This window comes from Mirounga leonina, unplaced genomic scaffold, assembly GCF_011800145.1.
Source record: "Mirounga leonina isolate KUSES-001 unplaced genomic scaffold, KU_Mleo_1.0 Mir_151, whole genome shotgun sequence".
NCBI lineage: Eukaryota > Metazoa > Chordata > Mammalia > Carnivora > Phocidae > Mirounga > Mirounga leonina.
Genome location: NW_023270377.1, coordinates 32,952,156 through 33,201,554, shown reverse-complemented (window position 1 = coordinate 33,201,554; position 249,399 = coordinate 32,952,156). Strand labels below are relative to the sequence as shown.

Here is a 249,399-nt window from a genome sequence, read left to right as displayed (position 1 = left end):
GAGATCACCTGTAGTAGTGGGGACTGTAGTTCATTCCACTAACCTCCTCCTATTTCCTCTAGGTAAGAGAGGCTAACAGGAACCATAGAGCCTGGGTGAGAGTTGATGTTAGTGCAAAAGGTGGACTCTGGAAGCCACGAAGCAGTGCTTCTCAGATCTCCTGTGTATTAGAGGAGTATTAGAGTTCTCCAGAGAAACAGAACCAATAGGATATTTATTATAAGGAATAAATATGGCTTATACTATTATGGAGACTAACAAGTCCCAAGATTTGCAAGGTGAGTGAGCAACCTGCAGACCCGGGAGATTTAATGATGTAGTTCCAGTGCAAAGGCAGGAAAAAGCTGATGCTCCTCTTTGAAGGCGGTTAGGCAGAAGGAATTATCTCTTACTCAAGGGAGAGTCAGCCTAGTCAATGTCTTTGTTCTATTCAGGTCTTCCACTGATGAGGCCGACCCACATCAAGGAAGGCAGTCTGCTTTATTCAGTCTATAGATTTAGTCAATTTCCTCAAAAAACTTCCTTACAGAAATAGCCAGAATAATGTTTGACCAAATAAATGGACTCCCTGTGGCTCAGTTAAATCGACACATAAAACTAACCATCATGATAGATATTGATAGCTTCATCCTGAGATCACTTGCCTTAAATTTTGCACCATAGGCTCCTTGCTTGCTGTATTAATTTTCTATCGCTGATGTAACAAATTACCACAAATTTAGTGGCATAAAACAATACAGATTTATTTTCTTACAGTTCTAAAGGTCAGAAATTTCAAATGGGTTGAGAGGGCTATATTCCTTCTAGGGGCCCTAGGGAGAAATCTGCCTTTGCCAATTTCTAGAAACTACCTGCCTGCCTTTGTGGACCAATATTATTCCAGCTTCTGTTTCAAGTGATCACACCTCTGATTGACCCTTCTGCCTCTCTCTTGTAAGGACTCTTGGGCCTACCCCGAAAATGCAAGATAATCTCCCCAACTCAAGATCCTTAATTCAATCACAGCTTCAAAGTCTCTCTTGCCATGTAAGGCAACATAATCACAGGTTCCAGGAATTAGGATGTGGATATATTTGGGGTGAAGGGGGAGGAGAGTCATTATTCTGCCTTACCACACATGTCTGATTTCATCTTGGTGTCTGCTTTCTAAAGAACCAAACTGATATAGTCACCTTAGCAAAATGCCCTCCTATGAGCTGCTGTAGTACTTTCCCCAAACAGCACTTACACAACTCTATACTTGTGTATTTATGTCCCCAGTAGACTGTGGACTCCTTGGAATTATTGTCTTATTCACTACTATATTCCTAGTGTTTGGCAAAGTGTTTGGCATATTGTAGACATTTAATAAATATTTAAGGAATTCTTCCTTGAATAAAGGTTATGAGGGTTTTTTGTTTTTTTAAAAAAAGGACTTGAAAAAATTTGAGAGATGTCTATGGTAATTTTGATTTCTATGGAAATTTTTGATGATATGTTACAATATTGATATTATGTTACAAGATTGCCTCTAGAAGTTTAGTGAGGTAAAGGGATTTCAGTTTTCATTTAGTAAATATCTCCTCTACTATAAGCTAGGTCAGTGGTTTTCCTCTTAAGTACTACTGGTCAATTGCCTGTTCTCAAATCCACTTATTCACTCTTCCCCTGCTCTGCTTCATTGGGAACTACATTTCCCATGCACCCTCACTCTCTGGTTTCCAGGGAGGCACCAGTGGAAGATCAGAGTATAAGAGGAGACAGAAGAAATGTATTTCTTGCTCACCTTTTGTCCCACTTCCCTGTTTTTTGTGGTGTCTCTGGCAGCAGCTGTACCTTCTTCGTCTTCTTGCTTTAGGACTCAGGTAACACCACTTCTTGCTGTCCCTTCCATCCTAGGGCGGGTATCACTTCCTGCTCTTGCTAATCTTTGGATTGCCTCACTATCCGTTTTGATTTCTTAGCCTTAGTTCCATCACCAATGAAACCAGTTCCCTGTGTTCCTTCTAACTTGACAGATCCAGAGTTACTTTCCCAATTCCCTGACTGATACACATACTGACAACCTTGAAGATTACTAGAAATTCTTGGTCTCCAAAAAAAAAAAATTATTACCTATTGATTATACCATTAAGTGAATGATCAAGAATCCATTTTCCAATTCTATTTAAGCCCCCCCATAGTCTTTATGATTTATGGTAGAAAAATTGACCAATATTCTGTAAATTGAAGTTTTTCTCAAGAGCAAACCAAAGTCTGACAAGATCCAAATATTGTACTTGATAGGAATAGAACATATAGGAGCCTGGGAAGATGGTGGAGTAGGAGGATCCTAAGCTCAGCTTGTCCCATGGATACATCTAGATAACAGCCACATCAGTGCACCTAACCCCCAAAACAACCCAGACTGGCAGAACAGGCCCTCCATAGTTAATTGTTGAGAGGAGGCCACAAGGAAAATGGTAGGAGGGGCAGAGATGCAGTCAGCACCCAAACTCTCAGCAAGACTAACCAGAAAAGGGATGGACACCACAAGAATAGAGAAAGGAGAGGAACAGACCACACTTCAGGCACTGCAGACACGGGGTGCCTGCACTGGGAAGATGAGTTACCACAACATCTGGATTTGAAAAGCAATGGGGATTAACTTGATGAGTTTACAATCAGCAGGGCTTAACTCCTGGTACTTTAAAGATCAGTGGGCTTAGACCTAGGAGAGTGAGAGGGTGAGTTGGAGCCAGACATCTAATCTGAATGCCATCACCACCCACCAATAAGGGACAACTCAGGGAAAATGCCCCACAGTTTCATGCAACCCTTAACCCCAGCAAATGGGCTGAAGGCAGGCATCTGGTCCAACCCAACTATTATGCCCAACACAGCCCCAGATGGGCCCCTTAACAGAACAGGGACCAAACCCTGCCCACAACAGGCAAAGAGAGCCATGGCAGAAGGCAAATGTGACTCAATCACAACAGTGCATGCAACCACACAGAGGAGACACCCTTGAAGCTCCTCGTTCTGGTGAACAGGGGACATTGCACGACAGGACCTCTTCAAAAGGCCACTACTTTTAAGATCAGGAGATGTAGCTGACTTTCCCAATACATAGACAAAATGGGGCCGGGGGTGGGGGGGGAGAGGACTATGCCCCAGATGAAGGAACAGGACAAAATCACAACCAAAGAGCTAAATGAGATGGATATAAGCAATATGCCAGATAAAGAATCCAAAGTAATGGTCATTAAGATAATTGACATGAGAAAAGAGAGGAGGATCTCAGTGAGACCCTCAACAAAGAGGTAGAAAATATAAAAAACCAGACATGAACTCAAAAACTAAAAAATACACTAGAGGAAATAAATAGTAGACTAGAGGATGCAAAACAGATCAGCAAGTTGGGAGACAAAGTAATGGAAAGTGATCAAGCTGAATAACAAAAAGAAAATAGAATCAGAAAAATGAAAATAGGTTAAGGAACTCAGCAACACCATCTAGTATAATAATAACATTTGTATTGTAGGGTTCCCAGAGGAGAAGAAAAAGAGGGAAGAAAATTTGAAAAATTGCTGAAAACTTCCCTAATCTAGGGAAGGAAACACATCCAGAAACAGGAGGCACAGTGAGGCACAATGAGCCCCCTATAAAATCAACCCGAGGAGGTCCACACCAAGACCCAATAAAATGGCAAAGTAGTTACAGAGAATTTTAAAACCAGCAAGAGAAAAGAAAAGTTATATACAAGGGAAACTCCATAAGGCTATCTTCTGATTTTTTAGCAGGAACTTCACAGGCCACAAGGGAGTGGAATGATATATTCAAAGTGCTGAAAGAAAAAACCTGCAACCAAAAATACTCTATCCAGTAATTTTATCATTCAGAATAGACAGAGAGATAAAGGAATTCTCACCACTAAACCAGCCTTATAAGAAATGTTAAAAGGAATTAATTCTTTCAGTGAAAAGAAAAAACCATAGACAGGAGTAAGAAAATTAGAAAAGGAAAAAACTTCACAGGTACATACAAACATAATAAAGGTAGTAGATAAATCACTTATAAGTCCAGTACAGGGGACTTCCAGCAAAGATGGTGGAGTACGAAGGCCCTAAACTCACCTCTTCCCCTGGATTCAACTAGATGACACTCACATCAGTATAACCCAGAAAATGACCCAAAGACTGGGAGAATAACTCCACAACTAAATGTAGAGAAGAGGCCATGTTCCTATCAGAGACATGGTGGGGAGCTTAACCCTACAGGTCTGCCTGCCAGAGGTGGGTTGCTATAGGTGCAGACATGGGCAAGAAATAGACTACACACAGGGGAGGCTGCACAGAGAAGAAAAATCACCATAGCAATTGGCTTTGAAAATCAGAAGGGCCAAATTTTGTGAGTTTTTAAGACCAGTGAGACTTAAAACCTGCAATTTTAAAAATCAGTGGCCTTAGCTCTGGGACAGCACTGAAGGTGATAGGAAGCTGAGTCCCCACACTTAAAGTGACAGCATGACACACAGCCTGTGGAGACACAGTTTAGAAGCAGTAATTTGAAAAAATTCCTGGAACATATAGGAGGGAAAATTATTGACTAATGTCAGTCTATGGGGGACTTTTTCAGGAACAAAGGAGCAGGCAGGCACCCTTTCCCTCCCCTGTTCCCCAGCATAAACACACAGCCACCTGTGGGAACCGTCATTCACTACCTAAATTGCTTAAACTACATCACCCTCCCTAGTGCTTCTGTGGATCTGCCCCTTCCACACAGGCCTGCCTCAGCCCTGGTGTTGCTGGTGCCCTCCCCAGCAAGACCAGCATGCAAACTTTGCCAACACTGTATCTCCCAACTGTGCACTTTGCAGGGCCTTTATCCTGGTGGCAGCTTGTCACCTCCTGGGGAAGATGCATGTACCTTGTTAAAACTGCACTCCCCCATGCATGCTTTATGGAGCAGCCTGTGTGCCCCCATCTCTGCAGCAGCTGCATGTCCCCTGTGGAAGAGGATGAGTGCCATCTTGTTAAAAGTGCACACACCACCCACTCCTTTGAAGAGCAGGAGATATAGCTCAGTTTCCTACTACACAAAAACAGACACAGAGAGGCAAAATGAGGAGACAGGGGAATATGTCCCAAGTGAATAGGAAAAATCCAGCAAGAGGCCTAAGCAAAACAGATATAAGTAATATGCCTCATAGAGAATTTAAAGTAATGTTCGTAAAAATACTCATGGGACTTGAGAAGAGTAGAGGACATCAAGAGACCCTTAACACATATTTAAAAAAAGATGAAGGACACAATAATTGAAATTAAAAATATACTAGATGGAATAAATAGCAAGCTAGAAGACACAGAACAAATGAGTGACCTGGAGGACAGAGTAATGAAAAGAAATCAAGCTAAGTGGTAAGAAAAAAAATTATGCAAAATGAGAACAGACTTAGGGAACTCAATGACTCTCTCAAGCATACTAACATTATAGAGATTATAGTGATCCCAGAAGGAGAAGAAAGAGAAAAGGGAGCAGAAAATTTATTTGAAGAAATAATATCTGAAAACTTCCCAAATTGGGGGAAGGAAATAAATTCAGATCCAGGAGACACAGAGATGCCCGACTCAACAAAATCAACCCAAAGAGGTCCACACCAAAACACATAGTAATTAAAATGGCAAAAAGCAGTGATAAAGAATTTGAAAAGCAGCAAGAGAAAAGAAAACAGTTACATACAAGGGAAACCCCATAAGGCTATCAGTGAGTTTTTCAATAGAAACTTTGCAGGCCAGAAGGGAGTGGCATGATAGATTCAAAGTGCTGAAAGGAAAAAATCTGCAGCCAAGAATACTCAATCCAGCAAGACTATCATTCAGAATACAGAGTGTCCCAGACAAACAAGTGTTAAAGGAGTTTGTGACCACTAAACCAGCCATTCAAGAAATGTTAAAGGGGACCCTTTTGGATGGAAAGGAAAGACCATAAGTAAAAGAAAAAAAGGAAGCACAAAAGCAGGAAAAAGAATTATATCTGTAAAAATCAGTCAAGGGACTCACAAAATGAAGTATGATACCATATACCTAAAATATGGGGAGAAGAGGAGTAAAGAATAGATTCAAAGTTAAGCAACCATCTGCTTAATATAGACTGCTATATGTAGATGTGATTTACAAACCTAATGGTAACCACAAATAAAAAACCAGTGACAGATATGCAAAAGAGAAATGAATCCAAGTTAATCATTAAAGAAAGCCAACTTATGGTTAAAAAAAGAGAGCAAAGGAAGAAAGGAACAAAGAAGATCCATAAAAACAAACAGAAAACAAATAACAAAATGGTAATTAATACATATCTATCAATAATTACTTTGAATTTAAATGGACTAAGCACTCCAATCAAAAGGCATAGGGTGATAAAATAGATAAAAACATAGGACCATTTATGCTGCCTACAAGACAATCACTTCATACCTAAAGACACATGCAGATTGAAAGGGGATGGAGAAACATTTATCATGCAAATGAATATGAAAAGAAAGCTGGGGTATCAATACTTATATCAGACAAAATTGACTTCAAAACAAAGACTGTAACAAGAGACAAAGGACACTATATAATCATTAAGGGGACAATCCAGCAAGAAGACATATAATTGTAAATACTTATGCAAACAACGTGGGAACACCAAAACACATAAAACAGTTAATAACAAATATAAAGTAATACAATAATAGTAGGGGACTTTAACACCCCACTTACATCAATGGACAGATCATCTCAACAGAAAATCAGCAAGGAAATAGTGGCTTTGAATGACACATTGGACAAGATAAACTTAACAGATACATTCAGAACATTTCATCCTAAAACAGCATAATACACATTCTTTCCAAGTGCACATGGAATATTCTCCAGAATAGATCACATATAAGGTCACAAAACAAGTCTCAACAATTTCAAAAAGTTCAGAGTTATACCATGCATCTTTTCTGACCATAATGCAATGAAATTAGAAATAAACCACAAGATAAAAATCTGGAAAGAGCACAAATATATGGAGGTTAACATGCTACTAAATTGATGAATAGGTCAACAAAGAAATCAGAAGGAATAAAAAAATACATAGAGGAGGAAGTCTAGGATGACAGATGAGTAGACCTTAATTTTGTGTGGTCCCAGGAATTCAGCTAGCTAGCTACCAAACCATAGGGAACACCTGCAAACTCAACCAGACACAGAATGACGATTATAAAGATACTGGCTGGGCTTGAAAAAAAGCATGGAAGATGCTAGAGAAACACTTTCTGGAGAAATACAAGAACTACAATCTAACCAAGTCAAAACCAAAAAGGCTATTAATGAGGTGCAATCAAAATGGAGGCTCTAACTGCTAGGATAAATAAGGCAGAAGAGAGAATTAGTGATATAGAAGACCAAATGATGGTGAATAAAGAAGCTGAGAAAAAGAGAGATAAACAACTACTGGATCATGAGGGGAGAATTTGAGACATAAGTGATACCATAAAATGAAAAATTATTAGAATAATTGGGATCCCAGAAGAAGAAAGAGAGAGAGGGGCAGAAGGTATAATTATAGCAAATTATAGCAGAGAACTTCCCAAATCTGAGGAAGGAAACAGGCATCAAAATCCAGGAGGCACAGAGAACCCCCCTCAAAATCAATAAAAATAGGTCAACACCCCAACATATAATAGTGAAACTTAAAAATCTCAGAGATAAAGAATAAATCCTGAAGGCAGCTTGAGACAAGAGGTCTGTAACCTATAAGGATAGGAATATTAGATTGACAGCAGACCTATCCACAGAGACCTGGCAGGCCAAAAAGGACTGGCATGATATATTCAGGGTGCTAAAGGAGAAAAATACACATCCAAGAATACTTTATCCAGACAGGATGTCATTCAAAATAGAAGGGGTGATAAAAAGCTTCCAGGACAAACAGAAACTAAAAGAATTTGTGATCACCAAACCAGCCTTACAAGAAATACTGGAAGGGGTCCTCTAAGCAAAGAGAGAACCCAAGAGTAATATAGACCAGAATGGAACAGAGGCAATATATAGTAACAGTCACTTTACAGGTAATACAATGGCACTAAATTCATATCTTTCAATAGATACCCTGAATGTAAATGGGCTAAATGCCCCAATCAAAAGACAAAGGGTATCAGATTGGATAAAAAAGCAAGATCCATCAATATGCTGTCTGCAAGACACTCACTTTAGATCCAAAGACACCTCCAGATTGAAAGTGAGGGGGTGGAAAACCATTTATCATGCTAGTGAACAACAAAAGAAAGCTGCAGTGGCAATCCTTATATCAGACAAATTAGATTTTAAACCAAAAACTGTAATAAGAGATGAGGAAGGACACTATACCATAATTAAAGGGTCTATCCAACAAGAAGATCTAACAATTGTTAAATATTTATGCCCCTAACATGGGAGCAGCCAATTATATAAGGAAATTAATAACAAAATCAAAGAAACATACTGATAATAATACAATAAGAGTAGGGGACTTTAACACCCCCCTCACTGCAATGGACAGATCATCTAAGCAGAAGATCGACAAGGAAATAAGGGCTTTGACTAACACACTGGATCAGATGGACTTCACAGATATATTCAGAACATTCCATCCCAATGCAATAGAATACACATCCTTCTCTAGGGCACATGGAACATTCTCCCGAATAGATCACATCCTAGATCACAAATCAGGTCTCAACTGGTACCAAAAGATTGGGATCATTCTCTGCATATTTTCTGACCACAATACTTTGAAACTCGAACTCAATCATGAGAGGAAAATTGGAAAGAACTCAAATACATGGAGGCTAAAGAGCATCCTACTAAAGAATGAATGGGTCAACCAGGAAATTAAAGAAGAATTAAAAAAAATCATGGAAACAAATGAAAATGAAAACACAACAGTTCAAAATCTTTGGGATGCAGCAAGGCAGTCCTAAGAGGGAAGTATATAGCAATACAAGCCTTTCTCAAGAAACAAGACAGGTCTCAAATACACAACCTAACCCTACACCTAAAGGAGCTGGAAAAAGAACAGCAAATAAAGCCTAACCCCAACAGGAGAAGAGAAATAATAAAGATTAGAGCAGAAATCAATGAAATAGAAACCAAAAGAACAGCAGAACAGATCGACGAAACTAGGAGCTGCTGCTTTGAAAGAATTAATAAGATCAATAAACCCCAGGCCAGACTTCTCAAAAAGAAAAGAGAAAGGACCCAAATTAATAACATCATGATTGATAGAGATCACAACCAACACTGAAGAAATAACAAACAATTACAAGAACATATTATGAGCAACTATATGCCAACAAATAAAGGAATCTGGAAGAAATGGATGCATTCCTAGAGACATAAAAACTACCAAAACTGAACCAGGAAGAAATAGAAAACCTGAACAGACCCATAACCAGCAAGAAAATTGAAGCAGTAATCAAAAATCTCTCAACAAACAAGAGCCCAGGACTGAAGGGCTTCCCAGGGGAAGTCTACCAAACATTAAAAGAAGAATTAATACCTATTCCTCTGAAGCTGTTTCAAAAAATTGAAATGGAAGGAAAACTTCCAAACTCTATGAGGCCAGCATTACCTTGATCCAAAATCCAAAGACCCCAACAAAAAGGAGAATTACAGACAAATATCCCTGATGAACATGGATGCAAAAATTCTCACCAAAATACTAGTCAATAGGATCCAACAGTACATTAAAAGGATTATTCACCACGACCAAGTGGGATTTATTCCTGGGCTGCAAGGTTGGTTCAACATCCACAAATCAATCAATGTGATACACTACATAAATAAAAGAAAATATTAAGATCCTCTCAATAGATGCAGAAAAAGCATTTGACAAAGTACAGCATCCTTTCTTGATTAAAACTCTTCACAGTATAGGGATAGAGGGTACAAACCTCAATATCATAAAAGGCATCTATGAAAAACCCAGTGAATATCATCTTCAGTGGGGAAAACTGAGCTTTTCCCCTAAGGTTAGGAACATGGCAGAGATGTCCACTATCACCACTGCTGTTCAACATAGTACTAGAAGTCCTAGCCTCAGCAATCAGACAACAAAAAGAAGTAAAAGGCATCCAAATTGGCAAAGAAGTCAAACTCTCACTCTTGGGGTGCCTGGGTGGCTCAGTCATTAAGCATCTGCCTTCAGCTCAGGTCATGATCTCAGGGTCCTGGGATCGAGCCCACATCAGGTTCCCTGCTCCGTGGGAAACCTGTTTCTCCCTCTACCAGTCCCCCTGCTTGTGTTCCCTCTCTCACTATGTCTCTCTCTGTCAAATAAATAAATAAAATCTTTGAAAAAAAAAAACTCTCACTCTTTGCTGATGACATGATACTCTATGTAGAAAACCCAAAAGACTCCACCCCAAAATTGCTAGAACTTATATAGGAATTCAGTAAAGTGGCAGGATATAAAATCAATGCACAGAAATCAGTTGCATTTCTATACACCAACAACAAGACAGAAGAAAGAGAAATTAAGGAGTCAATTCCATTTACAACTGCACCCAAAACCATAAGATACCTACAAATAAACCTAACCAAAGAGGCAAAGGATCTGTACTCAGATCTATAGAATACTCATGAAAGAGACTGAGGAAGACACAAAGAAATGGAAAAACGTTCCATGCTCATGGATTGGAAGAACAAATGTTGTGAAGATGTCAATGCTACCTAGAGCAATCCACACATTCAATGCAATCCCCATCAAAATATCATCTACTTTTTTCACAGAACTGGAACAAATAATCCTAAAATTTGTATGGAACCAGAAAAGACCTTGAATAGCCAAAGAAGGAATGTTGAAAAAGAAAACCAAAGCTGGTGGCATTACAATTCTGGACTTCAAGCTCTATTACAAAGCTGTCATCATCAAGACAGTATGGTACTGGCACAAAAACAGACACATAGATCAATGGAACAGAACAGAGAACTCAGAAATGGACCCTCAACTCTATGGTCAACTAATCTTCAACAAAGCAGGAAAGAATATCCAATGGAAAAAAAAGACAGTCTCTTCAACAAATGGTACTGGGAAAATTGGACAGCCACATGCAGAAGAATGAAACTGGACCATTTCCTTACATCATACACAAAAATAGACTCAAAATGGATGAAAGACCTAAATGTAACACAGGAATCCATCAAAAATACGTGAGAATACAGGCAGGAACCTCTTCAAACTTGGCCGCAGCAACTTCTTGCTAGACACACCGCCAAAGGCAAGGGAAACCAAGGCAAAAATGAACTAGTGGGGGGGCACCTGGGTGGCTCAGTTGTTAAGTGTCTGCCTTTGGCTCAGGTCATGATCCCAGGGTTCTGGGATCGAGCCCCGCACTGGGCTCCCTGCTCTGCGGGAAGTCTGCTTCTCCCTCTCCCACTCCCCCTGCTTGTGTTCCCTCTCTCACTGGGTCTCTCTCTATCAAATAAATAAATAAAATCTTTTAAAAAAAATGAACTAGTGGGACTTCATCAAGATAAAAAGCTTTTGGGGAGCCTGGGTGGCTCAGTTGGTTAAGCGACTGCCTTCGGCTCAGGTCATGATCCTGGAGTCCCGGGATCGAGTCCCGCATTGGGCTCCCTGCTCAGCAGGGAGTCTGCTTCTCCCTCTCCCGCTCCCCCCTCTTGTGCTCTTTCTCTCTCTCACTCTCTCTCTCAAATAAATAAATAAAATCTTAAAAAAAAAAAAAGATAAAAAGCTTTTGCACAGCAAAGGAAACAGTCAACAAAACCAAAAGACAACCAACAGAATGGGAGAAGATATTTGCAAATGTCTTATCAGATAAAGGGCTAATATCCAAAATCTATAAAGAACTTCTCAAACTAAACACCCAAAGAACAAATAATCCAATAAAGAAATACGAAGAAGACACAAATAGACATTTCTGTGAAGAAGACATCCAAATGGCCAACAGACACATGAGAAAATGCTGAACATCACTTGGCATCAGGGAAATACAAATCAAAACCACAATGAGATACCACCTCACACCAGTCAGAATGGCTAAAATTAACAAGTCAGGAAACGACAGATGTTGGCGAGGATGCGGAGAAAGGGGAACCCTCCTACACTGTTGGTGGGAATGCAAGCTGGTGCAGCCACTCTGGAACACAGTATGGAGGTTCCTCAAAAAGTTGAAAATAGAGCTACCCTACGACCCAGCAATTGCACTACTAGGTATTTACCCCAAAGATACAAATGTAGTAATCTGAAGGGGCACCTGCACCCCAATGTTTATAGCAATGTCCACAGCAGCCAAACAATGGAAAGAGCCCAGATGTACGACAGATGAATGGATAATGTGTGTGTATACACATACACACACACACACACACACACACACACACTAGAATATTATGTAGCCTTCAAAAAATGAAATCTTGGGGTGCCTGGGTGGCTCAGTTGGTTAAGCGACTGCCTTTGGCTCAGGTCATGATCAGGGTCCTGGGATTGAGCCCCGCATTGGCAGGGAGCCTGCTTCTCCCTCTCCCTCTGCCTGCTGCTCCCCATTTGTGCTCTTTGTCAAATAAATACAATCTTTAAAAAAAATGAAATCTTGCCATATGCGACGACATGGATAGAAGTGGAGGGTATTAAGCTAAATGAAATAAGTCAATCAGAGAAAGACAATTATGATATGATCTCACTGATATGCAGAATTTAAGAAACAAGGCAGATGATCATAGGGGAAGAGAGAAGAAAATGAAACAAGATGAAACCAGAGAGGGAGACAAACCATAAGAGACTCTTAGGAAACAAACTGAGGGTTGCTGGAGGGGAGGGGGGGTGGGGGTATGGGGTAACTGGGTGCTGGTCATTAGGGAGGGTATGTGTTGTAATGAGCACTGGGTATTGTATAAGACTGATGAATGACAAACCTGTATCCTGAAACAAATAATACATTATATAAAAAAAATACATGGAGACAAATGAAAATGAAAACTCAATGTTCCAAATTCTTTGGGATGCAGCAAGAGCAGTCTAAGAGGGAAGTTTATAGTAATACAGACCTACCTCAAGAAGCAAGAAAAATCTCCAGAAAAATCTCCAATAACCTAACCTTACACCTAGAGGAACTAGAAAAAGAAGGACAAACAAAATCCAAATCCAGCAGAAGGAGGGAAATAATAAAGATTAGCACAGAAATAAATGATATAGAAACAAAGACAACAGAATAAATCAACAAAACCAGGAGCTGGTTCTTTGAAGAGTCAACAAAATTGATAAGCTTCTAACAGAATCATAAAAAGAGAGATAATACAAACAAAATCAGAAACAAAAAAGAAGAAATACCACCACCACCACAGAAAACAAAGGATCATATAAGAATATTATGAAAAAGTACATGCAAACAAACTGGGCAACCTAGAAGAAATGGATACATTTCTAGAAACATGTAACCTACCAAAACGGAATCAGAAAGAAATAAAAAATTTGAACAGTGGGATTACCAGCAATGATATTAAATCAGTAATCAAAAAATTCCCAAAAAACAAAAGTCCAGGACCAGATGGCTTCACAGGGGAATTCTACCAAACATTAAAGAGTTAATATCTATTCTTCTCAAACTACTCCACTGTTGGTGGAAATGCAAACCAGTCACTGTGGAAGACAGTATGGAGGTTTCTCAAAAAATTAAAAATAGAACTACCCTATGATCAAGCAATCTCAATACTAGGTATTTATTTATTTATTTATTTATTTATTTATTTATTTATTTTAAAGATTTTATTTATTTATTCATGAGAGACAGAGAGAGAGAGAAGCAGAGGGAGAAGCAGACTTCGAACTCCAGACTTCGAGTTATACTACAAAACTGCAGAAATCAAAACATTATGGTACTGGCACAAGAATAGACACATAGATCAATGGATCAGATAGAGAGTCCAGAAATAAACTCATGATTATATGGTCAATTAATCTTTGACAATGGAGGTAGGATATGCAGTGGGAAAATGACAGTCTCTATAAGAAATGTTGTTGGGAAAACTGGACAGCTACATGCAAAAGTATGAAACTGGACCACTTTCTTACACCATACACAAAAATAAACTCAAAATGGATTAAACACCTAAATGTGAGACCTGAAACCATAAAAATTTTAGAAGGGAGCATAGGCAGTAATTTCTCTGACACTGTAATAACAACATCTTTCTAGATATGTCTCCCAAGGCAAGGAAAATAAAAGTAAAAAATAAACTATTTGGACTACACCAAAATAAAAAGCTTCTGCATAGCAAAGGAAACAATCAACAAAACTAAAAGACAACATAGTGAATGGGAGGACATAGCCAATAAAGGGTTAGTATCTAAAATATATAAAAAACTGATGCAACACAACATCCCCAAACCAAATAATCCAATTAAAAATGGACAAGATATGAATAGACATTTCTCCAAGGAAGACATACAGATGGCCAATAGATACATGAAAAGATGCTCAACATCACTCATCATCAGGGAAATGCAAATCAAAACCACAATGAGATATCACCTCAAACCTGTCAGAATGGCTAAAATAAAAAACACAAGAAATAATAAGTATTGGCAAGGACATGGAGAAATAGGAACAAGGAGCCCGATGTGGGACTCGATCCCAGGACTCCGGGATCATGACCTGAGCCGAAGGCAGACGCCCAACCGTCTGAGCCACCCAGGCGCCCCTCAATACTAGGTATTTAATCAAAGAATACAAAAACACTAATTTAAAGGGATACATACACTCCTATGTTTATTGCAGTATTATTTACAAAACCCAAATTATAGAAACAGCCCAAGTATCCATTCATAGGTGAATGGATAAAGAAGATATAGTACATATATACAATTAAATAGTATTCAGCCATAAAAAAGAATGAATTCATGCCTTTTGCAATAACATGGATGGAGCCAGAGAATATAATGCTAAGCAAAACAAGCCAGTTAGAGAAAGACAAATGCCATAAAATTTCACTTATATGTGGCATTTAAGAAACAACAAACAAAGGGAAAAAAAGAACAAGACAAACTAAAAGTGAGATTCTCAATTATAGAGAATAAACAGATGGATACCAGAAGGGAGGCAGGTGGGAGGAGGTAGGTGGGAGGAAGAGTGAAATAGGTGAAAGGGAGTAAGAGTACACTGATCTTGATGAGCACTGAATAATATATGGAATTGCTGAATCACTATATTGTACACCTGAAATGAATATAACACTGTATATTAACTGCACTGGAATAGAAATTAAAAAAAAAACAATACAGAGGTTAAGCACAAAAGCAGTCATATCAATTACATAAATAAAAAGCAGTCAAGGGATTCACAAAATAAAAGGATGTAATACATGCCACCATGTACAGAAAACATGCATGAAGGGGAATAAACATTTAGTGCTTTTAGTTTGGGTTCAAACTTAAGCGACCATCAGCTTAATACAGACTGCTATATGCACAGGATATTATATATAAACCTAATGGTAACCACAAACCAAAACCCTATAATAGGTAAGCAAAAAATAAACAGAAAGGAATCCAAGCATATCACAAATAAAGCCATCAAACCACAAAAAAGAGCAAGAGAAGAACAGAGAACTACAAAAAACAACCCTAAAACACGTAACAAAATGGCAATAAGTACATATCTATCAATAATTACTTTGAATGTAGGGTGCCTGGGTGGCTCAGTCGTTAAGCGTCTGCCTTCAGCTCAGGTCATGATCCCAGGGTCCTGGGATCGAGCCCCGCATCGGGCTCCCTGCTCGGCAGGAAGCCTGCTTCTCCCTCTACCGCTCCCCCTGCTTGTGTTCCCTCTCTTGCTGTCTCTCTCTCTGTCAAATAAATAAATAAAAAATCTTAAAAAAAAATAAAATAATTACTTTGAATGTAAATGGACCAAATGCTGCAATCAAAAGACGGTGTGACTGAATGGATAAAAAATGCAAGATCCCTCTATATGCTGCCTACAAGAGACTCATTTCAGAGCTCGAGACATATGCAGATTGAAAGTGAAGAGATAGAAGAACATTTATCATGCAAATGGAAGTGAAAAGAAATCTGGGGTAACAATATTATATCAGACAACATAGACTTAAAAAAAAAAAAAAGACTAAAAAGAAAGAAGGACACTACATAATCATAAAGGGAACAACCCAACAAGAAGATATAGTGATTGTAAACATTTATGCACTGAACATGGGAGCACCCATATATATAAAGCAACTATTAACAGACATAAAGGAAGAAATAGATAGTAATACAATAATAGTAGGGGGCCTAAACATCCCATTTAAGTAAATGGAGAGATCATCCAAACAGAAAATCAACAAGAAACAGTTGATTTGAATGACACATTGGACCAGATGGATCTAAAAGATCTATTCAGAACATTTCAACCTACAAATTCTTTGCAAGTACACATGGAACATTCTGCAGAATAGAGATACCTAAGGACCTAGAAAAACAAGAACAAACAAAACCCAAAGCTACTGGAAGGAAGGAAATAATGAAGATTAGAAGAAAAACAAATGAAATCAAAATTTTAAAAAAATACAACAGATCAATGAAACCAGGTGCTGGTTCTTTGTAAAATCAACAAAATTGATAACCGTTAGCCAGACTCATCAAAAGAAAAAAAGAGAGACAAAGAACTCAAAATCGGAAATGATGGAGGAGAAATAACAACCAACAACACAGAAATACAAAGGATTATGAGAGAATATTATGAAAAATTATATGCCAACAAATTAGACAACCTAGAAGAAATAAATAAAGCCCCAGAACCATAAAAGCTTCCTAAACTGTATTGGGAAGAAATGGAAAATTTGAACACTGCAATTACTAGCAATGAAATTGAATCACTAATCAAAAAAACTCAAGAAACAGAAGACCAGACTAGATGGCTTCACAGGGGAATTATACCAAACATCTAAAGAAGAGTTAATACCTATTCTTCTCAAACTATTAAAGAAAGAAGAAGAAGAAAAAGAAGAGCAAGGAAAAATTCCAAATTCATTCTATGAGGTCAGCATTACCCTGGTACCAAAACCAGATAAAGACAGTCTGAAAAAAAACCCCAAACCCAATTTCTCCAAAGAACATAGATGTAAAAATTCTCAACAAAATGTTAACAAATGGAATCCAACAATACATTTAAAAAATCATTCACCACAATCAAGTGGGATTTATTCCTGGGATGCAATGGTGGTTCAATATTTGCAAATCAATCAACACATCACATTAACAAGAAAAAGGATAAAAACCACATCATCTCTTCAATACATGCTGAAAAAGCATTTGACAAAGTACAACATCCATTCACGATAAAAACTGTCAACAAATTAAGCTCAGAGAAACATATTTCAACATAATAGAGGCCATATATGAAAAACCCACAGCTAGCATCACACTCAATGCTGAGAGTTTTCCCTCTAAGGTCAGAAACTAGACAAGGATGTCCATTCTCACCACTTTTATTCAACACAGTACTGGAAATCTTAGCCACAGCAATCAGACAACAAAAAGAAATAAAAGGCCTCCAAATTGGTAAAGAAGTCAAACTTTCACTATTTTCAGACAACATGATACTATAAAAAAAAACCCTAAAGAGTCCACCAAAAAACTACTAGAACTGACAAGTGAATTCAGTAAGGTTGCGGGATACAAAATTAATATCAGAAATCAGTTGCATTTCTACGCACTAATAATGAAGTAGCAGAAAGAGAAACTAAGAAAACAACTGCATTTACAATTGTACCAAAAAGAACCAAGTACCTAAAAATATACTTAACCAAGGAGATGAAAGATCTCTACTCTGAAAAGTATAAAACGTCAATGAAAGAAACTGAAGATGACACAATCAAATGGAAAGATTCCTTGCTCATGGACTGGGAGAACCAATATTGTTAAAATGTTCACACCACCCAAAGCAATCTACAGACTTAATGCAATCCCTATCAAAATACCAACAGCATTTTTCACAAAACTAGAACAAATAATCCTAAAATTTATATGGAACCACAGAAGACCTTGAATAGCCAAAGCAATCTTGAAAAATAAAAACAAATCTGGAGGTATCACAATCCCAGATTTCAAGGTATACTACAAAACTGTAGTAATCAAAACAGGATGGTGCTGGCACAAAAAACAGACACATAAATCAGTGGAACAGCCAGAACATGGAAAGAATCCAAATGTCTATCAACTGATGAATGGATAAAGAAGAAGTGGTGTGTATATATATACACACAATGGAATATTACTCAGCCATCAGAAAGAATGAAATCTTGCCATTTGCCACTAGGGTGTATTATGCTAAGTGAAATGAGTCAGAGAATAAATACCATATGATTTCACTCATATGTGGAATTTAAGAAACAAAACAGATGAACATAGGGAAAGGTAAAGAAAAATAAGATAAGGACAGAGAGGGAGGCAAACCATAAGAGACTCTTAAATTTAGGGGTGGGGGAAAGGGGAAATTGGTTGATGGGCATTAAGGAGGGTACTTCTAATCCTGAAACAAATACTACACTATATGTGAACCAACTTGAATTTAAATAAAATTTTGAAAGGAAAAATTTGAAAGGGAAAAAAAAGGATCAATGGAACAGAATAGAGGGCCCAGAAATAAGCCCATACTTTTAAGGTCAATTAATCTACAACAAAGGGGGCAAGAATATCCAATGAGAGAAAAACAGTTTCTTCAACAAATGGGGTTGGGAAAACTAGAAAGCTACATGCAAAAGAATGAAACTAGACCACTTACTTACACAGTACAAAAAAACTCAAAATGGATGTAATACTCTAAGACCGGAACTAAATTCTTGGAAGAAAACATAGGCAGTAATTTCTATGACACCAGCTGTATAAACATTTTTCTAGTATGTCTTTTATGGCTAGGGAAACAAACAAAATTAAGATATTGGGACTATACCAAAATAAAAAGCTTTTGCATAGCAAAGGAAGCCATCAGCAAAACAAAAACAACTTATTGAATGTGAGAAGATATTTACAAATGATATATGTAATAAAGCGTTAATATCCAAAATATATAAAGAATTTATACAACTCAGACCCAAAAGAAACAAATAATCCAATTTAAAAATGGGCAGAGGAGATGAATAGACATTTTTCCAAAGAAGACAGACACATGAAAAGATGCTTAATATCACCCATCATCAGGGAAGTGCAAATCAAAATCATGAGAAATCACCTTACACCTGTCAGAATGGCTAAAATCAAAAACACAAGAAATAACAAGTGTTAGTGAGGATGTGGAGAAGAAGGAACCCTCGTGCACTGTTGGTGGGAATGCAAACCACTGTGGAAAACAATTTGGAGGTTTTTCAAAAAATCAAAAGTATTATCATATGATCCAGTAATTCTACTACTGGGTATTTACCCAAAGAACACAAAAACACTAATTTGAAAAGATATATGCACCCTTATGTTTATTGCAGCATTATTTACAATAGTCGAGAAAAGGCAGCAACTCAAGTGTTCATCGGCAGATGAATGGATAGAGATGATACACACACACACACACACACACACACAGACAGAGGAATATTACTCAGCCATAAAAAAGAATTAAATCTTGCTATTTGCAACAACATGAATGGATATAGAGAGTATAACGCCAAGGGAAAGAAGTCAGTCAGAGAAAGACAAATACCATATGATTTTACTCATGTAGAATTTAAAAAACAAAACAAATAAACAACAAAAAGAGACAAACAAAAAACCAGACTCATAAATATAAAGAACAAATGTTACCAGAGGGGAGGTGGGTGGGGGGGATGGATGAAATAGGTGAAGGAGATTAAGAGTACGCTTACCTTGATGGGCACTGAGTAATGCATACAATTTTGGATCACCATATTGTACACCTGAAACTAATATAACACTATGTTAATTATACTTGAATTAAAAAAAAAAAGTAGAACCAATTCTCAAAAGACTCTGGGTTTTTTTGTTTGTTTGTTTTTTGCTTTTTTAGAGAGGGAGAAAGGGGGGCGGGAGGGGCCCAGTGCAGATCCCAACATAGGACTCAATCTCACAATCCTGAGATCATGACCAGAACTGAAATCAAGGTTGGACACTTAACCAAATGAGCCACCTGGGTGCCCCAGGAAGTCTCTGATTTAAATCCTATGTTGATTTTGCTAATTTTTATGCAATTTCTACAGTTTTATGTGGTTTCCTACATTTTGTGCCATTAAAGAGGCCCTTTGAGTAAGTTAGAAGAGTCAATCCAGTATAGGAGGTACCTCAGGAATTACTATTAAATCTATTATCTTTATTTATAGGGTAAAAGTTGTAATATCAGATGATATTAAAATTAACAGATGTTCTCTAAGCCCAGAAAATCACATACTTTTGAATCTGGAAATATAATTAGAGCTGAAGAATAAGAATATATTCATAACAAATGGCTAAACATAAATAACTGCAAATAAAGACCTTGAAAACTGGGTAGACAGGAATAATTTAGAGAATAACAAAGATTTGGGAAATCAGAGAACTATCAACTGGTGTGGTATTGTTATACAGTGAAAAGGGGGAAAAACTAGGAAATAAAACTTAACAAATATGAATTGAATATGTATATCTTGGTCTGTTCCCTAAGGTTCATAAACAAAAACACATTTACATCAAAAGTGCTTCTTTATCATTTTAATTAAAACAAAATGGTTCTAACAAAATGAAATTTGGTTGCTGACTTCTATCCCACAAAAGGACAGATCTCCAAACCATTTTGTTAATTGGAGAAATCGACTGTTGGCCTTACATATCATTCTGAACTTTTAACATTTGGATGGTATCACAAATGAGCGAACACTTTTCAATATTCTCTTTTAATTTTCTTTTTTGCCTCATTTTATGGATTTCATAATCTGGGTTTGCATCATTTATGTGAACTAAGCCTGCTGAAACCATTCGAGGACTTGTAAATTTTCCGCTGTAGTTCTCTCGCCGTTTGTGAACCTCTGGAGCAGTATTCGGTCTTGCAAAGTGTTTTAACTGATTATGGCTATCATCCGGGCTTTTTCCTAAAAGCCTTGTTCTTGATTTTGCTTGTTCAGCATGCTTAAATGAGGTCACAGGTATATCCTCAAATCTATCCGAACAATCCTAAATATTAAAAGATCAGGTTGGTGCATTAGTTTTCTTAAAAGTACATTTTAAATTTACAAGAATTGAAGTGTGTAATATCAACAGTTAAAGAATGAGAGCATTAAATATTTTATAGGCAGTCCCCAAATTCAGATCCTACACCCAATGCCTCCTATTAGACACTATCATAGAAAGCATGCTTAAAAAAAAAAAAAATCTTACTGTTTCAAAGGATCTGTTATTTTAGAAGGGATAGAAAATATGAAGCTGGAAACCAGAAAAACTTAGGAGAGCTGTCCTTAGGGGTCAGACTCCTAAAGGCAGTCAGCCTATTCTATAATTCGCCATATTATATTTTCTCCAACCCTAAATATAAATCATGAACTCATACTTTATATCATCCAAAGTTTCATTCTTTAAGAGTTAATAAACATCTTATTTAACACGCTTTCACACACATAGAGAGAGCCTGGCATCTAGGATATAGTTATACTGTTTATATTAAAGTAATAAAAATTTTTATGTACATTCTGAGAGTAAAGAAGTAAGACATTTAGGAAAATAACTGGAAAGATATACACCAAGCAATTTTTAAAAAATGATGGTTGGGTTAGGGTGGTGGGATTATGGGTTTTGTTTTTCTTTTCTCTTTTTTTCAAATTTATATAATATGGCTCTATTTTATAATAAATATATAATAACCTACAATTATCTCAAAGAGGGTATGGAGCTATTAGTCATTCTTAAACTAGTATAAACTAGTTTCCTCTGCAGCTTGAGCATCTTGTCCCTTAACACTTTGCAGAGATGACCACACCAAAGGAATAAGCTACTCTGATTTAGAGAGAAGATGTGAATGAATTAATAGAATTGGAGGGTGGGGGAAAGTTGTGCAGGACTGAGAAGAATTAGGGCGGCAAGAAAGATTTACAAAAAAGGAGGTATAGAGTCTAAAGACTAGTTGTACCTACTTTACATCTTTGCCTGGGTTTGAAGAAGGCAAGGAAACATTCTTCCTCTCCCCTTTTATGGACGTGGAACATTATTAAGGGAATTTCTGCTGCTTTGGTGAGTAATACATAATTCTTGCTTCACAGATGAAATAACTGATTACTAGATGAAATAACTGAAACAACAGATGAAATAACAGCGAAAGGGCATGGAGACCCACACAACTGGTTACTTTTCTGGATTCTCCTACAACTCAATTTCTCTTGTCTTCTGTTTTGATTCTTTGGGGAGCTTCCTGGATTTTAGAAAAGAATCAGATGAGCACGTCTTTCTGATGATCTGAAAAATGCCCTGCTACCATTCAATTCTCTGTTGTCAACTTCACTGGAGAGAAAAGTTTAGGGACTGTTGGTTTAACAGAGGAAAATAAGGATAACTCTATCTCTCCTGCCCACTCTTAGGATAAAGGTTCTGAGATCCTAGATGATCTCATATTATATAATATAAACACAATTTATTGTTTTGTTTGGAAAAGTGACATTAAAGATTCAATTTGTCTAAAGGAACTTTGGAAAGTCCTTTCTCAAAACTGTGAACCCATCTTCTACTTCCTTTTCCTAGTGGATACACACATGTGTGTGTACATACACACTCAATACTAAAATTATCAAATTTAAATAGAAAAGAGAATTCCAACATTGAGAGTATAAGCTAAACTGATATTTTCCCTGCTACTATTTTTACTATTTACTAAAGCTAAATATTTGTTTTACTATGGAGAGCAAATTCAAAGCAACTGTTCTAAACAAGAAAAAAAGCAACTGTTCTAAATTAGATCTATTTTTCTCATTCAAAGGATTATGCACATCAAATTTTCAATGTAATATCATTTTGGGATTTATGAGATCTCAGAGTTATGGGTCATGCCTATTTATATATACAAACAGAAAAGAGCAGCAGTCCAGAAAACTAAAATAAGTCCCTTCCACTCCTAGTTTTTAACCTCAGAATGGTTTGTATAAAGTCTGTTAGCAGGTTTACCTTCCTAATTGTTTTATGTCAATATTATAAATAGATTTGAATTCCCAAGTTTCTCAGCACATGATATAGCAGAGGGGCAATGGTAATAGAAGAGAGGAGAAGCTAAATTAAAATTTTTCTGTTCATAATCCAATAGATTATAAATTTTGCATATCCCTAAGATTTATCAGAATAACTGGCACATAATACTATATATACTTATATCTGCATGAAAACAAAATTCCAGCCGTGTTTCCATAGGATACAGCCACTGCCAAGAATTGTATACGTTGTGACTGCACAGCAGCCCCGGACTGAGGAGTGAGTCATGGCTGAGATCCAGCCAGTTTTCCTTTGACAGGGGCTATATGCTCTGGCTCCAGGCTGTGTCAGTCAACAGAGTCTGCCCAGAGGAAAGGGTGATTTTTTCTAATTTATGCTCCAGATGGAGTGCCCTTTATCTATTTCATACAAAGGCACTGAGTGTGTTAACAGTCCCCTGATTTTGTGACTGCATTTTAAACTGGGTGAGGTGAATTTGAATGTCAGAAGAATTTTTTAAGTTTGACAGTCTGTATTTTGGGGCAACAAAGGTTACACACATACTTGCATACAGACATATACACCCTAAAGTAGATTATTGACAGACTTTGCCAAATACAAAAGTAGAAGACTTAGAAAGACAGTATTACGTGTATAGTTCTTCTTGCAGTCCAATGAAGCAATGTCCTTGGAACAGATTTCCTTAGAATTCTTGCAGTGGGCAGTGTGGCTGGTAGTATCTTAACTATCTTGCTAAATGACTTCTTCTGTTTGTGGACATGGTCTCTTTCTTTTCGGACCTTGGGCTTTAGATTTTCTCTCTTTAATACTTCTGGGAAGAGGGATGGTTTTGAGTTTTTCTCCGCTTCCACAACTTTGTATTTAAACGACTGTGATTCAGGGAACTTGGCATATTTTTCATTGCAAATTCCATTTGTCTTTACAGAAAGAGTATGTATTTTTTTGTATTGTGCAAATGTTACTAGATGTTTTTTATTATTGTTATTATTTCCTTTCAATCTCTGAATATACTGGTCTTCTAACTTCAATTTCTCCCCAGCCTCTAAATTGAAATGAGTTAAAGTGTTATTCTGCCTGGAAGGAAAAGTGTATTTGTATATATATTCTTCATTTTCACTTGGCATTTTGCAATTAGGAATTCTTGGATACGGTGAGAGTACTGCTTCCGGTTTTTCCTGTGCCATCAGTTTATAGATATTATGCTCCCTTTTTTCAAGGGGCTTCACTTTTAGTGTCCTTTCAAAGTAAATATTTGACTGAGTTGTTTTTGATTTACCACTCCAACCATGTGGGTCTTGCATTTCTGTTTTAAAATCATGATTTTCTACTCGAGGAAGCTGGATGAAACCATGTTCTTTCCTTTGTTTCTTAAGCACTATATCTGTAAGTCTTTCTGATGACTTATTTAATGGAATCACTTGGGTATTTTTGACGAAAGAAGGTTGTACTTCAATTAATCTCAGGGTTTTGGCTCCTTCTTTAGGATAGTATCTTTTCTGTTCCTCAATTACTGATGGATTTTCCTTAATATTCTGTAAGGGAAAATATTCCTTTTCTTCCTTTTTGGTTAGTTCTGTTTCTATAAGTCTATCCTCAGGAGCTTTTTGTAAAGTAGTTTTTTGAACAATTTTTGAATATTTATTTTGCTTTTCTGAATTCTCCTCCATAAACTGATTTTCATTTCTAAAAGATAAATCTGGCTTTATACATTTAAATGGTATGGAACTAGAATTGATCAAATTTATACGCTGGTTGATCCCCTCTAATTGCCTTTCTTTGATTAGTCCTGATTTTGAAAGTTTTTCTATAAAAAGGCTCTGCAGGTGTTTGCTTAAATCAGCTTTTAGATTTAGTAGTTCATTTTCTGATAAAGCTATAAGATAGTTTTGTAGAGATTTATTTAAAGGATATTTCATGTTTAAGTCAAGCCTTTTCCCAAAATTCCCCCTTGAAATGTCTCGTCCTAACTCATGGAAAGATATGGAGGCACTTTTAGTTCTTAGAGAAGACATGTTTGAGTCGATAGTCTCAGATTCTGTCTCTTTAAATAAACTGCTTTCTGAAAGGTTTTTTAGGAAATAGTTTTGGAGAATTTCATTTAAGAAAGATCTTAGCTTTATTTCCAAATGTTTATCTATGAAATGATGATTAAAATTATTTACAAAAGACATGACTTCTTTAACAGTTTCTGAATATTTTTCCAGAAAAATATTTTGCCCTTTTGGTTCTACTTTCTCATTCATCAAATACAGATTTCGATAGATTTTTGGTAAGTCTTCTTTGGTGATGTGTCCGGATTCTGAAAGTCTTTCTACAAGGTAATGTTGGATATGTTTACTTAGTTCAGATTTTAAATTTTTTATTTCTGACTCTGAGAGTTCTTCTAGAAATACACGCAGCTTTGAACTCAAAATAGGTTTTCTGTCTAATTTATCTGTTTTATCAAAATTCTCTTTGATTTCTTCAAGGTCTTCTGTATTATTTGGAAAAGGATGCTGAATCAGTCTTTCTAATTCTTTTTCTGGTTGTCTTCTTTCAGACTGATTATACTTGAAAAAAATATTAAACATATGTTTTAAAAAGGATCTTAACATTATTACATCTGAATCATTAAGTTTACCCATTAATGAGTTACTTAAATTTTCTGAAGTAGAATTTAGATCGTTTTCTTCTCTATCAAACCTCTGACTGTTACTTAGCATATCTGTTTTTTTATCTGGTGTTGACTGATATTTTGAATCTTGTAGGGATATATTTTGGCCTTCATCCATATATTCAACTCTATTAAAAGAAGAAGTGGTTTCTTTGGGAATGATGAGTGTATTCTGCTCTGAAAGAGATTCTGTTCTGCTTTGGGTTTCTGAATAATCCTCTGTGGAATACTTTGGCTCTTCTTCAGCAAAGACTGTCTCTGTATCCAGCATGGAACTCTTCTGATATTGTTTATCTAATTCTATCACTTTGATTATCCCAGATTCTAAAAGAGTATCTATAGGAAATGCTTGTATTATCTGGCTTCTAACAGATTTGGCCTGTGGCAATTCTATTTCATCATCGTTTTCTTCATAATGAAGTAGAATATTTGAAGATAAACTCTCCCAAGCTGTGGGTAATTGATTCTGCAAATTTACTGGTGTCTCACTCAATTCTTTCACCCCTATTTCCAACTCTGAGAAGATAGGTGCAGTGAATATTTGCTTTGTAACATAATCATTTGCAGTGTCACTTATACCTGGTTTGGAGCTAGACACTTCAATTTTTGAATGTTTCTGTTTGAAATTATTTTTTTTAATTGGAAAATTGATCTCACCAGCATCCAAGTGTTTTTCAGAGACAAGTGCTGTTTCTACTTCTGGAGAATTTCTTGGTCCACCTCTTGAGAGTGAATCTGCAGGAATATCTTTAATTATTTGTTTTAAAAGAGACTTTGAACTTACAATGTCTTTTTCTGGAAGCCAGTTATTTAAGTCTTGAACTTTTTCACATACTTTGTTTTCCAGACTACTTGGTGGTTCGTCGTGAACACTCAGAAGTGAAGAACTATGACTTTTCTTTCTTGCTTCAGTGTCCATAGGAACCTCTGGTTTAGAAAATAATTTCTCTGAAAGGTCTTGCAGATTTTTACTTAAAATTGATTTGAGCATCATTGATTGTTTTAAATTTTCTAGGTGGGAAGTAAGACTTAATGATTTTGAGAGGTGATATGTATTTATATTTCCAGTCACTGATGATTCTCCTTCAGAATTCGGTAGAGATACATTTGGTAGTCTCTCTTTTAAATTATTTTTAGTATCTAAAGTCTCTATTGTGGTCATATTAGGATCACGGGCTAAATTATTCTTAGTGTCTAAAGTCTTTACTGTGATGAAATCGGGATCACGGGCTGACTTTAACTTAGTCTTAGTGTCTAAAGTCCTTACTGTGGTGATACCAGGATCACGGGGCCAGGTTTTATTAGTAGGCCTTACAGTTTTTGAATATGTTGGGTAAGGAGGATCTTGGTCTTCATGCTCTATAACCTCTGCATTTAAAGTGTTTCTACATTTGGACATATCTTGGTCTTTCCTTTTTCTGACCGACATTTTTTTGTTTATATTCCTTAGAAAAGGATCAAAACCATCCTTAAAGTTGAATTTCTGGAACTGTAATATTAAAAACAAAAGGTAAGAAGTTCTGTAGTATTTATTTGAATTTATAATAAATTTTCTAGTTAATTTTCTTTGAGCAGTCTGTCAAATTATCTATCCACCCACCTTCTACAAAGAGAAAACTGACTTTAATTATTTTAAAATATCTGAAATTGGAATGATGAAAATTTTAATGTGAAATTTTAGAATTCCTAATTCTGATACTATTTTGTGTCCAAGAGATTTTTGCTACCTAGAATATTTAAAATACTTACACAGCATTCCTACATAATTTTTTTTTAAAGAAATTAATTTCCAGTGTGAGCTGCACTTACTTAGACAATGGCTAACATCAGGATCTAAGTTCTATCTTATAAATATTTACCATTTTAGTAGCAATATAAGAAAAATTTAAAATGCAAAGCAAGTAGTAGATATCCCATTAGAAGTATCACAAATAGTTTCTAAAGACTAACTTGGGAGCATATATCATCTGCTTTTAAGCCTGGGAATTTCAACAATGATGGTGAGTTCCATCCATTCCTCAGAATGTCACAGTAGAATCTTACTTTTTGATGAATACCATACATACCTCATAAATGGTTAAGAGAGAGCAGTACAAAAAAATTCCGGATTACAGTGAAATTTCAGTGTAATATCCATGGGCAGTTTTGTAGTTCTGGGATCAAGCTAGTATATCATTGAAATAGACTTTGAGATGAAGTCTCTTATTCAAATATTTCAAACATATTCTTATATTTGTTCATACAACTTCTACATTAACCAGTTGAAAATGGCAAAATGTGAAATAATCAGCCTAGTATCTGTTTTAGTTTATTTCAACTTAGTTGTTCAAACTTCATTGTAATGGATACAATTTATTGCAACTGTTCTTCAAATATTAGTTGATATCCAGATGAGAGTATAAGGATCCCCTGGGTTTTTCTGAGAAATACAGATTCTCAGGCTCCATTTCTAGACTGAGATTCATCAGGTCAGAGGTAGAACCTGAGGACATGTATTTTTTCAAAGACAGCCATGTGTTTCTAATGGGTAGTCTGGTTTAGGAACCACTGAATTATATAAAGTATTAGAGAAGCCTAGTACTTAAATATACTTGTTATTGGGATAGGATAATTCAGGACTCACCTGGTATTTTGGTTTGAATTCTATATATTCTGGTCTGAAAGCTGGTAAAATGTGTTCCTTTGGTGAAAAAATCACCTTATAAAAAGAGAAGTTTTAATTTTAGGCTGCTTGTAATGCAAGGATATTTCCCAAGATAATTTTATCCTTTCAATAGTTATTAAAAACATAAAAAACTTATAATCTAAATATTTTTCTCATAACTACTATAATTTACTTTGCCAATCATCAAAGAAATCTATACATATATAATGCATTTACACATATAACCTTAGCTTCCTTGATACTATAATATTCACCCTATTGAATTTGTGAAATCAAAACAATGTACAGCAACTTCAAGCAGAAACAAAAGTAGAAAAGAAACAGAAATGTCAGAATTAATATAATCTCATTTTAAAAGGTTGTAAAATGCTTTAGATAATAAATGGCATTTGAGGGGCCCCTACTGCTCAGTCAGTTAAGCGTCTGACTCTTGATTTTGGCTCAAGTCATGATCTCAGGGTTGTGAGATCAAGCCCCGCATTGGGTTAATGTGCTGAGTGTGGAGCCTGCTTAGGATTTTCTCTTCTTCTCCCTCTGCCCCTCCCCCACCCCTACAAAAAATAAAAAATAAATAAATGGCATTTGATATTGTGTTGGGCTAGAAAGCATTTTCAATGATTCCTTAACCTATAATTGCTAAATGGGTACTTAACCCTGCCTAAGGAAACACTTGGTGCTAGATTAAGGTGTATAGGAACAATTACAGAATCACAGAACCACTGAATTTTTGGAGATGAAAGGTGCTTTAGAGATAATCCAATCCTACCCCTTGTTTCATACAAGAATCTGAAGTTGAAGTTTGTTTTCCCATTACCCAGATGATTAGTAGCCTAAATCCTAAGTGTCCTAAATTTTTATCTGATACTCCCTTCATTACACAATCAAGACCACAGTGACTGAGAATGATGCTTTGGAAGCATCAAAATGTGCATCCACACTGCCAACTCATCTGGACAAAACTTGACGCCATCTCTTTGAGAGTACTTAGTCTACAAACTACTTTCCAATATACTATCTCCTTTAGACAGCAGAAGGTTCATTATATATCAAGTTAATTAAAATAACAGTTCAATGAATGATGTTTCTATAAGTAATACTTTTAAGTGTTCATTACTTTTAAGCAGTTAATAACATGACCTTATTCTTAAATTTTCAGCAGCTTCCTACTTTTGCTGCTATTCATTGCCCTAACACATTGACTAAATTATTTCTATGAGTTTCTCAATATTCCACATTATAGTTTCTCTCCTTCAGACAAATGTATCTAACTCTGAATTCTTGAAATACATCTCAGACTTTTCCACATCTGTTCTTTTGCTTGTTTTGTTTTTCTTTGCTTGAATTTCCCCAAATTTCCCTAAAAAACAGTTTGAACTCTAACATTTGAAATTTCATTATTTTAAATAAATTTAGTAGAAAATTTAAAAATAAATAAAATATATATGAGAAGAGGAAGAACAGTAAAAAAACAAAAAACAAAAAACCCCATGATCTCCTTTTTTTAAAAAACACAAAAGAAACAAAAACTCCTCCCTAAGATAAGCTTGAAAGAATGTGTGAAAGGACATAAAATGTTAATTAACATCTCTGGAGGAGAGGAAACAGGACACTATTAACTTTTATTGTTTAACTCTGTATTATTATTTAAATTAACATGGAACACTTTATAAACAAAAAACTCCAGTACATTTATACTGGGGAGAAATGCTTTAGGCATTCATCTCAGGAAGCTAGAAAAGAACAATAAAACAAACCAATATAGGAGCGTCAAGATGATGGACTAAACATGGAGATCTTTTCTACCTTCCAAGGTTCTGGTAAATTAACAGAAAACAATTATTTCAAAAAGAAAAATCCCATGGCAATACTGGAAATCAATAAGGTGAGACACCATGATTTAGAAAGTTGAGAAAATTCAGAAAATATGAAAGCAGATGAGACTGATTGAATGGAAACCCCCATCAAGAAAGTTAGAGCCTTGAACAGCAGAAATCAGGTGGGCCTGAGAAACAAAAAAATTCAAGGACAGCATATACAAAGAGAATCAGGTGATGGTGCATTTGTCATAGTTATTAATTAAAGAGCTACATTCAGAACAGCTGGATCTTCTCTTCCATAGCATACAGAGCACATGCCACTGGCAGCATTGTCTTTCCCAGTTGCACACCCAAAACATAAAAAAAAAAAGTTGAGGGGATTATGCTAAGTGAAGTAAGTCAGGTAGAGAAAGATAATTATCATATGGTTTCACTCATACGTGGGACATAAGCAACAGCACGGATGACCATAGGGGAAGGGAGGGAAAACTGAAGGGGGAGAAATCAGAGAGGGAGACAAACCATGAGAGACGATGGACCCTGGGAAACAAACTGAGGGTTTGGGGTGGGGGGCAGTAATAGTGTGATTGGGTATTAAGGAGGGCATGTGTTGTGATGAGCACTGGGTGTTATATGTAACTAGTGAATCAATGAACACTACATCAAAAACTAATGATGTACTATACAGTGGCTAACTGAACATGATAATTTAAAAAAATAGAAAAAATATTGCTTTCTAAAGAAAATGTGCCATCTGCCCAGGTGGAGATCCTATGAGTTTTGAGCAGAATAGAGCTTGCTGTCACTGACATTTCCACATTAGGTAACAGAGGAGGTATAAAAAGAAAAAAAAAGAAGTTCCATCTAGGAGAGAAACACATGGGTTCTTTGGAAATGTTGGGTTCCCAGCCATCCTGCCTATGCTCTTGCATCCCCATATACACCCCAGGGAAGCCTGCCTGTCACACAGAGCATACCTATACAATCAACATATTCTGTCATTCACAAATATAAAATGAGCCAACAAAGTTTACCAGGTATATGAGGAAAATCAATACATGCAAGTGAAGAATCAATAAGAGCAAACAGAACTAACTCCAGAGTAAATAGAGATATTTCTGAGGAATGTGAGGAGAGGGTGACCCTTGGAAAAGATTCTAAATACAACCCTGAGAAATTCAAAAAGGTATTGGTTTCCACTTAGCTGTATAAGAGGCATCCCAAATTTAACATATCACAAAAGAAAATTCTGGATTACTAATGCTGCTCCCCTCCCTCCCTCCAAAAACCCCACAAAACCTTGGCCTTTCTTGACTTTTCCTCATCTCAGTAATTGGTGCTACCATCTACTGGCTAGTAACCTAAGTTTCACTCTTTATTTCTCTCCTTCTCCTTACCATATCTAATCCAGCATTAAGTCTTCTGGCTTCTGCCTTCAAAATATATCAATTGTACAATTACGTCTTGCCATCAACCCCATTACCACTATAGCACAAGCCATTATCATCTCTTTCTTCTAGTCTCCTAATTAGTCTCTTGTTCTCTGTGACAGAGACTGATAATTGCCTTCCTACAATATATATTATCTCAAGAACATAAAATTTTTAGCATTTAGGTAGAAATGTCCTTTGCTAAAAAAAAAAAAAAGGGGGTACATTGTCCAGCCTCTGTTGAAGATAAGGGTAACTATGTGACAAGTTTCTGGCCAACTACACGTAATTGTAAGTTGTTGGAAGAATCTTCTGAGAGAGTATCTTAAAATAGAGGCAGACTCAGCTGACAGGAACCTAACAAACCTGCCTGCATGTGAGACAGAACTCAACTGGTCAGTCCTTCATGTATCCACCCAGCAAGATTAAAACATAAATACACAATGATATGCACATAAGGTCTTCCTATGCTCTATCTAGTTCAATGAAGGTAACTGGGAACTGGGCTGCCACTGCTCAAGACCAAGAGTACTGCCATCCTAGGAGGGAGTAGAGCAAGAGTAAAAATGCCATGAAATTTCCTACCATTTTGAAGATGACTTTTTCTTCATTGGGTATTTGCTTGGTTGCCATAAACTTTGATTGTTTTCCAGAGCTCCCATGAAGCTGGTTCAGACAGCTTCTGGATCCTTTTTCAGTTTTTTTCAGAGGAACAAGAACTTGGAGCTATTTATTTCACCATTTTGTTTGTATCACTTTCCTTTAACATTTCTTATGGTGGGGGTTTTCTTGCAATGAATTCTCTCAGCTTTTGTTTGCTGAAAGGATATTTTAATTTCTGTTTTGAAAAATGTTATAACTGGTTAAAGAATTCTAGGTTGGTGATTTTTTCCTTCTATTAAAGATGACATTCCTATAGTCTTCTGCCTTACATAGTCTCTAACAAAAAGTCTGTTATTTTTATATTTCTTTCTCTATTACAAATGTGCCTTCCTTTCCACTCCCCCTAAGGTTTTCTCTTGACCACTGAATGTCAGCAATGTGATTATGATATGTCTGAGTATTTTTTTTTTAGGTCTATGCTCTTTGAGTTCATTGAGTTTCTTGGATCTGTGGGTTTATAGTTTTCATCAAATATGAAAAACTTTTGACCATTATTTCTTCAAATACATTTTTTAGTTTCCTCTCCCTATAAGTCTCCAATTATGTTTTACTACTTGATATTTTCTTATGTTATTACTGATGCTCTACTTTTTAAAAAAATCTTTTTTCTCATTCTGCTTTATTTTGTCTAATTTCTAATTCTGTCTTCAGGGTCATTGATCCTTTGCAGCATCTAATGTGCTATTACTTCCTTTTTCATCTCTAAAAATTCCATTTTGTCTATCTACACCTTCCATTTCTTTCCTCATCATGTTCATGTTTATTCTACCATCTTGAATATATGGAATATATTTGTAATAGCTCTTTTAACCTCCTTTTCTGTTAGTTCTATCTTCTCTGTCATTTCTAGGTCTTTTCCTATTGATTGATTTTTCCCTGCACTATGGGTCATATTTTTTGCTTTTTTTTGTATGTCTGTAATTTCTAATTGGATGCTGAGAATGATAAATTTTACATTTTTGGTTACTAGATTTTGCTTTCTTTAATCTAGTATTTGGTTTATTTTGGTACATATTAAGATACTTGGAAACAGGCTCCTTTGAAGTTTGCTTTTAAGCTTTATTGGTGGTGAGGGGGCATTGTCCAAAAGCCTTTAATGTAGAGCTGACTTAGTCTCTCCACTAAGATTATGGCCTTCTATTTGCTGTCACATGTATTATGAATCTTTCCTCTCTAGCATAGAGGAAAATGGTTTATTTCTAGCTATGTGAGTTCCTAGAATGTTCTACCCAATCCTTTTCAGTGGTTCTTCTTGCCTCCAGTATTTCACTACTCCAGATTAATCTCAAAGACTGTAGGGGACCTCCTTCACAGTTATCTGGAGATTTCTTGCTCTACATTTCCTTCCATTCTGGTACTCTACTCCACAAATTCTGCCTCTGCCCACCAAACTCCAATCTCCATCTCCTCAATTCAGTGATACCTCCAAGCTCTGTTTTGGTTCTCCCTCCTGGTGTTGCCATGCAGAAAACTGGTACAATTGTAGGGCTCACTTTGTCCTTTTCTCTAAGAAATCACAGTCTCCTGAGAAACAAACTGAGGGGTTTAGAGGGGAGGGGAGGTGGGGGGATGGGTTAGCCCAGTGATGGGTATTAAGGAGGGCACGTATTGCATGGAGCACAGGGTGTTATACACAAACAATGAATCATGGAACACTACATCAAAAACTAATGATGTAGGGGTGCCTGGGTGGCTCAGTCGTTAAGCGTCTGCCTTCGGCTCAGGTCATGATCCCAGGGTCCTGGGATCGAGCCCCACATCAGGCTCCCTGCTTGGCAGGAAGCCTGCTTCTCCCTCTCCCACTCCCCCTGCTTCTGTTCCTGCTCTTGCTATCTCTCTCTCTGTCAAATAAATAAATAAAATCTTAAAAAAAACCCAAAAAACTAATGATGTAATGTATGGTGACTAACATAATAAAATAAAATTAAAAAAAAAAAAGAAATCACAGTCCCATGCTGCCATCTTCCCAATGTCTAAAAACTACTTCTCCATAATTTTGTTCTGGTTTTCTTATTGTTTAAGGAAGAAAGATAAATCATATCCCTGTAAACTCCATCTTTACTAGAAGCAGAAGTGTGACATTTACTTTTCATGGATCTATCATATACATTATTTGGCTCAGCAGAGATTTATATTTAAATTATAATAATATATATAATATATATTGTAACAATTATAAATTAACTTTTCTTAGATTTAAAATAGACTCAATCTATAAACAAAGCAAGGGAGATTTAACTAGAGCAATATAACAGAATGTATTAGAAACCTTAACAAAGAAATGATACTATGTGAATAACAACAACAACAAAAAGAAAATGGAAGGGGCAAGAAAATGAAACTTTTTAAAAAACCTTGTTCATCTTTCATAGTAGGAAGTTGGTAGACAATGCCTATTGGTTTACATGCCAAGAAATATTTCAAACATATTAGAGCATTACAAATAATGATTAGAAAAATTAAAAAAATAATGTTTAATAAAACTGAGAAGAAAAGTTGTAAAAGGAAGGTTTGAAATAGTGTAAATGCTCTAAATCATCTTTCAGAGTATGACATCAACACATTCTACCCAAAGCTGATTAGTTGATAAATCAAATAGAGTTTGAACTACATAATTTAAAGCTATAATAAAACTTACCAGAAGAACTTTAAAAGTAGTTGTCTTGGGTAAATGAAACTGATAGTAGCTATGGGTGGAGAAAGATGTCTTTTTCTTTTCATTTTATACCCTTCTGTACAGACTGATTTTTGGGGGACTGTGTAGGTGTAATTTTAATTAAAAAGAAAAAGCTGGGGGGTGGGAAAACATAAAAGCTTAAAACTTACAAAAAACTACAAAGGGCATTCTTTTTCCCCCTGCAAAAAGGCATTCTTAATAGGGCATTGATTAAATAATTATTGTACAGGCTCACAATAAGAGACAGTAGAATTTAGTTGTTTGCAGCACAGACTTCAGAGCTGGTCTGCCTCAGTTCAAAATTCAGGCTTACCACTTTATTGTCCTCAAATTAGTTGGCTGCTCCATGACTTAACTTTCCCACATATAAAATAAAGTAAAAATATCTACATCACAGGATTGTTATGGGGATGAAATGAGTTAAAGTATTAAGATATTAATATAGGAAATTGCAATAAAAGTATTGGGTATTATTATAAAAAAGAATGAAATGTGGAATCTAAAAAACAAAATAAACAAAAAAAAGAAATCCAGACTCTTAAATACAGAGAACAAACTGGTGGTTGCCAGAAGGGAGGCAGGTGGGGGGGTTGGGCAAAATAGATAACGGGACTAAGAGGTACAAATATCCAGTTGTAAAATAAGTGAGTCATGGAAATGGGGGTACAGCATGGGAAACAGAGTTAAAGGTATTGCAGTGGCATTATGTGGTGATAGATGGTGACTACATACATAATGAGCACTGAATAATGTATAGAAGAATTGTTGAATCAATATGTTGTACATCTGAAACTAATATAACATTGTATGTTAATTATACTTTGATTTTTAAAAAAACTATTGGCTATTGTTATTAAAATAACATTACAGCCACTTAAAGTAATGAAATTGATTTAATAGCACATTTATTAATGTGCTATTAAATGAAAAATTAAGGTACAGATGACTAGTTGATCATAATAAGCAGTCTGGGAAAGCGCCAGTGGCATATAGGGAAGGCTTTGCGAAACTGACTCAAGTGGAATGAGAAAACTTCAATAGACAATAATTTTTTAAAAAAAAATTTAAATAATTATAAAATACATGACTATACATTTGCCAAAATCTATTGATCTGTACTTCACAAAGAATGAACATTAATGTATGTAAACTAAAACTAAAACAATAAAAAAACAGAATGTTGGTAGGCAAGAAATAATGCAGAAATTGACAAATGAATCCAACTGTATTTATTACAAATGTAAGATATATGACTACACTGAAAGGGGTAGGAGAAAAAAGGAAGTGACCTTAGTAACTTTGAAAAATAATGTTTTGGCTGGAAAGTATATAAGGCTAAAGACAAAGTAAACTGTACATAAACAATGTGTGCTAGTAGGTAAGTTTGTTCTTCATGGGTGTAGTATAATTTAGTAATTCTGACACTGCTTTGCATTTATATTGGGGTGGAATAAATAAATGTATAGTGGATGATGACAGCCAGGTTTCTCACTGTGGGAGAGAGAAGTTACATTAGATACAAGCAAGAAAAGAGGGTTAGAATAAACTCAGTGATACTGGAATAGATTCAGAGACATCAGTATAAACTTATAATTAGCAAAATATAGAAAGAGATATATACAGAAACAAGTATAGATATATGTATATACATGGTTTGTACACACACATATATTATTTAACTGTCTGCTGAGAAGGCCTAGACACAATAGCAACAATACACCCAACTCCCAGAGCCTGGTTTCAAAATATCATTCTCCAGTAAAAATACCAGGGCTCCTTGTAGAAATTATTGATTCTAGGACTGGGGCAAGAAAGTTACAAGATAAGCCTGGAATATCTTATAGACAAAAAGGAACGTACTCAAAAGACAAAAGGATGGAGGCATGTCAAAGGGACACAGGACACACAAAGAATTGCTACTGGCCAAAGCTGGAAAAATTTACACAAAAAATCAATAACATCATCTTGGATTATAACCAAAAATATAAAATATATTTATTTAGAAATAAAATACATCATTAAAAAAATAAATTAATTGGCTAATATAACTAGGAGATCTGATTCCAGGGACTCAATGTGACCAAGTCACTATCTCCCTGTATCTTTCTTCCTCTGTGTTGGTTTCTTATTTTTTCTCTCTTAGACCACTGCTAGTTCTTGATATAAAAGAATAAAAACTTCTCTTAATGTTCTTATATCAAATTATGTGGTTATCCTTGTAGCCACAGAGACAGTGTCAAGTTTGCCAACTACACCAAGGATTAGAGCTGGGGCAAGGATGACATCCTCAGGAAGGAATACTGATAGACAAAAATATTATAAGTATATGGACAATTAAAATGTACAGGCAAGCCTCATTGTGTTTTGCTTTATTGTACTTCCCAGATACTTCATTTTTTAAATAAATTGAAGGTTTGTGGCAACCCTCTGTTAAGCAAGTATATCAGTGTCATTTTTCCAACAGAATTTGCTCATTTTGTGTCTCTGTGTTACATTTTAATAATTCTCACAATATTTCAGACTTCTTTGTTATAATTTTACTTGTGCTGATTTGTGATCATTTTATTACAATGCTGAAAGCTCATATATTTAGCATTTTTAGCATAAAGTATTTTTAAATTAAGGTATGTACATTTTTAAAGATATAATGCTATTGCTCACTTAATAGACTACAGTATAGTGTAAGCATAACTTTTATATGCACAGGGAAGCCAAAAAATGCATTTGACTTGATTTATTGTGATATTCACTTTATGTGGTGGTCTGGAACCAAACCTGCAATATCTCTGAGGGTCCTGTTGTATTGAAACAACTGCCTATCTATTTCAGCAAAAATATCAGTAAATTCTTACCTCATACCAGAAAAAAAGTATAAATGAACTAAACATATGTAAACATAAAGAGCATATACTAGGAAAACATCTAAGAGAATATTGACATAATCTTGGGGTGGAGAAATACCTTCTAAAAAAGATATAAACTAACAGCCACAGAGGAAAAGGTGTCAGATTTGACAACATAAATATTTAAAATTGCTATAAGGGACCCAAAGAAGTTAAAAAACATAGGTAATAAACAGCATAGATCACAAAGCATTGTTATTCAAAATATATAAAGCATTCTCACACATAAACACACAACCCAATTTGTGTATATGGGCAGAGATTATAAGCAGTCAAATAACAGAAATACAAATGGATAATATACATATGAAAATTGTTCACTCATTAATGATCAGAAAAATGCAAATTAAAATGACAATGGAATATCATTTTTGTGCGAACAATTAACAAAAACTAAAATGAATAGGGAGTGGAATACTAAATATTTTCTTACATTTTGGGTGCAAATGCAAATTAGCAAATCTGGTTTAAAGGATGATCTGGCAGTATATACATCAAAATTAAATATGCTCATACATTTTGATCCAACAAGTCTACTTCTCATATTTATCCTATAGTATATTGTACAGGTGAATAAATATAATACTTACCATTTAGCAAGTGACTATTATGTTCCAAGGCCTTTAAAATTCTTTGAAATAGATGATAGTATAATCATTTTGCAGATGACAAAACTGAAACTCAGATGTAAATTGCCCAAAGTTATATGACCATGAAAGTGGAAGAATCTGGATTTAAACCTAGATATTTCTGCCTGTAAAATCCAAGGTCTTTTTACTATATAATACTAATTCTCTTACCATCACCAAACAATGCCTTTAAATGGTAGGTAAAATCAAATTCCCCATTCCTCCCCACCTTTCTTTCATCCTGACTTTTGGGGAAATGATCTAGCATCCCATCATGGTCAGGGTTTAAATAGAAACTAATTAAGGTATATATTGAAAATCTTAATTTATGAAGGGGTTCTAAAAATGTGAAGGAACTATTGAAAGACTGTCACCTGAATCAGCTATGAGTTGAAAGAGATGTTTGTTAGTCCTTTCCAATTCAGATTAGCACTCCAGAAGTTTGTCTCAAAATACTGCATTTCTTTAACACACTGTCTACCTTGGTTCATAAAAAAACTCTTAACTTCAAACAACTTCAAAGTTTATTTCCGCACAGAATTCTGAAGATTTTGTGATTTTGTGAAGCAATTACTTTAGACTTTTAAGAACTTGTTCTAGAATTCTGATATGTCTTCAATTTACAAGCTCGTTGCCCTAGGTGATAGATTCTTTCAAACTTAATTGCATATAACCTATGTTTTATGGTTTACCAAGTGAATTTATCTTGTTCAATTTAATTAAGTTTTATCTATTGTATATACAGGTCTGACTACCACCCTTAAAGAAAATATTTAAGGTAAGTTTTCTTTTTCTTTACCTTATAAAAACTAAACTTTTTATTTTGAAATACTGCAGTTTCCCATGAGTTGTAAGAAATAACAGAGAGAACCCATGGACCCTTTATCCAGTTTCTCTTAATAGTCACATCTTATAAAACTGTAGTAAAATATAACAACCAGGATACTGACATTGTACAGTCAAGATGCAGAATATTTCCACAAGGATCCCTAATGTCCTTTTATGTCACATCCATTCCTCTCCTGCCACCACTTCCTATTTAATGCCTGGCAACTACTAGTCTGTTCTTCATTTTTATAATTTTGTAATTTCAAAAATGTTATATAAATGGAGTCATATAATGTATAACATTTTGGGATTGGTTGTTTTCACTCAGCATAATTCTCCAGAAATTCAGCCAGGTTGTATATATCAATACTTTGTTCCTTTTTATTACTATTATTCCATGGTATGGATGTACCACAGTTTAGTTAGCCATTCGCCAGTTGAAGGACAATCTGGATTGCTTCTACTTTTTGACTATTATGAGTAAGGCTGCTAGAGAGTATTATGCTAAACAAATAAGTCAGTCAGAGAAAGACAAATACCATATGATTTCAGTCATATGTGGAATTTAAGAAACAAAACAAATGAGCATAGGGAAAAAAAGAGAGAGACAAATCAATAAACAGACTCTTAACTATAGAGAACAAACTGATGGTTACCAGAGGGGAGGTGGGGGGTGGGAATGGGTGAAATATGTGATGGGGATTAACGTGTGCAGTTGTTGTGATGAGCACTGGGTGTTGTATGGAATTGCTGAATCACTATATTATACACCTGAAACTAATATTACACAATATTAACTAAGTGGAATTTAAATAAAAACTTAAAAGAAATAAATTATATTAAATCAACAGGTCAATCTGGGGAGAACTGACATCTTTACTATGTTGAGTCTTCCAATCCATGAACATGGTATGTCCCACCATTTATTTAGGCCTTTGATTCTTATCATACAGATCCTATACATATTTTCTTAGATATGCAAGTATTTAATTTTCTCTGGAGTTATTGTAAATGTTATTGTGTTTTAAACTTTTGTTTCCACATGTCCATTGTTAGTATAGAGAAATGCTATTTTTTCATTTTGAATTTGCATCCTCCAGCCTTGTGGAACTCACTTATTAGTTCTATTATGTGTTGATGTTGTTGTTTGCAGACTCTTTTTGGTATTTTCTACATAGACAATCATTCCATCTGAAAATATAGTTTTATTTCTTCTTTTCTAATCTGTGTGACTTTTATTTCCTTTTCTTGACCTATTACAATGGATAAAATTTCTAGTACTACATTGAAAAAGAGTAGCAAGAGCATACAACCTTGACTTGTTCCTGATCTTGGAGGAAGAGCATTCAGGCTTTCATCATTAAGGATAATGTAAACTATAGGTTTTTGCAGATATGCTTTATCAAATTGAGGAAGTTACCTTCTCATACTAGTTTGTTGAGAGTTTTTAAATCAAGATTGTGTGTATAATTTTGCAAAAAACTTTTTTGTTTCAGTTTATATGAGTTTTCTCCTTTAGTCTATTGCTATGGTGAATTACATGACTGATTTTCAAATGCTGAACTAGCCTTGCATATCTGTATATGATGAATTACATGGACTGATTTTTACATGTTGAACCAGTGTTACATGATATATAATTCTTTTTATACATTGTTGTATAAGTGTGCTAATATATTGTTGAGGATTTATGCATCTAAATTCGTGAGAGATATTGACCTGTATCTATCTTTCTTTCCTTTCTTTCTTTCTTTTGCTTTCTTTCTTTCTTTCCTCTCTCTCTCTCTCTTTCTTCTTTCTTTCCTTCTATACTGTATCTGGTTTTAGTATAAGACTAATAATAGCCTCATAAAATGAGTTGGGAAGTATTCCTTTCTCTTCTGTTTTTTGGAATAGATTGTGTAAAATTAGTGATAATTCTGTCTTGATTGCTTAGTAAAATTCTCTAGTGAAACCATCTGTGCCCAGACACTTCTTTTCCAGGAGATTTTAAATTACTAATTCAATTTTTTTAATGGCCATAGAATTATTTTATTCCATTCGAGACTTCCTCTTTAACCCAAGGATTATTTAGAAGTGTGTTGTTTAATTTATAAGCATTTGGAGGTTTTTCTGTTGTTATTGATTTCTGGTTTGATTCCATGTTATGTATATAGACAAAGATATATATTACCACTCACCAGGTTATTTACTTCATAATAGGCTGAGACCCATTGGCTCAAAAGCCTGAAAGCACCAAACTAAAACTTGTGCACATCCAATTGTTTTAAAAATAACCTTCCAAAAGCAGATTTTTAGCTATTTAGAGTCCACCTCCTTTGCATAGCTCATGAAACTGTGCCCAACATATGCTATCCATAGATAAGATAAACCCTGGGGACATAAAGTCCTCTAGTCCGGGCTGCCTTTGGACTTCTCTGACCTAAAGAGTCCCTGCTAAGCTATTGCATGAAATCACCTAGACATACAACACCCTCTCTAAAAACCTTGTCCCCCCAAAATTTCCTTGCTGTCCTCCTCTTCTGAGTGGTGCTTCTGTGCCTCCAGAGGGTGTCATGTTGTGAGGGACTTTCCTCACATGCAAACCTATTACAGTGTTACTCAAATAAGACGTGTGTGGTCAGAGAACACAATGTCTTCTGGTTTTAATTATTTTTAATTTGCTGAACTTGGTTTTATGATCCAAGATGTGGTCCATAAAATCTAAATATTCCATGGGCACTTGAAAACAAATTGGGTAGAGTGTCAGAGCCTGTTGGCTGATTGTGTTGTTCAGGTCTTCTACATTCTTGCTGATTTTCTCTCTTGCAGTTCTATAAATTACTGAGAGCAGGCTGTTGACATCCCCAATTAACTGTGGACTTTATTTTCTCTTTAAGCTCTATCAGATTTTGCCTCATATATTTCAGCTCTGTTACTTTAGGATTATTATGTCTTCCTGGTGGATTGATACTTTTATTATTATATAACATCTTTCTTTGTCTCTAGTAATTTTCTTTGTACTGAAATCTATCTAGTTTATCTGATATTAATATAGCCATTGTTGCTTTTCATGATTAATGTTTGCATGTCATATCTTTTCCCACTCTTTTGTTAACTTAAATATTTCTTATAGAAAGCACATTGTTGGATATTTTTTATTCACGCTGCCAACTCTATCTTTTAAATGATGTATTTAGACCCCTTACTTTTAAAGTAATTATTGACATATTGGGGCTTAAGTCTATCATTTTATGTTTTCTGTTTATTTCTTCTACTTCTCATCCCTCTGTTTCTTTTTTCTTATTTTTTTGTGGGTTAATATTTCTTAGAATCCGGGGCGCCTGGGTGGCTCAGTCGTTAAGCGTCTGCCTTCGGCTCAGGTCATGATCCCAGCGTCCTGGGATCGAGCCCCGCATCGGGCTCCTTGCTCGGCAGGAAGCCTGCTTCTCCCTCTCCCACTCCCCCTGCTTGTGTTCCTTCTCTCACTGTCTCTCTCTGTCAAATAAATAAAATCTTTAAAAAAAAAAATTTCTTAGAATCCCACACTGATTTACTGTTTTTTAGTGTGTTGCTTTTTATAGTTTTCTTAGTGGTTATGCTATGTATTATATTTACATAACATTACAATCTATGATAATTGATATCTCTTCAAGTGAAGTATAGAAATCTTACTTCTATTTAGTCCCCTTCCCTTTTTTTTTAAAAAAAGATTTATTTATTTATTTTAATGAAAGAGAGAGAGATTGGCAAGAGGAGCAGGAGGAGAAGAGATTCCCAAACAGACTAGGCGCTGAGTGCAGAGCCTGACATGGGGCTTGATCTCACAACTGTAAGATCATGACATGAGCTAAACCAAGAGTTGGTCAGTTAACCCACTGCACCACCCAGGCACCCCGAGGCCCCTTCACTTTTAAGATATAATTGTCTTAAGTATTTCCTCTACTTACAATGTGCATCACAGTAGATGGTGTTATAATCTTTGCTTTAACCATCACATATTATTTTAAAACTCATGAGAAGTAGGATAGTCTGTAATATTTGCCCATTCTCATGTTCTTTTCTTATGAAGTCCCAAGCCTTTTTTCTCTTTTCTTTTTTTTTTTTTTAGGAGACTTTCTTTTAGCTATTAATTAAGAATCTGTTTGCTACCAACAAATTCTCTTGGTTTTCCTTTATCTAGAATGTCTTTATTTTTCCTTCACTCCTGAAGGAAATTTTTGCTGGGTATAAAATTCACATTTACCTGTTCTTCTCTTTCAGTACTTGAAAAAACATTGTGCCGCATCCTTCTGGCCTCCATGATTTTAGATGAGAAAATCAGTCATTCAGATAAGTACTCCCCTATAGGTAATGCATTCTCTCTGGCTGCTTTCAAGATTTTTTTTTTTTTTTTCAGTTTTCAAATGTGTAATGATGATGTGACCTGGTGATTTCTTTGGATTTATACCCTTTGAGACTTGCTCAGGTTTTTGAATCTATAGGTTTATGTCTTCCAACAAATATAGTAAGTTTTCAGCAATTATTTGTTTAAATACTTTCTTTTGCTCTACCATTTCTTTTTCTTTTTCTTCTCCTCCGTCTCCCCCTCCTCCTCTCTCCTCCTCTTTCTCCTTCCTCTCCTTCTATCCTTCTCCTTCCTCTCCCTCTCTCCTTGTCTCTCTCCACTCCTTCTGGAACTCCAATAAATATGAATGTTAACTCTTTTGCTGAAGCTCTGTTAAGTTTTTTCAGTCTGTTTTCTTTCTGTTGTTCAGATTGTGTAAATTCTATTGATATTTCCTTAAGTTCACTGCTTCTATCCTCTGTCATTTCCATTCTACTATTAAGCCCACAAAGTGAGATTTTTATTTTGGTTATTGTCTATAATTTCCATTGGTCTTTTCTACAGCTTCTACAACAAATAATTTTTATTTGTTTCAAGAGAATTTCTGATTGCTTGATGAAGCATTTTTTGGTGGTTGCTTAAAATCCTTGTCTGGTTATTTCAACATCTGATTCATCTTGGTGTTGGCATCTTTTGATTATCTTTTCTCAATTATGTTATGATTTCCCTGGTTCTCGGTATGCCAAGTGATTTTCAAACATATCCTGGATACATAGGATCTTATACTATGAGACCTTGGATTTTTAAAAAAATTTTTTTAAAGATTTTTTTAAAAAACAACAACAATTTTTTTTTTTTTTTAAGAAGGCTATCCCTCTCCCCACATGGGCCTTGACTGCCTCCAATCTAGATCCTTAGGAAGTTATGGCATGTAGTTCCTCACATCCACAGGTGACCTTTGGCCTTGGCTGCAAGTGATTTATAAAGGGTGAGGAGTGTAGTATACTTGGGAGTAAAAAAAATATAGACTATACTTGTGATCATTTGCCTAACACACTACCAACACCTTTGGGGGAATGTCACAGAGCATTTAGTAGAAAGAAACTATTAGTGATAACAGCAAAAAGCCAAAACCTACATGGCAAATAGACAAAATATAACATCTACTGGGTGACTACTTTGTACTACTGTGCCAGGTGCCAGAAGATGGAAAGATAAGTAAGATAAATACCTTATCCCAATGTAGTAAAGGCTATGGCTAAATAATCAGCTATAAAAGATGGGATATTTCTTTGGTGGTAATATGTTAAAATGGCACCTAAAGTGCCACAGCTAATATGTAGTCAAGCTCAATCTGAAGCTACTTGTCAAATCATCTTTAACTGTCAGTGCTACTTTGACTATGCCTATTGTACTTTGTAAATTTATCTCATTTATTATGTAACAATTATGTTACTGTAATATAATGGTTTACCCCAAATAAGTCTTTCCCACTACCTCACTATAAGGTCTTTTAAGTCAAGAGTATATTCTGTTCATTTTTGTGTCCACAGTTCCTGGCACATAGTAGGTACTCATTCAGAGTATTTGTCCAGTGCCTAGGTTTCAGACACTGTTCCAGATGAAATACAAGACACAGAAACTCCAGCTCTAAATATGCTTATATTCAGGTAGAAAAAATGGGCAGCTACGATTAAAGATATTACTACACTGGCATTTAGAAGATGGTTTGCACTTTGCTTGAGTCTCTGAGTCCCTTGGAGACTCTGATGGCTGTAAATTTCTGATAAAATTTATGTTTCTGATAAAATTTATCTTCATCAAAATATTTTGTGTTAGGTATACATAAAAATCTCTATTTCTCTAGCTGATTGATCTTATCACAATATGAATTGTTTGAGTGGACTTGGTAATGCTACTGCTATGAAGGTTCCGTTCAATTCAACCAACACAATGTAAGTTGTATATGCAAAGCACTGGAAAATATTTTACATATATTATCTCACCGAATCACCACTTTGGTTAAAAAGGCCTTTCATTACCCATGTCTACCCTTCCTTTTCTGCCCCAGGTCCCTGTTAAGTACATTTTTCACAGAATAATCCCAAGGCACCCTGTGTGGTTATCTAGTATGCTATATATATAATTCCTTGTTTACTTTTCTGTCAGCTACATTAACTAATATATTTTTTGTTACTCAAAGTCAGGGGAAGAGGAGAAGGCAGTTGATCATATGTGCTCTAGGGTCAAATCCCAACTGCCTTACTAACTGTGTGACCTTATACAATTTATCTAACCTCACTAAGCTTCAGTTTCCTCATCTGCAAAATATAAACAATAACAATGCCTACTTTGTTATGAGTTTTAAATAAAATAATGCATATAAAAAACTTAATATGGGGGGAGAGGAAAAAGATGGCAGAGGAGTAGGGGACCCTATTCCAACTGGTCCCTGGAATTGAGCTGGATATCTACCAGACCACTCTGAACACCCACGAAATCAGCCTGAGATGTAAGAAGATAGATCTGGATCTCTACAAAGAGAATATCACAGGTGTTTGGTTTCGAGGTACGAAGTGGGGAGCCATGATTCCACCAGCAGATATCAGAGGATAAACAGAAGGGGGAGGGAGCCGAGCCCTTGGGATCCTACACTGCTGGTGAGTGATAGCCTCCCGTGCTGGGGACTGGGCACAGACTCACAGACCAGTAGCGATGGGAAAAGGACTTCAGGGCAGTCCCCCAGATTGAAACCCAGAGTGGCGGGGCCACACGTGCAAACGGGGGTGGCTGGTGGTTTTAGAAGCACAAAGGGCAGAGACGGGCCCCAACCTGGAGGCAAAGACTGGGAGCACTGCTGAGGGGCGCACAACTCAGGACCACTGCAGTTTATAGCAGCATAGACAGAAATGGAGATGGTGTGGCCTGGAGAACTCACTGAAGAACAGACTGCAATCTCTCTGCTCTGAGGCAGAGGGTTGGAAACGATCTCTTCTGCTCTGACTCTTGGAAGAGACATGGAAAGCTGACAGGGAAAGCCACCAGTGAGCAAAAGCCCCCCAAAACCAGTTTCCACTGAGCTCATCCCTTGCCACAGGGGGCAGGGTAACTCTGCTCAAACAGGGTTGCCGGAGTAACAGCATGGCAGGCCCCTCCCCCAGAAGAGAGGCTGGGAAAACAAGAGGAAGCAACCCTAAGGTCCCTATAAAACAGGTGCATCTTACTTGGGTTGTTGTCAATAATTTGGACTCTATACATTCCCTCAACCACCCCTCAACAGAATGACTAGGAGGAGGAACTCCCAAAATAGGAAAGACTCAGAGACTATGACTTATGCCACAGATTTACAAATGGATTCAGATATAACCAAGATGTCGGAGATGGAATTCAGGGTAGCAATTGTGAAGATGATAGCTAGAATGGAGAAACTGATTAATGGCAACATAGAGTCTCTAAGGGCAGAAATGAAAGCTGAATTGGCAGAACTTAAAAATGCTATCAATGAGATCCAATCTAATCTAGATAATCTAACAGCTAGGGTAAGTGAGGTAGAAGAACGAATTAGTGATTTAGAAGACCAATTAATAGACGAGAAAGGGAAAGAGGAGGCCAGGTAAAAATAACTCAGAATCCATGAAAATAGAATCAGAGAAATAACTGACACCATGAAACGTTCCAATGTCAGAATTATTGGGATCCCTCAGGGGTGGAGAGAGAGAGAGGACTAGAAGATATATTTGAGCAAATCGTAGCTGAGAACGTCCCTAATCTGGGGAATGAAACAAACATTCGTGTCCTAGAGGTAGAGAGGACCCCTCTCAAGATAAAGGAAAACAGGCCAACACCCCAGCATGTAATAGTAAAACTCGCAAATCTTAGAACCAAGGAAACCATCTTAAGGGCAGTTAGGGGGAAGAGATTCCTTATATACAGAGGGAGGAACATCAGAATAATGTCAGACCTATCCACAGAGACCTGGCAAGCCAGAAAGGGCTGGCAAGACATATTCAGGGTATTAAACGAGAACATGCAGCCAAGAATACTTTATCTGGCAAGGCTGTCATTTACAATGGATGGAGAGATGCAGAGCTTCCAAGACCAGCAGAAACTGAAAGAATATGTGACCATTAATCTGGCCCTGCAAGAAATATTAAGGGGGGTTCTATAAAAGGAGAAAGACCCCAAGAGTGATATAGAATAAAAATTTGCAGGGACAATCTATAAGAACAAGGTCTTCACAGGCAACATGATGACAATAAATTCATATCTTTCAGTAATCACTCTCAGTGTGAACAGCCTAAACGCTCCCATAAAATGGCACAGGGTTGCAGATTGGATAAAAAGACAGGACCCATCCATATGTTATCTATAAGAGACTCATTTTGAACCTAAAGATACATCCAGACTGAAAGTGAAGGGATGGAGATTCATCTTCCATGCCAGCAGACCTCAAAAGAAAGCTGGGATAGCAATTCCTATATCAAATTAGATTTTAAACTAAAGTCTGTAATTAGAGACACAGAAGGGCACTATATCATCTTAAAGAGTCTATCCAACAAGAAGATCTAACAATTGTAAATATCTATGCCCCCAACATGGGAGCAGCCATCTACATAAGCCAACTGTTAACCAAAATAAAGAGTCATATTGATAACAATACATTAATTGTAGGAGACCTCAATACTCCACTCTCAGCAATAGACAGATTATCTAAGCAGAAAATCAACAAAGAAACAAGAGCTTTGAATGACACACTGGACCAGATGGACCTTATATACAGAAAATTCCACCCTAAAACCACAGAATACTCATTCTTCTCAAGCGCTCATGGAACTTTCTCCAGAATAGACCACATACTGGGTCACAAATCAGGTCTCAACTGATACCAAAAGACTGAGATTATTCCCTGCATATTCTCAGGCCATAATGCTTTAAAACTGGAACTCAGTCACAAGAAAAAATTTGGAAGAAATTCAAACACTTGGAAGCTAAAGACCACTCTGCTCAAGAATGTTTGGGTCAACCAGGAAATCAAAGAAGAACTTAAACAATTCATGGAAATCAATGAGAACAAAAACACATCGGTCCAAAACCTATGGGATACTGCAAAGGTGGTCCTAAGGGGGAAATACATAGCCATCCAAGCCTCACTCAAAAAAATAGAAAAATCCCGAATTCACCAACTAACTTTACACCTCAAAGAACTAGAGAAAAAGCAACAAATGATGCCTAAGCCATGCATTAAAGAGAGATAATTAAGATTAGAGCAGAGATCAATGAATCAGAAACCAGAAACACAGTAGAGCAGATCAACGAAACTAGAAGCTGGTTCTTTGAAAGAATTAATAAGATTGATAAACCACTGGCCAGACTTATCCAAAAGAAAAGAGAAAGGACCCAAATTAATAAAATTATGAATGAAAGGGGAGAGATCACGACCAACACCAAGGAAATAGAAACAATTATTAAAAATTATTATCAACAACTATATGCCAATAAATTGAGCAACCTGGATGAAATGGATGCCTTCCTGGAAACCTATAAGCTCCCAAGACTGAAACAGGAAGAATTGACAACCTGAATAGGCCAATAACCAGTAACGAGATGGAAGTAGTGATCAAAAACCTCCCAAAAAACAAGAGTCCAGGGCCTGATGGATTCCCTGGAGAATTCTACCAAACATTCAAAGAAGAAATAATACCTATTCTCCTGAAGCTGTTTCAAAAAATAGAAACAGAAGGAAAGCTTCCAGACTCATTCTATGAGGTCAGCATTACCTTAATCACCAAACCAGGCAAAGACTCCATCAAAAAGGAGAATTTCAGATCGATATCTCTGATGAATATGGATTCCAAAATTCTCAACAAAATCCTAGCTAATAGGATCCAACAATACATTAAAAGGATCATCTGCCACGACCAAGTGGGATTTATCCCTGGGATGCAAGGGTGGTTCAACATTCACAAATCAATCAATGTGATAGAACACATTAATAAGAGAAGAGAGAAGAACCATATGGTCCTCTCAATTGATGCAGAAAAAGCATTCAACAAAATACAACATCCTTTCCTGATTAAAACTCTTCAGAGTATAGGGATAGAAGGAACAATTCTCAAGTTCATAAAATCCATCTATGAAAAACCCACAGCAAATATCATCCTCAGTGGGGAAAAGCTGAGAGCCTTTCCCTTAAGATCAGGAACATGACAAGGATGCCCACACTCTCCAAATAGGTTCAACATAGTACTAGAAGTCCTAACAACAGCAATCAAACAACAAAAAGAAGTAAGAGGTATTCAAATTGGCAAAGAAGTCAAACTCTCTCTCTCTGCAGATGACATGATACTTTATCGGAAAATCCAAAAGACTCCACCCCCAAACTACTAGAACTCATCCAGCAATTCAATAATGTGGCAGGTTACAAAATCAATGCACAGAAATCAGTTGCTTTCCTATACACTAACAATGCAACAGTAGAAAGAGAAATTAGAGAATCGATTCCATTTACAATAGCACCAAAAACCATAAGATATCTTGGAATAAACCTTACCAAAGAGGTAAAGGATCTATACCCTAGGAACTACAGAATACTCATGAAAGAAATTGAAGAAGATGGACAAACAAAAAGATGGAAAAACATTCCATGCTCATGGATCTGAAGAATAAACATTGTTAAAATGTCTCTGCTACCCAGAGCAATCAATACCTTCAATGCAATCCCGATCAAAATTCCAATGACATTTTTCAAAGTGCAGGAACAAACAATCCTAAAATTTGTATGGAATCAGAAAAGACCCCGAATCGCCAAGCAAATGTTGAAAAAGAAAAATAAAGCTGGGGGCATCATGTTGCCCAATTTCAAGCTATATCACAAAGCAGTGATCAACAAGACAGCATGGTATTGGCACAAAAACAGACATATAGACCGATGGAACAGAATAGAGAGCCCAGATATGGACCCTTAACTCTATGGTCAAATAATCTTTGAAAAGCAGGAAAAAGTATGCAATGGAAAAAAGACAGTCTCTTCAATAAATGGTGCTGGGAAAGTTGGACAGCCACATGCAGAAGAATGAAACTCGACCATTCTCTAACACCACTCACAAAGATAAACTCAAAATGGATGAAAGACCTCAATGTGAGACAGGAATCCATCAAAATCTTAGAGGAGAACACAGGCAATAACCTCTTTGACATCGGCCACAGCAACTTCTTTCAAGATTCATTTCCAAAGGCTAGTGAAACAAAAGCAAAAATGAACTTTTGGGGCTTCATTGAGATAAAAAGCTTCTGCACAGCAAAGGAAACAGTCAACAAAACAAAGAGGCAACCCACAGAATGGGAGAAGATATTTGCAAATGACACTACAGATAAAGGGCTGGTATCCAAGATCTATAAAGAACTTCTCAAACTCAACACCCAAAAAACAAATAATCAAGTCAAAAAATGGGCAGAAGACATGAACAGACACTTCTCCGAAGAAGACATACAAATGGCTAACAGACACATGAAAAAATGTTCATCATTAGCCATCAGGGAAATTAAAATCAAAACCCCATTGAGATACCACCTTACACCAGTTAGAATGGCAAAAATTGACAAGGCAAGAAACAACAAATGTTGGAGAGGTTGTGGAGAAAGGGGAACCCTCTTACACTGTTGGTGGGAATGTAAGTTGGTATAGCCACTTTGGAAAACAGTGTGGAGGTGCCTCAAAAAATTAAAAATAGAGCTACCCTATGACCCAGCAATTGCACTACTGGGTATTTACCCCAAAGACACAGATGTAGTGAAAAGAAGGGCCATATGCACCCCAATGTTCATAGCAGCGATGTCCGCAATAGCCAAACTGTGGAAAGAGCCGAGATGCCCTTCAACAGATAAATGGATAAAGAAGATGTGGTCCATATATACAATGGAATATCACTCAGCCATCAGAAAGGATGAATACCCAACTTTTACATCAACATGGATGGGACTGGAGGGGATTATGCTAAGTGAAATAAGTCAAGCAGAGGAAGTCAATTATCATATGGTTTCACTTATTTGTGGAACATAAGGAAGAGCATGGAGGACATTAGGAGAAGGAAGGGAAAAATGAAGGGGGGGAAGTAGGAGGGAGAGATGAACCACGAGAGACTATGGACTCTGAGAAACAAACTGAGGGTGTTAGAGGGAAGGGGGGTGGGTGGATGGGCTAGCCTGGTGATGGGTAATAAGGAGGGCATGTACTGCATGAAGCACTGGGTGTTATACGAAAACAATGGATCGTGGATCACTACATCAAAAACTAATGATGTATTGTATGGTGACTAACATAATAAAATAAAATTTAAAAAATAAAAAGCTTAATATGGTGCCCATCCATCTTATCATTAATTATTAATTAGCAATGGTGCCTGCTATCTAGTAGGTATTCAATAAATATTTTATAATTAATCCCTTTTTAACCTTCAGCTAATAGTGAAAAGACGGCTGCCAGAATTCAAGTCTTCTGACTCAAAATCTTGTTCTTCTGTAACATTAGGATGCTTTGTAGATATTATGCCATTGTTTTCCTAAATAAAAGTTTAGGCCAGTAATCAGATGGGATTTTTGTGCTATTTTTAGATGCATGAGTCAGTCTGGAAGAAGTAGTTTTAATTCCAAAACACTAAAATATCCAGGATATTTTGATGGTTTATTGGAACAACTAGACTGAATATTAGAATCGGTAATGCCCTGGCCAGTTGGGATTGTTGCCTTTAAAGTAACAAAACCTTTTTGCATGGAGTTCAAGATATTCATATATCAAATTCTACTATCTACAAAAAGTATTAGTATGGAGTTCTAATATCTTGGATTAAGGAGTCAGTCATTCATTAAATTACAAAGAAAAGCACTTATATTCTTCCCCCTGTTAGAGATGGTTCTTATGAAGTGCAAAATATGAAGTAGACCAAATCTTTCTTTCTCTTCTCACGTTCCAAGTCAGTATCTTTCTTGCCTGATCATTCCAAGACACACAACCCCTGACCCATTTCTGAAATACTTACTGCTGTTAGCCTGGCATGGCATTTAGACATAAAAAAAGGAATCCAGTATAATTAATTTCAAGTATTAATAGACAAATGAGATGAGGAGAATGGATTCTTTAAAATTGTTCACATCAAAATAGATGAGCAGAGGGGGCGCCTGGGTGGCTCAGTTGGTTAAGCGACTGCCTTCGGCTCAGGTCATGATCCTGGAGTCCCGGGATCGAGTCCCGCATCGGGCTCCCTGCTTGGCAGGGAGTCTGCTTCTCCCTCTGACCCTCCCCTCTCTCATGTGCTCTCTCTCATTCTCTCTCTCTCTCAAATAAATAAATAAAATCTTTAAAAAAAAAATAGATGAGCAGAGGTAGTTTATTCTTTCCTAGTGCTACTGTGAGTGGCCTACTAAGCAATAGCTCTATGTGGGGAGGCAGAAGTAAAGAATTCAAAAGTGCAGCCTGCCAAAGTTAATGTTACGTTTATATTGCTTTATAATAATTTATAAATTTAAAATAAACTAAGACAAAATATATAACAAATTTTATTTATAATAAATTCATAATAATAATGTATATGCTTTCTTGATGAAAGAATGATGTCAGTAAAAATTCAAAACAATATAAAATAATAATGATTTCAATATAAAATAATAATGATTTTTAAGGGATATATCAATCTACTTACTGATTTTCCTTTTTTATTTGTATTTTTTTGTCCATTGAGCTGGTCTTGCATTACCCTTTCTGAAAAAGAATGAAAAAATGATTATATAAATAAGTTGGCACTTGGGGCATTTGACAAACATGTTCTACAGACCTATCTCTAACTAATGATGGTGTAGCATACAATTAAGAGCACAGGCTCTGGAGCCAGACTGCTTGGACTCAAATAGTCTCTGCAGCTAACCATCTAACTTCGGACAAGTTATCTTGGCTCTCTCTCAGTTTCCTCCTCTGTCAAAGGATAAAGATCCTGTGTCATAGGACTGTGTGATTTAAAGGGCTAAGGCATGCAACACTGTGTCTGGGACATAATAAGCACAAAATGAATTTAAGTTTTGTTGATTTTTACTATCACTACTACTCCCTTTGCTCTGACTCCTGACACATTGTACCCTTGGGTTTGTCACCTAATAAGTCCAATTACTATTTTCAATAGTATTGCTAAAGTGCATACATTAAATGATTAAAATGAAATGTCATCATGATCTAGATTTTTATGTACATAAAAGATTGTCTTTTAATCATATGGTAGTAAATGTTTGTATGGAGTACTACCTTTCTGGTTCTTAATGCTAGTTCAAAAAATAAAGTAAAAACTAAAAAAACAATCAAAAAACAACTCATTGTTGCACTAGATGGTTCTGAATGTTTTTGTGGCTGCTAAATTTTATGCACATTATTCAAAGCTGTGCTTGACTGAATGTTTAAAAGATTGGTTTTACTCATCGTTCTTGGAGCCTCTTTTTAGCCTATCATCTAGCAGTCATTTGGGTAAACTTCCATCACACATTTGCTATACATACCCACCTCTATAAAGTTGTGTAGACAGTCTACATTCTAAAAAGCTTTCATGGATAATTCTGTATTTCCTCAAGAATTCATGACCCTTGAGAGGAATCTTATGAAATAAACTGGAAGAATTTATAAAGTATGGAATGGAACGACTATGGTCTTCAATGATTGATGGTGTTAGACTGAAATATATGTGCAAAACTATGTATATTTATGTACAGGAGTGAGAAGTATCTCTAAAAGCAGCTCCAAAGTAATGGGGCTAGGCACATTCCTCTAATTTGTTTATAGATAATAATAAATCAAGGAATTCAAAAAAAGCAAATAAACTTTAAATGTACTGCTTTTCATCTCATATATGTATATATGTATTTTTATAAAAGCAAAACTAACCTGTGATTTTATTTTTTTAAATTTTTTCAAGTTTTTATTTAAATTCTGGTTAGTTAAAATACAGTATAATATTAGTTTCAGGTGTAGAATTTAGTGATTCATCACTTACATATAACACCCGGTGCTCATCACTACTAGTGCCCTCCTTAACCCATCACCCATTTAACCCATCTCCCCCCACTTCCCCTCCAGTAACTGTTTCCTTTAGTTGAGTCTGTTTCCTAGTTTGCCTCTTTTTCCCCCCTATATGTGCATCTGTTTTGTTTCTTAAATTCTACATATGAGACACATATTTGACTTTCTCTGACTTATTTCGCTTAGCATAATACTCTCTAGCTCCATCCATGTCATTGCAAATGGCAAGATCCCATTCTTTTTTAAGACTAAGTAATAGTCCCTTGTATATATATACACTGCATCTTCTTTATCCATCTACCATCAATGGACATTTGGAGTCTTTCCATAATTTGGTATTGTTGATAATGTTGCTATAAATATCAGGGTGCATGTATCCCTTGAAATCAGTATTTTTGTATTCTTTGGGTAAATACCTAGTAGTGCAATTGCTGGATCATAGGGCAGTTCTACTTTTAACTTTCTGAGGAACCTCCATACCGTTTTCCAGACTGGCTGCACCAGTTTGCATTCCCACCAACAGTGCAAGAGGGTTCCCCTTTCTCCACATTCTCACCAACACCTGTTGTTTCTTGCGTTGTTCGTTTTAGCCATTCTGACTAGTGCGAGGTGATATCTCATTGTAGTTTTTTTATTATTATTATTTGTTAGTCAACATACCATACATCATTAGTTTTTGATGTAGTGATCCATGATTCATTGTTTTCATATAACACCCAGTCCTCCATACAGTACATGCCCTCCTTAATACCCATCACCGGGCTATCCCATCCCCCCACCCCCCTCCTCTCTAAAACTCTCAGTTTGTTTCTCGGAGTCCATAGTCTCTCATGGTTTGTCTTCCCCTCCAATTTCCTCTCATTGTAGTTTTGATTTGTATTTCCCTGATGATGAGTGATGTTGCACATCTTTTCATGTGTCTTAGCCATCCGCATGTCTTCCTTGGAAAAATGTCTATTCATGTCTTCTGCCCATTTCTTAACTAGATTATTTGGTTTTGGGGTGTTGAATTTTATAAGTTCTTTATATATTTTGGATATTAACCCTTTATCCGATATGTCATTTGCAAACATCTTCTCCCATTCTGTAGGTTGCCTATTAGTTTTATTGATTGTTTCCTTTGCTGCAGAGAACGTTTTTAATTTGATTAAGTCCCAATAGTTTTTGATTTTGTTTCCCGTGCCTCAGAAGACATACTTAGTATGAGGTTGCTATGGCTGATGTCAAAGAGATTACTGCCTGTGTTCTCCTCCAGGATTTTAATGGTTTCATGTCTCATGTTTAGGTCTTTCATCCATTTTGAATTTATTTTTGTGTATTGTGTAAGAAAGTGGTCCACTTTCAATCTTTTGCATGTTGCTGTCCAGTATTCACATTATTTGCTGAAGAGACGGTCTTTTTTCCATTGGATATTCTCTCCTGCTTTGTTGAAGGTTAGTTGACCATATAGTTGTGGGTTCATTTCTGGGTTTTCTATTCTGTTCCATTGATCTATGTGTCTGTTTTTGTGCCAGTACCATACTGTCTTGATCACTACAGCTTTGTAATATAACTTGAAGTCTGGAATTGTGATGCCTCCAGCTTTTCTTTTCTTTTTCAAATTGCTTTGGCTATTTGGGGTCTTTTGTGGTTCCATACAAATTTGAGGATTGTTTGTTTTAGCTCTGTGAAAAATGCTGGTCATATTTTGTTCCCTATCATTAAATGTGTAGATTTCTTTGGGTAGTATAGACATTTTTTAAAAATTTAAATTCAATTAGCCAACATATATTACATCATTAGTTTTTGATATAATGTTCAATGATTCATTAGTTCCATGTAACACCCAGTACTCATCACATCACATGATGTGCCCTTTTGCCCATCATCGAGTTACCCCATTCCCCCACCCACCTCCCTTTCTGCAACTCTCAGTTTGTTTCCCAGAGTCAAGAGTCTCATATGATTTGTCTCCCTCTCTTATTTCTTCCCCTTCAATTTTCCCTCCCTTTCCCTATTGTCCTCTGCACTATTCCTTATGTTCCACATATGAGTGAAACCATATAATAATTGTCTTTCTCTGATTGACTTATTTCACTTAGCATAATACCCTCCAGTTCCATCCATGTCAATGTAAATGGTAGATATTCATCTTTTCTGATGCCTGAGTAATATTCCATTGTATATATGAACCACATCTTCTTTATCCATTCATCTGTTGAAGGACATCTCGGCTCCTTCCACAGTTTGGTAGTATAGATATTTTAACAATATTTGTTCTTCCAATCCATGAGCATGGAATGTCTTTCCATTTCTTTGTGTCATTGTCAATTTCTTTCATCAGTGTTTTATTATTTTCAGAATACAGATATTTTACCTGTTTGGTTAGGTTTATTCCTAGGTATCTTATGGGTTTTGGCGCAATTATAAATAGGATTGAGTCCATGATTCTCTTTCTGCTGCTTCAGATGAAATGCAACAGATTTCTATACACTGAATTTGTATCCTATGACTACTGAATTTGTATATCAGTTCCAGCAATTTTTTGGTGGAATCTCTGGTTTTCTATATAGAGTATCATGTCATCTGCAAATAGTGATAGTTTTATTTTTTCCTTGCTGATTTGGATGCCTTTTCTTTTTGTTGTCTGATTGCTGTGGCTAGGACTTCCAGTACTGTGATGAATAAAAGTGGTAAGAGTGAACATCCCTCTCTTGTTCCTAATAACAGAGGAAAATCTCTGTTTTTCTCCACTGAGAATATTAGCTGTGGGGTTTTTGTATATGGCCTTCATTATGTCGAGGTATGTTCCCTCTACACCTACTTTGTTGAGGGTTTTTATCACGAACGGATTTTGTACTTTGTCAAATGCTTTTTCTGCATCTATTGAGAGGATCATATGGTTCTTATCCTTTCTTGTATTGATGTGGTGTTACCACATTGATTGTTTTGTGAATACTGGACCACCCTTGCAACACAGGAATAAATCCCACTTGATCATGGTGAACGATGCTTTTAATGTACTGTTGAATTTGATTTACTAGTACTTTGTTGAGAATATTTGCATCTATGTTCATCAGGGATATTGGCCTGTAGTTCTCTTTTTTAGTTGGAGTCTTTGTCTGGTTTTGGAATCAGGGTAATGCTGGACTCATAGAATGAGTTTGGAAGTTTTCCTTCCATTTCTATCTTTTGTAATAGTTTGAGAAGAATAGGTATTAACTCTTTTTAAACGTTTGGTAGAATTTGCCTGTGAAGCCATCTGGCCCTAGACTTCTGTTTGTTGGGAGATTTTTGATTACTGATTCAATTTCATCGCTAGTTATCAGTCTGTTCAAGTTTTCTATTTCTTCCTGTTTCAGTTTTGGTAGTTTATAGGTTTCTAGGAATTTATCCATTACTTCCAGATTGTCCAATTTGCTAGCATGTAATTTTTCATAATATATTTTTATAGTTGTTTATATTTCTGTGGTGTTGATGGTTATTTCTCCTCTGTCATTTATTTTTTGGGGGCTCTTTCTCTTTTCTTTTTGATAAGTCTGGCTAGGGGGTTATCTATTTTATTAATGTTTTCAAAGACCCAACTCCTGGTTTCATTGATCTGTTCTACTGTTTTTGTTTTTTAGATTCTATATCAATTATTTCTTCTCTAATCTTTATTATTTCCCTCCTTCTGCTATCTTTAGGCTTTATTGTTCTTTTTCTAGCTCCTTTAGATGGAAGGTCAGGTTGTTTCTTTGAGATTTTTCTTGCTTCTTGAGGTGGGCCTGTATTGCTATATACTTCCCTCTCTATGACCACTTTTGCTGTACCCTGAAGGTTTTGGACCATTATGTTTTCATTTCATTCATTTAAAATTTCATTTTAATTCAATTAAATTTCATTTAATTTCATGATTGTTTCCATGTATTTTTTTAATTTTTTCTTTGATTTCCTGGTTGATCCATTAATCCTTTAGCAGCATGTTGTTTAACCTCCATGTATTTGTGGTCATTCCAAATTTTTTCTTGTAGTTCACCTCAAGTTTCATAGCATTGTGGTTAGAAAATATGCATGGTATGATCTCAAACTTACTGTATTTCTTGAGGCCTGATTTGTGACCTAGTATGTGATCTATTCTGGAGAATGTCCCATGTGCACTTGAAAAGAATGTGTATTTTGTGGGATGCTGGGTGGCTCAGTGGGTTAAGCGTCTGCCTTCAGCTCAGGTCCTGGGATCGAGTCCCGCATTGAGCTCCCTGCTCAGTGCGGAGCCTGCTTCTCCCTCTGCCTGCCACTACCCTGCTTGTGTGTGCACTCTCTCTCTGACAAATAAATAAAATCTTAAAAAAAAAAAAAGTGTATTTTGCTGCTTTAGGATGAAATGCTCTGAATATATCATTTAAGTCCATCTGGTCCAGCATGTCATTCAAAGCCATTGTTTCCTTGCTTAGATGATCTGTCCATTGATGTAAGTGGGGTATTAAAGTCCCTTATGGTACTGTATTATTATCAGTGAGTTCCTTTATGTTTGTTATTGTTTTAAATACTTGGGTGCCTCCCTGTTGGGGGCATAAATATTTACCATTGTTCTTGTTGGACAGTCCCCTTTATTATGATATAGTGTGCTTCATCTCTTGGACAGTCTTTGGTTTAAAATCTAGTTTGCCTGATATAAGTATTGCTATTCCAGCTTTCTTTTGATGTCCATTTGCATGATAAATGTTTCTCCATCCCCTCACTTTCAATCTGCAGGTGTCTTTAGGCAGCATATAGATGGGCCCAGTTTTTTTTTTTTTTTAATCCATTCTGACACCCTATGTCTTTTCATTGGAGCATTTAGTCTGTTTACATTCAGAGTAATTATTGATAATAAATACATATAGGTATGTATTTAGTGCCATTTTATTGCTTGTTTTGTCATTGTTTCTGGAGATTTTCTCTGTTCCTTTCTAGTCTTTGTCACTTTTGTTCTTTCCTTCCCAAAGAGTCCCCTTTAATATTTCTTGCAGGTCTGGTTTAGTGTCATGAACTCCTTTAGTTTTTGTTTGTCTGGGAAACTCTTTATCTCTCCATCTATTCTGAGTGGTAGCTTTGCTGGATAGAGTATTCTTGGCTGCAGATTTTTCCCATTCAGAATTTTGAATATATCATGCCACTCCATTCAAGCTTGCCAAGTTTCTGTGGAAAGATCTGCAGCTAGCCTTATGGGTCTTCCCTTATAAGTCAGGGATTTTTTTCTTGCTGCTTTTAGGATTTTTTTATCACTATATTTTGCAAATTTATTTACAGTATGTCTTGGTGTTGGCCTGTTTTTGTTGATTTTGATGGGAGTTCTCTGTGCCTCCTGGATTTGGATGTCTGTTTCCTTCCCCAGCTTAGGGTCATTTTCAGCTATTATTTCCTCAAATAAACTTTTTGCCCCCCTTTTCTTTCCCTTCTTTTTCTGGGACTCCTAAAATATGAATGTTACTACATTTGATGGAGTCACTGAGTTCCCTAAGTCTACTGTCATGATCCATAATTCTTCTCTCTTTTGTTCAGCTTCATTATTTTCCATTATTCTATCTTCTATATCACTTATTCTTTCCTCTGATTTTTTCATCCTTGTGGTCATTACATCCAGTGTTTCAAATCTCAGTTATTGCATTTTTCATTTTTGCCTTATTGTTTTTTAACTTTTATCTCTGATGTAAGGGTCTCCCTGATGTCTTCCATGCTTTTCTCAGTCCAGTCCTTATGACTGTTGCTTTAAATTCTCCATCAGACATATGACTTACATCTGCTTCTATTAGATCTCTGGCCATGACCTTTTCTTGTTCTTTCTTTTAGGATGAATTCCTCCATTTGGCATTTTGTCTAGGTCTCTGTCTTCTCCTGTGTGTTAGAAAAGCCAGTTATGTTTCCTTCTCCTTAGAGTAATGGCTTTATGAAGAAGAGGTCATAATGTGTCCAGGGCCTGGCACTTCAGGGAGTGTTTTTGGTGTGTGCTGTGTGCACTCTGCTGCTGTGTTTTGGCTTCCCTATTCCACAGGTCAGTCATCTGCAGAGGTTCTCTTTGCCTGCAGTGGGGAGTGTTTGGATGTTGGGCAGAGTTTGGTGAGTTTCAATTAGGAGTGTTCTGATCTGCTTGTTAAATGAGACCTGATGCCTCTTCCACTAGAACTGAAGCCTTGCAGAACTCTATGGTTGATAGACATGGTGCATGCGGGAGTTTCTGCTGACCTTCTGGGGAAGGGGTCTGCTATGCTGGTCCTTAGGCACACTCATCCAAGAAAAGCAGCACCAGCAGAGTGCAGCGGGGTGGGACTTGGTGTAAGCAGGTTAGGCAGCCAGTGTTGGCATTGTGCTGTTTACTGAAGTTTGTTTATGCTGAGGGGAGGGGGAGGGAAATGGCACCAGCCAGTTCCTTTGTCCCCAGAGTTGGGATTCTGTGCTTGCTGCTCTCAGGGAAGAAGAGTGAATAATTTCCCCTTGTGTGTCCCAGGTGTTTTTCGGATCACTATTTTCATATTATCTGTCTCTGGGTTGCTTGCCTGCCTGGAGCCACTTTGGGTTCTATCCCAGCCAAACTTGTTGACTTTTAAAACTCCAAATTCTAGGGACCTGGTGTGGTGGGGATATGCACTGGCCTTCTGGGGGTGGATCTTACTGCACTGGAACTGATGTAAGTTTGACCAAGAAGGGCAGTCATGCCAGAGTTCAGGGGCATGGGATTTGGAGGAAGCAGGCTAAACAGCCAGTGTCTGAGTTCAATGCCCTCAGCAGGTGTCTCTGCACCTATGCTGGGGGGTGGGGGAGGGAAATGGTGCCCACCAGTTCTTTTATCCTCAGATAGGCAACTCTGTAAATGCCACCTCTCACAGATGTGCTTCAAGTAGAATGAACAGTCTCTCCCTGTGTGCCTTAGGTGATCCTCAGATGATACCATCTGCCCTGGGGTTGCTTGCATGCCTTCTCTCCAGGGGTAGGGTGGCACTTTCAGGACTCTATCTCAGCCATGCCCATGACATCTAAAACACTAATCTTTGAGCCCTGCTGTTTGCAAAAACACAAAAATCAGCCCCTTTCATTTTCCCAGCCAATGGCTTTGGGGAATTGTGCTCCTCTCTCTCTCTCTCTCTCTCTCACCTTTCTCCTTGACCAGGCTCCTTCCCCTCCACAGCATCTGTGATCCATTTCTCCCCCAAACCATGTCTCCACAATTCCTACCTTCCTCGATGTGGCCTCTTCTCTTCCTCTAGTTGTGCAGTTTGTTCTGTCAGTCCTCAGGTTGATTTCTTGGGTATTCAGAATGATTTGGTAGTTATCTAGCTATGTTCAAGGATTGAGGCAAGCCTAGGGTCCTCCTACTATGCCGCCATCTTAGCTCCCCCCTCATATAAAGTATTTATAAAAGTATTGGTTTAATTATATAAGACTGGTCTGCATGAGTAAACTGAAAAGCAGAGTTCAAAGTATAACAAACCATTTTTTCTTGATTTATGTATTTATTTTAAAATTGTAGTATAACTAATATACAGTATTTTTTTTAAAGATTTTATTTATTTATTTGAGAGAGAGAGAGACAGAGAGCATGAGAGGGAGGAGGATCAGAGGGAGAAGCAGACTCCCTGCCGAGCAGTGAGCCCGATGCGGGACTCGATCCCGGGACTCCAGGATCATGACCTGAGCCGAAGGCAGTCGCTTAACCAACTGAGCCACTCAGGCGCCCCTAATATACAGTATTATATTAGTTTCAGGTGTACAATATAGTGATTCAACAATTCTATATATTATACTATGCTCATCACAATAAGTGTACTCTCAATCCCCTACACCTATTTCCCCACCCACTTCCCCTCTGGTAACCACCAGTTTGTTCTCTATGTTTAAGAGTCAGGTTTTTTTTGTTTCTTTTTTCCTTATTTGTTTTGAAAGTGTAACAAAACCATTTAAAATGTATATTTAGGGGTGCCTGGGTGGCTCAGTCAGTTAAGCCTCTGCCTTCGGCTCAGGTCATGATCCCAGGGTCCTGGGATTGAGTCCCACATTGGGCTCTTTGCTCTGCAGGGAGTCTGCTTTACCTTCTGCTCCTCCCCCCACTTATTCTCTCTCTCAAATAAATATATAAAATGTATACTTAGGAATCCTAAATAGTTTTTTAAAAGACTCTATTCAGATATAAATTTAGGAATATAGACTTAGAGAGAAATAGGAGACCTAATCATCTTAAAACCCATTTTAAAAATGAGAAAAATCCAGAAAAGTTAGTGACCTGCCCAAGAGCAAGATAGAAATGAGCAATAAGGAAATAAGTCCTGTTTTCTAAGCATTTATTTATTAAAAAAAAAAAAAAAAAGATATACTATAGGGGTGCCTGGGTGGCTCATTCGGTTGAGTGGCTGACTTTTGGTTTTGGCTTAGGTCATGAGCTCAGGGTCCTGGGATACAGCCCTGCATTAGGTTTCATGCTTAGTGGGGAGTCTGCTTATAGATTCTCTCTCTCTCTCTCCTTCTGTCCCTTAACCAGCTTGCTGTCTCGCTCTCAAATAATCTAAAAAATAAAAGATATACTATAGATGTTCTTTCCAATCCTGTATTTGATTTCACACTGCTTATAAAGGTTCTTTACCCCTCAGAGGTAACTGGATCACTGGCTTGTTTCACATACTTCTTTTACATAATTTTCAAATTACTCAGCCTTTCCATGCCTCAGTTGCCTCATCTGTAAAGCTAGGATAGTAATGTGAACCTTACACAGTTGTATGAAGATTAAATAAATATATGGAAAGTTTTTACAAAGTTATGAAGATTAAATAAGGCAATATCAGGCAATGGCAAGGGAAGTGTTGAAACATTTATTCTTAGTATTTAGTTCTGCACTTTCGTTTTGAAAATGGGAAAACTAAGGTTTTTGTAAGACAAATGATTGCCTAAGGTCACAGAGTTAGTACCAAGGCAGGGGTGGGGTCCAGTTTATCCCCTCATTAATATTTTCTATTATTTGATAGAGTGGTTCCTCTTTTCAGGGAATAGTTGGAAATAATAGAATAAGGAGCCTGCTTGCAATTGTATCAGATTTACTATGGTTAGAAGAATCCAAAGGGTATTAGAATGAAAGTTTTGTAGGAATCCTGTTATGAATACCCAAGCATCCCACTCTCCCAAGATGTCTTATTACTCCTGAATGTTAGTCCAAATCATCATTTTTCTTTTAGAATAAATAATAATTTAGGTGTACTTTAAAACTTTCCTGACATTTAAAATATTAGCTCCTGAAACTGACATCCTATGTTCCAAAATAGCTTCCTGCACCCCAATATTTGTTCCTAGAATTGCTATTAATGTACAGAATAAATGTATAAATGCATATACATTAGTGTACAAATGTATAAATACAAAAACATATATGCCTAAAGCATTAATTTCTAATCATCTTTATTTCATTATATTCAACTATTCAAATTAGCAAAATTTCCCTTTTGGGGCAAAGCTCTGTTCTAAAAACATACTTGTCAATCACATTTTCATCAACCCGTAAGTTGGAGCATTGGAGAACTTTTGCTTGTTACAAAGAAATGTACTTGCTTGCTTATCTCTCCTGTCAAGTGTTCTGTTATCTTCTTCTTTTCTCTTCATTTTAATTAGGTTACTGTAATCTCCTCTGGATGGATATTCGATCACTACACAATTATAACCATTCCAACTGTTAAATATTAAAACATTTCTGTACTAATTTATAAAAAGTTGCTGCCTCAAGATGTTCAAATGCCCACCTTACTTTCATTGCTTTGGCTACCTGGTTCCCTTAGAAATCTACCATTTCCTTTCATCTCACTACAGCACAGTAGGGGTCCTTCCAGAACTCTGACCCAAATTTGGTTGTTCCATGCTTATGTATGTACTGGTTGTTAAATACTTTGATTGTATCCTTTGGGTTTACTGATATGTCAAATGTGTCTTCATAATGATATCACTGAACATCTTGAATCAGAAAAATCTCTTCACTAGGTAGATTTACAGAGTAGGCGAAATGTTTGTAAACACACATAAGCTTAGTGAATGGTTTATTAATATTATAAACATGTAAAATGAGTATTATCCAGGATTTTAAGGTGACCTATATTTTGCTTTGCTTGTTTTTTAATTAATATTCTAATTCCATAGGTTTTTCATGCCAATAACCACAAAACATCATAGTGTAATTTACATTTTGGAGGAAAGTCTTGATATTTATTACTTTATGTGAGTTCATATTCTCTATTTCACTGAATATTTGAAAATCTAAACAGTATATATACAAATAATAACTTACCTATAGTATTAGGAAGATCTATATTTTCATTCATTGTGCTAATGGAACAATAGGGACTCTGAAATAAAAACAGAATGAAAAGTAATTAAATATCAATATGATTTTTAAATAGCATTATTGATGGCTATAAGTAATAAAATGAGATCCAATGTTACCACTTGGCCTTATTGTATTAAGGAAAAGAATTCATTTACAATTTAACCAGTGCAACTGGAGGTGGTGAGATAACTTGCATAGCTAAAACACTGTATTAGTAGGTTGTTGAGGTAGGAAAAGGCAAGCATAAAAAAAGTGCCATTATTTTGTATATCATTGACCTTTTCTTGTTGTCTCCAAGCCACAGGAAACAAAAATAGTAACTTAAAAAGATAAAATAAAAATAAGATTAATACCAAAGACATATAGCAAAAGAGAAGGGAGAAGTGACATTAAGGAAAATAGTGGAGTAGGGTGCTCAGAAAATTGTTCTCTCCACTGAAACAAATATAAACTGTCAAAGACTGAGATCAACTATTTCATCTCCAGAATCTAATACAAAACTTAGAGCATCCAGGGGACTGGTCAATAAGAAAAGGGCAACTAAATTTTGGTGTTTAAGAAAATCTGTTGGGTCATTAGCTGGCCACTGAGATAATGGAACAGAAACTTCAGTGACTGACCACAAATGACAAGGAATGCAGTCTTGGGTGGAGGAAGCTTGGATAGGTCCCTAAAGAAACAGATGACTGCAGCCCTCAAAAAATCAACAGCAGTAACACTTGGAGAAGGAGGAGAATCTAATTTCCAGAGTTGCATTATAAATTAATATTTAAAATTCCCAATATCCAGCAAAAAATTATAAGGCATATGAAAAAAACAGGAAATATGGCCATAGGAAAAAAATAAATGGATAGAAATAACCCCAGAAAAAACTCAGAAGCTGGACTTACTAGACAAAGATTTTTATTTATTTATTTGTCAGAGACAGAGAGAGAGCACAAGCAGGGAGAGCAGGAGACAGAGGGAGAAGCAGGCTCCTCACTGAGCAAAGAGTCCGATGCAGGACTCGATCCCTGGATCCTGGGATCATGACCTGAGATGAAGGCAGACGCTTAACCTACTGAACTACCTAGGCATTCCAACAAAGATTTTTAAACTTTGTGCTCAAAGAGCTAAAGGGAACCATGGACAAAGAAATAAAGGAAACCAAGAAAATGATGTATGAACCAAATGAAAATATAAAGAGACTGGAAGTATAAAAAGGAACCAAGTAGAAATTCTGGATCAGAAAGAACTTTGGCACCTTCAAGTGTACCAACATACACTTTATGGGAATCACAGGAGAAGAGAAAGGGTTGGAAAGAATATTTGAAGATATAATGGCCAAACACTTCCCAAATATGATGAAAGGCATGAATCTACACATCTAAATGCTTAACAAGCTCCAAGGAGGATAAACTCAAAAGAGATACACACAGACATAACATAAATCAAACTGCCAAAAGTAAAAGACAAAGCGAGAACTTAAAAGGATCAAGAAAAACTAATCAGATACAAAAGTTCTTCAATAAGATTGTCAGTTTCTCATTAGAAACTATGTAGATAAGTAGACAGCAGAATGGCACATTTAAACAGCTGAAAGAAAAACTGTCAACTAGAATTCTCTAACAAGCAAAATTATCCTTTAAAAAAATGAACAAGAATTAAGGCATTCCTGGATTAACAAAAGCTGGAGGAATTTGTCACTAATATTTCTGCTTTACAAAAAATGCTAAGGGAGTCTTTCAGGCTGAAAGGGAAGGACACTAGACAGTAACTCAAACCCATATTAACAAAGAATTCTGGAAAAGGTAATTACGTAGATAAACACAAAAGCCAGTATTATTGTACTTTTGGTTTGTAACTATATTTCCTACATGCTTTTAAACAACATTTTATTGAAATATAATGACATATGACATTGTATTAATTTTAGATGTAATAAGTACATTACATTTAAATATATATATAATCAGAATGATTACAATAAGTTAACATCCATCCCCACACAGTTACTATTTTTTTGTGATGACAATTTTTATGATTTACTCTCTTAGCAACTTTCAAATATTCAATACAGTATTATTGGCTATAGTTACCATGCTATACATTACACCCCCAGGACTTATTTCTCTTATAACTGGAAGTTTGTTTGTCTTGACTACATTTACCAATTTTGCCACTCCCTACCTGACACCTCTGGCAAATACCAACTTGTTCTCCGTATCTGTGGTTTGGTTTCTTTGTAGATTCCATATATAAGTCACATCACATTTCTTTGTCTGACTTATTTCACTTAGCATAACACCCTCAAGGTCTTTCCATGTTGTTGCAAATGGCAAAATTTCCTTCTGTTCTATGGCCAAATGATATTCCATTGTATATATACACATTTTGTTTATCCATTCATCCATCAATGGACAACTCGGTTGTTTCATGTCTTGGCTGTGGTAAATAATGCTGCAATGAACATGGGGATGCCGATATCTTTTCCAGAAAGGGATTTTGTTTTCTTTGGATAAATACCAGAAGTGGAATTGCTGGACTATATGTTAGTTTTGTTTTAAAATTTTTGAAGACCCTCCATACTGTTTTCCATAGTGGCTGCACCAATTTATATTTCCAATTTTTTTTTTTAATGTAATCTCTATATCCAATGTGGGGCTCAAACTCACAACCCCAAGATTAAGAGTAACATGCACTTCTGACTGAGCCAGCCAGGTGCCCCCCATTTATTTATTATTATTTTCTGTGATAAGAACACTTAAGATATAACCTCCTAGCAAATTTTTAAGTATACAATAGAGCATTTTAAACTATTGGCGCTATGTTGTACAACAGATCTCCAGAAGTCTTGTATAACCTAAACTTTGTACTCTTTGACAAATACCTCTCTGTTTTCCTCCTCCAAACCCTGGCAGCCACTATTTCACTCTGTTTCTATGAGTTTGACTATTTTAGATTCAGCATATGTTATTATACAGTACTTGTTCTCTCTCACTTAGCATGATGTACTCCAGGTCCATCCATATTGTTGCAAAAAGAATTTTCTTCTTTCTCATGATTAATATTACATTGTATGTATATACCACATTTCCTTTATCTATTTGTCCTTCAATGGACACTTAGGTTGCCTCCATGTCTTGACTATTGTAAATAATGCTGTAATTAACATGGGAATGCATATAACTCTTCAAGACCTGGTTGCAGTTCCTATGGATATATGCCCAGAAGTGGGATTCTGGATCATATGTTAGTTCTATTTTTAGTTTTTTTGAGGAACCTCCATACTTCTTTTTTTTTTTTTTTTTAAGATTTTATTATTTATTTGAGAGAGAGAGACAGTGAGAGAGGGAACACAAGCAGAGGGAGTGGGAGAGGGAGAAGCAGGCTTCTCGCTGAGCAGGGAGCCCGATGCGGGGCTCTATCCCAGGACCCTGGGATCATGACCTGAGCTGAAGGCAGACACTTAATGACTGAGCCACCCAGGCGCCCCTCCATACTTTTTTCTAATGTGACTATACAAATTTACATTTTCATTAAAAATGTACAAGAGTTCCCTTTTCTCCATATCCTCACCAATATTTATCAGATTTTCTTTAGTTGGTTTTAGATAAATGCCATCATAACAGGTGTGAGGTAATATCTCATGGTAGTTTTGATTTGTAGTTCCCTGATGATTAATGATGGTAAGCACCTTTTCATATACTGGTCATTTGGTTTTTTTAAAAGATTTTATTTATTTATTTGACAGAGAGAGAGAGACAGCGAGAGAGGGAACACAAGCAGGGAGAGGGTCAGAGGGAGAAGCAGGCTTCCTGCCGAGCAGGGAGCCCGATGTGGGGCTCGATCCCAGGACCCTGAGATCATGACCTGAGCTGAAGGCAGTTGCTTAACCAACTGAGCCACCCAGGCGCCCCACTGGTTGGTCATTTGTATGTCTTCCTTCTAGAAATGTCTAATCAGTTCCTCTGCTCATTTTAAAAATCAGGCTTTTTGGGTTTTTCTGCTATTGAGTCATAGGAGTTTCTTATATATTTTAGATATTAATGCTTTATTAGATATGGTTTATAAATATATTCTCAAATTCCATAGTTTACTTTTCATTTTGCTGGTTGTTAGCTACAGTAATCAAAACAGCATGCTACTGGCATAAAACCAGACATACAGACCAAAGGAACAGAATAGAGAGCTCAGAAATAAACCCACACATATATGGTCAACTGATCTTTGAAAAGGGTGCCAAGAATACACAATAGGGACAGGATAATCTCTTCAATTAATTGTGTTGGGAAAACTAGATATCCACATGAAAAAGAATGAAATTTGTTTCACACCATACACAAAGAACAACTCAAAATGGATTAAACACTAAAACTTAAGACCTGAAATCACAAAACTCCTAGAAGAAAACATATTAACAAAAATTCTCAACATTGCTTTTTTATAGTGTTTTCTTGGATATGAAACCAAAAGCACAGGCAACAAAAGCAAAAACAGACCAGTGGGATTACATTAAAGTAAAATTCCTATATCCTTTAATTATATATTCTCTAATTTTTGGAAGCAGTATTCATTATATGTCCACATCAAGTTGTTAAGTATGTCCAAATTTTTACATCCCTACTAAAGTTTTTGCTTGCTAGTTCTATTAACACAAATATTAATCTCAAAAAGAACCAGATTATCTCATTACAATTGTGAATTTGTTAATTTTTATTTGAAATTGTTATTTTCAGCTGTGTATATTTTGAAATTATATCAATGGTTATGTCTACTTGGTGGATTTTTCAGTGCAAACTCAAAATATTTTAAAAGACGGCATTCATTTATAAATTTATTGTGATAACTCACGTTTGAATTTCTTTCTTCCATTTTATTTTGTTCTTCCTATTAAAATGCTTTTTTTCCCTGGGATCCTTTTGTATTCCTTTTCTGTATTCTATGAAATTGGTTTTTTACATTGTCTCCCTTTCTACCAGGTTTGGAGGAATATGTACATTTTTAAAATTAATTTTTTCCTTCAATTTTATCACATATTTTTGATTTTTTTGAATGATCATTTAGATGAGTGTAGAATTCTAGGTTTAGTGCTTTCTCAGTATTTACTATTCCTTTGTCCTCTATTGTTGCTTTTCACAGTTTGGGTTCTCTGGGAGGAAAACTCTGTGATGAAAATGTATGTTTAAAACATGCTTTAGAGGGTACTATTGAAATCAACATCTGAAGAATGGAGGGTAAAGAAACAGGATTGGAAAGAAGAGATATTGACCTGCAATGTAGTCTCAATTAGGCCTCAGTAGACCCTGCAGGGAGTCCTAGAGTTGAGATGGCTCTAAAGAGTTTTTCCAATTTGGGGCAAGGGGATTGAGCATTTTACTTCTGGATTGATCTATCGTTGGATGTTGGCTGTCTCTTTAAGAAGACATGACTTGAACAAGCTCAAAGTCAAGAGGGAAAGAAGTATACTCCACCTCTAATAGAAAAAACTGAAAAGTTAATTGGAAAAGGGCATGGGGTGCCTGGGTGGCTCAGTTGGTTAAGCGTCTGCCTTCAGCTCAGGTCATGATCACAGGGTTCTGGAATCGAGCCCCGTATTGGGCTCCCTGCTCAATGGGGAGACTGCTTCTCCCTCTCCCACTCCCCCTGCTTGTGCACACACTCTCTATTAAATAAATAAATAAAATTTTAAAAGAAAAGAAAAGAGCATGAGTACAGGGAAAGGTAATGTGTTTGGGTCAATCATTCATTCTACCACAGTCTACCTTCTTGGCCATAATTGTTCATATCTTCCTCAAATATAAAATATGCCTACTACCACTCAAGCTCTCTTAAAGCTTCATTCAGTCACAGCATCAGGCATAAAATACAAGTCTAGATGCAACTCCCTTGAATTAGTCTTATGGATCATAAGCAAATTACCAGCCTCTCTTAATCATACATTAGTGCAGACAGAATAATGAAAATAAATGCTCCCATTTGAAAAAAAGGTGTACAAAGATGAGCATGGGAAGATAGCAGAGGAGGAGGATCCTAAGCTCACCTCATCCCATGGATACATCTAGATAACATCCACACCAGTACAACTAATCCAGAAAACAACCCCAAAACTGGCAGAACATACTCTCTACAGTTAATCATAGAGAGGAGGCCACATCAAAAAGGGTAGAAGGGGCAGACATGGGGTGGGGTCCAAACACCCAGAGAGACTAACAACAAAAGGTTGGGGGGACACCACAAATACGGAGAAAGGAGAGGAACAGATCCTACACCAGACACCCCAGACAAGGGGGACTGGCATGTGAAAGAAGAATCCCCAGAACATTTGGCTTTGAAAACCAGACGGCCTTAACTTGACAAGTTTTTAAGGTCAGCAGGGCTTAACTTTGGATACTTTAAAAATCAACAGGCTTTGCTCTGGAAGAGCCAGAGGGTGACCGGAAACTGAGTCCCCACCTTAAAGAGCCAGTATAACAAACAATCCCACTGAGATAACAGCATTGGAGCAGCATTTTGAAAAGAGCATGGGGTATGTGGGAAGGAGATTTAATTTTTTTTTTAATTATTAATACACTGGATGGGGAGGGATCTTTAGGAGACCTCTCCAAGAACACAAGAGCTGGTGGGCACAATTTCTCTCCTCCTCCAATCCCCTGGCCAGCATAGATACCTGGACACCTCCAGGAACCAGCTCAAACACTCTCCACCTAGCTTGCTAATATCATGCACAACCACCCCCACATTCTCCTGTGGGCCCCCCATCCAACCTGTCCCACTCAGCAGAAGTCCCTCTAAAGTGGTACCTGACAGTGACCAGCACTACTCCAAAGTGACTCCTACCCTGGGAAGAGGGGAAGATAACCACACACACCTGTTTGACTGAAACCTAAACAGATGGACTGGAGCTGGAGATCTGGTCTAACTGCAGGACCCACCCAACAATGAAAGTCTCTCAGGGAACAATTCAGGAAGAGCACCCTGCCATTTGGTGTGACTGCAGTCCCAGCAAATGGACTGAGGGCACTCATCTGGCTTGACTTAACTACAAGCCCAAGGCAACCCCAGACTAGTCTCTTAACACACTAAGACCAAACCCTGCCTACAATAGGTAAAGTGGGCCATTGTAGCTGATTGGACTGAAGGCTCAATCACAAGAGTTGGGCACACGCAACACACAGAGGAGACACCCCTGAAGCACTTGGTGCTGGTGAACAGGGAACATCACTACAGGACACCACAGTACCTCTTCTTTTTTTTTTTTTTTTTTAGATTTTATTTATTTGATAGAAACAGTGAGAGAGGGAACACAAGCAGGGGGAGTGAGAGAGGGAGAAGCAGGCTTCCCGCCAAGCAGGGAGCCCCATGTGGGGCTCAGTCCCAGGACCCTGAGATCATGACCTGAGCCGAAGGCAGATGCTCAACGACTGAACCACCCAGGCGCCCCCACAGTACCTCTTCTTAAGATCACTACTTTCAAGATCAAGACTTACCTAATACATGGAAACATAGAGACAAAATGAGACAGGAATATGTCCCAAGTGAAAGAACAGAATAAAATCACATCAAAAGAGCTAAATGAAATGGCTATAGGGAATATGCCAGAGAGAGAATTCAGAATACTGGTCATAAAGATACTGGACTTAAGAGTAGAGGATCTCAGACTTTCAACAAAGAGATAGAAAATATATAAAAAGAACCATTCAGAGATTAAGAGCTCAATAACTGAAATTAAAAATACACCAGAGAGAATAAATCATAGATAGAGGAAGTAGAAAAATGGGTTAGTGAGCTGGAAGAAGGGTAATAGAAAATAGCCAAATGGAACAGAAAAAAAGAAAAAAGAATAATAAAAAATGAAAATAAGTTAAGGGAATCCAATGACATCTTCAAGCATAATAGCATTCACATTATAGGGGCCCCATAAAAGAGAAAAAGGAAAAAATTTATTTGAAGAAATCAAGGCTAAAAACTTGCAGAACCTGGGGAAGGAAACCAACACCCAGATCCAGGAGGTATGGCAAACCCCAACAAAATCAACCCAAAGAGGTCCACACCAACATACATAATAATTAAAATGTCAAAAAGTAGTTATAAAGAGAGAACTGTTGTTCACTAAGTTGATCTCAAGGGGCTCCCCAGGTAACCAAATGGTTTGGGAGAGGGGTGATCTCCTCCATTACTGTGGCACCTGGCAAGGGACTGAGTACAGAGGGGATATTCCAGAGGGCCCAGGTTTGGTTCCATCTTACAGCAAGCAGGCTTTGGTGGCTGTGTTGAGTAAGTTGTCAAGGTGCTAATTCCATGACCAAGGCATAATGGGCAGCTGAGTATGGAGGGTCACAGGCTCAGGACCTGTAAGAATCTCTATTTCCAGTATGTGGCCAGCAATTGCCACCTAGTGGTGTATAGTGAGGCAAAGGAAGATTATTTCTTGCATCAGAAGCCCATGGACAGCTTATGGCCATCATGGGAGGTCCAGAGTTTCCAAAGGAAACTTATCATGAGTGAAGATTGCAAAAGCCTCTCTAATAAAGTCTGTGGAGGCACTGACAGAAGTGACTTTATTTTTTATTTTTGTGATTTGGATTCTTGAACCTTTTGTTGGAGTGGGCACCATTTGAGGAGGGCTGATTTGCAAGTAACAGCATAAGTGGGCTTAATTAAAATTTGTAATTGCCTCCAGAACCCAAAAAGGCCCAAAATATACAGAGCTTGTTTCAATATTTCAAGTGCCAAGTGTCAAAATTGTTTCTTGGCTGTGTCAAAGATGGAACAGCTCTCAGTTTACTAAATCATCCTTAGGAATCTAGTCAAGGTGGCAGGCCTTGCACTATGTGTGGCAATGGCCCATCCCTTTTTCATAAACTGCTTTGTGAATATTTGAATGAGTGTGTCAAATGAATTTCCTTGGAGGTATATGTCATCCTGGAGAAAACGAAATGCAGTTAAGATCAAAGATTGTGTGCGATTGGGCAAGGCTGTTGAGGTACCCCACCAGTAACCCGGTAAAGTGTATTATGCCTCTTTGGAGATGAAAGTAAAGTGTAGCTGAGAGACTGTTGAAATAGGCACAGAACAGAACAGCCAAATGTACAGTAGCAAAATATTTATCAACTGCTGATTGGATATAAGAATGTATTGTGAGGCACCATACATTCTTTCCAAGTTTAAGAACAGACCAAACTGAACTGTTAAATGAAGAATAAGTAATAACAATCACTCTTACTTTATGTAGGTCTCATGCAACAAGTGTCAATACTAAAGGGCCCTGTTTTAATTTACATTGGGCCATATTAACCATTTTAACTGGGAGGGATGGTCCATGGAATCCTATTTTGCCAAACAAGTCAGAGCATCCATGCCTACTATAAGATATTTTAAGGCAATGGGTGCTATGACAATGGGGAATTTAGGGAAGACAATGGTTACAATGGTTAAGGTGAGGCATACCTATTTCTCCTTTATTTTATGTTCAGGAACTTTCTCCTAAGATTATCTGAGTAACATTTAAATTTAGTGAGATCCCCATGAATTATAGCTATAATTTGGGACCCAGTATTTTTTCCAGCTTTATTAGATATAATTAACATATAACATTAAGTTTAAGGTATAAAATGTTTTGATTTAATATACTTATATATTGGATTATGATTACCACCATAGCAATATGATTACCACTGTAGAATTAGCTAATACCTCCATCACGTCACCAGTTCTTTTAATTGTAGTGAGAACATTAAAGATCTACCTTTTTAGCAACTTCCAAGTATAAAGTGTATTGTTAACTAAAATCACAATGCTGTACATTAAATCACCAGATCTTATGCATCTTCTAACTGGAAAGAGTCCTTTCTCAAGTACTCTTTCACCAACATCTCCTTATTCCACCCCCCACCCCTGCCCCTGGTAACCACCATTTTACTCTCTCTTCTTTCTGTGTGATATATATATATCTCATGAGATATATATCTTCTATGAGATATATATATATCACATCTTCTTTATCCATCCATCCATTGACACTTAGATTGTTTCCATATTTTGGCTATTGTGAATAATGTTGCAATAAACATGGGAATGCAGATGTTTTTGAGATCCTGTTTTCATTGTCTTTGATATATACCCAGCAGCAGGACTGCTGGATCATATGGTAACTCTTTTTAATTTTTTGAGGAACCTCCACACTGTTTTCCATAGTGGCTATGCCAATTTACATTCCCACCAACAGTGCACAAAGGATTCCTCTTTCTCCACATACTAGCCAACACTTGGTATCTCTTGTCTATTTGATAACAACCATTCTAATAGGTGTAAGGTGGTATCTCATCATGGTTTTGATTTGCATTTCCCTGATGATTACTGATGCTGAGCATCTTTACATGTACCTGTTGGCCATTTGTATGTTTTCTTTGGAAAAATATCAATTCAGATTTTCTGCCCATATTTTAATTGGAATGTTTATTTTTTTTGTATTGGGCATAAGTTCTTTATATATTTTTATATTAACCTCTTCACAGCTATATGATTTGCAAGTATTTTCTCCCTTTTTGTAGGTTGCTTTTTCATTTTGTCGATTATTTCTTTTGCTGTGCAGAAGCTTTTTAGTTTGATTTAGCCACACTTTTTATTTTTTATCTTATTATTTTTTAAGTAGGCTCCATACCTAACATGGGGCTTGACCCTGAGAGCAAGAGTTGCATGCTCTACCAACTGAGCCGGCCAGGGTCCCCTAGCCACACTTTAAAATTTTTTTTTGCCTTTGCTTTTGGTGTCCTACCCAAAAAATCATTGCCAAAAACAATGTCGAGGAGCTTTTTCTCTAAGTTTTCTTCTATGAGCTTTGTGGTTTTGGGTCTTACATTTAAGTCTTTAACCATTTCAAGTTAATTTTTGTGAGTGGTTTCAGATAGGGTTTAAATTCATTTTTCTGCATGTGGTTATCTAATTTTCATAGCACCACTTATTGAAGAAACTATCTTTTCCTCATTGAGTATTCTTGGCTGTCTGTCAAATATTAGTTGACTGTATATGTGTTGGTCTATTTCTGGGCATTCTATTTTATTCACTTTGTGTGTTTTTTTATGCCAATACCACACTATATTGATTACTATAGCTTTGTAATACAGTTTAAAATCAGGAAGTGGGAGCCCTTTAGCTTGGTCCTTTCTCAAGTTTGCTTTGGTTATTTAGGGTCCTTTGTGGTTCCATATACATTTTAGGATTGTTTTTTCTTTTTCTCTGAAAATGCTTTTGGAAGTTTGATAAGTATTACCCTGAATCAATAGATGGCTTTGTAATAGGGACATTTTAGCAGCATTCATTTTTCTGATCCATGAACACAGAATATCTTCCCATTTATTTGTGTCTTCAATTTCTTTCATTAGAGTCTTATAGTTTTCAATGCACAGATCTCTCACCTTCTTGGTTAAATTTATTTCTAAGTATTTTATTGTTTTTGATGCTATTGGGAATAGGATTGTTTTCCTTCTTTTTCAGATATTTCATTGTTAGTATATAGACACACAATTGATGTTGTGTACTGATTTTATATCCTCCAAATTTACTGAATTCATTAATTAGTTCTAACAGATTTTTTTTTGGGTTGAATCTAGGATTTTCTACATATGGAATGTTATCATCTGCAAATAAAGACAAATTTTCTTCTTCCTTTCTGATTTAGGTGTCTTTTATTACTTTATCTTACCTGATTACTCTGGCTAGGACTTCCAATACTATGTTGAGTAAGAGTGGTAAAATGTCTTATTCCTGATGTTACAGTAAAAGCTTTCAAACTCACCAGTGAGGATGATGTTAGCTGTGGGCTTGATATATTTTGACCTCTATTATGTTGAGGTATGTTTCTTCCATACCCAATTTGCTAAGACATTTTATCATGAAAGAATGTTGTATTTTGTCAAATGTTTTTCTTCATCCATTGAGATGATCATGTAATTTTTATCTCTAATTCTGTTAATGTGGTATATCACATTTACTGATTTGCATGTACTGAATCATCTGTGCATCCCAAGGATAAATCCCACATGATCATGGTAATATGATCCCTTTAATGTGCTACTGAATTCAATTTGCTAAGATTTTGTTGAGAAATTCTTGCATCTATAATCATCAGGGCTATCAGTCTACAGCTTTCTTCTCTTGTAGCATCTTTATCTGACTTTGGTATCAGGGTAATGCTGACCTTGTGAGTTTGGGAGTTTCTTCCTATTTAATTTTTTGGAAGAGTTTGAGAAGGATTTCTATTCATTCTTCTTTAAGTGTTTGGTTGAATTCATCAGTAAAACCAACTGGTCCTGGGCTTTTCTTTGTCGGGAGGGTTTGGTTATTATTTTAATCTTCTTACTCATTATTAGTCTATCCAGATTTTCTATTTATTCATGATTCAGTCTAAGTTGTATATTTCTAGGAATTAGTTCATTTCTTCTAGGTACTCCAATTTGTTGCCATATAATTGTTCCCAAGAGTTTCTTATGAGTCTATGTATTTCTGTGATATCAGTTGTAACATCTCTTTCAATTCCAATTTTTATTTGAGTCTTCTCTTAGTTTATCTCTTCAAAAACCTGCTCTTTTAAAGTTTCATTTATCTTCTCTAATGTTTTCTGGTTTCTATTTCATTTATTTCTTCTCTGATCTTTCTTATTTCCTTCTTTCTGTTAACTGTGGCTTTAGTTCTTTGTTTTTCTAGTTCCTTGAGGTGTAAAGTTAGGTGCTTTATTTGCAATTTCTTTTTTCTTAATATAGGCATTTATCACAAGTTTAATTGGATCAAATTGTGGACTTCTTTTTCAGTGTATGTTTATTTCCTCTCCTGCATCCAGATTTTTTTTTCCTTTTCCTTTTTCTTCTTCTCTTTCTTCACCTCCTACTCCTCCTCCTGCTTCTTCTTTTTGGTAAGACTATTTCTCATCTCATTCTATAATACGAGTCTAAATTGGATAGCAAAAGTAAACAAAGACAGGGGCACCTGGGTGGCTCAGTCTGTTAAGTGTCTGACTTCAGCTCAGGTCATGACCTTGGCACCCTGGGAGTGAGCCCTGCATCGGGGCTTGTCCTTCTACCTCTCTCCTTGCTTGTGTTATCTCTCTCTCAAGTAAATAAATAAAATCCTTTTTTAAAAAGTGAGAAAGACATTACAAGAAAACTAAAGACCAATATTCCTCATGAATATATTTGCAAAAATTGTTTTATAAAATTTAGCAAATGAGGGGCACCTGTGTGGCTCAATCGTTAAGCATCTGCCTTCGGCTCAGGTCATGATCCCAGGGTCCTGGGATTGAGCCCCACATTGGGCTCCCTGCTCAGTGGGAAGCCTGCTTCTCCCTCTCCCACTCCCCCTGCTTGTGTTCCCTCTCTCGCTCTGTCTCTCTCTGTCAAATGCATAAAATCTTAAAAAAAAAAATTTAGCAAGTGAATCCAATGATATATGAAAAAGATAATACATTATAACCAAGTACAGCTGATTCTAGGAATGCAAAGTTGATTTAACAATAAAAAAATCAATATAGTTTATCACATTAATATACTAAAAAAATATATGATCATCTCAATAATTTCAGAAAGAGCATTTGACAAAATGCAGCACCCATTCTTGATAAAATCTCTCAACAAACTAGAAGGGAACTTCTTCAACTTACTAAAGGGCATTTATGAAAACCCTACAACTAATATACTGAGTGATGTCATCACAATGGCAGAAGAGTTTTCTACCACTTTCCTCCCAAAGAAAATAAATTTTGTCAATCACCCACATATGAAAATACCTTTGTGGAAGCCTGGAAATCCAGCAGAGGAGTTCTAATACACTGTTGGAGCAAAAAATCTAAGACTGGACACACTGAAGAGAGCAGGAGGAACAGTTTTACTTTACTTGAATCACCTCTCTGTCCCCAAGGCAGAACAGTTCAATGTCAAGAGAGGCCATCTGGGCCCACAATTTCTCCCATAGAGAAAAGAGAATGTGAGTGAACCCCCCAGCTTTCCCAGCTTTGTAGGATGCTACCAAAGAGGTCCACTTCCTTCTCACCTATCCAGAGTACTAAGGTAAGCTGTGTGACTGAGGGACAGAGAAAGGCTGGGAGAACAGCAGCCAGGGCTTGGAACACATCAAAGCAATGTATATCCTACTAGCTGCTTTCCAAGTTCCATCAGGAAGCCCACCCCAGAGTTGCTGGTAACACTTTGCCTGTAGATCCCTCCAACTGGCCCACGGGCATCTTCAACATTGTGTGAACCATTCACATTCATACACATACACATACACACACCCTATGACAAGCTCCTCATGCAAGGCCCTGGGGGCAGTGAGTGTGAGCCTTTGCAGTCTGCTAGTGAGCACACAGAAAGCTGGCTTGATTCTGCAGGACTGGAAAAAAGCATGGAAACTTGAGCATTCAGCTCTGCCCTAGAGGAAACCAATGGAAGGCTGTCAGCACCCTGCCTGGCTTTACAGAATCAAGAGAATGCATACAATCTTAAGAATTTGCCCCTCCCCTCACCACCATCCAAGAAGGAAAAAGTGTTGAGCAGACTATTCATTGAAAAAGTCCAAGAAAGCCTGAGAATCCCTGCCAGGGCTGACAGAAGCTATTTCTCTCCTTAAGCCAGGCAGTAAAAATGGGAGGAAATGACTGCTTCCTCCAGTACAAAGACAGCAATGCAAGACATCAACATGAAAAATCAGGGAAATGTGACACTACCAAAGGAACACAATAATTTCTCAGTTACTGACCAAAAAAATGGAGCTCTGCAATCTTCCCAATAAAGAATTCAAAATAGTTGCTTTAAGAAAGTTCGGGAAGCAACAAGAAAACACAGAAAGACAATTCAACAAAATCAGGAAAGCAATATAAAAACAAATGGTAAGTTTCATAGAGAAATAGATCATAAAAACTAACCAAATAAATTCTGAAGCTGAGGAATAAATGAAATGAAAAATGCAGTAGAGAACATAGAAAGAATCTGTGAACTCGGATTATATGAAATTAGCTATGGCACAAAAATAGAATATAGATCAACAGAATAGAATAGAAAGTCAAGAAATGAACCCACAATTATATGGTCACTTAATCATCAACAAAGGAGACAAGTATATCCCATGGGAAAATGATAGTCTCTTCAACATATGGTACTGAGAAAACTGGACAGCAACATGCAAAAGAATGAAATTGGACCACTTTCTTACACAATACACAAAAATAAACTCAAAATGGACTAAGAACTTAAGTGTGAGACCAAAGCCATAAAAATCCTAGAAGATGGCACAGGTAGTAATTTCTCTGACATCAGCTGTAGCAACATTTTTCTAGATATGTCTCCTGAGGCAAGGGAAATTAATGCAAAAATACACTATTTTGACTACAATCAAAATAAAACACTTCTTGGGGCACCTGGGTGGCTCAGTTAGTTTAGCATCTGCCTTTGGCTTAGGTCATCATCTCAGGGTTCTGGGATCAAGCCCCACACTGGGCTCTCTGCTCAGCAGGGAGTCTGCTTCTCTCTCTCCCTCTTTGCTCTTACTCTCAAGTAAATAAAATCTTTAATTAAAAAATAAAATTAAAAAAAAGCTTCTGCACAGCAATGGAAACAATCAACAAAACTAAAAGACAACCTACAGAAAGGGAATATATTTGCAAATGACATATCCAATACAGGGTTAGTATTGAAAATATATAAAGAACTTACAAAACTCAATGTCCAAAAACCAAATAATCCAATTAAAAAATGGGCAGAAGACATGAGACATTTCTCCAAAGAAGACACACGGGATGGCCAACAGACACATGAAAAGATGCTCAGCATCACTCATCATCAGGGAAATGCAAATGAAAACCACAAGGAGAGATCACCTCACATCTGTCAGAATGGCTAAAATAAAAAGCACAAGAAACAATAAGTGTTAGCAAGAATGTGGTAAAAAAGGAACCCTTGTGCACTGTTAGTGGAAATGCAAACTGGTGTAGCCATTGTGGAAGACAGTAGGGAGGTTCCTCAAAAAATTAAAAATAGAACTACTCTGTGATCCAGTAATCGCACTACTGGGTATCTGCCCAAAGAATATGACAACACTAATTCAAAAAGATATATGCATCCTTATATTTATTGTAACATTATTCACAATAGCCAAATAATGGAAGAAACCCAAGTGTCTATCAAGAGATGGATGGATAAAGCTGTGGGGTGTGTGTGTGTGTACGGAATATTATTCAGCCATAAAAAAGAATGAAATCTTGCCATTTGCCACAACATGGATGGATCTGGGGAGTATAATGCTAAATGAAATAAGTCAGAGAAAGATAAATATATGATTTCACTTACATGTGGAATTTAAGAAACAAAACAAATGAACAAAGGGGAAAAAAGAGACAAAGCAAAAAAGAGACTCTTAAGTATAGAGAACAAATAGATGGTTCCCAAAGGGGAGATAGGTGGGAGGATGGGTGAAATAGGTGAAGGGAATTAAGAGTACACTTATATATATAGAGAGAGAGAATTTTTGAATCATTATATTGTACACCTGAAACTAATATAACACTGTATGTTAACTATACTGGAATTTAAATTTAAATTTAAAAAATGGAGTGTAATAAGGAATCCACTTGATCTTGAAAAACAAAGAAAAAAAGAAAGAAATTTATCCAGAAGAGAAAGAAGAGAAAAAAAAATGAATGAAAAAGAGTGAAGACAGCCTGTGTGAATTATGGAATACTATCAAGTCAAACAATTTACATCACTGGAGTCTCAGAAGAATGCAGAGAGAAAAGGGCAGTGAGTGTATTTAAAGAAATAATGGATGAAAACTTTCCAACTCTGTGGAGAAATTTGGACAACAAGTTCATGAAGCTCATAGGTCTTCAAATAAATTCAATCCAAAGAGATTTTCCTAAGACACATTATAATAAAACTGTCCATTATCAAAGACAAAGAGGGTATTTTAAAAGTAACAAGAGAAAAAAAATTCCTCATATACAAGGGAACCCCCATAAGGCTATCAGCAGAGACCTTGTCAGCCAGGAGAATATGAGATGCTATACTCAAAGTGCTGAAAGAAAAAGACTGCCAACCAAAAATATTTTACTCAGCAAAACTGTCCTTCAGAAATGAGAGAAATAAAGACTTTCCCAGAGAAACAGAAGCTGAAGTAGTTTATCACCATTAGACCTGCCTTACAAAAAATGCTGAAAGTAGTTCTTCAAAATGAAAGGGTGCTAGTTAATAACAAAACATACGAAAACATAAAACACACTGGTAATGGTAAGTACACAGTCAAAATTGGAACAGTCTAATACTGTAATATAATGGTGTATTATCACTTAACTCTAGTATGAAGGTTAAGTGACAAAGTATTAAAAATAACTATATAATAATTTGTTAATGGAGTCACAATATTAGAAGAGTAAATTGTGACAAAAACATAAAATGTGTCAAAAGAATGAAACTGGACCACTTCCTTACACCATACACAAAAATAAATTCAAAATGGATTAAAGACCTAAATGTGACACCTGAAACAAAAATAAATTCTACAAGAGAGCATAGGCAGTGATTTCTTTGACATCAGCCACAGCAGCTTCTTTCTAGATATGTCTCCAGAGGCAAGGGAAACAAATGCAAAAATACACTATTGGGACTACATCAAAATAAAAAGCTTCTGTGCAGCGAAGGGAACAACAAAACTAAAAGGCAACATATGGAATGGGAGAAGACATTTGTAAATGACATAACTGATAAAGTGCTAGTATCCAAAATATATAAAGAACTTACAAAACTCAATGCCCCAAAAACAAATAATCCAATTAAAAAATGGGCAGAAGACATGAATAGATATTTTCCCAAAGAAGACATACAGATGGCCAACAGACACATGAAAAGATGCTCAACATCACTCATTATCAGGGAAATGGAAATCAAAACTACAATGAGACATCATCTCACACCTTTTAGAATGGCTAAAATCAACAACACATGAAACAACACGTGTTGGTGAGGATGCAGAGAAAAAGGAACATTTGTGCGCTCTTGGTGGGAATGCAAACTGATGCAGCCACTGTGGAAAACAGTATGGAGGCAGCTCAGAAAGTTAAAAATTAGAACTACCCTATGACCCAGTGATTGCACTACTAGGTATTTACCCAAAGAATACAAAAATACTAATTCAAAGGGATACATGCACCCTGATGTTTACAGCAGCAGTGTCTACAGTAGCCAGATTATGGAAGCAGCCCAAGTGTCCACTGACTGATGAATGGATAAATAAGATGTGGTGTATATATATATGTATATATATATATATATGTGTATATATATATACATACATACATATGTATATATACACAGACACACACACATAAATCTATATATATACACACACACATATATATACAATGGAATATTATTCAGGAATAAAAAATGAAACCTTGCCACTTACAATGATGTGGATGTAGCTGGAGTCATCTGACTGGACTGAAAGTAATACCATAACCTGAAAATTATCAACCAATTACCACCAAAGGTGTCCCAAAGTCCAATGCTAGGAGCAGGTGGAATACTTGCAATGTAAGCTCTCCTACCGTAAGAAATATGGGTCAACATTTGGCAGGAATCAAGTTGGACATGCAGTGGTAACCTAGTCTACATCAGAAACTTCACCAAAGTGGACTTCTTTACTTTGTTCCCAGCTATGAAGGTGGCTGTGTTGTTGTATCCAGTATAATGAAAAATCCAAGCAACAAAGGTGGCAATCTGGGAAGTAGAGGCTCAATCAGGAGCTTGATTCCAGTCAGTCTCATCAAGAACATGCCCTTACTATATACATCTGCATAAGTGACCCAGATGGTTCTTTTCATAGTAGCAATTTGGTTCTATAGTTTGCAGTCCCAAAGAGGTGTCTTTAATCTGGCAGTCTGTGGTTATCCAAATGACAAACCAAGCAGCTAAGCCATTGGCAATAGCCCAAAAGTAAGTAAAAATATAACAAGGTTCTTAAGAGTAGTACTAGCCAGAGTTCTGCCCAACTGAGTCAAGTAACCACATCCATTTTTGCTTCTGCATAGCTTGCCCTTAAACTAAACAGTCACAGTAGCTCATTGACACCATCAGGTTTCAGCTTAGCTGAACCATCAGTGAATTTTGCCTGGACATTTAGCCCTGTGAATTCAGGGCTCCACTGAGCCATTGGCTTTACTTCCAGTGGCAAAATGGAAGGTAAGTTTTGGGCCAAAATCAGTAGCTGCTACTTTTTCATGCAAAACCAAAATGATGCTAGGACCAAGTCAGATGTACCCCTTAACATACTACTACCATTTGGCCAGAAAACCAACTGGTTTAGGCCCCACTCAAAGCATGTTGAATGCTTAAATGAGGTATATACAGTGTCTCATACCCATAGTTTAAAAATATGCTGGGCCTCCTTTTGGGTGATAGGTGGTTGAAGAGACAGCACTTTTTCTTTGACTGCCAAAGGATTTGAGAGTTGTGAATCTGCCCACATAGTCCCAGGAAAATCTATTTGGCAAGCAGGCCCTTGAATTTTTCAGGGTTTATCAGCCACCCCAATGGTCAGCCAAGGGTGACCACTGGGCCACTGAGACTGAGGCTTTTGACTTGCCAACCAACAGAACATCTTTAGAAATCAGAGGGTGGAGGCACTCACATAAATCCTGATCCACCACCCACCTGTGGCAAATGACAAGAACTTCTGTACCTGTGGCAATAACCCTGAATGGGAGAATGTCTTCTGACAATTTATGCGTGTTACGTTATAAGCATGCAACACATCAATTTCATTATAGGGTTAGTAGTAAGAACTATAACAGTACATTGAATCAGCAGAGAGGGCCCTACCCATAAGGTCGCTAACATTTTTCCCCATTGCAAGTTTTGCCCAAACCCAATCAGTTGATTTTTTTTTTCCCGTCCTGTAACACAGACTTTCCTTCATGCTCGGGGCTACAACAGCTAGAATAGCCATCAGAAGATTGTTATTTCCAGACTGGGAGCACTGGAAGAACAAGGGTATGAGGGAGACTAGCCTGTGGAGGACATCTAGAGCAACTAGAAGTCTTTTGTTTTTGTTTTGTTTTAAGTAGGCTCCATGCCCAGTGTGGAGCCTAAGCAGGGCTTGAACTCAGGACTCAGAGATCAAGACCTGAGCTGAGATCAAGAGTCAGGTGCTTATCTGACTGAGCCACCCAGTTACTCCTAGGCTTTTGTTTTTATTTTGGCCCTTTATCTTATCTCAGTGTCGGTACCCCCTCCTCCCTCATGCACCACCCTGCTTTCAGAGTGTGTCTGGGCTCAGGAGCTCAGACCCACTCACTGGTGGAAAGTAGCAGGTAAGGAGGTGCCCCGGCTAAGTATGAAAATCCTATGCAAACTAGCTTGACCCTCAAGTGTCAGTGGTATGGCAAAGGTTGTGTTGGCAATGTACGAGACAGCATACCAAGTGCCATCACACTTATGTAATAGATAGTTATAATCAAAATATCTGAAACAGCTGGGATACAGAGCCAACACCTGGATTCATTTGGTGATAACTGTAAGTCTCCAACTTCAATAGCAAATTCACTGGCCATACAGGGATGTGGTATTGAGATAATGGAACTCTTACTTTCCCTGCTACCTTTAAGTCCTTAATGAAGACTGTTATTTCCCTTTTCCTTCTAGGATTCTAGTGTTTCTGTTGGACCAACTGAAAGGGCACAGGGAGACAAGTTGGGTAGCAATTTACATGTCCCACCAGCACTTCTCTACCTGTGGCTCTATGGGATGGAGACAGACAAGTATATAACATAATAATCCCTACTACATATTCAGATGTGGAAACAACAGTACATTCAATTGGCCTAAAGAGTCCCATCCAGAAGGTTATATTAGTTTCCTTCCCTATTGTGAACCCTGCCCAAATCCTGTAAGTTGAATCCAACTAATTTTTCCTTCCATAGGTCTGGGTAAGATAGAGACTTGAACATTCATAACCAACAAAGCCATAAAAGATTGGGTCCCTACCTTCCCTGAGATTCCCCAGAAAACTTCAATGGCTGCATAGAACCTTCTATCCCCTTCAGGGACAGGAAGATCTTGGCTCCACCTTTAATCATGTCTCTCTTTAAAGCATCTGGGATCAGGTTAAGAGGAAAGGAAAGTGTCATGGGGTTCAGAAAAGGAAGGCAACTCCATGCCATCTAACAAGACTTCATGTTTACTTTCAGTTTTGAGTGGTGTAACAGCAATTTGTGGTTCAATCAAATGAACTGCTGGTCTGCCCAGCACTCTATGTCAGGCAACAAGGTCTTCATAGTTGACACCATCTATTTCATCTTTGGGAATTATCTGACTTGAGAGCTGTAGCCACACTGCTTTCTGGATAGGGCCATGAGGTTTGTGTGTCCTCAGGTGACTTAAGCTTGGCTTGCACAGAAGTGACCTACTTTGTGGAGTCCACTTCAATCCAGGACATCCGCTGTCCCATTACCATGATGACATCTCAAATTCTTCCCTGGCTTCAACATAAGGGTTGAAGGAGTTTTCCAAGGCACCAGAGCTGACTTCAAGAATTTATATTTCTTTGGGTCAGTTTCTTTGAGTCAGTGGATCATTCTCATCAGCAATGTGTCCACAATTCAGGGCAATAAGTGCCCAAATACTAGTCAGTGCCTATTATGGTTTCCCACTAGGGTTTGTCTCAGGATAGATAAACCTTTTAGCAGCCAGAACTCAAGACAAAAAACAGATCTTTTATTGTTATTTTGGAATGGATATAAGATTATCACCATATACTGAGGAGTACTTACCCATAAGATGGCCCAGCCATTGCCATCCTTCCTTTATAGGTATTACTTAGCCTACATCCTCATCTCCCAGGAAAACCAGCCAAGTTTTAATGACTCACTTTGTTTCTGTCCGTAACAGTCATAAATTTCCATTCTATCATCCTGAGTGTAGGTATGCAACTCTGCAACTGTTGTCAAAGAGCAGAATCTTCTGCTCACTCAGGACTCATCTTAGTACTGTTAAAATGGGACAGACACTGAGGTGAATCATCAGATTGGCAAGGAAGTCTCCCTACTTGGAGGATAATTAGCAACAACCAGGGCACTGGTCAGGCAGCTGTTTTTAAGCCTACTTCCCAACACTTAACTTGCAACCATCTCTCCAATAGCCTAGAGTAAGGGACTATTTATTGCCCGACTGATCATACAACTTGGTCATCACTTTCCACCAGTTCCCGTGGGCTTCCCCCAAATGCAACTGATCAGACCACAAGGTCCTGGTCCTTCATCTTTCAGAAGGCCATGTCTGTCAGTATCGCATCTTGTAACCAAAGCTGTCAAAAATGTACTGTGCTTGTAAGCTAACTATTTAGCTTGCCACAGTTTCATGGAGGCTGATAGAAGAAATGAGTTTCCTGGGTCAGAAACAAAAGTTTATTACCCAGAGCAATAGCAGTAGCCAGGATATAAGCCTTTTTACATCAGTTCCTCAAGCCCTGATTCCCAAGGTAATGCAAAGTGGGCCAGATAACAAGATCACATGCAATTGATTATGTTATAAGAAAAGAATCCTATACCTCTCACAAGAACCATGAAGACTGTCTCCCCCAAATATGGAAAGATTTATGAAATGATGCCACCAAATATTAACTATTAACACTGGTAATTTCTGGATGGTGGAATTATGGGCTCTTTCTTACTTTTCGGGGGATTGCTTGAATTTTAATAATGAGCATGCATCATTTTCAACTCTGTACTTTAAAAATGCATAATGAACATTCAGATCAATATGATCATTTGAATTTTTACAAAGTGGCTGTGAAATGAGCAAAAAACATAAAAACACAGGAAACTGTATCAACTATACTGCAAATTAAAAAAAAAATCTAAAGTGAAAAAAATAGAGGAAAATATGTATGCATACTAGAAAACTGGGATTACTAGAGTTAGGGCAGGAATTAGAATTCCTCTAAAATGGTTCAACAAAAGAAGCTTTACTATTAATGAAAGGTATATTTATGGATAAGGAACCAATAATGAATGTTGAGGGAAACACTGAAAAGAAGTTACCACTCCAGCCAGAGCCTAGTAATAGCTGGAGTCATGCAGCTGGGGTCACTCAGGAAAATTCATTGCCAGAACCACAGCACCAAAGCAGGAAAACAGTAGGACAGAAAAACCCAACCTTTTTTTCCCTATTGACCTTCAATGTTCTGCCAGTGTTTGCCATTTACTGGACCTAACTAGAAATCAGCCAGAAGGACAGTCTCGTAAGGCATTCCATAGCAGTCATCTTCTTGGGGCATAAAACGAAGAAAGGCAGACAATAGACTAAGGTGGGGACAAGATGGAAAATAAGCACAGGTACTCTCTATAGTCCAAAAATATTTCTATTAGATATAGTCAAGATGAAAACAGATTAAAAGGCTAACCAATCCACCTCTAATTTACCATATTCAAGTAGAAGACTCACTTGGAAGATAGTGGATAGAACCTTCCACTCCTCAATGGAGACATATTTTTTCAAGCTCATAGTACCTGCAATTAGTCTAGGGTGCCCAGCTAAGTTAAGGAATGTTGGCCCAATGAATATGAAAACATTGAAAACTCAGTGATGTTCTCTGGTATGTACTGCTTCCAGTTATATACTGTTTGTTTGTTTTTCTGTTCCTCATAGGCAAATAAAAGCTTAATGCAGCAATATTAAAATTATTGAAAATATAAAATGACTCCTTTCCCTTTTTCTGGCACCCAAAGATTTAAGTAAACTATCTCTGACAAAATCCATCTCAGATACCACTGGAAAAACATACCTTCCAGAGAACAGTAGGAGCAAAGAGAAAAATAATCAGAAATTTTAAAATTATCTGTTTCCAAAGAAGATCTACTTTAATCAATTAGAAAAGTTTTCCTACTCCAAAAATCATGAAAACTATTTTTTCTCTATTTTTATAGTCTCAATCAGTTTCAAGAATTCATAGATGTAATTAGATTAGAAAAACATCTAGGTGAAAAAATTATTGAATTAAAAAAGAAAGTGGATAAACTAATTGTAAAGGTATATTTCATATATGCATGAGTTGGGTTGATTCAAAGTGCAGAATTAGCAAAGACAATGAATTTGGGAGATCATTGAATATTTCCCATCAGCTCCATCAATCATGATGAAAGGATTTACATTTCATAAATGAAATTCATAGCATAATGCAGTTAAATTCAATGAATGAATAAAAGGTTAGTGGTATCACATACACAGTTCCCTGTCTTCCTTAATCCTAGTTTTCTGTAGGCACTAGAAGCTTAAACTCAAAGACCTACATAATCAAGCCCTTATCACTACACTTTATGGAGTGTGGAATTAATCTCTCTGCCTTATGCCTGATATTTGGTATGCCAGAGCTAGGTGGTTCATTCGCCTTAGAAGTACTAAAATAATTTGCATTTCCTATGACTAGGTGATTTTTATTAATTACATACAATGAGTCCTGAGAGTTATAATATATTCAAAGATTGCATAGGCAGTAAGCTCCTTGACATTATTAGTCTTGTGATGATTGTTTGTAGCTGATTGCAAAGGCAAGGGCAACAAAAGCAAAAATAAACAAAGGGGACTGCATCAAACTAAAAAGCTTCTGCACAGAGAAATAAGTCATCAACACAATGAAAAGGTACCTATTGAATGTCAGAAGATATCTGCAAATCATGTATTTGATAAAGGATTAATAGAAAGAACTCACACAACTCAATAACAAAAAAACATATAATCTGAATTAAAAATGGGCAGAGGATCTGAACAGACATTATTCCAAAGAGGACACACAGACGACCATCAGGCACATGAAAAGATGCTCAACATCACTCATCATCAGGGAAATGCAAGTCAAAACTATAATGAGATATCACCTCACACCTGTCAGAATAGCTAAAATCAAAAAACATAAGAAATAACAATTGTTGGCGAGGATGTAGAAAAGAAGAATTCTCGTGCACTGTTGGTGGGAATGCAAACTGGTGCAGCCACTATGGAAAACAATATGGACGTTCCTCAAAAAATTAGACGCAGAACTACCATATGACCCATCAATTCCACTTTTGGGTATTTATCCAAAGAAAATGAAAACCCCAATTCAAAAGACATATGCACCCCCATGTTCAATGCAGCATTAATTTAATAACCAAGGTATGGAAACAACCTAAGTGTTCACTGATGGATGAATGAATAAGATGTATATATATACATATATATACACACACACAATGGAATATTTTCAGCCATAAAAAAGAATGAAATCTTGCCATTTGTGAAAACATGGATGGACACTGGGGATATAATGCTCAGTGAAATAAGTCAAATAGAGAAAGATAAATACCGTATGATTTCACTTACATGTAGAATTTAAAAATCAAAATGAAACAAAACAAAATTCACAGATACAAAAACAGACTGGTGGTTGCCAGAGGGAAGGGGGGAAGGAGGGAATGGAGAAAGGGATCAAAAGGAGCAAATTTCCAGTTATAAAACAAGTAAGTCATGGGATGTAATGTACAGCATGGTGACTATAGTCAATAATCTTGTATTGCCTATTTGAATATTGCTAAGAAAGTAGGTAGATTTTGAAATTTCTCATCACAAGAAAAAAATTTTTAACTATGTATGGTGACAGATGGTAACTGGATTTACTGTAGTGCCTACAAATCACAATGTATACAAATATCACATCATTATGTTGTATGCCTGTAACTAATGTTATATGCCAATTATACTTCAATTAAAAAAATATAGTCAACAAAACTAAGAGGCAACCCACGGAATGGGAGAAGATATTTGCAAATGGCATTATGGATAAAGGGCTAGTATCCAAGATCTATAAAGAACTTCTCAAACTCAACACCAAAAAAATGAATAATCCAGTCAATAAATGGGCAGAAGACATGAACAGACACTTCTCCAAAGAAGACATACAAATGGCTAATAGACATATGAAAAAATGTTCAACATCACTAGCCATCAGGGAATACAAATCAAAACCACAATGAGATACCACCTTATCCAGTTAGAATGGCAAAAATTAACAAGACAGGAAACAGCAAGTGTTGGCGAGGATGTGAAGAAAGGGGAAACCTCCTACACTGTTGGTGGGAATGCAAGCTGGTACAGCCACTCTGGAAAACAGTATAGAGGTCCCTCAAGACATTAAAAATAGAGCTACCCTACGACCCAGCAATTGCACTACTAGGTATTTACCCCAAAGATACAGATGTAGTGAAAAGAAGGGGCCCATGCACCTCAATGTTCTTGGCAGCAATGTCCACAATAGCCAAACTGTGGAAGGATCTGAGATGTCCTTCAACAGATGAATGAATAAAGAAAATGTGGTTCATATATACAGTGGAATATTATTCAGCCATCAGAAAGGATGAATACCCACCATTTGCATTGACATGGATGGAACTGGAGGAGATTATGCTCAGTGAAATAAGTCAAGCAGAGAAAGACAATTATCATATGGTTTCACTCATAATGTGGAACATAAGGAATAGTGCGGAAGACCACAGGGGAAGGGAGAGAAAACTGAGTGGGAAGAAATCAGAGAGGGAGACAAAATGAAAGACTCTGGACTCAGGGAAACAAACTGAGGGTTACAGAAGGGAGGGGGTTGGGGGGATGGGATAGCTGGGTGATGGGTATTAAGGAGGGCATGTATGGTAATGAGCACTGGGTGTTATACGCAACTAATGAATTGTTGAACCCTGCATCAAAAACTATTGATGTATTATATGTTGGCTAATTGAACATAATAAAACAATATAATCAGAGATTCCAAAGCAAATCCATCAATACCCTACAATATTTTTAACTAATCAACAAATATTAAGTGTCTGTTATAGACTCATCACTATTCTAAATGGTAAGGTAATGTGGTAAGACTAAATCACTATCACTTGGAATTTAAAAGGCAACTGGGAATGATAGACAGTAAATAAGTAAACAAACATGATACCATGTAATGATACTTGAAGAAAAAGTAATAGGGATGGGATAGGGTAAGTGGTTATTTTACATAGAATGGTCAGAGAAGCCCTCTCTAAGGAGGTTAACATTTGAGTAGACACCTGAATGTTGTGAATGTATGAACTCTGTGAAGATCTGGGGGAAGAACATTCCCATCAGAGAGAATAATTGTGGTACTACTGCTCATTGATTACATAATAACCACTCCCCATGCTATCTTATTACTAACAGAACCTGAATTTTGCTATTAACAGCAACCTATCCGGTCCAAAATGATGGATCATTATTGGAAATCCCATTCCTTTTTGCCAAATACTAGTTTTCCCATCTTCTTCAAAGCTAGAAGTATTCATGTTACATAATTCTAGTCAATGAGACACAAAATCCACTGGGGAGTGATTGGGTAAACTTTTGTTTCTTTGTAGAAATAAAAAGAGGCAAGTACAAAAGAACTTAACTGCTCAACCCCCACATTCTTTCACCTGCCTTGATCTATATATGATGCCTAGGACTGAAGCAAACATCTTGTGATCATAAAGTGACCAGCATTAGCATGAAAAAGAGGAAAGATAAGAGCCTTTTCTTGGGTCCTTGAAGACACTGTTAAGCCACTGAACCAATGACAGAAATCCTGGCCTCATGACTTCATTGATGGGGCTCCAATGGCCTTACCAGGAAAATGTGGTTTCAAGGTCAAGATCACAAGGGTGTGACTCTAAGATCTCTTGTTCAGATCTCAAAAAGTTTTAAGTTAGTGTTTCACAGACCCATTCAGCTAAACAAAAAATATTCTAAGTATCTTAGGATGACCTGTTAGGTCCTCTCTGCTGGATAGGAGAGCCTCTAAGATTCTTAAGGATATTGTAACACAGCACCTTGGCTCTCAACCAAAGGTAAATAGTGGTCTGTCTTAAAGATATTCAGGAGTGTAACAGTTTGCTAAGATCATAATTTGATATACAGAAACCTACAAAATCTGTAAGATTCATAGCATCTGAGACAGGAACAGAGACAATTTACATGGAAAGAGGTTTTTGAACTCTAAACTTTCTACAGAGAAGACATAGGCTGCAAAGCTACTCAGTTACAAATATAAGCTCTTTCCTGTGGAAAAAGAAGGTAAAGCCAAGCCCCAAGGGCAGAGGCAAGAGCTTCAAAATTATGGCCCACTCACTGCTGTATGCTTCACTTTCCCCTTTTTCCACCTTTGGAATATAAGTGCCTCCTGTTTTCCTGTTCCTTACTCACCATGTATATAGGACACAGATAATTGGTCTCTTCAATTCACAGGTCTTAAGATTGAAAGGAGCCATACTCAAGAAGCCTCATCCACCTGGATAAATTCTATACTTCAAGCCTAAGCCTGATGTAGTAATAGCATGAGCCAAGGATCTTAGAAGGGGAGTAAGTATAGTTTGCATGTAGGAGGTACATGAATTACTTGTGGGTAGAGATAATTAATGGTTGTTAATCTCCAAATATGGCTCCCAATGAACATCACTTTCTAAGATTCTTGCCCTTATGTAGTCCCCTTCCATACTGAATCAGGGTTGAGCCTGAGACTTGCTTTAACTAACAGAATTCAGTAGAAATGACCCTGTGTTTGTTCCAAGCCTATGTCATAAGAGGACCTGAAGCTTCTGTTTTTGTGTATTACAAGCCCCAAGCTGCCACATAAGAAATTTAGCTGCCCTGCAAGAGAGACCACATGAAGAGGCAGCATGGAGAGGGAAAGGGATAATCCCTAAGGTGATACAGGGGTGGTGGTGGGGAGTGGGAAGAGATACATCAAACCAGATGTTCATGCATCCCAACTGAGCCGATTTACAGCTGTCCCCATCAAAGTGTAAGACATGTAAGTGAACCTCATGAGTGTTCCAGCCCAGTAGAGCTCCTAGATGATTATGAACCTCACCAAAATTAAGTGGAGCAAACAACTTCCCACCTGAGCATAATCAACCCATAGAATCATGAGAGATAATAAAATGGTTATTTTAAGCCATTAAGTTTTGGAGTGGTTTGAAATACAGCAGTAACTCACTTATCAAATGAAACTGAGTATTTTGGAAGTTAGACTCAATAGAGAAATTAAAAGGCAAACTACAAACTATGAAAAAGCAATGTCCACAATAGCCAAACTGTGGAAAGAGCCGAGATGCCCTTCAATAGATGAATGGATAAAGAAGATGTAGTCCATATATACAATGGAATATTACTCAGCCATCAGAAGGGATGAATACCCAACTTTTACATCAACATGGACAGAACTGGAGGAGATTATGCTAAATGAAATAAGTCAAGCAGAGAAAGTCAATTATCATATGGTTTCACTTATTTGTGGAACATAAGGAAGAGCATGGAGGACATTAGGAGAAGGAAGGGAAAAATGAGGGGGGAAATCGGAGGGAGAGATGAACCATGAGAGACTATGGACTCTGAGAAACAAACAGGGTTTTAGAGGGGAGGGGGGTAGGTGGATGGGTTAGCCTGGTGATGGGTATTAAGGAGGGCACGTACTGCATGGAGCACTGGGTGTTATACGAAAACAATGGATCATGGATGACCACATCAAAAACTAATGATGTATTGCATGGTGACTAACATAATAAAATTTAAATAAATAAATAAAGTGGAACTTAATTAAAAAAAAAAAAAAGAAAAGTATGTGCCATGAATATACCAATGGTTAATGTCCTTATAATGAAAAAGAGCTCACTACAAAACCTCAACATCATCACCAAGTTCTCACCAGAAAACAATGGACAAAGGATACAATCTATCTACTCCTACTAGAGACAATCAAAATAACTAATAAGTATGAAAAAGTTCTAATCATTTTTTAAAAGATGATTAATATTCAAATACTATTGGTTAGAAGGTAAAGTGGCAAAATCTTTCTGGAGAGCAAATTTGTCAACTTGCCATTTCTATGAATATATGAGGGCATAATCATAGGTCCAAATAAATAGTTACGTAAAAGGATGTTAATTTCGGGCGCTGGGTGGCTCAGTTGGTTAAGCGACTGCCTTCGGCTCAGGTCATGATCCTGGAGTCCCAGGATCGAGTCCCACATCGGGCTACCTGCTCAGCAGGGAGTCTGCTTCTCCCTCTCCTGCTCCCCCCTCTTGTGCTCGCTCTCTCTCACTCTCTCTCTCAAATAAATAAATAAAATCTTTAAAAAAAAAATAAAAGGATGTTAATTTCAAAGCTAATGTCCAACAATATAGAAAATGTTTAAAGGAATTACTAAGTATCTATATTTAAGATATTCTACACCTTGCAGATTTTTAAGAAAATCAGGTAACATGCTTATAATGTCAAGTTTTGAAAAGCACAATATAAAATTATATATACACACATAAATAATTTGATCCAAGTTTTTTAAAATAAATGAAAAATATGGTTATATATAAATAACAAAGCTGAAAGGAAAAAAATGGTTAAAATTGCAGTAGGATTATAACTACTTTTATTTGGTCTTTTATGTGTTTATTTTCTAAGTTTTCTGTAACTATATTACTTTCACATTCAGTAAAAATAAGAATGTTATTCTTTATAAGTTACACTGGTTAAGCTACTGATCTAGGTATTTAAGAATAATTCCCCAACTAGGAGCACCTGAGCAGCTAGGTCAGTTAAGTGTCTGCCTTCAGCTCAGGTCATGATCCCTGGGGTCCTGGGATGGAGTCCCGCATTGGGCTCCTTGCTCAGCGGGGAGCCTGTTTCTCCCTCTCCCCCTGCCTGCCACTCCCCCACTTGTACACACACTCTCTCTATCAAATAAATAATTTTAAAAAAAGAATAATTCCCCAACTAGAGATATTTAATAAAATTATCTTTTAGAATTAGAAAGAGAATTTAGAAATGACCTGATATGATCTACCATTCAATAGATGAGGAAATAAGTGTAGAGGTTTAGGTTCCCAAACTTGTTGGAAGTATTTAGAGGCAGAAACTTACTTAGAATTCAGATTGTTTACCCACTGACCAGTACACATTTTTACACTGCTTTATGAGCTACCTATAATAGTGATTCAAATAAGAATTAAAGATCTAAGTAGAATGTCATTTTGAGAAATGCTTTAACCCTTTGAATTTATATTCAAATCATTCTCATTTTAAACTATAAAATTATTTGTAATAAGAATAATCTGTTATTTCCTATAAGTTTTATTTAAAATTTCCACTGAAATAACTTCCCAAGATTTTAAAATTTTCTTTGAATTACATCTTGCTTTTGTTACACTTTCAGCTGAATTTTATACCCACCCATGAGACTAGTTTGTACTACAGGTATCTCACATCACTCTGCTTTTCCTTCAAGGATTTTTTTTTTTTTCCTCCTTACTTGATGAATCTAAGTAGGGTAGGAAATGTTTAGTATACTTAGACACACTTCCCGTTGGAGAATTTGAATGCATTTTCAATTTATTTGTTTGTTTTTTTTTTAATGAATTATTTTCTTTTCCCTAGTTTTATACTTTTAATATGAAGGCAGCTACCTTTAGTTCAAGGTCTTCCTCTGAATCTTGGCTTTGAGACCTACTTTTTGATTTTGAGTCTGGGGAAACTAAGTTTGTGCTCTTCTTTCTAGCTAAGCTTAGATGGTTGCTTTGCCATCTAAGTTCTGCTGGTGATGAATCTAAGATCCTCCTCTTTATTTTACCTGGATATATATAGCTAGTTTTCAACTTTACCTCTGATGGAGATGAGTCTGTTTTTAAAAGGCTTGGATATCTATCTTTCAATTTTACTTCTGGTGGAAAGAACATATTTTTCATTTTTCCCTCTGGCACAGCTTTTGATTGGTATTCCTCTAAAGGTGATGTTTTGTTCTCCTCTGTTATTGTCAGGGTAGGAATAACAGGCAGTGGAGTTTGCTTTGTTGATTCATCTATTTGCTTTGTTGACTCATCTGTTTGCTTTGTTGACTCATCTGTTTGCTCCGTTGACTCATCTGTTTGCTTTGTTGACTCATCTGTTTGCTTTGTTGATTCATCACTTTCAGGAGCAACAGCATCTGAATTATCTTGATTTGACTGGTTCAGAGTTGGTAGAGTCATACTTTTCTTATCATCATTATCCAGCAACTAGAAAATATATGAATAAAGCAAACTACCAAGTAATGATTACTGACTAGAAAATATTTAAAAATAATAAAATTGGAATTAAAAACCCTTATCTGTTATCATAAAAAGTGACCATCAATATCTGTCAATTATTACATTCCTTATTAAAAGAGTTAAACTCTCTATTTGCCTGAAACCATGGACTATAGAATATTATTCATTAAAATGATCACACTGCTTTATTCTTTTTAAAGATTTTATTCATTTATTTGACAGAGAGAGAGAGAGATCAAGCAGGAGGAGCGGCAGGCAGAGGGAGAGGGAGAAGCAGACTTCTGCTGAGCAGGGAGCCTGACACAGAACTTGATCCCAGGACCCTGGGATCGTGACCTGAGCCAAAGGCAGATGCTTAACCAACTGAGCCACCCAGGCACCCCAATCATACTGCTTTATAAAGCAGTGGTTCTCATATATTCAGATTTTATAAATCAGCAACATCTTAAAGAAAATTGAGGGGTCCAACATTTTGCTGTTATTATGCTACACCAATATATCATAATAAAGGAAATTTTAGGGATACCTGGGTGGCTCAGTCAGTTGAGTTTCCGACTCTTGATTTCAGCTTAGGTCATGATCATGGAGTCATGGGATTGAGCCCCATGCCAAGCTCTGTGCTCAGCTGGGGGTCTGCTTAAGATTCTCTCCCTCTCTCTCTCTCTCTCGCTCTCTGTCCCTCCCCCCACCATGCACTCAAATGCATGCTCTCTAAAATAAATAAATAAATCTTTTTAAAAAAATAAAAATAAGGGAAATTTTAATAGCAAAATAGCACAAAGAAAATATCATAAAATCAAATAATATTATGTGAACTCTATTTTTTTTGCTTCTATTTTAAATATAGATTATAAATCCATAGAGAAAGTAAAGAATGTGGTTAAGTCTGTGGCTTCCATTCCAAGATTATTGTGCAGAATTTTATGCTTTTATATTTTTACTTGTTGCCCCCTTTTTCTTCATCAACATCTTTTGTCCCCTATCTTTGTATGTATTTTTAAATAGTACCATTTTATGCTGTAATTTCCCTTTTAAGAGTGTAATTTAACTTAAATAAATAATGTAATTGTATAGATATTGCCACAATAGAAATAACCATAAAAACCTGAATAACTTCTTGGGTGCTTTTTTTTCCATCTATAAATATTTCTCTATTTATAAATGTTTCATCCCCTTATAAAACAGTGACTATTAGAAGTTCTCTTCCAAGTTCCCTTACCTCACTTGGAATAGTTTCAGCTTCCTCCATTATAAAAGGGACATCTGTTAATAAGTTAATAGAAGTATTTTATTATTATATTACATTATAAAATAATAAACACATTTATACATATGTACACTAATAAAATACTATTTTAATTTTTCTCACCAAGAACAAAGAACAATTTAAATCAAACGAGCTATTCAAACACAAATACTATTTAGTAAAAACAGGCTGATGAATCTCTGGGAAGATGGGGGAGTGGTAAATTGAAAAAGTGTGGAGATAAAATGAAAACATGCATTAAGTGGTAAGATTTCAGATCCATCAGTGTAAGACATAAAACAGATATACAGTATATTTTTGTACAAATCAAGAGGAAATAAAATAAATCCAGATGGGCAGTGATAGAGTTGGGATTGGAAAAAAGAGACTGGAATAAAGTTGCATGTAACCAGAGAAAGTAGGACCATTTAAAAGATGCTGATTGAGATGTAGTGAAAAGAAGGGCCATATGCACTCCAATGTTCATAGCAGCAATGTCTGCAATAGCCAAACTGTGGAAAGAGCCGAGATGCCCTTCAACAGATGAATGGAAAAAGAAGATGTGGTCCATATATACAACGGAATATTACTCAGCCATCAGAAGGGATGAATACCCAACTTTTACATCAACATGGACAGAACTGGAGGAGATTATGCTAAATGAAATAAGTCAAGCAGAGAAAGTCAATTATCATATGGTTTCACTTATTTGTGGAACATAAGGAAGAGCATGGAGGACATTAGGAGAAGGAAGGGAAAAATGAAGGGGGGGAAATTGGAGGGAGAGAGGAACCATGAGAGACTATGGACTCTGAGAAACAAACTGAGGGTTTTAGAGGGGAGGGGGGTAGGTGGATGGGTTAGCCTGGTGATGGGTATTAAGGAGGGCACGTACTGCATGGAGCACTGGGTGTTATACAAAACAATGGATCGTGGATCACTACATCAAAAACTAATGATGTATGGTGACTAACATAACATAATAAAATAAAATTTAAAAAAAATAAAAGAGGCTGATTGAAACACTTGTAAAATTTTCCTACAAATAGAAAGGTTATATATTTAGCAAGTAGAAAAGGAAAACCTTAAAGGAAGAGAGATGGAATACAAATTGAGATACAAAGGAATGTGTTAAGTCTAGTATAACACAAAATTTATTATGGTCATTAGCTGTGTGACTGTGGTCAGCTTAGCCCATTTTTCTGAGCCTTGGTTTTCTCATATGTAAAATAAGATTAATAATGGCTTATTTTACAGGTCTGATATTTAAGTATATGTAAGATGTGAGCAGCAATATGGTTAAATGCTTAAGCTCTTGGGTCAAATGGACAAGGTTCAAATTTAATCCCTATCAGTTGATGGCTGTGTGACTTCTGACTGGTTACTTAATCTGTCTGATCTTCAGCTTTCTCATCTGTAAAATATGGATTAATAACAGCACCCGCAACTGACTGCTATGAGGACAGATTTATATAATCCAGGTAAAGGCCTGCAATACAGTGGTCAATAAATGTTAGCTGAAGCTATAAGAAGCTATAGGAGTACCAGAAAAACAGAAGTCACTAGACTTGAAACAAACTCTTCAGATAAGAAAAAAAAGAGAAAAAAAAAGTTGGCAACCAACAGTGACTAAGGCGTGTTAACCTCAAATCTTCAACAGTGATACTGAAGACGGAAACTGTGATTCTCCTACACCTGAAAATTGAACATTTCAAGGTAAAGAGTAGGCTAAAGACAGCATAGCTCTGCTAGGCTGGCTGATTCTCAGAGGTTAGGAAATGAACATATCAAAGGCTGAGGTAGCCAGGAAGTAGAAATAGGGGAAGGAGAGAAGTAACTTGTGGTACAAGTCCTGTAACAATAACTCGTTATTCCACACCTGCAGAATCCAAGATTTTGCAGATACAGTTTATGCATCTATTTTAACTTACTTTCAATGATCTTTTAACAGAGATTTTTTTTAAAGACTGCCAAACAATATCTTCCATTATCTTACGGATAATTTGTGAGAAGTTCTCAAATTTAATGCTAATTGAGTTTTCCACTCCCTCTGTCCTCCTTCCTTTCACACACACACACACCTCTACTTAAAAGAGACCAATAGCCCTACAGCTAATGTTTAAGAAAAATACTTTTTCATAGATCATAGTTAAGATTTAACTTTTCTCTTGTCCTTAAATGAGGAAAGGAACATTAAAAACAAAAACAAAAAAGAACCACTCTTGGGCACCTGGGTGGTTTTGTTGGTTAAGCATCCAACTTTTGGTTTTGGCTCAGGTCATGATCTCAGGGTTGTGATCAAGCCCCACATCAGGCTCCAAACTCAGCGCAAAGTCCGCTTGAGATTCTCTCCCTCTCCCTCTGCCCCATCCCCTGCTCATGCACATGCTGTCTCTCTCTCTCATATAAATAAAATCTTAAAAAAAAACAACAACTCTTAATTGGGTCAAAGTCTTTTCTTTGGAGTGTTACAAAATAAATACTATATACTAAGACTATGAGATGCATATTTATTTCCAACAAAAAATGAAATCCACTTAAAGCAAATTACTAATTCTTTTTGTGATACAACTACCCTCTTTTTAATTATCGTAATAATAAACACAAATGTCAATTAGTTTCTTAACCTGATGTTTCAAAAACTTTAGACTCCTCTTCATGTAGGCTTTTTAGCAACTGGTTGGTATCAATTTCCTAGAAACAAGAAAAAAAAAAGAGAGAGATTGGAGAAATGTTTAGCGAGCCAATCTGCCTTTATAACTTCTTTTATTACCCTCTTTAAAATTTATGGAAGAATATGGATTTATGAGAAAAATCATCCAAACAACACTATTTTAAAGAGAAGCATACCCTGGCTAGGAGTTAATGTTCCAGAGAGAAGCTATCCAAGAACTGATAGGGTATTTGAGTGACAAATGTATAAGAGAAAAAGATTATGAGATAAATGACATAATATTGTAACTTCAAGGGATAAAAGAGGATACCCCAAGAAAACTGATTACTTTTTTATTGGAAAACATTATGACCTATGAGTTGCAAAGGGATGTGGATCTTTAAAAAAATTCCAAGAGGAATTAGAAGGTAGAGTGATCACTGACTCTTATAAAATACTGATCTATTAATAAGAACCCGAAGTCCATAGTTCCTTTAATGAAGAGCCCCTCAAATTTTCCCTAAAATACTAATTCTGTATAGTGCTAATTAATTTATCCTAAGGCAGTACCACTACGCCAAATTATAATGAGACATTGAAAAACATTAATATGTCAGTATGTTATGACTACCATTTCAAGGCTGTGATCTTAGTAATGTTTTATTAATTCACTGAAACCCCTATGAATCCTTACCACCAGGTGAAAATGTAGAGGTCCAATTGTATTTCTATATATTAAACCTGACTTATATATCTGATAAAGGTCTAGTATTCAAAATATAAAGAACTCTTACAACTAAACAATAAAAAAACAAGTAACCCAATTTAAAAACAAAAACAAAGGACTTGAATAAGCATTTATCCAAAGAAGATATACAAATGGCCAGTAAGCACATGAAAAGATGTTCACCTCATTGGTTATCAGGGAAATGCAAATCAAAACCATAATGAGATACCACTTCAAACCCATTAAGATGGCTATAATTGAAACAAACATAAAAGGAAAATAACACGGAACCTTCATACATTGCTGGTTAGATGTAAAATTGTGCAGCCACTATGGAAAACAGTTTGATAGTTCCTGAAAAAGTTAAAGAGGGAACTACTGTATGATCCAACAATCCTACTCCTAGGTGTATACCCAAGAGAATTACAAACATATGCTCACATAAAAACCTGCATATGAATGTTCACAGCATTATTCATGATAGCTAAAAAGTTGAAACAACCTAAATGTCCACCAACTGATGAGGATAAACAAAACGTGGTACATATCCATATAGTGGAATATTATTTGGCAGTAAAAAGAAACAAAGTATTGATACATGCTACAATGGGGATGAACCCTGAAAACCCTATGATAAGTGAAAGAAGCAAGTTACAAAGAACCGTATATTGTATGATTCCACTCAAATGGAATGTTTGGAATAAGCAAATCTATAGAAACAGAAAGTAGACTAGTTATTGTCTAGAGAACGGGGGTTCTGGGAGGTTTGGTTAAGGGGTAGGAGTTTCTTTTGGGGCTAATGAGAATATCTGAAAATTGATTGTAGCAATGGACATACAACTCTGAATATACTAAAGACCACTGAATTGTATACTTCGAATAGGTGAATTATATCTTAAAGCTGTTAAAAAACTAAACCTTACGAATTATTAGTCAATATTTATCAAATGTCACATTAGCAAAATAGGAAAGTACATGAGCCATGAACAGCATTTTATATATCAAGAACAAGCAATATCTTATCATCACTTTTATTATAATCTTTTTAAAATAAAAAGTATTAGAAGTTATATATGGAGAATGTATTATGTTAATTACCTTATGTTCACTATGGGCCAATTTTGGGGTAAGAACTCCTTCTAAATAGCTAGCTTTTTCAATCCATGTATTCAGATTTCTATATTCTTTTTTCATTTTTTCCAGCCTAAAGAAAGAAATGAGTTACACATTTAAAAAGTGACAAAAGAACATATATGGTATGATTCACAAGAGAATACATTCAATATGATCCACTTATAAAATTTTCTAAGAAAGGCAAACCAGCAATATATTGTTTAAGGACACAAAGGAAAAGGAATGACTCCAGCAAAAGTCAGGGCAGTAGGAGGGGCAGGAGCAAGATGGCGAGGAGTAGGAGACCTAAATTTCATCTGGTCCCAGGAATTCAGCTAGATAGGGATCAAACCATTCTGAACACCTACAAACTCAACAGGAGATCCAAGAAAAGAATAGCAACAACTCTCTGAACAGAAAAGCAACCACTTGCTGGAAGGTAGGACGTGTGAAGTGAATCCGAGGTGATATTCGGGAAGATAGACGGTGGGGGAGGGGGCCTCTGTCGGCCACTACTGGCAAGAAATAGAACAGTGGAGCACAAAATCGGAAATTTTAGAAGTTGGCTCTGCTGAGGGGCGTCGCTCCAGTGGCTAAGTGGGGGGTGGAACCCTCACTGGGACAGTGTGGTCTCAGGACCCTCGGGGTTACAGGAAGACCAGGGGTGCCTGAGTGCGGCAGAGCTCCCAGGTACCAGAGCAGGGAAGCCGGCTGCAGGAGATAGAGCCAAGGAGTGGGCTCTCAGCTCGGGATTGCCATAAACCGTAATCCGCGGCACAGTCGGGCCACTGCTCTTCCAGCAGGGACCCAACAAGCGGCAGATCTGGGGAGACTCCCCTTCCTCCCCGGGGAGGAGTGGCGTGGGAGTGCACTTCAAGGATCTGCTGGGTTTGGAGACTCCACACGGGGTCGTGTGCCAGAGATAGAAATGCTCAGTCACAGGCCAGGTGAGCACGGAGTGCGGCTGGAGACCGGGGAGACAGGAATGATTGCTTTTCTCTGGGGGCTGAGGAGTGGGGCCCCAAGTTCTCGGCTCCTCTGGGGCGGAGATTGGGAGGCCGCCATTTTCACTCTCTGCCTCCAAAGCTGTACAGAAAGCTTGCAGGGAACAAAAGCTCCAGAGAGCAAACCCGGGCAGATTACTTAGCCTGGACGGGACAAGGGCGGGGCAATTCCGCCTCTGGCAAAGACATTTGAGAACCACAGCAACAGGCCCCTCCCCCAGAAGATCAGCAAGAACAGCCAGCCAAGACCAAGTTTACTGATCAATGAGAACGGCAGAACTCCAGCCTAGGGGAATACTACACATAGAAATCATGGCTTTTCCCCCATGATTCTTTAGTCTATCAAAGTTAATTTATTTAATTTTCTTTTTTTTTTTCCCCTTTTTGAACCAACATCTCATCAATCCCTCTTTTAAAAATCTTTTTTATTTTTCATTTTTAGAGTCATATTCTATCCCTTCATTGTAGTTAACCTTATTTTTGGTATATTTATAAGTTGTTCTCTCTTTAAAATTTTGGGATACAGTTTCAAAATAACCCTAAATCTCTAGTGTATGGCTTTGTTCTAGTCTCCTGCCTGATCACATTCTCTTTTTTTTAATTTCTCTTTTCTTTTGTCAACCAACTTCTTATCAATTCCTTTTATATAATCTTTTATAATTTTCATTTTTACAGTCCTATTCCATCCCTTCATTATATTTACCTTATTTTTGTACATATACAAGTTTTTCTTTCTTTAAAATTTTGGGAGGCAGTTTCTTCTAACAGACCAAAATACACCCAAAATCTAGTGTGTGGCACTGATCTATGCACCAGCCTGGTCATATTTGACCATATTCTTTTTTTTTCTTTTTTCTTTCTTTCCCTTTCATTTCCCCCGGTTTCATGTCTCTTCTGATTTGTTTAGTGTATATTGTTCTGGGGTCATTGTTACCCTGTTAGCATTTTGTTATCTCATTCATCTATTCTCCTCTGGACAAAATGACAAGATGGAAAAACTCAGCTCAAAAAAAAAAAAAGAACAAGAGGCAGTACTGACTGCCAGGCACCTAATCAATACAGAATTAGTAAGATGTTGGAATTAGAGTTCAGAATGATGATTATGAAGATACTGCCTGGGCTTGAAAAAAAGCATGGAAGATGCTAGAGAAACACTTTCTGGAGAAATAAAAGAACTACAATCTAACCAAGTCAAAACCAAAAAGGCTATTAATGAGGTGCAATCAAAATGGAGGCTCTAACTGCTAGGATAAATGAGGCAGAAGAGAGAATTAGTGATATGGAAGACCAAATGATGGAGAATAAAGAAGCTGAGAAAAAGAGAGATAAACAACTACTGGATCACAAGGGCAGAATTCGAGAGATAAGCGATACCATAAGATGAAACAATATTAGAATAATTGAGATCCCAGAAGAAGAAGAAAGAGAGAGGGAGCAGAAGGTATATTGGAGCAAATTATAGCAGAGAACTTCCCAATTTGGGGAAGGAAACAGGCATCAAAATCCAGGAAGCACAGAGAACCCCTCTCAAAATCAATAAAAATAGGTCAACACCCCGACATCTAATAGTAAAACTTACGAGTCTCAGAGATAAAGAGAAAATCCTGAAAGCAGCTCGGGACAAGAGATATGTAACCTACAATGGTAGAAACATTAGATTGGCAACAGACCTATCCACAGAGACCTGGCAGGCCAGAAAGGACTGGCATGATATATTCAGAGCACTAAATGAGAAAAATATGCAGCCAAGAATACTATATCCAGCTAGGCTGTCATTGAAAATAGAAGGAGAGATAAAAAGTTTCTAGGACAAATAAAAACTAAAAGAATTTGCGAACACGAAACCAGCCCTACAAGAAATATTGAAAGGGGTCCTCTAAGCAAAGAGAGCCTAAAAGTAACATGGACAAGAAAGGAACAGAGACAATATACAGTAACAGTCACCTTACAGGCAATACAATGGCACTAAATTCATATCTTTCAATAGTTACCCTGAATGTAAATGGGCTAAATGCCCCAATCAAAAGACACAGGCTATCAGATTGGATTAAAAAACAAGACCCATTGATATGCTGTCTGCAAGAGACTCATTTTAGACCCAAAGACACCTCCAGATTGAAAGTGAGGGGGTGGAAAACCATTTACCATGCTAATGGACATCAAAAGAAAGCTGGGGTGGCAATCCTTATATCAGACAAATTAGATTTTAAACCAAAGACTATAATAAAAGATGAGGAAGGACACTATATCCTACTTAAAGGGTCTATCCAACAAGAAGATCTAACAATTATAAATATCTATGCCCCTAACATGGGAACAGCCAATTATATAAGCCAATTAATAACAAAATCAAAGAAACACATCGACAACAATACAGTAATAGTAGGGGACTTTAACACCCCCCTCACTGAAATGGACAGATCATCTAAGCAAAAGATCAACAAGGAAATAAAGACTTTAAATGACACACTGGGCCAAATGGACTTCACAGATATATTCAGAACATTCCATCCCAAAGCAACAGAATACACATTCTTCTCTAGTGCCCATGGAACATTCTCCAGAATAGATCACATCCTGGGTCACAAATCAGGTCTCAGCCGGTACCAAAAGATTGGGATTATTCCTTGCATATTTTCGGACCACAGTGCTTTGAAACTAGAACTCAATCACAAGAAGAAAGTCGGAAAGAACTCAAATACATGGAGGCTAAAGAGCATCCTACTAAAGAATGAATGGGTCAACCAGGAAATTAAAGAAGAATTTTAAAAAAAATCATGGAAACAAATGAAAATGAAAACACAACTGTTCAAAATCTTTGGGATGCAGCAAGGCGATCCTAAGAGGGAAGTATATAGCAATACAAGCCTTTCTCAAGAAACAAGAAAGGTCTCAAATACACAACCTAACCCTACACCTAAAGGAGCTGGAGAAAGAACAGCAAATAAAGCCTAAACCCAGCAGGAGAAGAGAAATAGTAAAGATCAGAGCAGAAATCAATGAAAGAGAAACCAAAAGAACAGTAGAACAGATCAATGAAACTAGGAGCTAGTTCTTTGAAAGACTTTGAAAGTTCTTTGGGCCAGACTTATCAAAAAGAAAAGTTGACCCAAATAAATAAAATCATGAATGAAAGAGGAGAGATCACAACCAACACCAAAGAAATACAAACAATTATAAGAACATATTATGAGCAACTATATGCCAGCAAATTAGATAATCTGGAAGAAATGGATGCATTCCTAGAGATGTACAAACTACCAAAACTGAACCAGGAAGAAATAGAAAACCTGAACAGACCTATAACCCCTAAGGAAATTGAAGCAGTAATCAAAAATCTCCCAAAAAACCAAGAGTCTAGGACCAGATGGCTACCCATGGGAATTCTACCAAACATTTAAAGAAGAATTAATACCTATTCTTCTGAAACTGTTCCAAAAATAGAAATGGAAGGAAAGCTTCCAAACTCATTTTATGAGGCCAGCATTACCTTGATCCCAAAATCAGACAAAGACCCCATCAAAAAGGAGAATTACAGACAAATATCCCTGATGAACATGGATGCAAAAATTCTCACCAAAATACTAGCCAATAGGATCCAACAGTACATTAAAAGGAGTATTCACCAAGTGGGATTTATTCCTGGGCTGCAAGGTTGGTTCAACATCCGCAAATCAATCAATGTGATACAATGCATTAATAAAAGAAAGAACAAGAACCATATGATCCTCTCAGTAGATGCAGAAAAAGCATTTGACAAAATACAGCATCCTTTCTTGATTAAAACTCTTCGGAGTGTAGGTATAGAAGGTACGTACCTCAATATCATAAAAGCCATCTATGAAAAACCCACAGTGAATATCATTCTCAATGGGGAAAAACTGAGAGCTTTCCCCCTAAGGTCAGGAACATGGCAGGGATGTCCACTATCACCACTGCTATTCAACATAGTACTAGAAGTCCTAGCCACAGCAATCAGACAACAAAAAGAAATAAAAGGCATCCAAATCAGCCAAGAAGAAGACAAACTCTCAGTCTTTGCAGATGATATGATACTTTATGTAGAAAACCCAAAAGACTCCATCCTAAAACTGCTAGAACTCATACAGGAATTCAGTAAAGTGGCAGGATATAAAATCAATGCACAGAAATCAGTGGCATTCCTATACACCAACAACAAGACAGAAGAAAGAGAAATTAAGGAGTCGATCCCATTTACAATTGCACCCAAAACCATAAGATACCTAGGAATAAATCTAACCCAAAAGGCAAAGAATCTGTACTCAGAAAACTATAAAATACTCATGAAAGAAACTGAGGAAGACACAAAGAAATGGAAAAACGTTCCATGCTCATGGATTGGAAGAACAAATGTTGTGAAGATGTCAATGCTACCTAGAGCAATCTACACATTTAATGTAATCCCTATCAAAATACCATCAACATTAAAAAAAAAAAATGGAACAAATAATCCTAAAATTTATATGGAACCAGAAAAGACCCCGAATAGCCAGAGCAATGTTGAAAAAGAAAAGCAAAGCTGGTGGCATCACAATTCCGGACTTCCAGCTCTATTACAAAGCTGTCATCATCAAGACAGTATGGTACTGGCACAAAAACAGACACATAGATCAATGGAACAGAACAGAGAGCCCAGAAATGGACCCTCAACTCTATGGTCAACTCATCTTTGACAAAGCAGGAAAGAATGTCCAATGGAAAAAAGACAGTCTCTTCAATAAATAGTTGGGAAAATTAGACAGCCACATGCAGAAGAATGAAACTGGACCATTTCCTTACACCACATACAAAAATAGACTCAAAATGGATGAAAGACCTAAATGTGAGACAGGAGTCCATCAAAATCCTAGAGAACACAGGCAGCAACCTCTCGGACCTCAGCCGCAGCAACTTCTTCCTAGAAACATCACCAAAGGCAAGGAAAGTAAGGGCAAAAATGAACTATTGGGACTTCATCAAGATAAAAAGCTTCTGCACAGCAAAGGAAACAGTCAACAAAACCAAAAGACAACCAACAGAATGGGAGAAAATATTTGCAAATGACATATCAGATAAAGGGCTAGTATCCAAAATCTATAAAGAACTTTTCAAACTCAACATCCAAAGAACAACTAATCCAATCAAGAAATGGGCAGAAGACATTAACAGACATTTTTAAAGAAGACATCCAGATGGCCAACAGACACATGAAAAAGTGTTCAACATCACTTGGCACCAGGGAAATCCTAATCAAAACCTCAATGAGGGCACCTGGGTGGCTCAGTTGGTTAAGCGACTGCCTTCGGCTCAGGTCATGATCCTGGAGTCCCTGGATCGAGTCCCACATCGGGCTCCCTGCTCGGCAGGGAGTCTGCTTCTCCCTCTGATCCTCCCAACCCTCCCCCCTCTCATGTGCTCTCTCTCTCAGTCTCTCTCAAATAAATAAATAAAATCTTTAAAAAAAAAAAACAAAACCTCAATGAGATACCACCTCACACCAGTCACAATGGCTAAAATTAACAAGTCAGGAAAGGGCAGATGTTGGCAAGGATGTGGAGAAAGGGGAACCCTCCTACACTGTTGGTGGGAATGCAAGCTGGTGCAGCCACTCTGGAAAACAGTATGGAGGTTCCTCAGAAAGTTGAAAATAGAGCTACCCTACAACCCAACAATTGCACTACTGGGCATTTACCCCAAAGATACAAATGTAGTGATCTGAAGGGGTATGTGTACCCCAATGTTTATAGCAGCAATGTAGCCAAACTATGGAAAGAGCCAAGATGTCCATCAACAGATGAATGGATAAAGAAGATGTGGTATATATATACAATGGAATATTATGCAGCCATCAAAAAAAAAAGAAAGAAAGAAATCTTGCCATTTGCAACAACGTGGATGGAACTAGAGGGTATTATGCTAAGCGAAATAAGTCAATCAGAGAAAGATATGTATCATATGATCTCACTGATATGAGGAATTCTTAATCTCAGGAAACAAACTGAGGGTTGCTAGAGTGGTGGGGGGTGGGAGGGCTGGGGTGGCTGGGTGATAGACATTGGGGAGAGTGAGCGCTGTGAACTGTGTAAGACTGATGGGTCACAGACCCATACCTCTGAAACAAATAATACATTATATGTTGTTAAAAAAAAAGAAGCAGAAGAAGATAGTAGGAAGGGAAAAATGAAGGGGGGAAATCGGAGGGGTAGATGAACCATGAGAGACTATGGACTCTTAGAAACTGAGGGTTCTAGAGAGGAGGGGTGGGGGGATGGGTTAGCCTGGTGATGGGTATTAAAGAGGGCACGTATTGAATGGAGCACTGGGTGTTATATGCCAATAATGAATCATGGAACACTACATCAAAAACTAATGATGTAATGTATGGTGATTAACATAACATAATAAAGTAAAATTAAAAAAACAAAAAACAAAAAACATCAGGGCAGTGGTTACCTAAGGATGGGTTGGGGAAAAGATGGACTCTCATAAGGGCACACAAAGCACATTTTTGATATTGATGATGTTCTAGTTCTTTTTTAAGTTTTTATTTAAATTCCAGTTAAGATACAGTGTAATAATAGTTTCAGGTGTACAATTTAGTGATTCAACACTTCCATACAACACCCAGTGCTCATCACAAGTGCCCCCTTAATCCCCATCACTTATTTAATGCCCCCCCCCCCTCACTCCAGCTCCTTTCTGCTAACCATCAGTTTGTTCTTTCCAGCTAAGAAGATGTTTCTTGGTTTGTCTCTCTTTTTCCCCCCATGATCATTTCTTAAATTCCACATATAAGTGAGATCATATGGTATTTGTCTTTCTCTGACTGATTTATTTTGCTTACCATAATACTCTCTAGCTCCATCCATGTTGTTGCAAATGGCAAGATTTTTTTATTCATTCATCAGTCAGTGGACTTTTGGGCTCTTTCCATAATTTCTATTGTTAATAATGCTGCTATAAACATTGGGGTGCATGTATCCCTTTGAATTAATATTTTTGTAATCTTTGGGTAAATACCTAGTAGTGCAATTGCTGGATCATAGGGTAGTTCTACTTTTAACTTTTTGAGGAAACTCCATACTGTTTTCCAAAATGGCTGTACTAGTTTGCATTCCCACCAACAGTGTAAGCAAATTGCCCTTTATTCCACAACCTTGCCAACACCTATTGTTTCTTTTGTTAATTTTAGCCATTCTGACAAATGGGAGATGATATCTCATTGTAGTTTTGATTTGTATTTCCCTGATGATGAGTGATGTTGAGGTTTTTTCATGTCTGTTAGCCATCTGTATGTCTTCTTTGGAAGAGTGTCTATTCAGGTCTTCTGCCCATTTCTTAACTTATTTGGTTTTGGGGTGTTGAGTCTGATAAGTTCTTTATAAATTTTGGATACTAACCCTTTATCAGATATATGTCATTTGTAAATATCTTCTCCCATTCAGTAGGTGGCCTTTTAGTTTTGTTGACTCTTTCCTTCGCTGCACAGAAGGTTTTTATTTTGATGAAGTCCCAATAGTTTATTTTTGCATTTGTTTCCCTTGCATCAGGAGACATATCTAGTAAGAAGTTGGTATGACCAATGTAATAGAGATTACTGCCTCTATTCTCCTCTAGGATTTTAATGGATCCTGTCTCACATTTAGGCTTCTAATCCATTTTGAACTTATTTTTGTGTATAGTGGGTTTTTTTAAAGATTTTATTTATTTATTTGACAGAGAGAGACACAGTGAGAGAGGGAACACAAGCAGGGGAAGTGGGAGAGGGAGAAGCAGGCTTCCCGCCGAGCAGGGAGCCCGATGCAGGGCTCGATCCCAGGACCCTGGGATCATGACCTGAGCTGAAGGCAGACACTTAACGACTGAGCCACCCAGGCGCCCGGTTTTTGTGTATAGTTTTAAGAAAATGATCCCATTTCATTCTTTTGCATGTTGCTGTTCAATTTTCCCAACACTATTTGTTGAAGAGACTTTTTTCCATTGGACATTCTTTCCTGCTTTGTTGAAGATTAGTTGACCCTAGAGGTGATGGTCCATTTCTGGGCTCTCTATTCTGTTCCATTGATCTGTATGTGTCTGTTTTTGTGCCAGTACCATACTGTCTTGATCACTACAACTTTGTAAGATAACTTCAAGTCTAGAATCGTGATGACTCCAACTCTGCTTTTCGTTTTGAAGGTTGCTTTGGCTATTTGGGGTCTTTTGTGGTTCCATACAAATTTGAGGACTGTTCATTCCAGCTCTGTGAAAAATGCTGTTAGTATTTTATAGGGATTGCATTAAATGTGTAGATTGCTTTGGGTAGCACAGACATTTTAACAATATTCATTCTTCTAGTCCATGAGCATGGAATGTTTTTCAATTTCTTTGTTTCATCTTCATTTTCTTTCATCAGTGTTTTATAGTTTTCACAGAGTACAGATCTTTTACCTCTTTGGCCAGGTTTATTCCTAAGTATCTCATGGTTTCTGGTGCAATTGTAAATGGGATTGATTTCTCGATGTCTTTTTCTGCTGCTTCATTATTAGTGTATGGAATGCAACAGATTTCTGTATATTGAATTTTGCATCCTGGTAATTTACTGAATTCATGTATCAATTCTAACAATTTTTGGTGGAGTCTTTTGGATTTTCTATATAAAGCATCATGTCATCTGCAAACAGTGATAGTTTTACTTCTTCCTTGTCAACTTGGATGCCTTTATTTCTTTTCATTGTGTGACTGCTATGGCTAGGACTCCAATATGGTGATGCTGCGTTTCTTTCTTTTATTTTATTTTTTGAAAGATTTTGTTTGTTTGTTTAAGAGAGCATGCAAGTGGGGGAAGGGGCAGAGGGGGAGGGAAAGAATCTCAAGCAGACTCCACGCTGAGCATGGAGCCCTTTGCAGGGCTCAATCTCAAGACCCTAAGATCATGACTTGAGCCAAAACCAAGAGTCAGAAGCTTAACCAACTGAGCCACCTAGGTGCCCCGATGTTGTATTTCTTAACCTGAATCATAAATATCTAGGCATCAGTCTTATTATTTTTATTTAAGCTATACATACATGTTCTAGAAGTTATTCAATATATATTGGTTATATATTGAATATATACATATTCACTTATATATACATATTTTATAAATTACCTAATATATTCATGATATTTTCTGCAACAGAAAAAATAAAAGTAGGAATTTAGCTTCTAATCCAAGAAATTTCAAAAGGCTTTGGTCATCTAAAGATGTAACTGACAAGAATTAAATAGAAAAGAGGGAATGTTTCCCAATTTATTTCATGAGGACACTATTACCTTGATGATAAACCCTAAGAAGGACATTATTAAAAAAGGAAAATTAGCCTAATCTCATTCATGAACATAGATGCAAATGTTAAAAATATAATTTTAATACAAAAAATCCAGTAGAATAGAAAAAAGATAATATATCATAAACAAGTTAGATTTATCCCATGTATACAAGGATATTTTGACATTAACATTAGAAAACATAAATACAATTTAACTGATTAAAAGAGAAAAAACATTTGGCAAAATCCAACATCCATTTATGATTTTATTTTATTTATTTTATTTATTTTTAATTTATTTTTAAAGATTTTATTTATTTATTTGACAGAGAGAGACACAGTGAGAGAGGGAACATGAGCAGGGGGAGTTGGAGAAGGAGAAGCAGGCTTCCCGCTGAGCAGGGAGCCCGATGCGGGGCTCGATCCTGGGACTCTGGGATCATGACCTGAGCCGAAGGCAGACGCTTAACAACTGAGCCACCCAGGCGCCCCCCGTTTATGATTTTAAAGAAACTTAGAAAACTAGGAACAAAGTGGAATAATTTACTTAACCTGGTATAGTATATCTCTATATAAAAAACATATGTAAGTATATGCTCTTAACTATTAAATGCTAGAGGTGTAGCCTTTAAAGATCATGAACAAAACAAGGATGTCCACCCTTGCCATTTATATCAGACATTGACTGGAGCTTCTAGTTAGCATAGTAGGTCAAGAATAAGCACTGGGGATAAAAAATTGTTATTTGTAGGTATGAATATTTAAATAAATTCTCCCAAATGATACCACAGATAAATTATTACAAATATGAAAGTTTAACAAAAGAGGGAAATTCTAGAAGAGAAGGCTAGCAGGGGTAGCATAGTTTTTGAATCTTCTCAAATCTCTACGTAAAAAGCTCAGTAGCAAACCCAAGAACCTATGGGCAACATTTACAACACAATCATGTGACAAGCCGTTTCTATGAACCCCAAAACATATACATAAGACCTTCAAGGTATCAGTGTATATATGTCAGAAAGCAACAGGTATAAAAGGGGCATCTGGGAGTGCCTGGGTGGCTTAGTTGGTTGAGCATCCAACTCTTCATTTCAACTCAGGCCATGATCTCAGGATTCTGGGATTGAGCCCCTAGGGGAGTTCTCCACTCAGCAGAGAGTCTGATTGGATTTCTCTCCCTCTGCCCCTACTCTCCCTGCTCACACTCTCTAAATAAATCAATCTTAAAATAAACTGGGGTGGGGGGGCATCTGAAGGACCTGAAAATAAGAAAACCCCAAAATAGCCAACAGGTAGTCACGGATGGGAAATTACAGCAGGCCAATTTGGGAAAAGCAGTTGAAACTGGGAGGTTTTGCTCATTCCAATAGCAAATGAGTACAAAGGATTCATGGTAAACTTTAAAAGGACTGGAACCACTGTGAAAGCTCAAAACTGACCAACCAGGTTTCTAGTCCAGGGTACAGCCCCAGAAAATTTTAGAAAGCAATTCATATTTTTAAACACCAAATTAAAACATCAATAGTGGGAGTTCTGTGAAGCTCAAGAAGCTCTCTAAACCAAATCTCCTGTTTAAAAAATCAGGAAAATTAATTCAATATAAAACTAAGCAACAGAAAACTATCAGCACCAAATTCCAAAGTAGTTATAAGAAGAAAGAGAATAAGGAGCCGAATAACAACCCTAGACTTTGAAAGCATGCAAGAAAAATACACGTGGAGTAAGTGAACACTGTGGCAAGATGACTCACTGGGACCCATTTTGCTAGGAAGAAGGTGATCAGCTGGTGAAGCTCCAAGAGGGAAATCAGAGCAGTGGCTGTCACTGTCACTATGAGCCAGATAAGTCAAGGTTCTGCAGCTGGAGCTGCTGTTTGGATGCAGAAGCAGTTATGAGGATCCAGTTGTGTACTATTAGGCAAGACATTAAAGAAATTTGCAGTTTCCAGTTCAAGATGGTGAGGAGGCTCCTGAACTCACCTCCTCCCATGTATGTACAGTACCTACAGTTATACAAAGAGCAATTCTCTCTGAAAGAAATCTAGAAATAAGCTGAGCAACTCCTACACATCATGCAAATTAGAAAATATCCACATCAAAACAAATGAGAAAGGATGAGGCACATACTATAAATCCCACCCCTGGCACAGTGTCATACAATTGGGACAGAATTCTCAACTCCCAGCATTTCCCTGAGGAAAAAAAGGGTTGGACAACATGTATGGCACCCCACCTTTCAAGACTCCCATCTGAGGACAGGCCCCCAAAACACCTACTTCTGAAAGCTAAGACAGCTTGTGCCCACAAGACCCACAAGGCTACAGGAAAAAAAAAAAAAAAGTTTTTAACAGGTTTGCTATGACTTACTATGCTATCTGCCCAGGGCTCAGCACAGAAGGAATAGTGCAAAAATAAGCTCATCTCCCAGTTATTCTCCAAAAGAGGCCTACTGCATTCTTTAAAAGCTGTTATCTGGAGGTCAGGCTTCTAATTTAGTATGTATCCAGGGGTTGACTGCAATCCTTCTTAGAGACCTGTGGAAGCCAGCAGACACTATCTCCTCTTCCCTCTAGTCCAATCCAAATCATCAGTATCTCCCTGGAAGGAGCTTATACAGATATCTGGCACCCCAGACTTTGTGACCATTGCCAAAGAGATGGGCCCTTAGACTGTTCAGCTGTCATAGCCAATGGGGCTTGGATTCACCAGTCCCACGGAACTTCAGCACACAAAGAATCAGTTCTTAATGGGTGCAGGAATGACTTCCACCCCAATGGCTATACCCCCAGGCCGGGCACAAAGGGAGCAGGCAAGAAAGCCCATCTCCTGGTTTCTCCATGGAAGGGCTCTAGCTACATACTTTCCCAGCAGCTGCCTGGAGGTTCAACTTCCAGTCAGCCTGAATCTAGATGCTGAGATCTTCCTCTTGGGATACTGACAAATCTTGACACACTCTCAACAACTGGAAGCCACTAAGAAAAAAGGAAAGCAGCTTGCACAATCACAAAGGTTTGAGAGACAGCCAAGAGCTTGGGCTGGGCTCATTGATGAGGTTCATTTCCTAATGAGACCACTTCATCAAGGCTAGGAAAGGTGACAGTTTCATCTAGTGCTCAGAAACCAATACAGAGAGTGAGGGTAAAGGAAGAAAGAGAACAACAGAACAGAAGAGCAAGATAAAACTCCAGAAACATTAAGTTCCAAACAAATAAATAAGAAAAAACTTCAGAAACAGACCGTAATGAAATAGAAGTGATTTACCTACCTGATAAAGAATTCAAAATACTGAGGGACACCTGGGTGGCTCAGTCGGTTAAGTGTCTGCCTTTGGCTCAGATCATGATCCCGGGGTCCTGGGATCAAGCCTGCTGAGCAGGGAGCCCACTTCTCCCTCTCCCTCTCCCCCCCTCCGACTTGTGTTCTTGCTCACTCTGCTCTCTCTAATAAATAATCTTAAAAAAGAAGAAAAAAAAGAATTCAAAATCATGGTCATAATGATGCTCATTGAGGTCAAGAAAGAAATTCATAAACAAAATAAGAATTGCAACAAAGAGATACAAAATATAAGAAAGTACCAAACAGAAATCATATAGCTAAAGAACAAAATAACTGGACTGAAAAATTCAATAGAGGGATTCCAGAGCACTAGTGATGTGGAAGAAAGGATTGGCAAACTCAAAGACAGGACAAAGGAATTCATCCAATCAGAAGAGCAAAAAGAAAAAAGAATGAAAAAGAGTGCAGATAGTTTAAAGGACTTATACAAAGTGAACCACCATACGCATTACAGGGCACTAGACATTGACTTTTCTAAACAAATACCTAAAGCCCATGTCCCCCCCGCCACAAAAATTAATGTACCACTAACACATAAATAAGATGAAGATTGTTTTGGTTGTGTTGGTTTTTGTTTGTTTATTTATTTATACCTTTCTCGAGGTTGTTGCTGAAGTTTTTCAAGTCGCACTATGGATGGCTGGTTGGATTGGGGCACGACAGCTGGCATCCCAACAGTAACATTCAGGTCTGGGGATAGGAATGCTGGATATTCTATTGGTTGTGGTGTAATAACATTTCTGCAAAATGGTTATAATGTTAAATACGGCAACCAAAACAAAAGCACACTTCTAAAATCAGTGGTAGCTATCACTTTTGAATCATTCTCTCTTTTAGACTGTAAGTTCACCTGTCTACCTTAGGCCATCAGAGGGTAGAGCTAGGAAAGAAGACAAAGGTCCAAAATCCTGACAGAAGTGCTCTATTGAATACTCTTACTACCAAGATGGGCAGCAGGGATGGGAAAGGCGATAAGGACCTGAAATTCTAAAGAGAAGCAGAAAGTGTTTGAGCCCAGACCTCTCCCAATCTTTAGATACAAATCGTTATTTTATGGCCCAGTCAAGTTGACACGCGAAATTAATCATCACAAGTCCACCTACCCCTTGTCAATCTGGCACCCATAAGCATCTCTTTAAAACATATTTAATCTTCAAATGAGAATAGTAACAGGTCATAATTCCACCTAACATGATATAACTATCCTGCATACAATCAAAAACTCACTAGCCTCTTCCCCAGAAAAGAATATAAAGTCTTTGGGTGATGTTTACTCATCTTAATATCCTGAAACTTAAGTAGTATGCTGTAAGTTTAACAATACTTAAACATTACAATATAAAGTCAATATACCTTATGTTACATGATAAGGAGATATGAGAGGGAAGAAAATATATTTGCTATATAAATATGTATTTTTTTCAGGTCACTTGGTAAATGGGCCAGAATAGCACACCCAAATAAGGAGTAAGTTATCCCCAAAATCCACAAAGGCCCACCGGGTGTTGTGCCTCTGTTTTGGTTGTAGGAGGGGCCAGATACAACTTATCCTTCACCTTAGCAGGATTATCTTGACAATCCCCATACCACTGGATCCTCAAAATTTCAATGAGGTAGAAGACCCCTGAATTTTTGTCAGAAGTCTTCCCACCCTCTGACATGCAAATGTCCTATCAGAAGTCTAGATTAGTTGCTATTTCCTGTTCACTATGTCCAATAAGCATAATGGTCATCACTGTAATGGACCTGTGTAATATCTTGTATAAGGGAAAGGCAATCAAGATTCCTGTAAACTATAGGGCACCTGGGTGGCTCAGTTGGTTAAGAAACCGACTCTTGGTTTCATCTCAGGTCATGATCTCAGGGTCCTGGGATTGAGCCCTGTGTCAGGCTCTGTGCTCAGTGTGGGGTCTGCTTGGGACTTTTTCTCTCCCTCTCCTTCTGCTCCTCCCCCTGCTCATGCTCTCTCTTTAAAATGAATAAATCTTAAAAAAAAAAAAATGCTGTGAACTAAATTAATGACATAGGGCTGGAGAAGTTGATATACCTGAGGTAAGACAGTGAAGGTGTCTCACTTGGCCTTACCAGCTGAAAGAAACTACTTCTGATGGTTTTTATATGGGCAAAATAGCATATATTTGCTATTTTGCCAGATCAATAGTTGCATACCAAGTACCAGAGGATGTGTTAATTTGATCAAGCAATGAAACCACATCTGGTACAGTGGCTGCAATTGGAATCACTGCCTGGTAAGCTTACAACAATCTACTATCACTCTCCAAGATCTGTCTTATGCACAGGCCAAAATAAGTGAGCTAAATGGAGATATGATGGGCACCACCCCTGCATCTTTCAAGTCCTTGATAATGGCACCCATCTCTGCAATCCTCCCATGAATGTGGTATTGCTTTTGGCTTAACAATTTTCTTAGGTGGAGGTAGCTCTCTAGTGGTTTCCATTTGGCCTTTCCCACCAGAATATCCCTTGGTCCACAGTCAGGGAACCAATGTAGGGATTCATCTACTGCTAAGTGTGTTCATTCCAAATATGCAATCTGGAACTGGGGAAATAATCACAGGATGGGTTTAAAACTCCATTGATCACCTGTCCTCCATAAGTCCCTAGTTTGCCTGGTGGACAACAGTGACATTTGGATCTTCTGGAACTAGTGTCAGTTTAGAGCGAGTGTCCAGTATCTCTGAAAGGTCTGGTTATTTCCTTTTCCCTAATGCATAGTTACCTTGGTAAAGGCTCTCCTTCCCTTTTGGGAAAGCTGGGAGAAAGATTAACCTTAGGAATTTTTGTCAGCATACCAGCGTCTCTCCTTAAGGGGACCAAGCCTCCCCTTCATTCGAAGGCTTTTGGGTCTGCAGACTGGCTCAAATCTGGGAATTGACTGAGGAGCTATGACTCTGTTTTTATGACCTAGAACTTTTCTGCTTATACAGATTAAGTAAGAATTGATGAGGCTTCTTATATATTTTATTTCTAGGAACATCATGATCAACTAGCCAATGCTATAGGTCTGCATGAGTCAAACTATTCTGTCCGCTACAGTGACCATGGCCATCTTGCCTTTGGTGGTGTTGCCATCACTGGGCTCTGCCACTTCAGGACGCCACACTCCCATTGCATTTAGGTTTCCCAGTTCAGTGACTGCAGCTCCCACTGTAAGGTCTGCCTAACAGAGAAGAACAATCACAGAGCTCTTCAAGGGTGGGGCTCCCCACGCACATTTACTTCTCTCAGTAACGGTGAAAGGTGTAAATTCTCGAACCTCCCAGGGTGAGTGAGTAGGTCTTAAAAACAAATCCAGACCAACATCACCATCTCTCTAACCCTCTAATACCTTCCTTCTACATTAAACCAAGGCAGGTCTGGCACTTCCAATCCACCCAAGTGGGCATCTTTTGGTTCATGTTTCTGCAACCAAACAACCAAATCGAGTCTTTTCTAATCCCCTAATCTGCAAAATTAAATGCAGAATCTCTGCTTAGTGAGCCCATATCAATAACTTTGCTGTGACCCAACTTTATGTTCCTCCCACCATTATCCCACACCCTATGTGCCACAGTTCCTTACGTTTACCTCTAGGAAGGTTTTTTCTCTCATTTGTATTATAATCCTTTCTTTTCGCAAGTTACCTTTGCACACTAAACCATGAGCTACCAGAGGGCAGGGACCAGGCCTCTTTATTTTAGTATTTGTAATGGCTTGGGCGTATAGCAGACACATTCAATGAATGTTTATTGAATCAATTAGTGGATAAAGAAATAATGATTGATGAACATAAAACATTCAAATTTTACTATTTCAACAAATGACCAATATCAAGTGTACAAAATTTATTTTTAATGATAATACCCAGTATTGGTGAGACTATAGGACAATAAGAACTTCAGAACGTAAATTCCCATCCTATACCTAATTCCCTCAATCCCATTTTCTCCATTTCTTATTCTGGGACAGCACTATAAATTACATTTCCATCTCAGGTGCTCATTTCTCTTTAGTCTATTTTTTTTTTTAAGATTTTATTTATTTATTTGACAGAGAGAGACACAGCGAGAGAGGGAACACAAGCAGGGGGAGTGGGAGAGAGAGAAGCAGGCTTCCCGCTGAGCAGGGAGCCTGATGCAGGGCTCGATCCCAGGACTCTGGGATCATGACCTGAGCCGAAGGCAGCCGCTTAACCGACTGAGCCACCCAAGCGCCCCTCTCTTTAGTCTATTTTTACTGTTGAAATTTTAAGACTGGTTGATATATATTTTAAGTTACTTTTGGTTTGCTAATGACATTTTTGGAACATAAACTTTTTGCTGAAGATGTGGAAATAACAATTAGAATGTGTGGAATGGAGGTAACACTACTATACTGTGGAAGAAAACGGACAACTATTAGACACTTTGATCTAAAAGTCCCTCACCTCTTTCTAGAAAAGGGTATCTCACTGGCCAACTTTCCTTATCAGCTTAACCCTGCCTTCCCTCCTTCAGCCATGAAGCTAGACTCTCTTCTCTCCTTTATCTTATCTCTAGAACTTCTCACCTCCTTTCGCCAGGGCTATCCCCAGAAACCCAAAATTTCTCCCACCTTATTAAGCAAAACAATTCACTGCTCTCTTTACCTTAGAGTCTAGCCCATTCTGGCTATGTCTTAAGACAACCAAAAGGTTCCATCAAATGGATTAAATGTTTTAAATGTCACATATTCTGATTGTGCAAATAAGACTTCAAACACTTACGTCACAGGATCTATTCTTTCTGGAGGTGGTGCAATATTCATAAACATGGATGGCTCAATAATTTTTTGAAGAGGTTTTAACTGAAGAAAATGGTAAGTATATTTTAATACTGCTTAGTTACAATTATAGTTCATTCTAATACTACTAGGCTTCAGGACTACAGAATAGGCCTTAAATGCATATAAAAAGAAATGGAATTAAGAGAAGAAGAAAGAACTAACATTTTTTGAGCCCTAGATATCTGCCAGGAACCTTATATCTGTCAGATTATTTTTAATCCTCTCAATAATCCTATGATGTAGATAACTGTGGCTATTTTACAGAAAATGCTAGGGATCGGTAATCTGTTCAAGGTTACCCAAAAGACATCAGAGCCAGGATTTGAATGCAGCTTTATCTGCACCCCCAGCATAGTACCCTTTTTACGTCATCAGGACAGGTGAGACGGGGACTGTATTACTGAAAAGTTCATAGACATAAAATCAAAATCAAGAACTTTTATTATATTTCCCACTCTTTTCCACACAATATCTCGGTTCCTTGTTTTTGGTAGAATCTACCTACATAAAACTATACTTGCCTAGTTTATCTGAAAAGGAGATATCCCTCTAAGAATGTGATTATTACATGTTTTACTTATATTCAGACATAAAACCTACCTCTCAAGTTGGTGCTTATAAACTATGTCAGGAAAGGGACTCAACAGTTTCAAGTCCCATAAGGCCCAGTTCATAAGAATATAAATAAAAGAGGCAGAAGGAAAAGAAAGAAAAATCAAAGAAAAGAAGGAAAAAAGATGGAAAAAGATTGTGCCCAGTGGCTTTCTTCTGTGTGTTATTTACTTCTGATTCGAAATGCATTAAAAATCATTATGATATACCATAGGCAAAATTTTAGAACAACATTTTACCAGGGGCTGCTCAGTCAACATATGGTAGGTTTATTTAATAAAAGTAATGTACCCACTCTGAATTCCTAATTTAAAAAACAACCAAGACTATAAAAATTAGCAAAAAAATGGAAATGAAAGCTTCTATGCCAAGTATAGGGGTCATATTCCCTATATAACAGCAGCACGGATGGGACTGAATTTATAAATGCCCCCAGGGGGAATACCCAGGGGTATGAAGAGCTCTTTCAAACACTTAGTGAGAATATATGTTGGTACAACATTTCTAGAACAATTCTTTGACAAAGTCATTGTTTTTGGACAATAATTTCCATTCTAGGAATCTGGCCTAAGGACATAATAAAAGGACAGGACACAGGTTAATATACAAAAATTTTGGATTTTGTATGGATATATGTAATGAATTTAAAGGGGCAGGACAAACCTGGGAAGATAACTTCTTTGAACTCTTGATAAATCAAGGAGGGCTCAAGTAACACCAGACATCAAAATAACCACAGGGGTAAGGAGCATATGTGATCAGAGTAAAAAATGTAATGTGAATATAATCCATGACTCCATTTTCAATAAGCATTTTTAGATCTAAAAATCCACACTCCTTATATTATATACTTAAAATAATTTTGTTTCCAACCACATGAAAACACAGACACACAAAAGCAAGTTTTCTGATAAAAGCATTTTGAATAAAGGATTATTTTTAAATGTATATGCAAATAAAAAATGATAGTTTCATTTTTCCTTAGAATGGAGAAAAACAGCACTCTTTTAAAAATATTTTTTTAAAAAATATGTATTTTAAAAGTTTTATCAAACTGTAAAGCGTAGAGGCTCAGAAGAGATTTGACTGAAGAGTTGTAGAATAATTTTTAAAAGAACTAACCTGATGTGAAAATCCGTAACCAAAGTTTCCATAGGAGAACATAAATTCCACCTCCACCTTGCAGATAAGCTAAACACACAGCAAATTTTATTGTTTGATCAGAAAGATATTTTAATAAAAAAGGGATAACAAGTAATATTTTTTATTTCACAAGTCTGTGTTAGAAAAACCAAAGCGTGAATCTCCTGATTAAAAAAAAATTCACACAAGGAACTGTTATAGAAGAATCTATGGGGTTCCTGAAATGTTAAAAACTCTGTTAAAGAATATATGATTATAATACAGAAAATATCAATTTATAATAGGATTACCCTGAGATACACATACATGTGTGTGTGTATACATGCATATGTTTTTAAAGTATTTACTCACACTTCCCCTACCTCCACTTCCATTTTCAGATAAAATTTTTATTCAGACAAGCGATTTCGTCTCTCTGAACCCCAGCTTGCTCAAATGGGAAATGAAGGAGGGTGTCAGAGGTTATGACCTCAAACATCCATCATTCTCTTTTTTTTATAAAGTTCCTTGTCTCTGTTCTGGCTATTGGCGGCAGAGGTCTCTCTGAAGAGATTAATTAATCAAAATAATAATTTTAAGTATTTAAAAAGAAATTTAAGTGAGAACTGAAAACAACTCTTTAGAATCTCCTCCAGGAGAAAAATACTTCCTCAATTAAAGCTGCACAAAGCAGCGACGAGGGCATTTTACTCTCTTAGTCAATGATTTCAATTTTCCTGGTCATCGTTTAGCAGTAAGGTAGCAGCATTTAAAAAAAAAAAAAAAAGGTGGAGATGAAGATTTTGTAAGCAAATATTGTTCTTTCTGTTTAATACATTTCCTTTAATTTGAACAGTGACTGGTAGGGTAACGGAGAATAAAAACACTATCAGATATTAAAACAATATCAGAGTAAAGTTATATGCAATGTTAAGTGTATGCACAAAACTTTGGAAATGTCAGTAAAGTTCTTACCGTGCTTTTATTCAACATTTCAAATTCTTCAATAAAGCACCCTTTCTGGAAAAAAGTAATAAAATTCTCAAATACAGAGTCACTCATGTAGTCATCTGTATATAATCTAAACCATTTCATAAATTTTGAAAAATCAGGTAATGATTTTTAATGCACATGTTAACTTGATAGCTAAAATACAACTATACCAAACATTTGGAAGAAAAGAAAAATTCTAGGCTGTACCAAAAACAAATGTTAATATTTACGTTTTAGACAAAAATGTTCCTGCTAGTTGTAGTTGCCCTTTCTCCAAGTGTTAAAGGAACTGCCCCGGCTGCACTCCTTTTGTGTGGTTTAACATAAATGTGCATATGTAGCTGACTCGTGAGAGAACCGAGGGCCTCTCTCATCCTCGGGGACTGCCAGGATCTTCCTAACCAGGTAAACCTTGGGTATCCTTGGTCACCACCTCTGGGCATCTCTGCTGTGCTACCAGTCCTCCCAAATCATCCACCATCCCACGGTTCCCTTTCCTCCCAGCATTTTCACTGCAGCTCCTGGAATCCCCACTCCATGGTTAACAAACAACCTTACATCTTTAACTGCCCCGCCAAACATTCCCTCTTTGCTTTACCGCAGACTTGGCTTCCCACTAAGGATACTGCTTCCCTCACAGACTCCTCAAGTCAAGGCCCACACACCTCAAGTCCAGGAGGTGGGGCAGCATCCTCTACACTCCCCTTCTACGGCTTCCAGATCATATTAGTTCATGCAGATATTAACAGTTTCCCACTTTGAAGCTTCATGCTGTCTGGCATGTGTTTCAGACATTCTGGTCACTAATTCTCATTTAGTGAAAACCTCAACAGCTGGTTCACACATCCTCTCCATCCCCAAAACCTAGCAATCTGCAGAACCTATTTATTTATTTAGATTTTATTTATTTGACAGAGAGAGAGAGAGAGCAAGATAGAGCACAAGCAGGGGGAACTGCAGGCAGAGGGAGAGGGAGAAGCAGACTCCCCGCTGAGCAGGGAGCCCAATGCGGGACTCGATCCCAGGACCCTGGGATCATGACCTGAGCTGAACCTATTTCACACCTGCCCTCTCAGTTTCTGGTGAAGCCGTATAATGAAGGAAATAAGAGCAGTCATACAATGGCAGACATCACACAGAATTAGCATGTGTTCTTCATATAAAATCACAAGATTCTCAGAAAATTCATAAATAACTGAAATAGATTTCCTTAATGATCCTGTCAATCTCTTTATAGCTTCTTGCTCTTGATAGTGTCCCTTTTCCCCAAGTGGGGAGTGGGGAGACATCTCACTGTTCCAAGACCGCCTTTTTCTTCTCTTTTATAAACTGTGCCTCTACTTTTGATCACAGAGCTTGACCTATTGATTGATCCATCTCCCTCAGATATAAAGTAAACTTTTAGTCATACTTTTAACTATGGTAAATGTCTTCAAGTTTTTTCTGTAGGTCTCACTGAGATCTGCCCAATTAAGTCTTCACTGGAGCCAATTAAAATATTCATCTTGAATATGCATCTCATCTAAATCCACTGAGTTTTGGGCTTGCCTTCACTCAGCTCTTCTGGTGAGTTTCAATGTGTGGCAATGAGCTATTTGGCAAACTGTTCTGAATTTGGTTTTGCTCTGCCCAAAGCAAGTTACATGTCTAAGCCTAGTCCACAAAAGGCTGGCAGGGGTTGATGCTAGATGCTCAAAGGCACTGGTAGAGGGAGGTATGATTCTTTAGGAGACATTACTCTAACAATATTCCACACCTTTGAATTCTCTCTTGCCCTTCTCAAGTAAGTGGCTACCAGTCTTTCTAACTGTTGAATTTATCACTTAGTCCTAGGCTTCTCTGGTAAGGATCGTATAGCCAAACCAATAACCACAAGTAGTACTACAGTTCATCCCAAAATTAATAATCACATTCCTGTTATAATTCATACAGGAATATTATAAACTGCAATATACTTATATGCCTTAACTGGACCCTAGGCCTTAACAATTAGCTAATGTTTCTGGTTTCTCCCAGAGCCTCCAAGGAATCCAAGATGTATCAGGGATAAGAAGAAATAAGGGATTCATGACACAAGCTACAGACCAATTATTTTTTACAAAGCTATGCAAAACCTACTATGTGATTTTTAAAATTCAACTCAAGGTCTTGGTGCCCTCCTCAACCAGACCAATTATATTCAGAAAGTAACTGATACTAATTGGTAATCATAATAATACATTTGTGTCATCTTCATGTATAGCCATGAAATAATTGTTGTGCACTCAGATGGCTCTCCCATGCTTCCAAACATGATCTGTAGTTTGGGTCTGGTCATCAAGTCTTCCCAATTCTGAGTGCTAGATTTGACCAGTCTGCATAAGGAATTCTACCCTAGCGAGTAGTTCTAGAATTAAATAGAATCTACCCTTGCATGTGCTCCAAAGAGCAGATGGGACAGCTCAAGTTTTAGAGACAAGACAAATCAGCATAAATTCGTGGACTAGAATCATTCTAGGTTATGATGCTTCCCTCGACCTTTTACTGTCCAGTGTGGTAGAGTCTGCGCAGCAGCCTATGCACCTTGCTAGATACACAAGGTAAACAGTTCAGGAAAAGTAGAATCGTTAATCAATTAAGAGGCCCTCATGAAAAGATGGTCAACATTATTGGCTATTAGGGAAGCACAAATTCATACCACAATGAGATATGACTACAAACCCATCAGAATGGCTAAGGTATAAAATGGTGGCAACACCAAATGCTGATGAGGATGCTGAGAAACTGGATCATTCATTTCTGGTGAAGACGTACAATGGCCTAGTCACTCTGGGAACCAGTTTGGCATTTCCTTTAATGACTATAGATGCAACTATCTTACACACCAGAAATTTATCTGACAAATGAACACTTACGTTCACACAAAAACCTGTACATGCATGTTTATAGCAACTTTAGTCAGAACAGCCCCAAACTGGAAACCCAGATATCCTCCAATGGGCAGATGGTCAAACAAACTGTGGTACATTCACGCCCTGCAGTACTACTCAACAGCAAAAAAGAAAGGAACTTGACACATGCAACCACCTGGATGACCTCCTGGAGAATCACGCTGAGTGAAAAAGCCCAACACTAAAAGATTACATACTATGTGATTCCATTTATATGATATCCTGGAAATGAGAGAACTACAGAAAGAAAGAACAGATTAGTGGTTGCCAAGGGTTAAGGAGGGGGCAGAGGCAGGAGGCAAGGAGATGTAGCTATAAAAGGCAACAACATGAGAGATCCTGGTGGAGGTGGCACGTTCTGTATATTGGTTGCAATACAGTACGGGTAGTTTTTAAAGCTGTTACCATCAGCAGAAACTGAGTAAAGGATACAAAGGATCTTTCTGTATTACTTCTTTCAAGTGCATGTGAATCTACAATTATCTCAAAAGTTTATTGTTGTTGTTTTTTTTAAAGGCCACGTGCCTATTTATAGTGGCCCAAATTTATCCATGGGACCTATTCTCCGTTAGGCCTAGTTTAAATAGAGTGGATACAAAGTGGATTCAAAAAATTTATTATTGGGGCACTGGGTGGCCCAGTCTGTTAAGCATCTGCCATTAGCTCAGGTCATGATCCCGGGGTCCTGGGATCAAGCCCGCTTTGGGCTCCCTGCTCGGCAGGGAGCCTGCTTCTCCCTCTGCCTGCCACTCCCCCTGCTTGTTTGTGCACGCTCTCTCTCTCTCTCTCTGACAAATAAACAAAATCTTAAAAAAAAAATTACTATATTTGTGATTGTCTCATAGTTCTTGTTTTCCTCTATTGTTTGATGTCTAGATGTTTAGATATTATTATACAGTCATCTCTCCAAGGTAACATCCAGCTAATGAAACTGCATCAAAACTAAAACAAAAACAAAAAATCCAAAAAGCACCAAACTCCTTATGGTTAGCTTTGTACTTCTGGGATCTGAGTTTTGACCAAAAGAGGGTAACTGAGGGATTCTAATAAGTAAAATGACACAATTCTTAAGGTAGAAGTGCCTACAGAAGGATGCTGACAGATATTACACACAGACAGCATATCTTGAACACATCACAGCTAAAATCCTAAGACTTTTGGGGGAAATCCATAAATAACCAAAATTGCTTTCCCTGACGACTCTGTCCATTAAATAATAATGGTCTTTTTACCATATGATGTAGCAATTCATCAGAGACTCATAGAGAGGAATTCATCATAATGTAGACACTTTTTGCAGAAATGCACTGGAAGGTAGGTTCAAGAAAATTCACTGTAACAATGAGTGTAATAGTAAAACAGAAAACGATCCAAATAGCCGACAAATTTAAAGCTTTATTTATTTATTTTAGAGAAAGCAAGTGAGCATGAGAGCAGGGAGAGGGAGAATCTCTAGCAGACTTCCTGCTGAGCACAGAGCCCAACTTGGGGTTTGATCCCATGACCCTGAGATCATGATCTGAGCTGAAATCAAAAGTCAGACAATTAAATGACTGAGCCACCCAGGCGCCCCTGACCTTAACTTTTTAAAGAATCTAAGCTGGTATGTTCCACATTATGTATTTATCATATATCATCATGGTATTAAGTTTTTCCCTATCCCCTAAATTCCTATAAACTAAAAGTTAGATCTAGACTCGGCTTGGTTAGATTTGGGGTAAACATTTTTGATGAGAACGATTCACACGTAATGCTGTATACTTCATATTGTACTGCCATAGTAAGCATATGATGTTAAGTTGTCCATAATTACTTATGCTAAATTCAAGCTCTTGGTTGAAGTGGTAACCAAAACGTCTCTCTATTGTGGAGGCACCTTTACCCCTTTGCAACAATTAATCTGTAGACTGTTACAGTGATGTGAAAATATCTTGCTCCCCAATAACCTTTTACCTAATATTTTAAGTAGCATTTTAAGTCTTGATTGAACTAATCATCATTCACTATAAAGAATTGCAAAAATGGTCAATCTGTAATTCTATCATTCTTTCTACACTGACATTCTTCTGTTTAAAAGTTTTTATTTATTTTTTAAAGATTTCATTTATTTATTTGACAGAGAGAGAGATCACAAGTAGACAGAGCGGCAGGCAGAGGGAGAGGGAGAAGCAGGCTCTCTGCTGAGCAGAGAGCCCGATGCGGGGCTCTGTCCCAGGACCCTGGGATCATCACCTGAGCCGAAGGCAGCTGCTTAACTGACTGAGCCACCCAGGCGCCCCTGTTTAAAAGTTTTTAAATTCCATTTTTCTTTTTTAAGATTTTATTTATTTATTTGAGAGGGAGAGAATGAGAGAGAGCACGAGAGGGAAGAGGGCAGAGGGAGAAGCAGACCCCCTGCCGAGCAGGGAGCCCGATGTGGGACTCGATCCCGGGACTCCAGGATCATGACCTGAGCCGAAGGCAGTCGCTTAACCAACTGAGCCACCCAGGCGCCCTAAATTCCATTTTTCTTCCCCTACCCCTTTTTTTTTCTTAAGATCACCAAGATTTATGGATTTTTCTTTATTCAGAATTTGTAATGATGTTTTTGATATTCAAATTATCCTGAAATTGGCCAACAGGAGCCCCTGCAATCTGGCTCCTATGTCCTTTGATGTAACTCCATTAGTCTTCGAAGGCTCCCTTGCTTTGCCTCCTAACAAACATCCCTGAAAATCCTTCAGATGGTTTATATTTGTTCACTAATCAGTTAGTTCTCTTCCTTTGAGTCCAGGGCAGTATGGCTGCTGGAAAGAGAGAGGGTAATCCTAGACAGGAGAAAGCAAGAGAGAAGGAACGACAAAATGTGTGTACAAACCCTGCCCCCAACTCTGGCTGACCCCAAACAACACAGCCCCAGCAGACTGCAAGCAGCCCAGCTAAGGAGAAAAGAACTCAAATTTGGGCTGTCAACTAAGAGAGTCTGTGGTCTGAGTCCTGTTTAAAAACATTCCAGAAAACATAATAAAACATGCTTATTAGTCCTCTAGGTTGCCCTTCCACACAATCAATTTTTAAAATATTAGGCTGTTCCAAGCCAACTCTTTTTTTTTTTTTTAATATAGCCAGAGGGAGACATTGTTTCCAAAGCATATAAGTTTGAAGGCAGATAATAAACCAAAAGGAGTCTGTCAGATACAGATAAATAATAACAACAAATACCAACTGGACAATGTGATACCACAGTGAAAAAAATAACCTTGATCCTCACCTGAATTACATCATAAAGGTGTACCTGAACACTCCCTAAAAAGAGAGGATATTTTTCTGTATTTTTATATTGCATTAGTTCCAAGTAAATATTATTCCGCTCATCATCTTGACGCCTAGGAACCTTGATACAAAATACATATGAAAAGAATTATCACATTTTCAGTATGAATTTCAGATATAATTTCTGAATAAGTACATCCATAAACTAGATTTTGTTATATACATGCTTAATGGTTAGTTTTCACATGTTATTAGCCTTATAACTTTTCAATCGCATGGTCACATATACCCTAATGTCAACAAAAATCAGGATGTTGTTTATGTGTAACATCAATTACAGTCTTTTGAAACATGCACTGCCTACATTCTCTAACTCTACACAAAAGTTTAGCCTCAACACCCTACTGAAACTGTATTATAAAAAGTAATCCAATATCTAGCCCAGATAATCTAGGCAATACAAATAGTCAGTATCAAAAGACATCCAACATCCTTCTCAGTCTTTGTTCAATAACTTACTGGTAAAAGTATCCCAAAGTATAAAATGTATTTTATTTTATCCTAGTTATATAAATACACAGTTTGAAAATCAAACAGCTCTACAATGGTTAAAGCAAAGAAAAACAACTTTTTCTCCCATGTTTAATCTTCTTTTCTGAATTTTACGATGTTTTGACATCTGAAAAAGCCTGGCCAGAGACAGACTTTCTCTCCCTGGGCTAGCCAGCTCCTAGAGACAGCAAGGGTTTAGTGAGATGGAAGCACTTCTTTCATATGCAAACTAATCCCAAAATTATAGCCCTAACCACTTCCTTATCTAACTCTCACATGGAGCCAGTATTTCCCTGGCCCTAAATCATCCTGAGACCAGGAACCAAGCAACTAGGGATGACCCTACAGCCTAAAGCCTGCAGGGAATTATTCAAACTAACCAATCCTAAATTTCTGACTCTGTTCTGCATTGCTTCCTCAAGAAAACAAAAAGTTTTATTTAAGTGGACATACACCCACAAAATTCTTAAAAATTTGGCAAGCTCAGGAAAACTATTTGCAAAGTAAAACAAATAGTATAGATTGCCTTTAGCAAAACTATGCCTGTCTTTTTTTTTTTTTTAAACTATGCTTAAAGAACTATCTTCAGTACTCAAGACTTAAGCAAAATAAAGTTTTGAAGATTAAAATTGAAGGTTAAAAAATATAGAGCATTGAGGAAATGTTTTAGGATTTCACTAAAATTTAACCAATATAATAAAACTATTAGGACTAACAACTGGGCTAACCAATGAATCCTACATCTACATGAAATAGTGTTGCTCACTTAAAGAAAACTCTGAGATACATTTAAGATTCTAAGAAGCTTAGCTACAAAGAGATGCAAACTCAGCATAGGAAGCTCTGGTGTGAGAGGAAGCTTAATAAAGTGTAGTCTGAAGCCAGACTGACTCCATTCCCAGCTCCACCACTTACTAGTTCTAGGACCTTAAGAAAGTTCTTTTACCTAACAGTACCTGTTTCCTCATTTGCAAAATGAGGATTATAGTAAGAGAATATATATATTTTGGGGGGTTGTTATAAAGACTAAATAAGTTAATCCATGCAAAAACAATTAGAGTTTATATAAGAAGAAAGGAGAGAGGGAAATGAGGAGGAAATGAAAAAAAGAGAAAGGGTATGCTCTGAACCTTTGCATCCCCTCAAAATTGGCATGCTGAAGCCTAAATCCCCAATGTGATGGTATTTGTAGGTGTGGTGTTGGGAGGGAGTTAGGTCATAAGGGTAGAGCCCTCATGAGTTGGATTAGTGCCCTTACTAGAAGAGACCCAAGAAAGAGGATCTCTTTGCTCTCTGCCATGTCACTATACAATGAAAAGATGACCATCAGGAAATCAGAGTGCAGGCTCTCACAGGACACCGGATCTGCCAGAACCCTGATCCCGAAACTTCCTAGCCTCCATAAAGCTGAGGAATGAATGTCTGTTGTTTCAGCCACCCCATCTATGGTCATTCGTTACAGCAGCCCAACCTAAGACAGGGGGGAAGAGGATAGAGAGGAGGAGAGCAAGATAGAGAAAAATGCATGTTTGACGAACACACAGAACCATAAACAGTAAGCTCCTAGGGAAGAAGATCATCAAGATTATGCATTTTCTAGTAAGTTGTTTATTGAAAAAAACAACAACAATATAGCCCATAGTACAGAAGTAAAATACTGTAAAATATCAAATAAAAAGGCACTGCATTTGTTTCTTTCCTATCCCTAAAAAGGGATATAATTAGTGTGGATTATTTGAAACTATAAAAATGCATTCTTATATCCAGAAGAGAACTTTAACATTACCTGTACAGAAAAGTACTTTCTGTCATCAAAATTAATTGTAGTGTTCTTTTCATCATTTTGGGATAGCAAGCTACACATTTTTGTACATTTCACAATGTTGTTTATAGAGATGCGAATGAACAAATTACTGTAATATAAACTGACTGAAAATACAGATATTGAGGAAACAAATTTTGTTATAATTGTACAATAACACACTATAAAATTAATCCATTAAGCAATTCAGGCAAAACCTAAGAATCAAACAAATAAATAAAGAAGGTAATTGTAGAGCATATTTAACAATTTTTAAAGTCTTTTAAAATAGTATTTTTGCCCATCGATGGTAGGCACAACGTAAGTAGGAAAAGGAAGGTTGATTATTCTTTAGATCACTTCTCGTATTTCCATCCTCACATTTCAGTTACAATCTTTTGTAAATGTTTCTTTATATTTTCTTTTCTTTTCTTTTTTTTTTTTTTGAGAGAGAGTGAGAGTGCTAGCAGCAGGGTGGTGGTGAGGGGGGAGGGGAGGGGGGAGAATCTTAAGCAGGCTCCACGCCCAGTGTGAGTGACCCTGAGATCATTACCTGAGCCGAAATCAAGGCTCAGATGCTTAACCAACTGAGCCACCCAGGAGCCCCTCTACATATTATTTTTAAGGTGACTAAATATTTGCAATATATAGTTAAAAACTTTTCTAAGCATAATTATGTGGAAATGCAAAAATTCAAAAGTCACTTGAGTTATTTTTAACATTAAGACAGCAAAATTTAAAGCAGTTTTCTATTCTCTTATTCATTTCACTATAGACTTCACTATACTATACTGTATTTTTATCTTTCATAGCACTCTATGCATTAAAACAATTTTGTTCATGGATCACTATATCAAAAACTAGTGATGAGGCGCCTGGGTGGCTCAGATGGTTAAGCATCTGCCTTCAGCTCAGGTCATGATCCTGGAGTCCCGGGATCGAGTCCCATATCGGGCTCCCTGCTCGGCGGGGAGTCTGCTTCTCCTCCCTCTGACCCTCCTCCCTCTCCTGCTCTCTGTCTCTCATTCTCTCTCTCTCAAATAAATAAATAAAATCTTAAAAAAAAAAAAAAAACTAGTGATGTATGGTGACTAAGATAATATTAAAATAAAATAAAAATAAAACAACTTTGTTTTTATGATTTAACTAATTATCTTCAAAAATCTCTTTATGCAGAATTCTCTTCAATAATTCACTTTATAGGAGCATCTGACTGGCTCAGTCAGTTAAGCGTCTGCCTTCGGCTCATGTCATGACCCCAGGGTCCTGGGATGTAGTCCCACATCGGGCTCCCTGCTCAGCAGGGAGTCTGCTTCGTCCTCTGCCTCTACCCTCCCCACTTGTGCTCTCTCTCTCTCGTAAAAATAAATCTTAAAAAAAAAATTCACTTTATATAAAAAAGAAACATCAAGCCTTCATAATGAAACTGGTTTTATGCCATGAAAAATCTGATAATGAGCAGTCAGTTTATTTAAAGGCACCAAGATAAATAAATCCTTCAAACAATGTTTAAGATAGCACAATTATTACTTAGAAATAATTAGTATTATCATCTAAGATATATATTTTTCCTTTTTTTTGGTAAGATATATATTTTTCCTTAAGCTCATATAGTGATTGAGGTGGATTATGGATGGGTGGAAAACTTTCATCACTTTGCACATCAAAAGATGGTGTTTATTTTCCTCTGCTCTTGAATCCGGCCTGGCCCTGTGACTACTTTAATATGCACTGGACATGACCAGGGCTGGGTCTAGGACAGGGTAAGAGCGGCACCAGCCATGGTCCAAAATTTAAGGGGACACCCAAAACTTCAGTAATCAAAATAAATAATATTTTAATGTAATATTTTTTAAAAGATCAAAATTAATGCAGAAAAAAAAATATGATGGAAAAACAAGACCTTGGGACTCTATGGAAAGAGAGAAAGGTCTAACCATTTCAGCTTCCCAGCTAAGTCCAGTCTTCCAGGCATCCTCACTAAAACACCAGACACGGAAATGAGCCATTTTAGATATTCTAGCCCTTTTGAACTGCCAGCTGACCGCAGAGCCTGCTGTGATCATGGGGACAAGTGGCGCCTAGTGAATACACACAGTGATTGATAATAAAATGGTGAAGGTTTTAAGCCACTAAGTCGTGGAGTGTTGTTGTTTTTTTTAAGATTTTATTTATTTATTCATGAGAGACAGAGAGAGAGAGAGAGAGAGAAGCAGGCTCCCAAGGAGCAGGGAGCCCGATGCAGGACTCGATCCCAGGATCCTGGGATCATGACCTGAGCCGAAGGCAGACGCTTAACCATCTGAGCCACCCAGGAGCCCATGTCGTGGAGTGTTTTAAGGCAGCAATATGTAACTGAAACAGACATATATGATCATGGTATGGTTCTTAAATCAAAAGAAAGGATACTCCTAGGCGTGAAATGTCTGCAGTTCTTTATATGAACAGCAAGGCAGCCAACCTAAAACAATCAAAATAAAAACACAGCAAATGAGTTTTTAAAAGTTAACTTTCCTTCCATTTTAATCTATACCAAACTATATATTTTTAAAAGCTCCACTTTGCTAATTTCTCTTATTAAGAATATTGTTTCTCATTAGAAATATCTAGTTAAGGGAAAACACCAGAAAACAGAAATACAGAAGAAAAATAGGCAGGATTTATTCAAAGTAAAATTAAAATGAACAAGAATAGAAAGCAAAAAAAAAAAAAAGAAGAAGAAGAAAGAAAAAAGCACTAACTTAAATCTAACCATCACTCTTTGAATCATTGTTATTTTATATTAGGTGAGAACTGACAAAGTGTAGCATCCTGCATATAATAATAAAAAATATGCCTTGCCTCAGATGGGCTTTTTTATCCAGTATCCTAAAACCACTCTATTCATACAACAATCATTCAACCACTACAACATCCCAAGGACTGTGAAATATTCCTTCTCTCTGTACAAAGTATTTCTAAATGTTAAATAAAATTATATCTCCTGCTTAAGCATAAAATCAAATAAAAAATAAATACAGGAATATTTGAATACTGATTTGCACTTTCAGCCAAATATATTTAGCCATGTTTGGTCTTAAAAACCAAGTAAAAACAATAGCAATATTATGTTAAACACTGTAAAACAAAATAAATGACCCAATAGTATTTTTAAATGTATGTAAATAATTTTAAAGATTTGGTTTTAAAATAATACAGAAAAAGAAATTAGCATCCAGGATTTAAGTAAAAGACTATGTCATGTGAATGATGAAATCCAAAGAAGAAAGTACTGTGGTCTACTTCTTAAGGAAACTTTGATATGAAATGTTATGTTAAAGGAAAGGTTCTAAGTTTTCAAATGCAAAGGGGTGTAAGGCATATTACATGATCTAGGCAGGATTTTAAATGGTACCGCCATAGGTGATTCCATGAATCATTTTTATTTCTTAAAATCAGAGTTATATATGAGGAGGGTAAAACAGGGCAGTATAACTACAATGTTGGATTGCATAACGCTATACATTAACATTCTGTCATAAATCATTGCCTGCCTGCCAAGTATTGAACATGAAGCCATGGGCAACTACCCTAACTTTCCTTATCTTTCGATAGCTCTTTATACTTTTATATCATAGATCCATATAAAAGAAAAAAGAAAAATTTCTATTCAAATATATTTTTATTTAAATTCAATTAGCCAACATATAATAAGTACATCATTAGTTTCAGAGGTAGAGGTCAGTGATTCATCAGTTGCATATACACCAGTGCTCATCACATCACATGCCCTCCTTAATGTCCATCACCCAGTTACCCCATCTCCCCACCCACCTCCCCTCCAGCAACCCTCAGTTTGTTTCCTAGAGTTAAGAGTCTCTCATGGTTTTTCAAATGTAGAAAAGTATTTAACACTTAAAAACATAATGATGACCATTCACAGGCTATGGATAACAAATATTGCCACAAATTCTGAGACCCATCTGTGGCCCAATGCTATAAACATGTCAACATCTTCACCAACCCCCCAACATGCATGTAAAACAGGAAAGCAACTAGAAGGGTGTTCGCAAAAGCACTTTAGGCACCCAATTTTAAGACAGGCTTTTACACATTTTTTCCAAAAAAGGGCTCTATCAGAAAGAGGAATAGTGGGTTGTGATGTAGCTCTCATTGCAGACACTTGGACAAGCCTTGCCAAATACCTCAGAATAAATCAAAGAACTTTCAGAGAGAAAGTCACGTGACAAATCATACACCGAGAGGAGCTATCACATGCCAAACATCTGTCAAAAACTTCCAGCGGACTTTTAAAAGAAGGTTATTAATATCTAGCAATATGTAATTCAACTAAGGAAAATACAAACTACGAAGTTAGGAAGTGTGAATGAAATCAAAGTATCAATTCTGAAGGACTGCAGATGTCATACTCAAGAGTATGGGTTACGGAAATCAGTACGTCAACATAATGGCATGCATGATACCTTACAGCCAAAAGTGATTTCAAGTAATCTTTTTCTAAGTAGATTTGAACAGTGACTTTGACTGTGATATACGAAAGCGCTATAAAGTTATGTGGATAAATGCACGCTGTGCTCATTTTGTAAAAACAAAATGTATACATTAATACAGTTTTACTTTTCCCCCCCAAAAATCATGGTGTTAAATAAATCATATATTTTTTAATCAAGAAAATGTATAGTATATGATAGGATCTAGAGAAGAAGGCCAAGAGAAACTCTCTCACTTCATACCCATTAACTATTCTAATGATGTTCAGGAAGAGAGATAACTGTAAAAGAATGTCACAATATTTGATAGTTCTGAATGTACATAGATCCTCATGTCCTATATTCTATAGCACCCAAAGAAAAAAAACAGATTTTTTTTCTGGTTCTCAGCCCAGATATTTGGTCCTACCTGTGTGTTTGTGTGTATGTATGATTCATGAGTATGTTTGCTTTTGTTCCTGGGACTTGAGGGAAAGGTGTGGGGTCAATTTTCCAATCATAGCTCAAAGACTCCTAAATCTGACAATAAATACAATCACCTGCCCAGCACAATAAAAATACTGAATCTTAGGCCCCATTCCCAGATTCTAAGTTAGCAGATCTTAGGTGGGGGCCAAGAATCAGTGTTTTTAAAAAGTATACCAGATGATTCTGATGTAACTAGAGTCTGGGAATCCCTATATAGGGAACATTTTTTTTTTTTCCTATGAATCAAGATGCTTTCCATAATTTCAGTGATTACAGAATGCTCTTCTGACTTGATGAAAAAATGAACAATTCACAAATGTTATCAGAGAGAACCATTTTCTATATGTACTTTTTGATTATCAAATAATAAATATTAACTAGTCTTCACATAAATTAAGAAATAATCTGTACAGGTTTGTGGAGGATGAGTCTCACATACCACGTCCCCAAATGGTATCAAAGTTGGCACTTCAGGTGTTATTTCCAGTTCTTTACTTTCAGACCCTTTAAGAGTTTTTCTCAGCATCTACAATGTAAATAAATTAACATTAGACTTTAGAAGGCAAAGAAGAAATAGATAAAAGTTCATTTCAACAAATATCTTATGAGAATCTATTAAGTAAAAGGTATTATTCTAGGCAGTGGAATATTAATATGAGTAGAAATCTCATCCCTACCCTCAATAAGGTTACCAGTAAGTTAGCAGAGAAGCAAAATGTAAACAAATATAAAATCATTCAGGGAATCATGAGAGAGGAGAGAAGGGCATAGTACCATGAATAATGAGCTCTGCTTGCTAACTAAAAATGACCATCATTACCACATTTTAGTCTTAATCTGATATGGACCAAGAACTGTATCTCACAGATGGCAGTGATCCTGCTTGCAAGTTATTCCAGTATTCATTCAGTTAATCAGCCACAGAAGGAACTGCAATTTAATAATTTGGAACAGCAAGTAAACGGGAATGGAGCAATGGACAAATGGCTTTTGGTTTTGACTTGTGTCATTTCCTCCAGAGTAACTTCACTAACAGATATTTGTGGGTTGGTATTTAACTTTGTTCCTAAGGGCTCTGGTCACTACACATGATGGTTAACTTCTAAAAATTACAAGACATTTTCGTATAGATTTTAAAGAGAAACAGAGGAAGATGAATGGAGGGGAAATGTGAGGGGAATAGGGAAAACCGATTACAAAACTTGAAAAGAATTATATTTATCCCCAACCTTTGCTAACTTGAATCAACATGGCCTTACTTATAAACATTAACTTCCCAGGAATCTGTTGTTTTGTGTCTTTTCAAGAATCAACTGTTCAATATTTGATGTATGTAATAAATCCTGAGTTATGTTGAAATTTTTGCTTCAAAGTATATAACAAACACTTGAGTTGTACTAAAAAAATTTGTTGTACATATGTTGGGTCATTTTGCTATTGCTGCATCTGATTGGCTTAATGGGTTTTATATGTATAATTTTTATATATTTGTATAATTTGTAGTTTAAGGTAACTGAGTGACAATTAACTATATTGTCACAAAAACACCAAACTGTGGTACATTATATGTGTATTCAATGTGGACCCTCATGCTTCCTAATGTTATGATAACCTTACTAATGGAAGTCTACTTTGAATGTGCATTTTAATAAATACAAGATAATTGGGGGGGAAATCCTTTAGAACACTCATGCTCAATTTATCCTTAACTATGTGGCAAAAATACTGCTTCTCCCCCCTCAGATCACTACCTTTTTACTTTCCTTATTTGAGCCGAGCTCTCTTCAGTGGCAGCAACATGAGCAAAACAACTCTTTGCCTAAATTCTATTAGAATCTTGAACAAAAGTTCTAAAGACTAGTCTCATAAGGCCTCCTCATACCACCTAGAATTTCTCCTGAACCTCAAGAGAATTTTTATTTCAGTTAATTCTACTATGTCACTTTTGGCCCCACTCTGAGTAAAAGTCCCTCATGGCACATCTTTTAAAAGTCTATATATTCACTTACACTGTTCTGCACTTCTTCCCCAATGACCTTTTTGACCTACTCTCCCCCATTACGGTTTTATTTGGAAACCCACTAGCCTACACGCTTAGCTTTTCCAGTATAATCCTACTTCTCAGCCCTAACAGAAACCTCAGTGTCTTTACATTAATATGTACTATGTGTTAGCACAACTATATGCCTGGCACTATGCTGCTTGCAGCTTGCAGTGTTCTTGTCCTTAGGAAATTCAGTCTGGTGTTGAAGACAGAGAGGTGGGAAAAACAAGAACAAAAACAAAAAAAACAATTACAGTTTCTCTATGAGAAGAACAATGGCTGAAAAAAGAGACTTTTATCTTTACTTTTTCTTTATCCAACCCAGATTTCCTACATGGGAAAAAAGAATAACTTATTTGATGGGTCAGATCTTCCCATTCATTCTGTAAACTACAAGTACCTGGAATTATTAACTCCAAAAAATATTTTTTAAATCCTCTTTCCCCTGCCTAACTCGGGAGCAATGACTCTTTTTTACCCTCTGTGGTTCTGTCCCCAGGAAACAAGGACACTCATAGCAAGGCCCAGGGATTATCCCCTAAAGTAGTGGAAGAAAATATTAGAATCTAACAATTTTCTTTAACAGATAAGAGAGTAAGCACATACAACTAACTATAAGCAGTAGACAAATATTCTGAGGAAAAGTGTGAGTTTTATACTCAGAGAGGTCGTACTACTGCCTTCATGAGCTCAGGGTATTGCATTTGTTACGTGGATTGACCACTTAACTAAGTACTTACCTTAAGTAGCATATTCAGTGTGCTTTACAAACAGATGAGGACTGAGCATAAAAAATTTCACGGCAAAATATTTTTCAAAAGTTGGCAAACATAAAGATATACCATGTACTTTGGTCTTAGAAAAAGACAAATGTTCCAAATTTGCTAACCTTTTCTGGGGTGACAAATAACTATCAACAGTATGTAAACTAGCAAATATTTTTAAATGGATATTTCTTAATCTGTCTTTTCAGAGTAAGGGAGTGACATTTTAATAAGTGTGAAAATAACTTTTTTTTTTTAAAGATTTTATTTATTTATTTGACAGAGAGAGACACAGCGAGAGAGGGAACACGAGCAGGGGGAGTGGGAGAGGGAGAAGCAGGCTTCCCGCCGAGCGGGGAGCCGGACACGGGGCTTGATCCCAGGACCCCGGGATCATGACCTGAGCCGAAGGCAGTCGCTCAACCGAGCCACCCAGGCACCCCGAAAATAACTCTTTTTGAAATGAACTCGTGTTAAGAACATTTTGAAAAGTATTGGAAATATTTTCATCCAGTGTTATATTCTGTGCGTGCAAATGTGCTATGATCACCCTACAAGCTCGTGGTATCACACTTCAACAACTTAGAAACCATTTCCTCATCTGTTTAAAAATCTCACAAAAGAAGGGTTTCAGCAGGTTAGGAGACCATTTTTCCTTTCAAATATAAAAAATGCAACGCCTTCCAATTAGTTTGCCAGAACTAATTACTCAGAAAAGACGACATTTTACTGATAAAACCTGGACTAAAAACTTTGAAAAGGAGAATAAAAATGAAAAATGAGAAATGTGATTTTACTAAGCACAACCAAGATGCACCTCTTCCATTTGAAATTTCAAATCTTTGAAAGTATCTTTTTCAAATACAATAGCATTAAAAACCATATACTGAAATAATAAATTTGCCTTAGAATGAGACCTTCAAATTACTACATCACAAATATTAAATCATGCTTTTCAAAAACAGTAGTGCTTATTGAGCTCTGTACCACTAAGAAACAACATGGAAATTATTTTTCAAAATACTGCTTATCATTTTTAACTTTTTGTATATTGTAGAATTTATACAGTAAATTACAGTACGCTTATGTAATGTATAAATAAATACACAAACATTGGTGGTAGATGTTCATATGTTTTTTATTGATACTGTGCAGTCAATACAATTTGGAGACTACTTCTACAGAGTCACAGCTAAATGCCTATAATTTGTCTCACTTTCCTAAGTATGCCTTTCTGGAGGCTTTAAGCTGCCAGTTTCCATGCATATTCCCACCTAGGCACAGTCTGCTTAGAATGAAGCAGGCTACCTTCTCCATTTCATACATGCTGCCTTCAATTTGAGATGGAGGAGGCGGTTCCAGAATAGTTCCCAGTTTAGACTCATTACCAGAAAGCCTTAGATAAAATCGATACTTAGTTCCTCATTTTTTTTTTTTTTAAGATTTTATTTATTTGACAGAGAGAGACACAGCGAGAGAGGGAACACAAGCAGGGGGAGTGGGAGAGGGAGAAGCAGGCTTCCCGCAGAGCAGGGAGCCCGATGCGGGGCTCGATCCCAGGACCCTGGGATCATGACCTGAGCCGAAGGCAGACGCTTAACGACTGAGCCACCCAGGCGCCCCAGTTCCTCATTTGATTGTCCACTTTTTAGCAAATACTAATGGCCACAACCCTGGAGCAAAAGAGAAGCAAGAGATGATATTCCAGTACCAAGACCCATCCAGGATGCCTACGAAGTATCTCATATAAACACGTGGCAAATAAGGGGAGTGGGGAGAAAGTGTTAGGGAAGGAGGTGATGATTACTTCAAGTGAGTTTGAAGAGGAAAAAAATTAAGAACTAGAGGGAGAGAAGCTTAGAATAAGTGTAAAAGCATAAAGAAGCAAGGCATAGTTTTATTACATTATTATATTTATATAATATACATATATTATACTGAGATACATATACTTAGGTATAATAAGTATGTATACTTACATATAAATATATAAATACTATAATACGCATGTTCATATTATACTTATATATTTATATAGGTAAATATTATTGCCTCACGATATATACACACACACACACACACACACACAGATGGCCATCAAATAACAAGAATTTGAACTGTGTGGGTTCAAATTAAAGAAATAAGGACATTATTTCTTAATATTTGAACACATTAGCAAAAGCATAGATAAATGCACCAAAGAAACTGATTAGAGTCTAGAAATAGACCCTGACACAGGAACTTCACTTGTGACAAAGTTGGTACTGCAGAATAGTAGAGAAAAAACACTCTAAGGTAGGTCAAGTAGAAATCACCATGCCGGAAAAAAAAAAGAATAAAAGGAAGAAGGTGAGAGAGAAAAAAAGAAAAGAAAATCTGACTTATAACTCACACCATATACACAAAAATCAGTTATAGGTGAATTGTTGATCTCGGTGTCAAAGGAAAAACAGTAACAAGATAATACACGAGACTATTTCCATGAGGTTGGAGTAGAAGATTTCCAAAACAGAACACAAAGAGCAATAACCATAAATAAGAAAGTTTGATACAGTAAACTCCATTAAATTTAATAACTTCTGCTTATCAAAAGATGTCATACATATTTGGAAGAAAATATTTACAACATGTATGGTACAAGTGACAAAGAGCCTATAACTAGAATATATACACAAACTTATATAAATTAATAAGAAAAAGACCAACAGTCCAAAAGAAAAATGAAAAAGAGACTTCAATAGGCATTTCACAAAAGACTTTATGTGATGGCTAGTAAGCATTTGGAAGGGAACTCACCCTCATTAGTCATCAGGGGAAAAAAGTTAACACCACAAAGAGATAACACTAACATATTTCTCGGATAGTTAAAAATAAAGACACTGACAATATCAAGTGGCAAGGATGTGGAGTAACCAGAATTCTAATACACTGCCAGTAAGAATATAAATTGGTCTATCTTCTTTGAAAAACTGTTTAGTATTATGTACTGAATTTGAGCATATATATAATTATGACCCAGAAATTCCATTACTAGATACGTCCTCAACAGCATACCTCTACCGCTCTTTTTTTTAAAAAAGATTTTATTTATTTATTTGAGAGAGAGAAAGAGAAAGCATGAGCAGAGGGAAGGGCAGAGGGAGAAACAGGCTCCCTGCTGAGCAGGAAGCCCAACTTGGGACTTGATACCAGGACCCAAGATCATGACCTGAGCCTAAGGCAGAGCTTAACCGACTGAGCCATGCAGGCACCCCTCTACCTCTCTCTTATAAAGGCATTTGTGATTACATTTAGGGCCCAACTCAGATAATCTGGGATGATCTCCCCATCTCAAAATCCTAAAATTCACTGTTATCTCCAAGCTCATTGCCATATAAGGCATATAAACTACTACAACTATAAATAATTTTATGCTAACAAATTAGACAATTTAGGTGAAATGGAAAAATTCCTAGAAAGACACAAATTACCAAAACTGACTCAAGAAGAAAGAATATCTGAAAAGACCTATAATAAGTAAAGAAATTGAATTAGTAACTAAAACTGCCTAAAAAGAAAAACTCAGGCCCAGACTATTTCACTGGTGAATTCTACCAAACACTTAAAGAAGAAATTATAAAATCCTTCGCAAACTCTCTCAGGGAAAAAAAAAGGAGGGTGAGGAGGAAGACAAAGGAACACTCCCCAAGATATTCTATGAGGTCAAAATTATGTTCATACCAAAGCCAGACAGATATTGCAAGATGAGAAAATGAATAGAGGGAAAAATCCTCAACAAAATATGAGTAAGCCAAATCCAGCAACATATAAAGAGCACCATATGCAATGACAAAGTGGGATTTTTCCATCTGAAAATCAATATTAATCAATTAATTAATCAATATTAATATAAAAATGTCCAAAAAAGAACAAAAATCACGTGATCATTTCAAGAGATACAGAAAACATATTTGACAAAATCTAAAATTCATTCTTAATAAAAACTCTGAACAGACTAGGAATAGGAAGGAACTTACCTAATATCACACTCAATGGTGAAAGATTGAATAAATACTTTTCCCCTAAGATCGGTAAGGCAAGTATTCACTCTCACTACTTTTAATCAGCATTGTACTGTAGGTTATATCCAATGCAGTCAGACAAGAAAAAGAAAAAGTACCCACATTTGAAAGAAAGGGGTAAAACTGGTCTTTATATACAGGCATTACACTCCCATATATATAGAAAGTCTAAAGAAATCCACACACACAAAAAGAAATTACTAGAACTAATAAACAAGCTCAATGAAATATCAGGATACAAGAACAAAATACAAAAAAAATCTTTTGTATTTCTATATAATAGCAAAGAAAACAAGTATATTTTGAAATAGCACCAAAATAACAAAATCCTGAGGAATAAATTTAACAGAAGAAATGTAGTAAATTTAACAGAAGAAGCATAACAAAATAATAAACTTAGCAGAAAAAAACATTAACACTTGTGCACTGAAAACAACAAAATATTTCTAAGTGAAATTAAAGATCTAAATGCATGGCAAATATTACACGTTCACAGATGGAAAGATTCAATACTGGTAGGATATCAATTCCCAATAAAATATACAAACCACTAACTAACTTAATCAAGAAAAGGGGATAAAACACAATTAAGACATTCCAGTCCAGGCACCAGGGTGGCAGAGTTGGTTAAGCGACTGCCTTCAGCTCAGGTCATGATCCTAGAGTCCCAGGATGGAGTCCTGCATCGGGCTCCCTGCTCAGCAGGGAGTCTGCTGTCTCCCTCTGACCCTCCCTCCCTCTCATGCTCTCTCTCTCTCAAATAAATAAATAAAAAATATTAAAAAAAAAAAAAAGACATTCCAGTCCATGATGGTGATACAGGAAGACCCTGAACTCACTTCCTCCACAGAACACACCAAATTATACCTACTAATAGAAAAATTCCTCCTGAAGAAAAACTGAAGGCTGACTGAACAGCTTCTGAAAACCAAAGATAGATGAATGGGAGAACAGCAAGAGAAACAGAGATGTGGTAACAAAGGTAACCCCCACCCCCAGGATACTGCGAATGGCAGTGGGAAGGGATAGTACTGAGGAACTGGGAAGGGAACAGATTCCTCTGTCCTTGGGCACAAACAAACAAACAAAAAATCCTGCAGTTTAAAAGAGGAACTAGTATATAAGAGAGACAACAAAGCCTAGACTAGAGCAGTATTTGGACATGATAATGGGCAGATCCATTTGTCACAGCAAGCTTGTGACCTCAGCAAGCCCAGGATCCACAAGACCACACCAGTCCCAATTGCACTGGGGCACAGAAAAAAAAAAAAAAAATCCAGGGTTTAAAAAGGCCAAGGAGATGTGGGAATGCTCTCTCTCCTTCCACCTTAAAAGCCCAGACCAGAACAGGATCTGGCTCACAGTGAGCTCACAACCTCAGTGAACCCAGAGTCTAAAAGACCACACCAGCCTCTGTGGTGCTGGGGCACAGAATATAAGCTACATGTGTAAATTTTATGTAAAAATTATCTTCATTTTTATTTTTTTAAGTTTTTAAAATTTGTCTTGTCTTCTTAAAATTCTTTTTGGGCTTATTTATTTATTCATTCCATAAAAAGCCACAGTTTCAAACAGTAACTAGCATATACTGCCACAGCTCCAGCCAGCCACCAATAGTCACCAAGGACACACAGTCTACATAGAGGACACCATACACAAAAACACTCCTTCAAGGTTAGGAGAAGTAGTCTTTCTGCCTAATCCATAAATATAAACACAGAAAGTCAAGCAAAATGGGGAGAGAGAAAAATATGTTTCAAAAGAAAGAACAGGAAAAAACTTCAGAAAAAAAACTAATTGAAACAAAGATAAGCAAGATGCCTAGTAAAGAATTTAAAGTAATGATTGTAAACATATTCACTGGACTGGAGCAAAGAGGGAACTCAGTAGTCTGTCAATATAGAGATAGAAAATATTAAAAAGAACCAATCAGTTACCATAACTGAAATGAAAAACACACTAGAGGGACTTGAGAGTAAATTAGAAAATGCAGAAGAATGTATCAGTGAACTAGATGAAATGGTAATGGAAAGCACAAAAGCTGAACAGTAAAAAGAGAACAGAACTTAAAAAAAAAACTGAGGATAGATTAAGAGATCTCTTGGACAACATGAAGTGAACAAACATTATAGGAGTCCCAGGTGAATGAGACACAGAGAAAAGTATAAAAAAAGTTATTAGAGGAAATAATAACAGAAAACTTTCCTAACCTGAAGATGGAAATAGACATCCAAATCCAAGAAACACAGAGAGTCCCAAACAAGATGAACCCAAGGAGGTCCACACTATGGCAGATAATACTTAAAATGTCAAATGCTGGGGGAGATAGTGGAGTGGGAGGATCCTAGTCTCATCTTGTCCCACAGACACACCTAGATAACACCCACATCAGTGTAACTAACCCAGAAAATGATGGGAAGATTGGCAGATCAGGCTTTCCACAGTTAATTGTAGAGAGGAGGCCACATCAAAAAATGGTAGGAAGGCTGGAGACACACTCAGGAACCAAACTGACCCACAAGACTGACTGCAGGAGGGAGGGACATTGCAGGCATGAAGAAGAGGAAGAGCAAATCCCATATCAGTCACCCCAGGCATGGGGGACCTGCACTGGGAAGATGAATCCCCATAACATTTGACTCTGAAACTAGAGGGGCTTAACTTTGCAAGTTTTTACAATCAGTGGGGCTAAACACCAGGAACATTAAAAATAAGCAGGCTTGGCTCTTCAAGAGCCAAAGGGCTATAGAAAACTGTGTCCTTGGCATTAAAAAGACAGCATGACAAAAACCCTGCAAGTTATAACATAGAAGCAGAAGTTTCTGAGGCACCTGGGGTATCCCGGAAGAATTCTTTGCTGGTCTCAGAGCCTGCACAGGGAGGGCAAGTTCCTTTGTGAAGCTCATCTAAGAACAAAGGAGCTAGCTGGTACCATTTCTTTCTCCTGCCCACCAGTCTACATTCACTGACACTTGTGGAAAGCAGCCCAAACACTTTCCACCAGCTTGCTAACAGTGCACCACACCCCCACTTTCTCCTGCAGATCCATGCCCTTTAACACTCCCCACTAGAGAGGAGTCTATCCAAGGAGGTGCCAAAAACATGGCATTGTGCAAGCAGCCTAGTGGCCAGCACCACTCCAAAGTAACTCCTGCTCTGGGAGGAGTTCACACACACACACCAGTTCAACTGTGGCCCAATGCTGGGGGCAGACATATAATCTGACTACTGGCCCCAACCACCAACAAAAACCTCACAGGATGCAGCACACAGAGAGCACCCAGTAGTTCAGGGTCACTGCAACCTACAACAGAGAAACTGGGGCAAACATCTGGTCTTACTGTAGGCCCTGCACACCAACAAAGCCTTCCAAGGGACAATGCAGGCAGAGTGTCCTGCAGTTCACTACAACTGTAGTTCTAACAAACAAGCTAAGTGTAGGCATCTGGTCTGACCCAACTCAAGCCCGAGGTGACCACAGACTGGCCCCTTACAGCACAGGGACTAAACCTTGCCCACAACAAGCAAACAAGGCCATTGCAGATGATGGTACTGAAGGCAAACAGAGCTCAACCACAACAGGAAGTACACTGCACACTTAGAAGATACCCCTGAAGCACCTGGTTCTGGTGAACAGGGGACATTGCACTATAGGGCACTACAGGTCCTCCTCTTCATAAGGCCACTACTTGAATAGCAGGAGATGTAGCTGGCTTTCCTAACACATAGAAACAGACACAGAGAGCCTGGCAAAATGAGGAGACAGAGGAATATGCCCCAAACACAAATAAAAGCAAGACAGCCAAATGAAAGAGATAAGTAACATGCCTGATAAAGAATTTAAAGTATTGGTCACAAAGATACGCACTGGACTTGAGAAAAGAGAGAATCCCGAGAACTTCAACAAAGAGAAAACATAAAAAAGCATGAATCAGAGATGAAGAACACAATAAATGAATTTAAAAATACACTAGAGGGAATAAATTGTAGACTAGAGGAAGTACAAGAATAGATCAGTGAGCTGGGAGACAGAATAATGAAAATCAAATGGAATAGGAGAAAGAAAAATAATAAAAAAATGAGAATAGATTTTTTTTAAAGATTTTATTTATTTACTTGAGAGAGAGACAGAGGGAGCACAAGCAGGGGGAGGAGAAGGGGCAGAGGGAGAGGGAGAAACAGACTTCCTGCTGAGTGGGGAGTCCAACACAGAGCTTGATCCCAGGACCCTGAGATCATGACTTGAGCTGAAGTCAGACACTTAATCAACTGGGCCACCCAGGTGCCCCCCCCAAAATGAGCATAGAATAAGGGAACCAGTGACACCATCAAGTGTAACAATGTTTGCATTATAAGGATCACAGAAGGAGAAAAAAGAAAGAAGGAAACACAAATCTGGAGAAGGAAACAAATATCCAGATCCAGCACGCACAGAAAGCCCCCAACAAAATCAACCCAAGGAGGCCCACACTAAGACACAGGGTAACAAAAGTGGCAATAAGTAATTATTAAGAGGGAATTTTAAAAGCAACAAGAGGAAACATTACATACAAAGGAAACCACTTAAGTCTACCAGCTCATTTTTCAGCAGAAATTTTGCAGGCCAGAAGGAAGTAACATGATATATTCAAAGTGCTGAAACAAACAAACAAACAAAAATATGCGACCAAGAGTACTCTACCCTGCAAGGCTATCACTCAGAATAGAAGGAGAGATAGAGTTTCCAGATGAACGAAAGTTAAAGAAATTCACCACCACTAAACCAAGTCTTACAAGAAATGTTAAAGGGGATTAAGTGGAAAGAAAAGACCATAAACAGAAGTAAGAAAAGCAGAAGGCACAAAAGCAGTAAAATTAAGTATATCTGTAAAAATTGGTGGAGAGAGTCATAAAAGGATTTTAACAATGACACTATAGCGATAGGCCACCTGCTTCCCATAACTGTGCACTCACCCCTCCTGTCCTCTTTCCACCATCTTTCCATGCCGCCATAATGGTGCACATGAATGTCCTGGAAGATGCTCTCAAGAGCATTAACAATGCTGAAAACAGAGGCCAGTGCCAGGTTCTTATTAGGCCATGCTCCAAAGTCATCATCTGGTTTCTCACTGTGATGATGAAGCATGGTTACATTGGTGAATTTGAAAGCACTGATGATCACAGAGTGGGGAAAATTGTTGTGAACCTCACAGACAGGTTAAACAAGTGTGGAATGATCAGCCCCAGATTTGATGTACAACTGAAAGATCTAGAAAAACAGCAGAATAACCTGCTCCCATCCTGCCAGTTTGGTTTCACTGCACTGACAACCTCAGCTGGCATCATGGACCATGAAGAAGCAAGACGAAAGCACAAAGGAGGGAAAATCCTGGGATTCTTTTTCTAGGGATGTAGTATATACGTGCAAATAAAATGCCTCAATGGAAAAAAAATAAAAATAAACAATGACACTATATATCTGAAATGTAGGGGTTGGGAGAAGAGTAAAAATTTAGTGCTTTCAGAATGGGTTCAAACTTAAGCCAATATCAACTTAATATAAACTGTTATACACACAAGATGTTATATATAAACCTAATGGTAACCACAAATCAAAAACCTATAATAGATATGCAAAAAATAAAGAAAAGGAATTCAAGCACTAAAGAAAGCCATCAAACCATGAAAGAAGAAAACAAGAGAGAAAAGGAAAAGAAAAGAACTATAAAAATAACCATAAAACTGGGGTGCCTGGGTGGCTCAGTCATTAAGCAGCTGCCTTTGGCTCAGGTCATGATCCCAGGGTCCTGGGATCGAGCCCCACATCAGGCTCCCTGCTCCAAAGGAAGCCTGCTTCTCCCTCCCCCACTCCCCCTGCTTGTGTTCCCTCTATTGCTCTCTCTCTCTCTCTGTCAAATAAATTTTAAAAATATTTTTTAAAAAATAACCATAAAACAACAAAATGGCAATAAGTACATATCTATTGATAATTACTTTCGATATAGACTAAACTTTCTGATCAAAAGACATAAGGTGACAGAATGAATAAAAAAGCAAGACCTATACGCTGCCTATAGGAGATTCATTTCAGACCTAAAGACACATGCAGACTGAAAGTGAAAGGATGGAGGTGCCTGGGTGCTCAGTTGGTTAAGCATCCGACTCTTGATCTCAGCTCAGATCTTGATCTCAGGGTCATGAGTTCAAGCCCTGCACTGGGCTCCATGCTGGGCATGGAGCCTACTTTAAAAATAAACAAACAAACAAAAAAGTGAAGGGATGGAAAAACATTTATCATAGAAATGAAGATGAAAAGAAACCCAGGGCAGTGATACTTAATAGGCTTCAAACAAAATAGACTTCAAAACAAAGACTGTAACAAGAGATGAAGAACACTACATAATCATAAAGGGAACAAGAAGATATAACAATTGTAAATATTTATGCACCTAACAAGGGAGCACTCAAATATGTAAAGTACCTATTAACAAACATAAGGAAGTAATTGATGGTTATACAATAATAGGAGGGGACATCGACACCCCACTTATCTCAATAGATCATCCAAACAGAAAATCAACAAGTGGCTTTGAAAGACACATTGGACCAAATGGATATAACAGATATATTCAGAACATGCTATCCAAAACAGCAGAATATACATTCTTTTCAAGTGCACATGAAATGTTCTCCAGAATAGATACCATGTTAGGTGACAAATCAAGTATGAACAAATTCAAAAAGACTAAAGTCATATCATGCATCTTTTCAGACCACAACACTATGAAACTAGAAATTAACCACAAGAAAAAATCTGGAAAGAACAAAAGTACATCGAGGTTAAATAACATGCTACTCAACAATGAATGGGTCAACCAAGAAATCAAAGAGGAAGTCAAAAAACACATGGAGACAAATGAAAATGAATATACAACAGTCGAAAACCATTGGAATAGAGAAAAGCTGTTATAAGTTTATAGCAATACAAGCCTACCTCAAGAAGGAAGAAAAATCTCCAATAAACAACCCAACCTTACACCTACCAGAGCCAGAAAAAGAGGAACAAAGTAAAAAAATCAGTAGAAGAAAGGAAATAATAAAGATTAGAGTAGAAATAAGTTAAATAGAAACTAAAAAAAAAACAAAAACAGAACACATCAATGAAACGAGAAGCTGGTTCTTTGAAATGGTCAACAAAATTGAAAAACCTTTAGCCAGACTCAACAAGCAAAAAAAAAGAGAGAGAGAACTCAAAATCAGAAATGAAAGAGGACCTGTAAGAGAATATTATGAAAAGTTATATGCCAACAAATGGGCAACCTAGAAGAAATGGATAAATTCCTAGAAACATACAACCACCCAAAACTGAACCAGGAAGAAATAGAAAATTTGAACAGACCAATTATCAGCAATGAAATAGAATCAATAATCAAAAAACTCTGAACAAAAGTCCAGCACCAGACAGCTTCAAGGGGAATTCTACCAAATGTTTAAAGAAGGGATAATACCTATTCTTTTCAAACTATTCCAAAAAAATAAAAGAGCAAGGAAAACTTCCAAATTCATTCTATAAGGCCAGCATTACCCTGATACCAAAAACAAATAAAGACACTACAAAAAAAGAGAACTACAAACCAATATCTCTGATGAACACAGATGCAAAAATCCTCAACAAAATATTAGCAAACTGAATCCAACAATACATTTAAAAAGTCATTCACTACGAGCAAGTGGGACTTATTCCTGGGAGGCAAGGGTGGTTCAATATTCACAAAATAATCAGTGTGATACATTACATCAACAAGTGGAAGGATAAAAAGCATATGATCATCTCAATAAATGTAGAAAAAACATTTGACAAAATACAACATCCATTTGTGATAAAAACTCTCAACAAAGTAGGTTTAAAGGGAACATACCCCAACATAATAAAGGCCATATATGAAAAACCCACAGCTAAGATCATACTCAGCAGGGAAATACTGAGAGCTTTTCCACTAACATTAGGAACAAAATACAGATGTCCACTCTTACCACTTTTGTTCAACATAGTCTGGACATCCTAGCCACAGAAATCATACAAGAAAAAGAAATAAGAGGCATCCAAATGAGTAAGGAAGAGGTGAAACTTTCACTATTTGCAAACGACATGATACTGTATGTAAAAAACCCTGAAGTCTCCACCAGAGAACTACTAGAACTTATAGATGAATTCAGTGAGGTCAAAGGATACAAAATCAATGTATAGATATCTACTGCATTTCTAGACACTAGTAATAAAGCAGCAGAGACATTAAGGAATAATCCCAATTATAACTGCACCAAAAATAATTTTAAAATATGCAGGAATAGGGATGCCTGGGTGGCTCAGTTGGTTAAGCGTATGCCTTCAGCTCAGGTCATGATCCCAGGGTCCTGGGATCGAGTCCCATATCAGGCTCCTTGCTCAGCAGGGAGCCTGCTTCTCCCTCTGCCTGCTTTTCCCCCTGCTTGTGCTCTCTCTCTCTCTCTGACAAATAAGTAAATAAATCTTTAAAAAAAGATGCAGGAATAAACTGAACCAAGGAGGTGAAAGACCTGCACTCTGAAAACTATAATACACTGATGAAAGAAGTTGAAGATGACACAAACTAAAGGAAAGATATTCCATGCTCATGTACGTACTACCTAAAGCAATCTACAGATTTAAAGCAATGCCTATCAAAATACATTTTCCACAGAACTAGAACAATCTTCAAATTTTTATGGAACCACAAAAGACCCCAAATAGCTAAAGCAATCGTGAAAAAGAAAAACAAAAACGGAGGTACCACAATTCCAGATTTCAAGTTATACTACAAAGCCGTAGTAATCAAAACAGTATGATATGGGCACAGAAACTGACACATAGGCTTCTGGAGTTAAAATGGCAGAATAGTAGTGAGACCCTGGGCTGGGCTTCATCCCTCAAACACAGCTAGATCAACATCCAACTATTTTGAACAATTAGGAATACGATTTGAAGATTAAGAAAACAATCCGCACAGTTGGAGGGAGAGAACATGGCAGATGTGAGGTTTGGAGCCATGAACTGGGGGAGAGGCAAGCCACGGGACCTCAAAGGGAAGGGAACCCTTTTCTCAGTGCAAAGTCAGGGCAAGGGAGAGAGCAAGAGAAAGTACAGCAGGTAGGGATCGCACAATAAGCAGCACTGAAAAGATCCCCTGGGTTGCACTGGGAGAGATCACTCCCCTTCCTGGAATACATTTGGAAGAGCGCATTTTGCCTCTCCAAGGACAAAAGGTCAGCTGGGAGCCGTTAAGTGGCACTCAACAACAGGGACAGAGGTGCATGCAGAGGCAGAGAACATTGTACCAGCTTTTTGCTGTGAGGCACAACAGACTTAAACCCCCATGTGCATGCTGAGCAGCTGCTTTTCTGGGACAGAACTGAGCAGAGAGCAGCACACGGACCGACTGCAGATAACCTGGTCGCTGCTTTTTGCTCTCTGCCACAACAGACTCAAGCCTCTGTGTGACTGCTTTTCTGGGACAGAACAAAGTAGGAGACTGAGTCGCATGCAGATGGCAGATAACCTGGTTGCAGCTTTCCGCTGTGCATCACAATAAACTCCAGCCTCCGAGCGCACTGTGCAACTGCTTTTCTGGGACAGGATGGTGCTGGGTGGGCCTCGAGGCTCTCCTCTAGGGGAGGGGATTCGGTCTGCCCCTTGCCAGGCCCTTTAAAACGTGGAGTTTTGTATCCCAGCCACTGTCTAGAGATAAAATACAGAGATCTACGGTGCTGGGCATGCCAATGGCCCCAGGAACAGACAGGTTAAGGGCAAGGATGTGATGAAAGTCCAGGACACAGGAGATTGTTTGCTTTTCTGTGAGGGCCTCCTGAACAGTGGCCAGAAGTTCCCCACCCCGGGGACGAGAGGACAGGGTGATGCCATCTTCCTCCTCCACCACCCCTCCTTCCCCTGCCCACCAGCACAGTTGGACTTCAGAGAGCAACACAGTACCTCCAGTGGAGGCTGGAGTTCCCTACACTAAACCCCACACCCCCGTACCTGGCAGGGGTATCTTTACTAGGGCAAGTCAGCTTGTGAGCCAGCCCAGCAGGCCTCTCCCTCGGAAGACCAACACAGGCCCCCCCATGTACCAAGTCTACTGATTAAAAAGTGCTCCAATGTCAGCTTCTTGTGGAAATAGGACCAGGCTTGCTTTTTTTTTTTTCTTATTTTTAAATTTTTAAATTTTTTATATTTTATTTCTTATTTTAAAATTTTTATCCTTTATTTTATATACTTTTCCCTTTTTTTCTCTAATTTTTTTGGTATTAGGCTTATAATTTTTTGTTCATTTGTTGGTTGGTTGGTTTGTTTCCTTCTCTTATTTTTCAGATCAGGTTTATTTTTTTTTCCTATTCTTTTTTCCTCCTTTCTTTCTTTTTCTTTGGAATCAGGTTTATTTTTGTTTGTCTGTTTGTTTGCATTTTTGTTCCTTTCCTTTTCTCTTGTCTTGGATCTGGCTTTTTTTTTTTTCCCCCTCTTTTACTTTTCCAGGCTTATCTTAACAGACAAATCAAAGCACACCTAGTTAAAGGTCCGAACATTCCCCACTACAAGCAAGGAGGAACTCTCTAGAGGATGGACCAGTGGGAAAGAGCAGCCAAAACGCAACAGCAGAGTGTACACAGCATATACCAGAAACATTTCCTGAAGTTGTTGTTGTTGTTGCGGTGTTGTTATTGTTGTTTTTGTTGTTGTTTTCTTTTTCTCCCTTCCTTTCTTTTCTGGACAAAACGATGAGACTAAGAAATTCACCCCAAAAGAAAGAACAGGAGGTAGTACTCCCTGCCAGGGATTTAATCAATACAGATATAAGTAAGATGTCTGAACTAGAATTTAAAACAACGAGTATAAAGATACCAGCTGGGCTTGAATAAAGTAGAGAAGACTCTAGAGAATCCCTTACTGTAGAGATAAAAAAAGTAAAATCAGTGAGGTCAGAATTTAAAATGCTTTAACCAAGATGCAGTCCCAAGTGGAGGCCATAAAAATGCGGATGAACGAAACAGAAGAGCAAATCAGTGATACAGAAGATAAAATTATGGAAAATAATGAAGCTGAAAAGAGGGAAAAAAAAGTATTAGATCACGAAGGTAGACTTAGGGAACTCAGAGATTCCATAAAGCGAAATAATATCCATATTATAGGAGTCCCAGAAGAAGAGGGGGGAAAGGGGGCAGAAGGTTTATTTGAACAAATTATAGCTGAGAACTTCCCTAATCTGGAGAAGGAAACAGGCATTCAAGTCCAAGAGCCACAGAGAACTCCCCTCAAAATAAATAAATATATATATATACACACACACACACACACAAACACATATATAGGTCAACACCACAACATATTATATTAAAACTTGCAAATTACAAAGATAAAGAGAAAATCCTGAAAGCAGATTGAGACAAGAAATCCTTAACCTACAAGGGTGGACACATAAGACTAGAAGCAGACCTGTCCACAGATACCTGGCAGGCCAGAAAGGACTGGCATGATATATTCAACATGCTAAATGAGAAAAATATACAGCCAAGGATACTTTATCAAGCAAGGCTGTCATTCATATTAGAAGGAGAGATGAAGAGTTTCTAAGATAAAAACTAAAGGAATTCGTGAACACTAAACTAGCCCTGCAAGAAATATTAAAGGGGACCCTTTGAGAGTAAAGAGAGACCAAAAGTAACAAAGACCAGAAAGGAACAGAGACAATCTACAGGAACAGTGACTTTACAGGTAATACAATGGCACTAAATTCATATCTTTCAACAATTACTCTGAATGTAAATGGACTCAATGCTCCCGTAAAAAGACACAGGGTATCAGAATGGATTAAAAAAAAAAAAACCTCATCAATATGCTGTTTACAAGAGACTCACTTTAGATCCAAAGACTCATCCAAATTGAAAGTGATAGGGTGGAGAACAATTTATCATGCTAATGGACATCAAAAGAAAGCTGGAGTAGTCATCCTTTTATCAGACAAATTAGATCTTAAACCAAAGACTGTAATAAGTCCTGAAGAAGGACACTATATCATAATAAAGGGTTCTATCCAACAAGAATAGATGAATAGAACAAGAATAATTGTAAATATTTATGCCCCTAACTTGGGATCAGCCAAATATATAAATCAATTAATAACAAATTTATAGAAACTCATTGATAATAATACAGTAATAGTAGGGGACTTTAACACTCCACTCACAGCAAAGGACAGATCATCTAAGCAGAGGTTCAACAAGGAAACAAGGGCTTTGAATGACACAATGGACCAGATGATCTTAAATGATACATTCAGAACATTTCATTCTAAAGCGGGATATACATTCTTTTCAAGTGCACATGGAAGATTCTCCAGAACAGATCACATACTGGGTCACAAAAACAGGACTCAATGGGTACAAAAAGACTGAAATCATACCATGCATATTTTCAGACCACAGTACTATGAAACTTGAAGTCAACCACAAGAAAAAAATATGAAAGGACCACAAATACATGGAGGTTAAAGAACATCCTACTAGAGAATGAATGGGTCAACCAGGAAATAAATGAAGAATTAAAAAAAATACATGGACTCAAATGAAAATTAAAACATGACAATTCAAAACTCCTGGGATGCAGCAAGGACAGTCCTAAGAGGGAAGTATATATAGCAATACAGGCCTTCCTCAAGAAGCAATAAAAGTCTCAAATACACAACCTAACCTTATACCTAAAGGAGCTGGAAAAAGAATAGCAAATAAAGCCTAAATCCATCAGGAGAAGGGAAATAATAAAGATCAGAGCAGAAATCAATGATACAGAAATAATAATAATAATAAAAAACCAGATCAACGAAACTAGGAGTTGGTTCTTTTGAAGAATTAACAAGATTGATAAACCCCTGGCCAGACTTATCAAAAAGAAAAGAGAAAGGACCCAAATTAATAAAATCACAACCAACACCACAGAAATACAAACAAATATAAGAACATATTATGAGCAATTATATGCCAACAAAAGGGCAATCTGGAAGAAACAGCTAAATTCCTAGAATCATATAAACTACCAAAACTGAAACAGGAAGAAACAGAAAACCTGAACAGACCTATAACCAGCAAGGAAATTGAAGCAGTAATCAAAAATCTCCCAACAAACAAGAGTCCAAGGCCAGATGGCTTCCCAGGGGAATTCTACCAAACATTTTAAGAATACCAATACTTCTGAAACTGTTCCAAAAATAGAATGGAAAGAAAACTTCCAAACTCGTTCTATGAGGCCAGCATCACCTTGATCCCAAAACCAAAGACTCCACTAAAAAAGAGAACTACAGGCCAATATCCCTGAGGAACATGGATGCAAAAATTCTCACCAAGAGACTAGCTAATAGGATCCAACAGTATATTAAAAGGATTATTCACCATGACCAAGTGGGATTTATGCCTGGGCTGCAGGGGTGGTTCAACATCTGCAAATCAATCACTGTGAGGGGCGCCTGGGTGGCTCAGTCAGTTAAGCATCTGCCTTCAGCTCAGGTCATGATCCCAGAGTCCTGGGATCGAGCCCTGCATCAGGCTCCCTGCTCAGCAGGGAAACTGCTTCTCCCTCTCCCTCTGCCTGCTGCTCCCCCTGCTTGTGCTCTCTCACTCTCTCTCTCTCTCTCTCTCTCTCTCACTATCTCTCTCTGTGTGTCAAATAAATGAATAAAGTCTTTAAGAAAATAAAATTAAAATAAAAAATAAAATTAAAAAACCAATGTGATACACAACATTAATAAAAGAAAGGATAAGAACCATATCATCCTCTCAACTGATGCAGAAAAAGCATTTGACAAAATACAGCATCCTTTCTTGATTAAAAACCCTCCACAATGTAGGGATAGAGGGAATGTATCTCAACATCAGAAAAGCCATATATGAAAGACCCACAGTGAATATCATCCTCAACAGGGAAAAACTGAGAGCTTTCCCCCTAAGGTCAGGAACACAGCAGGGATGTCCACTCTTATAACTGCTGTTCAACATAGTACTAAAAGTCCTAGCCTCAGTAATCAGACAACAAAAAGAAATAAAAGGCATCAAAATCAGCAAAGAAGAAGTCAAACTTTCACTCTTCACAAATGACACGATACTCTGTGTAGAAAAACCAAAAGATTCCAGCAAAAAATTGCTAGAACTGATATAGGAATTCAGCAAAGTTGCAGGACATAAAATCAATGCACAGAAGTCTGCTGCATTTGTATACATTAAAAATGAAGCAGCAGAAAGAGAAATCGAGGAATCAATCCTGTTTACAATTGCACCAAAAACCGTAAGATTGCATCAAAAACCGTAAGATACCTAAGAATAAACCTAACCAAACAGGTCAAAGATATGTACTCTGAAAATTATAGAACATTTATGAAAGAAATTGAGGAAGACACAAAAAAAATGGAAAAATATCTCATGTTCATGGATTGGAAGAACAAATATTGTTAAAATGTTTATGCTACCCAAAGCAATCTACACATTCAATGCAATCCCTATAAAAATACCACCAGCATTTTTCACAGAGCTGGAACAAACAATTCTAAAATTTGTATGGAACCAGAAAAGACCCCAGATAGCCATAGGAAAACCAAAGCTGGTGGCATCACAATTCTAGACTTCAAGCTCTATTACAAAGCTGTAATCATCAAGACAGTATGGTACTGGCACAAAAACAGACACAAAGATCAATGGAACAGAATAGAGAACCCAGAGATGGACCCTCAACTCTACAGTCAACTAATCTTTAACAAAGCAAATATCCAATGGTAAAAAGACTGTCTCTTCAACAAATAGTGTGGGAAAATTGGACAGCCACATGTAGAAGAATGAAACTGGACCGTTTTTTTACATCATACATAAAAATGAACTCAAAATGGATGAAAGACCTAAATGTGAGACAGGAATCCATCAAAATCCTTGAGGAGAACACAGGCAGCAACCTCTTTGACCTAGGCTGCAGCACTTCTTGCTAAACAGGTATCCAGAGGCAAGGGAAACAAAAGCAAAAATGAACTATTGAGACTTCATCAAGATAAAAAGCTTTTGCACAGCAAAGGAAACAGTCAACAAAACTAAAAGACAACCTACAGAATGGGAGAAGATATTTGCAAATGACATTATGGATAAAGGGCTAGTATCCAAGATCTATAAAGAACTTATCAAACTCAACACCCAAAAAACAAATAATCCAGTCAAGAAATGGGCAGAAGACATGAGCAGACATTTCTCCAAAGAAGACATACAAATGGCCAACAAACACATGAAAAAATGATCAACATCACTCGACATCAGGAAAAATACAAATCAAAACCACAATGAGATACCACCTCACACTGGTCAGAATGGCCAAAATGAACTCAGGAAACAACAGATAATGGTGAGGGATGGGGAACCCTCTTACACTGTTGGTGGAAATGCAAACTGGTGCAGGCACTCTGGAAAATAGTACACAGTTCCTCAAAAAGTTAAAAATAGAACTACACTATAACCCAGCAATTGCACGTCTAGATATTTATCCAAAGGATACAAAAATAGTGATTGAAGGGGCACATGCATCCCAATGTTTATAGCAGCAATGTCCACAATAGCCAAACTATGGAAAGAGCCCAGATATCCATTAACAGATGAATGGATAAAGAAGATGTGTTATGTATATACAATGGAATATTACTCGGCTGTCAAAAAGAATGAAATCTTGTCAACCCCAATGACATGGATGGAACTAGTCAGAGAAAGAAATATGTGAAATAAGTCAGTCAGAGAAAGAAAAATACCACATGATTTCACTCGTATGTGGAATTTAAGAAACAAAACAGATGAGCATAGGGGAAGGGAAGGAAAAATAAAGTAAGATAAAAGCAGAGAGGGAGGCAAACCATAAGAGATTTTAACTATAGGAAACAAACAGAGGGTAGCTGGAGGAGAGGTGGGTGGGGGATGGGGTAATTGGGTGACAGGCATTAAGGAGGGCACTTGATGTAATGAGCACTGGGTGTTATACGCAACTGATGAATCACTAAATCCTACCTCTGAAACTAATAATACACTATATATTAACTAAATTGAATTTAAGTAAAATTTAAAAAGAAAAACAGACAGATCAATAGAACAGAATTGAAAGTCCAAAAATAAACTCATGATTATATGGTCAATTAATCTTTGACAAAGGAGGCAAGAATATGCAATGGGAAAATGACAGTCTCTGCAACAAATGGTTGGGAAACTGGACAGCTGCATGCAAAAGAATGAAACTGGACCACTTTCTTATACCATACATAAAAGTAAACTCAAAATGGGTTAAAGACCTATATGTGAGACTTGAAACCATAAAAATTCTAGACGAGAGCAAAGGCAGTGATTTCTCTGACATCAGCTGTAGCAATATTTTTCTAAATGTGTCTCCTAAGGCAAAGGAAACAAAACCAAAAATCAACTATTGAGAGTACGTCAAAATAAAAAGCTTCTGCACAGCAAAGGAAACCATCAATAAAACTAAAAGACAATCTATGAGATGGGAGAAGATATTTGCAAATAACATATCTCATAAAGAGTTAGTATCCAAAATAAAGAACTCATACCACTCACCAACAAAGAAAACAAGCAATCCAATTAAAAAATGGGCAGAGGGCCTGATTAGCATTTCCCCAAAGAAGACATACAGATGGGCAAGAGACACATGAAAAGATGCTCAACATCACCCATCATCAGGGAAATGCAAAACAAAACCACAATGGGATATCACCTTACAGATGTAAGAATGGTTAAAATAAAAAACACAAGAAACAAGTGTTGGTGAGGATGTGGAGAAAAAGGAACCCTCATGTACTGTTGGTGGGAATGAAAACTGGTGCATCCACTGTGGAAAACAGTATGGAGGTTCCTCAAAAAATTAAAAATAGAACTACCTTATGATCAATCACACTACTGGGTATTTACCCAAAGAAAACAAAAACATTAATTGAAAAGATATATGCACCCCTATGTTTATTGCAGCATTATTTACAATAGTCAAGATATCGAAGCAACCGTAGCGTCCATTCACAGATGAATGGATAAAGAAGATGTGGTATATACATACAATGGAATATTACACCACCATAAAAAAGATGAAATTGTGTCATTTGAGACAACATGGATGGACCTAGAAGGTATAATGCTAAGTGAAATAAGTCAGTCAGAGAAAGACAAATGCCATATGATTCCACTCATAAGTGAAATCTAATAAAATGAATAAACAAACAAAAAGTAGAATCAGACTTATAAATACAGAGAACAAACTGATGGTTGGCAGAGAGGGGTTGGGGTGAAGGGAGAGGGAGATATAGGCTTCCAGTTATGAAATGAGTAAGTCATGGGAATAAAAGGCACAGCCTAAGGAATACAATCAATGATATTGTAGTAACAACGTACCAGGATAGATGGCAACTACACTTGTGGTTAACACAGCACAATGTATAAACTTGGCCACATCACTAAGTTGTACGACCGACCGAAAGTAACGTAACACTGTGTGTCAGCTATACTCAAAGAAAACCATCTTTAACAGAATCATAACAACAACAACAACAACAAAAACCCACACAAGTAAGAAATAACAAGATGGAAATACCAATGAAACACAGAAGACTTTGAAAAATCATAGAAGACCTTTGCAGACCTGCAAATATATTTAAAACCTAAGTGAAATGAAAAATTTCCTAAGGAAATACAACTTAACAAAATTTACCTCATTAGTAGTAAACAGCTTAAACAGACCAATTTCCATAAAAGAAATAGAGAAAATTAGCAAGGAACTGCCACTACAAAAAAAGTGCCAGGGCCAGGAGGTGTTACAGGGAATTCTATCATATCTTCAAAGAACAGATATCCCAGGGCATCATAAACTGTCCCACTGAATATTAAAGAAAACTTTACTATTTCTATGAAGCAAGCATAACACTGATACCTAAACTGATAAAGAAAAATTATAGACAAATACCACTTATACTGATACAAAAAAACCAAACAAAATAATAATAAATAGAATTGAGCACCACATTAAGAAAATAATATGCAATAACCAAGTGGGATTAATTCCAGAAATGCAAATTGGTTCAATATTAAGAAAATCATTAATATACCATACCACATCATAGATCTAAAGAGAAAAATTACATGATTATCTCCATACATGTTCATATGGCCTCTGACAAAATTCAATACCCTTTCCTGATTAAAACACTCTCAAAAGTAGGAATTAAGCCAGTCTTGAAGCCAGTGTTTCATTTGCTGGGGAAATACGAGAAGCACTTTACTAAGATCAGGAACAAAGCAAGGTTGCCTACTATCACCATCACTCTTCAACATCTTACTGGTGTCATGAGCCAAAGCAATTAGATAAGAGAAATCAACTAAAGCCAAAAGAATTGGGGGAAAAAAAGTAAAATGGCTCTATTGGAAGATGATCTGATTGTATCTAAAACGCTACAGAATTAATAGCAACACTAGCTCGAATATTTAAAAATTCAATAAGGAAGCAGGTTATGAAATTAACATACAGAAATCAACAGCCCTAATATACATAAAAATTAAGTAAGGATATAGTGTAGAAAAAGCCCCACCTTAGGAATAATCTTAACAAGAATTATGCAAAACTCCTAAAATGAAACCATTAAAACCCTTCTGAAAGACACAAAAGTAGATCTGAATAAATGGAAAGATACCTCTTATTCTTAGACAGGGCAAGTCAACATCATAAAGATGTCAGTTACCTAACTTACTAATTTAATGCAACCCTTATAGAAGAACACAAGCTCCTTTACTGAGATAAACAAGTTAATAATAAAGTGTTTTTTCAGAAGTGAGAATAGTCAGGGTATCACTAGAAAAGGAAAATTACAAAGCAGGGAAGCAGTCTTACCTGACATTAAAACACAGTATAAGTCTTTAAAATAAAATAGAATGGTCCTGGTATATGAATTGATAAATAGACCAGTGGAATAGAAAGTCCAAAAAAATATCCAATACATACGGTCACTTAGTATAAAGGTGACATCTTAAGTCACTGGGGCAAAGACTGATTTTTTTTCTTAATAAATGGTTTAGAGACATCTACTTTAAGAAAAAAATTAAATCCATACCTCATACATGCAATCCAAAGAAATCAGGCATTTAAATGTAAATGATTAAATCAGAGATTAAGTGTAAAAATGATACACAAGTACTAAAAGGTAACAGGTAAATTCATTTATGACCTGGGTGCACGTACACAGTTTTTAACTAAGACTCACAATTCAGCTGCAATAAAAGATTGATAAATTTGACCTCATAAGATTAAGAACCCTTTTACATAGCAAAAAGCACCATCAACAGTCAAAATAACAGCTGTTGAGGGGCGCCTGGGTGGCTCAGTCGTTAATCGTCTGCCTTCGGCTCAGGTCATGGTCCCAGGGTCCTGGGATCGAGTCCCACATCGGGCTCCCCGCTCAGCAGGAAGCCTGCTTCTCGCTCTCCCACTCCCCCTGCTTGTGTTTCCTCTCTCGCCGTATCTCTCTCTGTCAAATAAATAAAATCTTAAAAAAAAAAAAAAAAATAACAGCTGTTGAATCGTGAGAAAATATTTGTAACACATATCACAGATGAAGATCTAATATCCCTAATAAAGAACTTTAAAAAAGGGCGGGGGGAGAACAAGATTCTCTTAGGAAAGTAATGCGAACAGAAAATTCACACACACAACAAATGTAAGGGATTTTAAACCTACAAAAATATATGCTATGGCCCCATTTCACACCACTCTGCCTCTTATTCACCATGTTCCGTGAACATTCCACACTATCCCTCTGCAGAAACTTCACGCTTGTTTACTCCCTCTTGTGCTCTCTCCACCAACTCCGCTAACTCTTTCAATGGCTAGCCTCTTCAGCTTTTCACTTAAAAGCCACATCCTCAGAGAGGCCTTCTCTGATCCCCAGTCCAAATCATAATCTGTAACTGTCTCTCCAATTTGAAAGTTAGCTTCCTCCAGGAAGGTGCTTTGCCTGTGTTGTTCACCATTGCATCCCTCAGCGTCTAACACAAAACTTGGTACATATTTCAAAGCATAGGTGTAATAAAAGTAAAGTAATGAGAGGTTAGGAAGCAGCAAACTAGATTTTAGGATTTTAGAGGTGAAATCCTCAGAGGGAAGACAAGGTCCAAGATGCAGAAAGGCAGCGAGCTGCTGAAAGGAATGGGCGAGGTTTAAAGAACCTTTAAGGTGCCGGGTACATAATCCACATGTTTACTCAAGTCATAAACTGCACTATCCCGCAATCTGAGCACTGTCTCTAGTTAATCCTTCCAATTCCCTTAGTACTTTACATTCAATACACCTTTTAATCTCACTAAGACCTCCAATTATCCCTCCTTTTTCTTTCACCCGGTTCATGAAACTCTTCTGGCTCCAGCTGCTTTCTTCTCCAACCTACACCCTCAATCTACAATCCCCACATCCATGCCTATCTTTTGCCGCTTATCTATAGTAATTTTCAAACATGAATCTAAGAACCGCTGGGGTAGTTTAAGATTGAGCATATTCCTGGGGCCCCAGCCTTCTTGATTCAGTAGGTCTAAGGTGGAGGCCCAAGAATCTAGATTTTTTTTTTTTTTTTTAGGATTTCATTTATTTATTTGACAGAGACACACACAGCGAGAGAGGGAACACAAGCAGGGGGGCATGGGAGTGGGAGAGGGAGAAGCAGGCTTCCTGCAGAGCAGGGAGCCCGATGCGGGACTCAATCCCAGGACCCTGGGATCATGACCTGAGTCGAAGGCAGACACCCAACGACTGAGCCACCCAGGCACCCCAAGAATCTAGATTTTAATAAGCACTCCCAAAGATTTGGATACTGGTGATCCAAGGATAAAATAAACACTGACCTGGAGGAAGAGATGCCCTTCTTCCTATCCAAAGAGGATACAACTACTTGTGCTTTAGAGCCCATGCTTCTCCATTCCCTCAGAGATTTTACTGTCCTCACTGCCTGTTAGGTCTTTAATCTCTCCTTAAACCCGAATAGTCAAACAATTTTTTCAACAAAGCACATGTGATCCATGTCATCTCCCTGCTTAAAACCCACCAGCTTGGGGCGCCTGGGTGGCTCAGTCGTTAAGCGTCTGCCTTCGGCTCAGGTCACGATCCCAGGGTCCTCGGATCGAGCCCCACATCGGGCTCCCTGCTCCGCAGGAGGCCTGTTCCTCCCTCTCCCACTCCCCCTGCTTGTGTTCCCTCTCTCGCTGTCTCTCTCTCTGTCAAATAAATAAATAAAATCTTTAAAAAAAAAAAAAAAAAAAACCCACCAGCTTTTCCTATCTCCTGTAGCCACGGTTCTCAACTTTGAATATCCTTGAGGTCAAATGTATTCTAAGCATTATCTGCAAACTACTGTTTTCTAAAATGTATTCCAATAAAATGTGAAATATACCTCAGCGATGTATTTGCTTCCAAGTTTTAAACAGAAGTTTTGTTTTGTTTTGAACATAAAATGCTAAACACATTCATATAGCTGTTATATATCCCCCTATGATGATCTGCTTTCAAAAAATCATGTGCCATAAAATGCCAAGAAATCATAGAAAGACTACCCGTTGCCTAAATATACAATGTTCCATGTGTACTGATGCATAGGCAGATTTAATAAAGAGGGCCATCCATTCTGTGTTCAATGGTCTACACTGTGTATCTTATAGCTATTATAATAATTTTAATAACATATACTTGTATTACTCTAAATTTGTTGTATAATGAACATCTATAGCACATAAACTCATTCCTCTGCATCTGTGTCTATAAAGAATTCATCTATGAGGTCATTATGACTAAATCCAAGTGCACATTTCATTTCCTAAGCTCTTTTTGTTGTTCTGTCAAAATATTAAAATATTCTATGGTCAAATGATTTGGGAAACCAAACTTGGGTAAACACTGTACCTTGCATATAGGTGCACTACTCTTCTTTGAATGTATGTAGATGCTGTTGTACCTATAAGCAAATTAAAAACACTGCTGCATGGTAGCTTTTTGTCATTACAGATTTTCCCAGTCAGTAGACAGTAAAGAGCCAGTTACCCTTCTGTGAGAAACTTTCATTTTTCACAATAAAAAGGAATCCTCATACTCAAAAAAATTGTGGAAATCACCGTTCTACAAAATAAAGTCCATATTCCTTAGTACGACATACAACAAACACCTTCTATGGCCTAAACTTCCAAGCACATCCCTCTTACACAACCTTTGCAATTTTTCCTACTATTATAGCTAAATGCTAAAATGCTCTCAATTTATCTTAACAATGAATCAAGAGTATTCTAAGTTTTTGGAAGTAGGAGGGTACTATAGAGATCAAGTAATTCAACTCCTTAACTTTACAGAGGACATCATCTTTTTGTATACCGTTTGTTCCTGATACTTTTATCTGTGCTATTCTTATAATAACTTAAGACCAACGGAGAATGTAAAATTTCCTAATGATCTTCTAACACTTTGAAAAAGTGAGTTTCAATTTGATTTTCGTTTTCCATTTCCTCCATCCTCTGGTTATACCACTATATGGTAAACTCAAGCGTTTCACACATTTCAAATAGAAATTAATCTTTCTAATTAATAACAGGAGGCCAATAATTCACTTTGCAGACAGGATGCAGATTTGCTCCTATAAGTTCATCTGTAAGAACCTCAGGAATTGAAAACAAAGGTAACTGAAGTTTCTGGAGTTTAGCCCTTTAACCATATAAATGAAATCCTAATGATGGTGAGGACAGCATCACTGACGTCAACGACGACAGCAGCTGACACTTACTGACTCTTTGTGCTTTGCAGTGGTAAGCACTTTACATCATTAGCTCCCTCAGATCTTCAGACGGCCCTATAAGGTAAACTGTCATAATTATTATCTAAATTATTGTCTTAATCTAACAGGCTCTGACAAGTTAAATAATCTTCAAGGTCCCACAAGTAAGCGCTTCCTCAGTTATTAACACCTTCCAATTCAGGGCAGGTCTCTTTCCCTCCCATCTGCATGCATTGACCCCTCGGTCCTTCCCCAGCCCTCTAGGTGGTCAAGTAGGGGACAGACGCCTCCGGCCGGGCCCCCACTCACGTTCAGCAGCCGGTACCCAGCGCCCTCCTTGTTCTCATCCTTGGGCAGATACATGGTCTTGTTATGGTCCTGGAATTTACGAGCCGAAGAAAACTCCGACGCTCTGCTGTGCATGATTTCCAGGTTGACATTCGGACTCTTCTGAAGTATAGGGGCTGTGTACAGGGAACGGACCTGCCCGCCACGGTTATCAGCGGTGTTGGAACCCTTAAGTAACTCTTGGGGAGGCTCCATTCCTCCATCCTCCGCTGGATGGGTCTGCGCCTAACTGCCGGCCTGCTACTGCGCAGGCGCAGTCTTCTAGCCACCCGGCCAGGGCTTTTCCCGCGCATGCGTACGCACGTGTGATTTCCCCCGCCCCCGCCCTTCACCGGCCAGAGCTGGTTTTGGGAGAGTGTGAGCTTAATGAACCTGGAGGATCGGCTGCAAGCCCTTGCCTAAGCCATTTCAGTCTCCCTTGTAAGGGAGTCATAGCATGCTGGTGAACAGCAAGTCTCCTCAGCACTGTGATTGAACACCTTAGTTCATTTTCTTGTCCGCCCCTTAAACCATCGTAAGCCTCTTTTCCCTAAACCAATCCCTTCTGGGAGATTTACAATATCAATAATCACTTCCTTACGCTATCCCCTGAGCTCCAGACACTATGTTTCCAACAGTCTACTTGGACATCTTTACTGTCCCATACACTCATAATACACATTAATATTCATCTTCCCTCCCAGACCTCTAGTATGTTCCAAACTCATTTAATATGGCAATATCATAGCCACAAAAGTTTAAAATTTCAGACATATTTTTTAATTCTAACCCTAAATATTCGAATCCTATTCTCTCTTTTAATGGCACCTACTTTAAGACACTTCACATACACAACTGCAATTATTTACTCCTGGATCTCCCAGCCTGCTGTCATCCACCCTTTCCACTGCCCCAATATTAATACAGGTTACCTTTAAAAACAAACAAAACCAAAAAATAAAAATAGAAACAAAACTAGAAACTTTCAGAGCTTCTTTTCTAGCCATAAATTTGAATTCCTTAATTTGGAAACGAAGGGTATCCAAAATGCACTCTATCTCAGGATCATTATTTATTACTATTCTACTTGGGATCTGTTTTTCTTTTATTCATGAGCCAGCTCAAACTTCAGCGTTCAGTTACATCTTATAACCCCCTATACATACCCTCAAAGCAGAATTAACTGTTGTCTCTAAGCTACAACTTGGCATAACACTATTAGTGGGTTCATGCTATCAGAATTAGTTAATTTCAAAAGATAGTTCTTTGGGGGCAGGAACCTGATCCTCATCTTGTACCCCTCAGGACTCATGACACAAGAGCCCAAAACCCTCAATACATGTTTGTTGTCATCAGGGTCTGTGCGGTGTGGTGTTTAACTACTGTGCCAATGAGACATGCTGCCCACCAGCTCATGATGACTTCCTTAGGGCTCATGTGATGCAACATAGAAAATATCTAACTTTAATCTAGTCAAACTTCTAGACCTAACCTCCAGTCTACAGGAAATTCAGGAGATAGAAAACAAATTGAATGATGCTATTAGGAAAAAATCAAACAAATACAAAATGTAGGTGGGACACTCGAAAACAAAATGGTTTGGATTCTTTAAAAAAAAAAAAAAGTGAAGAGGAAATACAGAAGGTTACAGCCACTTGGAAAACAGTTTGGCAATTTCTTAAAAAATTAAACATGTGACTACCATACAACCTAGCAATTGCACTGCTGGGCAGTATCCCAGAGAAATAAAAACACACATTCCCACAAAAACCTGCACATAAATGTTCTTAGCAGTTTTATTTATAACAGCCAAAAAATGGAATCAACTCAGATGTTTTCCAAGAGGGAAATGGTTAAACAAACTGCAGCAGGTACCTATCTCGGAGTACAACTGAGCAATGAAAAGAAATGAACACACAGCTTGGATGAATCTCCTGGGCAGAAGAAAGATAATTCCAAAAGATTACATTCTTGAGATGACAAAATTTCAGCAATAGAAGACAGCATAGACAGCCAGAGATTGGAGTTAGAGGTGCAGAGATGGGGATGTGGGAGGGAAATATAAAAGGGCAACAGTGAGAGATTCCCGCGGTTTGGGGAACTAACTGTTCAGTATCTTGACTGAGGAGGTAGATACACAAACCTACATGACTCGTAAAACTGTATAGAAATTAACACACACACACACACACACACCAGTGCAAGTAAAACTAGGGAAATTTGAATAAGACCAGTGGGTTTTATCAATGTCAATATTCCAGATATGATATTATACTACAGCTTTGTAAAATGTTATTCAGAGACACTGGCGAGGTGTACAAAGGATTTCGTTGTATTATTTCTCAAATCTGCATGAATCTACATTTATCTCAGGAAATTTTTCAGTTAAAAATGTCATGGGAGGAGAAAAAGGTGAGAAGGCCATTTAAAATTAAGAGATAAAACAAGCAAATGAAATATATAAACCTTGACTACTTCTTGAGAGACAACTGGGGAAATTTGAGGATAGACTATTTAATGATACTGTGCTATGTAAACAAATGTTCTTATTTTTGGAACATGCATGTTTACATATTGTGACATGATGTTACCCACTTACTTTCAAAAGATTTACCAAGAACAGGGGTGCCTAGGTGGCTCAGTCAGTTGAGTGTCCAGCTCTTGATTTCGGCTCAGGGCATGATCTCGGGGTTGTGGGGTTGAGCCCCATGTCAGGCTCCACGCTGAGTGAAGGAGCCTGCTTGAAATTCTCTCCCTCTCTCCCTCTGCTCCCCACCTCTCCATCTCTCTCTCCCTCTCTTAAAAAAAAAGATGAAGCAAGAACAAAAGGGGGGGTGTATAAGGAAATGAGCAAATGAGCAAATGTGGCAAAATTTTAACAATTATTAAATCTAGGTTAATCTACATTACAGTTGCTATAACACTAGTCTTTCAACATTTTTACACTTGATAGTTTCCAAATGATAAGCCCTCAGAGCTCACTCATGCATATGGCCTTTACCTTGCCCCCATCTCCACCAGTAGAAATCCCATCCATCCTATAAAGGACATGCCCACACCCAAACTTACCCACAATACTTTCCTAGATTCTATAACTCCTATGCCTATCTGTGTTTTCTGACTAGATTAGGAGCCTCTAGAAGGCAGGTAGTATGTATTATACATTTTCTCATTTTTTTTGTCCTCTCACAAATCTAGCAATTTGATTGAAATCAAATCATGTATCATAATCCAAGCTTTACGTTTCCTAATGGATTACAGATGGTGTATAGAGGCCAGAGGTCCCAAGTGTTGGTTAGTCTACTAGCTATATCACAATCACCTGGGACATCTTCTAAAAAGCTGTTTTCAAGGTCCCACCTCAGACCTACGGAATCTGAATCTCTGGGGATGGGCCCAGGAGTCTCTATGTTTTGTTCGGCTTATAGGGAATGGGGAGAGGTAGGTGTTAATTACTGAATATTTTACACCCCAAAAAACAACAAAAACCTCACTGGGGATCTTGCCTACTGACACCTCAGAAACTCCACTAAGCCACCCTACCCACACTTGATGGAGAGAGAAAGGTGAGAAAAAAAGATGACTTTGAGCCACTTGTGGAGACATATAATTGGCAGTGAACTTCCTCAAAGTTTCTCAATCATCATGGCCAAAGCTTCTCCTGATAACACTCATACAGGTCCACCAGCTGCTCAGGGAATATGTACTCACTGGGGTGATCGGGAGATTTGAAGTCCAGGCCCTACTTCCCAGACCTGAAGAATTTAAAGGCGCCCATGCCAGGCACACTATTATCAACACAGCCAGCATTCCCAATTGCGTTTCACGGCAGCTCCAGAGCTTCTTCATTTTCTAGGATGTTAGGAGCAAAACCCCCTTCAACTTTGTATTAACTTTCTATTGCTGCCCTACCAAATTCCGACAAATTTAGCAGGTTAAACAACACACATTGGCTATCTTAGCATTCTGTCCATCATAAGTCTGACATGGGTCATGCTAAAATCAAGGGTCAGCAGGGCTGAATTCCCTTGTGGAGGTTCTAGGGGAAGATCTGTTTCTTTGCTCATTTGGGATGTTGGCAAAATTCAGTTCCTTAAAGATGTAGGATTGAGCCCACATCCATTTTCTTGCTGTCAGTCACGGACTGTTCTCAGCTTCTAGAGATCACCCACGTCCCTTGATTGTGGCCCCCTTCTTCACCAAACATTTTTACAACCTTATTGACTATATTCCCTATGCCGTACTTTCCATCCCTATGACTTATTTGTTACTGGAAGCTTGTACCTCTTAATCCCCTTTATCTATTTCATCCATCCTCCCACCCATCTCCCCCTCTGGAAACCAGCAGTTTGTTCTCTGTATTTATGAGTCAGGGTTTTTTTTGTCTTTGTTGTTTCTTAAATTTCACATATGAGTGAAATCACACGGTATTTGTCTTTTCTCTGACTGACGTATCCCACTTGGCATTATACCCTCTAGGTCCATCCATATTGTTGCAAATGTCAAGATTTCATTCTTTTTTTAAAAATGGCTACTATTCCACCGTATGTATATGGCACATCTTCTTTATCCATTCATCTGTGGATGGACATGGGCTGTTTCCATATCTTGGCTATAGTAAGCAATGCTGCAATATACATAGGGGTGCATGTATCTTTTCAAATTAGTGTTTCTGTTTTCTTTGGGCAAATACCCCATAGTGGAATTATTGGATCATGTGGTAGTTCTATTTTTAATTTTTTGAGGAACTTCCATACTGTTTTCCACAATGGCTGCACCAATTTGCATTCCCACTATTACACAAGGGTTCCTTTTTCTCCACATCCTCTGTAACACTTGTTATCCATTCTGATAGGTGTATGGTGATTTTTCATTATGGTTTTGATTTGCATTTCCCTGATGATTAGTGACGCTGAGCAGCTTTTCACGTGTCTGTTGGCCATGTGTATGCTTTCTTTGGCAAAATGTCTATTCAGGTCCTCTGCCCATTTTTAAATTGGATTATTTGTTTTTTAGTGTTGAGTTGTATAAGTTCTTTATATATTTTGGATATTAATCCCTTATCAAATACATCAATATTTGCAAATATTTTCTCCCATTCAATAGGTTTCCTTTCGTTTTGTTGATGGTTTCCTTTGCTCTGCAAAAGCTTTTTATTTTGGTGTAGTCCCAATATGAAACTTTTCAAACAGAAAAGGTATATTTTCTTTTTATTAGTCATGAAGTAAAGCATCTTTCAAGCTGAATTACATTATACTTATTACATGATACATAACCACAACCACCAAGCCAGTTTGAAAAAAGACACATTTCATATTTTAATTTATTCAGTAAGGAGGCATTAAAAATAAATAAAGGTCTTTTGCCCCCTTCTTTCCTATTCCCTAAATTTTATGTTTAAACCTGATATATATTTTATAACACTAAAGTAATGGCTGTTTCTGTAGAAGAGTTTTTTAAGATAATGATTATAAATGCAACTAATTTGAGAAAACAGGAAATAAACACTTTCACCTGCTGGTTTCGAGCTCATTACCTCCTTTGTCATTAAGATGATAATGCTAGAGAGATTAATGTTTGGTTATGAATTGCAGATACAATTTTAACATTTTCCATAATCTTGAGAAAATTTTCAGTACTATATAATCAAAAAATCAATTCCAAATATACCTGTACATAGCTTATAAAAATACATTTAAAAACAAGAATAGGAAAAATTCTAAATACTGGGCCATTACTACACTGAAGGTGAGCTGGCATTATGAAGAGGCTTTGAGTCCTTTATCTTTTTCAGGATATTCTTCCACATCAGAGGAGAACATCAACTCTGGGAGAGAAAATGGAACAGATCATACTCAGAATGGTTTCCCAGTACCTCAAAAAGTTTACTTTTAAACAGTCTCTCAAAATATTGACATATTTAATATATATAATAGAAAGCCCTCAAGTACAAATAACAATTCTTGATAATGAAATCTGATTTAAAAGGTGAGTGAATGACAAATGTGCAAGTTTTGCATTTTAAAATGCTCAAGTTTTAAATGTATTGTAAACCACCGAAAAATAAAACATATATAATGGAGACAATATAATAACTCTTACCAGAAAATTTAAGTCACTTAGCTAAGCCAGGGTCATTAAACAGCTGAAAGGTCTAATTCTACAGTGACCATGGTAATCTACAATGGAGGGACACATGCAGAGCAAGGACATGGAACTAACATGAAGCGTGTGCCAGGATATCTTAAATGTGTTATCCCACCTAATCACCACAACAACCCAATAAGCAAAGTGTATCATCCTCATTTTATATTTACTCTTTTTATCCACATGGAAATAAAATGTTATATGATGACTCACAAAAGAGAGCAGGATTCTGGAAATATTTAGTAAGTAACACACACTTTGTGACTGAGGCTCAATACTACACAATCCCAACCACAGGTAGAATGTTATTTGTTGACATTTCTACATTTAAACTATTACTTAGCATAGATGTGTAATTTATCAAAATATTAAGAAATATAGAAAAAGAAGACCTTAGGAATTTAATAAAATAAAGTCCTTTGATATAAATATTAGATTGAAAAATTCCTTGAATGACTAAAAACTATGCTGAGTGAAAACAAAAAACAGCAAAATACGTAAAGCCTAAGACGACTTTTAAAAAGACTTTAAATATACCAAAGGGAATAAAGCAACAGAATATTCAGTGAAGCAACATGAGAATTATGATGCAAAAAGGTACATTCATGAATAAAAATGCACCAGATTACATCTTTTGTCTCGGTTTTTACAAATGGAAATACTGGGATGGTTCTCAATTCTAAGACTTCTGAGGTTGTACTTAGTTGACCAAATTGCAGTGAAAGGCTCAGGATATTAAACCAATCAAGAATAAAACCATAACCAAAGTCCAGAAAATATCAAAGAGATTCAAGGGTGAAACTGCGGAACATCTGCCAAGGAAATAAACTTAGCAGTTCTAAAGCAGTGTGCTCAAGGACTTTCAGTTTGCTGATACGATTCCTCTTCTCCAGGTGTTCCAAAAGGAGTCTAAGGACTAGAGATTAGTAAATCTCACTTTGCACTGAGCATGCTAAAGCTAGGACTACTAAATACTTCATTAGACAATGCAGGGTGAAGAACTTGGGCCAGGTAGAGGAGGAGGTAAGAACGAATATGTGTCTGACAACGGCTACGTAGATGAAGCATGGTTTATGTCAAATTAAGAGATACTTTGATCAGAAGGAAACTAGGAGAAATGAGCAAAGACTCTATAAAATACTTGAAGGATTCCAAGAAAAGAAATACCTCTTAAATACAAATATGCACATGGGTGACAGGTGACTTTCCATAAGTACTTTGAGGCTCCGGACTCTTCTAGATACTTTGTTTCTCTTGGCATTGTTTCACTACTTTATTGTCACTCCTCCTTATATTATTTTATTTTAAATACATCTTTGTTATCAGAATATCATAAGCTAGATCCATTAAAAGAACATTTATAAAATCAACAGATTTCATGATATTCTTATGCTACTTTTTCTTTATTCTTTATTTTTTTTTAAAGATTTATTTGCAAGAGAGAGAGAGCACAAGTGTGCACACGAGCGTGGGGGGAGTGCAGAGGGAGAGAAGCAGACTCCCCCACACTGAGCACTGTCCAATCCCACAACCCCAAGATCATGACCCAACCACCGAGATCACGACCCAAGCTAAAATCAAGAGTCAGACACGTTCAACCAACAGAGCCACCCAGGTGTCCCACTATTTTTTCTTTAATACCTTCACTAAGATCCATGCCTGGCGTATAAGACAAAAAAAGCCAAGACAGTCCAACCAGAAGGGCCACCACCAGATTCACCACAATCCATGGCTGGAGAACCTGTTCCTCGACACCTGCTGCCCTAAAGGTATAGAAATACTCATTAGAAATATCTTCATTTGGGTTCATATATCCAAATATATCTATTTAATGAACTTTAAAAAAATAGCAGTCCTCGCCTAGAGAAATAACAAGTAAAGCATGAAATAAATATATCTTATATAATTTCCCTATAAAATAACTACACACACACACACACACACAAACACACCATGGGAACCAAGGTTCAAAGGTTACTGAACTCTAAACAAATATGCTTTATACATCGACATAAGTGAAAATTTAGTATTGCCAATTTTTCTAAGTTTCCCTTTCAACTACTGTGATGCTACTCATGCCCCTAGCCACTCTCCCAAAAAAAGACTGCCCCTCTTACTTTTGTGAACTGGACTCTCAACTCGCCCGTGAGCCTCATGCCTCTGACCTATGGAGGCTGGCTCTCCCTAGATTGCTCTCTTTCTAGCATTGCTTGGTTTTCTGACTCCATCCCAGCTACCCACTGCCATCACTACTCTGGGGTATTAGACCTCCTGACTGGGAGTGAGGGTACAGGGCTTCTCTAGTTCATTGTGTATGACTGATCTTATAACCGTAACCTAATAGATCTAAAATAGATTTTTATAAAAAGAATACATTTCATTAAAAATGCAGAGAGAAATAACAATAGTTATCCACTAACCAATGTAATGGATATTTTCTTGCCATAATTTTGGAAACAAAAACAGGGCCTTCACTATTATTTATAAATGAGAAAATGTAAAAGAATGAAGGATAAGAATAGTACCATTACTCCCATTGTTGCTGTTATTACCATCAACAATTGCTAATGCTATTGTGAATCTTACCAGAGGCTACCATTAACAGAAGAAGGTGTGTAAAGATGGATTCTGTCACTTGTCATTTGCTGACTCAGAGATAATATAAGAGCAGTAAAGTACACTGAGAAAAAGACAAATGAAATTACTAATAATGTATTTTTAACAACCCAGTTTATTTTGAATTTATAGATTACGTAAGGTCAAAAATAATCTATACTTTGGGGGATGATGACATAAAAGAAATCCATTTGATCAATTTCAATAGGCAAGCTAGTCTTATTTTATTTTTAAAGAATACAGGTACAGAAGGGTATTCTGACATGTTCACTATTTCATCATTAGAAATTACAAGAACCCAGAAGATCTTTTAAGAAAGCAAATTACTTACTCAAGGTTTTAAAACTAGTTTTATTAATATTCTCATAACTTAGAACAAAACATATCCCAAATTATCAAAAAGATACAAAATAATATTTGTTACTGAAATGCCATACCAGTTGAATCTGTTTGCTATCAAGTAGAGATTACAAAATCAAAACATTAAGAAACAGAGAACAAATTCAACTTTTAACAGTTATCTAGATCAACCTCTACTGAAAAATAATTCTATCAAAATTACACCGGTCATGTTTTCTTAATTGCAAATTCCGCTGAACATCTGTTAAGTAATGTTTATAAGTGGTAATATAAAATCTTTCTAAAAGTAAAATTAAACTTTTCCTGGTTCAAAATTACAGTCTAATTCAAGTATTACACAATTATCAAATGAAAGTATTTACTCACAGAAAGATGCTAAAGCTGTTGGATCCAGGGCAAGAAAATTTCGGATTGCTACTGATGTTTTAGCAAAGTCAATCCTAGAAAATACAAAAGCCTCTCGTCACAGTGCATTGGTAAACTTCTCACAAAACTCTCTTGATTACAGTTTTTTCCTTCTCTATTCTAATGCTAAAGCTCTATTAAGCTTTAAGTAGCTACACTTTCTACTAAATACACATGAAAGAATATCTTATTTACAAAAGCCACATAAAACATTTAACTAAATTAATATTTAGTCAACATTCCTTTGGAGTTAGACACTCTAAAGAAACAAATTAAACTTGATCTGCAAAATTTCTTTAGATTCTACCTCTTTCTTTACCCATATCATCAGGCTATAAGTTGCTGTTTTTCTTAATGGGTTGAATTGTGTTCGCAAAGACATGTTGAACTTCTAACCCCTCGTATCTGTGAACGTGACCTTATTTGGAAATAGGGTCTCTGCAGATGTATCGAGTTAAGATGAGGTCATTTGAAGGGGCCCTAATTCAATACAACTGGTGTTCTCAGAGGAAGAGAAGAGACACACAGGGAAGACCACCATATGACTACAAAGGCAGAGGTTGGAGTGATGCGCCTACAAGCCAAGGAACTCCAAGGACTGCCAGCAACCACTGGAAACTAAGGAAAGGTGTGGAAGAGACTCTCCCACCAGCCCTCCAGAAAGGAACCAACCTGGCCGACACCTTAACTTCAGACTTCTAGCTTCTACACTGAGAGAGAGTAAATTCCTGTTGCTTTAGGTCACCCAGTTTGTAGTACAGTTGACCCTTGAGCCACACAGGTTTGAAGTGCATAGGTCCACTTATAAGCAGATTTTTTTCAATAAATATAGTGCAGGACTGTAAATGTATTTTCTCTTCCTTATGATTTTCTTCATAATTTTTGTTTTTTCTAGCTTACTTTATTTTTTATTTTTTTAAGATTTATTTGAAAGAGAGAGAGAGCGCATGCATGCACCAGTGTGGGAGAGGCAGAGGGAAAAAGAGAATCCTCAAGCCAACTCCCCACTGAGTGCTGAGCCCAACATGGAGCTGGATCCCAGGACCCTGAGATCATTACCTGAGCTGAAATCAAGAGCCAGCTGCCTAACCAATTGAGCCACCCAGGTGCCCTCTAGCTTACCTTTTTAGAAGAATACAGTATGTAATATATACTAAATATGTGGTAATCGACTATTTATGTTATTGGTAAGGCTTCTGGTCAACAGTAGGCTATTAGTTAAGTTCTGAGGGAGTCAAAAGTTATACATGAATTTTTGACTTGCAAGAGGTCGGCACACCTAACCCCTGTGATGTTCAAGGATCAACTGTACTTTATTACAGCAACCCTAGGAAACTCATACAATACCCAGAGTCTCACCTATACCTGGTTCAGGTGATTTGCAAGATGATATTTGGGACTGTTTTTGTTGATATATTTGGATGAAATTTTAGACTTAGAGTTGATGCTGGAGTGGGTTTAGATTTTGAGGATGCTTTCGTTGAGAGTATTCCCATCCCTCCACCCCCAACAGAAACAGACTGGCTTTTAAAAGTCAAAATAGTATTAATATATTATAATTCTATTTTGAAAACTGTCATAGTCAGGGACAGATTTTGCTCAACATTTCCACCTGAAGAAAAGTTAGAGGGATATACATACAGTCACAATAGTCTTACCTGTCAAAAGTTGAAATTGTACTTAGGGCTAAAAGCAAGTAGAGAAGACTCTGGAATGGATATGCTAAGGTCTTGTACTGTTGCAGAAGGTTTGAGAGGTTAGAAAGCTGATCTCCTGCTAGAATATATATGAAAACAATGTTCCACACAGCACAGCCGGCCAAGAAGCCATGAGAAAAGAGACCAATCATCCTGAATGGAAAAGGGTTTAATTATTACACATGTATGACTAAAGTAAAAAGCTAAAATATTTTTTAAATCTCTTCACATATAAGAATAAAACTCAACATTTCAAAAAAGTAAAAACAAGCCTTTTCTTTTTATTGCACTGATAGGCAGATGATTTAACTCCAATTAAATGTTTTAAAAATATACCTACGGACTGTTTTAAGTTGTCAATTTTGTTAACAATATTGAGCTATCAACACTTTTTAAAAAAAATGATGGACTATTTATTTTAAGACAAGTCCAACACAAGCAGCCACCTGAAAGCCCGGTGCACCCAGAGTGCCACATCTCTGGTTGTCCAGGAAAGCTTCATGTCCATCGACACCTCTATATTTTCTGTGGTCTTTATCAACTCCGAACGATCAGCAGCCTGGAATCGCCCTATGTACATATTACACAATTATTAACAACTAGCAACAGAGAACCCTGGCCATCTTTTTATCTTATTTCACACCATTAGAACCCTGGGACTGAGATTTGTCTGTTTTTCTATCTAAAAATTCTCCCCTATCTAGTCCCTATTTGAGAAGGCTCTTTTCTTTTGGTTGCTTTAATATGCTATCTTTTTATCTTTAGGGAAAATAAACAAAGTCCATATACTCTCCTCTCTTCTTAAAACAGATGTTAAAGTAACAGTTTTTAGAAATCAATTATATTTAATGAAATATAAAAAGGAACTTCCCACTCAGAACAAAGTCTAAAAAGCTTTAACATGACATAATCTACAAAAGTCTAATTTTGAGACTTTAGAAGTTTATTAAATGTCAACACTATAAAGTTAAGTCGATGTTTGAAAACACTTTGAATTTCCTAGGAAAAGATGCCGGTGTGTGTAGCATGGCATTCTGTGACAACAGAGAAGAAAGAGGTTGTCTCATAAACTTGAGAAGATTCCTGTGACAAGCATCAGTTCAAGTGTCAGCACCGCAACACCGTGTGCACAGAGCTTTCTCCTTGTACTGTTCACGAGGCTCCTTCTTGCAGATCTACCAACCTACAAATGGACCACAGGAAGCAGGAAAGGTTCTTCAATTACCTTTGCCAAATCTGGCTGTCAAGTATTTTGGAGGATGAAAGACAGAGGTGCAACACCTACTTTTCCCTAAAAAAAGACAACTTCTGGGCAGACAACAGGTGTCTTTTATGGTCAGTTACTCTAGTAGGGAAGTTTCTGTGCTAAGGAAAACAAGAGTAAAAATGAGGATTGAATGACACTGTTTAATAAACAGACTATAAAAAATAGATAGTCCTTAAAAATGAGGATTGAGTGATATTGCTTAAAAAGAGAAGTAAATTAAATAGCAACATAGTATACTAGTCAAAGCACTTGACTAGAAGTCATGAAACCTCCACTCAAGTCCCAATTCCGCACTAACCAACTCTGAGACCCTGGCGAAGTCAGCCTCCCGGGATCAGAAGTTTCTCACTGGCCAAGAACTTGAAGATCCCTTACATGACATCTTACAGAATAGAAATTCTAAAATGGTGTACACGAAATCTAAATTATAAAGTTTTAGGACTAATGTTTATGGTTCATTTGAGTTCTTTAGGCAGCACACTCATAGCATATCCACGAGATATATATAGTCATGATCGTGCTTTCTGTATGTTTTTCTTAAACACTGCAAATGCAGTCTCATAATCCATGCACACTATACAATGTCAGAACTACCTTCCAAAAGAATCTGGAGCTATATGGTTGTATTTCTTATTTAATATGGTAATACCATCATGTATCTTCTCTCATTTATTTTTAATTATAACATTTATATTATTACCTGCCCCCCCCACCACCACCAATTGTGGAAAACTGGTAAAGTACAAGAATAAAGGAATGGATTAAGGGGCGGTTGGGGGGGGATTTTCTAAATCACCCACAATCCCATAACCCAGAAATAACCAGCATTAATATTTTGGCATAACTCCTTCTAGTCTTTTGTCCTACACATTTTTCTATTGGTGAGATCAAACTACATACGTGTGTGTTTTTCATTAAATCTTTCCATGAAATGAAAAATTCTCCCTAAACATTATTTTTAATGGTGCAGATTTTATTATATAGATATACCATAACTGACTGAAATCATACCCCTTCTATTTTATATTTACGTTGTTTCCAGTTTTTCACTCTCAAGAATAATATGATGATTAGCTTTGTGTTTAAATTTTTGTCCATATCTTTATTTCCCTAATTCAGATCTCCAGAAATGTTCCTAAATCAAAGGATATCCTTGTGTAAATCCCAGAAAGCTCATGTTCCAAAACAAGAACGACTTACGGCTTTTTTCCACAAACACTTTGCCTACAGGCTGGCTAATGCCAGTGGGTGCGGTGAATATAGACTGTTGTTCTGGGCCTCTTTGCTCATCAGTAATTATGTCTTCATCTTCTACACCCAGTTCATTGGCATACTGTAATTCTGCTGGCTGGGTTTTCCTATAATCAGGAAGAATGTAAGAAAAGTGGATTATTGTTGAATTTTTACAGACCCACATAAGGAGGTACCTGTAAAAGAGCCTTAGACTTGGGAGTTGAGAAATTTGGTTTTTACTTAAATGGATCTGTTCTTTTTTTTTTTTTAATTTTATTTTATTATGTTATGTTAGTCACCATTCATTAAACCATTAGTGGGTTTTTAAAAAAAAATTTTATTGTTATGTTAATCACCATACATTACATCATTAGTTTTTGATGTAGTGTTCCATGATTCATTGTTTGTGCATAACACCCAGTGCTCCATGCAGAATGTGCCCTCTTTAATACCCATCACCAGGCTAACCCATCCTCCCACCCCCCTCTGCTCTAGAACCCTCAGTTTGTTTTTCAGAGTCCATCGTCTCTCATGCTTCATCTCCCCCTCTGATTTCCCCCCTTCATTCTTCCCCTCCTGCTATCTTCTTTTTTTTTCTTAACATATATTGCATTATTTGTTTCAGAGGTACAGATCTGTGATTCAACAGTCTTGCACAATTCACAGTGCTCACCATAGCACATACCCAATGTCTATCACCCAGACACCCCATCCCTCCCACCACCCCCCACTCTAGCAACCTTCAGTTTGTTTCCTGAGATTAAGAATTCCTCATATCAGTGAGGTCCTATGATACATGTCTTTCTCTGATTGACTTATTTTGCTCTGCATAACACCCTCCAGTTCCATCCACGTCGTTGCAAATGGCAAGATCTCATTCCTTTTGATGGCTGCATAATATTCCATTGTATATGTATACCACTTCTTCTTTATCCATTCATCTGTCGATGGACATCTTGGCTCTTCCCACAGTTTGGCTATTGTGGACATTGCTGCTATAAACATTGGGGTGCATGTACCTCTTTGGATCACTACATTTGTATCTTTGGAGTAAATACCCAGTAGTGCAATTGCTGGATGGTATGGTAGCTCTATTTTCAACTTTTTGAGGAATCTCCATACTGTTTTCCAGAGTGGCTGCACCAGCTTGCATTCCCACCAACAGTGTAGGAGGGTTCCCCTTTCTCCGCATCCCTGCCAACATCTGTTGTTTCCTGACTTGTTAATTTTAGCCATTCTGACTGGTGTGAGGTGGTATCTCAATGAGGTTTTGATTTGGATTTCCCTGATGCCGAGCGATGTTGAGTGCTTTTTCATGTGTCTGTGGGCCAGATGGATGTCTTCTTTGGAAAAATGTCTGTTCATGTCTTCTGCCCATTTCTTGATTGGATTAGTTGTTCTTTGGGTGTTGAGTTTGATAAGTTCTTTATAGATTTTGGATACTAGCCCTTTATCTGATATGTCATTTGCAAATATCTTCTCCCATTCTGTCAGTTGTCTTTTGGTTTTGTTGACTGTTTCCTTTGCTGTGCAAAAGCTTTTTATCTTGATGAAGACCCAATAGTTCATTTTTGCCCTTGCTTCCCTTGCCTTTGGTGATGTTTCTAGGAAGAAGTTGCTGCGGCTGAGGTCGAAGAGGTTGCTGCCTGTGTTCTCCTTTAGGATTTTGATGGACTCCTGTCTCACATTGAGGTCTTTCAACCATTTGGAGTCTATTTTTGTGTGTGGTGTAAGGAAATGGTCCAGTTTCATTCTTCTGCATGTGGCTATCCAGTTTTCCCAACACCATCTGTTGAAGAGACTGTCTTTTTTCCACTGGACATTCTTTCCTGCTTTGTCAAAGATGAGTTGACCATAGAGTTGAGGGTCCATTTCTGGGTTCTCTGTTCTGTTCCATTGATCTATGTGTCTGTTTTTGTGCCAGTACCATACTGTCTTGATGATGACAGCTTTGTAATAGAGCTGGAAGTCCGGAATTGTGATGCCGCCAGCTTTGCTTTTCTTTTTCAACATTCCTCTGGCTATTTAGGGTCTTTTCTGGTTCCATACAAATTTTAGGATTATTTGTTCCATTTCTTTGAAAAAAGTTGATGGTATTTTGATGAGGATTGCATTGAATGTGTAGATTGCTCTAGGTAGCACTGACATCTTCACAACATTTGTTCTTCCAATCCATGAGCATGGAACGTTTTTCCATTTCTTTGTGTCTTCCTCAATTTCTTTCATGAGTATTTTATAGTTTTCTGGGTACAGATCCTTTGCCTGTTTGGTTAGATTTATTCCTAGGTATCTTATGGTTTTGGGTGCAATTGTAAATGGGATCGACTCCTTAATTTCTCTTTCTTCTGTCTTGTTGTTGGTGTATAGGAATGCCACTGATTTCTGTGCATTGATTTTATATCCTGCCACTTTACTGAATTCCTATATGAGTTCTAGCAGTTTTGGCGTGGAGTCTTTGGGGTTTTCCACATAAAGTATCATATCATCTGCAAACAGTGAGAGTTTGACTTCTTCTTTGCCGATTTGGATGGCTTTTATTTCTTTCTGTTGTCTAATTGCTGTGGCTAGGACTTCTAGTACTATGTTGAATAGCAGTGGTGATAGTGGACATCCCTGCCACGTTCCTGACCTTAGGGGGAAAGCTCTCAGTTTTTCCCCATTGAGAATGATATTCACTGTAGGTTTTTCATAGATGGCTTTTATGATATTGAGGTAAGTACCCTCTATCCCTATACTCTGAAGAGTTTTGATCAAGAAAGGATGCTGTACTTTGTCAAATGCTTTTTCTGCATCCACTGAGAAGATCATATGATTCTTGTTCTTTCTTTTGTTAATGTATTGTATCACGTTGATTGATTTGCGGATGTTGAACCAACCTTGCTGCCCAGGGATAAATCCCACTTGGTCGTGATGAATACTCCTTTTAATGTACTGTTGGATCCTATTGGCTAGTATTTTGGTGAGAATTTCTGCATCCATGTTCATCAAGGATATTGGTCTGTAATTCTCCTTTTTGATGGGGTCTTTGTCTGGTTTTGGGATCAAGGTAATGGTGGCCTCATGAAATGAGTTTGGAAGTTTTCCTTCCATTTCTATTTTTGGAACAGTTTCAGAAGAATAGGTATTAATTCTTCTTTAAATGTTTGGTAGAATTCCCCTGGGAAGCCATCTGGCCCTGGGCTTTGGTTTGTTGGGAGATTTTTGATGACTGCTTCAATTTCCTTAGCGGTTATAGGTCTGTTCAGGTTTTCTATTTCTTCCTGGTTCAGTTTTGGTAGTTGATACGTCTCTAGGAATGCATCCATTTCTTCCAGGTTATCTAATTTGCTGGCATATGGTTCCTCATAATATGTTCTTATACTTGTTTGTATTTCTTTGATGTTGGTTGTGATCTCTCCTCTTCCATTCATGATTTTGTTGATTTGGGTCATTTCTCTTTTCTTTTTGATAAGTCCAGCCAGGGGTTTATCAATCTTGTTAATTCTTTCAAAGAACCAGCTCCTAGTTTCGTTGATCTGTTCTACTGTTGTTTTGGTTTCTATTTCATTGATTTCTGCTCTGATCTTTATTATTTCTCTTCTCCTGCTGGGTTTAGGCTTTATTTGCTGTTTTTTTCTCTAGCTCCTTTAGGTGTAGGGTTAGGTTGTGTATTTGAGACCTGTCTTGTTTCTTGAGAAAGGCTTGTATTGCTTTCCTCTTAGGACTGCCTTTGCTGCATCCCAAAGATTTTGAACAGTTGTGTTTTCATTCTCATTGGTTTCCATGAAATTTTTAATTCTTCTTTAATTTCCTGGTTGACCCATTCATTCTTTAGTAGGATGCTCTTTGGCCTCCATGTATTTGAGTTCTTTCCAACTTTCCTCTTGTGATTGAGTTCTAGTTTCAAAGCACTGTGGTCCGAAAATATGCAGGGAATAATCCCAATCTTTTGGTACTGGTTGAGACCTGATTTGTGACCCAGGATGTGATCTATTCTGGAGAATGTTCCATGGGCACTAGAGAAGAATGTGTATTCTGTTGCTTTGGGATGGAATGTTCTGAATATATCTGTGAAGTCCATTTGGCCCAGTGTGTCATTTAAAGTCTTTATTTCCTTGTTGATCTTTTGCTTAGATGATCTGTCCATTTCGGTGAGGGGGGTGTTAAAGTCCCCTACTATTACTGTATTGTTGTCGATGTGTTTCTTTGATTTTGTTATTAATTGGCTTATATAATTGGCTGTTCCCATGTTAGGGGCATAGATATTTATAATTGTTAGATCTTCTTGTTGGATAGACCCTTTAAGTAGGATATAGTGTCCTTCCTCATCTTTTATTATAGTCTTTGGTTTAAAATCTAATTTGTCTGATATAAGGATTGCCACCCCAGCTTTCTTTTGATGTCCATTAGCATGGTAAATGGTTTTCCACCCCCTCACTTTCAATCTGGAGGTGTCTTTGGGTCTAAAATGAGTCTCTTGCAGACAGCGTATCGATGGGTCTTGTTTTTTAATCCAATCTGATAGCCTGTGTCTTTTGATTGGGGCATTTAGCCCATTTACATTCAGGGTAACTATTGAAAGATATGAATTTAGTGCCATTGTATTGCCTGTAAGGTGACTGTTACTGTATATTGTCTCTCTTCCTTTCTGGTCCGTGTTACTTTTAGGCTCTCTCTTTGCTTAGAGGACCCCTTTCAATATTTCTTGTAGGGCTGGTTTCGTGTTTGCAAATTCTTTTAGTTTTTATTTGTCCTGGAAACTTTTTATCTCTCCTTCTATTTTCAATGACAGCCTAGCTGGATATAGTATTCTTGGCTGCATATTTTTCTCATTTAGTGCTCTGAATATATCATGCCAGTCCTTTCTGGCCTGCCAGGTCTCTGTGGATAGGTCTGTTGCCAATCTAATGTTTCTACCATTGTAGGTTACATATCTCTTGTCCCGAGCTGCTTTCAGGATTTTCTCTTTATCTCTGAGACTCGTAAGTTTTACTATTAGATGTTGGGGTGTTGACCTATTTTTATTGATTTTGAGAGGGGTTCTCTGTGCTTCCTGGATTTTGATGCCTGTTTCCTTCCCCAAATTGGGAAGTTCTCTGCTATAATTTGCTCCAATATACCTTCTGCCCTGCTCTCTTTCTTCTTCTTCTGGGATCCCAATTATTCTAATGTTGTTTCATCCTATGGTATCGCTTATCTCTTGATTTCTGCCCTCGTGATCCAGTAGTTATCTCTCTTTTTCTCAGCTTCTTTATTTTCCATTATTTGGTCTTCTGTATCGCTGATTCTCTCTTCTGCCTCATTTATCCTAGCAGTTAGCACCCCCATTTTTGATTGCACCTCATTAATAGCCTTTTTGATTTTGACTTGGTTAGATTTTAGTTCTTTTATTTCTCCAGAAAGGGTTTCTCTAATAACTTCCATGCTTTTTTCAAGCCCAGCTAGTATCTTTAAAATCATGATTCTGAACTCTAGGTCCGACATCGTACTAATGTCCTTTGAATAGGTCCCTGGCAGTCGGTACCACCTCTTGTTCTTTTTGTTGAGGCGATTTTTTCCGTCTTGTCATTTTGTCCAGAGGAGAACAGATGAATGAGAGAACAAAATGCTAACAGGTAACAACGTCCCCAGGAAATATACTCTAAACAAATCAGAAAAGACCTGAAACTGGGGAAAAAGAAAGGGAAAGAAAGAAAAAAGAAAAAAAGAAAAAGAAAAAGATAAAAACAAACAAAAACAGAACAAAACAAAAAAACCAGAATATGATCAAATATGATCAGGCTGGTGCATAGATCAGTGCCACACACTAGATTTTGGGTGAATTTTGGTCTGTTAGAAGAAAGTGCCTCCCAAAATTTTAAAGAAAGAAAAACTTATATATGTACAAAAATAAGGGTTGATACGATGAAGGGATGGAATATGACTAAAGATGAAAATTATAAAAAATTTTATAAAAGGAATTGATAAGATAAGAAGTTGTTTGAAAAAAGAAAGAAGAGGATTTAAAAAAAAAAAAGAAAAAAGTGGGGGAGAGAATGTGATCAGGCAGGAGACTAGATCAAAGCCATACACTAGAGATTTAGGGTATATTTTGATCTGTTAGAAACTGTATCTCAAAATTTTAAAGAGAGAACAACTTATATATATATGCCAAAAATAAGGGTAACTACTATGAAGGGATAGAATATGACTCTTCCAGAAAGTGGTTGCTTTTCTGTTCAGAGAGTTGTTGCTATTCTCTTCTTCGATCTCCTGTTGAGTTTGTCGGTGTTCAGAATGGTTTGATCCCTATCCAGCTAAATTCCTGAGACCAGTGAAATCCAGGTCTCCTACTCCTCCGCCATCTTGCTCCGCCCCTACATCATTAGTTTTTGACGTAGTGTAACACGATTCATTGTTTGTGTATAACACAAATGGATCTGTTCTTAACTGTTATGTGCAGCAAGTCACATACATTTCTGTGGGCCTCAGTTTTCTCATCTGGAAAATGAAGTGACTGAACTACATTTATAAGGTTCTTTCCAAACTTAAAATGATAGGATTCTACATAAATATTGATCACGATTTGTAGGGTGATTTCTAAATACAAACAATAGTGTTATATAACTTCCAGTGTACTTCTTTAAAGTATGCCATTCTGTTTTATCCAACACTTAATTTCCTATACTAAAATATACATTTTGATTTATTGCTGAAATAATCATAATCTGAATTCTATTAACATGAGAAAATATCACAATAGCCTACTTTATTAATATAATCTTCAAATTTCAGTATCTTTCGTATTTAATTTTTGCTACGTATATAATATTTTCTATTGATGTTCCTCTTTTTTAGAGATAGCTCCTAGGATCTATAATTTAAGTATTTTACTTCTTTGGTTGTTTACTCTTTTCAAATTTATCAAAAGGTACCTTTGAGAGCTCTGAATTAAGTAGCACAGTATCCCTGAAGAATATTTAGGACAAATGAATTCTTACTTTGTCTTCCTTCGAGGTTTTTGAATAACTGCCTCCTCAGCTGGTTCCACATCAATACCATTTTCATTTCGTAATAAAGATGAACTAGACGTCTTCTTTTGGGTTAAGGAAGTCTCCAATTCTGAAAATAAAGTAGATTAAATTTTCAAATTACTATCATGTAAGAAGAAAAGTATATAAAACTTACAAGAAAAGATAACTTTAAAAATTTTAATTAGGCCAAAATTTTTTCACCATTTTACTAATTTTTGTAATTTTATAGCTCTAAACACCAAAAATTTTGAAATTGCAATGCCAAAAAATATGGAAAAAGTTAACTAATCCAACACCCAGAATGTTGGGAGAGCCCCCAGATTACCCACAGTTCAGTGATTCACCCAAAGGACTCATGGAACTCAGAAGTCATTACACTCACAGTCCTCACATTCAGTTACAGTTTATTAGAGGGACATGACATAAAGCAAAATCAGCAAAAGGAAAAGGCACATGGAGCAAAGTCCAGAGGAAAGCAGGTATAAGCTTCCAAGAGTCCTCTATCAATGGAGTCACACAGGATGTGCTAATTCCTCCAGCAACAAGTTGACATGTGTGACACTTTCTCTACCAGGGAAGCTCATTACAGACTCGGCACCCAAGGCTTTTATTGGCACCTGATCACAAAGGCACCCCCTGCCTAGCACATACCAAAATTCCAGAATCCCAGAAGCAAAGCAGGTGGTCAGCATAAATCATATTGTGTACACAAATGCACAGTAAACCACCCTTATAATTTAGGGATAGTTTTATATCAGTGTAGGAACTATTTACCAGCCAAGTTCCACAGGCCAGTGAAGAGGCAACCTTGCAAAGCAGGCCTTTCTAATGAAAGCAGTTTCAGGCCTGCTACGTTAACTCCTTCTTGAGCACAGGGTATTAAGTTTAAGTAAGTCGGTGGAGTCTTCTCATCTGCTAGCTACTTCCTCCAATCTGAAAATACTGGCAATGGCTTCCTGTAGGTCCTCAAAGCCCCCAGAATTCTGTTTTAATAAAATACTTACAGCTCAAACTGAAAATACAACATAAGTAGAGCCTACCACAGTCATCCAGAACAAAACAAAAATAAAACAAAAATATAAACCCAGAAATCTATAAAGCTATACCTGGTGGTGCATTCTGGAATGACAGTGACAGGTGCTCTTTGGCCCACAACTTAGTTGGGTACTGAGTTTTCTAGAAATGGTCAACTCATTTCTGTAAATACATTTTTCATAAATTGTAAAACTAGGTACTGGTATCCATCTTGATTTTCACATTTGTACCCTAACTGAATTAACTAAGATGGTAGCTTTAATTCAACTATTTTTACTGCCAGTAATGAAATAAATCATAGAAATAAATCATAAAACTATCTGAGCATCATTTCTCTCTTTTTCCTCTCTTCTGCCCAGGCACTACAGTAACCCACTTCAACTTGCCTCTAAAAATTGTGCTCCATTCTATGGACTTTCCAGTTTCTGCCCTCTCCTCCTATAATTCTTTCATCCAGTCAGGACTCACTGTTTTCTAAGAGAGTAGGTAATTGGTCAGGGAAATTATTTTGTAACAAATTATTCATCAGGGGCCAATGTTAGTAGGAAAGAGCTAATCTCCCAATCTTTATTCCTTCCCTTTATTTTACTCTAATGAAACCGTCTTTCTTCTAATTACTATAAAAGTCATAATGCTCGATATTATTGTGAAAAATTAATAAAATATAAATGAAGAAAGGAAGATAATAAAAATCATCCCTAGGGATGCCTGGGTGGCTCAGTCGGTTAAATGCCTGCCTTCAGCTCACGTCATGATCCCAGGGTCCTGGGATAGAGCCCCGAATTGGGATCCCTGCTCAGTGGGGAGCCTGCTTCTCCTTCTCCCTCTGCTGCTCTCCCTGCTGTGCTCTCTCTCTGTCAAATAAATAAATAAATCTTAAAAAAAAAAAAAAATCATCCCTAATTCTTCCTTCCAAAAAATCTAACATTGTCAACACTTTGCTATATCCTTCCATTGTTTTTACTATATATACACATGCATATATATGTGTTCTGGGTAGAATTGTGTCCCCCCTGAAAGATATGTTCAAGTCCTAACCCTAGTCCCTGTGAATGAGACTTCATTTGGAAATAGGGTCTTTGCAGGTCTAATCAGTTTAGGGTGAGATCATGCTGGATTAGGATGGACCTGAAATCCAATAACTCGTATCCTTATAAGAAGAGCAAAATATGGGGGCGCCTGGATGGCACAGTTGGTTAAGCACCTGACTTGGTTTCAGCTCAGGTCATGATCTCAGAGTAACAAGATCGAGTCCCACATCAGACTCCACGCTCAGCACAAAGTCAGCTTAAGACTCTCTCTCCTTCTCCCTCTGCCCCTCCCCCTGCATGTGCACATGTACTCTCTCTCTCAAATAAATAAATCTTTGAAAAAAAAAAAAAAGAGCAAGATATGGACACAGAAGCACATTAAATAGATAAAACATGATTTATTTAGCCAGTACCACTTTGTTAGCTATTGGTTATTTCCAGTTTGTACTCTTATAAATAATGGCACAGTTAACATCCTTTAATTGTGGTAGCTACTATAGTTACTTCTATTCCTAAAAGTTCAGACAGGCTATACCAATTTATGCTCCTATCAGCAGGATATGAATGTACTCCTTTCTCATCAACACTTTTTTATCTAACACTTTTGAATTTTATATGCTGAAAAAAGATTGCCAATTACTATTTTGTCTACCTTGTGATTAGTACCTGGGACAATGTAAGACTCAATAAATGATGACTCTTCTTTCATTGTATTATTGTTAATACTGAATCTATCCTTACCACACTGACCTGAAATGTCCGTTTTATCATATATTAAATTCTTACACACACCAAGATCTGAACTCTCTGTTTTAATCCTGAATTTGTATCCCTTCCCTCATAATATACGGACATATGACCAAAAGAGACCTTCTCCAGTGTTCTTGACTTAAACTATTGGAGTTACTCTAATGGTAAAAATTTCAATAAAGAAAAAAAAACCAAAGGGATATGGGTGGGAAAAAATGGGAACAGAGAAGTTTGTAATCATACCCCCAAAATCACAGCTACTATCACAACCTAACCTTGGTTTCTTCACATACCAAGAGGTAGCCTCGTCTTCTTCTGTCTCCTTTGAACAGGAGCTTCTTCTGGCTGTTCTGTGGATTCTTTAGTTGGTGGCTCACTGCCCTCAGATGGCCTGCGAACAGAAGCCTGAACAAGGCCTTCCAAAGAAGCACTACCTACAGAAAAGCGAGTGGGAAAACGGGACAATTTGAGCAGAGATCACACTCAGTCTTAAAAAAATGAAAAAAAAGGGAACCAGAATGGTTCCTAAAGGATGATTAACTGTCCTTTGTTACCTTTTTACCTATAACTATAAGAATTGGTCTTAACCCACACTTATATCAAATTATAAATTATAATAAATTCAGTACTTGGTATATCAAATCAATACTCAAAGTTTCTTTTTACTATATCACTACATACAGATCCAGATATTTTCACATCTTAAGACTTGTAAGAGGCAGCAAATAGAGTGAAAGGACCAGTTAAGGCCTGGTGATGGGTATTAAAGAGGGCACATTCCACATGGAGCACTGGGTATTAAAGAGGGCACGTTCTGCATGGAGCAAACAATGAATCATGGAACACTACATGAAAAACTAATGATGTAATGTATGGTGATTAACATAACATAATAATAATAAAAAAAGAATAGAAAAAAAATTAAAAGAAAGGGATTCTCAAGGAAAAAAAAAAAAAAGACTGAGGTTTCAAGCCTGAGTGAGCAGGAGAGTGGAGAATTCCATGAACAGAAATCTGTGAGAGGTAAAAATTGATTTCTTGTTGAAGGTAATGATGAATTCTGAACATGCTGAGTTTAAGTTACTGACAGAACATCCAGGATTATTAGCGGATAACGAAGACAAAAAGAAGTTCAAAGAACCTGCTCATTACAGAACCTCCAGTACATGGATGCTATGGCCCTGCCTTCAGACTCTTGCTCTAACAAAGAGATCCTCTGACTGAAATGAGGGATCCAAGGACCTTGTGTCCAGTATCCCATTCAAAGGTCTGGAACCAATCATAGCTTAAGACAATTTATGCTTTCTAGGTATAAAAGACCTCAAAGAGTCCATGAATGTTGTGGAAGTAAGAGTTTAAGTGACACAATCCTTTATTCCATGGATGCTTCTAGACACCCTTCAGGCTGCCCACTGCCTTATTCTTCACTACCACCAGGAATCCTATTACTTTAAACTGACCTTGATTCTATCCTCAACACAGCAGTGACTTGGGACTGCTGGGGCCTTGCCTCTCCCTGATCTGTGATGTTTGTCATTCCTGAGGTCCTGGAAAGACTTGTGATCCCACACAAAAAAGAACAACTTCTTACCTGGTGTGTTTTTTGTTTTGGGCTTCTTTCTCTTAGGACGACTAAGTGGAATATCACCTATAAAACAGAAAAAACGACAGAAAAGGCTGCCTAAAATTCAATGCAGAGAACAGTCAAAAGGAACTTTTAGTAGGGAAGACTTTTCCCTCTCTTCCCTAGGTCCAGCCAACTTCTACACATTAGGGGAAGAAGACAAGAAAAATGACAAATTTGGGGGTGCCTGGCTGGCTTAGTCAGTAGAGCATGCAACTCTTGATCTCAGGATCCAGAGTTCAAGCCCCATGTTGGGCGTGAGGCTACTCAAAAAAAAAAAAGGAAGAAAGTGACAAAGTCAAAGAAAGCCTATAATGTGGTGCCAGTAGCTCACTGTCGATCAGTAATACTGGAAACTGTAACATTTCTAATATCAGAAAAGTGGGCTCACAAAATCTTCATCTGATCCCCTACATTTCCCAGCCCCCTTGCACTAAGATGTGGCCTGTGACTGGTTTGGGCCATACACTGTGAGCAGAACCGATCTGCCAAAACACTGAAAGAGCCCGTGAGTAACTCTCCAGGTTTCTCTTCCTTTGCTGAAGCATGTTAAGACGGCAGAAGCACAGAATGGAAGTAGCCTGAATCACTACATCATTAGTGAAGAATGGTGAAAGACAATTGCCCTGGATTGCTGTCACAGTGCACTCTGCATTAACCAGAAATAACCCTGTATGATATTAAGTCAGAGATCTTGAGGTTAGTATAGCATAACCCAGTCTATCCTGATTAAATGAGACAAAAGAAAATGTAGTCCCTATTACAGAACTATAAAGTAGCCAATGGTTATATTCTGGGTGACTCCATTCAGGAATGAATCAAATATCAATCATACAACTACTGTTATATATCAAACCTCATTTAAAAAATAGGAGTCATAAGATTATTTTGATAAAAGGATATTGCAATATTATAAATTATACCATTCAGATTCAACTTTAAGAAAAACATTAAGGAATCAAATTAACTTTTGAACTCCCAATTTTAAAAGTTTTACATTAAGAGTGAACTAACTCACCTTGATTAGCACTTTACATGACACCGACCAAATTTAATTGGACAAAGACAAAAAAAAAGAAACTATTAATTAGAAATCTATTATATTGTCAGACTGAAAACTGACTTAGGTCATTATAAATTTAAAATAAAGTAAGTTTTCACACAGTCAGCTAGTTTATAAACTAGCTTATTCTTTGTAAGTAAAAAGCGAATAAAACCGCTAACAAAATAACCCCAATATTTTCTGAACTTACATATACATATTACCTACTGTCTATTAATAAAGTGGATTAAGCAGATTAAGAATTCTTATTTTGTCACTGATTAAAATCAGCTTAAACTCTGAGGAAACTATTCTAGCAAACAAAAGAGGATCAAAAGTCTGATAAACAAGACATTAAAACATTCAGAATGGATCCATTATCTTAAGCATGTTGACATTCAGGCTTTGAAACAGAACATTTAATTACAACTGCTTTCCTAATGATTCAAGTTTTTTTTACCTTTAAGCTTTTAGGAAGCCTTATCCTAAAATTTTCAAGAAGTCTTCTCTGAATTATTATAATTTTGCAATGGTACTAGTCAATTTTTTCACTTGATTCATTTTGCATTTTTAAAACTCAATGATAAAATTACTGTAACTTATTTTTACCTTGGCACAGGTGGAAGGGCTCGTGGAGGACGCTATGGGGAAAAGAAAATTGCTTGTAAGTAAAAGTCTCAGAACATCTTTACTTCAAGTACTTCGAATCTTTTGATAACCCTGTACATCCAATGAAACCTAGGAAGTACTAATGAGAATCAGATGGGCAATTCTAAATTTGTTCTACCATTTCTAAATTTCATATAAAATTCCTTCCTTCCTACACTCCTTTCTATCCAGAGACCAGGCTCTGTTCTAAGGACTACAAATACATTAATGAACAAAACAGAGAAATCCCCGCTTTTGGTACTTCCATTGTACTGGTTAAGTATTAGAAGATTATGAACACACACAAATGAGGGAGGCTGTGGAGTGTTCTTTAGTTAAGCAAAGTCTCTCAGAGATATTTGAGCTGAGACCTGAGTAAGAAAGGAGACAAAGGGGAGTAAATACAAAGCCTTTTAGGAGAGATAAGGCATGAGGGCCAGCGCAGGGAGCGGGTCGCCCCATTGGTTTTAAACCACACAGTAACATACTTTTAAAAAAAATCCCTGTGCAAACAGCATGAGGAACGCGTTTCAGGGTAGAGAGAATTAAAAAAGAAACACACACCTTATAAATGATACTTTACATGAAAAGAAAAGTTGTGTTTGCAGTTCAGAGAGATTACAGTTGGGAAGCATTCTGGAATCTTTCAAACTAAAATACTAACAGAAATGCCTCGAAATCTGTTTAATGTTCCAAGTGTCTCATGCGGCTTGCAGAGGACACTGACTCAAAAGGGTTACATTACCGTCCCATTTAGCAATCCGTTCGTTCGGTGTATTAATACGAAGGCTACGAGATTAGGACAAAGCAGGCTGTCTTAACACCATCCGGTCATTAAAATTACAACTGGAGAAGAACAACAGTCCTAAGAAAGAGCTATCGCAAAGATGCTACGGATCGCGTTCTGTCCAAGGATTCCGTTCACAAGACACTTCCACATTTCAAAAGTCCCGCAAAAATGACGTGTCACCCAGCCACAAGGCCAACCTCTGAGCCCCTCAAAAGTCGGACGGCTCAACCGAACACAAAAGCCTAATAACTCAAACGTAACTAAGGCTCGCTTACCACCTGCTTCTTCCCCATTGCGTCTAAAGCCGGGCTTCCCGGCAGCCACCCGCCGGCCGCCAGGCGCCCAGAGCTCACAGCCCGCCCCCTTCGGGCTCCGGCCCCGGCCGGCCGCGCGCAGGCGCCGTGCGTCATCGGACTGCGCGGCACCGGCCGCGGTGGCGCTCAGCCCCTGCTCTGCAAGAGGTGGGCGAGGGCCAGCGCAGGGAGCTGGTCGGGCCTTTGCGGTCTAGCCTTGTGGAAAAGGGGACGTCGGAGTAGGGGCTGACATGCCTGGGAAGAGAGTCTCCAGCGGGCGCGGGGCAGCAATCACGGTTCTACCCATGGTTTTCCAAGTGGTTACAGTGATTTGTTCGAGGGAGGTGGGAAAAGACCATGATTAAAAGTCTCCACTCGGAAACTCCGATCTCTTTCCTGGGTGGCTAAACGCCTTCCAGGAGGAGTCCGCAGGAAAGACCTAGCTGGCTGTCCCGGAACACCCAGGGGCTGGGAAGGCAACGTAGAGAGGCGTCGTCATAGCAACATGGACACTCAGGCCCCCGGAAACTTGACGCCCGGGTCCTCGCCTGGCTCCAGGAGTTCGGGTCCCGGCCTCGGGACGAACTTCCATCGCCCGCTCCGGTCCAAGCCTGTGAGCATCAAAGGGGCGGACGAGCAGACACCAGGAGCAGGGCTGTCCCTCTGCGACCCCCAGCCCTGGGCATCGGCCCCGCCCCAGGGGCTGCTGAGGCGTTAGGGCAGCACCCTCCGCTTCCGTCACTTCGCGTGGCGGAAAGCGCCCCTCACCGCTCACCGGCAGGGCCTCCAGCCGGAGCCCCGACTCCGCTCTCATGGCGCTCTCCCCACCGCGCTCCCTCGGCGCAACCGCCGGCGGCCCGAGCCCGGCTCCCCGCGCCTCTGCGTGCGGCACCTGCGACAGGCGGTGGCTACCCGCTGTCAGGTTAGGCCGCGGCTCTGGGGGCTAGGTCTCCGCCTGCCTTCGCTGGGCCATGCCCCGCCCTCGAGGCGTCAGAATTAGGGAGGGGCCGGGTTAGCCCTGTAGACCTCAGAATGGAATCACGCTTTTCAAGCAGTGACGTAATGAATCGGGAAGGCAGCCAAGGGCCACGAGTGAGTATAGACACTGCTCAAATCCAAACATGCTGTTAGTACCAAGAACTGATGATCAGCAAGGCCAAGACTGCCTGGAAGAACCAGGAACTGATAATCACTAGAACCAGAAGTCTGGAAGGGCTAAAGACCGATTAAACTCCTTTAGATAAAAATAATAATAATAATAAAAAATAAAAGAGGAGGATTTCTGTAGCAACCTGTCAGATTCTCCAGACGCTGACTCGTCTTCCAAGCCTGACTGCATTTGAAAGGCAACCTCCCGACTGATCTCAACAAAATAGAGACCCCTCCACTGCTTGAACATAATAAGCAGTAAGCACCCAGAGCTGACCCCTACCAGACTGAGTTTTCCTCTCAACTAGGCACTCACTCACTGACTTGGCGTTTGGTTCTTTAACTTCTTACCCTTGTATCTCGTTTATTATGTGACTTTGTATCGTTTCTTGTGTGGCGTATGTGAAGCCAAGTTAAACAGGCAGTGAGATGTCATTCAGTTTGGAATCCTACTCCTGTTAAAATTGTGTAAACCCTGCTTTATGAGTGAATAAAGCTGACATTGTGGAAAGACACAACTCGTGCACCGCCTTTGTAGGGTGCTAGAGATGCCCCCTTCTCCCCGCCCCCAAGCCCAATGTTTCAGGATGGGTATGTATTGATACAAATATCAGATTTCTTCCAGTTGTGTGTGTGTGTGTGTGTGTCTGTGTGTTGATACAGGCAACTCTCAAAATTTCACCAGTTGCTTATCCTCCATCTCTGTAAATCACGTTTGGGAAAGATTTTTCTCAAAAAAACAAACAAACAAACAAACAAAAACCCAACCAACCAACCAAACCCACAGCATAAATCAGATCCAAGTTCACGTTATCATTAAAAATGACTTAATTTTCTTTGGTTGGGTTTTTTTTTTGGTGGGGGGGAAGGTTGGGTTTAATTTTTTCTTGGGTTTTTTTTTTTTTTTTTTAAAGATCACTTCAAGTAAAAAACTAAAAATATTTTGAAGTATGCACTTGGTTTGTTTTATAGTTAAGAAAGATATTGGAGGGGTAGAGGGGTAGAGTGTGGGTATGGGGAACATTAGAGAATGATGCAGAAGACAGATACAGGAGCAGCAAGACTGACTGGAAGTCTCAAGACCTAGGGATGAAAGAAAAATAAGACTTCCTGGAATAGCAGTCTCATCTTACGGTTTTCTCAGATACCGATCTCTAGGACTAAAGTCAATTGCCCTTTCCTAATTTAGGCGTGATGTGGATATTGGCTTTTAGGCAAATTAATGATGGTTACAGCTCTGATCAGAAGAATAATTTTTTCCTTGTAGACTGATGTATAAATGATGAGGGCAGTGCCATTTCTGTACGTTTTCATGTTAGATGTGAAATGTGTACATTAACCCTTTTTTCTTGCCGAGTCAGTCAAGTAGGCACTTTTGTAAAAGCCGTTTTCATAAAACAGAAATTGCATGAGGTTAAATACAGTTTCTGAAATTAAGTACTACTTATTTTATTTAGGGAAGCTCTTTTATCTGAATTGTACAAAGACCATACGAAATCTATAAAAGGGTTTCACACTCAGTGGCTTAACATTGTTTGTATTCTTACCACTGCTGCATATGAGGTAAAGGAAAACTTTTTTTTTTCCTGAAAGCCAAGGAGGTAATTCTACATGCATACACTGCAAATATTTTTTTTCAAATAAGCTTAATGAATAAACTGCACCACGTTTAAAGTTGCATACATTACAAAGGGAGCAAATACTGTTGTTTTGCTTTGCAGCCGTTATTCCAGAGCTCTGTTACAGATGGGTATAGTTACAACTCTGGCACAAAGCAGGAGGCTTCCTTAACACTCAGTATCCGAGGAAACCCACGGTGCTGGTACCCACTGAGGCTCCTCCTGAGCCTTCTGAACAGCAGACAACAACTGGGCACATGCATCTTGCAAGTTGTCATTCACAATCACATGATCAAAAAACTGGCCAAACTGTGCCTCCATTTTTTGGGCTAAATCCTCCATCTCTTGTAGATCTTCATCCTTTATGAGAGATTTAAAAAAAATATATATGGATAGCAACAGACTTAATGAGATAAATAGAAATGATACCCAATTTGTTTTGCTGTTATATTCAGTTGTGAAGCTATTTACGAAAACACTTAGGTCAAATAAACATCCTCTCTTCTAAACCACAAAATTTATGTTTCTATCTTTAGCCTTACTTAATGTTTCCCTGGTCAAGGTTTTGCAAAACTAAGTAATGGTAGCCAGAACAATCCCCTCAACTTCCCATTTGGACTCAAATTTTCTTATTCTATTATCTAAACACTTGAAGCTTTCAAACTGTACATAAAAAAAAAAGAAAGAAAGAAGAAAGGAAGAGAAAGAAAAAAAAAACAAATTTACCAGTTAAATAGAAAACTTTTACATAAATTGCAAATGAAGTTTTATAAAGTAAAATACAGTTCCTGAAATTAAATACTGATAAGAATGACATTATTTTGCCACTTTCAACATGAGGATGGTATGACCTGGTTCTAGTGAATTAGGCATACCCTAATTGTCCTTTGCTTCATGCTGACATGACCTAAATCACCTTTAATATTATCCATTTCCAGTAATACGAAACGTTCATTTAGTGAAGGTCATTTGACCTTCATTTGGCACTATGCGTTAAGTTCCTTGCTGTTATTTTCTTATTTGTCCACAACAATTAAAATAGTACAACTTGGGGCGCCTGGGTGGCTCAGTCGTTAAGTGTCTGCCTTCGGCTCGGGTCGTGATCCCAGGGTCCTGGGATCGAGCCCCGCATCGGGCTCCCTGCTCCGCGGGAAGCCTGCTTCTCCCTCTCCCACTCCCGCTGCTTGTGTTCCCGCTCTCGCTATCTCTGTCTCTGTCAAATAAATAAATAAATAAACTCTTTAAAAAAAAAAAAGATTTAAAAAAAATAAAAATAAAAAATAAAATAGTACAACTTGTTGCCAGTGCAATCATAAACACAAATAGATATCGCTACTGACTCTTGACTCCTGGCTGGCGATGGGTTGCAACGGAGGAAGAATCCCCAAGAGACACGAACTGGTGAAGGGGTTGAAGAAGATGGAGAAGGTTGACCAAGATGCTGAATTAGTGGCCCAATGGAACTATTATACTCTAAGTCAAGAAATATTAAGGCGACCAATAGTTGCCTGTGAACTTGGCGGACTTTGTAACAAAGATGCCGTCATTGAGTTTCTATGGGACAAATCTTCTGAAAAGGCTCTTGGGAAGGCAGCATCTCACATTAAAAGCATTAAAAATGTGACAGAACTAAGGCTTTCTGATAATCCTGCCTGGGACGGGGACAAAGAAAACACAAAAGGTGACAAACACGATGACGTCCAGCGGGCACGTTTCATCTGCCCCGTTGTGGGCTTGGAGATGAATGGCCCGCACAGGTTTTGCTTCCTGCGGTGCTGTGGTTGTGTGTTTTCTGAACGAGCCTTGAAAGAGATAAAAGCAGAAGTTTGTCACACACGTGGGGCTGCCTTCCAGGAGGACTACGTCATCGTGCTCAACGGCACCAAGGAGGACGTGGAAACGCTGAAGAGGAGGATGGAGGAGAGGAGGCTGAGGGCGAGGCTGGGGAAGAAAGCAAAGAAACCCAAGGCGGCAGAGTCTGTCTCAAAGCCAGGTGTCAGCGAAGAATCCCCAGGGCCATCAAAAATTAAGACGGGGAAGCCTGAAGAAACCAGCCTTGATTCTAGAGAGAAGAAAGGCAACTCAGCTCCCAAAAGTGCAGCAGCAAACGGGAGCTCTTCTGGAAAAGTCGGGAAGCCTCTGCGTGGAACCACAAAGAGGTCCACTGCCGACAGGAAGAATCGGAAGTTTACAAGTCCCTTTTCACGACTCACAGCTCCGCCAAGCGCTCCAAGGAGGAGTCCGCCCACTGGGTCACCCGCGCGTCCTACTGTTTCCGAAGCCCGTGCCCCGCTCCACGCCGCGCAGGCGCCTCGGGTTTCCGCGGGGCAGGTGGCGTGGGCGTTACTGTGCCCTGTTCCCTGCTAGCTCTCCCTTGGCGCCGAGCTGTAAAGTCGTCCTCCCAACCTCGGAGCTGGTGTGGTCGCTTGTGCTTGTGAGGCGCGTGGGTTCCCGAGGGGACGTGCAGGCCCCGCCCGCCCCCTCCCACAGGCTCGTGCCCTCCCCACGGCCCCGGAACATGCGTGGCTGCACTTTTTACGCTTGAGATAAAGACTCCAGATCCCTTGGGGTGTGTGGTTGGCCCATTTTGCCTAAAATTCTAATGATTTTGCTGCCAACCGTGGAACAGGCCACGCAAAATTGTACTTTAGAAAGTGAGCTTTACATGCACTCCGCCTGCACGTCTGTTTGCTGGCAGCCTCTGTGCCCCCCGAGCAGAGCTTGCCGGTCGAGTGTTTAGGGAGGTTCCTTTCTTTTATCACTTTCAAGACGAAAGCCTTCTAGTTGGGCACCTGAGGGTTTGGTATAAAAATAAAGCAAGTCCGCCCTTTCTCTCAAAAAAAAAAAAAAAATCATAAACACAAATGCAGGCGCTGAAATGTCGTAGCGGTACTCCTTTACAAGATGACCATACTCATGACCCAGAAACAATTTTGTTAATTTGTTTAGATCACCATAAAAATGAGAACACAATTTTAAATGCCCGTAAGATTCAGAGAATATATCCATGGACTCCACTGTCTGAAATGCAAACTGAAGAATCAGACTTTCATACAGTAGTCACAAAAAATATGAAGATAGAAATAATAACAAGGGATTATATAATAATATAATCTTGCTCACTTCAGCAGCACATGTATTAAATTGGAAACAATACAGATAAACATGGCCCCTATGCATGCAAGACATGCAAATTTGTGATGCATTCTATATGTTTAATTTCACTTTTATAAGATGAAAAATTCTAGAGATCTGTTTCACAATGTAAATATACTTAACACTACTGAACTGTACAGTTAAAAATGGTTAGGATGGTAAGTTTTGTGTTTTATGTGTTTTTTACCATACATACACACACACAAAATAAGTGAATATAATATCTTGATCTAGGTGATGGTTATCTGGGTGCATGCACAGGTAAAAATTCATTGAGCTGTTACATATAAGATTTATACATCTTGCTGAATATTTATGATTATTTAAAATAGTTAAGGTGGATTTAATTTAAAAAAAAAACTGAAAAAAAATTACCTATTCTAGGAAGAGTTCACTGATTAATCCCACTTGTCCCGGCCTCTCTATAATTTCCATCATCATTAATACATGATGTTTGCATTTAGAAATACATTTTATAGAGATACCTCATATTACAGATAAGATATATTCACCACAGCATTTTTTAAAAAGATTTTATTTATTTGAGAGAAAGAGCATGCAAGAGCAGGGAGGGGGCAGAGGCAGGGGGAGAGGGGCAGAGGGGGAGGGAGAAGTAGATTCCCCGCTGAGCAGGGAGTTCGAGGGGGGTGGGGGCTCAATCCCAAGACCCCGGGATCATGACCTGAGCCAAAGGCAGACACTTAACCGACTCAGCCACCCAGGTGCCCCATTCACTACAGCATTTTTAAAGTAAATTCTCAAACTTTTTCATTCAATAAATAATAAAATGTAAACGTCAGTCTTATGCACACCCAGTTTCCGTGTGGCTTTGCAAACTCTGGTTTGAGTTCTTTTTTTTTTTTTAAGCTAGACTAGAAAAAAGAAAAAAATAAGAGCAGCATCATAGCATTTATTATACTTTATTTTAATGTCTACAAATCATGTCCAGTAAAAAGGATAAATCATAAGGGCATTTTTCATTAGAAACAAAAATCACATTCCTTAACATAGGGATGTTGTGGAAACAATACAGTGACTTTTTACTAGAAAAAAAATACATTCATCTATTTCCTCTGTATCTTACCTTGAACTTCATGTCCACAAAGTAGTCTGTAATGATCTTGGCATTTTTCCGAGATTCCTTCATACAACTCATGTTAGGTGGCTTTATAAATATGACATAAGGCTTCAGTTCCTGGGTTCGAGCTACTTGAATACCCTACACAGAAAAATTAAGTGCACATTTAAAAATAGAAGTCTTAATTTCCTAGAGTAAACACAAATGTTCTCAAAATTTCTCAGATCAGGAATCAACGATTATCGGGGTGCCTGGGTGGCTCAGTCATTAAGCATCTGCCTTTGGCTCAGGTCATGATCCCAGGGTCCTGGGATCCAGCCCTGCATGGGGCTCCCTGCTCAGCGGAAAGCCTGCTTCTCCCTCTCCCACTCCCCCTGCTTGTGTTCCCTCTCTCGTTGTCTCTCTCTCTGTCAAATAAATAAAATCTTAAAAAAAAAAAAAAAGAAATCAATTATTTTTAGCAATTTATTTTTATTTATTCTCCTTTGCCCCCAATTCCTCAACTCTAAAAAATAAACATTTTAATAATTAAGAAAATCAAAATTAAGTTTAAACTGTGGCTCTTCCTCTTACTAGTCATGACACCCTTCTGAAATCTGAGAATAGGATTCTATACATAATCTCATGGCACAAAGACAAAGACAAACTCTAAAGGTGGATCAGTTCTGTTTCATCCTCACTTCCCTTTCCTCTTGTTATTATCTTATATTGGATACTACTGACATGTTCACACTGACCACCAGCCTTGACCCAAGGAAGAACAACTGTCTTATCCCCTGATTCTCTTTAGCGCATGTGGTCTATTTTTAAATGACTACAAAAAAAACCCCAAAATACAAGGATCAAAAAAAATGGAGCCTACACATTGTGTGCTTTTTATCTTACCTGGCTCACTCCTGCCTCATTCCACATATGGTCTCAGAGGGAGCTGTAGATACAATCACATAGGAACCTCACCTCCTTGTGTCAAGCAACATATTCCCTCCACCAATTTCCTTGATGCCTTTGTGATCAAGGTCAAAGCAGGATTCGAACTTTTCTTTATAGCCACCAGCTCAGTTCTCTTTTTGTATCTGAGAAGCAAGACTCCTTTCCTAACTAAAGACAAGATACTGGTGAACTGTTCCTTCACATAAGATCCTGGCCCTTAGATATGGTAAGTGGTCTTATCCCTAAAAGGCTAACAGAATAAAATGTCTCAACTACAACTTACAGCATGTGCACAAAACTCATGACATTCATTCATTACTTTGGGGAGATGGGAAACCTTCCACCACACACCTACCTGAGGCTCTAAGTCCATGACACAGATCTTTCCTTCATCAAGGACTGTTTGAACAGCATCCACACTTGTGCCATACAGGTGGCCTTTGTACTCACCATACTCGAGCATCCTGCAAGGGTGCCACAAGGAGAACAAGAACTCTTTCTACAAGTGAAATATTACTAGTAGTAACATAGATAGGATGTAAATATGTGGACTTCGCCAGCACAAGTGGAAAATTGACAGGAAAAAAATATTAAAGGATCTAGGACTTAACTCTTTCTCCAAAGTCTCTAAAATTTGCAATTTCAATTCTGCTCCCACTCCAAACCCAATGAGTTAGTGTACAAGTCTACCAATTTACATGTTCTTGCTTAACTCTTCAGAAACAAAAGGAATTCCCCCAGAAAACAAAAGGAATTACCCCAAAAGGAATTTGGGTAACGCATAAAAATAGTGGATCTATTTTGAAGGTAAAATAACCAAAGGAGGGAATTAGATTCTGAACGTCTAGCTTACCTGTGACTATACACGAGGCTTTCAAATGCTTCCTTTGACACATAGTGATACTCACGTCCATCCATTTCATAACTCTTTTTGGAGCGAGTAGTATCTATCAAAATACGGAATTTTTAAAAAAGTCTTTAGAATCTACAAATTGTTTTGATTTAGTACAAATATACATCTGGATAAAGATGTCCAATCAATATAAATAAACGAATACATAAACAGATAAATAAAATGCTAGAACCAAAAAGAGGGATCCTGAACTGAGGATAAGAAAGAAGTTCTCATATCTAAATCAGTTCATCTAGAAACCTTTATTAAGTGCTCATGGTATGGACATGAATGTGTTAAGTGTTAAGTCAGGATGGGGAGGACCGAAGGGGTACCTGCTCTTACTTCAAAATAGGCATGAATGAATTATGTGTGAGGCTTAAGATGCCTAAAAGCCCCCAGCACATAAGATATCTTCTGTTTAGATAGTGCATTTCCCAAGATCCCATTTCATTCCTCCCCCACCTAGCCAGATGAAATGTTATTATCCATAGTTTACTGATAAGTAACTGAAGATTTTATTTTATTTTTTTAAAGACTGAATTTATTTATTTGGTGGGGGAGGAGCAGAGAGAGAGATAGAGAGAGGGAGAAGCAGACTCCCTGCCGAGCAGGGAACCCGATGTGGGGCTCGATCCCAGGACCCTGGGATCACGACCCAAGCCAAAGGCAGACACTTAACCAACTGAGCCACCCAGGTGCCCCATAACTGAAGATTTTAGAGAGCAACTAACTTGCTTGTGTATACAGACGATGCCCGACTTGATCGCATGACCCTGAGATCACGACCTGAGCCCAAACCAAAAGTCAGATGCTCAACCAACTGAACCACCCAGATGCCCCTGTTTTTTCTTTATTCAAGCCTCTCTGCAGATCGTTAGAGTTTCTACAGTTATGCCACTTCTCCTATAGATTTGTATTGAAAAAAAATTATAATAAAACACTATAGCTCTCAGGTTACAGTAAATTATGTAAATATAAACTTAAGTTGACTCCTTCTCCGTGGCTTCTACTGGACTATATTTTATATGGTAGGTTAAAAATCTGTGAACTGGTGCATAACTAGAGGTATTCATCTTAAACTTAGAAACTATGCATTCAATTTAAAAAGCAAAATATGCACAACATTTTCTCACTTTGAATGATGGCTAGTCATACTTCTTACAGTTCCTCTGTGTTCTGTGGGAATTTTATTTTTATCCAGATTATTGAAAATTGGTGCTTCATTTTGTAGTTTTTGTTTTGGAGATCAATGTCCATTCTTACACTTGTGAACAGTGTTTGGAAAGCATAACCTAAGGTATGTGACCATAAAGCAATGTTTTCTGTCCCCCACTGCCTTCTGTGGTACAAGACCTTCCCCTGGCCCTGGATGAGAATCTAGCAGTTACCATGACTCTTCTGATTATTCTTAGATTTAAAAAAGGGGGGGCACCATCTTTTGTGCCACAAAATGCAGTCTCAATGTAATAACTAAAACTCCGTTCCTATGTAATAATCAAAATTATTAATTTCATTTCTATTTTGGATTTCTCCTCCTCCCCACACCTGGCTCAGACTTGCTACAGCCACAAAAGCTGCAGTCAGAGAAGCTAAAAGTCAGGAAAGGAAGTAGGATTCACTTCTTCCCTTCCCTTTCATTGCCTTTCTACTATTCCTCCCCAGTTTTATAGCTATCCAAGGCTAGAATGCAGAGAAGAGAGGAAAGAGCAGGAAAATTCTTACTTCCTGACGCTGATGCTGGATACTATAGGTTTCCTTTAGACTTGGCAGATATTTAAATGTGGCTCTGCTCTCCTGGAGGACTCTGGGCTATTCTGCAAACCCCACCACCACCACCACCACCACCAAGTATCTCAAATCTGTCTCTATTCCAGCTAGTCATTTGTGATTTCTAAAAGGGCAGCTACTTCCCAAACTACAGCTCCTAGCCACTCCTCTAAATTCTTTAGATTTTTCAAGAATAAATCTGACACCGGTCATCTGTGTACCCCAGACTGCAGGGAACACATACTAAGCTCTTAAGTGTTTCTCTAAGTTCCTCTCTTGAACTGAAGTGAAGGGAAAGCACCCACGTGTACTTGCTCTTCCCTGCCATGGATGGTATGATCATACTTACAGTTTATATAAAATTACACCTGCATACATTAAAATTTTAAAAAATAAGATAAGGTATTTAAAGAGCCAAGCACAGTGCCAGGAAGGCAGTAAGTACTATTATTACTTAGCTATTATTACTAAATACTAGTTTTCCTGAAGGGTCATCTATATGATTGTTAAGAAATGGAAAAGAGACAGTCACCTTTTAAAAGCCTAGCGAGCTACATGGCCATGAATCAGTTCCCTCTGTTAAAATAAATATAGTTAGAAATATTATATAAGGACTATCCCTGGTGTCTTTTGTTTTTACAACAAAAATGGTATGGCATAGTTAACTGAGATTGGTGCATCTGCGGAGGCAAAGACAGTTTGACCAAAACATGAACTGCTAGGAAAGAAAAACTACACGTACGTGGCACAGCACTTTGGAAATGCTTAGGATTAAGTTCAATAAGTTGTCTTCTCAGTTCATTGACTCCAACACCAGAAGGTCCTAAACACAAAAGGCCACATACAGAAATCATTAGACATAGATAAATATAATTATGTGGTGACATAATCATTTCAGTTCTTCTATTGAGGACAATTGAGAGCAAATGTTTTTCAGGAAATTAAATATCTTTTCTTCTCACCAACTGAAACAATTCCAGAAAGCTCTTAGGAATTTTCCTGGGGACCAACGGAGTAACCCACACTTCTTCAACATCACAGAAATAAGCCGGGGAATTACAGGAATTGGTCACACCAGCAAACGTCATCTAATGTTGGGCACTCTGAGAATTCTCTGGCCTCATTTCAGATAATCTACCGAGAAAACCTACCTTTCCAGTCAAATGAAGTGTCTATCACATCACAACCCAGAAATCAGCCTTTAGATTTACGGGTTCTGTGAGTCAGCACCCCATGTGTAACTGGAGTCAGGGCTGACTTCATGCAGTTACATAGGGCCCATGCTTAGGATACTGCACTTGGTTTAATGTTCTCCCTGTACCATCTTGAAATGTTAAACTTTTTTTTTTTTTAAGATTTATTTTTTTATTTCAGAGAGAGAGAGAGACCGAGAGACAGAGAGGGCACGAGCAGGAGGGGCAGAGGGAGAGAGAAACTTAAGCAGGCTCCACGCCCAGCCAGGAGCCCAAGGTGGGGCTCTATCTCACACCCTGAGATCATGACCTGAGCTGAAGCTAAGAGTTGGAGTCTTAACCAACTGTGCCACCTAGGCACCCCGAAATGTTAGTCATGTTTAAAGAAGCTCTTGTATTTTCATTTTGCCCTGAGCCCTGCCAATTCTGTGGCCGGGCCTGGCGGTAAGGCACGCTGTTCTGCTGTACCAGGGCCTCCCCTGGTCACAGGTGGAATACACACAGAGATGGCAGCAAGACCTACATCCCCACTGCTGCAGGGACCGGCTTTGCAGAGCTCCTGGTCACAAAAGCAGGTCGCCCCAGTACTGTATTTGCCCTGTTCTTTAGCACCAGACATACAGTCCAAAAGACTTTAAACACTTCTCTAAAGAAGGTGATTACAAATATCTCAGGGAGGGGCGCCTCGGTGGCTCAGTCGTCAGGTCATGGTTCCAGGGTCCTGGGATCGAGCCCTGCATGGGGCTCCCTGCTTAGCAGGAAGCCTGCTTCTCCTTCTCCCACTCCCCCTGCTTGTGTTCCTGCTTTCACTCTCTGTCAAATAAATAAATAAAATCTTTACAAACAAACAAATAGGGAAATAGATCTTAAGGATTTTCATTTCTGATACAGACTGATAATGCAGTCTGGGGGAATACTCATCTATGCTTAGAAAACAAACTCTCAGCAGGTTAAAAAACGAAACAAGCTTCATCATAATACAATCTGTTATTACCCCAGTACCTACATACCGGGGCATACCACACTCAACTGTACGCAATGAAAGCGTGAGACAACGAAGTCTTATTTATAAACACACACATACAAAACAGGGGGTTTTTTCAGGCGTTTATAGGGGAGTCGCTCAAGAACGCTACTTTTGCCACTACTCCCAACGCCAAACCGCCGAATCTTAGCGGGAAAAGCTCGCCGTGGAGGAGGAGGGCCGCCGAGAGCAGGGACGTACCCACGAGCACGATGAGGCGGTGCCTATCGGACGGGCGGCGCTGGTACCTGACCACCTCCTCGTAGGGCGCGCCCGGCGCGCTGGGGCCGCCCAGCCGCGCGCGCAGCGGGCCCAGGTGGGACTTGCGGCGACAAAGGCGCATGCTGCGGCGGAAGCCAGCTGCGAGGGCGGGAAGGCACAGGACGTCACATGCAGGCAGGAGAGATCACTTCTCCTCCACGCCTGATGGAGCCCGCGGTGACTGCCATCGGCAAGTGTTAACGAGCATCATCACGCCTGTCTGAAGGTAGAAAAGAGGAAGCAACGCGAAGGAAAAATAGCAGAAAGCCCCACATATTGCCTCTAGGCTGCACCCAGTGCCCCCCATGTGCCAGGTGCTGGGGACCTGGTGGTCCACTACCTCAAACCCATTTCCTCCTGACATTTACATTTCACGGAGGAGGAGAGAGAAAAGTAAACACATCAACAAAAATAAGGGCTTAGAAGGTGGGTGGATAGAGAGTGACAGGGGTACTTCTTCACGCAGGTGGTTCAAGGGAAGTGTGTGTGAAAAGGTGACATTGAGCAGAGGTGGGAATGAAGTCACGGAGCCAGGTGAGGAGGCGTCTAGGGAAAAAGCAACCCAGGCTAAGGGAACAGCAACTGCTAAGGTGCAGAGAACAGAGTGTTCCCGGAGTGTTGGGGGGAAGCACAAGGAGGCCCTGGTGAGGCAAGGTGGTGAGCAGCAGGGAGAATGGTAGGAAATGGGGCTGGTGAGGAAGCAGGGGAGGTGGCAGGGGCCTCCAGCTGAGTGTTGGATTGTGGTCCAAGGGCGCTGAGAAGTCACTGGGTGGTAGAGAAATGGGTGTGACATGGTTTACGTTTCTGAAGAAGTCCTCTGTTGCTGTGAGGAGGACGTAAAGTGTAGCTTCACAGGAGAGCAGTTGGGAGGCCCTTGCGGTGCCCCGGAGGATAGTGGCCTGGGCCATGAGGGAAACAGTGCCCCAGGCTGATTACCCACAGTTCTCAGATGGATACTCTAAGACACAGACAAGTCCGGTGGCTGCTCACAACGGTGTGATCAGTGGCACAGCTGGACACTAGCCTTGGTTTCTGAACTTCTAGAATCCTGCTTCATCTGCCTACCAAATCTCAGGGCCTTCTGGTATTTTCAAAAAAGAGCTGTTCCCAGGTCCTTCCCAGAGATAGAGTTCTGGACTCTGTGTGTATATAAACACGTGCACACACACACACACATCTGTATCTATCTATATATGTTGCACACCAGTTCGCACCAAGACCTACAATGCAAGCTCAACACTACAGGATTCATTCCAGCCACCTGCCCCCACCCTTGCCGTACATGCAACTCCTTTCTCAACAGTGAGAAACCTGACCGATGGTCCAAAGTACATTTACTTGTATTAATCGAAAGCACCTGTGCAGGACGAGGGACGGATGGTATCGGCAACGTGGCAGGAAGTGTCAGAGGCCACGCGAGGTGAGGAGGCCATCTTTGTAGAGGCTGCGAAGTGTCAGAGCCCAGGGGAGGCCGCGGTCCTCCTCACTTTGCTCTGGCCCTGACGACCTGTACCAGGCGACCCTTGTCCCCTGCACAAAAGCTCTCCTCACACGGCTCAGTGATGCCCCACCCCAGGCTGCTTCTTCCCCACCTTTGTGCAGACGTCTGCTCTTTTGGCTTATGTAATGGCATTGGGGCTGAGGTATTCTTGAAGGGATGCAGAAAAGTGGTCCCATGGTTTTTTGTTTTTTTTTAAGCTCTCTCAATGATTCCAATGTGTATCCAGGCCCGAGGAACCAACATTTCACTTTACCGACCCTGCTGTTCCCCCACTGTCTCTTGGAGGAGACCCAGCATGGTTTTACAGGAACCTTTAAATGGGTCCTTCAGAAAGCTCTGACCAGTTGACGGATTACAGAAATGTGGCCATCAACACCAAGTTTAGTAGTCAGAGAACTGGTCTCTTTAGAGTAACATAAGTATGTCATGAAACAGTCTGGAAGAGAACCAAGGATTTGTGTTTGATGAATAATTAAGAGCTATCCAGTGGCAACCAGATGAATTATAATGAGTGATCAACACAGCAGAATATGGACCCAAAAAAAGGAGTTGGGGGATAGAGGAAAGCAGAACAAGGAACAAGTCTGGAAATGTTCATTGGCAAAAGAAGCTTTCAGAAGAGTCAGGATGGTATGAATAAAACTTGACAAGTGACAACGACCCACCTCTTATTAATCATTACCTACCGATAAAGAACTTCTGACCAGAGCCAACAAATTCCTCCTTGTCTGGAACACAGAGAATGGCAGGACCAGAATATGTGAAGGGGGAGAAGGAGAAGGTTACTTAGAACAGATGCATGAAACTATCTTCAAATTGCAAGTGACACCATTTCAGAAGATGTCAGCACAGCTGACTTCATCCTGAATGGCTTCTTGAAGACTGTCTTAAGCACCTTCCAGTCTATCACATGAACCCAAACTATGTGGAAACACTCTTCAGAATTTTAGCAATACGCCAAATCTATTCTGTCAAGTACAATTGAAACAAAAAGCTATTTTAGGCTTGTTTCAAGTTATAAGAAAGATATTGAGTCACTGTAAAAACAAATAAAAATTAGGTATACATTGTTAAACATGCCCAAAGAAAACTGACTTAAAAAAGGAAACAGGTGAATTGGCTTTGGCTTCAACTTGTAGAAATGGTGTTCTGCAGGACCTATGATTAGTCCCTTTGTGAGAGGTGGGTTTTTATTTTCTCCCTGATAAAATGGCTTATTCTGTATAAAATTAGTACTTCCTCTATGGCTGCCTGTTGTGTCTGACTGACCAGGAATCTGAGAGACAAGGGTGAGGAACACTAATCCCAGTGGCTCTGAAGCACCTAGAATTTATTTAAACTCCTGGCTTCCACGGGGGTCTCAGAAAAATTCTTATAAACTCCAGGGGAAAAAATGTTATAAAAATGTCATTTTCAAATTACTTTTTATGAATATATGTTCCTTTTCACTTATGCAACTCTGTTCTGATCATTGAAATATATAAAGAGCCATTGTCCGTAGAATGAACTGACATATACATTTTCTTCTTAACCTTTTTTTTTAAACGTACATGTTAAAATATAAAGAAAACGCACCAATATCAATTCCATTTTCTGTTAAGTAAGCACATTTTTCTAACTGAAGTATGTCAGGGGTTTTTTTTAGTTTTTTTCTTTTTCAAATTTTTATTTAAATTCTAGTTAGATAAAATATAGCGTAATATTGGTTTCAGAAGTAGAATCTAGTGATTCATCACTTACATATCACACCCAGTGCTCATCACAACAAGTGCCCTCCCTAACGCCCAACCCCCATTTAGCCCATCCCCCACCCACCTCCCCTCCAGCAACCATCAGTTTGTTCTCTGTAGTTAAGAGTCTCCTATGGAAACATTTACTTAGGAATATATTCATAAAGCTTAACTACTTTCATTGTTCATTTTTAAATATTTTTCTGTGAAATTGACTATCTCATCGCCAATTTCACCCTTAAAATATTTCTTATCTTAAAATTTATCCTGTCAAGCATGCACATTGAGGCACTGAAAGATCTTAAATATAGCTCTATGTGGCTTACCCAGGAAATGAAAACAGTTACCTTCTGAAAGCTCCTCTGGGTATTTGGGTAAGTGAAGAAACAGACATGACAAAGTTAAGTCTTTGAGAAGATCAAGTTGGCCATCCAATAAAGACCAGTGACAAAGGCAAGGCATTCATGTCACCCCTAGAGAAGGTTGTAACTCGGGTAGGCCTGGCAAGGCGAACTCATTGGACCTGACTGTGCTGCTGGGAGAATAATAACTTTTTCTACAAGTTTTTTATCTACATTCTCCCTGAGGGCTTTTTGTCTAGGGAGACTCCTCTCTACTGGTCAGCACAAAATAGGGCTTGAGAGAGAAAAATTAGAGGGAGGTAACTGCTGTGAGCCTCCTCTCTCCTCTCCCAGAGGCCGTATGCTGCGGTCTGGTGAAGTGGGCCTTGGGGTGGGCACTGCGGCAGCCTCTGGCCTGAGCATCCTCATTCCTTAACCCCTCACTGGGTCCAGTGACTCACGTCCTTCTCCAGCTGCCCCACTGGAGACAGGGGGAACTGAACACAAAGCGTTTTCTAGATGCCTTAAAACATCCATCTTCTCTGTTGCTTTTTAAAAATGGCATTCCTAATTAGACTGTTATCATTACCCCCTGAAGAAATTCAAGGAGGTCACATGATACCACATTCAGAGAAGAGTTGAGCCCCAAACTGAAAAGATGGAACTACCCACTAAGAGCTCTAAGTAACAGAATTAAGCATCATGAATAAATATCAAGAGTTTCTTACTTAGGAAACATGACAGCTGGGTGCTAATTGTTCCTTAATAGACCTCCCAAGTGAGTTGAGTTCAGAATGTACTTGGGAGTTCTCAATCATTTGACTAAGAGGAGTCCAGAAGGGGTACCTCCCAGTAACTAAGGGCGGCTGCATGCATTCCTCTGCAGTTACTAGAGACGTAGCTGCTCAACGCCCATCCAGAGCAAGATTCACAATAATGTTAGCTGGCGCTCATGTATCACTTACATTCTAAGCACTTTACTTATATAAATTATTTTTCCTACTTTAGACATGGGGCAAGTGAAGGGCAGAGGGGTAAAGTGATGGAGGACCCACAGGTAATGAGGAAGGGAGCAAGATTCCTACTTGGAAAGTTGGGCTCCAGTCCCTGGCTTTAATCACTCCACCGTACTGCCTCTCGGTTCAGAGACCCCACAAATACCTCTGAGCCTCAACCACAGTGTGAGTGTGTAGACTGTCTTCCAGAAAAATGAGGAGTTGAACATAGAACAAAGGAGGACTATAATCCAGAGGCATTAAAAATTAAACCAGTTCCAAACACTGAGCCAAGTGTACGTACCCTAACATGACCAACTAACTGAAAACAGGAAATTTAGAAACAACATAAATGGGAAGTAAATCAGTTAGGCGCCACACTTCCCAAGTCCATCTATCCATCCCACAGAACTCCAAAATGTCCCCAATAAGAAGCACCAGTGAAGGTGAAGCTTATAATATCTCACCACTATACTGTTGAGGTATTTAAACAATTATTGTATGATATCCCTAAATGTGTGTTTAAATGATACCAAAATTTAGAATAGACTCTTAAAAATCAATACCAAATACTCATTTTTTACTTACCAGATTCAAATGTTTCTTCATCTATGGTGTCCCACGGAGACAAAAAAACCAAGAGTGTCATTATATTACTATCCATACTGAGTCTATATTTTAACAGTCTAATTCCCTGACCCTATGCTCCTGCGTACTCACCAACTTTTAAAATTCTTTCCTAAATCAAGGCCAAGTCAGTGGGGTCTCTATGGCATAGTAAAACCTTAAATGAGATACATGGTATTAGCGCAGTTGAGCTATGACATTAAGCAGGGGTGCTGCAGGAGCTTAAAATAAATAAATTAGAAGAGAACAAATAGAATGTAAAAGAGGCTCAGTGGGAAGGGAAAGGTAGAATGTCACAGGCAGCTTCGATGGACGTCAGACAGCGCACAGCGTTGCTGTGACAGACGGAGGAAGGACACGCCCTGCCTGACGTTGTGGGGCCGGGTGTATAAGCAACCGAGTATGGCAAGGAGGATGAGTATATAAATGTTTTGACTGGATAGGCTTGTTTAGGTGATGAGAAAAGATTTTATATAAACCAACTTTCTCATCAGTTAAAACAGTTCTTATTAGCATTTTATTTTATTTTATTTATTTGACAGAGAGAGAGAGAGTGGGAGAGGGAACACAAGCAGGTGGAGTGGGAGAGGGAGAAGCAGGCTTCCGGCAGAGTGGGGAGCCCGATGTGGGGCTCAATCCCAGGACCCTGGGGTCATGACCTGAGCCGAAGGCAGACGCTGAACAACTGAGCCACCCAGGCACCCCTTTATTAGCATTTTTAAAGAAATATTAAAGATTAAGAAACTAGAATGTATGTGGAGAGCAGTTTGAAATATGTAGCAACACTACTAACGCATTCATCCTGGGATCAGGCAATACTGCGTCTAGGCATACTCATCCATGTGTTTACATGGATGTGTTTGCAAAGACAATGTGTTTACAACCCTACTCATTGTAGCACTCTTTGTAATAGAGAAGATTGGATGTAACTCAAATGTCTACTGATAAGTGATTGTATAAATGCACAATAATTTATTTCACCAATAAGCTATTAAAAACAAAGGAAGAGGCTCTTTATGTGCTAAGATGGAATCATCTATAACGCTAAGAAAAAAAGCCAGGAACAGAATACTGTGTATAGCATACCATCAAAAAAGTCTTTTAAAAAAAAAAAAAAAGCGTGTTTTTTTAAAAATGGTGAGGATGATGGTGGGGAGAGGAGAAAAAATACACATCATCGCTTTTATATGCACAGAATATGTCTGGAGGAATCAACAAGAAACAGAGCATTTGTTGCCTCAAGAAGTAAAACTGAGCAGGGTAGCAGGGAAAAGGAGGAACTCTATACTTTTGTAGTTTTTGAATTTTAAAGTATGTGAACATATTACCTAATAAAAATTTTAAATTACAGAAAGAAATGAATATTGGCACGAGTTTTTAAAAAACTTGATAGAAAAAATATGGTGTCAGCATTATTCTGTAGTTGTTCTGGGAAGTATATGTGAATCTTTGAAATATCTGCTATTTAAGGATTTCATATTGTTCTTTAATTTCTAAAAACTAGATTAGCCCAGAAAGCCAAGACAAACTCACCTGTCGGACTAAAGACTTCCCAATAGTCTCCCAGCATCAACAATCAACAGAGCCAATCTCAGTTCTGTCACTAAATTTGGGAAATCTTTTCCCAATTTACAAAAAAAATTTAAGTATAGAAACACAAAAAGTTTTCATATATTTCTCAAAAATTTGGAACCCACTACTAATTAGCTATACTAGAATCTATCAGAAGATGTTACCAAACAATAATAAAAAATATATGTTGCTTTTTAAAAATTGGCATTTCAATATTTTATAGTATTTCACAAAGAGCATGGCAGTTTTCAGACATTCCACTGAATGTTACTGAATGTAACACCTGAGTATTACTAAGTGTTCCTGTGATCATTTCCAAGACATTGCTTTCTAGAACACTTTCTAGAAGGTTGGTTTAGAGCCTGGATACATTCCCACATCTGTGCTTCCCTTCCAAGTGCCAGAACCACAGAGAAAGGATGTGGTGGGGGAGGAGGGCTTCGTTTTACACATTTCTTCCAGAGGAAAGGCCTGTGGCCCCATTTGGCTAACTCTGCTTCAGAAAATCTACAGCTGAGGTACTTCATATTCCTTCTGGTGGTACATCTGTCAGGAGGAAATGTTACCTGCTTCCACACACTTCTCATCAATCTTCATGTCATCTAAAAGAAGATAGAAAGGAAAAAATAGAACTTAAAATGTATTAGTATCACAAACAAAATTCCCAATGTATAGATCTATGTCAGTAAAACGCAGACCATCTTATAATAACATTACTCTTACAACTATTCCTCATGCTTGCTCACTTGGAGAGATAAAAACGACTCCACTGTATTAAATGAAAGTGAAAATCTATGGTATAGAAGGCTACATAACATAAAATGGTTAAAATTTTAAAAGCATCAGCTTTTTGGGACACCTGCGTAGCTCAGTCAGTTAAACGTCTGCCTTTGGCTCAGGTCATGATCCCAGGGTCCTGGGATGGAGCCCCACATCGGGTTCCCTGCTGAGCAGGGAGCCTGCTTCTCCCTCTCCCTCTGCCTGCCGCTCCCCCTGTTTGTGTTCTCTCTGACAAATAAATAAAATCTTAAAAAAAAAAAAAATCATCTTTTTGAGTGGGCCAACTAGTTTACCTCAAGCTTCAGTTTTCCATCTATAAATGGTGACGGTAGTAATACCTACCATATAAGAGGATTAATTGAGATAATGAAAAGCTCAGACAGATGGTAAGTATGCAATAAATGTTAACTATTTTTACCTTTAGCTGGGCTATCCATAACAGGATAAGAGACTATAATTTTTAAAACCACCCATCCCATCCTAATATCCAAAACCCTCTACAACATGACCCAAGCCCAACTTTGAAGGCTATTAGCTACTTCTTTCCTTCCCATGTCTTGTAGCCCCATTAGAGTGGTCTCCATCAGGCCTCCTCTGTGCCCTTGCTTATGCTGTTTCCTTTGCCTGTAATGCTTCAAGGTCCATCTCAAACGCTAACTAAAATGGATATCTCTGCCATGAACTGCATAGCATTTTCTTCCTCCTACCTTGAATTCACTGCTACTGCACATCTATTCCACCTTGTAATACAATCATTTGCATATTTGCTTTATTTGCCCTCCTAGATAGCTCCTTGAAAACAGAAAATGTTTTGCTAATTTTTATACTTTACAGAGTTTAGTACAGTGTCTTGCACGTAATAGGTACCTGATAAATTATTAAATTGAACTGAATTTTCCTTTTAATATCAAAATAGTTGATTTGAATATATGTTTGGAAAAAATAATTTTTTTCAGCACTGTACATCTTGCGCCTAACACAGTGCCCAGCACTTCCCAAGTGATCAATAAATAGTAGTTTAAAGGGTTTTAAAAAATATTTTATTTATTATTTATTTAGTGGGGAGGCAGAGGGAGAGGCAGAGAGAGAATCTCAAGCAGACTCTGAGCTGAGCACAGAGCCCGATGAGGGACTTGGTCCCAAGACCCTGAGATCATGACCTGAGCTGAAATCAAGAACCAGTCACTTAACCAACTGAGCCACCCAGGCACCACAATAAATAGTGGTTTAATAATTAAGTCTTATCATGTTCCAAAACTGCAAATAATTGTCTTTATAATAAGCTATAATGTTATCAAGTCATAATAAACTTATCACCACCTCCTTACAGACCATATCATTAACTATCTAAGTAAAATGTGTAATATAAAAAATTTTATAAAATAATACTGCTTTATAGAGATAGGGACACAGGTAAACAAGTAACATAGCTGTCATTCAATTCCTTTTATTTATTGAGACATTACTTTTCAAATCAGTATTTTATAACAACAGTGAATCCATTAGTTCCTAAGACATAACTAGAGGTTTTATGTGTTTTTTTTTTAAGCAAAGGAAAACTACAATTATTATTCCTGTTTTACAGAGGACAGGAGTGAATTTCTAATAACAACACAAGTAGCCCTGATTTTTCTAACTTGCAACTCTGGGATCTAAGACAGACACTGATTTTACTCTCTCAAAATCAACAATTCCACACTGTTGGCAAGGGTATGTGTTATGGACAGACTGTTATCCCTCCTGAATTTGTATGTTGAAGTTCTAGTCCCCAGTTTGGCTGTATTTGGAGACAGGGCCTTTAAGGTTGAATGAGGTCATAAGGTTGGGGCCCAAGGACAGGCAAACATCTGCAAGCCAGAAAGAAGCCTCACCAGAAACCAGACCCACCGAACCCTGATCTTGGACTTCGGGCTGACAGAACCCTGAGAAAATAAGTGTTTGTTGTTTAAGGCACCACCAGTCTGTGGTGTCTTGTGATGGTGGCCTGATTCAGGACTGAATTTTAGGACTGAAATATAGGGATGCCTAGGGGACTGCTCTTCTCTTCTGTCCCCCTCCACAAGCAGGTAGCATCTTGCTTTCCAGTTTTTGTGAGTGTGTGTGTTTGGCATCAGAATGAGTCACCTGCGTGTCTGGGCTTGGAGAAAGAGAGAAATAATACCTGGAAGTTCCATTTGCCCTTGATGCAGGGCCCTTCAGACAGAAGCTTCAATCCAGATTACACTGCCCTGCAATACCTCCCAATATTCTTACCTTCTCTGAACCTCAGTCTTTTCATCTATAAAATGGGAACAATTGAAATTCCTTACAGGGTTATTTTTAAGACCGTGTGTGTAAAACAGGTGACACAAAACAGTAAACCAGTTTCACAACTTTTATTGAATTTTTACCATGAGCTGCATCTAAATGTTCTCTCTCTTTTCTCCTATTCCTCTCAGTGTTAGGACAATAACATCATGTGTGCTTTCTTTTGACTGACATCTTTTTTACAAATTAGGGTATTAGTGACTGGCACACTAATAGGTATACAGGAAGAGCTTAATAAATAGCTGAACAGGATTAAAGTGAATTAAGAAAACTATACAAAATGTCTATGAGACTTTGGAGATGAGATTATTTTGTTGTTGTTGTTTTTTTTCAAATACTATTTCTTACCTTCTTCCATAGAAATTGCTGGGTACAGACAAATAATGGAAGCGGAAAGAAAGAGCACATTGGTTAATGCTATAGTTTCTCAGGTTAACTTATAATAAGAAAATAAAAATTAATTATAGTAATATTCTGGGCTTAATCTATAGAAATTTGGTAGAGATTTGGTAACAAAATGATAAAATAAATATCCTATAGAAACTGATACATTTATGAATCTTGTTGGAAATGGAGATCTTGCTTCTGGCAAATCTACTCCCTTCCCACCCTGAAGTTCTGTAAGTGTTGTGTTCTACTCATTTCTGAGTTAATGCATTTTCAGCATATTTTAGGAACTCAAATTTTGACTGGAATAAAAGGAAGGGAGGGAGGAAGAAAGGGAGGGAGGAAGAGAGGAAGGAAAGAAAGAAAGAAAAAAGAGAAAGAAGAAAGAAAGAGAAAGAAAGAAAGAAAGAAAGAAAGAAAGAAAGGAGGGAAAGAACGAAGAGAGAAAGAGAGAGAAAGAAAGAAGGGAGAGAGGGAGGAAGGAAGAAAAGAGAAAGGCGACCATTCCACTGTATGTGCATCTTCAGTCAATATATTTTTAATAGTTACCTGCAAATTTTTCATTAAGTCTTGTTAAATAAAATTGCCTATACCTCTGGAGTCAGTAACCTGCTCCTGAGATTATTCTCTCCCTATGGTAACATTAAGCAGAAAGATACAAAATAGCACCATCTAAAACAGTTAAAAAGAAAAGAAATGATCTAATAGTTTAGAAACTGATCATGCTCCATCAGAAACATCCCTGTGAGAGGCGACCCTTTAAGTCAGCAACTCTGTCCTTGGGGTTCTTGGAGTTAGAGATACATGAGTATAATAATAGGGGCTACAAATTCTTTTTCAGGATGGACTTTTCCAAAAGTCTAATGTAAATCGCACTCAGGCTACATGAGCAAATTAAACATCAACCGGTGGCGTACTAGTTATCAGATGCTGATTAGAAGTTTCAGCAGCATTTCCATGTGCCTTTGAGAAATGAAATAGGAAAGCCAATTAAAGAAGCATGTCAGTCTGGTTTGGTAAAAAACAAAAAAATGAAAAAACAAAAAAACTTCTCCAAAACACAGGGGAAATAACTAAAATATCACTATGAAGATCATATCATGAAAAATGTTTCTCATAAAATGTTAGGTGAAAAAAAGATAGGAAGTGGTATTGCAGCTGTTAGCCTAAGATATGTATCCATAAGGTGATGTGAACACATTGCCAGTACAAAGGACTCATAAGGGGGTTTTCTTCTTTCAAAACTCTCTCTATAGTTGTCCTCACAAGTTTTCAAGAGAAAAAGAAAAGAAAAACTAATGTGGGGCCGAGAAAGTGAGTAATAAAGTGACCGAGGACTGGCCATGGGCTGATCTGTGACATGGACACTGTTGTCTAGGCTCGTCCCCCTGCAGCCTCCGGCCAGGCGCCCCTCCCTCCACCTGCTCCCCTTCCCCTTCCTTCCCTCCTTCCCAGGCGCCGGAATTTGGGCCCTTTCTGAAGGGCCTCACACAGACAGTTCCCGCTGAGCTCTGCCAAGCTGCAGCCCCCACGTATTAAGGCAAAAAGTAGTTTACAAGCCTTTGCCACCATGGATCCCTTTACTAGCCGTTCCTCTGCTGCCATTTGAATAAGACTGTCCAGCAGGCAAGCTGCATTGATTAAGTAATAATTCAGTCCCATGTTTATTCATCAAAGGCACATAGAACTATTCAGCAGAGCTTCCAAATAGCGTGAAATTTACCCCCCCTGCATAGAGTGCAGATGAAGGTTTGTGTGCAGCCAAGCAGCTTTGCTCGCCAGCATGGGTGTAACGTATATGCTAGCTGTAGAGACCTTGGGGGACTCCAAGCTGGGGAGCCTTCACTGAAGGTGTCACCAACACATGAACATGTGCATTTTCATAAACTCTTCTAAATCCAAAGGAATGAACGTGCAGAGTAGGATTTCAGATGGCTGCCAGGAGGCTATTTGGGCAGGGGGGACATTTAGAGATCCTCTCCTGGGCAGGAAGCCAGCCCTGGGAGAGAAGGAGCAGGCTTCCCCGTGATGCACACGCTGGGTCTGAGGGATCAGCACACTCACATATGGTGGATTTGAGCCCGGTGTGAGGCTGGTATGGCTGAGACCACCAGAACTCCCGTTGCTTCCTATGCACAAAGAAATACCCCGTGAGGGGGAAAAAAAAGTCAACCCAGGTTAACACGGGTGAAATAGATCCAGTGTTTCCTAGAATTCTGCTGCCTCCACCCATGTAAAGAGGGAGATTTCTTCTCCAAACACATCATCAAATATTCTCCAAATACACAGGCTTTCTTAGCACTTTTTTCCTGCCTCACAAGATCCTTTAAGAGCAACTTTGACTTCTACTGAAAATCTGGCCGGTGACCAAGTGTTCACAGGCCCCAGAGCTTCAGTAACTGGCCCAGGGGCCCCTGCGTCTCCAGAGGCTTAGCTTGCCTCTGAGCCTTCACAGCACGTCCCGGTTCCCCTCTCGGGCTGTTGATACTCCACAGTTCCCTTAGAGCCACATGGATTTTGCTCCTTCTGTACCCTTTATTTGTGCATTAACCCAATAAACCTGTCATTTCTGAGGGTGTCTTGCAAGACCCCCACCGAGCCTCCTCACTGCTTTGTGTCTTGAGATCGCAAGGACTAATCTCATGAGGCCTTTATCCCTGTTCTTGTCAGCCCTTACAGCTCAGGTCATCCCTTATCTTCTGCACATTAATTCCTGTAAGGCTCCGTCCACCACCCGCCCTCCCCAAAGCCCTTTCCCACACCCTGTGGATCTCGACGTCAATCCTCAGCCACGTCTCCCAGACTTGAGCCTCTACTGTGCGTGCCCTTCACCTCGCTCTAACCCAAGCCCAGGGCTCCTGAGGGAACTGTTTCCCTTCACCTTTCAAGAGGTGGCTTGTTTCCGCTCCCACCGCCAGTGGGTTGCTGGTAAACCAGCTCTGGGGGAAGGGAAGGAGCAGATGAGCAGGTCTGCTGATTTCTTTTGAGTCAGTACTCTCCTGGTGGAGATTTCCAGCTGCCAGCTGACCTCACCAACTGTGGACATGAGGACAGGTGCACATGGGCTCTGGTAGCTGCTTCCAGGCCACCACTCGGTGCACTTGTCCTCAGCTCCACAGGCCCGGAGGTGGGGTCTTGGCCATCTCCAGATTACACCTGCTCACTCTCATGCTCTCAACATGGTTCTGTCAGGATTTTCCAGGATTCCATTAGGCATACAAATGCCCCTCCAAACACCCTCGCCTCTGGGTTCCTTGATCTCCTGCCTCCCAGTTCTTACTCAGTGTTCGTTCGACCTCAGCCAGTGCCTCCCAGGGTCATACCCCAGACCTTTTCAGTATTAGTAACTCAATCTCATCTTCCAGCATCCCTTTCTTCTCCCAACACCTCCTGTCTCCCCAGCGCCAATAATCTGCTGACCTCCTATGGACCTATAATCCATTGATTTTACTTCCTTTCCACTGACACTTACTCCTTCATTTCTCTCCTTACTAGCTTAAGCATCAGGGTCCATCACTCCCATGGCCTTTTCTACATTTACTGTTAAATCCAATTCTGCCTCATCTAGACCTGCCCACCAGGAAGCTGACCGGAATCATTTCAAATGCATGACATTTAACCTTAAGTGGGCCCTTCCTGCTGATAATACTAAATTTACCTAATGCATCTGCTCTCAGTGAAACATCTCAAACTTTCTCCTCTCTCCTTCCCAGCACCTCCTTACCCACCCTTACTCTCAGCCTATGACATTACTTCTTTTTTTTCTCTTTTTAAAAAATTAACATATCATGTATTATTTGTTTCAGGGGTATGGGTCTGTGATTCTTACACAATACTCAGATGACATTACTTCTTATTTCATTGAGAAAATCAGAGTGGTTGATAGAGAACTTGCACAAGCTCCCACCATATCCCTCACCTTCAACTGTGTCCACACACTCTGGATTCTCTGCTGTTACTATTACTGTTTATGATCTGGTATAGGATCAACCCCTCTACTTGTATATCACTGACCTTTAAACAGACCCACTTATATATGGATTATTTTTCAATAAATATAGTATAGTATTGTAAATGTATTTTCTCTTCCTTATAATTTTCTTATTAATATTTTCTTTCTCTAGCTTACTTCATTGTAAGAATACAGTATATAATACATTTCACATACAAAATATGTGTGAATCCATTGTTTATGTTATTGGTCAACAGTAGGCTATCAGTAGTTCAGTTTGGGGGGGTCAGAAGTCATATGCAGATTTTTGACTGCACAGAGTCAGCACCTCTAACCCCTGCGTTGTTCAATGGTCAACTGTACTAGATCATCTCTCCTTCTGTCTGCTCAAGGACATTGACCATAGCAATTCTTTTCTCTTTTTTCTCTATCATAAAAGTTTTCCCTCTCACTGGACTGTTCCCACCAGCATTATGTCCCTCATCTAAAAAAGTTCTCTCATACCACTCCACTTTCCCTTCCAGCTATTTCTCCATTGCTCTGCTCTGCTTTGTACTAAAATGTCTCATGCCATCAATTTCTTCAAATCCCACTCTGCTAGGATTTTGGTCCCATCCCTCCACCGAAATTGCTTTTATCAGGATCACCTATGACTGCCATATTGCCAGATCCAATGGTTACTTCTCAGTCCACTCTACAGCAGCTGATATGGTTGATTTTCATCTTGCCTCATTGGTCACTCCTTCTTAATTTCTATTGTTAGTTCCTTTCCTTCTTCTTGGTTTCTTATCACTGGCTGAGCCTTGGACCTTTTTCTATCTGCTATCTTTACTCATTCCCTCAGACCTCAAAAACATAAAAGTGAGGGTCATGGGTTCAGATTCAACTGAGGTTTCAACTCAGCCTCAAATGATTAATAAAGAGAGTTAGAACTATCTTCTTAAGTTTGAGTTTCACAAGTGCTTTTCTCTCTTTTCTAGCTGGTATGATTATTCTGATCCTCTTGGTATTTAAGATGCTTAGGGTATATGGAAAAGTTGACTTTTGGATTTATAGACCAGTGTATGTGTTTATCCATCTACTTGTCTCCCTTACCTCATCTTAACTGCAATAACAGAAGCCTGAGAAAACATTTTATTTCTTGATGGCTCAGTCCTGAGTCCAGGAGTGAGAGTTGTCTTACCTCTTCAGAAGGTGGTTAGAAGGAATTAGTCCAGCACAGGTACCAAGGTCTGAGATTTTCCGGGCCTGCCACCAGAGGGCATCGTTCTGGTCCACAATCTGAAGGATGTCCCCCTTCTGGAAAGGCAACCCTGCATCCATGCAGGGGATGGTGGGATCTTCCTGGGGCCAGTACTCAGTCATGGCACGAACGTACACCTGACAGCAGGTGCAAAATGGCCCCATCAGAAGAACCCTTGCCCATGGGTTGTCAAGACTTAAAGCCATTTCTCCACTCCTCCACCTCTGTTCCTATCTTGTCTCCCCACACTCTCCAAAAGGGAGAACTTGCCTCTTTAACTGAGTCTAAGATCCATGAATAAAGTGACTTTGGCAACAGAATCTCTCAGTGCTGAGAAATTTTTGCTCAAGTGTTTCCCATTCTTGATGTTACTTTTTAAACTTGTACCCCATCTCCTTTTATCGAATTCATTTACTCATTTGCCCCTTATATCATCAGTATTGAAAAATGTGCAACACATTATAGAGAAGGGCAGTATGATACAAAATATTAAGTCACTCTCATTGTTACTTGAGAATTTACTATGTGTGATTATGAAGGCTCAGTACTTTCTTACCATCGTCTGGCTATTAACAGGAGGGGCAGAAACTGGAACCACCTTGAACATTATTGTGCCGCGAGACATGGCCTAGAAAATATCAAAGGGGAGGGGATAACAAGTCACAGGATTCACTGGATTATTGGGGTTCAGCAGAAGGAGTTACAACACAGTGTGGCCAGCTTTAAGGGGGACGTCCCCCACAGGGATTTTTACAAGAGTTCAACAGCTAAATATCACCATGCAGAAGTGGAAATTAGGAAGAAATGCAGCTCAGCTTCTGCTCGGCTGTGGGGCTCCAGAGTCCCTGGCCTGCTGAGCCCCACCCTGAGGCCCAGCCTCTCCCAGGAACACTCCAACCTGCAACCTTCTTCAGGAAGGTCTTCTTCCTACAGATGCTGGGGAAGGAGATGAGATCTTGATCTGACTTGCCTTCCTCAAACCTCAGTCAGTAATTACTTCCTGAGCCCCTCTTCCTGCACCAGGCAGCCCAGTCTGATGGGGAGAAGAGGCTCCCAAGTCTTCTGAGGGGACTGACAAGTGCCAAGCTAATGGTGGGAATGGGGGCCCTCAAACATTTTGAGGAGACAGAGAATCTCTCAGCCTGATGGAGAAGGTAAGATCCTCCTGTCACATGCACTGCGAATCCAGAGATGAGCAAAACCTTGTCCTCACTCCTCGAAATTTCACAACCCCACCATCCTGGCTCTGCAGCTACCACCAAAATGGCTGAGGCAGAGCCATGTGTGCCTGCGATTGACAGAACTTCAAGCTCCATTTGCAGTGGCTTCGTGCCATGCAGCATCTTGCAGCAGGGGTCATTTGCAAATATTTCAGGGCCTGGTATACTCCTTATAATACCACCTCTCATCTCAGTCCCTGAGGCACATCTATGAAAATTTAGAGTTCCCCCCCCAAACCCAGTTTGAAAACCACTAGTCTATACAATAAATAGCCATCCACCTCAGGCCCCACACTTGGGGTGCGCATGGGGGAGAAGGCAGGGGCATGCCACTATGACTGTGATTCAGGCAAAGGTTTGAAAAGTGGGCATGGGGGCCTAGAAGAAACTATCATCTGGTCATAAATCCCCAGGTTCAACCACCAAGGTCAGTGGCAGGGCAAGCAAGGAAATCCCCCTCCCCATAGGGTAGCCTCCCGGGACATCTCTCCTACCCAGAAGCTACCTCAAGGAAGATGTTAAATAGATTTAGGCTGTATAAAAATGGTAGGGGAACAAGGGTAGTTTGCTCAGGTTCATACTCCCCTCCAAAGTCTCACTCTGCCCACCCCAGGCTCAGTTTCCAAAGAAGCAACCCAGGCAACAAGGGACTTGGGCTGGGGAAACCGGAAGCCTTCCTAAGGCCGAAAGAGCAGGTTGGCAAGAGAAGTGTCCCAGCAGAAACCAGACTGGAGTGGGAGGCTGGGGGTTGAGCTGCACAGAAGCAGAAAAGGTCTGGGGGTCCGGAGAAAGGAAGTTGCCACAAGGGACCAAATCCCCCTCATGTAACAGTGCCCACACCATGGGCCAGACAGGCTCAGGGCAGCTCCAGCATTGTACTGAGTCATCGAGAAGGCAAACAGAAGACTGTTACCAGAATATGGATCACTTGCTCAGGATCCAGTCCCTCAACTGAAACTCCATTCACTTCCACCAGTTTGTCTCCAGCATATAACAACCCTAGGCAAAAAGGAACACAAAACAAAGAAGGGCACAAGGAAATTTGCAAAAAAAAAAAAAAAAAAATAGAGGTAACTACACCAAAGATTTTTAGCAAACTCACTGACCCAAGCATGCTCTAACATTTAAAAATTTACTCTGAAATAATCCTAATCCTAATCATACAGACTGGTTATTCTAGCGTACACCAAAGCACAGAGAACTGCGTTTTTACAACTCTTCACTGGGTGTTAAGTGATGGTGATATTTTCATTTTTGCTAATCTGATGTTGCCAAATGAAAGTAACACTAAAAGTAAAGATGTCAGCGTCATGAGTAAATGATCAATGACAAAGAAAGGGGGTGGGGCATTCTTCCAAGAGGAAATGTGGAGGAACGTGGGGTCACGATCCAGCTTTGAGAAACAGGAGTATGCAGGACAGTTGTCAGGGGAGGAGATGAGATGTAGGATGATGTCACAGAATAGAAACCAAGGACGATGAAAACATCAAGACTGTTATGGTTGACGTCGAATGTGCTAGAGAAGTAAAAATAAAACTGAGGCCAAAGGAAGGGCCGAGGGACTTAGCAACTAGGAAATCCTTGGGGTCACTGCTCTAAGAATGTTGGGGTATGAAACTCATGCCAGCTCTGCAGGGCCCTGGGCAGTGACAGGGGGGACAGCAGGCACAGAAACGCAGCAGTAAAAGGAAGGACATTCTGTTGGCTGGTAGAAAGGGCAAGCAACGGGCACTTCAAGGTCGGGGTAGAGCTACGCCTGTTGAAAGCAGAAGGACCAGGGGAAGAGCAGGAGATGGGAATATAGAGCGGGCAAACCTGGACTTGCATCCTGACTCGAACTGTGCAACCTCGAGCACGTCACTTACTTGATCTCTTTGAACCTCAGTTTCTTTTTCTACAGAGTGGCATGCTGATACTTAGCTTGTTAGGTTACCACAAGAAGGTAAGCTGAGTGGATTTGAATATGGGGCTTCAGTGAAGGAAGGGAACAGGGTTTTCTGGAATATTTATTCCCTCCTTCTTAGTAACCAAGCAATGCCATGCAGAGAAGCCCTGACTGTGGTTAGGAAAGAGGGGTTTCCCTGGAAAGACTAAACAACTAAGGGTTTCCTATTTCTCTGGTCCCGTGTGTACCCTGCAGCTCCAGCTTACCACTCCTCTCAGCCAGCCCACCGTGGATGACTCTGGCCACCAGGATGTCCCCTGTCATCTCGTGGCGCTTGATGGTAGCTCCCTGGGGAGAGAGTACAGTGGAATCCCTCTTTTACCTAACATGACCATTTTCCTGGTGGCTTCCCTCAATAGAGCTCTGGTCTGGTCAGAAGAGGGTATTTTGTTGTTGTTGTTGCATTAATACATTTATTTTCTTTTTTCGAGATGTCCTTGAAGTAAGGGTCTTTTGGAATGTCATATGAACACTATGTAGATAAGCACTGAGGCACAAGAATTACTGAGCATTAAATCTGTTTATCCCTAAGTCCTACTCATTTCTTTTACTTCTTTTTTTTTATTATGTTATGTTAATCACCATACATTACATCATTAGTTTTTGGTGTAGTGTTCCATGATTCATTGTTTGTGCATAACACCCAGTGCTCCATGCAGAACGTGCCCTCTTTAATACCCATCACCAGGCTAACCCATCCGCCCCCCCTCCTCCCCTCTAGAAGAGGGTATTTATACCAGCCAGGGCCATTCATTCAACCTTGACCTACCAAAATCTCTACCCAACCACATGGATACAAAATAATATTTAGATCCTTCCAAAGATAAAGAAAGCTCTCACCATTACAACCTAATCAAAGAGACTATTCTTAGAAAATCAAATTAATGCCTCACTTAGCCTCCAATTAATAAAGAAAAAAAAACTTAGATAAATACATTGGAATTTAGTGAAATGTATGTACTTCAGAGAGCCAAATAATAAAATAAAACATGGAGCACCTGGGTGGCTCAGTCAGTTAAGCATCTGACTCTGGATTTCAGCTCAGGTCATGATCTCAGGGTCGTGAGATCAAGCCCCACTTTGGGCTCTGCACTGAGTGTGAAGCCTGCTTGGAACTCTCTCTCCCTCTCCCGCTGCCTTTCCCCTAGGACATCATGCGCTAGCCATGATCATGGATGCCCTCACATTATCTGAATGCCTCAAACTATACAAGCAAGAATATCTAACATTATATTAAATAACTACAAGAGATAATGTAGTTCACAATTAACCCTTGGTTCACAATTAGCCCTGATACCATTCTAACTGAGAAGATAAAGTGATTTCCTTACCAGGGGCTGTTGGTTTTTCACCAAACAAACAATCCTCATTGCTTCCTCACTCTCAGGGATATTGTCTGGCAATGGGGGGAGAAGGGGTTCAAAATCTTTCCGAGCCACAGTGTCATGGGCACTGAGCAAGGCCTAGGAACAGAGAAGGCAAGGTGAACAAAGGTCACACACAGGACACACCCTTCTAGAAGACGGTGAGCTAACACTCTGTAAGACAAATCGCCACCATCACCACAACAACCAACACATATGTGCTGAGCATAGCATTTTATGTGGATTAACTCAATCTTCACAATAACTCCATGAGGCAGGTATATTTATTGTCCCCATTTCATAAAGAAACGAGGCACGGAGAGGTTAAGTGATACATAATATATTCTTGCACTTCTGCTAAAATGTATTTTGTCACTTTCTCATTTCCTGCAAACCCATGTAATCCATGGTGCTCCGATAAGCTTGAACTACGGAATAACTTTTATAATATTTTCCCTAATTAAGGCAGAATGGGAGACAGTAATCAAAACATCTTGCTAGTTTAACGTGTCAGTGACTCCCAAGGGCCTATGAGGAACAGAATGAGAAAAAGTAGTTTCCTGACTTAGGGTGTGATCAAAGAGTTCCTTCTAATGGCCCATTATGTTAAATTTTTATTTCACCGGGTGGGGAAGTAGTCATTCCATAGATTGGTGGACAGAACTTCTCTGGAACTCAGAGAAAATTCTCTAGGGTTATCTTGTGAACTGAAAATTTGACTCAAATTCTATTGCTCCAAGTGCAGATATTCTCTTAAAGTTCTCATTTGTTGATAAACTGAACTCAAACTTTATAAGTACTGTGAGATAGGCTTCTGTTCTGCAATCATTCTTCAATCAAATGTCCTTCATATACTCCCTCATTGAGTTAATCATCCTTATACTATATTTTCAGAACCTCTTCACACATTTCATCCAAAACTTAAAATACTTCCAAGTTGGAAAGGAAGTATACTACCCTGATTCTCCCCCAGAATTTTAGAAGGACAATGGCTTTGCAGGGTAGACACAAGACATCATGGGAAGTTCTGGATGTCTCCTCATAAATATGGCAGGCTTGGCTCCATGGCTAACAACACAGAGCCAGTCACATCTGAGTCCCATATCTTTAAGAACAATCTGTTGGTCACCCACATACAGTAATAGAATGTCTATTCAGAAAGTACATTTCCTGTCACCCTTATTTCTTCTTGCCAACTTTGCCCACGTGCCAGATGGGCATATCTTGTCTATTTTAGCATGCACTTGCCTTAAAGTGTGGATCCTGGAGGATTTGTTTCAGCTCTTGGATCTCAGGGGATTTAGGAGTTTCACATAATATCCCCACTACCTGGTTGGTGAAAAGCAGACATTGTAAAATTTTTAAAAATCTTCATCGCCTAGTTAACATCACCTGAGCTGGATAACAGATACACTGACTAGCATGATATTGACCAAAGAAAACTGTTATTGAAACCTTCTTTTATATCTTTAAAGTCAGGGCCTAGGATCTTTCCTCACTCATTCAACTTTACTACAGCAGGTAGAATCCAAGATGTGGGGTAGGTCTAACACCCAGTGCCTCCATCCTGGCATACCAGAGGCTTGGAGGAGGAAATAACATAATTTTGTAATATATGTTCCAAGGCAATTTCCCTCTAGTGGTGCTAAAACAACTGTTAATGTGAATCTTTATGGGCAGATTAAGGTGTCAGAGTTCTCCAGGTACAGACTCAAATGCCTGGAGAACTCAGGTAGCTTAATCCCATGGGATGCTCCATTCGTCGTGTGGAAAATGGGAGTAGTAATTTGTGTTTTAGGACTTATTATTTGGTTACCAATTTTAATATTTATTGCAATAAAAAAGTGTTAAACATTCTAATTCTGATCTCCTTTCTGTTTGAGTGTAGACCTGCTTTCTGAGAGGACATAAGACCTTTCAAGACTTTACTGAGCCGCATGAGACCCCAGCAGTCAAGCCTCATTACCTACAGTCAAATGAAAACAAGTAGTTTACTAAGCTTTACCTCCATTCCCTAGGATTACAACTGAATAAAATATGTATGTATTTTCCTGGGGACAACTGAGAACAATTTGAATCGTTGATTACTGGAACTGAGGGTACAGTTTTTTCTTCCTTTTTTTTCTATTTCTTTTAATATGGTTTGGACAATAAATAATAATAAAATGGATTACACTTATTTATCCATTCAAGAAATATCTATTGAGTATCTACTACATGCTAGGCACTGTTTTTAGTGATACAAATACAGTGGCAGACAAAAATCCCCATTCTAAAAAAAAAAATCCCTATTTTTACTTGATGAAGAGAATTAAGAAGATAAATAAAACAGGAAGGTGGACAGGGAGTGCTCTGAGGGGTTGAAATTTTAGATCAGGTGACCAGAGAAAGCCTTAGTGAGAAGGTGACATTTGGGTGGAGACCAGGAGAAGAGGAAGCAAATCATGTGGCTATAGAGGCAAGACCATTGCTAACATATGGAATAGCAAGTGCAAAGGGCCTGTGGCAGGAGCATGTCTGGTTCACACAACAACAAGGGGTTATCTGACTGGGGGCACCTGGGTGGCTCAGTCGTTAAGCGTCTGCATTCAGCTCAGGTCATGATCCCAGGGTCCTGGGATTGAGCCCCACATCGGGCTCCCTGCTCAGCCGGGAGCCTGCTTCTCCCTCTCCCACTCTCCCAGCTTGTGTTCCCTCTCTCACTGTGTCTCTCTCTGTCAAATAAATAAATAAAATCTTTAAAAAAAAAAGGGGGGGGTGGTTATCTGACTGGAGCAGAGTGAACAAGGGCTAGAGTGGTGAGTGTTAAGTCAAAGAGGGAACGGGCACATTATGTTTGGCTATCTAAGAACTATGATGTGTACCCTGAAATGGGAAGTCATTGGAAGGGTTTGAGCAGAGAAGCGACATGATTTGACACACGCTTCAAGAGGATCTCTTCAAGGGTAGAAGCAGGAGACCAGGTAGGAGGCTATATTGCAAATATCTGTATACGAGATGATGATGGTTTCTATTAGGTGGCAGAGTGGAAGTGATAAGATTCTGGATATATTTTGAAACAGGAGCTGACAGGATCTGTTGTCAGATTGGGTGCGAGGTATGAGAGAAGGAGAAAGTCACAGATAACCAAAGAGTTTGGTCTGAGTGCTGCAAGAACAAAGATGTCCTTACTCAGATGAAAAAGGCTGGGAGGGAAGTGGCTTTGGGTGTGGGGAAGATCAGGAGCTCGTGGGACATGTTGTTTGAGTGGTCCATTAAGTATGCATCTAAGTACGATGGAGAGGAGGCAGTTGGATATGTCTGGAGTCTGGAGTTCAGGCGAAGAGCCCAGCTAGAGATATACATTTGGGAAACATATACTATAACAACATTTACTCTCGGATTACACAGCATCAACAAAGTCTAAGGTTTAGAGAAGAAAAGAGAGAAATGGACACATGCTAAAAATGTTATTTTTTTGTTTGTTTAAATTTGAAGTGCTGACCAATTTTCTTCCTTCTATTAAAGCTCAATTAGAAACACATGAGATGTGTAATCATCAATCCAACTTTGCCATTAGATCGTTTAATTCATTAAAGCCCACTATTCTGTGGATTAAAAACCACCTTACCTCACAGGATAATGTCTGTGCATGAGTTGTGGCAGGAACGAGTTTCTTTTCTTTAAATTCCTGGAGACAATCATAAATCTGCAGAGGAGCAACGGTGGGAGAATGACATATTGAATACACGACTATTAATATCTGGGGTTGAAAGCCCTGCGAGGGGACAGCCAGGCCGGGCCATAGCGCCAGCAGCTGAGCGGCTGGTATGCTGGCCTTTTCGAAGGTGTCTGTCGCTGTCCAACAGAAACGGGCTCACGTGAGGTGGCTCCTATCCTCCAGTGGCTTGGTTATTGGCTGCCACTGGAAATTGATCTTCCCCAGCCAACATCATTGATAAAAGGAAATTCAAAGGTTTCCTCTTGTTAAATTAACAAGTGGGCTTTCCAGGGTTGAGACCAATAGGGATTTGGAGCCAGAGACCTGTAGGAACCTCTGTGCTGGGCAAAGGCCAGGGCATGCGCTGTGTGGCTCGGGTTCCGCAGAGGATCTGAACAAGAGGCCAGGCACACTACTCATGCTGATTGTACTCTTATCTGTTTGTTCCCTTTTCCTCCCTTAATCCTCCAAGAAAGGTTCATTTACAAAAATTTCAACTTCGGGGCCCCTGGCTGGCTCAGTCGGTTAAGCATCTGCCTTCGGCTCAGGTCATGATCCCGGGGTCCTGGGATCGAGTCCCGCATCAGGCTCCCTGCTTAGTGGGGAGTCTGCTTCTCCTTCTCCCTCTGCTCTCTCTCACTTGTTTTCTCTCTCTCTCTCTCTGTCAAATAAATAAATAAAATCTTTAAAAAAAATTTCAACTTCATCTCTGCTGACCTGAGGAATTTTTTCCGAACTGGGATCTGGAGTTGGCTGAGGACACCAAGGCGTGCCTAGCTCTGCAGTACAGCCCTTCTTATTTTAGGGATCTACTTTCTCTCACAGATGGAGGGATGAGGCCCAAAAGGCCAGGTAGGCCCAGCCTTCCTCCATCCAGATCTGAGATGACAGTGCTTCCTTGGGCCACCTCTGAGCCAGTGCTCAGGTTGGCCTGGAAGTGATAAGGCAGATGAATTGAGGCAGGGCTTGTAGGGGGACACACAGCCTGCACAGGTGAACAAGGGAATCCCCTTAGTGACCGGAGGACTGTTTCAGCCAATCCCAGGAGAAAAACATGCCTGAGAGGAATTGGGTGGGGCTTTTTCTCCCCAGCTTTCTTGAGATGTAATTGACAGATAACATTGTGTGAATTTAGGGTGCACAGCATGTTGGTTTGATATATGTATGTACTGCAAACGGAGTACCCCAATAAGTTAACATCTCCATCACCTCACATAATTACGACTGGGTGTGTGTGAGAGAGCGTTTAAGATCTACTCTCTTAGCAACTTTCAAGTACATAATACAGTATTATTAACTATAGTCATCATGCTGTACATTACATCCCTAGAAGTGATTCTTCTCATAACCAGTGCTTGGACCCTTTGACCAACATCTCCCCATTTCCCCCAGCCCCAGCCCCTAGTCTAGGTTTTTATGAGCTGTGCTTTTTTAGATTCCACATACAAGTGAAAACATATGATACTTGTCTTTCTGTGTCTTATTTCACTTAGCATGATGTCCATCCATATTGTCGCAAAAGGGAGGATTTCTTTCTTTTTATGGCTGAATACTATCCCATTGTATATTTCACCTCTGGGTATGTATTCAAAGGAAATGAAATCATGAGCTCAAAGAGGTATCTGCACCCCCATGTTCACCGTGGCTCTGTTCGCAGTAGTCATGACATGGAACCAACCTAAGTGTCCAGCAGTAGATGAATAGATGAAGAAATGAGTTTTAAAACAACTGCTGTGAGGAGTACCTCTTTGTTCATGCTAAAGATGTTGTCACTTCCTCTTATTTTTTTTTTTTAAAGATTTTATTTATTTATTTGACAGAGAGAGACACACAGAGAAGGAACACAAGCAGCAATGGTGGGAGAGGGAGAAGCAGGCTCCCAATGCGGGGCTCGATCTCAGGACCCTGGGATCATGACCTGAGCCGAAGGCGGACGCTTAATGACTGAGCCACCCAGGCACCCCACCGCTTTCTCTTATTTTGAAGAATGTATTAACATGCATCAAAAGATTGACCACATTTCACACTTAGCAGAAGGAAACACCTACATCCCCAAAAAATAACTTTAAAAGAATCTTTCTTAAAAATAGTATTTGAGGAGGAGGAAAAAAGCTGGAGGAGGAATAGGGGACCCTATTCCAACCGGTCCCCTGAATTGAGCTGGGTATCTACCAGACCATTCTGAACACCCACAAAATCAGCCTGAGATGTAAGAAGATATATTTGGACCTCTACAAGCAGAATATCTCCTGCAGTTGGTCTCGAGGTACAAAGCAGGCAGCCATGATTCTGCGGGCAGATATCAGAAGATAAACTGAAGGGGGAGGGAGTTTCCGAGAACTTGTGCCAGGAAGGTGAGATAACACCGGAGTGCAAAAACCTCCTGCGCTGGGGACCGGGCAGACTCGCAGACCGGTAGTGGCAGGGAAAGGATTTTAGTCCAGCCCCCCGGATGGGATCCAGGAGCTGCAGGGGCACAAATACAAACTGGGGGCGGCTGGCGGTTTTAGAAGCACAAAGGGCAGAGATGTGCCTGGCCCTGGGAGTGAGGGCTTGGAGTGCTGCTGTGGGGCGCACAACCCAGGACACTGAGGTTTTTTAGCAGCACAGACAGAAAGGGAGACCTATGTGGCCTGGAGAGCTCAGTGAAGAGCAGACTGCGGTCTCTCTGCTCTGAGACAGAGGTTTGGATACGGTCACTTGTGCTGACTCTCGGAAGAGACGCGGAAAACACCAGGGAAAGCTGCCAGAGAACAAAAGCCCCCAAAAAACAGTTTTCACAGAGCCCATCCCACCCCCCCCCCCCACAGAGGGCAGGGCAACTCTGCCCAAACACGGTTGCCTGAGTAACAGCACGGCAGGCCCCTCCCCCAGAAGACAGGCTGGGGGAACAAGAGGCCAACAACCCTTTTTTTAGTATATGTGCTGCCGAAGCGAGCACGAGGCCAACAACCCTAAGATCCCTATAAAACAGGTGCATCTTGCTTGGGTTGTGGTCAATAATTTGGACTCTGTACATTCCCTCAACCACCCCTCAACAGAATGACTAAGAGGAGGAACCCCCAACAAAGAAAAGAATCAGAGACTGTGGCCTCTGCCACAGACCTAATGGATATGGATATAAGCAAGATGTCAGAAAGAGACTTCAGAGTAACAAATATGAAGTCGATATCTAGGCTTAAGAAAAATATTAATGACAGTATAGAATCTCTAAGGGCAGAAATGAGATCTAATGAGGCTGAACTTAAAAATACTATGAATGAAATGCAGTCTAAACTGGATACTCTGACTGCTAGGGTAAATGAGGCAGAAGAACGAATTAGTGAGCTAGAGGAAACCAAGGCAGCATGGGAAAAACAGATTAAAGCCCAAGGGATCAAATTGAGAGAGATTAATGACTCAGAGAAACATTCCAATATCAGAATTATTGGTATCCCTTGGGGGTGGGGGGAGAGAGAGAAGTCTAGAAGATATATTTGAGCAAATCATAGCTAAGAACGTCCCTAATCTGGGGAAGGAAACAAGCATTCGTGTCCAAGAGGCAGAGAGGATCCCTCCCAAGATCAACAAGAGCAGACTGACACCATGACATATAATAGTACAATTCACAAATCTTAGATCCAAGGAAACAAGCTTGAAAGCAGCGAGGGGGAAGAGATTTCTTACGTACAGAGGGAGGAACATCAGAATAACGTCAGACCTGTCCACAGAGACCTGGAAAGCCAGAAAGGGCTGACAAGACATAATCAGGGTACTAAATGAGAAGAACATGCAGCCAAGAATACTTTATCTGGCAAGGCTGTCGTTCAGAATGGATGGAGAGACAAGGAGCTTCCAAGACCAGCAGAAACTGAAAGAATATGTGACCACCAATCCAGCCCTGCAAGAAATATTAAGGGGGGTTCTATAAAAGGAGAAAGGCCCCAAAAGTGATATAGAACAGAACTTTACAGAGACAATCTATAGAAACAAGGACTTCACAGACAACATGATGACAATAAAATCATATCTTTCAATAATCACTCTCAACGTGAACAGCCTAAATGCTCCCATGAAACGGCACAGGGTTGTAGACCAGATAAAGAGACAGGACCCATCCATATGCTGTCTACAAGAGACCCATTTTGAACCTAAAGATACATCCAGACTGAAAGTGAGGGGATGGAGAACCATTTTTCATGCCAACGGATCTCAAAAGAAAGCTGGGGTAACAATTCTCATATCAGACAAATTAGATTTTAAGCTAAAGATGGTAGTAAGAGATCCAGAGGGACACTATATCATTCTTAAAGGGTCTATCCAACAAGAAGATCTAACAATTGTAAATATCTATGTCCCCAACATGGTAGCAGCCAACTACATAAGCCAACTCTTAACCAAAATAAAGAGACATATTGATAATAATACGTTAATAGTAGGAGACCGCAACACTCCACTCTCAGCAATAGACAGATCATCTAAGCAAAAAATCAACAAAGAAACAAAAGCTTTGAATGACACACTGGACTAGATGGACCTCATAGATATATACAGAACATTCCACCCTAGAACAACAGAATACTCATCCTTCTCGAGCACACATGGAACTTTCTCCAGAATAGACCACATACTGGGTCACAAATCAGGTCTCAACTGATACCAAAAGACAGATTATTTCCTGCATATTCTCAGACCACAATGCTTTGAAACTGGAACTCAATCACAAGAAAAAATTTGGAAGAAATTTAAACACTTGGAAGCTAAAGACCATCCTGCTTAAGAATATCTGGGTCAACCAGGAAATCAAAGAGGAACTTAAACAATTCATGGAAACCAATGAGAATGAAAACACATCAGTCTAAAACCTATGGAATACTGCAAAGGTGGTCCTAAGGGGGAAATACATAGCCATCCAAGCCTCACTCAAAAAAATAGAAAAAGCCCGAATACACAAACTAACTTTACACCTTAAAGAACTGGAGAAAGACAACAAATAAAGTCTAAGCTACGCAGGAGAAGAGAAATAATTAAGATTAGAGCAGAAATCAATGAATTAGAAACCAGAAACACAGTAGAGCAGATCAACGAAACTAGAAGCTGGTTCTTTGAAAGAATTAATAAGACCGATAAAACACTGGCCAGACTTATCCAAAAGAAAAGAGAAATGACCCAAATTAATAAAATTATGAATGAAAGGGGAGAGATCACGACCAACACCAAGGAAATAGAAACAATTATTAGAAATTATTATCAACAAATATATGCCAATAAATTGAGCAACCTGGAAGAAATGGATGCCTTCCCAGAAACCTATAAACTACCAAGACTGACACAGGAAGAAACTGACAACCTGAATAGACCAATAACCAGTAACGAAATTGAAGCATCGGTCAAAAACCTCCCCAAAAACAAAAGTCCAGAGCCTGATGGATTCCCAGGGGAATTCTACCAAACATTCAAAGAAGAAATAATACCTATTCTCCTGAAGCTATTTCAAAAAATAGAAACAGAAGGAAAGCTCCGGACTCATTCTATGAGGCCAGCATTACCTTAATCCCCAAACCAGGCAAAGACCCCATCAAAAAGGAGAATTACACACCAATATTCTGATGAATATGGATGCCAAATTCTCAACAAGATCCTAGCTGATAGGATCCAACAGTCATGACCAGGTCAAATTCTCTCTCTTCACAGATGACATTTTACTTTATGTGGAAAATCCAAAAGACTCAACCCCAAAATAGCTAGAACTCCTACAGGAATTCAGCAAAATGGCAGGATATGAAATCAATGCACAGGAATCAGTTGCATTTCTATACACTAACAATGAAACAGAAGAAAGAGAAATTAAGGAATCTATCCCATTTACAATTGCACCAAAAACCATAAGATAGCTTGGAATAAACCTAACCAAAGAGGTAAGGATCTATACTCTATAAACTACAGAACACTCATGAAAGAAATTGAAGAAGACACAAAAAGATGGAAAAACATTCCATGCTCATGGATCGGAAGAATAAATGTTAAAATGCCTATGCTGCCCAGGGCAATCTACACTTTCAATGCCATCCCAATCAAAATACCAATGGCATTTTTCAAAGTGCTGGAACAAACAATCCTAAAATTTGTATGGAACCAGAAAAGACCTCGAATCACCAAGGAAATGTTGAAAAAGAAAAACAAAGCTGGGGGCATCACGTTGCCTGATTTCAAGTTATATTACAAAGATGTGATCACCAAGACACCAAGACTGGTACAAAAATAGACACACAGATCAAGGGAACAGAATAGAGAGCCCAGATATGGACCCTCAACTCTATGGTCAACTCATCTTTGACAAAGCAGGAAAAAAGACAGTCTCTTCAATAAATGGTGCTGGGAAAATTGGACAGCTATATACAGAAGAATGAAATTCGACCATTCTCTTACACCATGCACAAAGATAAACTCTAAATGGATGAAAGACCTCAATGTGAGACAGGAATCCATCAAAATCCTAGAGGAGAACATAGGCGGTAACCTCTTCAACATCAGCCGTAGCAACTTCTTTTAAGACACGTGTCCAGAGGCAAGAGAAACAAAAGCGAAAATGAAATTTTGGGACTTCATCAAGATAAGAAGCTTTTGCAAGCAAAGGAAACAGTCAACAAAACAAAGAGGCAACCCACAGAATGGGAGAAGATATTTGCAAATGACACTACAGATAAAGGGCGGGTATCCAAGATCTATAAAGGATTTTTCAAACTCAACACCCAAAAAACAAATAATCAAGTCAAAAAATGGGCAGAAGACATGAACAGACACTTCTCCAAAGAAGACATACAAATGGCTAACAGACACATGAAAAAAATATTCAACATCATTAGCCATCAGGGAAATTCAAATCAAAACCACATTGAGATACCACCTTACACCAGTTAGGATGGCAAAAATTGACAAGGCGGGAAACAACAAATGTTGGAGAGGATGTGGAGAAGGGGAAACCCTCTTACACTGTTGGTGGGAATGCAAGTTGGTACAACCACTTTGGAAAACAGTGTGGAGGTTCCTCAAAAAGTTAAAAATAGAGCTACCCTATGCACTACTGGGTATTTACCCCAAAGACACAGATGTAGTGAAAAGAAGGGCCATGTGCACCCCAATGTTCATAGCAGCAATGTCCACAATAGCCAAACTGTGGAAAGAGCCGAGATGCCCTTCAACAGATGAATGGATAAAGAAGATGTGGTCCATATATACAATGGAATATTACTCAGCCATCAGAAAGGATGAATACCCAACTTTTACATCAACATGGATGGGACTGGAGGAGATTATGCTAAGTGAAATAAGTCAAGCAGAGAAAGTCAATTATCATATGGTTTCACTTATATGTGGAACATAAGGAAGAGCATGGAGGACATTAGGAAAAGGAAGGGAAAAATGAAGGAGGGAAATCAGAGGGGGAGATGAATCATGAGAGACTGAAACTGAGGGTTTCAGAGGGCAGGGAGGTGGGGGGATGGGTTAGCTCGGTGATGGTATTAAGGAGGGCACGTATTACATGGAGCACCGGTGTTATATGCAAACAATGAATCATGGAACACTACGTCAAAAACTAATGATGTAATGTATGGTGACTAACATAACATAATAAAAAAAAAAAGAATGAGTAACAAAAGGATTAAAAGTAGTCAATTGAAAAAAAAGCATTTGAACAAAATTATAATCAGATAGTAGATGCTATTGTACAGTGCATGAAATTTTAGCCAAATTTTTAAAAAAGAAATTTTCAGGATAAGAAAAATTTAAGATACCTAAACAGAACTGTAGATATCTTATTTCCTGATTTTAAGAAACAAAGAGGAATATTTTTTTAAAGATTTATTTATTTGAGAGAGTGGGGGGAGGGGCAGAGGGTGAGACTCTCCAACAGACTCCCTGCTGAGCTGGGAGCCCAAGGTGGGGCTCAGTCCCACAACCCATGAGATCACGACCTGAGCCAAAACCAAGAGTTAGATGCTCAACCGACTGAGCCACCCAGATGCCCCAAAAAGGAACAATTTTTTTTAAAGCATTTTATTTGTCCTGAGTTTTAGCCTCAAGGACAAAAGGTTGTAGACAGATGCTAAGGGTGCTGTTGATGGCCATTTGTGGTGGCCACTTTGTGATCCCAGGGTCCTCTGGAAGAAAAGGAACTGGGGGAGAAAAGAGAAACTGCCATATACTTTCCCACCTAAATTCATCCTTTGTAAGCTAAGAGGTTTGTGTAGCTCTTCTCTGAGAATTGCTTTGATACTGTGATTTATATAAGAATTATATATTTGGTCCTGATTCTGGCTCAGAGCTCTTAAAACCCTTGGAATTTCCTAAGTGAGGAAAGTGACAAAGATGCCTTTTTTTATGTTAATGAGGTGATTTCTGGAATGCACCTAAGATTAAGGGCAGGTTGCCAGGAGAACCAACCATGTAATTAGACTGTTGGAATTTTCAGTCCACCCCCTACCCCCACCTCCACCTCCGGGGAACAGAGAAGGGGTTGAAGGTTGAATCAATCCCCATTGACTAATGACTTAATCACCTGTGCTTACGTAATGAAGCCTCCAGAAAAGCCCCAAAGGACTGGGTTTGTTAGAATTTCTGGTTTGGTGACCTTGTGGAAATCTAGGGGAGAGTGGAGGGGGCATGGAAGCTCTGCACCCCTTCCCACATGCCTTGCCATCTTTATTTCTTCCATTTGGCTGTTCCTGAGTAATATCCTTTTATAATAAACTGGTAATCTAGCAAGTAAAATGTTTCTCTGAGTCTGTGGGCTGTAGCAAATTAATCACACCCAAGGAGGAGGTCTAGGGAACCTCTGATTTATAGACAGTTGGTCAGAAGTACAGGTAACAGCCTGGGCTTGTGACTGGCGTCTGACATGGGGGGAGGGGGCAGCAGTCCTGGGAGACCGAGCCCTTACCCTATGGGATCTGATGCTATGTCCGGATAGTGTCAGAATTGAGATGAATTACAGACATCCCCTAGTACCCCCACACCCATGTCGGAAATTCTCAGAACACACCAAAGAATTGCCTTCTAAGAACTTTTACCAAGTTGAAATCTCCTGCCACCTGACCAATGAGTGAGTGGCACAGTTGGGTGAGCAGTTTTCAGCTCCCACAGTAAGCAGAGGCCTCCAGGTAATGGGGTGCACACCTTTAGCAGAGCCTGCAGCCATGGGGAATGGAGAAGATCATATAGGAGACACACTCCGTTCACATCTCGGCTGTAGAACAGATTCAGCTCTCGCAGCACAAGCCTCAGGATCTGGGAGAGACCTGGAAAAGGGAGAGGGCAGAGGTGGAGTGGCCGGTGGAGGTGAAGAAAGGCAGGTGTGAGTGTGAAAGACAACTCAGACTCCTGGGATGGGTCACAGGGGCTCCTGAGGAATGAGATGACGCTGGATTTAAGGCCAAAAGCTCTGGTTCTATCACTGTGTGAACTTCAGAAAGTCATCCAACTCTCTGAAACCCAGTTTCCTTGTGGCAAAATAATATGCTATCCTTCCCATAGGATTGTGGCTAAATTTAGATGAAATAATAGATCATTTACAGATGTCAGATTTTATGAGAGCAATATTCTTTCCCTTCCCCCACCTTATCGGCCTTTGGTTTATTCCAAAATTATCTCGTTGTTTTCTGGATCCTCCTTCTCTAATTCAAACGTAGTCATTTGTCTTCACACTTTCTGAAAGTTTTTATTGGAAGTGTTATTGAAAAACTCTAATGGCCAGGGCACCTGGGTGGCTCAATGCGTTAAGCGTTGGACTCTTGGTTTCGGCTCAGGTCATGATCTCAGGGTCATGGATTTGAGCCTTGAGTTGGGCTCTGCCCTCAGCAAGGAGTCTGCTTGAGATGCTCTCTCCCCCTTCCTCTCCCTCTGCCCTTCCTCCTGCTTGTGCCCTCTTTCTCAAATAAATAATAAATAGTCTTAAAAAGAAAAACAAAAAAAACCTGACTCTACCTGCCAATAGGTGTTTAATACAAATCTCAGGATTCCACTGATTAAAGAAACTGAACAGATTTTAATCAATGCTGGATTTTTTTACATGTTTTCATAGGCATTCTATTTGTTGTAGTGATATTTTGAATGTGAACAAGTTGTGAAGTTCTAAGTTTAAATAAAACATTGTGGGATAAGAGAAAAAAGGAGGTTCTGAACCCACTGTGCCGATTTCTTTCCTTCCTGCCTTGAAAACTGCTTAGAATCATCACTAATAGAGGTAGTAGGACACTCTGAAGTGTCCAACAAGTTCCTTAAAAGAATCACAATAAATCTATCAGAACCCCTGCCCCTAAATTTGATCTCATATCTACAGTGATGTTATAAGGCCTTTCTGATCCAGAAAGGAGTCCAGGCACTACATACCATTCTCCGGATTGGTTGCCGTAGAGGGTTTCATGTTCTCCTTGTCCAGTGGATCTGCTCCTTTGTCTGACTGTATCCTTCCTGCCCAAGCTTTCGGACGGAATTCAGCCCTGGGAGCAGACTGTAAACAGCACACAGCTCACTCCGGTCACGCCGGCCCTGCAGCTCTCACGCACTGGAATGTGTTTTCAACAGCATTTATTTGAGCAAGTCGAGCACCGTGCTACACCCAGGGACCCATATCAAACAAAACACTTGCCCTGTAGAGCTCACTCTCTAAATTAACCAGCCCTATGAGAGAGCATTACTATTTCAGGGAACACTCCTCCCACTCTCTCTCTCTCTCCCTCTCTTTTTTTTTTTTAAACAAGTGACAAACAAATATTTATTTCTCACCCAGTTAATTTTACCATCCTTCAGAGCTCAGAAGAGCCTTCCCTGGCCTGACGCCACTCAGGTGCCGTGTTCCCTCTCATTGTACCTACAGTTCTTCGTGGCACCAATCACAATGGCAAGAGGCATGGTTACATCTGAGGCATACTCTTAAAGGTTATTTTCTATGTGGCTTTGGGAAGGATTAGTTTCAAGAAACAGAAACCCAAAATAATAGTGGTTAAACAGGGTAGAAGTTTATATCTTGCTTATGTAAAAGTGTAGAGGCAGAGATAGTTCAGGGTTGGTAGGGCAGCCTTGCTCCACGAAGTGCTCAGAGAATGGGCTCCTTCCAGCTCGTTGCTCTGCCTCCCTCGGGTATGGTGTGGTTCCCATCTTCCTGCTCCAAAATGGTGGCTGGAGCTCCGGCCATCACCTCTACTTCTCAGCCAGCAAAATGAGGGTTAAGAAAATGAGGGCAAAGGGAACATGCTCACTGCTCTTTGTGGAAGTTTCACAGAAGTTGCCTTATATGATGAAAAATCACCTTATACCCTGGTATAACTTGAAAACACCTCACTGGACTTTCATGTTGCTTAAAAAAAAAACTCCGAACACCCTTATAATTAATTATCAGAGCCTAGAACCCAACTTTTCTTTACCTAAAAACACAAAGTATTTTGGCATTATTTCAACATATGTTGAATTTTCTGAAATGCTACTACCGTAATTGAGAAATGAATTTACTTTGTTTTGCTTGGACTATATCAAGTTGTTCACTGTTTCAGAAAATCTTGTCAATAATGGTAAAGCTGCTTTGCTTGATACACCTCTCACTGGCTTTTCCCCCTTGCCTTGTCTTAATATCCCACTCAGCTACTGGTGTTTCCTGGGATCACTTTCTGAACAAATCATCCCATTAGAATCCTAAAAACATAGCATTTAGGGTATCACTATAACACACCACTATCAAGCTGTATCTGCGTCCCTGGCTGGATTTTTTAATAAGTGCAAATATGTTGTTTCATTACATCTTTTGGTGTAGTGGTATTTCATATTTACATGTTGAAATATACAATGTCTTATTGACAACATTTATTTAACATCTTATTACTAGGGCATGATACAGATAGATTTCCTTTTTTTGAAGTTGTGTGTAAGGAAGTATCTTATTTTGGGTTTCCCCAGAATCAGAGCAAGGATTCTAGTGGGATGATTTGTTTGCAAAGTGATCCTGGGAAACACCAGTAGCAGAGTGGGATATTGAGACAAGGCCGGGGGAAAAGCCAGTGACAGGTGTATCAAGCAAGTAACCACTCTGGGCATTATGGAGCTTATGCCTTGGGGGAATAAGGTACAAGAAAGTGGGGGTATTTATACACCAGTGCTGCTGGTCATCAGTTGAGGGCTTTTGCCAGAGAACATTACTTCTAGTCCTTCCGGCCTCCCACATGCATGCTCTCAGGTAGTGAGTGCAGGGGCTGGCTGTTCGAATTTGGCCTGGGTTGCACCAAAACTGTAAGGACCAACGGTCTATGGGTAGGGCACCAACAACATTTGTTATCCAAGTAGGATAATAAAGGATAAATCGGGATTTTTTTTAAAAAGGAGTATTGCAAATTAGTTGTTAGAGACTGGGATATTGCATCTGATATGGTTGAGAACCCCTGCCTAGAATTTAGACAGATTGTGGGGTTGAACCAGGGAGGCTATCTCGAAAAAGACAGATCATTATTGTGTTGTCTCTAAATTCCCAGTGAGAAAGAAAGCTGTTGGAGAATTTTAAACAACTCTCCCATACACATTCTTTCCCAGTCACACTGAAGTATTCTAGTTTGCTAGACTCTTCCAAAACCTGACATCACATGCTTTTGCCATGCCCACCACCACCTGCCCTGCCCAGCCTCAACTGAGTTAGGTTAAACCCTTCCATTTTCCTGTGTTCTAGTTTTTGAGCCTCTGTTGAATCATTTAGCACAACATTTGCACATATGACTCACCTTCCTCCCAAGAGGGGAGCATGGAGGGTAGGAAATAGAAAAGGGAGGTGGAGTGTCTTCCAGATAGACAAAAGTCAGAGCAAACAGATGGGTCTGACACCAAGCCATCATATTCAAGAAGCTGCTGGAAATGTTACCCAAAGGGCGGTTCATAAATTACGTCCTTGGAGAGGAAGTACAGATTAAACGAGCCAACTACAATCTGTGCATCGTAAGGTAGACCACATTTCTTCCATATTAATGCTCAAATGCCAGTGTGCCAAACTAGGCCTGTCCATGCTGCAGCCGGGGACACCAGACTGCGCATTCCTGAGATGACCTGATTTGTGAGGGAGATTTACAGATAGACTGTGATTTCTATAGTGAGTTTTAATTATTAATATAGCTTCCAATAAATCTACTGCTAACTGTAGGGCTGCAGATAACGAATTCATATATTCTCAAAAGCTCATGTTGACTAAAAGCTCCTCACCCATGGAGGCATAAACAGTGATTTTCATTTCCACAACTTAGGTGAATTCTAAACATGGTGGTCACCATCAGGTTCCTGTGACAAATTGCTGTGGACTGAATTGTGTTCCCCCAAATTCAGATGTTGGAGACCCAACCCCATTGTGCTGGTATTTGGAGGTGGGACCTTTGGGAGATATTAGGCTGAGATGAAGCCATGAGGGTGGGGTCCCCATGATGGCATTAATGCCCTTGTAAGAAGAGACACCAGAGAGCTTGCTCTCCGTGAATCTCCCTGCCAGGTGAGGACACGGCGAGGAGCCTCTCTTCAAGCTGGGAAGAAGGACCACACCAGAACCCACCCATGCTCATACCCTAATCTCAGGCTTCCAGCTTTCAGAACTGAAAGAAAAAAAAATCTGTTGTTTAAGCCACGGAGTCCCTGGTATTAGCCCAAGGTAAGACAAAAAAATCATAGAAGGAAACCTCAGAAAATGGTTTTCCCTCTCTCCAGATGTCTATGAAAACTATGGCAATGCTTCAGTTCACAACCCGCTTCACAATTCTCTTACGCATTAGCCCGCTCAGTGTCCGGCTTCTGCGTGGGTCATGTCTGCAGAGGGTCTGGAAGGTGGACCTTGTGCTTTCTGGTTCACGCAGAAGCCTTGGCACCTGTAGCAGGGTCTGGGCTGTATTTCCAGTGGTTGAGAAGGGGAGGAAAAATGGGAGGCCAAAATATGGAAGTAAAAGGCCGATACTTGCCCAGGGAGAGCAGCTGGGATGTCAATCCTGAGGTGGGAGCCGCTGACTCCAGAGGCCTGTGCCCTTCCTCTTTTCCTCAGCCTGGTTATATTGACTTCAACCTCCTTCCCTATCAAACTTTGAAAAACTTTCGTTTTTCAGATGTGGAATCTGACATCCAAAGGGGTATTCGGTAGAGTTAACAAGTAGTAAAATCCAGTTTTCCTCTTTTGTTTCCAGGACTAGACCTGAAAAATATGAGTGCCTGGCAAAGGACTAGAATCCCTCTTCCCTGCCTTTTCATGACTTCTGGACCAAGTTTGTCAGTTAGAACTTACCTATTTCTGCTGTCATGAGGACGAGAATTCATGATTGAGGCTGCAAGTAAGTCGATACCCAACAATATGCAATTCTGGACTAATTAAATAACAGAGGAAGGATCACCAGGTCTTATTAACTGAGAAGCTGCATTAGTGTTATGGACTTATAAAGAATTTGTCCTAAATATTACTTTAAAAATCAGTATTGATTGAACTTGTTAAAATATAGTGATAACTATTAATCATTCCCCCTACCCCTATTAAGCTCTTTTTTCAAAAAAAAAAAATGCTTCCTACTAAACAAAGCCTGAAAAAGCACTTGAAAACTTAATGATAAGTAACAGCCCGTACAAAAATGGCCCAGCTTCCTGTGGGTCAAAATGCTGTCGACTAAGGCTAGAACAAATGGTCAGTTTTACTGTCTGCATGACAACTCATTATTCCATACTTAAACAGTTTCCCAAAGCAAAACCTGCTCTTCCAAAATCACAGAATTCTCCATATGATTTGGGTAACAATGAAACTAAACCATTTGAATTACCCAGATTTTTATTTGTAGCTATTAAAAATTGACAGAAGCACGGACATTTATACATCTCTTCTGGTAACTGAGGATCATTTGACAGAGTCTCTTACCTGCAAGACCGCAAACATGCAATATTGCTCCTATCCAGAGAAAAGCTTTGGTAGAAAATACTAGTGGGCTATTAGCTGCCAAAGTCACCTCACTGTTCTAGACAAAATCTCTGCACATCCTCTTTGATTTAATCCACAGAAGCCTAACCCAGCCTAACCACTAAGTTACTCATAAGCTTCCCCTGTCACAAATCTTAAGTATTCCTTACACTGGGAGGTCTAATTTATATCATTTCAACCTTCACTGTGGTATTTTCTCTCAAAATGCCACCACATAGTTAACACCAAAAAAAATTATTTTTGTTGACCATTCCCTAACAGACACCCCCCAACAGACAATAGCATTTTTAATGAAAGGAAAAACTTTGGAGATACCAGAGAGTAAGCTGACCTATTAACCTTATTGTCTCATGTTATGAGAATATGATGGAAGACCCTTCAGCCAATAATAATAAGGCCTGTAAAAAGTTCCTTCTGGAAGGTTCGCTACCAAGTGACTGTCCTCAACTTAATAGTTACCCATTATCTCAGATTGGAGTTACTTCTTTATTTGAAAATTTTATATTGCAGCGAAGCACATTAAGTGCGAAAGTCGGTGGGAGGCACACTGGGAAGTAGATAACCCAGAATAAAACTAAAGGGTTCTGCTCACAGCAGGGCAGATCGGAATAAAGACCAAATGACTATTGTTAGAGGTTTATCAGCCCCTTTACTCGAAATTAAACAGGTGGCTTTCATTTGCCTTCCACTGTTGATGAAAATGCAAGTTGGGAATGTGATACTTCTGTGACCGTTTTGAGCACACCGTATTTTACCATAAACACCTAATGTTATTAAGTTTTCAACTCATTTTTTACCTTACAATCTTTAAAAAAAAAAAAAAAAAGATCTGCGAGAGAGTGCATACATGAGTGTGAGAGGGAGAGGGACAGGGAGTCTCAAAAGATTCCCTCCTGAGACACAGGGCTGGATCTCACAACCCTGAGATCATGACCTGAGCCAAAATCAAGAGTCGGATGCCCAACCGACTGAGCCACCCAGGCGCCCCCACCTTACGATCTTTTAATGCATAACCCAGCTATGAAGTGCCATCTCTGGCAGCAGTAGTAGGAAAGAGCCCTGGAATTAGAGTTAGGGAAGTTCTAGGTTAGAGTCTCAGCTCTAACAGTGAGCAAATCCCAGCCACTCCTTGTCTGCAAAATCGGTGGGGCTAATACCTGCCTCACAGCGCTGCTATGAGCATTCACTGCACATGTGAAAGATCTGTAGCCTACGGCAGGAGTGCTAGGTATTTCTACTTATAGACAGTGGCCTGGAGATTTAGATTTAGAATTTGAAGATTTTTGGTTTTACTATGCTACCTGAAAGGTGTATCTGAAAGGTACGGTATCAGCCTAAAGTAACTGGAAAGTTCCATTCAAAACTCCAATAAAAAGATGAGTTAAAACATGTTTTTCTTAGAACTGAGACAGTCTACCATCATTTGAGAACTTCTCGGTGGGTCTCAAGTCTTTGTTCATTTCTAGAACTACCCCTGTATCTCTCTTAAGGGATCAGACATTCGGTAAATTTGCCAAATGTTGAATCTGTGTTTATCCTAAAATCAAAACAATCTCTAATGGAAATGCAGGGTGTTTAACATAAACTAATCAAGTGTTGGCTCCTTTCCAATAATGGGCAGCCACCTTCTGGTAGAGAGCAGTGGTGACATGGAAAGGCTTCTTGAGAAGACATTACAACCGGGAGGTAGCTAATTAATGCACAGTAGTTCCAAGGGGAATTTTAAATCCTCTCTCTTCCCTTCCCTGAATCTGTTCAGGAGGACAAAAAAAAAAAAAAACAGTGACTATCAAAATATGCCTTTTATTCAAAGAAATAATAGATTTAAGACCCCTGTCCTAGGGATATTAGAATCAGAAAGTCAATTTTTTTTGTCAGCGAAGGTGCTATAATTATGAATTTATGTTTATTTTAAAGACAGAGATCTCTAAAACCCCAGAGGGACCTCTGAGGCCAATACAAAGAGGCATGAATTCGGGCAAAAAAATAAATAAAATAAATGAAACACCCAAGCCTGGGTTTCTTTTAAATTTTTAAGCTGCCCGAGTCATTTCTTACGCAATCATAAAACAACCTAATAGAGATGAATGTCTTTTATTATGAAAATTGCTGTTACATTACAGCCAACATTCCGAAACAGTATTTTAATAAA

At 38.4% G+C, this 249,399-nt stretch overlaps 6 protein-coding genes and 1 non-coding gene across 15 annotated transcripts in view; 3 read left to right on the top strand and 4 right to left on the bottom strand.

Moving 5' to 3' along the window:
- Positions 1-20,793: 20,793 nt before the first annotated feature.
- Positions 20,794-168,793, bottom strand: C2CD6 (C2 calcium dependent domain containing 6). Its single transcript, XM_035008344.1, has 18 exons — positions 167,617-168,793; positions 138,028-138,114; positions 135,040-135,091; positions 132,616-132,758; positions 130,276-130,398; positions 124,078-124,122; positions 123,103-123,171; positions 121,310-121,389; positions 117,159-117,305; positions 102,922-103,027; positions 101,071-101,137; positions 98,417-98,460; positions 97,077-97,164; positions 96,772-96,968; positions 28,434-28,508; positions 27,089-27,299; positions 23,787-27,040; positions 20,794-21,141 (listed from the first exon to the last, which is right to left on the bottom strand). Exons 1-18 carry the CDS (start codon positions 167,848-167,850, stop codon positions 20,794-20,796), a joined length of 5,370 nt encoding a protein of 1,789 aa, XP_034864235.1. The 5' UTR covers positions 167,851-168,793.
- LOC118012148 (40S ribosomal protein S15a-like) lies at positions 149,206-149,885 on the top strand. The gene has a single exon (XM_035007382.1). The coding sequence runs from the start codon at positions 149,451-149,453 to the stop codon at positions 149,841-149,843; it is 393 nt and encodes a 130-aa protein (XP_034863273.1). The 5' UTR covers positions 149,206-149,450; the 3' UTR covers positions 149,844-149,885.
- Positions 168,794-172,827: 4,034 nt separating the features above from the next.
- On the bottom strand, positions 172,828-196,608 carry TMEM237 (transmembrane protein 237). 4 transcript variants are annotated; one of them, XM_035007381.1, is made up of 13 exons: positions 196,340-196,608; positions 194,443-194,474; positions 193,810-193,820; positions 192,759-192,815; positions 191,461-191,601; positions 188,319-188,439; positions 181,327-181,484; positions 179,306-179,429; positions 178,821-179,012; positions 177,124-177,197; positions 176,368-176,461; positions 175,423-175,544; positions 172,828-173,461 (listed from the first exon to the last, which is right to left on the bottom strand). In XM_035007381.1, the coding sequence occupies exons 1-13, from the start codon at positions 196,376-196,378 to the stop codon at positions 173,394-173,396; spliced, it is 1,233 nt and encodes a 410-aa protein (XP_034863272.1). In that variant the 5' UTR covers positions 196,379-196,608; the 3' UTR covers positions 172,828-173,393. The 4 variants fall into 4 exon arrangements, 3 of the variants coding, with proteins under 3 accessions (XP_034863272.1, XP_034863270.1, XP_034863271.1); XM_035007379.1 differs by lacking the exon at positions 196,340-196,608 and adding an exon at positions 195,547-196,295; XM_035007380.1 differs by lacking the exons at positions 193,810-193,820; positions 196,340-196,608 and adding an exon at positions 195,046-195,503.
- Positions 196,609-197,857: 1,249 nt separating this feature from the next.
- On the bottom strand, positions 197,858-243,190 carry MPP4 (membrane palmitoylated protein 4). Its single transcript, XM_035008343.1, has 19 exons — positions 243,154-243,190; positions 232,211-232,437; positions 229,849-229,929; positions 228,568-228,699; positions 227,443-227,524; positions 226,205-226,290; positions 224,628-224,699; positions 224,012-224,208; positions 220,941-221,005; positions 218,838-218,855; positions 215,969-216,004; positions 213,792-213,812; positions 210,824-210,865; positions 208,577-208,735; positions 206,901-206,981; positions 204,350-204,443; positions 203,852-203,960; positions 202,573-202,707; positions 197,858-198,692 (listed from the first exon to the last, which is right to left on the bottom strand). The coding sequence occupies exons 1-19, from the start codon at positions 243,188-243,190 to the stop codon at positions 198,501-198,503; spliced, it is 1,866 nt and encodes a 621-aa protein (XP_034864234.1). The 3' UTR covers positions 197,858-198,500.
- On the top strand, positions 199,683-201,048 carry LOC118012146 (replication termination factor 2-like). Its single transcript, XM_035007378.1, is given in 2 exon segments — positions 199,683-200,502; positions 200,505-201,048. Coding segments are annotated over 2 exon segments (1,077 nt in total). The 5' UTR covers positions 199,683-199,691; the 3' UTR covers positions 200,771-201,048.
- LOC118012745 lies at positions 201,448-201,549 on the top strand. Its single transcript, XR_004679808.1, has one exon. It is a non-coding gene; the product is annotated as a U6 spliceosomal RNA (small nuclear RNA).
- Positions 243,191-249,325: 6,135 nt separating the features above from the next.
- The window catches only part of ALS2 (alsin Rho guanine nucleotide exchange factor ALS2), a 75,321-nt gene continuing 75,247 nt past the window's right edge, over positions 249,326-249,399 (bottom strand). For all 6 annotated transcript variants that reach the window (XM_035007376.1, XM_035007372.1, XM_035007371.1 and 3 more), the window contains one exon: positions 249,326-249,399. This exon is cut by the window's right edge and continues 1,258 nt beyond it. The gene's annotated coding sequence lies outside the window, so the exon portion shown is untranslated.

What these genes read in the sequence shown, in the direction of transcription:
- LOC118012148 (XM_035007382.1), top strand. Translation starts at nt 149,451, where the DNA reads ATGGTGCACATGAATGTCCTGGAAGATGCTCTCAAGAGCATTAACAAT.
- C2CD6 (XM_035008344.1), bottom strand. Translation starts at nt 167,850, where the DNA reads ATGGAGCCTCCCCAAGAGTTACTTAAGGGTTCCAACACCGCTGATAAC. An exon ending in TAAAGTTTTTGAAACATCAG is followed by an intron (nt 98,461 to 101,070) that starts GTTAAGAAACTA and finishes ACTTATTAACAG; the next exon opens with ATGTCCCTTTTATAATGGAG. An exon ending in CAGACTCATCTCCATCAGAG is followed by an intron (nt 28,509 to 96,771) that starts GTAAAGTTGAAA and finishes TCTTTTTATAAG; the next exon opens with GTGATTTTTTCACCAAAGGA.
- TMEM237 (XM_035007379.1), bottom strand. Translation starts at nt 195,681, where the DNA reads ATGACGCACGGCGCCTGCGCGCGGCCGGCCGGGGCCGGAGCCCGAAGG. An exon ending in CAATGGGGAAGAAGCAGGTG is followed by an intron (nt 194,475 to 195,546) that starts GTAAGCGAGCCT and finishes TTTTCCCCATAG; the next exon opens with CGTCCTCCACGAGCCCTTCC. An exon ending in CAAAACAAAAAACACACCAG is followed by an intron (nt 191,602 to 192,758) that starts GTAAGAAGTTGT and finishes GCTTTTCTGTAG; the next exon opens with GTAGTGCTTCTTTGGAAGGC.
- MPP4 (XM_035008343.1), bottom strand. Translation starts at nt 243,190, where the DNA reads ATGCCTCTTGCCATTGTGATTGGTGCCACGAAGAACT. An exon ending in TGAGAAGTGTGTGGAAGCAG is followed by an intron (nt 213,813 to 215,968) that starts GTAACATTTCCT and finishes GGGACACCATAG; the next exon opens with ATGAAGAAACATTTGAATCT. An exon ending in TTGTGGACATGAAGTTCAAG is followed by an intron (nt 198,693 to 202,572) that starts GTAAGATACAGA and finishes TCTCTCATAAAG; the next exon opens with GATGAAGATCTACAAGAGAT.